The 227,630-nt window shown below is 36.8% G+C and overlaps 22 protein-coding genes across 44 annotated transcripts; 10 read left to right on the top strand and 12 right to left on the bottom strand.

Annotated features, from left to right (window-relative positions):
* Positions 1-7,909: 7,909 nt before the first annotated feature.
* Positions 7,910-14,504, bottom strand: LOC132204198 (zygotic gap protein knirps-like). Its single transcript, XM_059632537.1, has 3 exons — positions 14,257-14,504; positions 10,043-10,120; positions 7,910-9,935 (listed from the first exon to the last, which is right to left on the bottom strand). Exons 1-3 carry the CDS (start codon positions 14,473-14,475, stop codon positions 8,976-8,978), a joined length of 1,257 nt encoding a protein of 418 aa, XP_059488520.1. The 5' UTR covers positions 14,476-14,504; the 3' UTR covers positions 7,910-8,975.
* Positions 14,505-22,418: 7,914 nt separating this feature from the next.
* On the top strand, positions 22,419-26,283 carry LOC132204750 (peptide methionine sulfoxide reductase). 2 transcript variants are annotated; one of them, XM_059633475.1, is made up of 5 exons: positions 22,419-22,669; positions 24,890-25,059; positions 25,121-25,235; positions 25,674-25,810; positions 25,872-26,283. In XM_059633475.1, exons 1-5 carry the CDS (start codon positions 22,496-22,498, stop codon positions 26,107-26,109), a joined length of 834 nt encoding a protein of 277 aa, XP_059489458.1. In that variant the 5' UTR covers positions 22,419-22,495; the 3' UTR covers positions 26,110-26,283. The 2 variants fall into 2 exon arrangements, with proteins under 2 accessions (XP_059489458.1, XP_059489459.1); XM_059633476.1 differs by lacking the exon at positions 22,419-22,669 and adding an exon at positions 23,590-23,805.
* A 10-nt stretch (positions 26,284-26,293) lies between these two features.
* Positions 26,294-28,995, bottom strand: LOC132204748 (prolyl 3-hydroxylase OGFOD1). 2 transcript variants are annotated; one of them, XM_059633471.1, is made up of 9 exons: positions 28,792-28,995; positions 28,427-28,621; positions 28,061-28,369; positions 27,890-28,006; positions 27,743-27,834; positions 27,549-27,683; positions 27,302-27,492; positions 26,808-27,138; positions 26,294-26,537 (listed from the first exon to the last, which is right to left on the bottom strand). In XM_059633471.1, exons 2-9 carry the CDS (start codon positions 28,599-28,601, stop codon positions 26,331-26,333), a joined length of 1,557 nt encoding a protein of 518 aa, XP_059489454.1. In that variant the 5' UTR covers positions 28,602-28,621; positions 28,792-28,995; the 3' UTR covers positions 26,294-26,330. The 2 variants fall into 2 exon arrangements, with proteins under 2 accessions (XP_059489454.1, XP_059489453.1); XM_059633470.1 differs by having other exon boundaries at positions 28,061-28,372; positions 28,792-28,988.
* A 173-nt stretch (positions 28,996-29,168) lies between these two features.
* On the top strand, positions 29,169-31,596 carry LOC132204749 (GATOR complex protein NPRL2). 2 transcript variants are annotated; one of them, XM_059633474.1, is made up of 9 exons: positions 29,169-29,262; positions 29,629-29,782; positions 29,836-29,927; positions 29,981-30,137; positions 30,193-30,322; positions 30,370-30,604; positions 30,662-30,792; positions 30,975-31,144; positions 31,206-31,596. In XM_059633474.1, the coding sequence occupies exons 2-9, from the start codon at positions 29,639-29,641 to the stop codon at positions 31,380-31,382; spliced, it is 1,236 nt and encodes a 411-aa protein (XP_059489457.1). In that variant the 5' UTR covers positions 29,169-29,262; positions 29,629-29,638; the 3' UTR covers positions 31,383-31,596. The 2 variants fall into 2 exon arrangements, with proteins under 2 accessions (XP_059489457.1, XP_059489456.1); XM_059633473.1 differs by having other exon boundaries at positions 29,218-29,457.
* Positions 31,597-33,083: 1,487 nt separating this feature from the next.
* LOC132204747 (plexin-A2) lies at positions 33,084-52,485 on the bottom strand. Of its 2 annotated transcripts, none has more exons than XM_059633468.1 (20): positions 52,201-52,485; positions 47,349-47,763; positions 45,725-46,495; positions 40,688-40,870; positions 39,815-40,044; positions 39,597-39,726; positions 39,331-39,493; positions 39,067-39,275; positions 38,877-39,008; positions 37,946-38,727; positions 37,684-37,849; positions 37,513-37,632; positions 37,214-37,459; positions 36,465-37,156; positions 36,239-36,376; positions 35,703-36,100; positions 35,312-35,604; positions 34,802-35,219; positions 34,598-34,743; positions 33,084-34,476 (listed from the first exon to the last, which is right to left on the bottom strand). In XM_059633468.1, exons 2-20 carry the CDS (start codon positions 47,715-47,717, stop codon positions 34,300-34,302), a joined length of 5,763 nt encoding a protein of 1,920 aa, XP_059489451.1. In that variant the 5' UTR covers positions 47,718-47,763; positions 52,201-52,485; the 3' UTR covers positions 33,084-34,299. The 2 variants fall into 2 exon arrangements, with proteins under 2 accessions (XP_059489451.1, XP_059489452.1); XM_059633469.1 differs by having other exon boundaries at positions 37,513-37,626.
* A 333-nt stretch (positions 52,486-52,818) lies between these two features.
* On the top strand, positions 52,819-55,491 carry LOC132204842 (cell cycle control protein 50A). 2 transcript variants are annotated; one of them, XM_059633667.1, is made up of 8 exons: positions 52,819-52,991; positions 53,093-53,226; positions 53,502-53,633; positions 53,758-53,953; positions 54,014-54,139; positions 54,195-54,416; positions 54,467-54,632; positions 54,721-54,933. In XM_059633667.1, the coding sequence occupies exons 1-8, from the start codon at positions 52,937-52,939 to the stop codon at positions 54,812-54,814; spliced, it is 1,125 nt and encodes a 374-aa protein (XP_059489650.1). In that variant the 5' UTR covers positions 52,819-52,936; the 3' UTR covers positions 54,815-54,933. The 2 variants fall into 2 exon arrangements, with proteins under 2 accessions (XP_059489650.1, XP_059489651.1); XM_059633668.1 differs by lacking the exon at positions 54,721-54,933 and adding an exon at positions 55,030-55,491 and having other exon boundaries at positions 52,821-52,991.
* A 1,854-nt stretch (positions 55,492-57,345) lies between these two features.
* Positions 57,346-69,804, top strand: LOC132204841 (histone-lysine N-methyltransferase 2D-like). Of its 11 annotated transcripts, none has more exons than XM_059633656.1 (19): positions 57,346-57,454; positions 60,116-60,491; positions 60,550-60,593; positions 60,648-61,020; positions 61,242-62,066; positions 62,257-62,646; positions 62,829-63,044; positions 63,221-63,544; positions 63,667-63,894; positions 63,949-64,164; positions 64,332-64,724; positions 64,880-65,247; positions 65,354-65,666; positions 65,729-65,896; positions 66,049-66,162; positions 66,327-66,662; positions 66,942-67,132; positions 67,188-67,546; positions 67,865-69,804. In XM_059633656.1, exons 3-19 carry the CDS (start codon positions 60,559-60,561, stop codon positions 68,410-68,412), a joined length of 5,397 nt encoding a protein of 1,798 aa, XP_059489639.1. In that variant the 5' UTR covers positions 57,346-57,454; positions 60,116-60,491; positions 60,550-60,558; the 3' UTR covers positions 68,413-69,804. The 11 variants fall into 11 exon arrangements, with proteins under 11 accessions (XP_059489639.1, XP_059489641.1, XP_059489642.1 ...); XM_059633658.1 differs by lacking the exon at positions 57,346-57,454 and adding an exon at positions 58,698-58,856; XM_059633659.1 differs by lacking the exon at positions 57,346-57,454 and adding an exon at positions 59,479-59,794 and having other exon boundaries at positions 62,832-63,044.
* Positions 69,805-69,887: 83 nt separating this feature from the next.
* LOC132204162 (actin-like) lies at positions 69,888-72,113 on the bottom strand. Its single transcript, XM_059632480.1, has 5 exons — positions 71,961-72,113; positions 71,763-71,910; positions 70,953-71,333; positions 70,441-70,728; positions 69,888-70,336 (listed from the first exon to the last, which is right to left on the bottom strand). Exons 2-5 carry the CDS (start codon positions 71,884-71,886, stop codon positions 70,017-70,019), a joined length of 1,113 nt encoding a protein of 370 aa, XP_059488463.1. The 5' UTR covers positions 71,887-71,910; positions 71,961-72,113; the 3' UTR covers positions 69,888-70,016.
* Positions 72,114-72,606: 493 nt separating this feature from the next.
* Positions 72,607-77,044, bottom strand: LOC132204792 (uncharacterized). The gene is made up of 6 exons (XM_059633560.1): positions 76,911-77,044; positions 76,686-76,846; positions 76,326-76,512; positions 73,522-76,268; positions 73,116-73,218; positions 72,607-72,939 (listed from the first exon to the last, which is right to left on the bottom strand). Exons 1-6 carry the CDS (start codon positions 76,924-76,926, stop codon positions 72,830-72,832), a joined length of 3,324 nt encoding a protein of 1,107 aa, XP_059489543.1. The 5' UTR covers positions 76,927-77,044; the 3' UTR covers positions 72,607-72,829.
* Positions 77,045-78,019: 975 nt separating this feature from the next.
* On the top strand, positions 78,020-87,128 carry LOC132204793 (cold shock domain-containing protein E1). Of its 2 annotated transcripts, none has more exons than XM_059633562.1 (12): positions 78,020-78,159; positions 78,690-79,137; positions 79,194-79,492; positions 79,890-80,260; positions 80,328-80,541; positions 80,708-81,007; positions 83,069-83,257; positions 83,310-83,465; positions 83,519-83,641; positions 84,133-84,790; positions 85,004-85,172; positions 85,239-87,128. In XM_059633562.1, the coding sequence occupies exons 2-12, from the start codon at positions 79,047-79,049 to the stop codon at positions 85,432-85,434; spliced, it is 2,766 nt and encodes a 921-aa protein (XP_059489545.1). In that variant the 5' UTR covers positions 78,020-78,159; positions 78,690-79,046; the 3' UTR covers positions 85,435-87,128. The 2 variants fall into 2 exon arrangements, with proteins under 2 accessions (XP_059489545.1, XP_059489544.1); XM_059633561.1 differs by having other exon boundaries at positions 80,325-80,541.
* LOC132204795 (notch homolog 2 N-terminal-like protein B) lies at positions 85,416-88,594 on the bottom strand. The gene is made up of 4 exons (XM_059633563.1): positions 88,472-88,594; positions 87,790-87,927; positions 87,279-87,410; positions 85,416-87,222 (listed from the first exon to the last, which is right to left on the bottom strand). Exons 1-4 carry the CDS (start codon positions 88,509-88,511, stop codon positions 87,161-87,163), a joined length of 372 nt encoding a protein of 123 aa, XP_059489546.1. The 5' UTR covers positions 88,512-88,594; the 3' UTR covers positions 85,416-87,160.
* A 291-nt stretch (positions 88,595-88,885) lies between these two features.
* Positions 88,886-93,585, bottom strand: LOC132204197 (JNK-interacting protein 1). The gene is made up of 8 exons (XM_059632536.1): positions 93,447-93,585; positions 93,210-93,393; positions 92,607-92,730; positions 91,963-92,235; positions 91,717-91,869; positions 90,902-91,227; positions 89,986-90,164; positions 88,886-89,269 (listed from the first exon to the last, which is right to left on the bottom strand). Exons 1-8 carry the CDS (start codon positions 93,527-93,529, stop codon positions 89,191-89,193), a joined length of 1,401 nt encoding a protein of 466 aa, XP_059488519.1. The 5' UTR covers positions 93,530-93,585; the 3' UTR covers positions 88,886-89,190.
* A 1,301-nt stretch (positions 93,586-94,886) lies between these two features.
* Positions 94,887-98,707, bottom strand: LOC132204500 (uncharacterized). 2 transcript variants are annotated; one of them, XM_059633034.1, is made up of 9 exons: positions 98,529-98,707; positions 98,177-98,347; positions 97,768-98,012; positions 97,606-97,698; positions 96,718-96,856; positions 96,595-96,658; positions 96,443-96,538; positions 96,212-96,390; positions 94,887-96,159 (listed from the first exon to the last, which is right to left on the bottom strand). In XM_059633034.1, the coding sequence occupies exons 2-9, from the start codon at positions 98,345-98,347 to the stop codon at positions 95,941-95,943; spliced, it is 1,206 nt and encodes a 401-aa protein (XP_059489017.1). In that variant the 5' UTR covers positions 98,529-98,707; the 3' UTR covers positions 94,887-95,940. The 2 variants fall into 2 exon arrangements, with proteins under 2 accessions (XP_059489017.1, XP_059489016.1); XM_059633033.1 differs by having other exon boundaries at positions 98,177-98,350; positions 98,529-98,706.
* A 160-nt stretch (positions 98,708-98,867) lies between these two features.
* On the top strand, positions 98,868-100,850 carry LOC132204501 (beta-1,3-galactosyltransferase 6-like). Of its 3 annotated transcripts, none has more exons than XM_059633037.1 (4): positions 98,868-99,022; positions 99,368-99,749; positions 99,977-100,187; positions 100,374-100,848. In XM_059633037.1, exons 2-4 carry the CDS (start codon positions 99,378-99,380, stop codon positions 100,715-100,717), a joined length of 927 nt encoding a protein of 308 aa, XP_059489020.1. In that variant the 5' UTR covers positions 98,868-99,022; positions 99,368-99,377; the 3' UTR covers positions 100,718-100,848. The 3 variants fall into 3 exon arrangements, with proteins under 3 accessions (XP_059489020.1, XP_059489019.1, XP_059489018.1); XM_059633036.1 differs by having other exon boundaries at positions 98,926-99,085; positions 100,374-100,849; XM_059633035.1 differs by having other exon boundaries at positions 98,949-99,099; positions 100,374-100,850.
* Positions 100,851-100,891: 41 nt separating this feature from the next.
* LOC132204502 (lipopolysaccharide-induced tumor necrosis factor-alpha factor homolog) lies at positions 100,892-102,125 on the bottom strand. The gene is made up of 3 exons (XM_059633038.1): positions 101,746-102,125; positions 101,124-101,274; positions 100,892-101,067 (listed from the first exon to the last, which is right to left on the bottom strand). The coding sequence occupies exons 1-3, from the start codon at positions 101,984-101,986 to the stop codon at positions 100,965-100,967; spliced, it is 495 nt and encodes a 164-aa protein (XP_059489021.1). The 5' UTR covers positions 101,987-102,125; the 3' UTR covers positions 100,892-100,964.
* A 616-nt stretch (positions 102,126-102,741) lies between these two features.
* LOC132204560 (lipopolysaccharide-induced tumor necrosis factor-alpha factor homolog) lies at positions 102,742-104,645 on the bottom strand. The gene is made up of 3 exons (XM_059633139.1): positions 104,173-104,645; positions 103,296-103,440; positions 102,742-103,238 (listed from the first exon to the last, which is right to left on the bottom strand). The coding sequence occupies exons 1-3, from the start codon at positions 104,459-104,461 to the stop codon at positions 103,133-103,135; spliced, it is 540 nt and encodes a 179-aa protein (XP_059489122.1). The 5' UTR covers positions 104,462-104,645; the 3' UTR covers positions 102,742-103,132.
* Positions 104,646-105,532: 887 nt separating this feature from the next.
* Positions 105,533-107,666, top strand: LOC132204561 (lipopolysaccharide-induced tumor necrosis factor-alpha factor-like). Its single transcript, XM_059633141.1, has 3 exons — positions 105,533-105,842; positions 106,779-106,926; positions 106,985-107,666. The coding sequence occupies exons 1-3, from the start codon at positions 105,593-105,595 to the stop codon at positions 107,088-107,090; spliced, it is 504 nt and encodes a 167-aa protein (XP_059489124.1). The 5' UTR covers positions 105,533-105,592; the 3' UTR covers positions 107,091-107,666.
* On the bottom strand, positions 107,209-182,264 carry LOC132204559 (cyclic nucleotide-gated cation channel subunit A). The gene is made up of 14 exons (XM_059633138.1): positions 182,093-182,264; positions 165,194-165,335; positions 163,067-163,146; positions 162,919-162,984; positions 162,015-162,308; positions 160,668-160,830; positions 121,286-121,362; positions 120,609-120,899; positions 117,354-117,499; positions 116,657-116,872; positions 111,656-112,022; positions 109,904-110,159; positions 108,637-108,733; positions 107,209-108,100 (listed from the first exon to the last, which is right to left on the bottom strand). Exons 2-14 carry the CDS (start codon positions 165,219-165,221, stop codon positions 107,944-107,946), a joined length of 2,238 nt encoding a protein of 745 aa, XP_059489121.1. The 5' UTR covers positions 165,222-165,335; positions 182,093-182,264; the 3' UTR covers positions 107,209-107,943.
* On the bottom strand, positions 123,590-124,313 carry LOC132204599 (uncharacterized). Its single transcript, XM_059633219.1, has 2 exons — positions 124,161-124,313; positions 123,590-123,867 (listed from the first exon to the last, which is right to left on the bottom strand). The coding sequence occupies exons 1-2, from the start codon at positions 124,222-124,224 to the stop codon at positions 123,590-123,592; spliced, it is 342 nt and encodes a 113-aa protein (XP_059489202.1). The 5' UTR covers positions 124,225-124,313.
* LOC132204482 (acidic mammalian chitinase-like) lies at positions 152,664-155,903 on the top strand. Its single transcript, XM_059633005.1, has 9 exons — positions 152,664-152,688; positions 153,769-153,882; positions 153,943-154,113; positions 154,348-154,580; positions 154,632-154,759; positions 154,816-154,933; positions 155,217-155,402; positions 155,462-155,587; positions 155,648-155,903. The coding sequence occupies exons 2-9, from the start codon at positions 153,816-153,818 to the stop codon at positions 155,777-155,779; spliced, it is 1,161 nt and encodes a 386-aa protein (XP_059488988.1). The 5' UTR covers positions 152,664-152,688; positions 153,769-153,815; the 3' UTR covers positions 155,780-155,903.
* LOC132204344 (acidic mammalian chitinase-like) lies at positions 156,768-159,905 on the top strand. Of its 2 annotated transcripts, none has more exons than XM_059632809.1 (9): positions 156,768-156,908; positions 157,477-157,621; positions 157,687-157,857; positions 158,042-158,274; positions 158,330-158,457; positions 158,519-158,636; positions 159,166-159,351; positions 159,408-159,533; positions 159,586-159,905. In XM_059632809.1, exons 2-9 carry the CDS (start codon positions 157,555-157,557, stop codon positions 159,715-159,717), a joined length of 1,161 nt encoding a protein of 386 aa, XP_059488792.1. In that variant the 5' UTR covers positions 156,768-156,908; positions 157,477-157,554; the 3' UTR covers positions 159,718-159,905. The 2 variants fall into 2 exon arrangements, with proteins under 2 accessions (XP_059488792.1, XP_059488791.1); XM_059632808.1 differs by having other exon boundaries at positions 156,784-156,917.
* Positions 182,265-184,158: 1,894 nt separating the features above from the next.
* On the top strand, positions 184,159-209,274 carry LOC132204586 (protein cycle). 3 transcript variants are annotated; one of them, XM_059633194.1, is made up of 10 exons: positions 184,159-184,348; positions 200,206-200,424; positions 203,607-203,690; positions 204,824-205,061; positions 205,371-205,581; positions 205,643-205,825; positions 206,449-206,846; positions 207,372-207,582; positions 207,667-207,872; positions 208,260-209,269. In XM_059633194.1, exons 2-10 carry the CDS (start codon positions 200,225-200,227, stop codon positions 208,602-208,604), a joined length of 2,076 nt encoding a protein of 691 aa, XP_059489177.1. In that variant the 5' UTR covers positions 184,159-184,348; positions 200,206-200,224; the 3' UTR covers positions 208,605-209,269. The 3 variants fall into 3 exon arrangements, with proteins under 3 accessions (XP_059489177.1, XP_059489175.1, XP_059489176.1); XM_059633192.1 differs by lacking the exon at positions 184,159-184,348 and adding an exon at positions 194,855-195,111 and having other exon boundaries at positions 208,260-209,274; XM_059633193.1 differs by lacking the exon at positions 184,159-184,348 and adding an exon at positions 194,855-195,111 and having other exon boundaries at positions 207,685-207,872; positions 208,260-209,271.
* The last annotated feature ends 18,356 nt before the right edge of the window (positions 209,275-227,630 follow it).

The raw sequence follows: 227,630 nt of genomic DNA, 5'->3' as shown, positions 1-227,630 counted from the left end.
GCTACTTAAAAAAAGATGAAATTTATCCCAATTTTTCTTTTTTACTGAAAAAATTTGAAATTTTTACCCCATATCGACTTTTATTTTTTTATTTTTAAGCATAAACTAATTTTCAAAGTTCTGAAATTATGAATTTTTATGCAATACTAATAAAAAAAATTATATTGCAAGCTCAAAATTATGTGTTAATTTCACATTTAAAATTTTTCTTATTGTAAGTAGAAAATGGCCTTGAAGCCATTTGGTAAAAATTTAGGATTTTCAAGCTTGCATTTGTGGAAATTTTCAGCCATGATAGTAGTCTTGTGGCTGGCCGTGGCTGGCACTCCGAATAAATTAGTTATTTTAAAATTAAACTTAAAAAATTCTCATATTTGATTTAAAAAATTTTAATTAAACATTTTAAGAAAATCAGTCAAATTTTTTATGTTCAAAAAAATTTGTAGCTTAAAAAATGATTAAAAACAAAATTCTTTACAATTTGCATTGCGGGTTAGCGGATCAGCCAGATCACGCGTGGCGGCATGATGGACAATTTCGCTCGTTCCAAAGGGCATCACATTATATATCATTTCATTAGCAATTCACAATGGAGCACAATAATGTGGACTCGCACGGTAATTGCTCGAACTCGTGATCGAAAACAAAGCTAATCTAATTGTAAATTATCATTCACTTCATTGTTGGTCCTTTCTAATGACATGCACGACAATTCGCTCTGCTCACGCATTTGACATTTGGTATAGATGCAAGAAAGAAAAGGTAAATTCTGTGCCGAAAGAGTGCGAACAAGAGGTGAAATATGCGCCCTGTTAAAATTATGTATGTACCTGCCGGCCGCACACAAAGTTGGCGAGCCAAAGAAGCGAAGTGTACACAGGTATAATAGCAAGAGCGACGCCCACTTTTATTTAACTCTTGTCTTTTTCTCACGACCTTGGTGTGTGCATCACTCTGCTTAGGGTCACCCCATCAGCAATATTGTTGCTCTCTTCTCCTCATCCTCAGCACTCCTCTTCTCGGCCGGCCGGCCGGCCGGACCAATATTAATATTATGCGGTGCACTCGGGCCGCCAGCTCGCTCGGCAGGTGCCTACACAAATATTGCTGTCCATAATATAATGTAGTTTATCTTCATCTCTGTTTGCCCGACGACGACTGTGTAGAGTTGCCTATCTGCATGTTTATTCCGAACACGCTGAATTCCCTTCGTTGCTTTATTTGTTCTTCACCTCTGGAAGTGTTGATAGGCGATCTTTCTCTCTCTCCCGCTCCAATACACATAAATATACAAATCGAGCAGCAATCGTAATAAACCGGGGACGAACAAAGGCCTCTTCACTTTCGGAGAGACTTCAACGCTGGGTCGGATCTTGGAATAATTTATCGCCGTTTTCGAATATACCGCGTGCGCTATGATTTGGACGCTGAACTTTTGGCTCCGATTAATTTTTCAGATAAAAAAAAGGGAATGAGGACAAAGGAGGGAAAAAAATCATTTTCTCTAAAACAAATTTTAGAGTTTGCCTTATATGAGTTGGATGATGGATTGCGCTCAAAACGGTTATGTATTATTTCAATTACTTTAAGATTTTTAAGAAAGATTTTAACCCAGTTTTCAGTCTCAAATTTGGAATTCTCGATCTTTTTATTTCTTGATTGTTGGAAATGATAAGAAGTCGGGCTTTTCCTCGTTGCAAAAAATTGTTTTTAATCAAAAACAAATGGCTCTACCAGTTTCGGTCACGGTCTGCGACCCTATTTCATGAGAAAGAAATCAGCAAATTTGAAAAACCACATTTTAACATAAAAATAAAAATCTTAAAACTAACAAATTTCTTGCTCATGAAATAGGGTAGCAGACCGTGACCGAAACTGGTAGAGCCGTTTGTTTGCAACGAGGAAAAGCCCGACTTCTTCATTTCCATGATCATCTCCTCGAGTGTCAACTTCTTCAAACAAATTCTTGATTGTTGTTTATTTTTGTTTACTAGCACAAATGGTGTACACAAAATATACTTTCAAAATTGGAATTTCATTTAAAAAAAAAATAGAAGCGAAACAATTTTTTTGATCTAAAAAATGCATAAATTAAAAAACTCGGTTGATATTTATTCTAGAAGTGAATATTACCAAAGTTGAACAGGAAATTTAAACAAATTCCCGTTTTTAAAAATAGCCATAATTCAAAAGAAAGAAACACGACCGCATTTAGTCAGACGGAGGATGCGCCACTTTTTAGGCACTTTGCACGTGCGCGCGACATTACTGATTGTTCAAAATGATAATTAGAGAATTGAATCGGCTGCAGCAGGATCTGGCGCCACAACTGGTTGACCTGAAGCTCGCACCAGACTCTCGCATATTAAGTTAAGAATATGATTTTTCCTTTCTCCCTTTGAATCGGAGAAAATTTTCTGTATTTTTGTATATCTAGTTTTCTCCTTCTTGATTGGAGCAGATTTAATTAGTACGAGAGACATCCTCTCAATTACTTTATCAGATTTCGGTCCGAGATTAAGGGGCCGCGTCGGTGTGAGATTAAATTAAAAACAGTGCGTCAGCGTTGCGTGAAAGTATCCATTTGGTGCTAATAGACCTCAGGTATTGCTCTCGTTCGTTTGCCGCCGAGATGGGATTAATAAATGAATATCTATATAAAATAATAATTCCGAGAAGCGAAATTTCGAGCATGAGAATAATTCCCAGAATGCATAACACACCGGGGCCGATTTATGGGCCCGACTCGCGGAGAGAAACATGATTAAACAGGAAATGGGAGGGCATGCGTGCGCACCATGTTATTAATTATCAATTTTTAGTCAATACATACACGTGATAAAATATATTACTCGCTGAACTGCTTTAATATAATAGCGCATTTTCCATTATGTACGCGCATGATTTTAATAACAGGTTGCGCTCTCGCAGGCTGTAATTATCACCCACCCACATCGATCAGTTTGAAATTTTGTTTTTAATTATATGATACGTGTATATGTCTATTAAAACACACTTTTAATTAAATACATATTTTACTGCGGAAAGTATACAATTTTGGTTGATGAACTTATTCGCTCTTTCACCTCTCGATATTATAATGCGCCCGAGACCAAGAGAGAGCCCTCGTTCTTTTCCAATCCGAAACAAATCCTATCTGTGGGGTCTTGGCGGGCCACGTCACTGCACTAGAGGTTCCTTGATCCCAACGCATTTTTATCAACAATAAACAAACATCGATCCTTTCATGTTCAATAAATTTATCAGTCCATTAAAAGGAAATTAGAGTTGAATGACGTTCTTAAAAAAAAGTCAGCGAGTTAAGAATGATAAGAATTTATGTTAAAAAATATTTAGATTTTTAGAGATTTTTAGCAATAAATTTTGAGGTTAATTTCAATTTTAAAGGTTTTTTCCATGTATGAAAACTAGTCAAATAAATTTAAATTTTAACACTTGCATGTTTCTTTTTAGATTTTCATTAATATGCAACTTGGGAACTCTGGAACGGCTATTAATTTTTGCCTATATTTTTAAATGTAGGCAACAAAAGCGTCCTCCATGTAAATATTTTGCCTAACTTCTGCTCTCCGAATCATTCAAATATCATCGGTTTTAGATTAGATGGACAAATTGAAGAAATAAAATTGGGCAAAAATTATTGACCACAAGGTTAAAGTACGATTCGCACTTTTGTCAATATCACGATGTGTCATCCAATCGCATTGTGGGCTATGGTCTTATCCTTAATATTCCTGCATTTATAAAATCATTTGCACTGATTGTGAGACCTTAATTGGCATATTAGGAATTTATTGAAGATAATTTTCTTCTCCAGATTAGCCTGATAAAAACTGGTTAAAAATTGCTGCAAAATTAACACAAAAATTCCTTTCGCGTGAAATTAAATGTGAATGTTTCCGAACATAACACGAAGTTAACATTAGAAGCCTCAAAGATCAAATGAAAAGAAAGAAAATTAGCGTTGAGAATACAGGAATTTATAGCAATGTGCTGATTAATAATTGGCAGGCAACCCGATTAGCCAATTAATAATTGTTAATTAAGTGCTCTTCAAAGTGACGAATCCGTTGCGAAGAGCCCTCTGGCTTCAATTTGCACGGGTGACGTGCACAAGGACTTAATCTCAATGTATGCACGTGCCCTGCTCTTTTCCCTTTGTAATGAGCCTTGAAAAGGGCCGCCGAACGCCAATTAGAAAATCGAAGCTCAATGGGAGAACAAATAATCAGCGCAGAATGAATAAATAATTCTGATTAGAGGAGCGCACGCTTTTTTATCAGATGCACGGCGCAATAATTAATTATCATGGCGGCCAGACAACAATAATGCTTCATTACGTCTGCTAATGAAGACATCAGCATTTTATCTTACTTGGAAAAAGAAAGAGAGATAAGCAAGCCGAGCTCGGAAAGAAAATAATCGCCGGCAGCCACTTCCACTTTCAACGCCGCGCTGGCCAACAGCAAAAAAATGTTAATTAATGATCACCTGCGGAATCGATCTGATTATTATTCTCTCCTGCGGCAACACAAACACAATCGCTACTCCCAACGCTGAAAGAAAAAACAATTCACTTGTCGCTTCTTCGATCAACCCGCTAACTAACCAAAGTGAGCAAACCTGCGTTTCGGCGAACTCGCTCCTAATTAAAAGATAATTATGAGACAAAGCAGTCCAAACATTCCAACAGACAAAAAAAAACAGCGATTTTCATTTAAAAGAAAAAGATGTTCTGCTCTATACATTTCCTATATCAATAATCATAAATCAAATATTTTTTATATTAACTAATTAACTGTTGCACGACTAAAGAACAAAATTTTAAATTCATTTATATATTTTTTAAAAGTTTATAAAATATTCTTCCATAATCTTAATTAACAGGGGAAACATTAAATTGCTCTTACAAGAATCACTAATGCTTGTGAACTTAAAATGCACATAAAAACCTGGAAGATTAACGAATCTGGCCAAAATTTAAAGTGACATTTTCCTAAGAAAACGCGAGGTAAAGGCTATTCATCATCATTATTATTGCTGACCTGAATATTATTCAAATAATTTTTTTCTCTTCACATTTCATCCCATAGTAAAACTTCAATTTCTTCTTTTTTCACTTTAATTTTAAGTTTTATTGTTTTCAATTAAGTTCATTGCCATGAGTCTAAAAATTTGTTTTAACTCTTCCTTCATCGATTACTCAATTAAATTAATTTACTGCAATACACCTTCCTCTTCAGATATGATGTGATTAATTTAACTATATTTTGACTCTAATAATGTTTTTCACGAGATGCTTTTTGTAACCGTATCTCCCGGCAAGTTTCATTTGCCATGCTTACTCAGCAGTTATTTTTCTTTCTCTGTCTCGCGAGTTGTAAGGTTTGAGCGCAGCGGACAAATGTGTTTGTTTTTAGTTTCGAGCGAGGAAAGAAATTGCTGTATGAATTACAATTTTCAGCTTAGGTCCAACGAGTCAGTCAAATGCGTGCAATCAGTCTTTTCGCGGAGACGGACACTCCTATTTTCCAGAAGAGAGGGAAGTGAAAAATTACAAAGGATAACAGGCACCTGCGTGCAGTGTGTGTGACTTGACAGATGCAAACACACAGACACCGCGACCGCCGACAGGCCTCATTTGTCGGCAACTTGAGAGCTCGACGCCGGCCAGGTCCACTCCTCTCTCTCTCTCTTCGTGGCACTTTTGTCTTTGTCCCTAATCAAGACGAGAGAGAGAGCAGCGCGCGTCTTGGGTGTCAAAAATTAAAGCGCAATTGTCGTGCGTGTGTGTTGTTGTGCGCCGCGGTGAGAAATGGCCCCGCAAGCTCCTCACAAATAAAATAAACCCGTTTTTCTCTCTCTTAGGCAACGCGCCGTACTCTCTGCTCGAGACCCGCCGCGGTGATTTATTAGATAATCCCGCGTAAAAAGCATTTTGAGGTGCTTTGAAAGTGGGATAATTTTGATTAAAAGCTGCAAAACACGAGCCTAAACTTTCAGGCGGTGTAAAATGATGTTTACGAAAGTCTCGGACGTGACAGAAATCTGAGCTGGGCGACGAGCATGTAAAAAATTTTCACAAAATCTGTGGAGCTAATCTTTTCAAATCAATGAGTTGTTTGTTTTATTGTTAAAATTTAAACTAAAAAATAATTTTTTTGTATAAAAAGCTTGTATAAGCAGTTGGTAAAACAATTCAATTTCTGTTGATACAATGATCAATAATTATTATAACAAAAAACTTCATATTAAAATAGGTGAATAAATATGAGAAATAGAAGAAATGGTAATTAAATTTACACACTTCTTAAAATTTTAATATATCCTTAAAAATAAAATCCCAGTATCAAACGTTCAAAAACTAATTTGAATTTTCCCTCAAATTATAAACCCATTAATTCATTTTACCTACACCACACTCATAAAACCATAAGCTCAAATTGATTTAAAGAAGTCAACATTGCAATCAAGCAGGCAAGGATGAATAAAATTTTCTGAAAATTTTGTCGAACATTATTGGAAATTACTATCATCCTGTATAACCAATATGACCGATTACATTTTTTTCTATTTTTTTACATTATTTTTTCATTGTCTTTTGTGATTAGTTAATTTTTTTTTTTGTATTTATTGTTTGCACGCTTCATCTACGGACTGTTGTTTTTCAATTCATATCTTGAATCAACCCTCGATCGTTAATAAATTCTTTGAAACAAGAAAAAAACCGCGCCACAAAAATACCAGTAAAAATTTTTGTAAATGAAAATAAATTTCATAGCTTCAGTAATGTAAAATGTTACTTCGAAGTTGGAATCTTTGGTTTGAACCATTGTATAATTATTATTATTTATTGTTTTGCTTATCTTTTATTGACATGTTGTATAATTTCCATTGATCCATTTCATCCTAATGAATCAACGATAACGTTTAAAACGTTCCAAAACGATTATTTGTTCTGATTTAATTAGCCTAGCTCATTTAGAATGATTAACAATCCGCTGTAAATATCACTAAAAACTGTCTGAAGACTTTAAAATGTTTTATTTTGCAACTTTAATATGTTTCCAACCAAAACACCAAGTTAATGATTCATTAAAATTTAGCCTTTTAGCACCCAGCAACAAACTGAAAAGGCGCAAATCCGCTTGGAAATTGAGTAACTCACAATTGGAGCCTCTCGCGCGCCGTTAATTAAAACGCGAACTTTTCACCTTGCGCCGACGCTATGCACAGAGCAGCTAATTTCGCGCAAAACGCGCGGCCGAGGGGAAAAAGCACGTCTCGGAAATATGCGCGCGATAAATTTTATTGCTTCTCAGGAGGATAAATCAAAACACACTCAATTTTTCATGCGAATGAAAAGCAGCACGACCGGCCTGAGAATTGAAGCGGCGCTCCATTCACGTGTGATATCTGCCAATTAAAAACTTATATATACTCTACTGTATTTGGGCATAAATGTGGATATGCTAAACTCTGTCGGCGCATTAAAATCGAATTACAGATCGAATGCATTTATTTTGTAAGAAGTGCACTTCCACTTACTTACTTGCTCTTTTATTATACAATCGAACACGGCGGTGCTCCTCTCGTGTTGTCGTTAGTCTCGAAAATTGCAGCCGCGCCGCTACTTTTCTTTTGATCGTGTGCGCGCTCCGGCGCATGCAAATAAACTACTGCATTCTGTGTGTGTTGAATTCATTTGCATTTCGATTATATTCAGTCGCGCGATTTGAAAAATTGCTTCTCTTGCTTGCATTGTGTGTGGAGAGTTGCCTCACTCTCTGCGGCACGCTAATAATTTGTGATTAATTGGAAAATTATTTATTTATTTATTGATTTAGATGTGCATGCGTGGAATTGAAACAGGTTTTTTTGAGCTGAAATAGATATAATTTTTATTTTTCTTCCTGTACTTCTTAGTTGTTGAGCAATAAAAGCATTTTCAAAGGAAGAGCTCTTTTTCGATCGTTCAACCGGCCTATCTTTCTCTCATATATTTATAATCTTGGAGTAACACATTAATTACATACAATATTGATGCAATTATAAATGCAATGATACACTCTTGGCTGATTCGCGCAAGATTTTAAAACAACATTAACAAAGTAACACTGGCCTGTTTCACTGGCATAATTATGCGTATAAAACAAATAAATTAAACCGTACATAAAATGATATATAGAGTAACTTACATACATAATTATTATGACAAGTCGGCGCCACGGTAACAAACAAAATTTATAACAACCACGACAGAGTTAAGATTCATCAGTTTTTAATAAAAAGACCTTCATCTTTTTATTCCATTGTGGCTATGATATTAAATATCCAACTTTAGTTTACCATTCGAAATTTAGAATCTTTTTAACAAGATTTTCTCGGAAATTCCAATTCGTTTTAGTTTTGAATGAGTGCGTTGATTTTTTAGGATAGTTTTGATTCAAATTTTACAATTTTGGTTAATTTTTTTAACCAATCAGAGAAAATGGGACAAAAAAAATGATTGATTACATTTTAAATAGCGATAATTATAATAAACTGTCAATTAAAAACTGATGAATATGAACGCTGCTCTGGAGACAGTTTTTGCAGTTCCCTGAACTGTGCCATTGTTAAATACAATGTAGGAGAGCATTTTATGTGATTTATGGACACAACCGCGCGCGAGTATTGGACAGACATTCTTTTTATTCAATTACAGTTTCAAGAAATGAGACTGTTTTGGGAGACTGGTGTGGCAAGTATTAAATATATATTATATACGGTGTTTGATTTGTGCATAGATTTGTGTATAGTCTGGAATTTTGTGGCTTTTTTGAGTAAATGTAAAATTTTCTTTAGATTCACACACGTGTCGTTTCTCAAGTTCACAGCCAAACGTTGAACTGCACACCATCAGAGAGACTGCCGAGAGAGCAGTAGGAACAATAATGGACGCTGCTGAGACTTCAGAGTTTGGTCGTCAGGTCGAGTGGCGTGGGCGGCTTGGCAGGTCTCAGGTCGTCGGGTGCGACCTCCTTCTTCACCTCCGCCAGACTCCTCTCCGGACTCTCCCTACGTTGCTCCGGTTGGGCCCTGGCCGACAGGTCCATCGGCAGGTCCTGGACGGGGCCCAGGGTCCTGAGCAGGGCCAGACCCGTCAGCTGACTCGTTGCAGGTTCGTCCTTGACCTTTGGCGACGAGCAGCACGAGTTGTTCCTGGACCTGGAGGAGGCGGATGAGGCGGAACTTGCAGGAGAGGGGGTCCTCATCGTTGTGGAGGGGGGCAGGACGGGCATGAAAGGGCTCTGCTTGGTCGATGAGGGGCTGAATGGGAAGAGGAAGTTCTTGTTGGAGAAGGGGGACGCCGCCAGAAAGGGCATCAGACCTGGCTGGCTGTGCGGACTGAGCATTTCGTTGGGCATCAGGGGATTCTTCCTGGTCGCCCAGAAGGCGGCCGCCGTGAAGGCTGCCAGGGAGGCCTCGTTGTTGGCGGCGGCGTTGTAGCCCGGGAAGATGGCCGAAGGTCCGACTGACCTTTGCAGCAGTGGTGGCGACTCGGACGGTTTTTTGTGCGGAGGAATCGTCGATGGACTCCAGGACGAAGAGGAGTTGTCGTTGTTGTTGGACGCCATCTTGGAATTGGACAGTTTGGACGCTGCCGTGTCACCCAGCATGCTGCTCGGCGAAGGACTCGCCTGCGGGATGGTGTTGTTGTTGTTGGATTGCTCCTGAAGGAGGCAGTGGATCTTGAACCAGTTGGACCGGCGTCCGTATCTGGAGCCACTTTTTGACATCCCCACCACCAGGCACTTTCGCAACCTGCACGCTTTGCATGATGTGCGGTTCTTCTTGTTGATCACACACTGGCCGCTATTTTTACAGTCTGAAATGCTCGACAGATTGTTGTATGTCCGCCCGAAAAAGGACTGTGAACAAAAAAAGAGAGGCCTCCAGTAAATCCCCTGGTCTTTTTCATGCTTTCTCTCGGTGAAATTTGATTCGGGATCTGATTTTGATTTGAGTTCAAACTTACTTTGCAACCTTCGCACGTGAAGGCCCCGAAGTGGAAGCCTGCTGCTGGTTCGCCGCAGACTCTGCAAAGTTGGTTCATCTGAAACAATATCAAGAAAAGTTGCCAATCTTAATATACTTTTAAAACGTTTTTATTAGAAAGAAAAAAAAATGCAAGATTGTAATTTAAATGATTTATAAACACTCATTGTTGAAAGATTTTAGTAAGAATTGAAAAGACACGTCAATAGATCGGACTTGCTTAGAAGTTTTAGAACTTTTGCAATCGAATTGATGAGGAATAACTTTTTTGGAATTGCAACAGTGCAAATTTATACAGAACCATTAAAATTATTATTTAGAAATAATATCGAACTATAAATTTTGAGAAATTTTCAATATTCTATACTTTTCAAAATTTTTAATTCTTAGCATGAATTTTATGATTTTTTAATTTTTGTTGTTGATATCTCTATGGAGGTGCTCTCGAGGCGTTCAGAAGGGTATCAAGCCTAGCGTTTTCTAATGATCGCAATCCCGCAGATGACTCTTTTGGAGCGTCTCCTGCCGCCTTGATTGCTCGCCAGGCGCTCTGGATAAATTAATTTGGCGCGCATAGAGCGTTTTTCATAGAACTCGGCCATTAAAAGACCATTTAGCGAGGCGTTTTCGCCATTTAATTATACATACACACGCTTTCTGACAAGTGGTTCAGATATATAGAGGCTGCCGAATGGAGAAAAAAAGAGAACAATAATTTCCGTTCCGAATGCACACCGCGTTCTTTTTGCACGTTTAAGAATTTATCAGCTGCGGTGCTTGCAAAAAAACACCTCTTTCTGCGCAGATTTAATATGATTATTTGACGTTGGAAACGCTGTAAGCCGCAGATTAACGTTTCTTGATTGTCTTTTAATGACCGCGAGCGAGCGTGGCAATCAACATATTATATTTCCCCACCCGCTGCACCACAGCTCAAGGTGTTGTAATACGCGCCCGAAAAATTCTCGCCTGTCCCACATGACTCGCCAAGAAGTCCACACCGCGAGCCCGTCGTTTAACGCAGCAGTAATGGCTCAATTTTTTAAATGGTCCTGAATGCAAATTCCAAAACTCTTGTTATACATTTTCTCAAAAAGGCAAGCGGGGGAAAAAATTTGGCGACTTTTTCTGGGAAAAATTATGAAATTATTAAATGGCAGGCGAATGTGTAAGTGTTGGGTGCTTTGATCCGTCTGTCGCGTTTCAACTTAATTAATATATTTATAGTTGGCGAGTCACATCTCTCAGGACGATTACGGTGCATGTTTCGGAGGAAAGCTGAATATATAAAAGTCGAGGCAACAACAGCGTGTATTATTGTATTATTCGTTAAACGACAACTGTTTCTTTGAATACCGGGAGCCAGTGCGTTTTGGAAAGCTTTGTGGGAAACCGACGAACTACATTTATTTTTATTCCTTTGATTTTTCAGCTGAATCACGGCCAAATTATGTTTGAACTGCAATTATAAGAATATAACAACTCCGCGCCAGCAGCAAGTGCAGAGCGAGGAAAAAAGGAAAATTAAAAGAGAGATGGCTTTTTTGAGGACGAGTCGCGGCGCTCTGCCTTATTCAAACCGTGCCCGAAAATCTCATTCCGCTCAACTGCTGGCAATAATCGCCAAAACACACCGCGCGACACGGCGCGATACTGACTTTCATATTTTCTCGGAAAAAGCTACAAAACGTGCAGCATTAGGAGAAAAAATGTAGATCTGCTGCTAATCTCTGTTGTTCACAAAATCAGCTTTACAAGTTGGGTGACTTACGGAACAGCATTTTCGCTATTCAGTAAGATTTTTGTAGTGCAATTGAAAGCAAAAGGTGCATGAAGAGTTCGTTGAACTTTAAATCTTCATAGTTAATGCAAACAATAGGACATTTTATGACTTAAAATGGAAAAAAAGTACTTCTAGAAATTGGAAATTTAAAAAACTGACGAAGTCTAAAAAAGTAAAGCAATTAAGATTATGAGCATGGTTTAAGAGAGCTTTAAATGCAAAAGAGAAGTAATTCACTCCAATTGGCTATTTCAAAATGTTTTAGACTTTTTTGTTTATGTCCAATCAGACCAAAAGGTTTTTAAGAGACATTTTTATTTAATTATAGCTGATTTTAACAGGTAATAATGCGAGATTTTAAAGAAAAAAACACCAAAATATTTTCAGTTTTGAAAAGTGATTCCATATTTCCACGCGATTGTATTTTGACTTGGGGAATATACCTGATGAAATAAACTGCAAAGCAAGGAGTAAAATACCAAAAATTGAATTAAAAAAAAAAGGTTTCATTTCACACAAGTCAATTTTCACATTGAAATTTTCAAACTATCTTGTGTTTTTGGAACGATTTTATTGTAACAAATAGGACTTTAAATTCTGCTACGTCGAAAATTTCCAAGATTTCAATTTGATAAGATTTGAGGGATTACTTACTGCGAAAGAAAAATTCCACATAACCATATAGAGATAACAAAAAGGAATTATATGTTAATATTATTTATAACGACCCTTTTAAAGGAGAGTGTGTCACATAATATGTGCTGAGAGATTTCCGCAAATTACCGTCGCCGACGAGCTAGAGAGTTTTATTAGAAAAGTAATGAATTTTATTGCACATTAAAAAAAAAGCGCTAGAAAAGAACTTAATGTGACACTCACACTGCACGCGGCGGGAACACATTTGTTTACGTGTCGAACTGGTTTCTTTCGTGCCCGGATATATATCGCGCGCCGCTTTTTCCCTGTAAAAAATAATCAAAAGAAAAAAATGCGCGAGGTGAGGAGATGCTCCTAAACGGCGTGAAATCTACTCTGATTTGTATTCTTCTCAAGACGGCGGAAACAACACACGAGAAAATAAATAATCGACTCCATCTGTGTGGAAATGAATGACGGCTATTTCACGCTGCTTATTCTCTCTCACACTCGTATACCACCTACACGTTTCACAGATAGAAGAAGAAGAAGAAGTGTAGCGTGATGAAGCTCACACCTTTCTTCACGCTACTCGCGTCCAATTAAACGTGTATACGTTAATCTGAAATTGGAGTTGAGTGAAATTGCTCAAGAGCAGCTCGGCCATTAAGTGAATTGAAATAATACTCTGTGCGCGTCTCTCTCTCTATGATAATTAACTGCACACACCACACATTATTATAATCCTCTCTAAGTGCCGGTTATTTCTTGAGAAAATAAATAAATAAATACAAGTGTTGAGCCTCGATACGAGAGAGAGAAGGAGAGACGATTGGGTGTATAAAATAATAAAAGGAAATAAGCAAATCGAGGCTGGGAGAACAATATGATTTTTTATATACGCAGGTCATATCTGCCAATTACATTTGGTTGAAACAAAAGACCCACCCCTCTTATCAAGATCACATGTCAATCAAAATTAAAATTGCACACAATGAAATATTAAAGTTCATTTATAGACCGATTTGTATATGTTGCATGTTGATTTTGATTATTTTGTTCTACACTTTTGAAATTAATTTAAACTTAAAACCGAATCAAATATAAAAATGCAATGTTTTGAAAGATTTCTTTCGGGCCAAACAAAAAATTCTGTTGAAATAGTTTTCTTCAAAATTAAAATTAAGAGAATTTCATCATTGAGAAAAGTAAAAATTTTAACATAATAAAACCGAGTAAATGGGTAATATTTTAATTAACTCCTTATCGTTTATTCAACTTGTTAAAAGTCTGAAATTATTCGTCTAAATATTGGAAAATGAAAGAATTTAAATTATACCTATAATTTCAAATTTAATTTCGATCTACATAACCCTCAAACAATACAAATTGTTAATTTAATCAATAATAATATGAAAGCAGCTGTGCAAACTTGTCTTGGTAAGTTTTTTTCAACCAACTAACTGATGACGATGAGCTCACAATTGGTTCAAATGATTTTGTTGGCGATTAATTTCTACATTTCTATCACTTCGGTGGATAATATAACAATATTCTTAATGATCATTTTTTTGTTTAGTAAATGAATAAATCTATTTTTATTATGAGAATTTTTTAACTAAACTTTCTAGAGTAAAATTGCTCAATACATCATGAAATAAACAATCCGATGAGAAATGTTTTTTTAATTCATATTTAAATAAATGTCAATCTCGTTGTTTTTAAATTTAAACCAATAAAAAAATTTGAAATTCGAAACAAAGAGTTTAACTTACTACGTCTGACGTGTTGGTGGCGTTAGAGAAGGGGTGTTGGTTGGGGTTGGCGGGGGCTGCTGCCGAGAGGAGGGTGCGCTGGGTGTGCAGGCGCTCCCACCAAAGGAGCTGCTGCTGAGGTGAGAGGAAGGGCTGCTCGCTCAGCTCCGCATTGCTCAAAGAGTCCATTCGGAGGGTCTTTGGTGTGTCGAGGCCTGCTTCACATACTGCACTAACCATAAGCTACGGACGGCATTCCAGCCGAGAGCGACGAGCCAGAAAGAAAGATGCAGCACTGGATCAGCCGCCGCCGCCGCATGAGATCATCTCTCCGCGTAGAGGGGAGCATCTTCTTCTCAGGTGGGACGGACGCACCACGAGAAACGCCGCTCGGGAGGTGGAGACACAAATCTTCCACTTTTCTCATTCCATATCGCGCGCGCACATTTTTGCCCTTTTCCGTTTCTTTCTTTTTTCCCCAATTCCCTCGCCCGCGGCTTATTGGCAGCTGCCGCGCGACCTGCCCTGGGCCATCTCCCGCCCAATTTTACTGCTGCTCAAATCAAGTGCAAAAATTTGCACCTTCGATGTTTGATCTGGATTTTTCCCGAATACTCCAAAAATTCGTGAACTATAAAAATAATAGCAAAATTGACTACTGAACACGAATTATATACATTATCAGGACTATTTGAATATTGATCCATTTGAATCAATCAATTTTTTTTCAAAAATTACTCATAACTGACAAAATTAAGACTTAATACTATTTTCAGAACAAAATAAGGAATGCCCAACGAATTTTCAATGGCCGACTCTTTTCTGTGGGGAGATTTCAATGAACGAAGCTTTTGGTGATTTTTAGATGGCGCTCCCTTTTCTTGTTGGCTCCGGAGCTTCACAAGAGTTCACAATTTTCCAGATTTTCTTCAACGTATCTGTTTTCATGTTTTAAGGAAGCAAATTTATCAAATTGACGTTTATCCTATCCCTGCAGGTATCTTAATTAAAGTGCTTCAAACTTTTTTTAAACAAGAAATGTGGTTGACCTCCCTTGCGATTAAGATTTTCGAGTTCTTCCTTCCTATCAAAGGGACAAATTCAGCATTGGTGTCCGATAATTAAATTTAATTTTTACAGACTTACGTCAAGAAAAATTAGTATATAAAAATCTCATCGGTTAATTTGGAAATTTTTACGACCAAAATCCATATTGGCCGAAAGTATACAAATCTTAATAGTTAAAATTTCAAAAGTTTTAAATCTAGTCTGTGCATTTACGTTGTCGCGTGACAGGCCCGAACCCCAAAACGTTTATTTAATATTTATTCTCCATTCAAATACAATTAAATCAAAGTACATATTAAAATTAAGTAAAACGTCGCTAGTTTCTGAGCCCTGGCGCCTCGACAAGACAAGTGATTTTTTTTTAACAAAAATTTCGTACTTTGGCTGTAGCAAAATATAGCAGACGTACAATTTCCACTAACAATTACAGCAAAATTTAATAAATCACAATAATGTTAATTTTCAACACCATCAGAATTCCTCAATCTTGAAGTTGAATGAAAAAATAAATGCGTACATTGATGTGGGCAAAACCGATTATTCGGGGAGGTTTTTGATGGCCCAGAAATGAAGTCTGCTGCTGACCCGCGCGATCTCCAACTCCGATCGGGGAGAGACTGAAAAAATCGCGTCCATAACCAGCTCCAGAGAAACATTTCGAGGCGTATGCGTTATTTATAAATAGTATAATTATGAAATTGGATAAAAATTACTTGAGTTCTACCGCGTTTCTTACTTTAAGACAGATTGGAAATTTTTGCAGATAAATAAAGCAATATAGAGATTTCTGTAACTGTAGATCATTCAATTCAAGTTTGATATTTAAATATAGAAATAATTTTTCATTAGTCGAATGAAAACAATTAGCATAATCTTGCTTTGTATTTGCTGTGACAGTTTTTGCGCAAGACATCTCAATTTTATTTCCTTTGAAATCCAAGGTAGGCAACCATTGGGAACAGCCGCGCCCAGCAGGTTGCCTGCATTTGAAATGCGCGCGAGTCGCTTTGTTTTACAGGAAGTGTGTGTGTTCCTTTTCAAAATCTTCGCCTTTTTTTCCTTTATCGAGCATGGCCCTTGTTTGCTTGAATAAGATGTGCAGAATCATTGGAGAATAATAAAAGAGCCTCCAAGTACGCGCGACATTCAAGGGCATATATCATTTCATATCCAAGCAAGCAAGTGCTACATCCAAAGCGGTATTGTGCCCCGCGTGCTACTTTGATTGAGCTCGCAGCAAATCCTCTTCCATAATAAGTCGATCGTTGCTTCATTTTCCTCGGCTCGCAAGTCTCGAATAAAAAAGAATCACAATCGTGTATTTCGAACTGCACAACAATGGCCGTTATACAAAAATGATGCGAATAAAATCGTTTCCATTCAGGCCTATTTGTCGATCTTGATAGTGGCCAAGTTATGAATAAGGCAGAGTGCTTATGAACAAGTATGGAATTCAAGTGAGATATGTGTGCGGAAAAGAAAATATTAAAATAACACAGATCTAGAAATTTACGTCGTTTGAAAAAAAAATGAGGAACCCTTGCGTTTGACTGATTATATGGATATCGATTTCAGACTACAAAACTAACTTGCACAAAATGTTAATTAAATTCTTCTCACTGTTAGATTTTTTGAGGAAAATGCAATTAAAGTAAAAAAAAAACTTAGTTTGCTATAATTGGCTGATATTCCTTGATTTTAAATAAATTAATTTATTTTGATAATATCCTTATTCACTTGTAAGAAACAAATTTTCATGTAACAATTGAAAATCATTCCTAAAATATGCTAGAATAATTAATTTTCAAATTTATTCCTAACGAAGAAGATTGGTTAAAAGCGTTTGGAACACCTGATTAATATTAAATTATTATTATTTAAAGAAAAACTTTTCCCTGAAAAAATGGGAATTTAGATTTGCTGAAACTATTCGGACGCTTAAAATGCGACGAGGAAATAATTTTTGTTATATTTTTTACGGGCTCCAAAAAGATGCCCCTTTGCTCGGCCTCCATTTACGCAAGACACTTAAAAACGTCGTTACTCGTTCAGAGCCCACGTGCATTTATTACACGCGGTTGCCTAGAAGCAGTCAATTGTTGGGCAGAAATAATAAAATCACTCGCGTACGTGAGTAACAATGCAGGCGGAGCTGAGATTTATGACGGTCTCCACGAGGCGAGACCGTGCAAATTAAAAATGAGTGTAGAAATGAAGATCCTTCCTAAAAAGGAATTCACTCAGTCGACAATTTGGTTAGTTTATAAAGTCTTTCGTCCATTTAAATTTATAATAAAATTAAGTTCATGTTTTGCTTGAATTCTTTTATTCTTAAATTTACAACTCCAATGTTTAATACAGAAGATAATTTGATTCGAAAAGTCAGGCTTTCAGGATTTAAGTAATGAAGCTTGCAATTAAATTCTTCTTTGTTGTCACAATTCTGTTCGGACGTTTCTCTTGGCCCCTGGTTTTTGCCAAATGTTTCTTTCAAATTTTGTAAATATTTTTTTTTTCAATTAATGGGACTTAATTTGTGAATAATATTTTGAATCTGCATCGCAAACCTCCATTGTTATCTCAGAATGAATTTAAAAGTGAATTAAAATAATAAAAACGTTTTCACGCAACTCTTCGAGGGAATCCAAGTTATTAGCATGCCGCGCGTTTTTAGAAAGCTTCACTTAATAGTGTCCATTTCACACGCATTCTGTTTGTCCATGGAGAGGCATATAATTATATTATCAAGAGCAAATCAGTGCATCGCGTTTCGATTCGGACGCATCGACGTGTGCACGTCAAGAGTGGCGCAAATTAAATACAAATTGATTCGCTCCTCTCAATAGGCATTAGAGTTAATTTATGCGTAATTGTGAAAAGCCAGCGCGTTCGCGTCCATTCGAGTCTCGCTGCTATAGTTCACGAGAGAATAATTAGGTGACTTGCAAATCGAAATCGTACAAAACGCGCCGAGAGCCTTAATTTTTCTTATTCCCGCGGCCCTGCGTGCGTTTTGTTCGACCGCCGCCAATTATCGATTCAACATTCCATCGCACCTGTCAACTATTAACCAAATCTATTGACACACCCATAGCGGATCCAAAAATATGCAATTTTTGCAAATTTTCAATAAAATAAAAAGAGAGAGTTTAATTAAAATTATTTATTCACTCGGATATTGAATTGAAAAAGAGCTTTCAAAAGAAGTCTGCGGTGAACAAAACTTAAAGTGGGGTTTTTTTTACACCAAAAACAAATTCTTCAAAAGCTAGCCCGTTTTTGTTGTTTTCCAAACGCCCCATCAAAGCCTCCCTTCTCTCAGATAATTTATTTAAAATAAAATTAATAAATTACCAGTTGCGTAATTCAATAACATTGTTCTTATATCTCAGAATGACTGTATCTTTTCATGTGATGCTATAATTATGCAAAAAAAAAAAAAAAATGGCGTTGTGAAAATCAAAATTGGTTCAGCGTGGGGGGGTGTCTCACAATGTCCTAAAGACAATGTCCTAAAGACAATGTCCTAACAGAAAATGTCCTAACGGATAATATCCTAAAGAAAATGTCCTACAGAAAATATCCTAAAGAAAATGTCCTACAGAAAATATCCTAAAGAAAATGCCCTAAAATTAAGAATTGAAAATGTCCTAACAGAAAATATCCTAACGCTTGAAAATTATGACAAGTCATAAGTCATGTGCAAAAAAATTTAATTTCACCCTTTCATGTAATTTTGCACCAAAATTTATCCTGATTCAAAATATTTTACGCTTCATACAACTAGAGTCTTTATCGGAAAATATACATATTTAGACTTTTGAACTAATTTTAGTAATTTTAGGCTTTTGTAATGACTCAAATATTTTTTTCTTCGCTTTTGCTACGGGTAGTTGAGAAATATAGCTATTAATCTTTCTTCTAGACAATAGTCTCAAAGAATTTCGTAAAAATCTTCAGGCAATGGTATTTTTGTTTCCTACGAAAAAGTTTACCTAAAAATATCATTCAATTTTTTTTCAAGACAAAAAATATGAAAAATTATAATTGAAAATATTCGTTAAATTTATTTTCAATAATAAGTTGTAGTAATAATGGGGGAGATTCAATAGACTTAGGACTTAGCTCTCCCGGGAAAAAAGATATCCCGGGATAAATCAAAAGGGATAAAATTTATGCTTCTGTCCCGGGTTAAATATTTTTTGTCCCGCCTTCAATTTTTTGTCCCCAAGTCATTGGGGGATATCTTTTCTTAGCCCCCTCTACGGGATAAATATTTAACCCGCGCTAAAATCAAATCAGCTGGTAATTAAAAGGTCGTCAACATGCTCGCAAACTTTTTAGATTTTTTGGCCAATTGCAATGAACAAAAAACTTAATTTTTCAAGTCAGAATTTTGTGAGGATCATGGAAATGAAGGCAAAATTGAAATCCAAAGCTAACACAAAAATCTGTATCTAACTTAATTTAAAATTGCATATTTATTTTGCTCAGAAATTTCTAAAGACCTCTTCATCAAAGCGAAATTATGCAAGGATTTTTTCTTTTGAAATTTTTTGCACGTGAAATTTCAAATTTCTCAACTCTGAAAAATTAAAATTCTCAAGCTTATTTTTTATTTGTAGATAAATTAAATTCGCCAATTTTTTTTTAAATACACTTAACAAATAAAAAAGGAAAAAAAAAATTAGTGAACGTGAAAAAGTAAAAGAAAAAAGAATTTGCTTTTCTTTCATCTAAAAATTCACCACAAAACGACTACAAAATACTCCAAGTTGACTACAAATTCACTCCAAAACGACTCCAAAACGACTCCAAGTTGACTACAAATTCACTACAAAACGACTACAAAAAATACTCCAAGTTGACTACAAATTCACTACAAAACGACTACAAAAATACTCCAAGTTGACTACAAATTCTCTCCAAAACGACTCCAAGTTGACTACAAATTCACTACAAAACGGCTACAAACGACTCCAAGTTGACTACAAATTCACTCCAAAACGACTCCAAAACGACTCCAAGTTGACTACAAATTCACTACAAAACGACTACAAAAAATACTCCAAGTTGACTACAAATTCACTACAAAACGACTACAAAAATACTCCAAGTTGACTACAAATTCTCTCCAAAACGACTCCAAGTTGACTACAAATTCACTACAAAACGGCTACAAACGACTCCAAGTTGACTACAAATTCACTCCAAAACGACTCCAAAACGACTCCAAGTTGACTACAAATTCACTACAAAACGACTACAAAAAATACTCCAAGTTGACTACAAATTCACTACAAAACGACTACAAAAATACTCCAAGTTGACTACAAATTCTCTCCAAAACGACTCCAAGTTGACTACAAATTCACTACAAAACGGCTACAAACGACTCCAAGTTGACTACAAATTCACTACAAAACGACTACAAAAAATACTCCAAGTTGACTACAAATTCACTACAAAACGACTACAAAAATACTCCAAGTTGACTACAAATTCTCTCCAAAACGACTCCAAGTTGACTACAAATTCACTACAAAACGGCTACAAACGACTCCAAGTTGACTACAAATTCACTCCAAAACGACTCCAAAACGACTCCAAGTTGACTACAAATTCACTACAAAACGACTACAAAAAATACTCCAAGTTGACTACAAATTCACTACAAAACGACTACAAAAATACTCCAAGTTGACTACAAATTCTCTCCAAAACGACTCCAAGTTGACTACAAATTCACTACAAAACGGCTACAAACGACTCCAAGTTGACTACAAATTCTCTCCAAAACGACTCCAAGTTGACTACAAATTCACTACAAAACGGCTACAAACGACTCCAAGTTGACTACAAATTCACTCCAAAACGACTCCAAAACGACTCCAAGTTGACTACAAATTTACTACAAAACGACTACAAAAATACACCAAGTTGACTACAAATTCACTACAAAACGACTACAAAAATACTCCAAGTTGACTACAAATTCACTCCAAAACGACTCCAAAACGACTCCAAGTTGACTACAAATTCACTACAAAACGACTACAAAAAATACTCCAAGTTGACTACAAATTCACTACAAAACGACTACAAAAATACTCCAAATTGACTACAAATTCTCTCCAAAACGACTCCAAGTTGACTACAAATTCACTACAAAACGGCTACAAACGACTCCAAGTTGACTACAAATTCACTCCAAAACGACTCCAAAACGACTCCAAGTTGACTACAAATTTACTACAAAACGACTCCAAGTTGACTACAAATTCACTACAAAACGACTCTCAAAATGCGCTAAAACACGCAAAGCTCGTTCTCCCTTCATATTTATATACCACCTCGCTTAAACATCCCAACAATTTTACCATCAATAAGCCGTCAACTATTTCGACTGTTGAACCAGCTGACCTTAATTGCTATCAATTTTGAAACAAAAAGGGCAGCCGCAAGTAATAAATAAATAAAACCAAGTCAAACATTTTCTTGACTTTGGCTGAGCTGAGTGTTCATTGCAGTTGCACTTTTGACAGCCGGCAGCCGTAGCCAGCCACTGGTTCAATACTTGATTTGATAGCAATAAGAAAAAGATTTATTTGCCCAAATTAACTTTGACGAAAAGGTATTTAAATATTTGGGAAACACTTAAGATGAAAGAAAAGCAAATTCTTTTTTCTTTTACTTTTTCACGTAACTTTGGAACGGCTTACGTTAGAAAAACGTTTTAAACTGTTCCTAACCCAAATTTTCACGCTGAACAACTTTGCTGTTTACAAAAAAGTCGTAGGCTTAAGGGAAATGTTAATTTTTGGCAATTATTTAATAAAAGTCAATTTTTGACGATGATACCCTCCTCTGATTTTTTTCGTGGTAGAAGTAAAAATGTTGCCCGTGAAATTTTACATCGACCCTGTAAATTTCAAAATGGCCATTTTCTCAGTTTTGTAGTTATCACGGACCGAAGAAGAAAAACCGTGTCCGAACATTCGATTTTGCCCGAAAAATCACATTGCATTTATTTCGGTAGTTTGGATGCATTTCGTAGATGTCTCTAGCGTGCAGAGGATGCATCATAAAGTGCATTATTTTATTCCAGACGGTTCCCAGGCAGCCGAAAGGGGAATGAATTTCGGGTGACCAGCTGGCAATTTGTTTCCTTCCGTAGTCTTTAGAGTCAGCAATGCAGAGGTGTTGGGACTTCTTCAGCTTCTTCGCCACCGTGTCGTTGGCGATTTTGCTGTTCGGCATCCGCAGTGCCCCGGTGCATCACTCGAATCCGGGAACTTCGACGCCCAAGTGCGGATTCAGCGCCGTCGAAGATGTTTTCGGAGCGTCGCCCTTCGCCGACAAGCAGGTCACTCACCTTTGACTTTGGTGTTGGCTCTAAAATTTCAACTTTCAAAGCGGTGTTTTAGAGCAGATACTAAAAGATTCCAACAATCAAAATATAACTTTTTTTTAACTTTATTCAAAGCATAAATTATTTAAGATTATTTCATATATTATATTATATATTATTTTCATTAGTTTTAATTATTTTTTGTTTTAATCTATATGTAGTATTTAAAATTTCAATTTCATATGAATTCAAGGTTATTTATTTGAAAAATGTTAATATTCTCAAAGTGAGTCTTAGAGACTTTTGAATAAGAAAACGGATAACTTGAAATTCTTTTTTTATAAAAAGAAATAGAAACTTTGTCATTTTTGTTATTATTCTAAAGGTGTTTAATTTTTTGGTCAATTTTCATAAAGACTTATTATAAAATATGGAAATAACTTTGAAGAAGTTGACACTCGAGGAGTTGATCAAGGAAATGAAGAATAGTCGGGCTTGTCCTCGTTGTAAAAATTTGTTTTTATTAAAAAAGAGCCCGTTTTGTTTTTGAATAAAAACAATTTTCTACAACGAGAACTTCTTCATTTCCATTGAAATAACTGTTTGGAATAAAATTTTGTAATTTTTAAATATAATTAGAAAGATTTTTTCTGCTTCAAATTTTTCAACTTCTGTAAAAATTACTTGTTTTATTTTTTATTGAAAACAGAGACTGTGTTGGCGCAAATTGGCATTAAATTAAAATTGTACTTTTAATTCGGCGATTTTTAGCAACATTCCAAGGTGGCAGCACGTATAATAGGCAGCAAATGAGCACCAGTATCGCACCAATTTTCCGCCAGATGTCTCTGTTTTGTTCGCCAAATTGTTCACCAAAAGTATCAAATCATCATTTTGCGCAATTCGATATTTTAGAAACATCTGGAAAACAAATGTACTGTAACAATTTAAATACTCTTGAATTGCGTAGTGATTTGAAAATAAATTTTTTAAATAAAATTTGTGCTCATTTAAAGGTAAATTTTTTACCTGCTAAATTTATCATATCTGGTGTATCGATTAAAAGTAAGGTGGGGACCCAAAACATTCCTCGTGTTACATAAGCCTTTTGACAAACCTCACTCAAGCCGAATCCACTATCCGACCTGGACGTAAGTAAATAATAGTCTCCAGTTTTGTTGTTGGATTTGACCAAGGTCAAACTATAAAATGATACTTTTAATTAAATTTAATTTTAGATGTTCTTGAAATTCTTGTTTGATAGAAAATTAATTAAATAGTGTTCCTTAAATTGTCATAAAAGTTACATAATACCTTAGAATTTTCTGCTACAATATTTAAATATTAAATTCATGAGGTGGAATTAAACGAATTAATTATTTTTTAATAAATTATAATATTATTGATTAAAGCTTTTTTTTATTTTCACTCCGCTTGTCAAAAGGCAAAGAGAGATACACGATAAAAGTGCAAACACAATTTGCGGTTTTCCTCGCTGGTATCAAGTTTTAAAATCGCCGCTTTCGTATCGTTTTTCGCCTTTTGTGAAAAACACGTCCTATTGAAATTCTGCTCGCGTGCGCGCCGCCGACTGGTCGCGCTGTTTTGGTTGAGAGCACCGACCTTAGGTCGTTTAGTTCTTCCTCCTGCAAAAATTAAGGAAGTTTGCCGTCGTTGCATCATTTAGGCCAAGGTCAAAGCAATCTTCAAATTTGTTTTTGATTTCGTTCGCGAGATTTATTTTAGTATAGCGTGACCACCAGAAATGGCCTCATTATCATAAAATCGAACTCGTTTGGCTCGGGCCGGACTGACCGGCCCAATAAAAAAACGCAGTGCGCGCATCGACCGGTCGGGCCACACAAAGTAATTCAATTAAGGCTCGTTACAGCAGTTAATTTTAATTAATGACCTCGACTATTAAACGAGAAGCGACTCGCGTTTTAATTGGCCTCGTTAATCAGTTTATGGCATTTACAAGAAAATTAATTTAAATTTATAATTCAATCAATTCAGTGAAAAACAGTAATTATTTTTCTTGGAAGTTAAATATTTTAAATAAAATTATAGAAATACGAAGGAAGAAATTAGGAGCTTGAAAATCATGAATAGTAAAACCTTTAATTTGCTAAAACAATTTTTGTATCTTTTAATTTAAATTTTTAAAACTCTTTCCAATTTTTGAATTTTTTTTAAATTATCTTTTAAATACTGATGTTTTTTTTAATTTTGCAGATAATGGGTGGAAACTTTCTGCACAAAGTGAACATTCCGTTCAAAAAGGCGACGTTCGCCTTGGGCTGCTTCTGGGCGCCCGACTCCATCTACGGGGTGGTCAAGGGCGTGTTGCGCACCAGGGTCGGATACACCGGCGGCACCAAAGTCAACCCTACGTACAGAAGCTTGTGAGTTCCTCCAAAAACTTTCGAATTTATTTTAATAATATTTTTTTTTCAATTCTCAAAGGGGAGATCACACCGAGGCCATTGACATCGATTTTGACCCAAACCAGGTCTCGTACGACAAGCTCCTGGAAGTTTTCTGGGCCAGCCACAACCCTACCTCCGCTTCAAGTAAACAGGTAAAAATTTGCGCAAATTTAGATTTTTGTTGTTGAAATTTCTGAATATAATAATTAATTAATAAAAAAAGGATAATTTAGAATTGAATTGCTGAAGATAAATTAAAAGTTTTTTTGACAAAGAAATTGACATTTGAGGAGATGATCATGGAAGTGCAGAGATTGGGCTTTTCCTCTTAACAAAAATTATTTTTATAAAAAAAATGGCTCTACCAGTTTTTGTTATGGTCTGCTGCGACCAGTGCGTTTGCTGATGATGTAGGGTAGCAGACTGTGACCAAAACTAGTAGAAGTAGAGCCATTTTGTTAAAAAATCACGGGAAAAAGCCCCATCTCTTCTCTTCCATAATTAAAAAAAAAAAGCCGTTGCCTTCTGTACCACTTATAAATTTCGGAAAATTTCAAAGATGAGCTGAATTTAATTCACGTTTTGTACAGTATTCCTCCTTCATCTATTATCATGATGACGAGCAAAAGGCAAAAGCGACCGCCACCTTGAAGGCTGAGGAGGCAAAGTCCAAGAAAACCGTCCTCACCAAAATCATCCCCGCAACCCAGTTTTACGACGCCGAAGAGTAATTTAAATTTCACTCCAGGTTTCTTTTGGTATAACTGATGATCGTTTTTTTTTTTTAGTTACCACCAAAAGTATCGATTGCAGCAGCACCACGAGCTGACCAAGTTGCTGGGCCTGAAGACCACCGAGGACCTGGTGTCGTCGCACATTGCGGCTCGGCTCAACGGCTACGTCGTCGGCCGCGCCAGTGTCAAGCAGTTTGACACGGAAGTTGCCGAACTGGGCATCGACGAAAACCTGGCCAAGGAGATCAGGAAGCTCATTCAGAGGCATGAAGGTCAAGGGCCTTTCTGCTAAAAAAACAAGTTAACATTCTTCTCTAATCTTATTTAAAACCGCTTCTCGAGGATGTACTTCAGAAAATTATATATTTACTATGTGATAGCCGATTTCATTTTTTGTGAATCAAACAAAACTTGGAACGCTCAACTTTATAAATAAAATCAAACCTCAAAGGTACAAGTAAAGAAATTGCCTTTTCATTACTTTTAGCACAAAAATATGGGATTTATTTCAAGTCATGGCATGGAGCTTTCGGAGCAAGAGCCGCTGTCTGAGGAGGGTGACGTTGGCATTTGAGTTGACCTCCGCAGCACATAGTATCGAAGTTGGATTGTGTGGAAGCCGTACTCGTACCGGCTGTTCAGGTATTTGACTGTCCTGTCCACACTTCTGCCAGCATAGACCATGCTCATTGAGTTGGCTGCCGGGCGCAAATTTAGAACCTAGAACAATAATTTCATTTCAAGCATCAAAAATGGCAAACGCAGGATGAAATAAACGCTAATTGTTCAAAGGGGATTTTTACAAAACCAGGATGCTACAAAAAAAATGAAGCTCCAAATGGTCTTTTGATCAAAAATTAAGTGCAGCATTAAAAAAAAATTCTTAGCATCAAATTAAAAGAAATTCTGATTTGTGACTATCTTTGAGTAAAATAAATCATTATTGACAGTTAATAATCGTGATGGAAGATTATCCTTTGCAAGTCACACCTCATGGGCGCCCCGTCGTGTGTTGGCAATGTAGCTGATGGTGCCGCCGACGTCCTCAGGGAAGACCTCACTGTTGAAGTGTACGTAGACGTCCAGCACCTCCAGGTTGTTTGCGTGCAGTGGGGAGACGAGCAGCGTGTAGCAGCCCTGGGACCACTGCTGCACCTCACTGTGACAAGACGGCTGCTCTTCCACGTCAGGGTCGCGCTCCTCCAGCAAGTCTAGACCAGTCATGCTGGCCAGCAACTTGAACATGGACTGACTGTGCATCAACTCTAGGAACTCTTGAAGGCGCGCCGGCAAACTAGTCTTTTCTGCCCTCTGGTAATGCCTGTGAGAAGAAAAATTGAAATCATGACATTTTTCTACACGGAACAAAAAGAATCAAATGTAAAGTTATAGAAATGATATAATTATTTAATAAACTTTAAATGAACAGTTAGATTTAAAAAGACAGACATTTTTAACTTTTTTTAGACCCCTCCGCAAATCACCTAATATTTGGTGGTCCTGTGATTTCCCATTGCACGTTCGAGTCAAGAAAGGCTTCACTCAAGTCCTGGTAGCACTCAGGAATGACAAAATTGTGCAGTTGCGCCTCCGAAGTTTGCTCAAAGTGTTGCTGAATCGAGGCCACATAGTCTTCTTGCAAATAAACAGGGTTTATGAATTTGTCCAAAGGAACCTATGAAATCACATAAAATTATAAAAAATGCAATTTTTTATTAAAATTTTACAGACCAGGGATTGCAGAGCCGTCAGTCCATTTTCAACAGGACAAATTGGTATTGTTTTGTCGCACTCAGGCGCAGACGCCACATGATACCACCCACTGATGGCCACCCTGATTTTGTCCTGATTCACAAGCTCTGATACCTGAAGATTCAAAAGTTGGAAATTATTTTCTTTCAGGGTTTGTAAAAATTGCAATTGACCTGATGGTGTGACTTTTCAGACACCTCGAAAAACAGGAACCTATTCCAGTTTGGCTGAATTGACTTGACCAGATCTCTCGGCTGGCTATTTTCTGCAAGTAAAGAATGATTATTTAAAATCCCAGTTATCCAATATAGTTCAATTACCATCAGAGTCAAAAAGATCCAGAGTTCCTCCATCTCCTTCTTTCCAATTTTTGTTCAAGTAATAAATAAATGCAATCTTTCTGGTCGAACAACGGTCATCATGGCACAGGAGATAGTCTTGACAGAAATGTTCGGGTCAACATTCGAAATTGCATTGAAATTTCAGTGTACCTGTATGTTCGTATCTTGAGCAAAAGGTGTCACATCTGTTGGTCAGGGGCAGTTTGGTCACCTCAACCAACCACTGTCGGACGTCTTCATAAAGAACTTGTTTGAACGCAGCTACGTGGGGCAGTTCAACAAGGTCGAAAGCATCTGACTGGTGAAACTGGAAGAGGTCATTGTTCTTCAGGGTGTAGTTCAGGTCGGACAGCTCGTACTTGAGGTCAGAGAGGAAGTTCTCACCGTCGACAAAGTTGTCCACAACACAGTGCTTGAACGGCGAGTTGAAGAGACGGATTTGTGGGTTTGCCTCACAATCTTCTGGAAATTCGGAAAATTTTTATTGTAAAAAATCGACAATACTGTTAAAAATACCATTGTCTTTTGCTACGGCACAGTCCTCGTTGCTCTCCCAGTTCTGAGCGAGTTTCTCGGTGCAGTTACTGAAAACTTGGTTTAAAGTGAAGGGCTCGAATTTCATGGCCTTTTTCTTGCAAGCAGTGCCTTTCTGTCCTTTCGGCCGCTTCACGCCCTTTTCACTCTCAGACATAGTTGCAAAAAGTCCTCAGCCTGAAACCAAATTATTTTGTCATTGCTTTTTTAAAAAAAATGGATATATACTGCTCGCTCGGTCGATTTTCAAAGTTGTTTTCATTGTGCAAAAAATACCAAACGAAATAAATGACATTGATTTGAAACAAAATCAGGTCGTCAAAGTACAGGGATTTGTATGTTCATACCGTGCATGGATAAGAAAAACTCGGCAATCAGCCCAAAGTTGTCTGTGTTTTGCTCCTCGTGCCGACTTTGCCGACCACAGTCGGTCTCTCGTCTCTTTTTTTCTTTTTATTTCTAGTTTAGTCCGGCTTCTGTGAAAATAAACGCAAGTCCCGTTGTCTGTGAAAATCGGCTATATGCACAAACGATTTGTGTAACACATGGGACGAATGACAGATGAAAATCAGGGTGTTAGTTAAGGAGATGCTTATTATAAACTTTATGTACCTCTAAATCAAATTATTAAGCAGAAATTGAAGAGCTTTAGTTAGAATTAAAAATTTTGAATACTTTTTTGGATGAAAATATTATAGAAAGTGATAAAAAGTGTTACAAAATAAATAGGATCTTAGAAATACTGAAACTCCTTTCTGGACGCACCAATGTTGTTGTTTTCTTCTAACGTGAAGAGCTGGTGAAGAGATTGAATTTATGTAATTTTTTTATTTCATCTTACATTTCCTCCGAGTCTGTTTTAAACGTGAAACATTCGATTTCCCTTTTCCTTTTCGCGGCTCATTCGGACGACGGTGCATTGGAAGCTGGCGAATCGCACCCAGACCCATTGTTGAAGCAAAAAAAAATGTGTTAAAAGAACACCTTTCCTCTTCTCAATCGTTTAATTTTGGGTGAGCAGACCTTTTACTTTATTTATTGTTTTTTTTCTGCTCAAGTCATACACACTTATTTACTTCTCCGATTATGTACCTTATTATTTTTTTTAATAATTATGTACATAGTTGTAATTAATTAATAATTATCAATAATATTATAAATACTAATTTCTTCGTTCCCACCAGAATTTAAATCATGCTGGACGAACCGCAGCAGCAGGTTTTGTCACCGAGAAATGACGACAGCTCCTTCTTCGAGGGCTGTGGTCGAGAGGGACCGATTCGCTGCATTTTCTTCAGCGAATTTCACCCAACAGCAGGACCCAAAATATCCTGTCAAGTATGATACTGCAAACTTAAAATGTACCAATTTCTATTAAAAATCTCTCACAGGTACCAGAGGATTTCATTTCGAAGGAAGTGTTTGACGCCGTCTCCGTCTACATCATTCCAAAGCAGCAACTTCAAAGGAGCATTTTAACAGTGTAAATTTGTTTACAATGTATTAAGGTCACTTTTTTAATTTTTAATTCTTCAGGAATGTCCTTGGCCACAAAATTACTGGCTTCCCGATAAGCATATCAAACAAAAAGTATGCTCGAAACGCATTTTACTTTAATCTGTGCTTTGTGTGCGACGCCTGGGCTCGCACGGTCCAGTACGAAGGAGTGGTGAAAAAACTGGCTGAATATCTGGTTTGCAAAATAAAATTAGATTAATTTTCTTATAAATAATTCACATCAATTTAAGATGATGATGGAATTGGAAAGCGATTTCCTCTCCAACGAACTGCGCTCGTCTTCGGACAACTGCAAACTGCCCAAAATCCTGCAGCAGATTTTGGCTGACCTAAACTCCAAGAAAATTTGCACAATAACAGGTAGATCATAATAATTTTTGTGGCTTACTAATTATTTTTGTTTGTAGAGGGAACGACGAATATGCACCTGAAAGTGGTAAAAGTGGCTGCCGACCCTCCAGCCATCCTCGACCACCAAGTTCCGATCTTCACCGTCAACGAGCAGAACTTCAAAAAGGAAATGTGGGACTTGACGACGCAGCAGGTCCTTCCGCTCATCAATGGTTTCAACCATGTTGCAAAAATTGCAGCCGAGGCCGACGTCGAGAGCAACCTCGTCAAAGCCTGTGTTCAAAATCTAGTGTAATTGAGTTATTATTGATAATCAAAACCAAACATTTCATAATAAACTTTTTACAGTTACTACGGCATTGTGCAGCTGATTCCAATTTTTCAGTACAGCAATGTGTACTGCACAACACCAGCTTTGCAAAAACTCTCCGACGACGCCCAAACGCAGGAGGAGTGTGTCAAATACGTGGCTAAGTCAGGTGTGCTTAAATATTATTAAAAGAAAAGAGCTTGCAATTATGGAGTATTTTTAAAATTATTAGAACTTGTTTTTAAAAAAAGGTTTTTGGAATCGTAATTAGATAAATTTAAAATTATTTAATCTGCCACGATTCTTGCAAACTTTTACGTTATGAAATTGATCAGTTTTGTGTCATTCCAGAAACAAACTTTCCAACAATACATGACGTCTTCACCATGTACTGCAACATGACTTATGGAACCACCCTGAAAGACTTGTGCATCAGAATCAACCCCTACTCACTTAAAATTGATGAGCAAAAACTTGTGCAATACGGACTGCTGCAGGGATACATCCGTAGAATCAATAAGGTAATTTTGAAAAATGGCAAGATTAAAAGCTTTTTTATTCATTTTTTTTTCATGATTTTAGTATCCGGTGTTTTTGGGAGGCGGTCACAGTTCAGAGTTGGCCGTCACCACCCCACTTCACCAGCAGTTCAACGGACTGCACTCTTTTGACGAGATATGTTGCACGACGGGACTTTCTGCATCCCAACTGGACCAGATTGTCGATTCCGACCCTTCGGTTTTTCTCATTTGGAAATGAAACTATGATGTGATGAATTACTTTGTAAAGACTGAGTATGAAAAAGAAACTAGATGGTCATTTTCTCGCATGAAAAATTTTATTTGTAGCGACGTAAACACTGAGCATATGTACCATACACAGTAAGAATAAAAATTTACAACAATAATATATAATTATGGCTCTGTCAATCAATATCAATTGTGGGACTTTTTATTTGAGAGTTAAAATCCTACAAAGAAATCGGTTATTTGGGTATAAAAAAACTAAACAAAGTTTCAATAAAAATTACTTCTCGAGACTGTGACAAAGAATTACAATTCGGAAATACTTTTAATTGCTCCTTACGCACACCACCGTTGAGAAAAATCAGCAGTGCACAGGACAGAACGTGAGTTTCTCACAAAAATCGCTCATTTCATATACTTTCTCTCTTCACAACCAAAAAACCAGCTCGAGAGGTTTGATTTTCGTCATGTTTTTTTTTTACTTGTTCGTCTTACAAATTTACATTGTGTACGTGTGAGTGTGTAAATGAACATCAAAGAGACTTGCGGTGAACAAACCCGCCATCGATAGCCCAAGGCGATTCTCATTAATTTTTATACAATGGAGCTTTCGCTTTTGAATTACATACCGGAGAAGTTGCAAATTTCAGAAATGGTTTTTTTCTAATTTTTACTTAACCGGGTATGAACAGTTCTAAAATCCACACGATTTTCTTCATCTAAAGAAAATTTTAAAAATTTGGGTGCATATCAAGTGAAGATGAACCGTCACGAGGCCTTGCGCGATTGGAAGCTCCCACGCTTGATCGTGTTCGTGAAATCGTGATTTTCATCGAGAGAGGCGATGTCCCCGTGGGTTCATCGAACTGGAGAGAAATACAAAATAATAATTGCAGCATCCAAATGCTATTCATCTTTCGTTGAAATAAAAAATAAGGAGGCGGAAATAAAAATGAGGACGTGTCTTAAATTCTTTGTCATTTAATATAAGAAGTTTATATATACAAAAAAATCAAAACAAAATAATTTTCTTAAGGTTTTTCGTCTGACTTGATATAGATATTTTTATAATAATGAGAATTAAACTCTAAAATATAATAAGCGAAATCGTCTGGACAGTGGTAGTTTCAGAAGTGTTCATACAATGCCTGCGCCAATTATTTTTTTCAGCATCACGCAGGAAAATATCTTTAAAATAATATATATAAATTTTTATACTTTTAAGAAAATTTATACACATTTTGAAGATGGATGAGAATTTTCTTCACATATTATTCTTGCATTGCCGGTTATTATTTAATTAGTTGTTTCGTTTCCACATGCACACAGTGTATACAAAGAAGAAACAATTCCAGTCTTAAAAACACATATTGATATCCTTATTGAATATACGAAATATTATTTTTATTCAAATTTTCTTAAGCAGCACTCGCGCTTCTCCCATTCAAGCAAAACACCAGCTTTCCATTAATTAATTACGGCTATTTTTTCTGCTCACTTAATAATTCGCTGCAAGATATTGTTTTCCTGAGACACAATCAAGGGATCTCGCTTGTCCAATGATACTTGAAATTATATATATCAACACGAATGAAATTTATTTTTCATTAGCTGCGAAGGAACAAATCTCATCTTTTTTTTTTAAGGGAAAATTTTGTTTTTGGTCCTCATTGAGTAACTTGCAGCACAACGGTGTATGTTCAGTGTGGGGGTGGGTAATCTGTGTGTATGTGTATTTTTTTTTCTTGCTATTATTCATTCATTGACATTGGACAGAGAGATTATTTTATAATCAAATCGGAGAAGACCAAGTGCTTCCTCATTTGCATTTGTCCCTTATTAACGTTTTTCATGCATGGCACACTCGAAAGTACATTTTAAAAATTTCCACTTGCTCCACACGAACGTCTCTTTTTCTTACTTCTTATTTTTTTCCAGTTTAAATTTACACAGCAAACATTTAAGCCATCGATGGACACCGTAATTTAAAATTCATCAGCCAACTATCAAAAAGAAAGAAAGCGGTTTAGTGTGTTTCCAGTCTCACGTTATTTTACAAAGAAAACAAAAATATTTTGAATAAGGGAAACAGGTTAAAAAAAAAATAAACACAAATGCCTAAGTACACAAGGGGACGACAAATTTTTCTGTTTGTGCACTTGGGGTCAAAAATTGGCACGGAGTATAAAAAGTGACACGAAAAAATATTGAATTCGTAAAATAGTTGGCGGAGCACCCGTGAGAGTAAAAAAGCAGCTGTTCTTCGATTCTTTCATCTCACTCTTCGATTTTGTGAAAAAAAACTACCTTATGATACAGTAGGCCTATTTGACAAGTATTACAATTTCTTCATAAAATCTCTTAAAAACAAAAATTGCACAGGAAAATAACAGCATTGGATAAATGCAAATTAATCAATTTGAGTAAATTGTACATCGGAAATGATAATTGGAGCTGCCAATTTTCGAAATAAAAAATGATTTGCACCAAAGTTATTAGTTATCAGACCGCTTAAAAATGGTGTTGGCACAAAAAAACGAGAACGTCTGAACAGAAGAACGGGGGCATTATCCCAATAATTTGAGCAAAATTTTTTTCTTTTCATGTACAATCAATAATAATTTGATTAAGCATGTGAAGGATCTTGCTACAACAACATTGACTGTGAGTGAATGAGTTTTTTTTTCTTAGGAAAACCAACCAAATGGGGAGTATATCTTGTCGTAGGTGTGCGAGTTATTGCTGACAGACAGACAGAATCAAGGAAAAGCAGGTTCCAACTCCCTCCTTGCATCCATGAATGGATTTTCTTCTTCTTTTAATCGTTTTGCTGCTTCAGTGGTTTTTATCTTAAGTTGTCGTAGATATGTACATAGAATTTAGCACATCGACACGGACACACACGCACTCGCAGACACACGCGCTTGCTGTTACGGGTTGGATTCGGACTCCATGATATTATGCACTTGTTCCAGTTTGTAGGCAAGTCTTTGCTTTTGGGAGAATTCGTCCTCCTCGAGAGTCACTGTTAACTGCTCGTTGTATTTGTACGCGTAAGTGTACAACTCGTGCAGGGCGCAGTTGACGTTGAACTCCTTTGAGTGCAGCTGCAAATTGAATTGAAGGAAATTAGACCAAATTTTGATTTGGTTATCAAAATACGTAAAAATTCAAACGGCCAGTAAAGAAAATTAATTAATTGTCCAATAAGAAGAAAAAGAAGCTCACCCTAGATTCTTCGGCCAACATGGCATTCATATCCTGATCGGATATGGCACACATAGAGTGAATGTCCTTGTAGTACCGGTCAACCCACTCCTTGTACTGAGGAATGTCCTTGGCGTAGAGTAACTTTGAGCTGGGCGAATCCTTGCCTGCGTTTTCAAAAATTCTTTTAGTAAAGCAGAGCCAATCTTTTTGAATGAAACAAACCTAATCTGTGTTCGGATGTTGAGCACGAGTCCATGAAGGTCTGCGCCACGACCGAGAGGCAGGAGTCGACGATGTTCGACTTGTGGATGTCGAACACAAAGTTTGGATTCTTGATCAGGTTGACCCAGAACCTGAGCGGCAAGCTGTTGCTCTTCCACGTGTGCACCACCTCGGCGTCCGAGATGCCGTGCTGCAGCGCCTGGTCATCCAAAAAGTCAAACATGTACTTGATGGCGAGTGGCAAGGCGCTGCCACGGTGCGCCGTGCTAAAGATCGTCTCGAACAGGTCGTCGACGAACTTCTGCAAAGTGCCCTTAGTGGCCAGCAGTCTCGTCAGGTAGATCTCGGACACCATCTTGTTGCCTCGCTCACCCTCTTTTTGCGCGTCGTTGTCGTGATGCTTCACCAAATGCCACGCCTGAGAAAAAAATTATAACGGAGTAAAATTGATCTGTGTTTTGTTCAATGCGACAAGTATAATTGTGATATAGTTAATTAATAGTAATTTACCTTCATTCCACCATCATTGTCATGATTGAGTGGTGAAGTAGCCCGGCTGAGTGGGGGACTCGCTGAGCTGAACTTTGAGACGTTGAGGGTCTCGTACTTGTGGGACTTGTCGTATTTGTCGGGCAGGATGGACAGGTTGTACATTGACGACGACTTGGGGACTAGATTCAGCTGGGCATTGTCCGGCACCCTGTAGTGGTTGAGTGTGTTTCTCTTCTTCCACTCACTCTCGACCTTGGTGGTCGAGTCTTCATCGTACAGCAACAGGCGACCAGATGTGCCTGTTCTCCACTCTGCGCAAACACATTTATAAAATTTTAAATTATTTCACTTTCTTAAAATGAAATTTCAAGTAATTAAAACAAAATCCTAAGTTATATCGATTTCGTACCTAGATCGAGATCTTCCTTTCTGGGTCGCTGGCTGTACTGGACAGCCCTGTAGATGGTGTCAAGGGCCTTTTCCTTGACCTGCGCAATTGTGTCGCAGTCGAGAACCTTGACAGGAGTGTTCTCTGTGTTAGGGTCATGCATGCCCATGATGACGGTCTGCTGCGAGATGGACACGTAGACTGTCATTGGCTTGAAGTCAATGGACTGCCTGATGAGCTTCTCCTCACTCAAGGAGTAGCGCGCCTCACTTGTGATGGCGTCCACAGGGCCCTTCTCCACCTGGTACTTGATGGCTCGGAACAACAAGAACAAAGGCTCTCCAGCGCACTCACGCAGGAATTTGTACAGCAGGAAGGTGAACCACGCAGACAGCATCTTCTCGGCGACACTCTCAGTTCTATTAACCAAAAATGGATTAAATTTCAACATAAAATGTAAATTAATCATGTATCAATGGCGTAACTCCACTTTTCTAAGTTAAATTGCTTTCTTGCAACGTGGGAAATAATTTGTAAATATCAAACACAAATTGTACCTTCTGAGCAAAAGTTTCGGGTGGCTCTTGCCCTCCATGCATTTTTCGATCAACTCTGCCAGCAGAGTTTTTAGAATGTCTGTGCAGTACTCCATCCTGCCTTGCAGAGTCACCATTATGAGCGAAGCCACATTTACCCTGAAATATTGGCAAAATAAAAATCAATACGAACGCGAGGAGGAATTGAAAATTATTATAGTGAAATCAAACTCCAATTTGAAATTACCTGTCTCTCATTGAGAAGTATCGATTGCTTTCGAGAGTTCGGATGAAAAGCAGCAAGAAAGTCTTGTTCATGATGAGCTGACCGAACAGCCTGAGACCTTTCTCCTTTCTGATGAGTTCAGGTCTGTCCATTGAGAGAACAGCATGGTCGTCCATGTTCGGGAAAAGTATCTTCATGGCGTAGGTGCGGTAGTCTAAGAATGGAATGCCGCCAGAGGTCAGGTCACCTGTCAAGTCGGTCATCTCTGTCTGCAGTTCGGCAAACGCCTCCTTGCATTCAGCGGCCACTCGCAGTTCCAATATGTCCATCTGTTCCTGCATGTTCTTGAGAACACGGTTGCTCTCGGTTGACTTTCTGCGGTACAACACGGAGAAGACAATGCAGATGAAGGTCAGGATGATTCCGATCACACTGATGCCAATGATGACTTGCTTAGAGATGGCAGGGTCGATCCCAGAGGTCGGGGCGTAGCTCAGCTTTCCAATGTTGAAGATAAGGGAGCCTCCGACAATCACCACAACTTCGGGAAGTTCATTTGGATCAGATCGACCGTTTAGACCTTTGGCAGGTGGCTGAGAGGTAGGTGGGCGGCAAGTAAGTTGCTGTCTTGAAAGAGAGGTCACATTGCAAACGCTGTCTCCTATTTCAACCCTAACGTCAGATTCCTGACAAGCTCGGTCCAAATGATGCCCCTGGAAATTGAAATGATTTAAAGATATTAAATAAAATTTTGAATTTCACGATCTTACATTGATAGTGAGGTAGTCGCTCTTGTAGTACTTAACATCCTCATCGAAAGACTCGTAGACAGGATTAGGGTACAGGAAGAAGCGGCTGTAGCCATTCTGGTTTGACAGATTTTGCACACCCACCACGTTGTCCATGTGGAAGCCGTAGACAAGACCTTTTGGAGGCTCAAGGTCAGGCTCCTTTCCTTCAAATTCTATTTTTGGCGATTTGCAGGCCATGTTCGAGTTGCTCAAAACCACACAAGGCTGTTCATACAAAAATTTATTATTGAAGTTAAAACATTGCAATTAAAACTTACGCTTGTGAATTTTTTATTGTCGTAGTAGACGTACATCTCTGGTGACTGGATGTAAGCCAGGTTCCTTCCCGACACAGATACTTTTATTCCTCCGGCAGGAATTCCCTTTGGAACCTTGTCCTTTAACGATAGATAAATGACATGGATTTGGAAGAAAGATTAAACAATTACCTGGCTTGCAACTCCTGATTCAACATATTCAATAGTGGGGTCCTCGACATACTCAAAAAGCTCTTTGTCAAAAAATCTGTCACCCTTGTCAAATTTCATCCTCAGCTTTCCACTTCGCTGCCGGTCAGAAGCACTGCTGATACACTCGGCCTCCCTTGAATCAGTCCTGCAAAGATTTAAATATAAAATATAAACTTAGCAATTGAGCCTTTAACAAATCTTTAGTCTTTAATTACATGTGGAAGCTTTATAAATACTGTACCTGATTATCTCACAAGGCAGGTCGTTAATGAAGGCTTGAATTTTGCTTCCTGCGTTCATAAATTGGCCGGTTATCTTGAGCTTGGTGCCTCCTGACCTTGGACCAAACTTTGGATTGATGGACTCTATGACCGGATCAACAAATTCGTAGTTTTGCTTTGACTCGCCTCTGAAGTCTTCAACCTTGACAATTACAGGGCCCTTACGGTGCTCATTGGTCCCAGGGCCGTCGACCTGGCAGACAATCTGCTTGGTCTTGAGGTAGAGCTCCTTGTAAGGTTCGCATGTCATGCCAGAAACTGTGACACCACTGTATATGTCCATAAATGTCTTGCCCAGGTTGATTCCTTTGATGGTGATGTTGGTGCCACCTTCCCAGGGTCCGAGAGCTGGTTCGAAAGTATGCACTTCAGGGTTGGGGCACGTCTGGTTGCGGTTCAGCCAAACACCAGAGCCACGGTCACACTGCTCTCGGACTTCGCACCGGTCCGAACTTTGGCACCACCCGCAGCCGTACTTCTCAGCCAGGGCCAGACACATGCCACAGTTGTCGGCCATGTCTCTACATCTGTAGATGACCACATGCATGTTGTCAGGGTTGTCCAACGGTTTCGAGCCACCCCAAATCACTGCAAACGTGGCTGTGATGTTTGGGGCCCTTGAAGTGTAAGAGAATTCCATAGGGTCACAATAAATGGTGTCGGCAAGAAGGTTGGCATTTACTGAGGTCACCCGACCTTCTATGTTGAACTGACACACAAATCGAGTTTGCACGATGAATTGCTGTGAAAATTGAAAAGAGAAACAGTTAATTTGTGTCGACAGGATAAACAACATTATTTCATATTAATGTAAAGTTGACTTAATTTTAAAAAAAATTGAAATTTTTATTCATTATTTCAAATGTCAACTATGAAAGTAAATCAGCTCACCCCAATTATGTGAACTTTGACCCTAATGCTTTTCTTGATCCCAGACGCAACTAAAATCTCAGTTGATGCGCCTGCGGTGGCATTTATTGTCGGGCAAAATCCTGGTCCACTTCTGTAGCTTGGACCAATCCTCTGAAACATGAAATTAATCATACAAAACTGCATTATTTTAGAGATGAAAGTTCCTTACGCTAACTCCGGTGACCAGAATGTCATTCCTGCAATTCTCGGCAGTGTCATGTGTGCATCTATGCCCATCAACACACCAGTCACATGGAAAGGACGACGAAACACACTGGGTGCAAGAACTGTAAGTGTTGCAATCGAAGAAGGTGAAATTGGTTGCCACAAAGTCCGGCCCAGAGGTCATGCGGACAGACAACTTTGCCATGAAGTGATCTGTTGATTAAAATATTATTTGTAACAGGGAAATGGTCCAAAATTATAAAATTACGTTGTCCTTGAGGAATGGAGGGCAGCAGGTCAGTCCGAGGTGTGGTGCAGTTGACGCCATACGACTTTCTGGTCGCATTAGTTATCAGAGTTTTGTCCAGGGCGGAAAAGGCGCACAAAAACTGTCCACTCAGAGTTGGCAGGTTTTCAATCACAAGGTCCAGCTGTTGCAAGTTAAATATTTAATAACATAATCAAATAGGAAAAGTTTACAAATTAATTAAACTGATGGAAAAAAAATACTTTAAAAATTTCATCATTGCATACCGTTCTAGCAGTCGTTCTCTGAAGTTGGTTAGGAGAGACGGACGTGATGGTTGTGCACCGACCACTCTTGTATGGGATCCAGTACAGAGGGTCTTTGGCCGCATCTTGGCAGTCGCTTCTAAGGCTGCACCTGTCGGAAAAATTACCACATTTGCGTTAGTTTATGATCTCACACTTTTACTTGGATGGAAAGAATAATCAAATAATTTTTTTCATACTTGTTTTCGAGGGAGCACCAGCCACAATAGGGGTCCTTGGCGTTCAGGCAATCCCAGCACGTTTTGTAGACGCTGCACTCCTGCACTTTGACCTTGGACACCTTCTTTTCGCTCATCACGTAGAGGTGCGTCAGTTTCGAGTCAAAGTGGAGGTCGGCGTTCACCAGGGAACCCTCGTCCACCGCGATGTCGCCATACTCAAGCGCAGACTCGCTAGACTCGACCGCCACCTGTGGTCACGGAAAATTATTTTTTATGTTTTAAAAAGTCGATTGAAAAAAAAATCAATTAATATTATACACAAATTATTATTTTTTGGAAAGTTGATATTGATAATTATGACATCACAAAGTATTCTTTTTACTATGATTTGAATTAATTTAAAAATTTTAAGTTTTTTTGGATTATTTTATGATTGTTCCACTTTAACGATAGTAAACGGGAGAAACAAAAAATCAGTGAAACAAACAAAGCAGTGGAATTCCAGTCTTTCCGCGAACACAAATGATAACGATCTCTGTGGGACGCAGAGCGAGAATTATTCCAAATTCACGCTCGGCCGAGCTTATTTTTTGTTTTGTGAAGGTGCTACCAACGGTATTGTAATTTTAAAACCGATTCTTCAATTATTCCCCAATTAAATCTGACCGAATACAATGTTTCGGAACTGCAATTTCCAAACATAAAAAAGAACACGATTTAGATTCACACTCGAGTGCCATTCTGTCAGGATTCACTTTCTACTAGAGAAGAAGAAGAAGCAGAGCGGAAAGTCAAGCTGTGAATTTGGCGATAAAAATGGGATAAAAAGAGGCCTAATTAAGAGAGCGAGATTTCTCTTTGTAACATCAAATTTGTTATTTGCATTCAAACCTTTTTCAAGTGGCCGTCTGAGGTGCCGATGAAGACGACGGTGAAGTCGCCGGTGGACGTGGCGGCCACGGCCGTCAGGTGCACGCCGAACGAGAGCACAGCCGTCGCGGCCATCGGCGTTTCGCCACCCAAGGGCGTGTTCACGTCCAAACCGCAAAAGTCCTCGCCGATGGTTTGCAGTTTCTGAAAAATTCAGAGGGACGAAATGAGTCAAACATTCTTTACATTAGGAAGTAAGATTTGAATGAGAGGTTTAAATTTAAAATAAAAATATGAGAAAATTAATAGTAAAAAAGTTAAGTTGATTAAAATTAAGTGAGCACCAAATAGGCAATATTTCTAAATCTACGAATAGATTCAAATTAGGCGAATTCAGGTGAAAAATCTTGTTTCCGACTTGGTTCTTGAAATGGTTCATTTGAGAGATTCTTCAACGATTTCTGAAGCAAAATATGCAAGAAAAAAAAATATAAATTTCATAGAAAATTAGCTTTCTTTTATTAATATTGTCTAAAAAAATTAACATTTGAAAGGAACCAATTAATTTAACGGCGCGGTTTCCTAAATTTTATTGTCTTCCGTCGCAATCGCATTCCTCGAGTAGGTCGGTTGCGCGGCTTTAAATTTATTGACGCGAGTTTCCCTTTGCGGAAAATGCGTGAATTGCGGGCTATTGAGTGTGCTATCGAGTGAGTTGCACACACACGCAATTAGCATTCCCTGGCGGCGAAACTGGTTGCTGCCGATCGGCGACGGCGGGGCCAGGTCGCGCCGAGACGACGACAGACAACACGCAGAGAAAGAGCGAGAATGACTTCAGAATAACCACCCGCCCACAGCGGTTTTCCACCACTCAATCTCCTCCTCGCATAGAGACACACATACAATCAACAGAGTCTGTCTAAACAGCCCTCGGTGCTACATTGACTCTCGTCTAGGAATGTTTGCACAGATGCCAAACTGGGAAGTTCACATGAACGTTAATTAGGGTTGATTAAAAAAAACTAAACTAAACAACATAAATAATGATTAATTATATCAGGACAAAAAAATGAAGATACTGATCTGAGGTTTAAATCTTTTTAAAGTGGTGCAGAAAGCGAGTATCGAAAGATAATTGATTCGTTTGAAAAAAAAGGCTGAGAATTTAGATTTTTTTTTGTTAATTCTGCACTTTTTTAATTTTCAATCTATTTGGCAGCTCTGGAAATAATTGTAAAATATCTCAGAGTTTGTTGAAGGGCTTCAGGAACAAGTTAGTAGGTAATTCATAGTTATTATGTATGTTCAAATTTAACAAACTAAAAGTATTGTTGTGCTGCTGAAATCTTTGGTATTTTTTCTTAAAAGTTACCAAATTTAAATTCATTTGTAAAAAAAAAAAGAAATAATTCGGGCCAAAAGCGTGAAAACGAGTACATTTTGAAAACAAAACATTTTTGTTTATTGGAAAAACGAGCGACCCAATTTTTGCCCGTCTTTTTCATTTCGTCCGGCCCATCCGATGCTTGATCAGAATTTCTCTTTTCGCGGCGGCGGCAGCGAATTTTCATCCTTGGTATTGTTTTCTCGGCTGCGTGCTCGCACTGTGCAATTGCGAAGCGCCGAATTTGAGGCCGTTTGTTGACAAGAGAGAGCATATAGTGGAAGGCCTTGCCGGCGACCCACGCACAAGGCAAGGAAGTCTGCCAGGCTGCAGATAAAGCGGCAAAAGTATGTGCCCCGCACAATGCCTTATTTGGAGAACGCCGGCCGTCCCTCCATACAAACCAGCTCCTTGCTACATACTCGGTTCATCTCTCCGCGGCGACAATTAACTGCACTCGTCCCAACAAAACCACTCTCGAAATGACACAAATGACTGACAACTTAACGATCCGGTTACATAAGGACAAAATGTTTGGTGGTTCAACATTTTCTTGACAGAAATTTCAAAAACTAAAATTATGTTTCATATTAAAAGTATCAATACATATTTTGAATTTAATACATGATCGAACCAAGGATTCTTGATTTTTTTGAAATTATAAATAATTTTTATCATTATTCCAATGTGAATGATGATTTGTTTTTAAATTCAATTCATTTAATCTCTTGTAAGAAGTCATCATTAAATATATTCATTTCACTTTATTTTATTTGTTATAAATGTGAAGCAAAGTTTAATTAATACTAATTTTCTGACAATTTTTCCAGCTTGTGCCTCACTTTGGAATTTGTACATTACGAACATTTCGTGAGCAGGCACAACTTGGCGAGGGGTGCGTTAAAAGCCACTTTTCTTCCACTGCTTTTCACACGGCAATTTTTCTCCCACCTATGCGTTCGTTTCTGGTTTCATTTGCGCGCTCCGTCTCCCTAGCTAAAGCATATTCATTGTGACCCCGCCCGAAGACCACAGGCATGTCACAGCACACACTACACTTGAGCCGGCTAAAACGCCTCGGCCACAAATCTGGCTGGAAAATCGACAAGTCGCTGCCCAGATCGATAAGCCCTCGGCCAACCTAAGCTTTATTTATTTTTAATTTCGCAATTCGGTCTACTTTTTGAGGCAGAAGGAGGGCGATAACGAAATTTGGTATGCTTTCTTGAAGGCGCAAAATTTATCACTGGCACCAAACTGTGAGTGCGGACGTAAAAAAAAAAAAACAAGGAAAAGGAAACTTGCATTTGGTGAAATTTAGAACTTTTGAATAAACCAAACCAATGAAATTAAGTAATACATTTTTTTTACAGAGCTCAGTGATGAAAAAATAATACAATTAAATTAATATACAGTAAAATTAAAAAGAAACCTGGTATTATTTACATATTTTATAGTTTCGTGTCTGATTATAAATTGTTTTTTAAGTGCACAAATTTTCAGCTTTGATGTTTTGTTTAAAAGAATGGATTTGTTTTGCGAAAAATAATTTCATAGCATTTAAATTATTTCATATATCTGGAGCACAGAATCTTTATCCAAAATGTAACAACTCTTAATGAAAATTGCATAAAATTTTTGTCAGACTTTATAGTCGTGACGGAAAAAAATATTCATGGGCTGAAAACTGTCTAAAAACACTTTTCACGTACAAAACTCAAAAGCAAACGAGTTGTCAATTCTGGCGTGAAACAGAAAAAGAAGCAGTTTGTAATTAAATTCTGCTTCACCTCAAATTTTCCTCAAGTGGCGGAGGAGAAGAAAAAATAAGACTTGTTTTTGCCCGAGAGAACGTAAAAGGACATTCGGGAGCTCTCGTTGAAGAAGGAGCATTTTTTTTCTACCCTCCTCGTGTGTGCATAAAAAGGAGCATCTCTTTATTATTATTATTTTTTCGCAGGGCAAAAAGGAGAAGGTCGAATTTTAGGGAAAGAATAACAAAGTGGCGAAAACAAGAAGCAGCCGGTTGCAGCGGCAAACAAAGTGGATATGCGTCGGCCTAGAGGAGGGTTGGTTGAATGAATGAGCAGCAGTGTCGGTTGTTGGCCGCCGCCGCCGGTTTGGTTCGGCTGCAGACACAAGCAAGGTAGCGCCGATCAATACTGCCAGCCAACCCCACACACCCCCTGCCTGCCGCTGCGAACGTGAGTAGAGAGGGAGGGAGGGTGGTTTGCCTCTCTGCGTGCGACGCATGCAAGGAGCGAATGCTCTCCCGAAACTCGCACCCCCCGCTCGAGGGCTGCACTTTTCTTGCCTGCACTTTTCGTTCGATTGCCCGATTCGAACTTCCTGCCGCCGAAGAGAATCGGTTTACGTAACAAGTGCGTCCAGACCGAGGTCAAATCGTTTAGGCAAATCGCGCACTCAAACCACTTTGAATGGCCCGAGCACTATTTACAAATAAAAGAATCAAATTAATGGCCTTATTATTCAATGAGACTATATTTTTAAAATGAAACCGGGCATTGCAATAAGATTTTCCAACCAATGGATTTAAAAAAAATCCCATTAAAAAATTAAAATCAATTCCAATTCAATTAGGATAATTTGAATTTATCATATTTTTTCCGAAAGTGTTGCATATAATGTAAACATTTCACTTAATTCCAGCGACATTATTAAAATATAGTAATTTTTTTTTCTTCAGACAACGTTCAGAACCTCTCAGGAACGGTTAATTACTTGAAATGCGCTTAAAAGCTTTTTATTCAAGAAAACCGCAACAACCGCAAAAGGTCGGGTGCCATTGCTCGCGCGCAGTGTCAAAATTTGATATTTTTCTCGCCCAAGAAAATTCCTTTGATATCAACAGTTAATTTTGCTGCCAACATAGCATACATGTGAATGCACGCCTGCATCCCAGCAGGAAGGCGAGCTGGCGGACCCGTATGGAGTGACTCACAATTAGCGTTATTGATAAGAGGAAGGGATGTTGATTCACTTGAATCATCCGCTACACTTCCTTGATAAACATTCAAGTTCTTGATAAAATTTTAACATGCGCCACATAAATTATTCGTTTTATGAAGCAAAAAAGATTAATTCATAAGAACCGCAAAACGCAAAACAATAAAATAAATAAATGATTGTTTTTCTTCTTATCTCATTTAAATTTAAACTGAATGAAATAATAATTACAAATTCTTGTTTGATTTAAAGTTATCAATTACCAGTTGCTAATGGAACTGAATTGGATTAAAGATAAGATAATAAAATTTACCCAATTTTTGCTGGTTTCAATTTTTGTAAAATCGGTCAAAAATATTTGTAATTGCAATTCATATCTAGGCAAAAAAGGAATTTTCTAATAAAATCAATATTATTTCTTAGATAATTTCCTTAAAGGTATGATAAGCACCCTTTTAATTTCTATAAAATTTTAGTACCAATAAAATCAGTTTTTTTTTTACCGAGCTTCAAAGTGTCTGCATCTGGGGATTGAATTTAAAACTTTAAATCCCTAATACAAATTTTCTCTAATTAAAAAGCAGTTATAAAATTTCCATCTGAATCACCTATTTTGAATGAAAAATTTCTCATATATTTCGCCTATAACGCAAAGCCTTCGACCTCAAAATTACGATCTAAATTTTGAATTTCTCGGTACTCACGGTAGGGATGCACTGGTGGCTGGGCGAGATGAAGTCGAGGCCTCGGCTGCCTTGGCCGTTGAAGCAGTTCTTGATGTTGGTCATGAATTTCCTGCGGACGTCCTTGAGCGAGTAGACGCAGAGGGCACTCGACTGGCTGGGCTTCATCGAAGTGTCGCCCTCCGTCTTGTCACTCTCGGCGAACACGGCGAACAAAACGTCGTCCTGGGCGGTGATGCCCAGCGCCGAAGCCAGGTCGGAGCCGGGCTTGCCGACGTACGCGGCCTGCACGAGGTTGTAATTGATCTTTTCGTTGTTGGCCGTGCACTCGATGGGGATCTCCGTGTACGAGTAGTAGTTCTCGTCGTCATGACACACACGGACCAACTTCGAGCCGAACACGGTCGGCGAGGGCGACGTCGACTTCATCTGGGTGGTCAGAAAGTAGCTGAAGCCCTCGGAACTGAAGCCGTAAATGTAGTTGATGGGGTAGCGTTCGCGGGCCAGCGAGTTGACGAACATGCGAGTGCCGGTGGTCACGGCCGTCTGCGCGATCATGAACATCCGGTCGCGGTCCAGACTGCGGCTGGACACGGCCGGCACCTCTGACCGGTACGGCGAGTTGCCCGTGTAGGTCACGCCGACGTAAAGCACCTGGCTGACCGGCGGGTTGGGCGGACCCGGCGCCACGAACGCCACCGTCGACGCCGTTGAGTTGTTGGCCACCACAGCCTCCTTCACTTTCATCTGCACGTCCGAAATGTTGTGCAAGTTGCGCACTGAGCAAATGCCCTGCAAACAAAGATGACCAAATTTTTGTTATGAAAGCCAAAAATAAATTTCTAGGATTGATAAATTTAACCAGTTTTTTTTTCACTCATATTCATGCATGAAATTACTTCATTAACAGACTTTCATATGTCCAGTGGCATTGTAATTTATAAATTCTTCCAAACATTAATGAAGTACACTTTTAGTGCAATTCAGTCACGGCTAGAATTCAAATATCTAAATTTTATATAATTGCATATTTTCTTTTAAAATTTCCAAAACTTTCATCTGCTTTTATGTGGTTTTCTACAAAAAAAGAGAAGTATTTTGATGAATTTAAGTTCAAGCTTTTTTCCTTAAAATTGTGAGGAAATTTTATGACGAAGCCGAGTGTGGTAGTTTTCTAGATAGTTTGAAGTGTGATTTCTTAAATTTCTTTACTATTGTATTTCTGATTAAATTTGCTCAGATATTTGTTTGCAGTACCACAACGCAAGTCAATAAATGGTAAAAATAATGTTTAATAAAAAAGTGATTTGACTTAAATTTGCCAGTCTGCTCATGAGTTACTGAAAGAAAGCACACAATTTGAAAATAATATTAATTTTCTGGCCTCTTTACACAATAATTTACATAATTTTGAGAAGAAAAAAAAACAAAATATATAGGCCAATGCAGTTTGAACCACATGTGCATGAATTTAGGTTGAATGAAATTTGTTATCAATTAAGTTGATAGCATCTTTGCCGGCCATAAAAAAAATATAAAATTTTCCCACTAAAACTGCCACTTTGCTGAATTTAACAACAAATTTTTGTCCAAATTTGCTGGTATAATTTTGTTGCGAAACCAAATTTACAGAAATAAAATGTACCTGAAATAGACTGCCGCAGCTGATGAGTCTGGTGGTGCTGTAGTCGATGACGAGCGCCTTGTTGACGTTGTCCGTGAGCTTCTGGACAACGTTGGGCGGACAGTCGAGCACCGAGCAGTCGGGCGAGTCCTCGAAGGGCCCCGTGATTTCGCTCATCACCTGGTCCAGCTCGGGCGACAGCTGGTACAGTCTGTTGACGGCGCCGACAAACACGCGGCCCGTGTTCTTGTCCACGACCATGTGGTTGAATTTTTCGGTGCCCTCGTCCGTGAAGGTGCGCACGATGTCGCCGGCCGAGCACCGCGTCACCAGCGACGCCGCCGCCACCAGCACGGCCAGCAGCAGCGTCCCCCCGTCTGCGGGATGCATCTTGAGCCTCTTAGCTCTTGATCACGACATCAGTCGCTCCTTTGAACTGAAATCAAAACAAACATTTCATCAGACTACATTTTCGAATTACAAATGGTTGAATTGAAAAAGGGCACCGGGAAGTAATTTTTACTGAAAAATTCCAGCGTTTAAGCATTTCAGCTATTTGCTTAATTCTTTGGTAACTGGACTAGAGGGAAAAATTATATTTTTTAATTGTTCTAAACCCCTTTCCCTGATAATATTATTTTTTTTTTTAATTGACGATTTTAAAAGCCAACTTTGGTTCAAAAGAAACAATTAATTTGAATATAATCATGGTTCAAGTTTAAAAAGCAAACCTATTGACAAACAATAGGAAAAGTATGTATTGAAATTAAATTCTACGAATAGTCTAAAAATCTACCAAAAAGATTGATAAGTTGATTCTAACATCACATCAATCCGAACAAAAAAACTCGCAAAGATCCATTTTGGAATAAATTCTAGACGGAATTAAAAAAGATTTTTTCTGTCTTCATTTTGACCTTTCCAGTAATTTTTTTTTCAATTTTTATAATAATAATTTAAAATAATGAACATTTAACATTAATTAAAATTTATTATTAATTATTTCACCCATTAACGTTTTTAATACCTAATGATTACTATTTTTTTTTTCAATTATTTTAAATAATGTGCATTGGAATGTTTAAATGAAATTAATCTATCCAAGGTTAGCTGGACTGAGTACAATGCGCTTGTTCCACATTCCATCAAAATTAAAAATTGAATGTATTCCTATTTGAATAAATTTGGAAATCAGTTCATCAAATCTAAATCTAGTTCTTTTCCAAAAGAATTTTCAATTGAAAAAAGATCTTGTCTTTTTATAAATTTAAGTACTAAAAAGAAAAAAATGAAGTCAATTCCCCCCCATTTGATTACAGTTCCATTAAATTCAATTGAGCTCCGAAGCGGCAAAAGTGGGCCGCAAATAATGAGCACCGAAAGAAAGAAAGCTGCTGCGCAAATAATAAATTCCCCCTGCTTGTTTGCAACGACAATAAACATATATAAAAATGGCAGTGCTCTATTGAAATCAAACGCTTGCAGCGCAACGTAATCGACAATTGCAAGTAGTCTCGTTTGCAATTGCTCAGCTTGTAATAAAAATCCGCGACTTTCTTTCTTGCCACAAACTATCAAATTCCACGATACTCGAATTAATTTCACATTAATCGATTTGTAGAGAGAGAGAAAAATGAAGTGATATTTTTTTATGGATATTCTTGTTATTCCGAGAGCTTCGAGATCGTTGAAGGTCGGGCCGAGCTGAGTAATAAAGCGGCAGCAAATATAAAACGGGAGGCCCCTTCACTATGCACACTTGGTCGCGACCTTGCGTTTTTTCTTCTTCTGCTCCAGCGTGATCGATCAAATACATTTTTCTTCTCGAAAAGTGCAAAATGCACTGGAGGAAGAAAGAGAGATATGCAAGAGCCGCTTGAGTGGGAACAAAGTGGAGTGTAATTGCGCTGATTAATCAACCCGACCGGCGGTTTCGGAATGCGAAATCGTGCAGTTTCTCGTTCCGTTGCAACCCGAGGATGAGAGAGAGAGCGGGTTATTCGACGTGGCCGGATGATACTTTGCTTAGACCGCCAATTGTGAGAGTGCAAAATGGGATATGTCGAGGAAGAAAATTGAAAGATATTCATTGTCAGTATCTGAATGAGGTTAATTTTTTCAACAGTTTTAAGTCTTTAGTTGGACCAAACTTCATAATATTATTCCTTTGCTTAAATATGAACATTCCATGTGATTTTGCAAAATGATCAAACATTTTCCTCAGAATTTAGTTTTAAGATATTAAATTATTTTAACTTGTCTGGTTTAAATTAAAAATCAATTAGTAATTCTACTCTTAACTAAAATAATCTGAATTGTTAAACAGAATTAATTAGCGGAGAAAAATTGTTTAACAAAACCGATGAAAGGAATTAAGATTTTAACGAATACTAAAAACGTTTTCCTTGCAAGAAAATAATTAATTTTTTTAATGATTAAATCTGAATTTAATTTTCAGTTCGTATCGTTCGAATACAAAATGAAATCCTTAAAAAAAGGACTTTTCTTTTCAAATCAAGTGAAGGTTTCTTTTTTTTTAACAAATTTCAAGCTAATTTCGGAATTGAATTTTTAGCTGATGTCAAAATCTTGCATAAAAGTGTCAATTTTTGTCTTCTTACTGAATTTTCCGCGTGTTTGCCCTGAACTTTGAGGTTCCTTCGGTTCAATCCTTTGACAACAATACATTCGATCACAAGTTCAAATTACAAAATTCGGCAAGAGATATTATAGAAGCTGCCTTTGTAGGGCTGCGGACACGGCTCTTGTTTTGACTAATCTCAATACGAGGGCTTTGGAAGAAGAAGAAGTCGCACAAGTGTCGCCCCTCGTCGCGAAACCCGAGACGCGGACGACCGATAATGAGCCTTAATCAAAATACAAAACCGCCGAGAGACGGACCATTTCAAACTCTCGGGAATCTTAATTGCAATTTTCCGGCCCGCGAACGAGAGAAAAAAAGAATTCAATTCATGCCGAGCAAAAAGTGAAAAGGCGCCCATCGGTCGCACGGATCTCGTTACCTGAGATTTTCAGGGAAACATTCAAGCAAGCAAGCGAGATCGCGGCGCAAGCGAAGAACATGGGGAATGCGACCTTGAACCTGTCTGTGCAGGATGAATTTGTGTGCAGGCTCCGGCCGATGAGAATAAATACCACCGGCGCTGGGAAAATCAGCTTGACCGATTTTGAGTAATATTTTAACAAGGGAATCAAATTTTCAAGATAAAACTGAAAAACTGAACATAACTGGGACAAGTTTGATTATCATTTTGTCAACATCTGAAAGATAAAAAATAAACAAAAATAACAAGTCCAGAAATGTTGCTGATTAAAACAGCAAAAAATTTAAATCAAATTTTGTTGATTTTCAATTTTAATTTGAAGAACGTTTATTAACTTCAATTATTTAAGACTTATTAAAGCTTGAAGGTGATTATTTTAAATTTTAAATAATTATTTTTACCGAAAAATAAAAACTATAACAAGAATTCCAATTAAATAAATTGATTGTGGTTTCACAATCAAACAGCTGCTTGCAATTACATTTAGTATTTAATTAATCGGTTCGTACGATTACTCAGATAGATAATACGCCCTATTAGCGCCGATTGACACCAAGCAGATAATTAATTAGTTACAACAGATTGACTCATGGAATCCGTATAATCATTATTCTTTTGCAGTTTTCAAGATTATTGCAGGCCAATTCCGGACAACTGTACATTAAAAAAAATCGGAATCACGTGCGAGTGGAAAGCAGAGGCTGCGGAGAGCATTTTGCTCTTTTCTTCTCGTGAGTCCCCTTCCTCCCACAAGATCCATTTTACAATTCAGCCTCCCACACCCAGCCGAGAGAGAGAGAACAACATGACCCGACCAGCATCTACGTGTGCAAACTCTATTCTCGCTTTCATCTCCATCCGGCACTTGATCCGCAAAATATTTCAATTTGAGCTCAGTTTCTCTTAAAAAATAGAGACTTCCGGCTTCAAACCAGTTGTGCGTTTTTAAACCGAGATGGATCGAAATTTTTTTATATTTCATCTTGCACTTTTTCAATTGAGCCTTTCAAACTTCTCGCTCGACCGAATATGAAATTAATAGCAAACTGTGTTTTAAATTTTTTAAATTTTTTTTTAAAAAAGTGCAATTAGCAACAAATTACTTTAAAAATTAAGCAGAAACTGTTCAAAATGTTTAATTTTAAAGCCTTATGTTGAGGTTTTGGAGCCAAAACTGTAACAGGCTGGTTCGAAACAAAAATTTTCTCAGTATTCAATTATCATCAGGTATATTTTTACCTACCCCTGATTACTTTAGTTCTGAGAAACTGTCTCGACGCTTTCCGTGTCCGTTCTCACCGCCGAGAGAATAAAATTAGATCAATAACATTATCAAATTAGCAACGTTAATTATAACACCGTTGTCAACCGCAGTTTGGAAATCCCGGCAATTATAATTTCGAACTAAAAAACGATCCTGCTTTCTTTCAATTATTATTATCTTCCAATTTATTTACCCCCAACAACTGAAGAATGTAACAGATTGGTCGAATTGTTTCCAAAACAAATAGTGAATTGAAGTTTCCGTTGATTGTTTCAACAGGCAATTGAATGTTGGTTTGGGTTTTCCGGTCCCTTTCGGCCGAATCGACGCAAGGGGGCCGAAAAAGGTCGCGCTGGGAGCGCTCGGGGGCGGGCGCCGCCCACTCCGTGGCGTTGCCCCCGTCGGTGCAACGCTCGGGCCTCCGGAGGCCGCGGGGGTGGTTTCGGCACGGCCGACTTTGCAGGTCTCGTCGCGGACCTCGTCGGCCGCAGGTTTTCGGGGCGGTTGCGGCCGTGGCCTGCAAGGGTGGCGGAGAGGAGCTCACCATTCGGTGTGTTGAGGACGCACGGGCCGTCGGGGCCGCGCAGATGGTCAAACGCACCCGCCTCGCATGCCGAATTCGCTCCTAGGCACTTGAACACTCACTCGGGTCCGTTCGGCACCCACTCACGCAGCACTGGGAGCCGCCGAAAACGGCGCCGACGAGATGCAGCTGCCGAAAATCACGATTGCCCGAAACGGCTGGCCGAACGAAACGCGCACCTCCGCCCGTGACACTAACAAGTACTACAGCCAGGCCAGCGAGCCAGCCAGCCTCACTTTGCTCCAGCCAAAAGAGAAATTTCTCTTGTTGCAACTCGTACCGACCCCCGCACCACACGCCGCCGCCATCTGTTGGCCCCCAACCGAGGCACGAGGCAGCAGTCGACAAAAATTCGTTCGTTTAGTCAGGTGCTTCGGTCTCTTCCCCTCTTCCCTCCTTGCAACGCTGAAGGCAATCACGTGAATTCGGAGGTGACGCATGCGCGAAACGGCGTTTTTTCATCCCCACCTTCATATTCCACGAGAACCAACGGAAACAATGTGATTTAAAAACGCATGCAACGTACTCCCCTGCTCACTCCCTCCTCGCTACTTCTTTTTGACCTTCCTGCACCACGCCCCTTTATTGAGCAACAGCAAGTTGTGGTGTTTTGTGTTTCTGTTGGTCTGTTGGTGCTCAATCATCATTTTGGCTTAAGTGTGGTCGCACCTGCAGCAGCACAATCTCCAGTGCTGAAATGACTTCGGCCGTCGAACCTGCGGACGGAAAAATGACTTCGAAGAGGCCTGCAGGTATATTATTGAAAGCCTCTTTCTCTTCCTAAACGGTTCTGCTCAAGGAGTGGCCGTTTCTTCCTGCTTGTTCTCCACTCAACCTTGTCCTGTTTTTGCAGATAGCGCGTTCAGGCAGCAAAGGCTGCCCGCCTGGCAGCCAATATTGACTGCGGGAACGGTTCTTCCGACCTTTTTCATCATTGGCATTGCCTTTATTCCGGTCGGAATTGGCCTTCTGTACTTCTCGGAAGAGGTTAGTTTGGTCATATTTGAGCATTGGCCAAGAAAAGACGTCATTGTCATTCCGTCTTATCAGCGCGGCTTGACTTTGAAACGCCTCTGCGTAAAATTTGCAATAAAATAATAAAAAAATATTGGGGACTGAGGGTTAATTGCCGTAATTAGAGCAATTAAGTTCTTTTTGAAGCGCAGCGGCAGCAATAAAATCATGCATGATAACAAAACACCAATCTTTATATAGATCATATTTATGTATTTAAAAATTAAAAATGTTTGAAAAATCCCCAGGTACGAGAGAAGACCATAGACTACACGTACTGCAAAAATGATAGGAATGAAACGTGTGCTGACATTATCGAGCAAAGTGCATCTGCTGAATGCTTCTGCAAAATGACTTTCACTCTGGACAAAGATATGGAGGTAACTAATATTTTATTTAATCATGTAAATAACATGAAGTTAACAGGGAAAATATTAAATTTAGTGAATGAAGAGAATTTTACTCAAATTCATTTAATATTCAGTTTTGATGATTTTTTTACAGGGAAAAGTTTATATGTACTACGGCTTAACCAATTTCTATCAAAACCACCGACGCTATGTCAAGTCCAGAGACGACGTCCAACTGAGTGGCAGACTTTTAAATCCGTCAAACGATTGTCTGCCTTACGCCACTACCGGCAACAACGATACAAAACCAATTGCTCCTTGTGGTGCCATAGCTAACAGCCTGTTCAACGGTAAGAATTCTCAAACTCTTTTGAAAAAGAAAAAAATTGCTACTGTTCTATATTTTACAGATGAGCTAACCTTGAAGTCTCATATTGAGAATCTGCAGCAGGATGTGCCCTTACTGAAAACCGGAATCGCTTGGCCTTCGGACAAGGCAATGAAATTCAACAACCCTCCTGGCGATTTGCAGCAAGGTTAAATTAAAAATGCCGCACTTTGTAATTTATTTCAATAATTTGGAATTTTTAGCTTTTGAAAATTATGCCAAGCCTCCAAACTGGCGCAAAAATGTTTATGAGCTGGACCCGAAGGATCCTAACAATAACGGATTTGAGAATGAAGATTTGATTGTGTGGATGAGGACATCTGCGTTGCCGACATTCCGCAAGCTATACCGAAGAGTGGACCACAGTGTTACGGGCTTCATCAAGGGTTTGCACAAGGGCGACTACACTCTCATAGTGAATTATGGTAAAAGGTTTCTTTATATTAGAACAATGAAATTAAAAAGAAAATCTCAGCCTACTCGGTGAAGCCGTTTGGAGGAACTAAGAGGATGATTCTGTCAACTACCTCCCTGCTGGGTGGTAAAAATCCATTCTTGGGAATTGCCTACATAGTTGTCGGCTCCGTGTGCCTTCTGCTTGGAGTTTTGTTCCTGTTGATCCACATCAAGTGCGGCAGAAGGTAGGCGGCGACTCTTTTAATTTGCTATTAATGTTTTAACCTTTCTTTGGCGTTTGCACGTCTTGGTAAATGTTTATTGTTTTGTTAGCACCACCCCTAATTGGTTTCCCAAATGCATGGATAGCTTCATTGACGCCATCTCTGATTTCCTTCGGGTGATGTCGGAACCGCCTGTGAATTGACGTTTTCTTTCTTTTTTTGCAACTCTTTTTTGCTTCCGCAGTCTGCGTTATTTATATCCTGTCTCCTCACTGCGCGCATGCTTCTTTAACTGGTTAAAAACAAATCGAATGGTTGAGATGCTTATTTGTTTTGCTATTTGCACCTGTTGTTTCCGTGCACCGCTTTGCTGTTTTCAGTAAAATTTTGTTTCTGAGGAAAGCAAAAATTATTTCAGCACCAATGAAATGATCAACGTCACCTCGAGAACAGCCTATCAGTGAAGAGCCTCATTTCAGCATAGTTAAATATAGATCATTTTTGCTTATTTATTATTAAGTAATTTTTAACAAATTTCCGATCAAATTGATTTGTGATAATGTTCTTTAGTCTCTTAATCAAATTTCATGCTTCAGACAGCAAAATATAATCCTTTTTAGACTCCAACTTTGCCATAATTAATACATTAATAGCCTCTAGTCAAAAACTATTTATAAAAAATACGTGCTAATTGCACTACTTAAATCTTTCCAAAATATCAATACTTTTCAAAATATTTTCTGTGAATTTAATTTATTGCAAATAATTGAACGTGTTTTGGGTTTGAGTTTTTAACGATAGCTGAGCACATTCCATTTGTTGAAATATTCCTAGCTGTTGTTTACAGGTGTTGTCACAATAAAAATGTATTTTAGTACAACCAGGGTTTTTCATTTTATTGCATCAGGTTTAATTCTTCTCCATGCTTGCATGATATGTAGACGATGACGGTGCTTCAGTGGGTGCGCTCGGTTGGCGACGTATCTCTCGTTGCTAAAAAAAATGAGCCCCTAGCTGGTTGCTCGCCCTTGGCGCGCCTCTCCATCCTGACTGTTCATATTGTTATTTTCGCAAATGGACTTCCTTTTATTTTTCGTCTGCTTTGAGAAGTTAGAACGCCCCGCCTCCAATGTTTAAGTGCAGTGTGCACCATTGGCGGAGGCTTGCGTTGGATAGCACTGTGAGCCAAATGAAACAAGCGCAGCTTGTGGGTTAACATTTTTATTAATTAATTGCGTTAGTGTGGAACCTAAAACTTGATCAAAACTTATGACTTTCATTTGACTCGTATTATAGATTCAAGATGACTGTTGTAGCTGTTATTAAATAATAATATTATTAGCTTTTTTGCGTTATTTAATTTAATCAAAATAATTATCTCTCGTGCGACCCAACCATTTACTATTTTGTCTATTGAAACAAACAGCAAAAGAAAATTAAAATATTTATAAGCATTTTTAATTTTTTGTAATTTAATTAACTATTGCAAATTTCTAAGTCCACTCTAATAGACACTTGCGTGACGATAAAAGGAGCGGATTCTGTCAAGTATAGCAATCTGAATTGGCACAATCATATTTAGAACTTCAAATTCTCACGCGTCCTATATATGTGTGCAAATGCCGCTTTTTTTTCAAAATAATGAGGGTATTTCCGCAAATATTTTGCATGTCTCCACCAAATAACTCGAAAAAAATGGCAAAACAACAAAATTTCTTACTAAGAGGCCTCGTCGCACATTCAGGCTTTGGCCCAGGTCATAACGCTCACCAGCCATTGGACGAATAAGGCGCTTTTGTGCTGTAAACAAGGATCTCTTGCCCTCCCCCCTGCTCTGAACTACCCCACATACAAATCTGTATGTACTGCATAAAAAGAGAACGTAAAAAAAATTGTTTCCAAAAAAAGATCGACCTTTGATTTTTTTTTTTTAATTTGTATTATCCAGTCGGATTATCATTTAAATATATCCCACATCCAAAAGAACGTCCGTCACCTCACCTCGCTGCACACGCAGCTGTTGTGTAGTGCCTTACACGGCTCTCACATACTCTAGGGCCATGTGTTTTTATAGGCCCGTCGGCCAATGGCACACAACTCAAAGAGAGGGGCTTTAATTGTTCCTCCCTCAAACCCCAGCGTTCATCAGTCCCCAAACGGCGCAATCTAACCAGCCAACCGCGGCGGACAACCTAATCCCGCGGCACACACATATTATATGGATCCCTAATGAACTCTCGGCCCTAGGGGCCCCTGGATACTCATACCCCCTAGCCCTAGTACTCCTTTTTTATAATAATCTAAATCTATGCGAGTTCAATAAGTTCTACATCTTGAACTGAAGTCATGTTTAATTTTAATGCGGCGGAATTATATGCATTTTTTGTTTAAATTACATAGAATAGAAACCCATAACCCATGTTCTCCGCTGTTGCCGCAATAATTATCCAGCCTTTGGGAGAGAAACCCTTGGTCACTGACGTCACACACGCCGCAAACATGGCTTCAAATTACCCTTAGAGAGCATTAAATTGCCATTAGCCCCCCTCCCTATTGGGTCAATGGCTCTACTAGAGCCCGTTGCGGGTCCCGGGGCTTCTGACAAGGTCCTGCCCCCGCAGGGGGTAATGAAGAAAATGGGCCCAACCGAAATTAAGAGCCAGATTGTCGATCAAAAATCGATGTTGAAGTTGATATCTCTGGTGCATTGTCGGAGGCTGTCAGCGGTGTCGACCAATGGGACGCGTCGTTAGCGCGTGACGTAACGAGAGCAGCCAATTGCGAGCCGGTCCGTGCCTCAAAGTAGGAAACCCCTGTTGCTGATGAGCATGTTTTCATGACGGGTGAGTGTTTTCTTTGAATATTATTTGGTTTGTGGGATTTTTACGAGGAATGGTACGGTTCAAAAGAATTCAGAAGTACTTGTGTCCCCGAGCACCCCAGGGTTTCCGACCTTACCCCACCCCAAAGGGCCCTCATCGTCCCTACTTACGGAAAGGGGTCACGGCCCGTGGCGTTCCCCACTGCGTAGACGACCCTTTCGCCCGCTCTGACGGGACCCCCCGGCTGCCCCGGGGGCGAACCCAGCGCGGGGACAACGTGTACGCACAGTTCCTTGCGAATTTCACCTGTTTCGAGGCACACTACGGTGTTTGCAGCCTTTCCTCTTGTGTCTAAAAGAGCCTCTCTTCTCCTGTGATAGAGCTTGTGCAAGGGAGGGGGGTGCGGAGAGAGAGAAGCGAACGAGAGAGCGAACACGAACGAGCGAGAGAGAGAGAGAGAAATAAATCTTGCCCCTTGCTTTTTGGGTAGGGGAGCTCCAAGTGGAAATGGGGCTTGTCAAAAAAATAAGATCCTCCGGTTCCTGAGTGGGCATACAAACCAAACGTGGACGTGGACGCCCGCCGCAAGCCCGTCCCTCATCCTGTACGCATGTTGCAATCGCCGCGCGCAATCGGACTCAATTATCTCTACAAGTCCCAATTCGTTTGGCCGGCCAGCACTGCTGCGGCCCGGGGTACCCTGAATTTTTGGCAAAAACTTATCAAAAAAAGTGAAAAGATACAATGACTTGTTGATCTCTTCTCTGCCAACGTTTCAAATCGCATGTCTTTATTCCGACGAGTAGATAGAAATAAATGCAACTTAATAAGACCATAACTAAATCACCACCTAGAACTTTTTAGGTCTGGCTTCGGCTTCGCTCAAATAAAACGGAATTGTTGCCGGCTTTCTGCTGCATTACCGGTGCTGTGCACCAAGGGGCGGTTGCTGGGCTGGGACGGGGGCCGGCTCTAGCTGTTTCGCACGTGCTATAATGCCGTGCGTGGGTTCGGGGTTTGGCCCAGTCATGAATGAATGAACGTGGCGGAGGGGTGGGGCGGCGCATTGGCGTTGAGACTGTTCCTATTCAGGGTGAGCTGGGTGAGGGCAGACGGCCACCGCTCCGTCAGGGTGCGTTGAAGGCAGGCCCGCCAGGCAAGCCAAATACGTCGGTCGCGTGCGGAGTGCGAGTAGGACGGCGGCCGCGGCTAGGGGTGGGGGAGGCCGTAGTGGGAGGATCCAATGAGAGGAACTTGATGCCGAGGCGCGGTTCGTTCGGCACACAGGCAATGTACGTGTACTCGCTGATAAAAGGGCTTGCATTGGATGGAAGGAAGGGAACACACGCGCTTTGCCGTGGGTTTCGGGGGACCCACTGGGGCAACACGCCGACTCGCAGCAGAGTGTCCGACCGAGGACGAGGTGGGATGAGAAAGGCATAGAGCAGTGGTGTGGGGGTACGAATGGCACTTGTACGGCTCTTGCCTCTTGGGGTAATTTCGTTCCCTCCGCAGTGGATAGGTCAGGGAATGTACCAAGTATATTATTATGTACTCCTCACTCCTCGACACGTAGAGTCTACGACTTCTGGCTCCCTACAGTCTTACACAAGACTTATAATCATATATCATATACCGCTAAACTCATACATTTATCATTATGGTATATTTCGAATTTTATTTATTAAGTGTATATGCAGAACAAGAAGAGGCGTCGTGTATATGCAAGCAAGGAAGAGTTTCTATAATTATACAACTTAATTATTTTTTTCATATCTTTTTCGCTGAGACAGAGAGAAATGAAGATCATTAAAAATTGGAACTTTCTCAATTTTATTTAATAATATTTTTACATAAATTATGAAAGAATATTAAACCGCAATCTAAAAATTTGAAAAATCGCTAGGCCAGCCTAAATTTGTGAAAATTTAGAGAATTAATTGATAACCTAACCCATTCTATCTAACAATCAGTACAAACGCACATTGTATACATTTAAATCAGACGCAGATTTACCGCGTTATCTGGTGGCAGCCATCTGTCGTCATAAAAAATCTCAAGTAAATTTATTCATGTCAGGCATATAACGCTCCGTAAAACCTTGCGCGATTATTTAATTATATCTAATCTACCACTTTTTGAAAACAAACACCAATTGGAATGCCTGTTTAGGCATTGGCAATGTGTATTTTTTTAATCGACAGCAAACGCGGTAATGTTTGCTCGTTTATTGATTGATTACGTAGAGCTCAGGGAGATGGCGCGCGCGCTTCAATTGTTTTTGTGTTGTTGGTCGCCATTGAGCATCGAAAGTTTTTAATGATTCCGAACGGAGAGGATTAGGTGAAAAATGTAACCGAGGTAATTACCATGCTTTGTCTCTTTTTCGCTCGATACGAACCGATTAAATTCGAGAAGAGAGGGTGACAATCAATATTTCCTACGCATTCTGTTACAAAATCGTAGCGCTGCGGGTTATTTTGAGTGTTTTTGTGGGTGGCGGGAAGTTTGTCTTTTTGATTCCGACCGCAAAAAGCGTTCAGGCTGCCGTGACCTGTTATTGTTTTGAAACCCGATCTGCGCTCGTTAGCATCGCAATTTTCACGTTTTTATTGCAATCAAGTTCTTTCCATCACGTTTTTTAATGAATGTTTTCTCATAAAGCTACGTTTTTAATTTCAGAAATGAAAGAAGTCCGTCTCTGAAAATCAACTGCCAGAAGTGAAAGGAACTCGATTTCGGCCCTCAATCTCTGAGCAACCCATTCGCCTTCATGGGTTAGACTACAGCAACGTTAGCTTGGCCAAGGGTTTGCACTCAAACATTGGAGCTCATCTTTAAGGACAAGTTTGAGACCTGCCGATGCACTCAAGGAAAGCTGTTTCCAGAAGGGCACTAATTGCGAATGCCGGCCGCCACACTCACTGTGGCTGGCCGGCATAAGCTTCTGAAATAACAGTTTAGAAGCAAATTTTTCTTCCGAGCATTCTGGACATACGGTTGAAAAAAAAGCAACTCATGTTAGACTGGAAAGGACAAAATCTTAACCCAGTTGTCGGTACGTATTGATGTGTAAAATGTTACAAATAATTGAAATTTGATTTTTATTTTTGCAGGGACCTGAAATGGATGATGGGCAGCGATTACTAGACGTGATTAAGTAAGTACCAGGACTATCGCTGAGTGTGCCCTGCAGTTAGAACTTAACGCCAAGGTCATGTTTTGACAGTGACCCATCAGCACTGGAGTCGTTTCTTGGCCTGCATCCGCCCGGTGGTGGCACCGGAGGCAACACTGCCCCCACGGTGCCCCCGACCACTTCGGCCACCTCTTTGATGGCCACCGACCAGTCCATCCTCAGCTCTGTCAACATGCTGCAGGGTGACGGGCACCACGACCTTGACCCCAGCTCCCTCGTTGACTCGCTGACCCAAAGTCTGCTAGAGTCAAACCCCCTGCTGCACTCAAGTTTGCTCGAGAACGGCTCGGCCACCTCGCAGCTGCATCATTCTGCGCCTTCAACCTCTTTTGCTGCAATTCAGCATGCTCTCCAGCAGCAGCAACAGCAGCAGCAACAACCTTCAATTGTAAGTGAAATTATTAACAAAACAAAGTAAAAAATAAAAAATTAAAATAAAAATTAATTACATTAAAATAATTTGATATTATGAATTAAAATTATTTCAACTGTATTGAATGCGTTATTTTATTGATTTTTAGAGCATTGATTAATTAAATTGACTTAAATTAAAACGTCTAGTTGAGTTAAAAGTAAACAACTAATATTTTTTTTCAAAAAATTTCGCAGCAGCAGCAACAACAACATGGTGTGATAAAAATTGATGCTCCTCAGCATCTGCATGCTCAGCAGCAGCAAATCCACACAAATGTGCAGCAACCTGGCCAGCAAATGGTGGTCAGCAGCGCCGGAGGTCAGCAGTTTATTATAACTCAGACGGGTTTCCAGTCGCCACCCCCGGCTAATAGTACTGGAGGCGCTATTTTTGCCACCCCGAGTGACCAGCAAAACCATCAGCAATTTCCTCCAAACAGATCGCCAGTGCCACACGCCCCTCCGACGCCATCGCCCAGTCCGGGCGTCCTTCTTCGATCCCCAGCGCCAGTCAATCAGCAACAGGCCTCGCCGCAGCCGCTGGCCTCCCCCGGGCCATATCATGTGCAAAAGTCGCCTGCACCCCCCACTGCCGCTCTCACCCCCGTCCCCTCGCCCTCGCCAAGCATCACAACCTCGACGGCCAATTTGCCAGCCGCCCTTTTGCAGCATCCGGCCCTGCAGGCGGCTGGTATGTCCCAATTTTTATCTCAGAACAACCAGTTGGTGCAGATAATTCAATCGGGCGGCCGCTTGGCCATGGCACCTTCAATCCAGCCGGTGGTCATGAGGCCAAAGCAGCCACAGTTGCTCCCGAAACCAGCCAACGGGGTGACTGCGCAAGCAGCCAAACAGCCTTCATCATCCAGCACCCCGCGGCCGGTGTCCACTAGTCAGCCCACAGCTCAGCAAATTCCGCCTCAGACACCACCTCCTCAGCAGACCATGGCCACTGCTGTGCCCAATGCGCAGCAGATTCTCATGAATCCTCTGCTCTCCCAACAGTTGTTGCTTAATCAGGTAGGAATGATTGGAAAATAAATTTATTATGCATCTCAATTTTTTCACTTGCAATCAGAGATAACTTAACCCTCTTGTTGTAAAATTGCTAATTATAATATATTATTTACATAATGTAAATTTTAAATAATGAATCTTCAAATTTTGCATTTTTTTTCATCATCATTAATAACTTTGTGTCTGTGTTCAGGTGATTCCATCATTGGGGCAGGGCCCCATGATTGTTCAGCAACCGGGCACAGGAATGCAATTTATAATTCGGCCTCAGCAGTCTCCGTCGCCAACTGCGGCCCCTATGCTGAACAAGAACACAGTTGTGATACCAGGTCAGCAGCAAGGTCAGACCGTGCTGATCCAACACCCAGCGGCTGCAGCCCTTCAGCAGCAACAGCAACAGAGGGCCAACCAAATGCAGCAGCCTGTGCTGCGCCTTGTGCAAACCAACAGCGGTCAAATGCAGCTGCAGCAGATCCAGACCTCTAATGGGCCAGCAATCATAGCAGTGCCTTCGGCGCCAATGCTCAGCTTCCAACCTCAGATGAGGAACCAACAGCAACCTCAGGTTGTCATGTCACAGCAAGTAAGTACAATTTTGACCCGGGATTTTTCCAGTTCTGAATTTTTAAATTAGTTATAAAAATTTTTTAAATCAACCATTTAAAATTATTATTGGGTTTATATTTATTTATAGTTCAAGCATCAATTTTTTTTTATGACATAATATTTGATGATTTGCAACCGTGCTAATTCCTCAAATTACAGCAGGTTGTGTCTCAGCAGCAGCAACAGCAGTTGATCAACTCTTTTTTGGCTCAGCAGCAACAGCAAATGCAGCAACCTCAAATGGTTGAGCGGAGACTTAGTACAGACTCCAATTTGTCTATCGGGACAATCATGTCTCCTCCGAATATGCATTCGCAAACTCCATCACCAGCACCAGCCACGCCTCAAGTTGTGATCAAACAGGAACCTCAACAGGTACTTTTTTTTCAAATAATAATTTTCCCACTTATTACTAAGATTGGAAATTATGAAAAATTAATTCGGATACTTTAAATTTGCTTATTTCTGTTACTTCTGAATTTCAATTATTGAACCACATTTTTATATGATTGTGTTTATTCTACATGAAACTTACTTGAATCTCCCTGCAGGTTCAAATTCAAGCTCAGCAGCAGTTGAACCAGCAGCAACAGCCTCCGAAAAAGAAATCAAAGCCCAAGAAAAAGAAAACCAAAAGCAAGGATGAAGAGGCGAGCCAACAGGTTGAAAGCAAATTAAACCTAGCAGATATCATGAAATCTGCAGGAATTGGAGATGATGATGACGGAATGCTGGATGATCACACAGATGTTCAACCAGCTGAGCAACAGCCACCTCAGCAACCCACCTCGCAGGCGCCTGTTGTCCAACAGCAGCAACCCACCTCCGTTCAATCACCACTTGTGTCTCAGCTCCAAAATCCAGTGACCCTCCAGGTGATTTTTAATTTATCAATTTTTCATACGATTTCATATAATAATAATAATTCATGTGCAGTTAGTGAAATTAAAAACTGACCTTAAAGTTAATTTTGTCTTCTTGTGTTTTGTTCTTCAAGTCTACGTCTGCAACTCTCACTCCTCAGCAACAAGTTCAGCAGCAGCTGCAGCAGCAATTAAACCAACAGATTCAACAGTTAAACCAAGCACAACATCAGCAGCAGCAACAAACTGTAGCTCAACAGGTTCCACAGGCTGTGCCCCCAGGTCAGGTCAAAATCGCTGTCACCGAGGATGGACGTGTGATAATCCACAGAGATGGCAGCATGATCACTATTCCTCCTCAGGTAATTGTTATTAACAATAAAATATTTTTATCTGACTTGGATTTTTTCCAAAAGCCTGGTGGTCCAGCTGCTGGTCTAGCTGCGGCCCAAGTGATTTTGCAGAGCTTGCAGTCAGGAATGCCGTCCCAAACCGTGGCCACACCACACCCTTCCTTAACTCAACTGCTACAAAACAATGCTGCTCAACAGGCTTTGAACCAGCAAATTCAAGCAGCCCAAGCTCAAAGACAGCAGACTCAGGTCCTTATGCTGCAACAGCCTAACAATCAGGTAATTAATACATATTTAGAAAAATAATATAACTATCATTCCCAATTAAAATTTGAGTATTTATTTTAAAATTTTGCTCAATCTGGTTTCTGTTTTTTAGTGAATTATTTAACTTATTATCAATAATTAAATCCTTTCAATTCAATAAACTATTTTTATTTATGTAGGCTGTGGTGCAGACGACAACAACAAATGCAGTTCAAGCAGCTCCGCAGCAACAGTTGGCCACAACTTCTGCTTCGGAAATGACTTCAAACATGCTAATTGGAGGACCAGCCAAGCAGCAGGTTGCAAGTCAATCTGACAAAATCCCTGAGGCTCTGCTGCAAACCCTTCGAAGCGCCAACATTGACCCCAACTCGCAAGCGGCGGCTGCCATTCTGCAAGTTGTTGCCTCGGGCACGCCATTTGCTTTCCAGGCAGGAGACCAGATTGTTCTCACTCAACAGGGCGCTCAGCTCTACCAAATGCTCCAGCAGCAACAGTTGCAGCAAATGCAACAGCAGCAGCAGCAACAACAACAACAACAACAGCAGCAGCAGGTGCTCATCAGTTTAGACGTAAAGGAACTTAAGATACTCCTTATCATACTTTCAAATAATTTTCGTATTTTTCTTTTCTTTTATTTTGTTAATAATAATTGAAATCTTAAGTTTAATATTTTTTAAAGTTTATATCAATATTTGATCTGAAAAGTAATTCAAATTTAACTTAGGCCCTGCAGCAGCAGCAGCAACAACAACAACAAATTCAGCAACAAATGACTGCGACCAAAACCGTTCCTGGACTGACTGTGGCCGCTGGAGGCACTGTGATTGTTGGGGCTGACGGCTTCCCAAAACCTAATCTTATGATCAACGCTGCACCAAAGGCAACCACTGTGATCAGACGCACTTCGACTGAGAGTATACAGCACACATGCAATAGGCACGTCGAGCCTGCCCAAACGACTGCCCCCATTCAACAGCAGCAGCTCACGCAGATGGAAAACAAAATCCGAACCACAATCACCTGCCAACCAAAGCCGAGTACGAAGAAGAAAAAGGCGGTGATTAAAATTGAGAGTAAACCAGAACCATCAAGGTTAGAACCTAAGCATATAAATTTTTTTAAGAAAATTTAAACCTGTTGTTTATGATATGTTGTGGATGTTAAGAATTGTTCAGTAAAACTATGATTCCTATCTTAGACTGCAGACAGCTCCCATCAAAGCAGAGACTAAAATTCTACCACAACCAAGTGCAGAGCAACCAAGCATATCAAACGGACCTTCAAGCATCTCCAAAATGCTTCCCAACTCTCCATCGAGCAATGTAGTCACCTCCTCTTCAGACTCCAACACACAGACTCCAGTTCTGCAGGCCCAACCTGCTCCAGAAACACCGTCGCCCTCTTCCTCTCCAATTAAACAACCCCCTTCAACACCTCAACAGCCTTCCGTACCACATGGTCTGATGCCACACAAGGTTCAAACCATCCAGTTGACTCCTCAGAAACAACAGGTTGGTGATTCAAAATTTATTCAAGTGAAAGAAAATTCATTCATCACTTTAAAATTTTCCAGCATTTGAAGCAAGTTCAGGCCCAAATTCAAGCTTTGGCCAAAAAGCAACCAAGGAGTGCCCAGGAAAATGCTGTTCTGCAGAGGCTGTCTTTGGAGCAGAACAAAATTTTGGCCTCTGGAAAACTGGTCCCGACCATTCCCGGCCAGCATGCTCAGGGACTTCAGTTTGTAAGTAGTGCACTGTGCACTGCATGTCAAATTTTCTATTGGAAATTTTTATTTCAAGTTCTCTTGTAGTTTGGAAGAAAATGATATGAAATTATTTTCTATATGATTTTTCCCCAGCATGGCATGCTTATTTGCTCTGTTATTTTGTTTAGCCGTCTCCTCCTCCCTCTGCAGTAGGCGAAGTAGAAGCAATTATTGACGAGTCTGCTCTCACTGAAGCAGCCCCCCAACAGCTTGCTTACCTTGCCAATCTGTTAAAGCAGCCTGTAAGTGAGCCGTTCCTGACAAGCATGCTTGTTTTCCTGCATTCTTTTTTTAGCAGGGCTAATGCAGCATCTCAATTTTTTCAAATCTCAAAATTAGTTGGCCCTGATTTAGATTTTAATATAGTCTGATAACCAAGTATTCAACTCTGTTGTTTAACTTGAAGGTTCCTCCCCAGGTGAACAGCAACAACCAGTCACCGCAGGTGTGCTACTACCACCAGGTGGGAAATCAAATCATAACCTTCACTCAAAAGTCGCACCAGCAGCAACAGGCAGCCTCTCAGGCCAAGAGCACATCTGCTGTGTCATCAACCCAGAGCGTGGTAACAACTACGGCCTCGAGTTTGACCACTGCGGCCAAGGCAAGTACCACTAGTTCTGCAAGCACCACCCCGACGCTCTCCTCCACCCCCACTGTCGTCTATCTCAACTCGAGTATGGACAAAGGCCTAACTACAGCAATACCGACGCAAATCAAAGCCACCATTCAGGTTCACCAGGTAATTTTGCAGTTTGGCCTTCTAGAACTAAGTTCTTGCTTATTTTTTGTAAAACTTATTCAAATCAATTTATTTTAAATTATTGAAAGCTGTGAAGCCTGCAAAGAAACTGTTTAAGGCCAAAAATTTGACAACTGACTCACTGACTATTTTTGGACTTTTTTACTGTTGACGACTTCAATTGAGACCAATGTTTTATCTGTTTTATTAGCACTTTTTGTTAATCTTTTGGTTCCTTATTTCTTTTGTTGAGTTTAATTGGTCTGAATTGTGATTCAGGTTCCAAGCGCAAGTACAGTGGTAACGCAGGCCCCACCGAGTAGCACAGCCAACAGTGTAACTCTCCTTCCTAAGCCTCTCCAAATCAAAGCAGCCACTGCCACGACCCCGGCCGGACCTGCATCTCCTAACAAAGGGCTCAAACGTCCTGCAAGCACTCCAGTCAAGCCTGGATTCAACAAAATTTGCCTGTAATTGAAAGAGGTTTCTTGTTTGAATCGTTATTAACTCGTATTGGTTTTTCAGAATCGAGCAACAACTGACAAAAGACCAGGAAGGTGCAACTGATCCGGACACAAAGACACCGTTCCGGAGCAAGGCGGACGCTTGCAAGCGGCTGCTGCGATACCACGTTTTCCAAGAAAAGGTACTTGGCCAGAAGGACCTGGAGAAGGCGGATGAGTTCTTCGAGGCCACATCACAACACTTGCTGGACAAGTTTGAGCAGATGGTCCACAAGTATCAGTACCTGTGTCTCATGGAGAGCCAGCGAGAGGTGGCCACCTCAGAACTGATGATGATTGATAGGATGTTCCTTGCTGACGAACAGGCCTCTCTCAAGGACCTGAAAGACCAAACTGCTGCTGCTGCAACTGCGGCTAAAGGTAATATTTGTTTGGTAAATCTGTGCGGTATTGACGGGTCTTGTGTAAATTACAGTGAATTATGGAAGCTCATAAATTTTTAAGTTACTATGTTTGTATAAAAATTATTAATTATCTAAAAAAATGTCTTAGGAGTCTTTTTCAAAATTGCTTATTATTTCTCTTTTCAAAACATCTATGAAAACTTAATAAATCCATGCAAGAACTTTCAGACTGATATTGCAGTGTTTTTAAGTTTTTATTTTCAGATTACTAACCGATCTAACTTATTTAAAATTAGACACAATTTTGAAATAGGAACAAAAAATATGATTACAGAAGCAGATGCGGCAGCCGAGGCGATCCAAGTAAAGACGGAGACTCCGGTCCATTCCAAGTCGGTGATGCCGCTGCTAGTTGGTTCGACGAACAATAGTGATGTGAAAGAATTACGGATAGTGGTGCAGGACGTGGCCCGGGTCACGAGTGAGGTTAAAAAGGAGCCCAAGATTGAGCAAAACTACGACGAGTTTGAGGCCATTCAGCGCGAGTTGAACAGCTATGCGCGCGACACCAACGGCAGCGGCGTCGATTCCTCGGACGACCCGAGCGCCGCCGAGCTAGGTCTGGACGACGACGACCTGCACGCGCAGGTGCAGAGCGCCATAGACTCAATCCTCAACCTCCAGCGCAGCGACGACCTGCTGCCGACGGTGCCCACCAACGGGCCGACGGCCTCTGCCGGTCGTCGACCGCCCAACAACGGCGACCACTCGCTGACGGCGCGACACCTCAATCTGCTGGACGACGACGACGACGAGGACATCGTCGGCCCGGCCGGCGACCCAGCACTCGACGAGGCGGTCCGCAGCATTCTGACCTCCTGACAGTAGCCCTGTCGAATTCCGGCATTCGGCTCTCGACATGTTCTGATTGAGGACTTCAACTGACGGAGAAGAGGTAAAACAAAACCGTGTGCTTCTTGGACAGAAGTCTTGCACCAAGTCACAATAATTGGTATTAATCTTTTTAAGCTTAATTTTTCAACTGGGAAATTGGACAAATCTAAACTTTAATTTGAAAAGAATTCGTCAATGATTCTGAATGGGCCAAATTTCCATTTAAAAATGCATGCCCAGAAGCACGAAGGTGGTTTACCTCCTCACGACATTCCGAGCTCACTGAGATTTTGAGGCCGGTCCTCCGCTCGTTTTTCGCCGACCCGTCGCTGGGATAGAATTAAGACTGTGATTAAAATAAGCATTTATCGTTTAGTGCCGGACGATCTGCGGTCGCCGACTAAAGAAGTGAGAGTGAGTCGAAAAACGGATCCTACCCTCTAATTTGTTGTATTTACCCCAAAATCGTCGGCTCAAGCAATACACATTCATTTGAATTTCATCAATAAGTGCAAAAACTGATTTAAAACAAAGTAAAAACATTTAATAAGAAGTACAAAACGCGAAACTGAGGCTTTCTTGGATAAAACTTGTTTTGGATTTTGATCCCAGCTAATTCCAGTCCTTGTTGAATTTGTTTTCTCGAAAAAGTTGCAGAGCAGTTTTTGTGTGATTGCATATCTCTCAGTGTAAAGAAAGACTTTGAACAAAACTGAAATGGATCGAAGAGTGAGAACCACTGCTGAAACTATTCAATCTATTCGTATATGAGGTTCCTGTGAACAAACAGCTTTTCCCTCAAAGAAATAAGCAGATCAAAGTAAAACTCTGTTTAGGTGCCAATTATGTTATTTGTTGTTATAGGTGCTTTCTTTTTGTTTTAACCTTTGAAAAGAGAATCGTATTAAGTTGAAAAAACATAATATTTTTGTACTTAAGCCGTGACGAAATTTTCGATAAACGATCTTCGTCCACTTGCCTTTGTGTAATTTTTTCTATGTAGATTTTTGCTATCGTTTTGTAAATATCCACGGCATCTTTAGAATGACATTCAATTCAAAATTTTGATTTTGAAAAGATGACACCGTAACTCAATTAAACCTTGTGGCAACCAAATCGATATTTTCTCGGGGCAGTGCACTTCTGTAGTGTAATCGTGTCAAGCTAGCCAGTCCCCTGTCCAAGACTGACTCAAAAACAAAACGCAGTATCAAAAAGAGAGAGAAAAAATATCAAATCACTGATCCATAATGAAAATTACCGGAAATGTTAGATTGGAGATAAGAGATAAATTAAAGCAGTGCGTTCCTATAAAAACACAATCTTCTACAATAAAAAATAAAATGCAGAAATACAAATATTATGCTTTTTTATGAAAAAAATTATAACTCCCTGATGAAATTTTAAATTAAAGTCAACTTTTTCCTTGTTTCAAAATTTAAAAAAGTTAGACTTAGTCTTATGGAAAGATATTTTAATTTCATGAATTATTCAATTACAAGACAAAATTAATCCATTGAAATATACAAAATAAGCAAAATCATTTACAATTTTAAAAAGAGAATATCACAAAAATTCAATTTTTACAAGGCTTAGTAGCACATCCTGTGCACGATGGATTCACCGCACTCGTCGTAAGCCTGCTTGGTGATCCACATCAAGGTTGGCATACGGGCAACAATGGACCCACCAATCCAGGCGGAAAAGTTTCTCTCTGGAGGGGCGATGATGTTGATACTCATTGTGCTTGGAGCCAGGTCTGAGATCTCTTTCTGCAAACGGTCGGCAAAGCGAGGGTGCATGGTGGAGCCTCCGGAGAGAACAATGTTTTTGTACAGCTCCTTCCGAGTGTCCATGGCGCAGCGCATAATGGAGCTGTACACTATCTCGTGCACTCCTCTCACATCCATACCTAACAAAAATATTTTCCACATTAAGTAATTAAATGCTCTCAACACACAGATCTGGCTGAATGGTCCTGCCAAAGCCAAAATCAATATCAACAACAATCCATACCTAGAAGTGAAGGCTGGAAGAGTAGCTCGGGGCAGAGGTAGCGCTCTTTGCCAAGGGTGATCACCTGACCATCAGGCAAAATGTACGCCTTTTCCACTTTGCTCGATTTGACCCTGTGCTCTGATTCCGGCGCCACGAAGCACAATTTTTCCTTGATGTCCCGAACGATCTCTCGCTCCGCAGTGGTGGAGAAGTTGAAGGCCCCATTTGTTAACATCTTCATCAGGTACTCAGTGCAGTCACGGCCAGCAAGTTTTATACGTTCCATTGCATGTGGAAGGGTGAAACCTGTAAAAACAATAATTTTCACGCTAGTTCAAAAGTATTAAAAAAAAATGATTGTGTACATATAATTTTGTAGGTATGTGGGATTGGATTTAAACAATTAAAACACTTTCTTTTTCAAACACAAAATTAATTTAGAAACACTAAATAATTTAATAAAATGTAGAGTCATGTGTGCAAAAGAAAATACTTTCAAATTAACTTTGCATCAAAAAATAAATATTCACCTTCATAAATTGGGAGTGTGCAAGTTACTCCGTCACCGCAGTGGAGTACCAATCCGGATGAGCGGCCTGTTGAGTGCAACACCAGCTTCAGTTTGTTGCCGATGTTCATGGCAGGAGTGTTGAAAGTCTCGAACATGATCTGGGTAGTCTTCTCATGGTGGCGCAAAGGATTGAGGGGCGGCGCGGTGAGCAGAACAGGGTGCTCGTCAGGAACCACCCTGAGCTCGCTGTAGAATGTGTGGTGCCAGATCTTCGCCATGTCGTCCCAGTCGGCTACTCGTCCGTGATCAATCGGGTAGGAAAGTGCAAGGATGCCTCTCTTTTCTTGAGCATCTTTGCCCACGTAGTTGTCCCTCGGATTCACGCCAAGGACCAATTCACCTATCTAAAAAGTAAACAAAATTAGTGTGAGATTTAAGGTGGCGGCCCAAGTCTGTTTTGACATCTTTGGTTGTAAACCCTCATTATTTCAAATTTAAATTTTTGATCGAAAAAATAATTATAATAATATCATTCAAAGATCAAAGTTATCTACAAGTATAGCCTCAAATTGTGTTTTAAAACAAAACTGTAAAATATGCAAAAAAATTTTTATTGATTTTTCTCAACGATGATTAATTTTATAACGAAAAAAGGGTTACAACAAAACATTTAACGAGTCAAAACAATCAAATATTTAATAAAAATGGGAGAAAAATAAGCATAATATTATAGTCTAATGAAAAATTCACTAAAAAACGATCATAACAGATATTTATCATGGGGATTATATTCATCAGTTTTGTGTAAAAAATATTTTATTAAAATAACTTGCAATTCGTGGTCGGCCAACGACTGACGAGAAAACAATGCTGGGAGAATCGGCTGTGGCAAAATCTGCCTTCAAAGATCCGGAACCGTTGTCAAAAACGAGAATGGATTTGGCTGCAAACATCTTTCGTGGCTTTTATCGGTGAGACTGAAATATACATACATATAACACAGCAAAGTGATTTTGTTTACTTCCACCTTCCTTTTCATTTGGATGCGCTGTCAAAGTCGAGCATAAAGTAGCAAATTCCTTTACATTGGTGATCGACGGGAAGTCTGCTTTATAAAAATTTATCAGCTTTACAGTGCCTTGAATTCCAAATAAATTCCTTATATTCCAAAGATACCACTTATCAAGAATCCCTTGCAATCGGACAAATTTAGAATTTATCTATAAATTAAAAAAAAAATATGTTTGAAACTGTGCATTGAACAGTTAAAAAAAAAAATAGCCAAGATTAGGAAAATGAATTATTTAAAAATTTTTTTGATTGAAATATAATAAAATAAACCAAATATTAAAAGGATCGGCAAATTTACAGCTTTTTAAAGTTTATGAATATGATTAATATAATTATTGCAAGCCTAATGGTTTACCGATTAAAAATAATTTTTCGTAATTTTTTTTTAAATTTCACAAGAGCATTTGAAATTTTTTTTAGCTAAACTTTTATTGAAATTATTGTTCACGCATTTGATAACTTTTATCATTGCAGGAAAATTTAATTTATTAAATTCGAACTATAATAATTTAAAATACATTTTTTTTGCGCCTAGAAAATCCCATCACAACTTGTTAATTTATCATTGAACTGATATAAAATTAAATTTCACGTCAGTCTAAACCAACTTTTTAAAAATGAAGATATACTATTTTTCATGCGTAAATAGACATATTGTAGATATATTACGATAAAAATTAAATATTTTTTCCATTTAAAATTTTTAGTTTTAAATTTTATTTTGATTCATGTAGCAACACACAGCACAGACTACAGATTAAATGAAATTAAAAGCAACTAAGAAATTAAGCAGCAGTTAAGCAGGAGCTCTTTGATTTTTTTTTATCACAGTTCAGTGACTTTGTGTGTGGAGGGCCAGTTGTCCACCGTGCGCCGCCTTGGCTTCTTCAGAATAGGCCGCGGGATGCGTGACGCGTTACTTGAGCTGCGCCTTCCTGTGTTATAAAGAAAAATAAGGTTTTATTTTCGTCTTTTTCCTCGTTGCGAAAATCTCAGCTAGAAATTGGAAGTGACTAAAACACACACTGATATTCGTCAGCCGCTGATAAAAGGCGTAATTATTGCTCCAAAATTTTACGCCCGTTTCTAATCAGCGCCTTATCTTGTTTACCTGGCTGGCCGTTTTTCCGCGGGAGTGGCAGGCTGCCGGATTTCTCTACTGCACGATGATAGCTTGCATTCCTTTCCACGCTCGTACGCTTGGACGTCAATGACTATATTTTGGAAAAATTTGCAAAAAAAGTATCAATAAGTCAATAGAGATTCATAATAATAAGTAATAATTAATTACCCTTTCATTCATTTTGGACTTTAAATATTTGTAGGCAACTTAATAATATGAAATAAATAATGATATAAAATTATTAATATTAATTGAAATTTGTGGTATTTTTTCCCTCAAAATATTTTGGCACACACAAAAATTACTTAAAAAAATGTTCATATAAATTTAAATTATGGCCCTTCAACTTGCTAAATTTTTCTAGTAATTTTAGTTGCTGGTAAACTTTTATTACCTCTGTTTCGAAGACGTCATCATTTATAGATTCCCTGCGCGTTTGCAAGTTCTCCTTGTCACTACCCTGCTTGACCGTGAGGTCCTCCGTAGACGATGGTATGCTGTCCCCCTTGGAGGATGAATCGGACGACGATGAAGAAGTCCTGCGCACCTTCATTCGAATAATTGGTTCCTCTACTACCGGCACTGATGGTTTCTGTGGCTCTTTCTGGACAGGAGAATTTGGCAGGGAGCCACTCTCCTCGTTTGAAGACGACATGGATGAGGTCGGACGCTTGGACACTCGACTTCCACGCTCCAACCGACGGCCTGACTGCTTGGGCACCACCTGTCTAATAACAGGGGGTTGCTCGTCTTCAACTTCGATGGTATCTGCGATCTTCAGCTGGCGGTCGGACAGTGGTCTTGACTCAGAGTTGGACACCAGACTGCTACCCTGACGGACAAGACTGCTCCTCAAGATCACTTCTTGTTGCACGTCGTCCTCGTTGTTGTTTGTGTTCTGGTTGCTGTCCAGAGAATCCAAGGACAAAGGGGATCGGACACTGCCCTCCCGAGAATCGGTTTCCAAAGCATCGGACGGAGACAGTGGGTTTTGTCCGGACGAAGAGGGAGATGTGATCTGATCAGGAGACAGCTGGTCTTCAGACGAAGAGGAAGCGTCGGACATTTTGACTCTGATGGGAAGTGGAAGGGTCGGTCTGATTTTTTCAAGGTTTGGAATTGCAGATTTGTCTTCGGGAGGCTTCTCAACCTCAATTTTAACCTCGGTTTCTTCAGTTGGTAGAATTTCTTTGGAAACCTTAGGTTGGATAACTGAAACACTCTCTGAAACCTCTTTTACATCTTTTTGTTCAAAATAATCATTGTCTAACTTCTCCACGGACCGTTTGATCTTCTCAAGCTCGTCCTCTGAGGAGGTAGAACTTCGTCTGTCAGCTAATGAAGGGTCTGACTTCATCTGCTGTAGTCGGACGGTGGAGTACTTCTCGCCTTCGATGCCCTCCTCATCCCCGACCATTTTCAACTGAAACACCAGTCTCTCTGGCTCGCCCAGATCTTCCTCGTCGAATGAGGTGATTTTTTCCTTCAGTTCGGCCATCACAAAGGACCACGACCTTCGTGCCTGATTGACTTGCTTTTTCTCCTGGTGGTATTGCGCGTAATACTCGTCCGCCTCCTCGTCTGTTGATTTGCTCTTTTCGTCCTCCTCTCCTTTTGGTGGGAAATTCTCATAAATAGGATCTTGCAGAACTTCTACAGATTCTTTCAAATTTTCTTCAATTTTAACTTCTTCTTCTTTGACGGGAGTTGCGTCTAAACTGCTCCTTCTTTGCTTCTTGATGCGGTCCTGCTTTTTGGATTCTCTGGTTTCTGAAGCAGATCTTCTTGAAAAAATCCGTCTGAACATTCCAGGAGGCGATTCGGCGTCTGACCCTGTCTCAGGTTTGTTGCCTTTCTTTGTCTTTCTAGGTCTGCGCTTTGCCTTATGCTTTCCGTCCGAGTGCTCGTCCGAAGAAGTGACATCACCCGCTGACTGCGTGTTCAATGAGGCGCTAGACATTTGTGCAATTCTATGGACCTTGTACTTTTTCACTTTGTGTTTATTCTCCTCAGGAAGGGTGCTTATCGGCGCCTCAGGGACACGTTCCACTGGGGCAGATCCCCTTTTTGATGACCTCAAACTCCCAAATTTGAAGAATCCACTTCCAGTGGAGTGCCTGTCCAAAGTTGACGTCTTCTCGCCGTCCGTCTTCTTCTTTTGAGAACTGTCCGTTTTGGTCAAGTTAGGAATAATGTTTAATTTGGAAGCGTTCTCCGCCTCTTTCTTGAACGCCTCATCAAATTCTTCCTGATTATCCAGTTTGTCGTAACTGTCCGATGACTCACGTTTACTTTTCTGTCCGAAAAACCGAGACGTTTTCTGTACCTGGGCGTATACTGGCGAGTTCTCAATTCTTTCCACCTCTTCAGCGACTACCTCTTGGTGTACGTCAACGGACACAGCGTTCTTCCCTTTGATTCTGAACAACTCCTTTTTTTGTTTTTGAAGTGAAGAAATTTTCTTTCCCTCGTCGTCGCTGCTTGTTTCTTTGCCTTCAATGTTATCGAATCGCTTTTTTTCCAACTGCAGCTCGTCGACCGACGCCGACTTCTTCGTTTTGTTCCTGAAAAAGTTGCGCTTTTTTTCTATCGGAGTGGGCTTTAGCACTTCAGGTGCAGTCTCAATGGTTTCCTCATCGCCGTCTGGTTTTAAATTGATCGTCTCATCGTCTTCACTGCTACTGCTTGTTGTACTTCCGACCCTGGTCTTTTTCAAATTTCTTTTAAAAATTCCAGCGGTTTTTTTAGGCTCGGCCGTTTCCTCGGCCTTTCGTTTTTTCGCGTCGCTCTCTTTCCTCCCCCAATTCAAGCTGAAAAAAGACCCTCCTGACTTCTCTTCCGGCGGATGATTGTTTTCCTCCTTAATTTCTTTACTAAAGAAAAACTTTTTCTTGCCCTTTTTTCCTTCTTCTTCAACGGCCAACAGTTTCACACCTTCATCGACTTCTTTATCCAAAGTTTCAACGGCCTCCGTCACAATTTGGCTGGTTGATGCCTCTTTCAATTCTTTCTCTTCTTTAGCATGAATAGAAACATTTGATGACTTTTTCTTCCCTTTGAAAATACGAGAAATGAAGCTCGGACTAGCGTCTATTTTTTGCTTTTTCGTTTCATCCTCTCCTTGAAAATCTTGCACGTCAACTGAAAAAATAAATAGAAAAAAATTAATAATTAATTAATATTTAAACGCATTTTTACTTTTTTCCAATGCAATTTCTGCTGGTACGGCGCTATCAACAGTATCAACAGGTGCTAGTTTTGAAGGACCGACTACCTGCTGATCCGCCACTTCTTTTTTAACTTCATCCACGCCGTGAACATTAATGAAATTGACGATAGTCTCGTAAACAGCCAAATTTGACAATTGATCTTCAGTTACTCCAGCCTGAAATATAAAATTAGTCAATAAAACGAGAGATAACAACATTAATAATAACAATATATATTGCTGAGATGGAAAACATTCTAGACTCATTGATTGCTATATTTTTGTTTGCTTTGAAACTGGTGTTGCAAGAGATTAGAAATTTATATTTTTTTCTTAATTCTTATAATTACCTGCTGAAGAAAGGCCTGGATGTGAGGATCGTTCAAATTGACGGAGACCAACGGTCGGGGCGCGACATGGACGACGTGATTGAAATTCAGCGGGGCGCCGATATCTTCTGATTTTAGGCGCATCGCATCTTTCGGTTTGCTAGAGCTCTTTGATCGCATCACTTAAAGTTCAGAAATTTTATCAGGTCAACTTTTTTTGAATTTAATTCTCCCTGAAAAACTCACTTTCGGCGCAGTTCATAGCCCGCACGGATTATCCATGGTGCTTTCAGGCGGATAACTAACAACTTTCGGCGCGGCCACAGTCGCATTTGTCTCCTTATCGGCGCTGCACCGTGTGGAGCCACTGATAAAAGGTGCTGGACGCGCACTGACTGCATATCTTATCAGGGCGTTTGTATTATAAAATAGATGTGCGTGCACGTAACAAATGTGACACATACATTTGCTTGGACAAGCTGAGCATGTTTGTCAATTTTTACTTTCTAAAGTGAAAAATCGCAAATGAGTAATCGAAGCACACACAAAATTTGATGTGTACCTTTCATCAATATTTTCATATTAAAAAATAAATTTTTTCAGAGATTGGTAATTAATTAAAATTTTAATAAAGTAATTGCTCTCAAATAATTTCAAATTACGCGCCTACGCCATATAAATGTTTCAATATTTGGCTCGTGTTTTTATTTTATCATTTTAAGGTTTCTCAATTCTCATAATCATAAGTGCAAAAAATATTAACGCGCTGACATAAAAATTTCAAATTTCTTGGATGGCCATAGATCAATAGAGCCATGGAGCATCAAAATTTTTAATACTACATAGCTTTTCTTTTTTACTGAAAAGTTTCTGTTTCCATGGGTGTTTTTGTTTATTTTTCAGCTTCTCTAGCTAGAAACATAAAGTAAGACGATTTTAAAATCTGATTGTTATTATTATTGTGAGGAAATTTTGGAAATTTTACTCATTTTCTACTCTGTGTAAGCTACTTCCGTACAGTGGCCAGCTTTTCCGGGAAAGTGGGGTTAATAAAATCATTCTTATTATTCCATGGGGTTTGCAACCGCAACAAAATTTGGTGAAAACATCCTTAAAATCAAGCGCTCTTTGATATTTGCAATCGCTGTCTGTGTGTTTTGGAAAAATTAAGAAAATTGTTCCGCAAAGGCTTCATTCATCTAAATATAATGCAGATCAGATATGTTGTAGGATAATAATCACATATTTTTAGCGTAAAACGTCCCTTTGGCCTGCGTTGTACCCTTTTGGCATCTTGTTCTCTTTGAAATGACTACACGATTTGTTTCTTTTTCCCGCCTCCCCATGCGCATGAGGAATTGGAGCCAATTTTCAAAAAAATCAACAGGAAAAAGTTGAGCATCGGTGGGCGCAAACGTTGATTCGCGACTCGCCGGCCAGTCTCGCAGAGCCGATACAACATGGCGGCATGTCATCAGTGCAGTGCAGTGTTTTGGTGAGTAGTCGTAGTTTTGTCGAATATCGACATCTGAAATCTCTTTTGGGCTTCACGAGTAGTGCATTTGATTCCGCAAAAGTTTTTTTTTCATTGCGAAAGTTCAATTAGTGCCGATTGAGGTCGGCACGAGTTGATTTGATCGGGAGAAATCGCCGACCTCTTTTCTGCAAAATGAGCCTGAAGAGAAATTTACAGTCTTTTTTTCCAACACATAAATCTGTGTCAAAAATGCTCGATGTGATTTTTTTTTTTTAAATTTGGAAGGTCTGTCGATTTTTCGTAACGTCCACGAGACTGCGGCCGCCGAACGCGGGATCCACGCTATCGAGCGTGACGCGAATTGCTGGAATGATTTGCACATTTTCTATAATTCCACTCGTCAATATGTATTTAAATTCTTGAAATGATATTGATTCGTAACATTCCTACCGTGAAGTTCCACTGCCGAGAAGTTTTTCACATTTTGTTTGTCATTAACTTTCTCGTATATTCTCTAACAAATTGAGTAAACAGATTATTTTTTGCAGCGTGTTTGAGAAGTAAACGCAAATTACCAACATCTCAATCGGAATTGGCAAAAGAAGAGACCAAGAAACGAACGCAACACTAGCAAGAAACTCAGCAATACTTTGCACGCATTGATCACATCTGAGGATCCACCCCCGACTACTTTCATTATTTCCTGTCTGTCTGTGTGTCCGTGGCCTCCCTCTGCAAGATCACTCTGCTCTCGGCCGCTGACAAACTCAAGAAAGATAAAAGCGCGTTGTCATTAATTGTTTTTAATTCAACTTGTGAATTGTAATAAGCCACTGCTGCTGTGATATTTAACGTTAAGACTCGCAACTTGAATATAATCAACAACTGAAAAGATTTATGAAAACATGTCCTACGATCCTCAGTGGAGTCATTTCCAGCCGCCAACAGCCATGAACAACAGCTCCACGTCTGAAGTTTACAACTTCAAAAACCAAGGTTGCTTTTTGAATAGAAATAGGGAAAGGTGTAAATTATTATGATTATTTAAGCAGGTCAACAACATTCTGACTACAACTCTAGTTACTCGTCGCCGTCCCCCTACATGAGGCCAGTCATGGGCAGCGGCGGGTATCCTTCATCTTCCTCCAACAACTCGTCATCTTCGTCGGCCCGTTTTCCAACGATCGGCACATTTTCCACCACTGACGTTTTCAGCAACGGCGCCTCCTCGGACAATAATGTCTATGGAGGACGCTCCCCACCAGCATCGTCAAACTCGTCCAACAACTTCGGAGACGCCATGGCCAACAACCAGAGTATTCGTGAAACGGGGATTATTGAAAAACTTTTGGTGAGACATCCATATTAGTTGCGTTTTTTTTTTATGAAGCATAAATTTTAAATATGATTTTTATTGCTTTTTTTTAGTATATTTGATATAAGTTCAAAGTTTGGAAAATTTTGTTTATTTATTTTATTTTATTTTAAAAGGATTTTCCCATAATTTAAAATAAAAATCGCTTCATATTAGTTAAAAAAAAAACAGTTCTAAGATTGGAGCATGCCTTCCGCAAGCTCAAAATGGGCACATGTTGACAAGACACTCTGTCTTGGCCTGGCCAAAATAAAAATATATGATAATAATAAATTAGTAAAAGTAAATGAAATATTTGATAATTTTATAATATTTTATGCTAATTGCCTAAATTGCCTCTGATAAAAAGTTTTTCAAAAAATTTATCTTTCAGCATTCTTACGGCTTCATTCAATGCTGCGACCGCCAAGCTCGTCTATTCTTCCACTTCAGCCAGTTCAACGGCAACATCGAGCACCTGAAAATCGGAGACCCTGTCGAGTTTGAGATGACTTATGACCGCCGGACAGGCAAACCCATTGCCAGTGCGGTGACCAAGATAGCACCCGAGGTGGTCCTGAGCGAAGAGCGGGTCATGGGCCTTGTTACCACTGAGCTGTCGCAGCCGCCTGAGATGCAGGGTCGCATCAGCTACGAAAACAGAGGTGAATGTTTCTTCCTGCCCTACAACAAGGACGACGTTGAGGGCAACGTCACCTTGCGGTCCGGCGACAAGGTCTCCTTCCAGATTGCCACCAACCAAAGGTCTTGGCACTTGACCTCAATTGAATCAAAATTTTAAATAAAATCTTCTCCTTGGCTATTTCAGTAGGAGTGGAAATTTAGCTGCTAGGAACGTCCGCCTGGAAAATCCAGCGCACCCTGTTCGTTACCAGGGTGTGGTTTGCTCAATGAAGGAGAGCTTTGGATTTATCGAGCGGGCCGATGTTGTTAAAGAGATTTTCTTCCACTTCTCCGAGGCAAAGGGCATGAAAGAAGAACTTGCCCTTGGCGATGACGTTGAGTTCACCATTCAAACCAGAAATGCAAGTTTCACCGCAAATTTAATTTCTATTTAAGCAGTTAAAAAATTATAATTAAAACTTGTTTACTACAAAGCTATAAATTTTTTAACCTATCAAACTATTAATTTTCTTTGATATTTCGGAATTATTTCTTAAACTGTTTTTCTTATATATTATTATTTCTCAGGGCAAAGAGGTGGCGTGTAACATCACTCGTCTTGAGTCAGGCAGTGTTGTATTTGAGGATGTTGGCACCGAGACCATCAGTGGCCAAGTTTTAAAGCCTCTAGAACGCAACTTGGCTCGCCATCAAAACGATCCTCTTCCCGGCCGTCTTCGCTACCGCGCTCCTGACCATAAGGAGGTCGACATCCAGTTTGGAGACAAAGACCAGCAGGGTGACTTTACCCTGAGACACGGTGACTGGGTTGAGTTCTGTGTTGCTACGGACAGGCGTGACGGCCTCCAGAGAGCCACCAAAATCAAGGTATCAATGTTAGATGCGTTTTATATGTTGGCTTTTTGTACCCTTCAAATTTATTTTATTAAAGTTGTACCTTTTGAATTAAGTTATACAGGTTGGCCCATAAGTAGTCCGTGATCTTTGACAGCTCGCCACGGGCGAACCGTTGGTCGAATTTGAAAAATCTGCACAGATTCTGAAAGCCCAACTTTCTACAAATTTGCCTGGCATAGTAAGAATTTTGGCAGAGTTGAAATTGTAATTGTTTTAAAAGGAAAACTAAAAAATGAGAAAGTGCCTTATGGGACTTCCCATATAGCAGCATTATGAGTGTCGGAAGTTCAAAGTGAAAATCATGTTTTTTAGGTAAATCGACCCTCCTGAACACGAATCCGTGGTCGGTTTTTTGAAATTCTCATTATTTCTAATTTTTCCCCTCAATTTGCAAATATTCGCAAAATGTGCCAAAAAAACTAACACGTGGAGATAAAAATCTGAAAATTGCTGGAGGGGTGCATCTTGAACATAACAACAACGTAATTTTTCCATACTTGCTATTTTCCGGAAAATTGACCATTTTCACAAGGGGTCCACGTTTTGGTCGATTTCTCGATTTCTATGGGAGTTAAAAACAAAACTTAAAGTGATTCTGAAAGCTGATTAAATTTCCTATCTTTCCTCTGTGAACATTAACTTTCCAACACTGGCTGCTTTTCCGGAAAATTGAAGAAAAAAATTAACTTATTTTTCCCAGAGAGTATGCAACCCGCAACAGAAAGTCGAAATAGCCAAAATGTAGCTTGGTTCTTTGGCAAGACACCTCTAAAATTTCAAAACTTTTCCTCCAGCCGTTTTTCCGCAATCGCCGATTTTCCCGACCCCTTTTGGGAAAAATAAAACTTTTCCGGAAAGGCATGTGTGATGCATCATTCGATTAGGCACATCAAGGAGATGCTAGAAATGAATTTTTATCAAAATCGGATCATTTTTCAAATTTTCAGAGCAGTTTGAAAAATGAACTTTTTTTAATTTACAAAAACTGCTCTGAAAATTTGAAAAATGATCCGATTTTGATAAAAATTCATTTCTAGCATCTCCTTGACGTGCCTAATCGAATGATGCATCACACATGCCTTTCCGGAAAAGTTTTATTTTTCCCAAAAGGGGTCGGGAAAATCGGCGATTGCGGAAAAACGGCTGGAGGAAAAGTTTTGAAATTTTAGGGGTGTCTTGCCAAAGAATCAAGCTACATTTTGGCTATTTCGACTTTCTGTTGCGGGTTGCATACTCTCTGGGAAAAATAAGTTAATTTTTTTCTTCAATTTTCCGGAAAAGCAGCCAGTGTTGGAAAGTTAATGTTCACAGAGGAAAGATAGGAAATTAAATCAGCTTTCAGAATCACTTTAAGTTTTGTTTTTAACTCCCATAGAAATCGAGAAATCGACCAAAACGTGGACCCCTTGTGAAAATGGTCAATTTTCCGGAAAATAGCAAGTATGGAAAAATTACGTTGTTGTTATGTTCAAGGTGCACCCCTCCAGCAATTTTCAGATTTTTATCTCCACGTGTTAGTTTTTTTGGCACATTTTGCGAATATTTGCAAATTGAGGGGAAAAATTAGAAATAATGAGAATTTCAAAAAACCGACCACGGATTCGTGTTCAGGAGGGTCGATTTACCTAAAAAACATGATTTTCACTTTGAACTTCCGACACTCATAATGCTGCTATATGGGAAGTCCCATAAGGCACTTTCTCATTTTTTAGTTTTCCTTTTAAAACAATTACAATTTCAACTCTGCCAAAATTCTTACTATGCCAGGCAAATTTGTAGAAAGTTGGGCTTTCAGAATCTGTGCAGATTTTTCAAATTCGACCAACGGTTCGCCCGTGGCGAGCTGTCAAAGATCACGGACTACTTATGGGCCAACCTGTACAGTATTTAAAATTTGTCGTACGCAATTTAATATTGCAACCTGATTGTAAAAGATTTAATTTTTCTTTAGTGACTTATGCTTGAAGTCTGTTAATATGAATTTTTTGCTGTTAGCAAGTTATCAACATTCTTATCACAATCATTTTTCAGATCCTGCCTGAATCTTTCAATGTGTCTGGTGAGAAACGTGAGCAAGGTACTGTTGTCAACCTGAAGGACGGTTTCGGCTTCATCAACTGTGCTGACCGTGATGCTCGCATGTTTTTCCACCTGAATGAAATGCTCGACGTTGATCGCACTCTTCGCATTGGAGACGAAGTTGAATTCACCGTTGTCCAAGTAAATTTGCTGAAGTCAATTTAATGCTAATTTACTTACAATTAAAATTAAGGACACATCCCAGCCTGGAAGGCACAGTGCTACTCGCATTCTACTGCTTTCTCCTGGCACAGTTCAGTTTGAGCTGATTATGCAGCGGGACATTAACGGAGTCATCACCAAAGAGGCGCCTAACCTGACCACCTGGCAGCCCCGTAGTCCAACAAAGGTTTGTCCTTTGCTAAAGTTTATAATTAATATTATTTTGATGATAAATTGTAGGGCGAGAAAACTCAATTGGAAGCTGGACAGATTACATATATGGTTGATGGAGAAAAGACCACTGTCAACTACTATGCTAAAGATTGCCATGACATCAAGAATATCCCACGCATAAATGATAAGGTGACCTAAAATAACTAGGATTATTTAAATATCCCCCCCTTTAAAAACCTTCTGGGGTCCTTATTTGTATTTAGTGTTTCTGATAAATCAGAGCTTGTACACCGTTTTAGGAGCTGAACTTTGCTACTTTTAGTTTCTTTCCTGAACGTTTTGGTATTTGAGATGACGTTTGGCCAGGATTCAATGTCATTAAAGTTATGATATTTTTATGCTGGTTACTAACTAAGCTAAAATGTTTATATTTGTTTTCATAGAATCATTACCTGAAATTTGTTGGATCCTTTGTTATATCAATTAATTTAAATCTTTTTTTGATAAAACAAATTTTAATCTCTAAATTTTTAACCAGCCTTGCATTTTTTTATTTTTTTATTTAATTTCTTTTTTAGAAAGACTTAAATTGACATTTGCACTTTTCTTATATTTAAATAGCAAAGGGGAATGAAAATTTAATCTTAGCACTGTTTGATCAAATACTGTACATTTTTCAGGTGAGATTCAACCTGTCTCAAGTAAAGCGCAACAAAGAAATCCTTGGGGTGGACGTCCAGGTGACCCAGAAAGCGTCACCAAGCAAGAACGGCAACTCCACCTCTGTCAGCAACTCTGTCGGTCTGATTCCCCTTGGTCCTGTAGGGTGTCAGTGCCAGGGCTGGGTGGCCGCCATCAAGGACGGCTTTGGCTTCATAGAGGCTTCCTCGCACGACCGTGAGGTCTTCTTCCATTTCAGCAACTACGACCGCGATCCTTCGACCCTTGAAATCGGGGCTGAGGTTGAATTCACCTTGGGTGCCAGAAACACCTCCAACGGCTCCTGCGTCTCAGCTGAAAACGTGCGCGTCCTGACCAAGGGCTCCATCAAGGTAGCAGAAATCAACCCAGAGTTGCGGTCTGGCAAGGTGGTCAGGTCCCTCAGAGCGGCCAACCCTGAGCAGGCCGAGTATGCTGGTCTTATAAGGGAGGCTCTTGACGAGGACGACGATGGAACCGCGCCAGCTGAATTCGAGTTTGGGATATCCAGTTTGCAAAACAAGCGGGAGCTGCTGCAAAACGGGGACCCTGTCACCTTCCAGGTTGATGCAGACAACAGGGCTACCAATGTTGTTGCCGTCAGGAAGAAGTTGAGGGCCACCGTTGATACCGTCAAAGGTAATGAATTGCTAAGATTAATAAAATATGAAAATCTACTCGTACCCTTAAAGAAAATTAACGCCAAATTTATGGTGATTTTTTGGATCTTCAAATTTTGTTTGCTTATTAACAAATTGAATATTAGTAATACTTAGCAATTGGATCAAATTGTTTGCTTCAAATTCACTTATCAAATTAGGCAACTCATATTCTCAAATTTTTTGTCTGCAGGCCAGTTCGGATTTCTCAATCACGAGATGGAAGATGGTAAAAAGTTATTCTTCCGCGCCTCTGAGGTTGCTGACAACGTCAACCTCATGTCTGGAGACACTGTTGAGTTTGTTCTGGTTACCAACCAGCGCACCGGCAAGTCATCTGCCTGCTCTTTAGTTCGCACTGCGTAAGTTCCAAATTTTCATAAAAAAAAAGAAAAATAGGATTTGATTTATTGCATTTAAAATTAAAGAGATGCGCGGCGTCCAGAGAGGATGATGAGCAAGCTGAGGAGCATCAGCATCGATGACAGTGGCCCCAAGGTGGTCACCCTGCGTCAGCCCAAGGGCCCCGACTCAAGCACCAAGGGTTTCAGCAGCGAGGCGCGCACCCCCAGGAAGCCAGGCGTTGTCACCATCGAGGAGGAGAAACCCGAAGAAACCAAGTAAAAGTAAATAATTATGTGATAAACAAAAATCACGCTCGAATGTTAAAACTACTACGCAGCCTTTCTGCGGCCCGACCAACAAATGGGCCCTCGCACGCAATTCTAATCAAAGTTTCCTCGTAGCTTAATTAATTACGCCTCTGATTTTAGTCCTGCATTTATTCGGGGACAAAAAAACAAAAGAGAAAGAAATTCTTGGTGAAAATTGATGCATATCAGTGAAATTATTTAATTGAAACAACAAAACCAAAAATGCTTTAAACAGTCTAGACGACGTGGATGCTGCAAAAAAATACATACAATTCCTCACCCCTGATGTTTGCTATTATTAAAATTGATCTAATGGTAAATTTAAGTTGTCGTAAGATTGATTTTTGCAGAAGAGATGCATAAATTTTTTAACTGACGCAGTGCTTCAAACCAAGTCACTTTTTAGCAAAACTTATTGCTGTACTCATTATTGAAGTAATTTTGGGGCATCACATAAAAAAAAAGAATTTCTTAAAAAAATCTGCACACAAACAAACTAAGCTTTTCTTGCATATTTGCCTAGGAAACTTTGCATATTATTACTACACGCTACTAAACTACAACTTTGCGAAGAAAAAAAAATACAAGAAACGAATTATTGCTGTTTTGGTTGAGTAGAGCAGAGAGACGTTTTTATGAGAAGAAGGTCTAGAGAACTACACATTTACTATGATGATTAAAACAAATGAAATACCAAAGCTCGAGCAAGCAGGACCGTTCACAATAAATAAAGACAATTGGATTGCAACTGAATTAATGTTAACTAGCCGCGAGAGATGAGTTAAGCAAGCAAGAAAAAAGTAACTTGACGCGAAGATTTATAAATGAATAATTCAAAAGTAAGAAAGAAACAACCATGTGAATATATTAACGCACCCATTGTTACCAAGACTGAGAAACTGTAACATTTGTTAATATTTAAAGTATAGCGCTAAGAAGAAGAAAACCAAACAAAAAAAGAAACAAAAGTGAAAAATGAAAAGAAAGCATAAAAAAGAAGTTTTTTGATGAAAATATTTGTGTGCATGTCAACAAGGGAACTGCTTTACTGTATGTGTCATTGTTTATTTCCCCCTTTCTCTCTCTCCGTCTATCTCCCCCTCTTTTTCCTTCACATAATTGTAGGCACACACTGATGATATTTTTGTGTAATCCTCAGATTATGCAAAGCAATCGTTGTAAAATTCCTCGTTGATTTTGAAATCAGGGTTTTTTGATGTCTGAGAAATGTACGGAGATGCAAAACTAATTATACATTAGTCTATAGAGAGGAAAACTTTTCTAGCCTTAATGAAATGTATTTTGAAAACTTCTTTTTGGCAAAAACAAAGAAGCTTGGATCGCGTTATTAAAAATTGTCAAACCCCCGCTCCTACGTTTTTGTTAAGTATATATCTTACTAGCAGCTGAGTCAACCAAGAAAGAAGGGAAACTGATGAGAAAAAGAACTAAATAAAAAGAAACAGGTTGGGCCGTCGTTCTCCCCGACGGCTCTTGTTATTCCAAAAAAACTAATATTAACTCAAGATTCTTTCTATTAATACGATGAACATGTACGATTCTTTTTATTCATGATATTCTGGCTTACAATGAAGAAACAAAAAGTAATATTGTTAATGAAAAATAATTGATTGTACATTATGAAATATAATTTGGAAAAATCAACCTCGAAGATTTTGTCATTCGAAAACCCTTCTTCAGATCATGACACACTCGTACGGGTACCTGTGGCCCTCATAGTTGCTTGCCAACGTGCAATCTGTTTTAATTCAGATAATATTAATCTTGTTTAAAAACCAATTTGATTGAATTTACCCATTTCACATCGCCTGCCGAAGTAGCCTGTTCCTTCGCACCGACACTTGTAGCCTGGCTCTTGTGAACTCTGGACGCAGGCGCCTCCGTTTTGACACGGATTTCGGTAGCAAACATCTCGCCCTTTACGTGCTGCATTTAAATTGGAAGATTTCATCGCAAGTTTTTTTTTTAAATAAAAATACATTTTATATTAAAATATTAGATATAGATAAAAAAAAAGATAAAATATAAAACGCATTTTTTTTTATTCTCTTAAAAAATTGTTTTTAAAACTGATTAGAATAATTCCATCTCTCACTTCATTCAAATCTTGAGCTCCAATTTTGAATACCGTATTTTGAATTTCCGTATGGGAATACAAATCGTAATGGATTGCGTTTTTTTAAACACTAACATGTTTTCATTGCAAAACTTTGCATCCTTTCAAAACGTCTGCGCATCACATGTGCTGCTGTTTCAATACGGAGCGCGAGAGATGACGAAAGATCCGTGATAAAAACAGACTTGCCTTTCATGAGGGCGCGGTGGCAGTGAGTCTTAGTCAAGTAGCGGTATTGTCCTGGACACCCCTCGCCGCAGATGCACGACGAGCCTTCGATTTTACATCCTTGTTGTTTGAACTCGCAAGCGTACGACACTGCCAGCACTGAAAATAGGAATTTAAATATCATTATTAAAAAAAAAAATTTTAAAAATTAATAAGTTTTGAATACGTAGAGATATAAAAATCAAATCAATAATTATACCAAATTAAAACACAGAAACGTGCCAAATAAATAAAGAAACGTGCCAAAATCAGTGCCAGGCTAAAGATGATTTCTAAAATAAAATAGTAATAACAAGAAATATAGTATTTTAATGATAAGATAACTATTTATCTTAAAGGACAACATTAAATAACAATAATCAAAATTTTTGAATTGGAGGTTATAAATTTAACTGGTAAAAGAATTTTATCAATTTTTAAGAGTAAAGTCGGCAGTAATTTAAATTTGAACTGAATCTGTAGCACAAAAACAGTTTAAATACATGTAAATTAATAAAAAATGAAATTTTTGAATTTTTCACACTTGAAAAACAAATACTAATTAAATCAGCTTAGAAAGGCTCAAAATGAACAGTTTGCGTTTACGATGCAGATGTGTTTACGCAAGTTCGGACGGAGAACAAGGAGTGCGCATTGATCTTACCAGTGGCGATGAGCAACAGCAGCAGCCCCGGACGCCCCATGTCTGACTGACGGCAGCTGCACTCGCTCGAGTCTGATAAACGCGAGATCTCGCTCAGCTTCCGGCTGCCCTTCCATTGCTCGAACTGTGACCCCCATGGCTGTTGACCCTCGTCGGTCGCTTCCCCTCGCGCTGCACGATAAAACTAAACCAACTCTTGTGTGTGCAGCTCGTCCCGTTTAATTGTCACATGATATATACGAATTATTCACCACTAAAGAAACCTAATAATAATCCAAAATGACACGCACCCTTTACTTCCATTCCAAGGCCGATAAAATAACGCAATTCTTTAGAATCAGTTTTGAAATTTTTTGATCCGTGGAAAAGGAACTCAAGTGAATAATGGACTGGTTTTCTTTTTCCAAGGCGTAATTTATTTTTATTATTCTCGTCTCCTCACAAGGCGATGGATTATTTTTGTATTATTATTTTGACATCAGGAGATATATGTACAATACATATGTACACGAGTGTCGTACCTTCTTAATTTTTTAAAGTTTTACATGTTTTACAACTGACAGTCCCAGAATGTAGGAGAGATTATACGTTTTTGTGCTGCTGATGTTGAAAAAAGCGATGCTGCTTTTTCAAGTTAAAATTCACTTTCATTCTTTGGTTAACGCGGTAGGATGAGAATAAAGCAGAGACACTCTCACTTCGAACGAAGATTAATTTCCTCAATCGTCGTCGATGTAAATGTCCTCGGTTGGGTACGCCGTCTCTATGTATTTCTGGTAGTACCTCTCAAACGCACGTCTGCAATTAATACTCAAATGTAAATCAATGAAGTTTTGCTGTAAAAAGGTTAACGCTTAAAAAAAAATTGTTGAATCACGAAAAGTAAGATTTTTTTCTTTGGTTTTGGCTTTCAAATAAACCTCAAATTTACTTTTACGTGATAATATTATCTTTTTGTGCAGACTCTTGTTGCCAAGGAATGAATGAATTAAGATTTAAAAAAATTCTTTTTTATTTGCAATCGCACTGGACGTCGGATGTTTTCTTACTTGAAAAGTGAAGCGTAATTTTCTTTGCTTAATTTTTTTCCATTTAATCATGAAAATCAGTTTAATTGAAATAAATCGATGATTTAGATAAAATAAACCAATTTCAATCCAGCAGAATTTGCTTTTCAACTGGTTTTTTATGTGACATAAACTCTTCCAAAACCAGACAAACTAAAGAAAAAAAAGAGGATTGCTAGATTTTTATTAATCATATAATTAAAATGAAGAAGAATTAACAAAGAATTATATTGGAAAAAAATAAATTAAAAATTTATTCTTCTCTAATACTACTTCAGTTAATTAAAATAAGAATATTATGCAATAATTCACTTCGGAATTATTTAAATTGTAAAAACTTAATAATTTTGTTATTGAACATAAATATAATTTTTAGATTGTAATTTGAAATGAGTAGATTCCGCGCAAGGGTGCGTACGTGAAGTAAAAAAAAAACTCGTGTCGTACCCAATGGTTTCGGCCACGGGGCGCATCGACTCGTCGCCGCGGAAAATGTGGCAGGCGAAGCGCTGCCGCTGCGGGTGTTTGGTGATGAAGCCAAGGAAGCGTTGGTCACGCGGGTGGAATCCGCAGAACGACACGTTCTTGAGCGAGTAGAAGTAGTCCAGGTTATTGTTGTTGTTTTCCTGTGGAAAAAAAATGACATTGAACTTGCTGAGTAGAAGTCGCGTTTTTTTCTAATAAAAATTAATCGTATTTTGTACAATATATAATATTTTGTGAATCTATGATGTACAATTTTTATGTATTAATTTGAACAAATAAACAATAACTCTCTTGGAGGGCGTTTTTTTTGGCTCTTCTTTTTATAGCGCTGGACCAGATTAATTTACGCTGCAGCCTCGACATGAATAAGCGGTGCAGTGTCTGCTGGAGATTGGTTGTTTGAGGGTCATGGACCGACGAAAGGGATCAAACACATTGTGTGTCATAAAAAAAGAATGAGAATTTTCTATTTGCGCGTGTTTCAACAATCGCTTATCTTTGAGTAAGGATTTGTTTGTAAAGATTTTCAATTTTTATGAAAATAAAATTTATTTTTGTTTTGCATGAACATTAAAATCAGATTCAATTTTGCAAAATTTTATACTCTTCTCGTGAGAAAGACTGGAAACCTAATTTGAATAACAAATTGAAATAACGTAATATATGTTTAATTTCGGCACGATTTTAATTACTAAATTCTGTTTGGGCGTTTCTAAATAATTCCTCTCTTCTTGACAATAAATCTAATATTATTAATAACAAATTAAAATGTCAAAAAAGATGAAAATGTATTTTAATTTTCAAATTTGCTGCATATTCTTATTTTTCTAATTTTTGCCTCAATTTATACTTTTAAAATTCAATTATAAAAATGTACCTTTTTATTGTCTATGGCGGTTGATTTGTTTTTGTCCCTGCTGAGCATGCGTATGCCCTGGTCGGAGACTTCGAGGATGGCCGGTCGAGTGGCCGGCGGGTTGCTCGAGATTCGCTTGACCGCCTGGCACAGCACCGTGTTCCCTTTCGGCTGCAGACACTCGATCGAGCCGAGGTAGTCGAGCAGGAAGCGCTCCCGACGCTCCGCGACCGCCGCCTCCTCTCCGCCGGCCGCCACCGCCGCCTCCGGGTCGAACTCGCGGTACTCGAGGTCCACCGCGTACGCCGAAGGGAACGAACCCTGTCGCCGGGTGCGCATGTTCACCCCTTCAAAAATTAAAACACAAGAAAGTCAAGAAAACAGTCACACCAATTTCTGCGCTTAAATTAAAATTCGTTTTTTTTTTCAAAATAAAAATTGCTTTCAATCAGATAATTCAGCAAGGCTTTTTTCAAATGCAGTGGAAGTATTTGAATAAGATAATTTATATTTAGCCAAAAATTTGGGTTATTTTAATTCAAAAATAAATTTGTTACAAATATGTAATAATATATTTTTCAAAAATAATAAGGTCCATAACAAAAGGAAGCTGTTCAAATTATCTGTTTTGGAAATGAAATGAAGTCTTTGAAATTTTGGATTGGAACAAAAAACGCAAAAAACATTGTCAAAATGGATTTTGGAGAGCGATTTGAAAAAAATTTCTTCTATATACCCTAATTTTTAAATAAATTTTCTATTATTTTTTGGTAAATTATTATATAAAAAATCAAGAGAAGAAGAACATTTTGATATAAATATACGTATAATTTTACCTTCACACCAGAGGTCATCACACTCCCGTTGAACATAAACTGGATCACCAATTTCAATTTCGATTTCATCTCTGTGCCTCGGAATAAATTTGTGGAGACCACGGTGTGTGGCCACAAGTCGAGTTACGTCTCTGTATTCAGCACCACCGACAACTATGAAATTATATTGCAAAAATTAAAATCATATTTTTAATAAATGGAGTGAAAAAAAAATTGGAAGTTGAAGTAAAAAGTTGTTTCACTCACTGAGCGATTGCTCTGAAAGACTGCAACTGCAGCAGGACGAGGAGGCGATCGACGTGGGTCTGGCCAAGCCGTCCGGGCTGTTGGTGGTCGAGTGTCCCGAGTCAAAGTCCTGCTGGTGGCCCTCGGGCGAACTGTCAAAGTGCGTCGAGCCCCGCAGCTGAAAGGCGCCGACCGCGTGGCGGCCGTTTCGAATCGACACTTGCACACATTCGGGCAAACGTCCGCTGCCCACTTGGCCTAGCTCGTCGGCCAGCGACAACACTAAACCTGAATCTGCAAATTTTTGAATCATTTTTTTTTGCCAATTTCTAATTTTTCTTTAGTAGAATTTCCCGATCAAGGGTTGATTCTTGGTGGTTGAATAAATATAGCAGCTTTATCTTCATTTCTAGATTTGTTTATGTTTTTGAGCTCCATGCGTGTTGGCTAAAGAATTTTCAAAATCCTATTTTTATTCAACCACCTCAAATTTTAAATTTTTACTTGACCTTTAAATAATTTTTTATTTTCCATACTTTTGCTTTTTCGTTAATAAATAAATTTTATAATATTAATGAAAGCGACACGCATAAATTTCGTTGCTTGATAAAAAATTAAAGGATTTTTATCGCAGAGAGAAGATTATAACTTTTTGTGTGACTCACTTTTCTTATTTTTCGGAATTTCGGGCAGTTTCCGTCTGCGTCGGTGCACAACTGTGGGCCACGCCGAGGGCAAGGGCCGCCACGGAGCCTCTTCATCCTCGTCGGCCGCCTCGCCATTGATTATCTGTTGGCGAGAAACACAAAGGTGCAACGCAAGCTTGAATTGTACTCATCGTACTAATACATCATTCAACACTCGTCTCTATAGAGAGAAAAGGAAAAATAATCAGATCTCGGCTAGAGATGCAAAGAGACGAGTTCACAAAAATTGTGTCTGCCTCATTATCAGTTGGCAAAAGGCCAAAAATGAATTTCAAAATAAAAAATTTAAACTATTTTGTTAAAAAAAATTGCCAATCTCAAACTTCAAATTACAAGGTATTTCTGCTTACCAAAAACAAACAAATAAATTATGTCTTGTCCCATTTTTCATTTTTTTTTTAATATTTCAAAATTTTTTCTGAAAAAAATCATATTCCAAACTCCTCCTTTTTAATTGGATTTTAGATTTGTACTTTAAATCGTTTTTGTAGTAAAATCATTTTCCCAGAAATAAAATTGCAATTTTTTCGTTTTATTTTCATAAATTGTTATATATTTTACCGATTCTTGGTCGTTGGGCGGTCTGTCGCCCTCGGTGCTGCTGGCCGAGCTGCTACTGCTGCTGCTGAAGGCCGCCTTGTTCTTTTTGGAGCCCGTCGGGTCCTGCGGTGCCCCTAGTGGTGGGCCCGCCGCCGCCGACGGGGGCCCGAGCACGGACTCGTCCAACGCGATGTCATGCACCAGTCTGCAAATTATGCGATTAGCCAGGGGACCTGCGAGCTGAGATTTGATTCTCACGTGTAGGTGTGGGCCGGGGCCTTGATGTACTGGGGCAGTCGGTCGAAATAGCGACGGAACTGCTCGAATTCCGTGTCCCCCATTCAGCTGCTGCCAGCGGCTGCCATATTATTTCGTACCGAGACACTTCTTCTTCTCCGGCCCCGACAGTCTATCGATTTTCCAACTAAACTTGGACATGCGCTTTTCCTTGGACGAGGCGCGCCCGCAAATTTACTGTACAAGCGGAAAAAACGGCAAGAGTCGCAACAGCACCAAATATTTTCAATAAAAACAGGGACATTAATTCTTCTCTTTTTTTAGTTCCTCATTAAGAAATTCAGTTTTGATTTATTTCAGTGATTGAAAACACTCCTGCTAACTCAGATTCAAGTACTGAAATTTTTATTATGCTAAATGAAACAACAACAATTTTAAATATGTGACCAATTAATTAGTTCTGAACATATAAGAGGAGCAAAATAATTAAAACCAAGTTTTAAATATAAAATGAGGTTCTTGTTATGCAATAAATTGGACACCTCTTATGTGAGAATCAAAGATGTATTAATCACTTGACTATTTTTCTCTCTACCAATTTTTTTTTTACAACTGATTGTCTGACTTGTTTGGAGAAAAATAAAATGAATTTAATTTAATCTCTAAAAAAATTATCAGTATAATTGAAATTTTACAATCTATACAGATTTTATATTTTAGTTTATTTTCAGGATCTGTTCCTCTGGTCTCTTGACTTCAAGAAGTTCTAAAGTTCAGCCTCAATATGATATCTTTTTAATTTAATTTATGGATAGTTAAATACTCTGCTATTATTATTTCAGCTTTTTTTTTACTTCTATGTATAGTTTTTTTTGCTGTATTCATAACTCATGGCTGTATCGAATGGAGAATAAATAAATATATATCATGAAAAACTAAATAATTGGGATGGGCCCGGCTGACAATATTAAAACCCTATGAGGAAATGATCCATTCAATAAAACGAAATTTTCGGTGTTGCATATATTGGTATGTAAAATAAAACGTCTAGGGAAGATTTTTGTTTTAAGAAAGGTTATGCGGCAGCAAGAAAATGTGAATCCAAATTCAATTTAAATGTATAATCAGCATAACTATTTTATAACGAAATGAATTAACTCGTTCAAATTTGAAAATCGCGGAATTAAACGGCGTTTCTGGTAAATTTTTGTTCAACGCCAGGACGCCGCCTATCAGCCGAAAACTCGTAGATTCTCCCACTTGCGCGAGTCATATACGAATTCTGTGGCTCAGGTTACTTAAGTACCAAGAGCAAAAATAAACCACCCTGACACCAATGGCCTCCCCAGTCTTCGGAGCGGGCTCAAAAAAATTCTATTCCACCAGCCCACAAGGTTGCATACCTTGCTTTTGCTAATCAAATCATGATTTCATATTAATTAAAATAAATAAAAATATTTTGTCTATATATTTATTTTATCAACTGGATTTTCATACAATTTCCAAAATAACATGCAATACAATGTAATCGAAATATACATATGATCAGCGATGAACATTCATTTCATAATAAATATGATTTGCTTGCGCCTTTTGCATGGAATTAGATTAAGTAATCTGCTACACACGCAACTGCTTTGTATTGTTTAGACATATATTTAATGATTTGTGATTTAATATTTATGGATTTGATGCTTTCAACTTGTAGACAATTAAAAATTGAGAAGATTTTGACATTGTTGGCACTTAAACAATTATTCAATACAATTTTGCGTTATATTTTAACACTGATATATTTCAAGAAACTTGGTGTGGTTTTTAACTTTTTTGTTAGTTTCCTATTTAGCTGCTGGCGAGAATCCATCGACCCTCGGAGGTATTTTTGTTCTCAACGAAAATATAAACATGACTAGGTCGATTGGAAAAAAATAAAAATCGGGCAGTGGAGGATATCCGGTTTAGAGAGTTTTGAAAGAGTCGTGAATCATCATTTCACAGAACAATAAATTTATCCGGTGAGATCATAGACAAACACGGTACAAAAGTATAAAAACAGCAGCTCTGTGCAACTGTCTGGTCAGGACACGTTAAATGCGCATTCAGAATAATTTTTGACAGTATCAAAACAGTATGGAAGTAAAAATATCTGCAGGTGGATCTGACATTAAAATATAGCATAAAGAATGACAATTTCTTTGCCAGACGAACAGAGTTCAAAGTTTGCAAAACAAAATGAGTAAAAAAGTGAACTTTTTTACTATTTAAATCCACTTTGCGAAGAAAAATATCCATTTTTAACGTAACCGATAAAAAATAAAATTATTGGTCCGAAAAAATTTTACATTTAAACACCGACGACATTTAATTCCATTCTGGTTTCATATCTCTAAGGCCCCCCAGTCAAATAGGTTGTATCGCTCTTGCTAAAACGATTTACAAAGTTGCTGCGTAGCTACTCACATACAGAAAATTTCATTTTCCCCTGAAGATGTTTGTTTCCAGCTTGATTTATCCGTTATCTGCTTTGGTCGAAAAGTGGGCCAGTGTAAGCGGCCATGGCGGAGAACTGGCCTTCGATGCAGCACTGCTCCAGCTCCATCTCACCTTTGCCCACTAGCTGCAGGACTTGCCTTGCGTCCTGATTACTGGGCAGACAGAAAACTACATTGTTGGAAATAAATCTGGCCTGCTGGAAGAGTTGCTGCCCTCGGAAAGCGTTGAGATCACACACCGCCTAAGAATTGCAAGTTCCACATTTACTTGGTTAAAAACTATTTGGTTTAAACCTTTTCTTCGAAGCTGGCGTTGGAATTCGAGAGTCGGACAAAAACGGCATCCACCTTCACCAGCATTTTCATCCTGAAGAAGTCGGCCTGGATGAAATCAATTTTGTGAGAGACTCCGCTCAGTTTGGCTCGGTGCAGCGCCTGCTTGATGTTGACCGGGTTCGGGTCCAGTGCCAAAACTGCACAATCAAATCAATAATATATGTTGCTTAACAGAGAGAAAAAGCTAACCTCTTTGGCAGTTTTGTGCGAGGTAAATGGCGAGCGCCCCGTCTCCGCAGACAGCGTCCACCACCAGGTCGCTGGCACCTCTTTTGGCCAAGTGACCTGAGTATTTAATAATGTTCTCTACATAAGAATGTGATTAATGTTCATTAACTCACAAAGCCAGTCTCCGTTGGCAATCTCTTTTTTTGCAAGCTTTTGCACACTGAGCTGCCGCTTCGACTGGAAATTTATAGAATAAAAAATTATCATCTGAAAGTGTTTCAGGTTTTTTTTTTTACTTTTTCAGCTTGTTTATCCTTTTGGTGTGATATGATTTCGGTTGAAGTGATTGTCAAGTCTTCGTTTGTGGGCAAAAAGTGAAACCCAAAGTAGCGCATCGCTTCCTGCACTGGAATTATCCATGCTTGACCCAATGATCTAAAAACAAGATTGGTTTGTTGGATTATCTAAATCTAATTAAAACAGCTAGATGTTGGTCGACGCTAAATTTTTCTAATAGAATCTTATTTATAAGAGTTTTCTAGGTTTTCAATTTTATTTGATTTAGTTAATAATGCAATTTAAATAATCTTGGAGCTTGGGAAAAATTTTCATAATAAATTGGCAAATAATTGTTTAATCTGATGTTTCGCACAATCGCTATTTATTTTTTTAAAAGCTTCGGCTTAAGAAGTAATTAGGCAAATATGCACTATGCCACAGTTTCTCGGAAGTTAACTATGCACATGAATTAGTAAAAAAAAAAAAATTAAGCATATTTCTAGAAGTGGTGATAAAAATTTAAGAAAAAAAATGAGAGAAATATGCTTCTCTTCGTTTCATTTTAACATTAGAATCCTCTTGAAAGTAAGTTTATCTAATCAGTGAAGGATGATGTGGAGACGTTGATATTGAACTCAATGCTGGTTCTTTTTATTTTAGAATATTTGCTTACATTTTTTATGAAAGTGATTTCTAAAAAAAATCAGTATAATAATTTAGCATAAGTGCATCTAAATCTAATTCACCACAACTGAAAATATTCTATAATATAAAAGTTGTTGAATATGTTTTAAAATTTATACTAAATTAAAAAAAAAAATTCAGGTAACAATTGAATGCCACAAATTTTTAAACAGATAAGCTAGAAAAATATTTAATGTTATGTTGCTTAATTTCGGACTCACTTTGTCAAACTGCTCTGGCGCGAGTTTCCATTCTGCCTTAATGGAGATATGCTCAATCTGTTGAGAGAGTCCTCAACAGCATCCACAGAAAATCTGAATAAAATTTTGAAAGTTTGCACCAATATTTTTTTCTAAAAAATGTTGTAATAACTTATTATGTACCTAGCTTTCTGACTGTCCTCCTCATCACTGTCCGACGAACTGAGCGAAAGCATAGCTTCATCTAGCGAGGTCACCGAGGTCATGGAGTCCGACGAACTGCTCCAACTGAGACTCGGGCTCGAGTCTTCGCCAAATGACTTGGTCTGGTTTAAAAATGACCATCGTTCCTCTGCAACGAAAGGTAGCGGAGCCTGACTTTGCTGCTCATCAAATTGGAAGATTTGCTCAAAGTCGTCGGAAAACGTCTGAAATTTTATGTTTAAAAAATAATTATTTCAAAGATTACAAAATAGAAATGTTTATTTCGAACAAGAGACATGGTGTGGCGTCGAAGCTTTTTCACAACGCACTGAGAAAAAGAGCGAACGCGCGTGGCCTCCCGTTCGTTTAAAGTTTATATTCTTCTAACCTCGACGCCGAGCGACTGCTTTTCATGGTCGGCCTTGTTGATGATTTGGTTGTTGGAGCTGATCCGAGCCGATGATGGAAATTTGGCCCTGGTGCAGTGGCAGACGAGGGAAGACCCGCCCTCGAGGCGCAAAACCACGTCGGCCAGATTAACCCGACTGCACTCCCCCATCTCCTATCACAAAATAAAAAATTATTAACACGATCGCTATCAAAATCTGCAGCTGGCGTGTGTGTGTGCGAAAACACACACGAGCGAAGGTCAAGTTTGAATATAAGCGTGTATAATATTGAGTTGGCCTCCAAATCGGATACCAGTCGCTGCTGCGGGGGTGGTTGGTGCACAAACTCACCTATTTTCAGGCGGGTCGGGTCAAGTGCATTTTGTCGACGGGCGATTCAACGAAGCCTTTGTCACAACCGCGCTGAAAGATCCATCGGGAATTCATGTAAAATCCCAAAAATTGTACAGAGAGAACCTGCACGCACGCGGAAACGGGTCGATGGACTGCCAACCTGCGCACTGCTGCCAACCGTACACGAGCTGCAAGAGAAGGTATTTCCAACCAAAGGTAAACGTTTTTTGTTCAAATTTCAACTCGAGCTTTGCTGGTCTTTATTTTTTCGTGTCTTGCATAACTTTAGGCTGCATATTTTGAGGAATTCATTTTCAGTTTGTTTCACAATTTCGCATTTTTGTTGGCAAGAATGGTGATCAGCTGCTTTCTAAAAACAAGGCTAGCAGATCGAACCGAACGGATTGAGAGAGTTTAGATTGGAGTTGGATTATGTCAAATTATTGCGGCATCATGACATAATAAACACGCGACATTGGACACTACTTGCAGTATGTAAAGCCTCACTCTATACTTGAACGTTCTTTCAACTCGATGCAATGAAATATGCCAGGGTAAAAAGAAATCGGTACAAAACATACTAAAAAGACATCAGAAAAAATATTAATGTTCTCTAATATAAAAAGTCCTTTTCTCTGTCAAAATTTTCTTTTCAAAGACGTGCTTTAAATTATTTTTACACATTGATTTATTTAATTTTGAATGGAATTATATTTGATTAGAAATTCTATCCTTGTTTTTTCAAAGAAAACATTATATTAATATTTTGGTGCACCCATGCATATTTTAATTTGATTTTGTTTTCATTATAAGCTGATTTTAATATTTTATTTCAGATTATGCACAATGCGTGACCGGACAGCGCTGCTGTTGTGCCTTGGCTCGTTCCTCTTCGGCTGCATGCTGACCTTGAACCTGATCGCCCTGGACTCGGCTGCCAAGCCTAAGAAGCAGTCCGAGTTAACCTCGAGCGAGCAGCAGAATCTGCTGATTGTCTTAGTCTTGTCCAAACCAGAAAACTATGCCCAGAGGAATGTCATCAGAGAGACGTGGGCTTCGGAGGCGGCTGACGACGCCGTCTGCCTCTTTGTGCTGGGCAAAGGTGGCGACAAAAACCACCTGCGGCACGAGGTCAAGCAGTTTGACGACCTGCTCTTCGTCGACGTGCAGGACAGATACGACTCGCTGACCACCAAAGTCCTCCAGGCTTTTGAAAAAGTGTGCTTCCATTTATTAGATTTATTAGATTATATAGAACGAAAAACATTTCAATTACAGTTTGTTTACAAAGAAAAGACCAGCTATGTTACAGTCTTTATACTTTTAAAATTAGATTGATTTTTTATGAACAGATTAATAAATTTTTTAGTTATCCATTAACAAACATTTGATATTTCCGTCTAATGTATTCAACAAATTATTAATTTACCATACATTAATTGCAGGTCACATCTCATTACAACTATAGATTTTTGCTGAAGTGTGACGACGATTCTTTTGTGCGCCTCTCAGCCCTCAAGACTGAACTGCAGACTGCTTCCTCGCCCCTCTACTGGGGCTACTTCCGGGGTGATGCGCGAATAAAAACTTCCGGAAAGTGGCGCGAAACAAAATGGGACATTTGTGACCGCTACCTACCCTATGCACATGGTGGAGGTAATTTTACGTTTTAAACAAATAACAAGAAAAAACGTTAAAAGAGTAAAACAAAAACTTAATTTTAAAAAATGGGAGTTAATTACGATCGAGATCTCATTTAGAGTTCAATTTAATTTTAAATGACTGAAGTTTGTATTTTGTTGTCTATTTTTGCAGTCCTTAAATCCTTGATCAAAATTACAGGATATGTATTATCGTCCGATCTCGTGTCCTTCCTGGCTAGAAATGTGCAGATGTGGCGCCGATTCAACAGCGAGGACATCAGTGTGGGCACGTGGTTGGCGGCCGTGGAGGCGAGGAGGCGGCACGACCGGCGCTTTGACACTGAGCACCGTTCCCGTGGCTGCAGCAACAGTTACCTGGTCACTCACAAACAGAGCCCTGAGCAGATGAAAGCTCTGTGGAGGCAGCTCAAGGAAAAGGGCAAGATGTGCGAGACCGAGGAGACCCTGGTGCCAGGGTTCGAGTACAATTGGAACGTCCCGCCCTCCAAGTGCTGCAACCGCGCTGGCGACGGCGGAATTTGAACTTTTTTAAGATAAAGAAATCTGATTTATGTGCCACAAATCCCAACGATTTTATGTTCAATTTTACACACTGACAGCTACTGAAATATAAATGAAACATTTTTATCTTGAGGAAGTTTAATTTATCAATTTTTATCTAAACCAGGTAAATAAAAAGAAAATTAAATATCTGAAATTATTTCCAAAACTTTGTTATATATTTATTAGTTTCCAGTCCTCATGTTTTCTGGAATTTGCATATTTGATTCTACATGTTAGAGTTTCCCAAATAGCTGTCGCATCGGGTGCAGTAATGGTTGGTCTTCCGGCAGCCTGCGGTGCAGTACGGGATGCAAATGCATGGCCAACAACTGTAAAGAAAAGTAAAATTAAAAGCAAAGTATAATGAATAATGGTGAAATTTTACAAGAAGAGGAAGAGGCAACAAGCCCAGCAGTGAGTTTTGCAAATCGCCTTGTGGTTGACCCTGGTAGGTACGACCATGCCGCAGTTTGAGCAGGTGACTGAAGTGCTGTGGTGGGGTAGACCCTTCAGGTCCCGCACAAGTAAGTGTTGTACTGAAAAAAGATTTTATTTATTTAAAAAACAAGATTTTTTTATTTTCTAACCGTAAAACGTGAGATTTTTATAGTTTGATTATTAAAAAAATTAAATTAATTATTCTTTCTTTAGTTAATTTAAAACGTTACAAATTTTGGTGGTAATTAAAATCAAATTATTCTTATTTAAAAATATTTTACAATATTCTAATACTATTGATGGATCTTTTTTGTTATACAAAAATATCCAAGATTTAATATATATTGCATTATTATTGATAATTTTTTTAAATTAGTGTTTGAAATAATTTTAATTTAATATTAAATTTATTTTAGATTTTTAACTATGGAAATTATAAATTATATTATTTTTTGAATATTTCAGAAAAATTTTTCTGCGAAAGTCAACTTTTTTATCACATTCTTTTAGCGCGAATAATAAATGTGTGAATAATTTTGCAACAATTTCGTTGCTGAATTTAATCATACTTGTGTCACGATTCTGCATGACCATCATGCGCGGTTGCTGGGTCACAGCCACCTCGTTCGGATCTTCATCAGGGTTTAGGAGGTGATTCAAACCGATGGGCTGCTGCGCCGGGGGTGGCGCAGGGTGCATTTGGTCTTGAGCGATGTGGGGCCGAGCAGCATCCTCGTCGAGAGGCTGGTACGGCGGCGGTCGGACACCGCTGTAAAAGTGGTCGCTTATATCTTCCTTGCCGGAATACATTTTGATCTCCGACACAAATCAATCCGCTTAATTTGCGCGCACCAAATTTAGACTGACCTGCAGAGAGATATATAGTTTTCTCGTCTGCACTGTCGAGTTTTCAGATTTCAGAGACGCTGCGCGTAGAACGAAAGATAAGAACAAGATGTTTAAGTGGAGGGGCATATAATGTGCTGCGTTGTATCCCAAGCTAAGAAAAAAAGTAATGAAGAAGCATATTTTGCGAGGCCTTCAGGAAACTTGTCCCCGATGTAGCGAATGGCAACGCTGCTGCATATTGGAGCTTTTGATGGGACTAACAAAGGGCGAAAAGTGCTCGGCGGCTCGCTAATATCTTGTAATTTCCTCATACTTTGTACATCCTTTTATTGTAGGCGCATCCTACAAGCAATAATTCTCAAATTTTTAATTAAAAATTAAACAACTCTGAAAGAAAAATAATATTATTATATGAATTTTTAGCTATAATGAAATAAAAATTTAGAAAATAAAGGAAAAATTTCACAGTATAAAATAAACTATGAGAAGGATTTTTTCGTTATGATTTATTTTGAACGAACAAATTATGAAAGTCAATAATTCCTTGAAAATTATTTGCGAATTAAAATAATGTAATTTTTTATGTTTTATATTGAAATGTAAATTTTTAGTTTCAATTACTATATCTGGGGAAATTAAATAATGTTGGTTTTTCTGAAACATTTATTTTACATAATTAAATTCTGTATGATGATACATTTTCGGTTTCACTCTCAATTTTATAAAAAATATTGAATATAGACCGTTCTTAAAAGAACAAGATACTTTTAAGAAAAACCTCTTAACTTTGCAGTCCATTTAAAAAATTCAATAAGGGAAACAGACATTATAGTTAATTTTTCTAAAAAATTTATTACGCCCAGTGGGTCGCAAGGTCACCGTGTTATCGGCCCCGAAAGGGGAAGATCCGAGTTATCGACTCTTGCGATTTAGCAGGCCTGTCTGCTACCGCTGGTGCCTTTCCCAAAAGGAATAAACAATAAAAAGAAATTAAAAAATCAAATTTTACGTAATAAAAATTGATTGATTTTATTTGTGATGTGAAAAAAATATTGAATGGCTACACTCGAGGTGGATTTCATAAAATTGAAACCGGGCAAAAGAAAATTACAAATTTTCAGAGTTTCCCAAGTAGCTGTTGCACCGGGTGCAGTAATGGTTGGTTTTCCTGCAGCTGGTCATGCAGTAGGGAAGGCAGACGCATGGCCAGCACCTGTGAATTTATCGATCATCATTGCGAATTATTATTATTTAATGCAATTTTTTATACAAGAAGCAGAAGAGGCAACAAGCCCAGCAATGCGTTTTGCCAGTCGCTTCGTGTTCGACCTTTGTGGGAACAATCGTGCCGCAGTTTGCGCAGGTGACCGATGTGGCGTTGTGAGGTAGACCCGCCAGACCCCCGGTTAGTTGCGCTTTAAATATAAATTTTTTTCAAATTAGTTGACAAAATATTAAGTAGCAAACTATTTTTTCTTTTTTCCCCAAACCATTTGTATGCCAATATAAAATTAAATTGAAGAATTCACAAGTTCTCTAAGTAAACGTTATTTATAATATAAAGCAACTCTTAAAAACTTTGGGATAATCTAGAATATTGACAGCATTGACTGATTGAATTGTTTTTTTTTTTTTTATGGTTTTAGGGTCAGGCCTGCTGTGCCCTTTTTTTAGTTGCACAGGAGGCGCTACTCAATTTTATCTTTTATTACTTCTTTTATTGGGGTGGGGGGTTGTTATCTTTATTACAAGCATTATTTTAAATTCGTTGAATATTCTTATCAAGTAGAAGTTTTAAGTGAATTCAATTTGATTGGGTTTTGCCATTCTGATCAGGTATCAAATCTCCGAAATCTCTGTTCAAATCAAAAGATAATATAAAATGTAATTAAAAAACCGCATATTTGGTTTAAAACCAAAATTTTAAAAAGTAACAGAAAGACGGTAAGCATAAAAAATGGTTTTGAAATGAAATTCAAAATTAGAATGAATATTTCTAATGTAGTCCTAAAAAGTGGAAATGTACACAAATTGTTTATTTTTATAGGCTTTTTTTGCGTTCAAAATTAAACTGTAAATATAATTTACGCTGTCAATGTCAATATACTTGAAAAAGAGACAAAGGCATAAAATTATAAAATTCATACTTGTGGTCCGACTTTGCATGACAACCACCTGCTGGGCTGGTGGCATCGGTGCAGCCACAGGCACGTCAGGTTGGGGCATTTTAAATCCTATAGGAGGAGGTTGTTGCTGGTGGGGTTGACCTACAGGTGTCCATGGCTGCTGCGGGGGTGGCTTTTGGTAGATGTCAGGGGCGAGGTGGGACTGCGAGGCCTCCGGGTAGTACGGGGGTGGCCTCTCGCCGTGGTAAAAGTGGTCGCTGTCCTCGTGGTGCAAATGATTCTTGCTGCCGGCCACCGTCGCGGGATGCATTTTACCTCGGGAAAGTGTAAATTAAACAAATTCGTTAATTAGGTGCGTCCTGTTGACGGGAACAGATTATCCTAAAATGAGAATAGAAAATTCTCCGACTGGTTGATGAAGATAAGACATGCAGTGTCAATTCACTCTCAAGAGTTTGACGCAGAGGAGAGACAGAAAAGATAAGCTCGGTTTTGTGGGGCGTATGATGGAGTAGTGCAATGGTTGTGACCAGCGCGAGAGATAATTTCAAGTGATTAGTCAGCCAGGAAAAGGAAACGACAAATGGGAAATGAGACGCTTATAAGCCTCCCATACAAACAAAACGAGAAAATATAAATTTAGATTTTTACTAGATAGTGAAAATAATAAAGGAAAAAATCCATATCGATGTTAAAATCAGAGAAAGGCAGGAGTCAATATTTGATCCCGTCCGATGGTAGCAGGCGTTTTTGTAGGGAACAACGTCAATATACAGTGACCGATGATACTAGAAAGAACTCGAATCACAATAAATCATCATTTTATTCACTATTATTTAAATCAAAGTTGGAATTTCATAATAAAATTTCCTACGCGATGGTATTTTTTAAACTTTTTGTGAGAACCATTTTTCACGTCATAGTTTTTCCTTTTCACGCGGATCGCTCACAAAAGTTTACAATGTTGGAATATTTATACTTTGAAAGATTCATTATTAAATTAAATTAATGAGCTTCAAATTTCATCAATATGCCTTTAAATTTTTTTTTATTCATTATATATTTTTTTAAATGTCTACTTTTTTTTATTATTTTAAATAATGAATTGATTTTATAGAAAAAGCAAGCTTGTGAAATTTAGGTACTTTGCAAAATAATATATCCATTATTTTATCCACGCATGTATTCATTTGGTGATATAAATTATTTTTATTGTTAATATTTTAATTTTCCAAAATTTACTCTAGATGTTTCTGTGTCACCCGAATTTTAATTTTCAATCTGTAAAAGAAAAATCGGTTTTTGAAGATTGGCAGCGTTCCCTTTTTTGCAGATCGATTATTTCGACCGGCGATAGACAAAAATCTTATCTGTCCGAACACCAATTCACGTGATAAACCCGTCACTCTTGCTCGTCACTTGGCGCCGATTCTCTCTCAAAATGGCCTCGTCCAACGAAAAGCAGCCCCTTCCTGAGGGTGGCGAGATGCCGCCCCCGCCCTACAGCGAAATAAACCTCAACCCTGGGCCTTCGACCACCCAACTCGGACCAAGCGAGCAACCCTTCGCGCCGTACCCCACGCAACATGCGCCCTATCTTCCGCCTGGCCGCCCGGCGGTGGTCACCATGACCCCAGGGGCCCAAGGACTGAATGGACAACAGCAAAGTGTCCTTGTCATCAATGCCAGACGTAAGTGTAACTTTTACTGAATCCAAAAATTCAAAAATTGAACAATATTAAAGCAGAAAACTATTAATTTATTTCCTTTCTCAATATATTAATTTTGAATTTTTCCATGTGAAAAGGGAAATTTTGGATATTTTTTAAACAAAATATTTGACTATGTAAATTTGCCTTAACTAGATGAGTCATTACCGATATTCCTTTTATCTTAACTTATAAAAAAAAAATAATAATTCAGGTGGCCATTACGATTAATAATGTTAAAGGATTTCATCATAAATTTTCTTAAACATTTCAATTTCGCGATTAACAATTCAATTCCCTAGAAATTTCTTTGCATTCGTAAATTTTCATTGCTTACATAGAATTATTAAAAAACAATGACAAAATATCTTCATATTTATTAATAAACACAATTTGCAACTATTTAATGGCGACAAAATAAAATATTTGGTAAACCACATTTAAAAAACTTTAGTTACACCAAAGGCCATTTTTAATCGTTTTAAATTTATTTAGGGGGGTTCAAAAGCCTAACCTAGCCCAGTCTAAATTAACCTGACCTAAGCTAATTCAACCCGCCATTTAATTTATATTTTTAATTTTCAGATTGTTTAGCCTGGGCTAGGTTAGGTCTTCTTTATTGTCAGAATTGAATCATATAAAAATGAAATATTCTAATTTAGTGCAACTTAAAAGCTCATCTATTGACTTTTTTAAACCAAAGAATTAATTACGAAAAAGAAATCTAAAAAACAGTTGCAAAAAAACGACACCGATAATTCCCATTCTTTGATCTATTTTCATTAGGGGTGCAACAAAATGACATAAATATTGCACTCTTGATTAATGACCATCAAGTCGATCTCTAATTGGTCGTGGCCGCACATAAATTCAGCAGCTAATTACTCGCTGGTGTGTCAACAAAACGGATATTTGCAGGGCCCCGTGTCTTTCTCGATGACGAATTGCTGCCGCCGTTTTCCGTCCAGCTCGTGTGTCCGTGCTGCAGACAAATGGTTCAGACGCGAATCGAATACCGACCAGGCTCCTCCACCCACTTCGCGGCCCTCCTCTTGTGCATCTTTGGGTACTTATTGCATAAATTATCTTACATTTCACATCGACTGATGTATCTCGACTTGCAGATGCTGGCCGTGCTGCATTCTGCCCTACTTTATGACGTCCTGCCAGTTTCCCTCTCACTTCTGCCCCAACTGCCAAACTTTCCTTGGATTCGCTCCAAATGTGTGATTTTAAACTGCTGCTGCCGCAGCCGACGCAGCGGCTCTACAGAATATATTGTGATACTTTTTGTAGATAATAAGTAGTTTAAACTGAAGTTCTTTTTGGTAAAATGAAATGGGGAGATTTAAATAAAAAATTCCTTTAAAATATAAAAATTTGATCAGTTCTGATTTAAAAAATTTATATTTCCTGAGAAACGTTTTAAAGAAAGAGAGTACTTAAAAAAATCACCCCAAGCTTAAACTGGCTTGTTATATTATTTATCAAAATTCATCAACCTTTATTTTAATGATGATTAAAAATTGACATAAATTATTTTTTACTTGGGTTTTAAATCTCCCTTCAACTTAACTTTCTTGTTAATTCCACCACTTAAAATTTTATTCTAGCTCTCTGTTCAAAACCGCTTAAACAAGGTTGGATGCAATAACTCACATGTAGCATTCCCTTGTGTGCGTGTTTCCACACTTAACAAATTTATTAATCCGCCATTCCCGTTTTTTTTTTGTGTGGTTGTGTGTGTGTACGTACAATATAATTTCACTTCCAAACAACAGTAACAACAATAAACATATTTCTCTTCCGCAACACACGAGTGCATTATTTCTTTCATTTAAAACCCGAAAAAATCACCACTCTCTCATATATTATATATTGTAAAAAACGCCACAACATTCCTCGTGTAACACGTCAGTGATAAATCTCACCACTTATTAGTTCGCGATTGCCGAACTCCTCCAGATAACAACTATAGAATTGCAAAGTGTCCCCTTATTTGATTCCTCTACCGCCGTCACTGCCCGCAGCTGCCAATAGTCCAGTTCGCAGCAATTTTCTGATAAACATCACTTATCACAAATCAAGCCTCGGGGCTCTTCGGGTTCTCGACGACCGTGGTCTCCTCCTCGGAGTCGGAACTCGAGTCCTGTTGGTCCAGACACTGCTGCTGCTCTTCCTCCAAATCCAGAGCGTTCACCACCACGCTTGGGATGACCTCAGCACTGCTTGGCTCGCATCTAATTAATAAAATTCTTCTCAAAACTCTTGCTTTTAAAAAATTAATAAAAAAATTACAAAAGCCCGTGAAAAATTTTGTAATGCTTTTAATAAATAGGTCGGGTCTCATTTTTAAATTGTATGATTTTTTCAAGATAAAGAAGCAAATTAGTTTTAAAATTCTGTATTTAACAACATAGAATAATGATCCTTTTTCTCACAATTTAAATTTAAATTGTGAAAATGAATTCAGCTTGGGGCCCAAATCATAATCAGAGCGGACCTCTTTTGAGGCCCTTGCGTTTTAGCAACTGCCAGGTGTTGAGGTTTCTTCACATTTTGTATTTCTCTCGACTCTCTTTAATTTTTTTAGGTGATTTTTGAACAATTAACAAAAATGATAATATTTATAATTAAAACGGACCAGACATTTTAACGAAAATGGTTAAAAAAATATCAATTTAAATAATTTTTATCCCAAATAGGAGGGTAAGCAACTCGCTGAGCATATCGGTGAGGCCGGTTGCATACTTTAAAAATAAAAAAATGTACTCACGCCTCGTCGTTTTGCAGTTGTTGGATGACAACCTTCTGAGCCTCGTTCTCCTTCTTCAAGTACCGAACGTACTTATGGATTTTTCCCATTTGCTCCTCTGAAAAATGTTCCCATTGTTAGGCAAGCGCTTCCTTCAAGGACGATTTCAGGATCAAACTATAAAGCCCTTGAGCAGGGATAATCCCCAGTCAATTTGATCGCAGTCACGACCTTGCGGAGAAAAGCGTGTTTAAAAATAGCCTTGGTAGAAAATATGAAATTGGATATTATGGACACCTGGGGATCGTCGTATTTTTTTTTTAAGAAAACTTCGATAAAAACGTTTTGGACACCATCGTTTTGAGAAAATCAGACTTCTTCCGCAAGAAAATCTTGAACTATATGAGAAACTTTTTCTCTAATTCCTTTAAAAGTGAAATCCTGATTTTGAATTATTTGCATTTTTACAAATCTATTTACTGACAAAATTTTAATTGAAGAAAAAATAATGCCAAAAAAGAGTTACTATGTTTGATATGGAATAAAAATTGAATGAATAATTTGGAATTTTCATAAACTCTTCGGAACTCTTCAACAAATGAAATGCTTAATTAGGGATATTTATTCCTAATTAAATATGATTACATATTTTGCTTCCAGAATTAATTGAAGAAATTGTAAAATTATCTCGACGGGACGTTATTTGAATGAAACTGGAATGCTTCTAAAATTATTTCAGATTAACCAAATGATTGCGAGTCGGCCAGAAAATAATTCCGACCCTACTTTATTTTAATCCCCATAAAATGATAGGGGCATGCAAAGTACGACTTCAAAGGGACACCGCAGTGCTCGACCGCACCGCTGGGGAAGGTCCCTTGCAACTGACACGCGCCCCTCTAATTAATTAAATTGCGTTCGGCAGCGAGCGAGAGAGAGACACAAACCGGCCGGCACGCATCGGTAATTGACTTAATTGATGTATAGCAGAGCAAAGGACTACTTTTCATAATTAATTAGCTAATTAATTGATAGCTATATATAGGGCTGTGAAATTTAGAAGAGATCGACGATTGTCTTTCAAATCGTGAAATTTCCAAACGATTGGCACCAAAGGAGAAAACCGGACAAAGTTCATAAAATATCAAGGGAATTTTTTCTTCACGCGGATGAAGATGGTGTGAGAATTGTCTTCAAGCCTCTTAGTATTTATTTTTATGAAATTTTTAAATATGCAACAAAAATGTTCTTTTTGATTTTCTACGATTATAAAAATGTATGGACTTGCCTAGGCGGAGGACCTTGTCGCGGATCGACTCATTCTCGGCCTCGGCCTTCTTCAGCTCGTCCTCGTCCAGCAGGCCGTCCTTGCGCAGCAGTTGGCAGCCGCGCTCCAGCAGACTGCGCCGCGCCTCAGGGTAGTCCTCCAGGGCGCGCCACAGGTCCGCCTTAGCCAGGCAGAACACGTCAGAGTAGCCCACGCTGCGCACATTCGCCGTCCTGCGGTTTCCAGTGCGGTTGCCGGGAATGTTCAGGATGCTCACCTATTCACACAAATTTGAAGCGAAATTCAAATAAATACTTCATGGTTATTTGCTCAACTTTTACCCCGACAAAATTGAACATAATTTTTTTTAAGTTGTTTCAGTGGAAGAATTTTACAATTTTTTTTTTATATTGAAAGATAATTAATTGAGGTTGAGGTCACATAATTAGTAATCCAGACAGAGCCTCTTCGAAATATTTTAAAGTAATTTTTACCAACTGACATCTCGCTTGACACGAAATCCGATGGAAAAAAACTGGACCACTGCGGTAAACCTAATCAATAAAAAAAAAAAAAAATACTAAATTGTCACAAATCTATCCAAGATGAATAAAAATCTCAAATCGACTTTTTTTAAATTTATATTTACGCAAAAATATTGTTGTACATCTGAAATCACTTAATTTAATTGATATCGAGATGCTTTTAATCAAGAAGATTACTTAATAGTTTATAATATTTTTTATAATAAAAAGAAATTTATTAAAATTTCAAATTTTATGACATTTCATTTTATAACCTACCGCGTTCAATATTTTAAAGATGATTTTATATTTTATTTTTTCAATTTTATATGAATGCAAAAAATATGGAAGCTCTCACCATTTCCCGTAATTTCAAAAGCCCGACAAATTTATTTCCCCTCAACGCGGCAGCGGCTTTTCATCTTTTTCAACATTAATCAGGAGAGGTGGAAAAATTCGCTTGTACGGTGAGCGGATTTACTCGCATGAATAATGGATGCGCGCAGATTAAGGTCCTGACTGCAGTTCTTAGCGGGGGTGATTTATTTTGACACAACGTTCCGCGAAACGGAAATTTCTTTGTTATACATGGGGTACCTTAAGATCACATGGCTTTACGACTGGAAAGTATCATGCTTTTCCTTAATCCTCCTAAATTTGAGGGCAGAGCTTTTAAAATTGCTCATTAATTTCACCTACAAATTTAGACTTTTGAATCACAAATAAAGGTACTGGAACATGAAAATAATGAACATTATTTCACTTATTTGGCCCATTTCTCATAAATCACCTATGTAGCAAGCAAAAAATTCAGTAACAAGAGGTCTGCAATACTCAAATATTAAATTTAGTTAACAAAAATTAAAAAAAAAATCACTTTGGTTTATTGAAATGAATAAATTCTATTTGAAGAAGTTGACACTCGAGGAGATGATCATGGAAATGAAGCGATTGGGCTTTTCCTCGTTGCAGAAAATTGTTTTTATTCAAAAAGAAATGGCTCTACCAGTTTCGGTCACGGTCTGCGACCCTATTTCATGAGCAAGAGAAAATACAAAAAAATCAGCAAATTGAAAAAACACCACATTTTAAAATAAAAATTAATTTAGGGTCGCAGACCGTGACCGAAACTGGTAGAGCCATTTGTTTTTGAATAAAAACAATTTTCTGCAACGAGGAAAAGCCCGATCGCTTCATTTCCAGAATAAATTCTAGTTTTTTTCGCCTCATTTAATTCAAAGTGACTGACCTCTCCGAAAACGCTGCCCGCGCCTAGAGTCGCGAAGGCGGTGCGGCCGTCGTCGGCGACCACGATGAGTCGGCCTCGCTTGACGATGTACATCTCCTTGCCGACGTCGCCCTTCCTGCACACGTAGTCGCCAGGGCTGAAGACCTGCAGGGTGAGGCGCAGCACCAGCTCCACCAGCAGTCCCGGCTCGCAGTCCTGGAAAAGCCGGACCCGCCGCAGGGCGTCCAGGTGCACATGGATGGCCAGTTCGGCCTTCAAAGGATCAGGTAAGGCGGAAAGGACGCGACCTTCGTCCAGGGCCTGCTTGTTGGCCCACAGGTAGTCGAACCAGCGAATCACCCGCGACGCCAAAACCGGAGACACGCGTCTGTCAAAAGGATGAGAAAAATCAATTAATTTTTTTTCAATTTCATTTATTTTTTATTTCATTACTAACAATAATCATATAAAAATGTTGTTTTTATATAACCTTTTTCGACGTGTCGCTTTTTTCCCAGTTAAAATTTTAATTTATTGACCTCGAAGAATAAATAATCATAATAATAAATATGATAACAATTAATTGTTAATTGTCCCATTTTTTTTTTGTAATTGCTCATTTTGAATTGAAAATATGCTTTTGATCAATTTCCAATTATTACAGAGAAGACAGAGAAGAGTTTTTTTAAGAATATGGATTATTTGTAATATTGTTTTTCTCTTCAGTTTCTTCTTTTTTTGTACTTATGTTTTGCAAATGGGGCGCGTCGCAAGGAGTATTGCATCGTGGCGACGTCTCATAAGTCAATAAAGAGTAATAATATTATTAATTCAATTAGATGAAAGCGATATATTACTTTCAATGACATTTAATTATTTCAATTTTATTATTTAAATCTAAGCGAAATAAATTTGAAATCTTAAAGATGGTGAATTTTAAACAAAAACTCTTATTGATGAAACAATAATGTGCAATTTTTAAAAGTACATAAATATAGCTGATTAGCACACATTAAAAAAATCTAAATTTTATTACTTTTTCCAGGATCAGAAAATACATTTGGCAAGACTCTGATACTTTCATTGTTTTTATGCTTTCGCCAAATTTACCACTGCGAGTCGGTCTGGCAGAATTGAAATCCGAGGGAGAGCAATAAAAGCCGAGGCGGATGAAATAAAGGGACGATCTGTTGGCGGAACAGATTTTTATGGAAAAGGTCTCGTATTTTTTGACAATCCGCGCAAAAAGCTTTGCCCGACGGATGTTTCCGTCTGAAATATCTTTTGTATATTTCCCGGAGCGTTAAAAGAAAGAAGAAATAAGGAAGGAAGGATGCGAGCCAAATTTGCGCTGTGAAATTCTGAAAGAAAACGTCAGGGGATTAAAGCAGTCGGTTGTGCTCTGTTGCAAATGGAATTTTTCACAGAAAAGGGGTTGAGCGTGGATTATATGTGGGAAATGAAGTTACACGCTGGCGCCGCACCCTCGCCGAGAGGAAAACCGATGCCGCAAAAATGCAATCATGGAAATACGCGCACCACGCAGCTCCCGTTTTATTTGGGGGTGCGAAAAGTCGTGCGCGTTCAAAATAAACCGCTCTCGAAACCCACGCCAGAATGCATAATTAAGTTGCTATTGTGAACGAGATCTTTTCCCACTTTCAAACCGAAATGTACTTCAGGAATATTGAGGTGGATCATATTCTTATGTATTTTACTGTTCTAATGTTGTGAGAAAAGTTAGAAATTTTTAAAAAAAATTGTATGAAAAAGAAAAAAAAATGAATTTGAATGAAAGCTCATTAAAGATTTCTAAAATATTTGTGAAAAAGATCTTTTAATTAAATATAAAATACTTTTTTAATTTATTATCCATATTGTGAAAAGAAAAAGGGTTTATACTGGAGTTAAATTAAATAATTAAAGCTAAATTATAAAATATTTTTGAGGCCTTTTATGTTATTCAAAAAACAAGAGATAACACACCAGGTGAACAAGATAAATAAATTATTAAATAACTTACAAAATTGCACAGTTATTATGTTATTATTATGTTATTTATTATTAACTATTCTTCTTGGTCAATACAAAAATTTTAAGTTGCTAAAAGGGAGATGAAGTAGTTTTGTGAAAAATAATTTTATTCTTCCCGGTGAATACAAAATTTTAAATTGGGAGAAAAAGAGCAGAAAGGGTTTACAACTTGCAGATGTCAGCTACAACGCCCGACATTAAAAGAGAATTTCGTTAATTAATATTTTTTTTTCAAATAATTAGTTGTTTTTGTTTGACTTGTTGCGAGAAAATAAATGAATTGAATTGAATTAATTATAATTTTTTTTATATAATAATTATACATTTTGTTGAGAGTGACAAAAAAAATTAAATTAAAAAATTTCCATCCAATTTTTGTGACATGATCAGTCCACAAGTGCTTTTTTTTTTTTAATAAAGTATATTTATTTGAAAAGAAATTTAAGAAGTAAACTTTAATTTTCATGTGAAATTTTAAAAGTCCCACCATGATTTTGGCCACCAACAGAGAATCCAGCGCAGACCGAAGTGTGCATATATGTGGAAAATGATTTCTGCCGATACTGCATGGAACGAGAGTAAAACCGTATTCCATTCACACGCAAAAAAATAATGAGCGCCATCACAAAAACCAATCAAGTCCGGCAGCTGCCGCACGCGTGAAAAGCAAAAAGCCGTCAGACTTTCAATCATATCCGCTGCCAAAAAAATAGAAAAGCACGAAGAGTTTTATTTAATGCCTGCCCTGCCTGCGGGGGTTGTTTCCGTCCCTTATGAATGAGGGCCTATTCCATTCACCTCGGCGCGGCGCGGCCAAACCATTCACTTTTGGTTCATGCGTGGGTCGGAGCTTCCGTTCGAATTAGCCCGAGGGGTGGAATGCAAAGGTTTCAGAAAACTCTATCGGAAAATAACAAAATTGTGAAATTGTTAAACAAATCACATTTTTCTGAATAAGAGGAGAGAGAAAAGCGGAGAGAAGTAATTTCCTAATTTTTCATATTCTTTATTCTATTTATTTACAATTATTTTTGTTTATTCTTTCAACTTAAGAACGAAAAGGAATTTTGCTAAAACATCAGAGACCATTAAGATCCCATCCGCCGTAATGAACTTGGTTGACTTTTGACGAAATATTATTTGAATTAAAGGCAAATAAAACTAACAGTCATGTGAATAAATTCAGCATGTTATTCACTAGGTTTAATAAAATAATTCTCAATTTGCAATCAATCATTTGAAAATTTCATGAAGACATTTTTGCACTTTTTCAATACAAATTTGAGCCTTGTGTTGGAGGAAATTCAAATTTTATTACAATTGAGAATATAAGTTTTCTGGTTTAAAGGGAGGTCAAAGGAAGGTTGCATGACTTGAATGGAAAACCCATTTTATTTCCAAAGGAAAATTTAGCGACAGAAAAGATAAGCCATAAAAGGCTGTCAATGGGCCGCTGGTCGTATTAACGAGAAAATTTCCAATGAGCTGTTTTTCCCGAAGTCATGTTTTGTTCGTCGCGGCGGATTTCGCGGTCGCCATGGCAACCGACCCAGCGAGCACCATTCATCAAGCGACGCTGCCATCATGTTGATGCGTGAAACACACAGAGCCAAGTTACATAATAATAATTCCCCCAATTGAAATGCGAGAGTTTCAATTATAGGATCCGAGCCGACGAGCAAAGAATTTGTTTTGAAGTTTCCGATCTTGGTCAGAATTAAAGAGGTGGCGAGAGAAATTGAAATTGGCGATAAACCAAATCGTGGTGCGGCGGAGGGTCTCTTGCCCTGATGCTGATCAATACTTGGCCTCTTAAATTCGCGAGGCCTCCCGCCAAGAGCGCGGATCAAAGCGTATGGACAAAAAAGTTGGAGTGCGTGCACGAGGAGCAAAAATTGATATGCTGTAATTTAACAGAGTGAAAAAGCCTCGCCCTCAAAAATGTCTCCTTTGTTACAATTTTTCCACCTTGGCCTCGTTCGGTATGAGAGGAATTAATTTCCTTAAATTTTTTAGGTTTTACTACGCACAAGGAGCAAATCAAATTTAACTTACGGGACGTGTTGGAAAAGTTTTGAGAATTGATAAAAAATATCGAAACATTGAAAATTGTGATCTTAAACTTTTTATCAAAACTGATCAATTTTCTGGCAAGAGAAGGTTGAAGAATAGATATTATTTTACGCTACAATCAATACTTTATAATTTACTTCGCTAATTTTCTTTTTATTTTCAATTCTACAATTTTCTTAAAATTTTGACAAATATACAGCAAAATTGTTCAACAAAACTGAACAAAACGGCGACTTATAATAAAGAAATAGCGGTAATTATTTTCAAATATATATAATTAATCATATCTAAAAAAATGAAATTTATCTTCTAACTTTAATTATTGATAGATTTGGATTTAATTTGAGATAATGATTTGCGAGTTTCTCCAGTGTTTCTTACTGTGTTTCTCCTCTGAATGATTAATATTTCATCACTATATATAATCTGTGGGATTGTTCACTCAGTTGAAAGCGACGACGTATTCTGCCTTTCAACTTGATCCATTTGTTAGAATTATCTTATGCCAGTTGTTCATTCAGTGCACAACCAATTACATTGTGTAACTCGCACGTTTCGATTGAACGAAATATCAACTCAAACGCGGTTAGAGCTAATCTTTCGTCACCAACCATGCGGATTGTTCATTTGAACATTAATTTCGCTGATGGAGAGAGAGGGGATGCTGCAAATATAGGAAATTTCAGCGAATCGATGGCTTTCAAGAATCAATTAAAATATTTAAATACAAAACAAATCAATATAATTTAAATAATTTTAGTTCGAACCAACAAAAGTAGTAGTGTACTTTTTAAGGAAAATTTAAGATTTTTTCTTAGAAAATTAGGATACAAGAAAAAAACAAATTATTGATGAAAATGGAGCAAAATTTTAAAAATTATGGGTCCCTTTTGAGAAATTCAAATTTGGTCTCACCTGAAAGCCATGTACTGCTTGATGCCGTCCATGCGGTTCTGAAACTCGACCCTGGCCGCGTTCATGTTGGTGATCATGCTGCCGATGTTGCCGACGATGGTGGCGAAAATCAGCACTCCGGCCAGAAAGTCGATCACCACGAAAAGGTACTCGGCGTCCGTTTCCGGCTGCGGTGTTTCACCAATCGTTGTTAACGTTAGGGTGGACCAATAAAAACTGCAAAAAATATTGTTTGATAATTGGTTAAAATTTTGCATTTTATAAAATAATTTCATTGCACTAATGAAAACAAAAATGCGTGATGTAGAATTTTTTTATTTTATAAACAATGACAAAAATAACAAATTGGAAATTACTTTTTTTTAATTTTGTAAACTTGAGTCAAATTATTAATATAATTGACTTCTCATATAGTTTTTTAGTCACTCAAAATTATTTTTGCGAAAGATAATATAAAACTTTTTCCATAAAAACCTTTTCTCAAATAAAAATATTTCAAATGCAAGAGGGTTGATATATAAATAAAAGCAATAAAAATGATATTAAATTTTTTTCAGGACGTGAAAACGACAAAAAGAGGTGGGCGAGTGTTGCGGGGGAGCCAAATGAGAAATTTTTGGTATAATTTACGGCCAGGCGGACTGAATTACAATCAGCTTCGTGCCGGGGCGTCCAACTGCTTTATTTTACGGCTCACCTGTAGATATACTGCCTGGAAAGGGACGAATTTCTTGTGCCGGTGATGTTGTAAACCCAGTGGTCGGTGCCAAATCCGACTGCGTAGCTGATGGCGAAGTAAATGCACGCGTTCCAGTGGATGATGAGCAGAATGAAGAGCACCACCTGCGTCAGTCATTCAAAAGGCTCAATTTATTAAGTGAAAAAGGAAATGTCATTGAGTGTAAATGGTCGTGAATTAACGTTGTTATATAATTTCATCGCAAAACTAACCGCAGATTTAGAATTATTTTATTAATTTCAATTTCTTTAATGCCATTGTTTATTACTTGTCAAATTGTTACAAAAATTGTTGGCTTAAAATTTTATTTGTTTAAAAGAAACGGATATTTACCATAAAATAATTAATAGTGCAATTCTAAATTATTTGTTAATATCAATTTAAATTAATATTAAAACTACAATTACCCTGCATTGGTAGTCAGTGAAATTTCACCATCTAAATTATACAATTTTCACTATTCTGACTGATTATTATTATTATTATTGTTCTTTATTGTATTATGGAATGTAATCACATGTAATAGGTAGTCCACGATTGAAAAGTCGCGCGAACGAACAAAGTTAATAACATGTGTGGCCCATAAAGCGTCCACGATCAGTTCGCTGGGCGAAATTTCTCAGTTCGCGCGACTCGCGCGAAGTTCGCTGGAGTTGAATCGAGCTCTACTCTGGCGAACTTCGCCAGACCCGCGTCGAGCGAAAAATCTTGCGCATGCGTGCTTTTCATAAAAATTAAAATAATAAAAAAGCTCATGAAGTTTTTTTTTTAATTTACTTATTTAGATTTTTTGCCAGATCTCAATTCCGTTTTTTTTTATTTTACAGGAAAATTTTAATTTTAAAGCTAAATTAATTAATTTATTTATCTCATTTCAATATATTTTGATTACATTTTTGGTACCTTATAACTTCATTTTCATAGAAATTAACTTAATTGTTTTAAAGACAAGAAAGTTTTGTTTTAAATATATTGATACATTGATATATTTAATTAGATTGATCAATTGAGATTATAAAATTAATTTAATTCTACATTACCCTAAACTATTTTTAAGAAATTGAAACGAAAGCTAATTAATCTAAAATGTCTATCGTCGCTGTTTTAAATTTGCAATTTTTATTAATATCAATTCTATTGTATTGAGAAAATCGTTTTAAAAATTTGATGAATAATTATTTTTCTAATTTCTAAGTGGACTCATTGTGGTGGATGGAAGTTTTAGCTAAATTCTTTGTGGTGGTGGTGCCTTAATAATTCAATATTTTCCTCCCAACAATTGATTAATTTTCAATATTTTAGATGTTTTGTAACCATTGGAAAAAATTTAATATTAAAATTATTGACATTTTATAGATTTTATAGTACTCTTGTAAATTACTATAAAAAAACGCATGAAAATTAAATATTTTATTTTTATTTATTTACATTTTTTTTGCTGAATTTTCAATTAAATTTTTTGGTCAATTCTCAAATATATAGTATTTTTTAACTTAACAAGATAAATTTAAATTTTTTAAATTTAAATCAATTTATTTATTAGGTACTTGTGACGTATTAGTGACGTAACTTCGCGCGAATATTGTATTTCAATCGTGGACGCTTCAAGCGAACGAAAAAAAAGTTCGCGCGAAGTTCCCTGTTCGCTCAGCGAAGTTCGTTCGCGCGAACTTCAATCGTGGACTACCTATAATGTCATGTAATGTATGTTATTTCATAATAAATTAATCAAAATAAAATAAATTGGTGAGAAATGTAGATTAAAAAAAAAAAAAAATGATAAATAAACAACAAAATTAATCTCTGAATTAGAAGAAATAATGTCTAAAATTTTGTCGCTCTTCATGAATATAATTAAATTTTAAGCGTGTTGGCAAAGCGATGAAATTCCGCTTAAGGTTAATCGCCTAAATGAAGTGGGTGCCCCAGTTTGCTCTGCTTCTGAGAAGGAATGGGGGAAGGTCTCTTTCTTTGCTCTGAGAGAGAGAGAGAGGGTTAAATATTTAAACTGCTCGTCTTTCTCGCGAAACAACGGCGGTTCTTGCTCGGCTCCCCCGAGAGAGGAAGGTTATTTGCGAGAGGGTCTCGTGTACATAGTGGTGGTCCCTACGGAGAGGGCCAGACGCCAGTCACACTCATTCATACGCAATTGCCGGCGATAATTAATTATGTCTCGCCGCTCGCTGGAATAGAGCATCGCGCGTCACGTCTCGGATGCGAAAAGTTACAACTGCTAATTGGAAAACTCGCGTGCTGTCAGATGGGCAAAGCACTCGCGGCAAATCCGATTACGACGAAAGCAGTCGGAGGGAAACGTGAGAGAAATAGGAGAACACAACGCGACTCGCCTTTCCGTCAGCAGTTTTAAACACTCTTGATCTGTGAAGGCGTCACGGAAATAATGCTGACCGCACAAATTAAGTGTTCATCTTGCAATCAGGAAAGATCAGAGATTAGATGTTAAAAGTATAGTACATACGCATTAATACCATCGAAAAGCTCTAAAAGATATTTTTATCCCAATATTGATTTTTTTATGATTTAATTATTTGTTAATTTCTTATAAGTTTCTAGAATTTATTAACAAGTAAAAGAATTAATGCAAAAAAAATCATATTTTGAGAATTTACTTTGAATTACTGTTGGATGAGCGCGAATTTTTTTTCTGTAAGCAAACAAATTTTCCCTTATATACATGAAATATTATTATTTTCAATTATTATAATTAGAGTTAATTTTTATAATAGCATCCATTTATACTCGATATTAAAATAAAAATTGATCCTTGCCAGATCGAAATATCGGAAAATGTTTCATGCTTTCAGTAAACGTTTTATTCAATGGAATTAAAATTGTTATTTTTGTAACACAAATAAACAATAAAGTTTGATGTGTTTTCCAGTTTTCAAAATTAACCGCTTGGGAAATGTGGACGCCTATATTTCAAAGGAGTTGTTAATTTATAGAGGCATAGACACATGAAGTGATATAAAGATGATAGATTTAAAGGAAATTATTAAAAAAAATAATTATTAATGATTATTAATAATAAGAAGGATTTTAATTTTGCAAATTTTTGTGATCTCTTCAATTTAGGAGCACAAATTGGTGACGCAGTTTGAAAGATTTGTCGGTTTTGGATCAAAACAAAGCGTAGTAAAAAACCTAGAATGGTTTATCACTCAGTAATTGTTTTGGTGTGAAAGAACTGACCTTGAGAATGCGACAGACGTTGGGGTAGCTGGTCCTGGTTTCGGTGCGGTCGAAGAACTCGAGCAGCCGCGGTATGCGCATCAGTCGGTTGAGCCGCACAATCACCGGGCACGGCACGTGGGGCCCGGCGCCGCAAGGCCTGAACGGCGGCGCCGGACTACCGGCGACCAGGTCGCCGAGAAGGTCACTTGAGTTGGAGGCGGCGGAGGCGGCGGTCGTCGGCGCCATCACCGCCGACCGCAGCAACACCATGTACAGCAGGTCCGTCGGCAGCACGCTCAACGTGTCCATCTGCGTTCCACAGTAAATAAATTTGCCATCAAATAACAATCAAATTTCACACTGGTCGAATTTTTGGAAATTAAATAATTTTTAAAAAAACATCTCTAAATAAAAAAATATCAGAATGCATCCAGTTAATTTAAAAACGAGAAATAATGTGGTATTTTTTTTTTTTTAATGAGAAAAAGTTTGCATTTCTTATGAAAAAAATACATGAAACAAAATCCGTGTCTTGTAATAGAAAAATGAGTTGGTTGAAAAATATCATAATTTAAAAGCCAAAACAATTAAGTCAAAACTAACGACATAGGAAATATCCATTAAATTGAAAGAGTTTAAGAAATAATATGAAATTCTTTCCATTTCTGTGAAACGTGGATTTGTAAATTTCAGACCTTAAAGCGGAAAGACTTCAAGTAGTTCTTTCTCAGCTTGCCAGTGTCCCGCACCATCAGGCCTTGCTCTAGATATCCTGCAACAAAATCGCAACAAAACTTCATTATATTTCTCAACTCTCCTCTTAATTAAAAGAAACTTTCTCTCCTGGTTTTCCGCATTGGAAGAAAACGCACCGAGCCATGCTGCCTTTATTGAAGAGAGAAAAACGCGACAAAACTGTCCTAATTTTTTCTTTCCGGGCTTTGCGATGATGGAAGAGGCCCGGGGCAATTTCGGTGCGCCCGCCCGCGCACTCAATCAAAGTCCAGCAAGAAGCGAATCAATCGATATGCCCTGCGTCGACGGGAGGCCGCTGTTTGACAAGATGCATGCTGAGAGGATTATTAGGCAGTCAAGCCCACCAAGGGCGAGCGCAACCCCTGCTAGCTAATTATCATTCGCCCAAATCTTCTCTAATCTCCGTCAGCACTGCGCGACTTTCCTTTCCTGCCTCACCTTCCTTTGTTATTTTGAGACTGAGCAATTTGCCTCGGAAACAATTTGCTTGGATTCCATGATACGAAATGTCAAATTAAACTAAATTAGATACAAGAGGAAACCAAGCTCAAAATGTTTTAGATATGCAATCAATTTTGCTGAGGATCCCATTACAAAGGAGAGGCGAGATAAATAATTTAAATTTTATCAGACTGAATATTAAATTGGCTTTTTTAAAATTTAAAGTAAAATTTAATTGAAGAATTCAGGTCAAACAATTTTATGAAAAGCGAATAATAACATTAATCTGATAAAGTTTGAAAGAAATCAAACCTTTCTATGCCAAATTGTTTTTCCAGAAAAAATTATTCAAACTTGATTGACTTGTAAACCTTACAAATATATGAATTTTTAGATCAGATATTATGTTTTATATCTCGTTTCTGGCCATCTTATTTCAAATAGTTTAGAATTTTTAAAAGTAAAAATGATAGGTAACAAAACAAATCTGCTATTGTACGTATGTAAGATATTAAAATTTTCTAGGTCAAGCAAAAAAACGGGGAAATTTCCTTTTGCCGCTCGCGGTCGTGCCTTTTACCCGATTTGACTAATTGCACCGCCGATGCTTCAGCCAGAGAAGCTCTCAATCTCTCCGCAAGGCACAGAGAAAAATTGAGAACAATAAATTTTCTTGCCCGACCGACGGCACTCGACTCTTCTTCTCCCGTCTCAGAACGGCGAGGCGAATCTCATCCCAGAATAATCTCTCTCAACAACGCATTGCTTGTAACGAGATCTCGGCCCCGGAGAATCTACAGCATCTCTTCGCAAGTTGGAGCCTTTGTTTGGTTTCCATAAATATAGAGACGCACGCCTTTTGTTTGGCGACGCAAAGAAGCGTCTGGCTCAATTTCTTCCCAGACTTCACGGCTTTTCGCAATTTCGTGGATAAATTAGGAAAGAGTTTGTAAATTATCCCTTTAAAATTGGAAGTGATATTTTATACAAAATTTGCAAAATTTTGGGTGATTTTTTTTTTTAATTTTGACAAAAGTTATAGTTAGTATAGTTTTTTTATAAATTTTATATTTTTGGAACAAGATATGAGAGAATATTCGAGAGGATTTTCCAGTTTTATTAATATTAAATATTTAATAACTCCTTGTTTAATTTGAAGCAAATCACGAATCATTAGAGTGTTCAATTAACACCATTTTTATGATTTCACATTTAATCCTAAATCAGAGACCAGCACGAAACGACTAATGAGTATTTGTTTTGTGAAAGCATATCAAATTGCCAACTGAATAGCATATCTTTTAATACAGACCTTTCAAATTACAGACCTCCTTACAAATCAAGCTCTAGAAACCCCTGTGCTTTATTTATCCTTATATAGAAACAGACGATGATTTTGAAAAATTGTCCTGGCTCCTTAAGACCCATATTTCAGACCACACTTCAAATCAAGCTCTAGAAACCCCTGTGCTTTATTTATCCTTTATAACGATTAAAAAGTTAACTTTAATCCGTTATTTATTTTAACCTCGGCTTCTTATCTCAAGGTGCAGGTAGACCTTTTTTAAACTTGTGAGAGGGTTGAAAGCACACAAATAAAATGCAGATAATTTAATTTTAGGAAAAACTCAATTTGAAACTTATTATTTTTTGATTAAATTTTAATGAAAGTTTTGGTTATTTTGAAAATAGAAAAAATGTGATATTCAAATGAGGTAATATGGATTAGGTAAGGAAAATGTGTTTCACATGATTAATATACAAATATTATGAAATAGGCCTTTTACGCGTTTCGTATTATATCACTGAAGTTGCACTCGCAAATTGTACTTATCGAGTTCGTTGTCTTGATGGTGCGGAGTGATCGGAGGTGATGGTCGCGGCGAGTTGTTGCTCGAGTCGATCGAATTGGCACGATGGCTGCCGGTCTGGGTGGCTGGATGGTGAAGCCACGCGGTCAGGTCGAAGGTGACGTGGGACCTGTCCGCCTGTCCCTTACGACGCCAGGGACACGGCTCTGGTGGCGGCCATGGACTCAGGAAGCAAGTCCGTCCAGGGGTGACCGCCCACCAGGGCAAACCTAGGGTGCGCAATCAAACCAGTCTTTAATTTAAGAATAAAACCCTGCCCGAAGAAATTTGATTTGAGCAATCAGAAGGTTGCTCTTGATTATTAATCGCCCGATTAAACCAAGAATTTTAGAGTAACTTACTCTGTCGGTCCACAGACCAGATGCAAATTAAATCCACCCCAAAAGGGTGAAAGTTTGAGCTCTCGCCTCGCCGGTACCACGGCGCGAGGCGGCCCCGTTGAATTTGGCTGGGCGAGACTGATTTGATTCGCATAAGAGCACCGTGCTCTTCCCCGGTTTACCTGTATGGTGGCAAGCGTTGCACTTTGACCGGCTGCAGCGAAGGAGGGAGTCAATGACCTTCATTGTTCTTATCACTCGCTGCCTGCTGCTCGCTCGCTCTCTCTCTTCTTTAACTTGCTCGCCGCACACGCGTTATTTATTATTTGTGTAAAAGGAAAAGGAAGGGATTATTGAAAATAATATCACATGAGAATTTAATATTAATTTTGGAAATTAATTAAAATTCGTTATACCTTATATAGACAACAGTCGATGATTTTGAAAAATTGTCCTGGCTCCTTAAGACCCATATTTCAGACCACCTTTCAAATGAAGCTCTAGAAACCCCTGTGCTTTATTTATCCTTATATAGACAACAGTCGATGATTTTGAAAAATTGTCCTGGCTCCTTAAGACCCATATTTCAGACCACCTTTCAAATCAAGCTCTAGAAACCCCTGTGCTTTATTAATCCTTATATAGACAACAGACGATGATTTTAAAAAATTGTCCTAGCACCTTAAGACCCATATTTCAGACCACCTTTCAAATCAAGCTCTAGAAACCCCTGTGCTTTAGTCATCCTTATATAGACAACAGTCGATGATTTTGAAAAATTGTCCCGGCTCCTTAAGACCCATACTTCAGACCTCCTTTCAAATCAAGCTCTAGAAAACCCTGTGCTTTATTTATCCTTATATAGACAAGAGTCGATGATTTTGAAAAATTGTCCTGGCTCCTTAAGACCCATATTTCAGACCACCTTTCAAATCAAGCTCTAGAAACCCCTGTGCTTTAGTTATCCTTATAAAGACAACAGTCGATGATTTTGAAAAATTGTCCTGGCTCCGTAAGACCCATATTTCAGACCACCTTTCAAATCAAGCTCTAGAAACCCCTGTGCTTTATTTATCCTTATATGGACAACAGTCAATGATTTAAAAAAATTGTCCTAGCACCTTAAGACCCATATTTCAGACCTCCTTTCAAATCAAGCTCTAGAAAACCCTGTGCTTTAGTCATCCTTATATAGACAACAGTCGATGATTTTGAAAAATTGTCCTTGCTCCTTAAGACCCATTTTTCAGACCACCTTTCAAATCAAGCTCTAGAAACCCCTGTGCTTTATTTATCCTTATATAGACAACAGTCGATGATTTAAAAAAATTGTCCTAGCACCTTAAGACCCATATTTCAGACCTCCTTTCAAATCAAGCTCTAGAAAACCCTGTGCTTTATTTATCCTTATATAGACAACAGTCGATGATTTTGAAAAATTGTCCTGGCTCCTTAAGACCCATATTTCAGACCACCTTTCAAATCAAGCTCTAGAAACCCCTGTGCTTTATTTATCCTTATATAGACAACAGTCGATAATTTTGAAAAATTGTCCTGGCTCCTTAAGACCCATATTTCAGATCATCTTTCAAATCAAGCTCTAGAAAACCCTGTGCTTTATTTATCCTTATATAGACAACAGTCGATGATTTTGAAAAATTGTCCTGACTCCTTAAGACCCATATTCCAGACCACCTTTCAAATCAAGCTCTAGAAACCCCTGTGCTTTAGTTATCCTTATATAGACAACAGTCGATGATTTTGAAAAATTGTCCTGGCTCCTTAAGACCCATATTTTAGACCTCCTTTCAAAACAAGCTCTAGAAAACCCTGTGCTTTATTTATCCTTATATAGACAAGAGTCGATGATTTTGAAAAATTGTCCTGGCTCCTTAAGACCCATATTTCAGACCACCTTTCAAATCAAGCTCTAGAAACCCCTGTGCTTTAGTTATCCTTATATAGACAACAGTCGATGATTTTGAAAAATTGTCCTGGCTCCGTAAGACCCATATTTCAGACCACCTTTCAAATCAAGCTCTAGAAAACCCTGTGCTTTATTTATCCTTATATGGACAACAGTCGATGAATTAAAAAAATTGTCCTAGCACCTTAAGACCCATATTTCAGACCTCCTTTCAAATCAAGCTCTAGAAAACCCTGTGCTTTAGTCATCCTTATATAGACAACAGTCGATGATTTTGAAAAATTGTCCTGGCTCCTTAAGTCCCATTTTTCAGACCACCTTTCAAATCAAGCTCTAGAAACCCCGAGCTTTAGTCATCCATATATAGAAAACAGTCGATGATTTTGAAAAATTGTCCTGGCTCCTTAAGACCCATATTTCAGACCTCCATTCAAATCAAGCTCTAGAAACCCCTGTGCTTTAGTCATCCTTATATAGACAACAGTCGATGATTTTGAAAAATTGTCCTGGCTCCTTAAGACCCATATTACAGACCACCTTTCAAATCATGCTCTAGAAACCCCGAGCTTTAGTCATCCAAATATAGAAAACAGTCGATGATTTTGAAAAATTGTCATGGCTCCTTAAGACCCATTTTTCAGACCACCTTTCAAATCAAGATCTAGAAACCCCTGTGCTTTATTTATCCTTATATAGACAACAGTCGATGATTTAAAAAAATTGTCCTAGCACCTTAAGACCCATATTTCAGACCTCCTTTCAAATCAAGCTCTAGAAAACCCTGTGCTTTATTTATCCTTATATAGACAACAGTCGATGATTTTGAAAAATTGTCCTGGCTCCTTAAGACCCATATTTCAGACCACCTTTCAAATCAAGCTCTAGAAACCCCTGTGCTTTATTTATCCTTATATAGACAACAGTCGATAATTTTGAAAAATTGTCCTGGCTCCTTAAGACCCATATTTCAGATCATCTTTCAAATCAAGCTCTAGAAAACCCTGTGCTTTATTTATCCTTATATAGACAACAGTCGATGATTTTGAAAAATTGTCCTGACTCCTTAAGACCCATATTCCAGACCACCTTTCAAATCAAGCTCTAGAAACCCCTGTGCTTTAGTTATCCTTATATAGACAACAGTCGATGATTTTGAAAAATTGTCCTGGCTCCTTAAGACCCATATTTTAGACCTCCTTTCAAAACAAGCTCTAGAAAACCCTGTGCTTTATTTATCCTTATATAGACAAGAGTCGATGATTTTGAAAAATTGTCCTGGCTCCTTAAGACCCATATTTCAGACCACCTTTCAAATCAAGCTCTAGAAACCCCTGTGCTTTAGTTATCCTTATATAGACAACAGTCGATGATTTTGAAAAATTGTCCTGGCTCCGTAAGACCCATATTTCAGACCACCTTTCAAATCAAGCTCTAGAAAACCCTGTGCTTTATTTATCCTTATATGGACAACAGTCGATGAATTAAAAAAATTGTCCTAGCACCTTAAGACCCATATTTCAGACCTCCTTTCAAATCAAGCTCTAGAAAACCCTGTGCTTTAGTCATCCTTATATAGACAACAGTCGATGATTTTGAAAAATTGTCCTGGCTCCTTAAGTCCCATTTTTCAGACCACCTTTCAAATCAAGCTCTAGAAACCCCGAGCTTTAGTCATCCATATATAGAAAACAGTCGATGATTTTGAAAAATTGTCCTGGCTCCTTAAGACCCATATTTCAGACCTCCATTCAAATCAAGCTCTAGAAACCCCTGTGCTTTAGTCATCCTTATATAGACAACAGTCGATGATTTTGAAAAATTGTCCTGGCTCCTTAAGACCCATATTACAGACCACCTTTCAAATCATGCTCTAGAAACCCCGAGCTTTAGTCATCCAAATATAGAAAACAGTCGATGATTTTGAAAAATTGTCATGGCTCCTTAAGACCCATTTTTCAGACCACCTTTCAAATCAAGATCTAGAAACCCCTGTGCTTTATTTATCCTTATATAGACAACAGTCGATGATTTAAAAAAATTGTCCTAGCACCTTAAGACCCATATTTCAGACCTCCTTTCAAATCAAGCTCTAGAAAACCCTGTGCTTTATTTATCCTTATATAGACAACAGTCGATGATTTTGAAAAATTGTCCTGGCTCCTTAAGACCCATATTTCTGACCACCTTTCAAATCAAGCTCTAGAAACCCCTGTGCTTTAGTTTTCCTTATATAGACAACAGTCGATGATTTTGAAAAATTGTCCTGGCTCCTTAAGACCCATATTTCAGACCACCTTTCAAATCAAGCTCTAAAAACCCCTGTGCTTTAGTTATCCTTATATAGACAACAGTCGATGATTTTGAAAAATTGTCCTGGCTCCTTAAGACCCATATTTCAGACCACCTTTCAAATCAAGCTCTAGAAACCCCTGTGCTTTAATTTTCCTTATATAGACAACAGTCGATGATTTTGAAAAATTGACCTGGCTCCTTAAGACCCATATTTCAGACCTCCTTGCAAAACAAGCTCTAGAAACCCCTGTGCTTTATTTATCCTTATATTGACAACAGTCGATGATTTTGAAAAATTGTCCTGACTCCTTAAGACCCATATTTCAGACCACCTTTCAAATCAAGCTCTAGAAACCCCGAGCTTTAGTCATCCTTATATAGACAACAGTCGATGATTTTGAAAAATTGTCCTGGCTCCTTAAGACCCATATTTCAGACCACCTTTCAAATCAAGCTCTAGAAAACCCTGTACTTTATTTATCCTTATATAGACAACAGTCGATGATTTTGAAAAATTGTCCTGACTCCTTAAGACCCATATTTCAGACCACCTTTCAAATCAAGCTCTAGAAACCCCTGTGCTTTAGTTATCCTTATATAGACAACAGTCGATGATTTTGAAAAATTGTCCTGGCTCCTTAAGACCCATATTTCAGACCACCTTTCAAATCAAGCTCTAGAAAACCCTGTGCTTTATTTATCCTTATATAGACAACAGTCGATGATTTTGAAAAATTGTCCTGGCTCCTTAAGACCCATATTTCAGACCACCTTTCAAATCAAGCTCTAGAAACCCCTGTGCTTTAGTTATCCTTATATAGACAACAGTCGATGATTTTGAAAAATTGTCCTGGCTCCTTAAGACCCATCTTTCAGACCACCTTTCAAATCAAGCTCTAGAACTAGAAACCCCTGTGCTTTATTTATCCTTATATGGACAACAGTCGATGATTTAAAAAAATTGTCCTAGCACCTTAAGACCCATATTTCAGACCTCCTTTCAAATCAAGCTCTAGAAAACCCTGTGCTTTAGTCATCCTTATATAGACAACAGTCGATGATTTTGAAAAATTGTCCTGGCTCCTTAAGACCCATTTTTCAGACCACCTTTCAAATCAAGCTCTAGAAACCCCTGTGCTTTATTTATCCTTATATAGACAACAGTCGATGATTTAAAAAAATTGTCCTAGCACCTTAAGACCCATATTTCAGACCTCCTTTCAAATCAAGCTCTAGAAAACCCTGTGCTTTATATCCTTAAATAGACAACAGTCGATGATTTTGAAAAATTGTCCTGGCTCCTTAAGACCCATATTACAGACCACCTTTCAAATCATGCTCTAGTAACCCCGAGCTTTAGTCATCCAAATATAGAAAACAGTCGATGATTTTGAAAAATTGTCCTGGCTCCTTAAGACCCATTTTTCAGACCACCTTTCAAATCAAGATCTAGAAACCCCTGCGCTTTATTTATCCTTATATAGACAACAGTCGATGATTTAAAAAAATTGTCCTAGCACCTTAAGACCCATATTTCAGACCTCCTTTCAAATCAAGCTCTAGAAAACCCTGTGCTTTATTTATCCTTATTTAGACAACAGTCGATGATTTTGAAAAATTGTCCTGGCTCCTTAAGACCCATATTTCTGACCACCTTTCAAATCAAGCTCTAGAAACCCCTGTGCTTTATTTATCCTTATATAGACAACAGTCGATGATTTTAAAAAATTGTCCTAGCACCTTAAGACCCATATTTCAGACCTCCTTTCAAATCAAGCTCTAGAAAACCCTGTGCTTTATTTATCCTTATATAGACAACAGTCGATGATTTTGAAAAATTGTCCTGGCTCCTTAAGACCCTTATTTCAGACCACCTTTCAAATCAAGCTCTAGAAACCCCGAGCTTTAGTCATCCATATATAGACAACAGTCGATGATTTTGAAAAATTGTCCTGGCTCCTTAAGACCCATATTTCAGACCTCCTTTCAAAGCATGCTCTAGAAACCCCTGTGCTTTATTTAACCTTATATAGACAACAGTCGATGATTTTAAAAAATTGTCCTAGCACCTTAAGACCCATATTTCAGACCTCCTTTCAAATCAAGCTCTAGAAAACCCTGTGCTTTATTTATCCTTATATAGACAACAGTCGATGATTTTGAAAAATTGTCCTGGCTCCTTAAGACCCATATTTCAGACCTCCTTTCAAAACATGCTCTAGAAACCCCTGTGCTTTATTTATCCTTATATAGACAACAGACGAGGATTTTAAAAAATTGTCCTAGCACCTTAAGACCCATATTTCAGACCACCTTTCAAATCAAGCTCTAGAAACCCCTGTGCTTTATTTATCCTTATATAGACAACAGTCGATGATTTTAAAAAATTGTCCTAGCACCTTAAGACCCATATTTCAGACCTCCTTTCAAATCAAGCTCTAGAAAACCCTGTGCTTTATTTATCCTTATATAGACAACAGTCGATGATTTTGAAAAATTGTCCTGGCTCCTTAAGACCCTTATTTCAGACCACCTTTCAAATCAAGCTCTAGAAACCCCGAGCTTTAGTCATCCATATATAGACAACAGTCGATGATTTTGAAAAATTGTCCTGGCTCCTTAAGACCCATATTTCAGACCTCCTTTCAAAGCATGCTCTAGAAACCCCTGTGCTTTATTTATCCTTATATAGACAACAGTCGATGATTTTGAAAAATTGACCTGGCTCCTTAAGACCCATATTTCAGACCTCCTTTCAAAGCATGCTCTAGAAACCCCTGTGCTTTATTTATCCTTTTATGGACAACAGTCGATGATTAAAAAAAATTGTACTAGCACCTTAAGACCCATATTTCAGACCACCTTTCAAATCAAGCTCTAGAAACCCCGAGCTTTAGTCATCCTTATATAGACAACAGTCTACGATTTTGAAAAATTGTCCTGGCTAATTAAGACCCATATTTAAGACCTCCTTTCAAATCAAGCTTTAGAAAACCTTGTGCTTTATTTATCCTTATATAGACAACAGTCGATGATTTTGAAAAATTGTCCTGACTCCTTAAGACCCATATTTCAGACCACCTTTCAAATCAAGCTCTAGAAAACCCTGTACTTTATTTATCCTTATATAGACAACAGTCGATGATTTTGAAAAATTGTCCTGACTCCTTAAGACCCATATTTCAGACCACCTTTCAAATCAAGCTCTAGAAACCCCTGTGCTTTAGTTATCCTTATATAGACAACAGTCGATGATTTTGAAAAATTGTCCTGGCTCCTTAAGACCCATATTTCAGACCACCTTTCAAATCAAGCTCTAGAAACCCCTGTGCTTTATTTATCCTTATATAGACAACAGTCGATGATTTTGAAAAATTGTCCTGATTCCTTAAGACCCATATTTCAGACCACCTTTCAAATCAAGCTCTAGAAACCCCTGTGCTTTAATTATCCTTATATAGACAACAGTCGATGATTTTGAAAAATTGTCCTGGCTCCTTAAGACCCATCTTTCAGACCACCTTTCAAATCAAGCTCTAGAACTAGAAACCCCTGTGCTTTATTTATCCTTATATGGACAACAGTCGATGATTTAAAAAAATTGTCCTAGCACCTTAAGACCCATATTTCAGACCTCCTTTCAAATCAAGCTCTAGAAAACCCTGTGCTTTAGTCATCCTTATATAGACAACAGTCGATGATTTTGAAAAATTGTCCTGGCTCCTTAAGACCCATTTTTCAGACCACCTTTCAAATCAAGCTCTAGAAACCCCTGTGCTTTATTTATCCTTATATAGACAACAGTCGATGATTTAAAAAAATTGTCCTAGCACCTTAAGACCCATATTTCAGACCTCCTTTCAAATCAAGCTCTAGAAAACCCTGTGCTTTATATCCTTAAATAGACAACAGTCGATGATTTTGAAAAATTGTCCTGGCTCCTTAAGACCCATATTACAGACCACCTTTCAAATCATGCTCTAGTAACCCCGAGCTTTAGTCATCCAAATATAGAAAACAGTCGATGATTTTGAAAAATTGTCCTGGCTCCTTAAGACCCATTTTTCAGACCACCTTTCAAATCAAGATCTAGAAACCCCTGTGCTTTATTTATCCTTATATAGACAACAGTCGATGATTTAAAAAAATTGTCCTAGCACCTTAAGACCCATATTTCAGACCTCCTTTCAAATCAAGCTCTAGAAAACCCTGTGCTTTATTTATCCTTATATAGACAACAGTCGATGATTTTGAAAAATTGTCCTGGCTCCTTAAGACCCTTATTTCAGACCACCTTTCAAATCAAGCTCTAGAAACCCCGAGCTTTAGTCATCCATATATAGACAACAGTCGATGATTTTGAAAAATTGTCCTGGCTCCTTAAGACCCATATTTCAGACCTCCTTTCAAAGCATGCTCTAGAAACCCCTGTGCTTTATTTATCCTTATATAGACAACAGTCGATGATTTTGAAAAATTGACCTGGCTCCTTAAGACCCATATTTCAGACCTCCTTTCAAAGCATGCTCTAGAAACCCCTGTGCTTTATTTATCCATTTATGGACAACAGTCGATGATTAAAAAAAATTGTACTAGCACCTTAAGACCCATATTTCAGACCACCTTTCAAATCAAGCTCTAGAAACCCCGAGCTTTAGTCATCCTTATATAGACAACAGTCTACGATTTTGAAAAATTGTCCTGGCTAATTAAGACCCATATTTAAGACCTCCTTTCAAATCAAGCTTTAGAAAACCTTGTGCTTTATTTATCCTTATATAGACAACAGTCGATGATTTTGAAAAATTGTCCTGACTCCTTAAGACCCATATTTCAGACCACCTTTCAAATCAAGCTCTAGAAAACCCTGTACTTTATTTATCCTTATATAGACAACAGTCGATGAATTTGAAAAATTGTCCTGACTCCTTAAGACCCATATTTCAGACCACCTTTCAAATCAAGCTCTAGAAACCCCTGTGCTTTAGTTATCCTTATATAGACAACAGTCGATGATTTTGAAAAATTGTCCTGGCTCCTTAAGACCCATATTTCAGACCACCTTTCAAATCAAGCTCTAGAAAACCCTGTGCTTTATTTATCCTTATATAGACAACAGTCGATGATTTTGAAAAATTATCCTGGCTCCTTAAGACCCATATTTCAGACCACCTTTCAAATCAAGCTCTAGAAACCCCTGTGCTTTAGTTATCCTTATATAGACAACAGTCGATGATTTTGAAAAATTGTCCTGGCTCCTTAAGACCCATCTTTCAGACCACCTTTCAAATCAAGCTCTAGAACTAGAAACCCCTGTGCTTTATTTATCCTTATATGGACAACAGTCGATGATTTAAAAAAATTGTCCTAGCACCTTAAGACCCATATTTCAGACCTCCTTTCAAATCAAGCTCTAGAAAACCCTGTGCTTTAGTCATCCTTATATAGACAACAGTCGATGATTTTGAAAAATTGTCCTGGCTCCTTAAGACCCATTTTTCAGACCACCTTTCAAATCAAGCTCTAGAAACCCCTGTGCTTTATTTATCCTTATATAGACAACAGTCGATGATTTTGAAAAATTGTCCGGGCTCCTTAAGACCCATATTTCAGACCACCTTTCAAATCAAGCTCTAGAAACCCCTGTGCTTTAGTTATCCTTATATAGACAACAGTCGATGATTTTGAAAAATTGTCCTGGCTCCTTAAGACCCATCTTTCAGACCACCTTTCAAATCAAGCTCTAGAACTAGAAACCCCTGTGCTTTATTTATCCTTATATGGACAACAGTCGATGATTTAAAAAAATTTTCCTAGCACCTTAAGACCCATATTTCAGACCTCCTTTCAAATCAAGCTCTAGAAAACCCTGTGCTTTAGTCATCCTTATATAGACAACAGTCGATGATTTTGAAAAATTGTCCTGGCTCCTTAAGACCCATTTTTCAGACCACCTTTCAAATCAAGCTCTAGAAACCCCTGTGCTTTATTTATCCTTATATAGACAACAGTCGATGATTTAAAAAAATTGTCCTAGCACCTTAAGACCCATATTTCAGACCTCCTTTCAAATCAAGCTCTAGAAAACCCTGTGCTTTATATCCTTAAATAGACAACAGTCGATGATTTTGAAAAATTGTCCTGGCTCCTTAAGACCCATATTACAGACCACCTTTCAAATCATGCTCTAGTAACCCCGAGCTTTAGTCATCCAAATATAGAAAACAGTCGATGATTTTGAAAAATTGTCCTGGCTCCTTAAGACCCATTTTTCAGACCACCTTTCAAATCAAGATCTAGAAACCCCTGTGCTTTATTTATCCTTATATAGACAACAGTCGATGATTTAAAAAAATTGTCCTAGCACCTTAAGACCCATATTTCAGACCTCCTTTCAAATCAAGCTCTAGAAAACCCTGTGCTTTATTTATCCTTATATAGACAACAGTCGATGATTTTGAAAAATTGTCCTGGCTCCTTAAGACCCTTATTTCAGACCACCTTTCAAATCAAGCTCTAGAAACCCCGAGCTTTAGTCATCCATATATAGACAACAGTCGATGATTTTGAAAAATTGTCCTGGCTCCTTAAGACCCATATTTCAGACCTCCTTTCAAAGCATGCTCTAGAAACCCCTGTGCTTTATTTATCCTTATATAGACAACAGTCGATGATTTTGAAAAATTGACCTGGCTCCTTAAGACCCATATTTCAGACCTCCTTTCAAAGCATGCTCTAGAAACCCCTGTGCTTTATTTATCCATTTATGGACAACAGTCGATGATTAAAAAAAATTGTACTAGCACCTTAAGACCCATATTTCAGACCACCTTTCAAATCAAGCTCTAGAAACCCCGAGCTTTAGTCATCCTTATATAGACAACAGTCTACGATTTTGAAAAATTGTCCTGGCTAATTAAGACCCATATTTAAGACCTCCTTTCAAATCAAGCTTTAGAAAACCTTGTGCTTTATTTATCCTTATATAGACAACAGTCGATGATTTTGAAAAATTGTCCTGACTCCTTAAGACCCATATTTCAGACCACCTTTCAAATCAAGCTCTAGAAAACCCTGTACTTTATTTATCCTTATATAGACAACAGTCGATGAATTTGAAAAATTGTCCTGACTCCTTAAGACCCATATTTCAGACCACCTTTCAAATCAAGCTCTAGAAACCCCTGTGCTTTAGTTATCCTTATATAGACAACAGTCGATGATTTTGAAAAATTGTCCTGGCTCCTTAAGACCCATATTTCAGACCACCTTTCAAATCAAGCTCTAGAAAACCCTGTGCTTTATTTATCCTTATATAGACAACAGTCGATGATTTTGAAAAATTATCCTGGCTCCTTAAGACCCATATTTCAGACCACCTTTCAAATCAAGCTCTAGAAACCCCTGTGCTTTAGTTATCCTTATATAGACAACAGTCGATGATTTTGAAAAATTGTCCTGGCTCCTTAAGACCCATCTTTCAGACCACCTTTCAAATCAAGCTCTAGAACTAGAAACCCCTGTGCTTTATTTATCCTTATATGGACAACAGTCGATGATTTAAAAAAATTGTCCTAGCACCTTAAGACCCATATTTAAGACCTCCTTTCAAATCAAGCTCTAGAAAACCCTGTGCTTTAGTCATCCTTATATAGACAACAGTCGATGATTTTGAAAAATTGTCCTGGCTCCTTAAGACCCATTTTTCAGACCACCTTTCAAATCAAGCTCTAGAAACCCCTGTGCTTTATTTATCCTTATATAGACAACAGTCGATGATTTAAAAAAATTGTCCTAGCACCTTAAGACCCATATTTCAGACCTCCTTTCAAATCAAGCTCTAGAAAACCCTGTGCTTTATATCCTTAAATAGACAACAGTCGATGATTTTGAAAAATTGTCCTGGCTCCTTAAGACCCATATTACAGACCACCTTTCAAATCATGCTCTAGTAACCCCGAGCTTTAGTCATCCAAATATAGAAAACAGTCGATGATTTTGAAAAATTGTCCTGGCTCCTTAAGACCCATTTTTCAGACCACCTTTCAAATCAAGATCTAGAAACCCCTGTGCTTTATTTATCCTTATATAGACAACAGTCGATGATTTAAAAAAATTGTCCTAGCACCTTAAGACCCATATTTCAGACCTCCTTTCAAATCAAGCTCTAGAAAACCCTGTGCTTTATTTATCCTTATATAGACAACAGTCGATGATTTTGAAAAATTGTCCTGGCTCCTTAAGACCCATATTTCTGACCACCTTTCAAATCAAGCTCTAGAAACCCCTGTGCTTTAGTTTTCCTTATATAGACAACAGTCGATGATTTTGAAAAATTGTCCTGGCTCCTTAAGACCCATATTTCAGACCACCTTTCAAATCAAGCTCTAGAAACCCCTGTGCTTTAATTTTCCTTATATAGACAACAGTCGATGATTTTGAAAAATTGACCTGGCTCCTTAAGACCCATATTTCAGACCTCCTTGCAAAACAAGCTCTAGAAACCCCTGTGCTTTATTTATCCTTATATTGACAACAGTCGATGATTTTGAAAAATTGTCCTGACTCCTTAAGACCCATATTTCAGACCTCCTTTCAAAGCGTGCTCTAGAAACCCCTGTGCTTTAGTCATCCTTATATAGACAACAGTCGATGATTTTGAAAAATTGTCCTGGCTCCTAAAGACCCATATTTCAGACCACCTTTCAAATCAAGCTCTAGAAACCCCTGTGCTTTATTTAACCTTATATGGACAACAGTCGATGATTTTGAAAAATTGTCCTGGCTCCTTAAGACCCATATTTCAGACCACCTTTCAAATCAAGCTCTAGAAACCCCTGTGCTCTATTTATCCTTATATAGACAACAGTCGATGATTTAAAAAAATTGTCCTAGCACCTTAAGACCCATATTTCAGACCACCTTTCAAATCAAGCTCTAGAAACCCCTGTGCTTTAGTCATCCTTATAAAGACAACAGTCGATGATTTTGAAAAATTGTCCTGGCTCCTTAAGACCCATATTACAGACCACCTTTCAAATCATGCTCTAGAAACCCCGAGCTTTAGTCATCCATATATAGAAAACAGTCGATGATTTTGAAAAATTGTCCTGACTCCTTAAGACCCATATTTCAGACCTCCTTTCAAATCAAGCTCTAGAAACCCCTGTGCTTTAGTCATCCTTATATAGACAACAGTCGATGATTTTGAAAAATTGTCCTGGCTCCTAAAGAACCATATTTCAGACCACCTTTCAAATCAAGCTCTAGAATCCCCTGTGCTTTATTTAACCTTATATAGACAACAGTCGATGATTTTGAAAAATTGTCCTGGCTCCTTAAGACCCATATTTCAGACCTCCTTTCAAAGCATGCTCTAGAAACCCCTGTGCTTTATTTATCCTTATATAGACAACAGACGATGATTTTAAAAAATTGTCCTAGCACCTTCAGACCCATATTTCAGATCACCTTTCAAATCAAGCTATAGAAACCCCTGTGTTTTATTTATCCTTATATAGACAACAGTCGATGATTTTGAAAAATTGTCCTGGCTCCTTAAGACCCATATTTCAGACCACCTTTCAAATCAAGCTCTAGAAACCCCTGTGCTCTATTTATCCTTATATAGACAACAGTCGATGATTTTGAAAAATTGTCCTGGCTCTTTAAGACCCATATTACAGACCACCTTTCAAATCATGCTCTAGAAACCCCGAGCTTTAGTCATCCATATATAGAAAACAGTCGATGATTTTGAAAAATTGTCCTGGCTCCTTAAGACCCATATTTCAGACCTCCATTCAAATCAAGCTCTAGAAACCCCTGTGCTTTAGTCATCCTTATATAGACAACAGTCGATGATTTTGAAAAATTGTCCTGGCTCCTTAAGACCCATTTTTCAGACCACCTTTCAAATCAAGATCTAGAAACCCCTGTGCTTTATTTATCCTTATATAGACAACAGTCGATGATTTAAAAAAATTGTCCTAGCACCTTAAGACCCATATTTCTGACCTCCTTTCAAATCAAGCTCTAGAAAACCCTGTGCTTTATTTATCCTTATATAGACAACAGTCGATGATTTTGAAAAATTGTCCTGGCTCCTTAAGACCCATATTTCAGACCTCCTTTCAAATCAAGCTCTAGAAACCCCTGTGCTCTATTTATCCTTATATAGACAACAGTCGATGATTTTGAAAAATTGTCCTGGCTCCTTAAGACCCATATTACAGACCACCTTTCAAATCATGCTCTAGAAACCCCGAGCTTTAGTCATCCATATATAGAAAACAGTCGATGATTTTGAAAAATTGTCCTGGCTCCTTAAGACCCATATTTCAGACCTCCATTCAAATCAAGCTCTAGAAACCCCTGTGCTTTAGTCATCCTTATATAGACAACAGTCGATGATTTTGAAAAATTGTCCTGGCTCCTTAAGACCCATTTTTCAGACCACCTTTCAAATCAAGATCTAGAAACCCCTGTGCTTTATTTATCCTTATATAGACAACAGTCGATGATTTAAAAAAATTGTCCTAGCACCTTAAGACCCATATTTCTGACCTCCTTTCAAATCAAGCTCTAGAAACCCCTGTGCTTTAATTTTCCTTTTATAGACAACAGTCGATGATTTTGAAAAATTGACCTGGCTCCTTAAGACCCATATTTCAGACCTCCTTGCAAAACAAGCTCTAGAAACCCCTGTGCTTTATTTATCCTTATATTGACAACAGTCGATGATTTTGAAAAATTGTCCTGACTCCTTAAGACCCATATTTCAGACCTCCTTTCAAAGCGTGCTCTAGAAACCCCTGTGCTTTAGTCATCCTTATATAGACAACAGTCGATGATTTTGAAAAATTGTCCTGGCTCCTAAAGACCCATATTTCAGACCACCTTTCAAATCAAGCTCTAGAAACCCCTGTGCTTTATTTAACCTTATATGGACAACAGTCGATGATTTTGAAAAATTGTCCTGGCTCCTTAAGTCCCATATTTCAGACCACCTTTCAAATCAAGCTCTAGAAACCCCTGTGCTCTATTTATCCTTATATAGACAACAGTCGATGATTTAAAAAAATTGTCCTAGCACCTTAAGACCCATATTTCAGACCACCTTTCAAATCAAGCTCTAGAAACCCCTGTGCTTTAGTCATCCTTATAAAGACAACAGTCGATGATTTTGAAAAATTGTCCTGGCTCCTTAAGACCCATATTACAGACCACCTTTCAAATCATGCTCTAGAAACCCCGAGCTTTAGTCATCCAAATATAGAAAACAGTCGATGATTTTGAAAAATTGTCCTGGCTCCTTAAGACCCATTTTTCAGACCACCTTTCAAATCAAGATCTAGAAACCCCTGTGCTTTATTTATCCTTATATAGACAACAGTCGATGATTTAAAAAAATTGTCCTAGCACCTTAAGACCCATATTTCAGACCTCCTTTCAAATCAAGCTCTAGAAAACCCTGTGCTTTATTTATCCTTATATAGACAACAGTCGATGATTTTGAAAAATTGTCCTGGCTCCTTAAGACCCATATTTCAGACCACCTTTCAAATCAAGCTCTAGAAACCCCTGTGCTTTAATTTTCCTTATATAGACAACAGTCGATGATTTTGAAAAATTGACCTGGCTCCTTAAGACCCATATTTCAGACCTCCTTGCAAAACAAGCTCTAGAAACCCCTGTGCTCTATTTATCCTTATATTGACAACAGTCGATGATTTTGAAAAATTGTCCTGACTCCTTAAGACCCATATTTCAGACCTCCTTTCAAAGCGTGCTCTAGAAACCCCTGTGCTTTAGTCATCCTTATATAGACAACAGTCGATGATTTTGAAAAATTGTCCTGGCTCCTAAAGACCCATATTTCAGACCACCTTTCAAATCAAGCTCTAGAAACCCCTGTGCTTTATTTAACCTTATATGGACAACAGTCGATGATTTTGAAAAATTGTCCTGGCTCCTTAAGACCCATATTTCAGACCACCTTTCAAATCAAGCTCTAGAAACCCCTGTGCTCTATTTATCCTTATATAGACAACAGTCGATGATTTAAAAAAATTGTCCTAGCACCTTAAGACCCATATTTCAGACCACCTTTCAAATCAAGCTCTAGAAACCCCTGTGCTTTAGTCATCCTTATAAAGACAACAGTCGATGATTTTGAAAAATTGTCCTGGCTCCTTAAGACCCATATTACAGACCACCTTTCAAATCATGCTCTAGAAACCCCGAGCTTTAGTCATCCATATATAGAAAACAGTCGATGATTTTGAAAAATTGTCCTGACTCCTTAAGACCCATATTTCAGACCTCCTTTCAAATCAAGCTCTAGAAACCCCTGTGCTTTAGTCATCCTTATATAGACAACAGTCGATGATTTTGAAAAATTGTCCTGGCTCCTAAAGAACCATATTTCAGACCACCTTTCAAATCAAGCTCTAGAATCCCCTGTGCTTTATTTAACCTTATATAGACAACAGTCGATGATTTTGAAAAATTGTCCTGGCTCCTTAAGACCCATATTTCAGACCTCCTTTCAAAGCATGCTCTAGAAACCCCTGTGCTTTATTTATCCTTATATAGACAACAGACGATGATTTTAAAAAATTGTCCTAGCACCTTCAGACCCATATTTCAGATCACCTTTCAAATCAAGCTATAGAAACCCCTGTGTTTTATTTATCCTTATATAGACAACAGTCGATGATTTTGAAAAATTGTCCTGGCTCCTTAAGACCCATATTTCAGACCACCTTTCAAATCAAGCTCTAGAAACCCCTGTGCTCTATTTATCCTTATATAGACAACAGTCGATGATTTTGAAAAATTGTCCTGGCTCCTTAAGACCCATATTACAGACCACCTTTCAAATCATGCTCTAGAAACCCCGAGCTTTAGTCATCCATATATAGAAAACAGTCGATGATTTTGAAAAATTGTCCTGGCTCCTTAAGACCCATATTTCAGACCTCCTTTCAAATCAAGCTCTAGAAACCCCTGTGCTTTAGTCATCCTTATATAGACAACAGTCGATGATTTTGAAAAATTGTCCTGGCTCCTTAAGACCCATATTACAGACCACCTTTCAAATCATGCTCTAGAAACCCCGAGCTTTAGTCATCCTTATATAGACAACAGTCGATGATTTTGAAAAATTGTCCTGGCTCCTTAAGACCCATATTACAGACCACCTTTCAAATCAAGCTCTAGAAAACCCTGTGCTTTATTTATCCTTATATAGACAACAGTCGATGATTTTGAAAAATTGTCCTGGCTCCTTAAGACCCATATTTCTGACCACCTTTCAAATCAAGCTCTAGAAACCCCTGTGCTTTAGTTTTCCTTATATAGACAACAGTCGATGATTTTGAAAAATTGTCCTGGCTCCTTAAGACCCATATTTCAGACCACCTTTCAAATCAAGCTCTAAAAACCCCTGTGCTTTAGTTATCCTTATATAGACAACAGTCGATGATTTTGAAAAATTGTCCTGGCTCCTTAAGACCCATATTTCAGACCACCTTTCAAATCAAGCTCTAGAAACCCCTGTGCTTTAATTTTCCTTATATAGACAACAGTCGATGATTTTGAAAAATTGACCTGGCTCCTTAAGACCCATATTTCAGACCTCCTTGCAAAACAAGCTCTAGAAACCCCTGTGCTTTATTTATCCTTATATTGACAACAGTCGATGATTTTGAAAAATTGTCCTGACTCCTTAAGACCCATATTTCAGACCTCCTTTCAAAGCGTGCTCTAGAAACCCCTGTGCTTTAGTCATCCTTATATAGACAACAGTCGATGATTTTGAAAAATTGTCCTGGCTCCTAAAGACCCATATTTCAGACCACCTTTCAAATCAAGCTCTAGAAACCCCTGTGCTTTATTTAACCTTATATGGACAACAGTCGATGATTTTGAAAAATTGTCCTGGCTCCTTAAGACCCATATTTCAGACCACCTTTCAAATCAAGCTCTAGAAACCCCTGTGCTCTATTTATCCTTATATAGACAACAGTCGATGATTTAAAAAAATTGTCCTAGCACCTTAAGACCCATATTTCAGACCACCTTTCAAATCAAGCTCTAGAAACCCCTGTGCTTTAGTCATCCTTATAAAGACAACAGTCGATGATTTTGAAAAATTGTCCTGGCTCCTTAAGACCCATATTACAGACCACCTTTCAAATCATGCTCTAGAAACCCCGAGCTTTAGTCATCCATATATAGAAAACAGTCGATGATTTTGAAAAATTGTCCTGACTCCTTAAGACCCATATTTCAGACCTCCTTTCAAATCAAGCTCTAGAAACCCCTGTGCTTTAGTCATCCTTATATAGACAACAGTCGATGATTTTGAAAAATTGTCCTGGCTCCTAAAGAACCATATTTCAGACCACCTTTCAAATCAAGCTCTAGAATCCCCTGTGCTTTATTTAACCTTATATAGACAACAGTCGATGATTTTGAAAAATTGTCCTGGCTCCTTAAGACCCATATTTCAGACCTCCTTTCAAAGCATGCTCTAGAAACCCCTGTGCTTTATTTATCCTTATATAGACAACAGACGATGATTTTAAAAAATTGTCCTAGCACCTTCAGACCCATATTTCAGATCACCTTTCAAATCAAGCTATAGAAACCCCTGTGTTTTATTTATCCTTATATAGACAACAGTCGATGATTTTGAAAAATTGTCCTGGCTCCTTAAGACCCATATTTCAGACCACCTTTCAAATCAAGCTCTAGAAACCCCTGTGCTCTATTTATCCTTATATAGACAACAGTCGATGATTTTGAAAAATTGTCCTGGCTCCTTAAGACCCATATTACAGACCACCTTTCAAATCATGCTCTAGAAACCCCGAGCTTTAGTCATCCATATATAGAAAACAGTCGATGATTTTGAAAAATTGTCCTGGCTCCTTAAGACCCATATTTCAGACCTCCTTTCAAATCAAGCTCTAGAAACCCCTGTGCTTTAGTCATCCTTATATAGACAACAGTCGATGATTTTGAAAAATTGTCCTGGCTCCTTAAGACCCATATTACAGACCACCTTTCAAATCATGCTCTAGAAACCCCGAGCTTTAGTCATCCTTATATAGACAACAGTCGATGATTTTGAAAAATTGTCCTGGCTCCTTAAGACCCATATTACAGACCACCTTTCAAATCATGCTCTAGAAACCCCGAGCTTTAGTCATCCATATATAGAAAACAGTCGATGATTTTGAAAAATTGTCCTGGCTCCTTAAGACCCATATTTCAGACCACCTTTCAAATTGCTGTAGCTCGTACGGCCTTTGTAAAAGGCCTCAAATGTTCGAGGGCGGCCAGCGGCCGCTCTCCGGAAGGGAGAACGAGAGAGAGACGTGCGTTCAGTTCAAAGGGTAGAAAAGTTCTAATTTTATTTGGTTTGCAGTTGTACCAACCGTACAATATTTACATATGTATGTATGAAGTTACCAACATCACAACACCTCCCGCCTAAGATAAAAACAAGTTTTAATTTACGCACTTTAAGGAGAACTGTTGCATTTGGCGTTGGAGCAAGAAATTGATTAATTTGGAAACATTGTTACAAAATCACATTTACATCCATTCACAAGAATTACTCTTACTCAAAAACCTTTGAAAATTTGTTTACTAAATTGAGTTCCTTGATTAAACTCTGAAACTTATTCTCAGATTAGGAAATTTAATTTGAAACTTTAATTCATTTTACTTTCCTGAATTTTTAACTGAAATTTGGTTGTTTAAAACTGTATTTCTGCATTACTAATTTACTTGAATTTCGCTCAATCACTAAATTTTCAAATGAAAACCGAAAATGTTCCAGCACACTTGGCACGGTCTGAACTGCCAGTTGCTGTTCTCATCTTCTCCATGCTGGACACTCGGCTCCTCGTTTTACACCTCGGACTCTTTGTAGTCCGGTACTTCTAAGCGACCCCTGAGGAGATCCCCTCCACTCAGGTCGACGGCCCAAGGATGCGGTTGCACCCTTCGGGTCCCTCACATGATGGCCAGAGAAGGCGGCTGCCTCCTCCCGGCGTCTCAGGTGGACAGGGCGCCACACGCCTTCTGTCCGACGGCCTCCGATGTCTCGGCCGTTGGTGCTGGTGCACACCCCTTTCTCTTGGCAGCTACTTGTCCTGCTGCTCTTGACTGCTTTCTTGAGTCCCACTCTGGTTGAAGTCCTTTTCGAGGCGGGGCTTCCTTGCAGCTGACTGTGGTCTCGTCTTCTCCTTGGACCACCTTGTCGCTCCACAAGTTCCGCTCCAGACTCTTCTCCTTCCTTCCTCTTTCTTTTCTTTCTTCTTTTTACGGAACCTCTTTTTCTTTCTTGAGAGGCCCTCCTTCTTCACTGCCGTGTGTTTTCTTGGTGGCTACGTACAAGCAATCAGGTTATAGATTTTCTCAGGAATGGTGTGCTGCAAATCTAGTCATTTAATTACAACAACTTACTACCATTTTTTTTTTTCAAAACCTTTGAGAAAAAACCCTCTTTTTTTTTAAGGCAAAAGTCTCGAAGACTCCTTTTTGGCCTGAAATTCCTTCCTTCTGGCCCTTCAATTCTCACCTTAAACTTCACTAGATTATTTCCAGTCTCGAAGACACTGATGGTGGAAATAATATTCTGCGGCTAGTGTTTCACTTGTCAATGCTTTGCACCCTCTTTTTTTCTCACCACGTTTTCGGCTCGACTTGCTCACCACGTGCAGTGCTGATTTTTCGCAATCAGACGCGGAGACTTCTTCTTTTCCCTTTTAACCACTTGCCTTTTGCGCTGGGACGGCCTTGGTATCAGTGGTGCCGGACTGGTCCGCCTCCGGACACCTACCAAGCCAACTTCCGGTTGCCGCAACACGTGGCCTTCACGCGGATGACTGTCCACGCCGTCTTCTCGCTTCCGACGGTTCCTCTTCGTCGTCCTCTCCTCCTTCCGCCGCTAAGTTCGCCTCGTCGCCAATTTGCTGTAGCTCGTACGGCCTTTGTAAAAGGCCTCAAATGTTCGAGGGCGGCCAGCGGCCGCTCTCCGGAAGGGAGAACGAGAGAGAGACGTGCGTTCAGTTCAAAGGGTAGAAAAGTTCTAATTTTATTTGGTTTGCAGTTGTACCAACCGTACAATATTTACATATGTATGTATGAAGTTACCAACATCACAACACAAATCAAGCTCTAAAAACCCCTGTGCTTTAGTTATCCTTATATAGACAACAGTCGATGATTTTGAAAAATTGTCCTGGCTCCTTAAGACCCATATTTCAGACCTCCTTTCAAATCAAGCTCTAGAAACCCCTGTGCTTTAATTTTCCTTATATAGACAAGAATCGATGATTTTGAAAAATTGTCCTGGCTCCTTAAGACCCATATTTCAGACCACCTTTCAAATCAAGCTCTAGAAAACCCTGTGCTTTATTTATCCTTATATAGACAACAGTCGATGATTTTGAAAAATATTCCTGGCTCCTTAAGACCCATATTTCAGACCACCTTTCAAATCAAGCTCTAGAAACCTCTGTGCTTTATTTATCCTTATATAGACAACAGTCGATGATTTTGAAAAATTGTCCTGGCTCCTTAAGACCCATATTTCAGACCACCTTTCAAATCAAGCTCTAGAAACCCCGAGCTTTTGTCATCCATATATGGACAACAGTCGATGATTTTAAAAAATTGTCCTAGCACCTTAAGACCCATATTTCAGACCTCCTTTCAAATCAAGCTCTAGAAAACCCTGTGCTTTATTTATCCTTATATAGACAACAGTCGATGATTTTGAAAAATTGTCCTGGCTCCTTAAGACCCATATTTCTGACCACCTTTCAAATCAAGCTCTAGAAACCCCTGTGCTTTAGTTTTCCTTATATAGACAACAGTCGATGATTTTGAAAAATTGTCCTTGCTCCTTAAGACCCATATTTCAGACCACCTTTCAAATCAAGCTCTAAAAACCCCTGTGCTTTAGTTATCCTTATATAGACAACAGTCGATGATTTTGAAAAATTGTTCTGGCTCCTTAAGACCCATATTTCAGACCACCTTTCAAATCAAGCTCTAGAAACCCCTGTGCTTTAATTTTCCTTATATAGACAACAGTCGATGATTTTGAAAATTTGTCCTGGCTCCTTAAGACCCATATTTCAGACCTCCTTTCAAAACAAGCTCTAGAAACCCCTGTGCTTTATTTATCCTTATATTGACAACAGTCGATGATTTTGAAAAATTGTCCTGGCTCCTTAAGACCCATATTTCAGACCACCTTTCAAATCAAGCTCTAGAAACCCCTGTGCTTTAATTTTCCTTATATAGACAACAGTCGATGATTTTGAAAATTTGTCCTGGCTCCTTAAGACCCATATTTCAGACCTCCTTTCAAAACAAGCTCTAGAAACCCCTGTGCTTTATTTATCCTTATATTGACAACAGTCGATGATTTTGAAAAATTGTCCTGACTCCTTAAGACCCATATTTCAGACCTCCTTTCAAAGCATGCTCTAGAAACCCCTGTGCTTTAGTCATCCTTATATAGACAACAGTCGATGATTTTGAAAAATTGTCCTGGCTCCTAAAGACCCATATTTCAGACCACCTTTCAAATCAAGCTCTAGAAACCCCTGTGCTTTATTTATCCTTATATAGACAACAGACGATGATTTTAAAAAATTGTCCTAGCACCTTCAGACCCATATTTCAGATCACCTTTCAAATCAAGCTTTAGAAACCCCTGTGTTTTATTTATCCTTATATAGACAACAGTCGATGATTTTGAAAAATTGTCCTGGCTCCTTAAGACCCATATTTCAGACCACCTTTCAAATCAAGCTCTAGAAACCCCTGTGCTCTATTTATCCTTATATAGACAACAGTCGATGATTTTAAAAAATTGTCCTAGCACCTTAAGACCCATATTTCAGACCACCTTTCAAATCAAGCTCTAGAAACCCCTGTGCTTTAGTCATCCTTATATAGACAACAGTCGATAATTTTGAAAAATTGTCCTGGCTCCTTAAGACCCATTTTTCAGACCACCTTTCAAATCAAGCTCTAGAAACCCCTGTGCTTTATTTATCCTTATATAGACAACAGTCGATGATTTAAAAAACTTGTCCTAGCACCTTAAGACCCATATTTCAGACCTCCTTTTAAATCAAGCTCTAGAAAACCCTGTGCTTTATTTATCCTTATATAGACAACAGTCGATGATTTTGAAAAATTGTCCTGGCTCCTTAAGACCCATATTTTAGACCTCCTTTCAAAGCATGCTCTAGAAACCCCTGTGCTTTATTTATCCTTATATAGACAACAGTCGATGATTTTGAAAAATTGTCCTGGCTCCTTAAGACCCATATTTCAGTCCTCCTTTCAAATCAAGCTCTAGAAACCCCTGTGCTTTATTTATCCTTATATGGACAACAGTCGATGATTTTAAAAAATTGTCCTGGCTCCTTAAGACCCATATTTCAGACCTCCTTTCAAATCAAGCTCTAGAAACCCCTGTGCTTTATTTATCCTTATATAGACAACAGTCGATGATTTTGAAAAATTGTCCTGGGTTCTTAAGACCCATATTTCAGTCCTCCTTTCAAATCAAGCTCTAGAAACCCCTGTGCTTTATTTATCCTTATATAGACAACAGTCGATGATTTTGAAAAATTGTCGTGGCTCCTTAAGACCCATATTTCAGACCACCTTTCAAATCAAGCTCTAGAAAACCCTGTGCTTTATTTATCCTTATATAGACAACAGTTGATGAATTTGAAAAATTGTCCTGGCTCCTTAAGACCCATATTTCAGACCACCTTTCAAATCAAGCTCTAGAAACCCCTGTGCTTTATTTAACCTTATATAGACAACAGTCGATGATTTTGAAAAATTGTCCAAGCTCCTTAAGACCCATATTTCTGACCTCCTTTCAAAGCATGCTCTAGAAACCCCTGTGCTTTAGTTTTCCTTATATAGACAACAGTCGATGATTTTGAAAAATTGTCGTGGCTCCTTAAGACCCATATTTCAGACCACCTTTCAAATCAAGCTCTAAAAACCCCTGTGCTTTAGTTATCCTTATATAGACAACAGTCGATGATTTTGAAAAATTGTCCTGGCTCCTTAAGACCCATATTTCAGACCACCTTTCAAATCAAGCTCTAGAAACCCCTGTGCTTTATTTAACCTTATATAGACAACAGTCGATGATTTTGAAAAATTGTCCTGACTCCTTAAGACCCATATTTCAGACCTCCTTTCAAAGCATGCTCTAGAAACCCCTGTGCTTTAGTCATCCTTATATAGACAACAGTCGATGATTTTGAAAAATTGTCCTGGCTCCTAAAGACCCATATTTCAGACCACCTTTCAAATCAAGCTCTAGAAACCCCTGTGCTTTATTTAACCTTATATAGACAACAGTCGATGATTTTGAAAATTTGTCCAAGCTCCTTAAGACCCATATTTCAGACCTCCTTTCAAAGCATGCTCTAGAAACCCTTGTGCTTTAGTTTTCCTTATATAGACAACAGTCGATGATTTTGAAAAATTGTCCTGGCTCCTTAAGACCCATATTTCAGACCACCTTTCAAATCAAGCTCTAAAAACCCCTGTGCTTTAGTTATCCTTATATAGACAACAGTCGATGATTTTGAAAAATTGTCCTGGCTCCTTAAGACCCATATTTCAGACCTCCTTTCAAAACAAGCTCTAGAAACCCCTGTGCTTTATTTATCCTTATATTGACAACAGTCGATGATTTTGAAAAATTGTCCTGACTCCTTAAGACCCACATTTCAGACCTCCTTTCAAAGCATGCTCTAGAAACCCCTGTGCTTTAGTCATCCTTATATAGACAACAGTCGATGATTTTGAAAAATTGTCCTGGCTCCTAAAGACCCATATTTCAGACCACCTTTCAAATCAAGCTCTAGAAACCCCTGTGCTTTATTTAACCTTATATAGACAACAGTCGATGATTTTGAAAAAATTGTCCTGGCTCCTTAAGACCCATATTTCAGACCACCTTTCAATTCAAGCTCTAGAAACCCCTGTGCTTTAGTCATCCTTATATAGACAACAGTCGATGATTTTGAAAAATTGTCCCGGCTCCTTAAGACCCATATTTCAGACCTCCTTTCAAATCAAGCTCTAGAAAACCCTGTGCTTTAGTCATCCTTATATAGACAACAGTCGATGATTTTAAAATATTGTTCTAGCACCTTAAGACCCATATTTCAGACCTCCTTTCAAATCAAGCTCTAGAAAACCCTGTGCTTTATTTATCCTTATATAGACAACAGTCGATGATTTTGAAAAATTGTCCTGGCTCCTTAAGACCCATATTTCAGACCACCTTTCAAATCAAGCTCTAGAAACCCCGAGCTTTAGTCATCCATATATGGACAACAGTCGATGATTTAAAAAAATTGTCCTAGCACATTAAGACCCATATTTTAGACCTCCTTTCAAATCAAGCTCTAGAAACCCCTGTGCTTTAGTCATCCTTATATAGACAACAGTCGATGATTTTGAAAAATTGTCCTGGCTCCTAAAGACCCATATTTCAGACCACCTTTCAAAGCATGCTCTAGAAACCCCTGTGCTTTATTTAACCTTATATAGACAACAGTCGATGATTTTGAAAAATTGTCCTGGCTCCTTAAGACCCATATTTCAGACCTCCTTTCAAAGCATGCTCTAGAAACCCCTGTGCTTCATTTATCCTTATATAGACAACAGACGATGATTTTAATAAATTGTCCTAGCACCTTAAGACCCATATTTCAGATCACCTTTCAAATCAAGCTATAGAAACCCCTGTGTTTTATTTATCCTTATATAGACAACAGTCGATGATTTTGAAAAATTGTCCTGGCTCCTTAAGACCCATTTTTCAGACCACCTTTCAAATCAAGCTCTAGAAACCCTTGTGCTTTATTTATCCTTATATAGACAACAGTCGATGATTTTGAAAAATTGTCCTGGCACCTTAAGACCCATATTTCAGACCTCCTTTCAAATCAAGCTCTAGAAAACCCTGTGCTTTATTTATCCTTATATAGACAACAGTCGATGATTTTGAAAAATTGTCCTGGCTCCTTAAGACCCATATTTCAGACCACCTTTCAAATCAAGCTCTAGAAACCCCTGTGCTTTATTTATCCTTATATAGACAACAGTCGATGATTTTGAAAAATTGTCCTGGCTCCTTAAGACCCAAATTTCAGACCACCTTTCAAATCAAGCTCTAGAAACCCCGAGCTTTAGTCATCCTTATATAGACAACAGTCGATGATTTTAAAATATTGTCCTAGCACCTTAAGACCCATATTTCAGACCTCCTTTCAAATCAAGCTCTAGAAAACCCTGTGCTTTATTTATCCTTATATAGACAACAGTCGATGATTTTGAAAAATTGACCTGGCTCCTTAAGACCCATATTTCAGACCACCTTTCAAATCAAGCTCTAGAAACCCCCAGCTTTAGTCATCCTTATATAGACAACAGTCGATGATTTTGAAAAATTGTCCTGGCTCCTTAAGACCCATATTTTAGACCTCCTTTCAAAGCATGCTCTAGAAACCCCTGCGCTTTATTTATCCTTATATAGACAACAGTCGATGATTTTGAAAAATTGTCCTGGCTCCTTAAGACCCATATTTCAGACCTCCTTTCAAATCAAGCTCTAGAAACCCCTGTGCTTTATTTATCCTTATATAGACAACAGTCGATGATTTTGAAAAATTGTCCTGGCTCCTTAAGACCCATATTTCAGTCCTCCTTTCAAATCAAGCTCTAGAAACCCCTGTGCTTTATTTATCCTTATATGGACAACAGTCGATGATTTTAAAAAATTGTCCTGGCTCCTTAAGACCCATATTTCAGACCTCCTTTCAAATCAAGCTCTAGAAACCCCTGTGCTTTATTTATCCTTATATAGACAACAGTCGATGATTTTGAAAAATTGTCCTGGCTCCTTAAGACCCATATTTCAGTCCTCCTTTCAAATCAAGCTCTAGAAACCCCTGTGCTTTATTTATCCTTATATAGACAACAGTCGATGATTTTGAAAAATTGTCGTGGCTCCTTAAGACCCATATTTCAGACCACCTTTCAAATCAAGCTCTAGAAAACCCTGTGCTTTATTTATCCTTATATAGACAACAGTTGATGATTTTGAAAAATTGTCCTGGCTCCTTAAGACCCATATTTCAGACCACCTTTCAAATCAAGCTATAGAAACCCCTGTGCTTTATTTATCTTTATATAGACAACAGTCGATGATTTTGAAAAATTGTCCTGGCTCCTTAAGACCCATATTTCAGACCACCTTTCAAATCAAGCTCTAGAAAACCCTGTGCTTTATTTATCCTTATATAGACAACAGTCGATGATTTTGAAAAATTGTCCTGGCTCCTTAAGACCCATATTTCAGACCTCCTTTCAAATCAAGCTCTAGAAACCTCAAGTAGACGTTTATGCTTGCAACACACACAATTTACTCGTAGACGTGCAGCCCTGGTATTTCACTGTTATGAACAGCCTATCAATTTGATAAGAGATTTTCTTACGTTTAAAGCATTAATGAGTTGGGAAGATTTTATTTCGAACCATGATAAATTCCTAGTACCTGGGCAAAAAATTTTTCAAGCAAATGTAAAAAGGTTGTAAAAATATGGTCAATTTGCTAGTGGTAACTCAATTGCGAATTCTATGCTCCTTCAATGAGGCAAATTATTGTTAGGAGATGCAGTGTCTAGGCTGACTAGTTTTATTATTATTAAATAACCACTTGTTAAATTTGAAGCTAATTTCGAATTATAAGAGTGTTCATTTATCAGACCATTTTTATGATTTCACATTTAATCCTAAATCAGAGACCAATCTCCTAACTATAATTTGCCTCATTGAAGGAACGTCGAATTCGCAATTGAGTTACCACTGGCAAACTGTTCTTATTTTTACTTTACATTTCCTTGTAAAATTTTTTGCCCAGGCTTTAGGAATTTTTCATGGCTCAAAATAAAATCTTCCCCACTCATTAATGCATCAAACGTAAGAAAATCTCTTTTCAAATTGATACGCTGTTCATATAACAGTGAAATACCGGGGCAGCACGTCTCTATGAGCGAATTGTGTGTGTTGTAAGCATAAACGTCTACTTTCTCTAATTACACTACTTTTGGAGCAAATTAAGTTTCCACAAGTGTGGAGTGTATTTTGACCAGTCCAATTACAAAGGGATCAAATAATGCAATTTTCGCATGGCCGCGTTCACGTCCTTGGCTTTACTGCAATCGCCAATGTCGTCCTCTCCGATATCGATTTCCGCGCCATGTTTGTCGAGCACTTAGCTCGAACTGCTCTTAATTGCGACAATTATTATTTCAAAAGAGCACCTCGACGTGACGATGCCAAGAGAGACCACTTGCAAATAACAGGGCGCTACATGCACAGAGTTAGCGTCACTGAAAATTCCGGTAACAAACTTTTTATTTAGAATTGAGATTTCTTTTTTACATCTGTAGGTGTCATGGATTAAAAAATTATAATTAGTCTTTGCTAAAATCATCTAACTAGTTATTACCTTTGAGCAAGTGGTATATATTAAAAAGTAGTTCTACAATTACATTTTTGCAAAAAAGAAAGTTTTATATCTTCAAAAAAAGTATCCTTGGCTTGAATTGTCATCTCCTCAAGTGTCAAATTTTCTTGGCTTTAAAGAAATAAACTGGGAAAATTCTGTTAATTTATTTAATTTCATTCCTTGAGTGAAACTTGTAGGTTGAGTTAAGGATTTGTGTACTTGTTACATTAATTAATTGGAGCAAAGATTTACTTGTAACTGTAGAAAAAGCCATAAATAATACGCAAACTCATAGGCGATTTAATTAAATTTCCAAATGAATTCTTTTCAATTAAGATATTCAGAAATCATTTTATAAAATATGGAAAAAAACTAATAGACGTTTAAAAAATTAATTTCGTGCAAAAGATAGTTTCCCTTCCATAAAATAGTGGAAACTATTAATTATATTATTATTTATTCCTCTCAATCCATACAAAGATGTAAAATTTGAATAGAGAAGAAAGGGTTTGCAACTAGCAGATGTCTTCTAAAACGCCCGAATACCCAAAGAAACTCGGCCGCCGTTGTAAACCCGTTCAGGTATTAGAAAATATTATTGCAAAACCTTTTAGTTTCAGCCTAGCAACTGTCCGGCAATAAATCATTACTTTGAGTTTATAAATTTTCACCTCCATCATTGTCAAATATTTATGTGCCACTCGTAAATCTAGTCTGGGGTTTGGAACAAAATCGCAATAATTTCGAAACTCCCTGTTGGACTGAACATATGAGAAGGGCCGAACCGGATGGACCATGCAGTGGAACGAAGCCCACAAGTAATTTTTAAAATGATTTATTGCGCCGCTGCGCTGGTCATTCATTGCAAGGTTTTGCAATTTAGAAATTACTATCGCACAATCTTTTAGTTTAACCTTGCAATAATTATTACTTTGCGTTTTCCAACTTTCACCTCAATCACTCGGAAAAACAGGAAACTCGAGCATATATAAGCGGACTGCTGGTCTCTTTCTGTACAAGATGCTCCGACGCGCCTACGTAACTTTGGCAATTTTGCTAGCCATTTCTTCGTTGGCTTCAGCCCAGAGTGAGTCTCTTTTCCGCTTTCTTTTCTTCAAGATAAACTGAAATTTTATAAATCTTGAAGAGAAAGTCGTTTGCTACTACAGTAGCTGGGCCAATTACCGAACAGGCAATGGTCAGTTCAACGCCACCAACATTGACCCTTTTCTGTGCACGCACCTCATCTACGCTTTCATTGGCGCCAATACGGACGGCACTGTAAAGATTCTCGATTCTTGGAACGATGTCACACTAAGCAAGTTTAAATTTATTTAAATATTTGGCTTTAAAATTAAATTTTATTTCAAATGTTGCATGAACTACATATTTTTTAAAATGACAATTTTGATAACTTTAAAATTGCAAAACTTATTATTAATTTTGCTTAATTAACCAAATTGTTGTTATTTAATAGCAAAAAATTCTCAAAGCTATCTCATGCAAATAGATTGATAGATTCATGATATTTGATTTTGATTGCAAATTCCAGACGGATACAAAGATTTCAACAATTTGCGATCAAAAAACGCGAATTTAAAGACGCTTGTTGCGCTGGGAGGGTGGAACGCAGGATCTGCAACCTACTCAAACATTTGCAATAACGTCGCCCTGCGTACAGCATTCGTGACCAATTTGTACAACTTTGTTGTCAAGTGGGGATTCAACGGGCTTGATATCGACTGGGAATATCCGGCGCAGAGAGGTGGAATCGCCGCCGATAAAGTTGAAATTTTCCTTGAAATTTAAAAACATCTGAAATAAAATTTAAAACAGGCAAATTTTGCATCCTTGGTCAGAGAGCTCAGGGCTAAGTTCTCGCCGGCCAAACTGCTTTTGAGCGCTGCCGTTTCTGCAGGCATCAACAGTTACAGCACTACATATGATTTGCCATCTCTCGCCGCGTTAGTTATGATCTTTTTTAAAATTCTTAATTCAAAAAAGATTTATATTTATACAGAAATCTGGATTTCATCAATTTGATGACGTACGATTTCCACTCCTCTGCAGAAGGAAAAACTGGAGAGAATTCGCCTCTGTACGCCGCTTCAATCGATACTGACAAAACTATGAATTCGGTAAGACAGACTAATTTTTATATCAGATTTCAAAGAGACATTTCTAATATTTAAACAAAGAAAATAGAGCCCCATTTTAGAAGAATTATAGTTACCCTAATTTAGATTAAGCCTAATTGATTTGATAATTTTAATTTATCTTTTAAAAAGATAAAAATTATAATTCACAATTTTATTTACAGTTTTTAAAATGAATATTATTTATTATTATATAGAATTATATAATTTCCAATGGATATTTTAATAAAATGTATCAAATGCGTGTTGAAATTGAAATTTCCAGGACGCTACGGTCCAATACTGGATTAGACAGGGCGTGGATAAGATGAAAATCGTGCTCGGAGTGCCCCTTTACGGCCGATCGTTCACCCTGAAAAGCGCGACCTCGAACGGTTTGGGCGCCGCGACTGTCGGTGCTGGCGTTGCAGGAGGCTGGTCGAAAGAAGCGGGACTTTTAATGTATTGGGAGGTTCGGAATGCAAGAAGTATAAACAAAGCACAATCATTTCAAAAATTCCTTTTGGACAGATCTGCTACTATCAGATGAGCTTAACCGGATGGACCGTCCAGTGGAACGTAGCCCAACAAGTACCCTACGCGTTCAGAAGTACCCTTTGGGTCGGCTACGAGAACAAACAGTCGGTCATGGTGAAGGTGGAAAATCAGAAAACTTTAAAAATTTTGATATTTTAAAAGTTATCTTCTTGAAAAAAGGGCAAATACGCAAAGGACAACGGTCTGGGCGGAGTCATGGTCTGGGCTATGGACTATGAAGATTTTCGCAACTTATGTGGCGGAGGAAAATTCCCGCTCATCTCGGCTCTTAAGGCAAATTTCATTGCTTGATTTGAGACTATTTTATTTCATTGGGATGATTTGATTTATTATTGCAATTGATGAATTGGCTATTCTTGTTTAATTTTATTGAGTATCATGTAATGGAATAAGAAAATTTGACAATAAAAACAGAATATTATTTAATTATGCACATCATTATTTAGAGTATGTATATGAAAGAAAAAAAAATAATATAATTAATTATTATGACAAACTTATATCAGATTGAGAAGATACTATTATGTTATTTCTTGAAATTTTATAAAAAAGACATTTACAAAATATAAATCAAAGATTTAAAAAAATTGATAATTGTTGCGAGGAATATATACACGGAATAATAAGAGTAGATTAAAATAGGCCATGTTACGTTGGAAACACCGATTCTTGTTAATCAAGCCACGTTTAGTTCAGGCAGCACTTGGATGAATATTTAACTCATTACTTATTTAACTCATTACTTGCAGCAGAAATCCCCACCTAATCAAAATCAATAAATCTTAACCAGATCCAATTTCCCATACTTCTAATTCCTAATCTGTCTCTTTTCAGTTTGTCTTTTGCAGCATCATCGAGTTGCCGCTAAACCAAGTTTATGCCATCGAAGAATAAAAAAATAAAAATAAAAAGGGTTTCCACCTTCCCTGCGTGTGTGATAGGCTTCAGTGGGTGGGGGGCGAGGGCGGGCGGTTTGGTTCTGAGGTGCATCCATGTTATTGAGACCCCGGGATCCAGCAGAACCTGCTAGTGTCGGTTAGATTAGATTAGCTCAATAATAATAGTTGTCAAAAAAATCAGAGGCTGGGAAGGGCAATAATATTTATTGCCCTTCCCAGCCCCTGAATTATTGGCAACAATTATTACTCTATTATAACGGTAATTTAATGAATAATATTATTCTGTGTGCATGTAATATGTTATCCCACTCCTCCTGTATTTCCCCTCAAACTAGAGAAGGCTACAATTCTGTGCTGCACAAAAGAAGAACAGTGTGTGTTTGACTTCCTAAGCATAAAGTCTGGTTACTATTTTTTAATTCCTAGAATATTAGCATTAGTGATATTAAATAAGTCTTTGGGGTCACCGCACTCCCGGCGGGCTGTGTCCTTGCACAGGAGGTCTTCAGGGTGAGCTGAAGGTATTACGGGTGAGAGGGTCAGTTAATTGAGATCAGTTATAGAAGTGCAAACTCATTGATTTTATTAAGAGAAGCATTAATACTGGAAATGGAGCGATCGGGCTTTTTCTGCAACGAGGAAAAGCCCGATCACTTCATTTCCATGATCATCTCCTCGAGTGTCAACTTCTTCAAGCATTAATAGTATTATTTAGCGACAATCTAAGCTTAAGTCACAGGGCACCCACAGCTGTGCAATTAAGCACCTGGTCCAGTTCCCTCGACTGAACCCAAAAAGGTTGTCGCAAATTAATGAAAAAAGCGAATTTTTCCAAATGAATAATTTACAATTTATATCAGTAAAGAGAATATATTTTCTGCAATTAAGATATTCCAAATAATTTTGAACAAAAATTTGCTCTAATATATTTGTTGCGAAATATCACGTTAATAAAATTTTGAACCTTGAATTGTCAGATAGAAACATTCAAATTTCAAACTTTATAGTATAATATCGCATCTCTCCGGCAATAAATAATTGTGAACAATACGCTTCGCGTTTTCCAACTTTCACGTCAATCATTGTCAGGTTTTTACGTGCCACTTGGGTAAAACAGGAAACGCTCAAGCGTATAAAAGCAGACTGTTGGTCTGTTTCTGTACAAAAATGCCACGAAGCACCTACGTGACTTTAGCACTTTTGCTGGCTTTTTCTTCGCTGGCCTCGGCCCAGAGTAAGTCTCTGTTTTGTTTTTTTACTTAAATATTAATTTTGAATGAAATTTGATAAATCTTAAAGAGAAAGTGGTTTGCTACTACGGAAGCTGGGCTAATTACCGAACGGGCGTTGCCCAGTTCAATGTCACCAACATTGACCCTTTTTTGTGCACGCACGTCATCTACGCTTTTATCGGCGCCAATACTAATGGCACTGTGAAGATTCTCGATTCATGGAACGATGTCTCACTAAGCAAGTTTAAATTTACAATCAAACTGCTTACAATTTTTCTTTAATTTCAAATATAGGGTTACATAATTTTAAATCAGTATCAATTTAGATATTTTCAAAATAAAATTAAAAAGTAACAATGATAGAATAAAATACAAAACAATCTCATGGACAGCAAATTTTGAAGTTTGATTTCAAATTTCAGACGGATTTAAGGATTTCAACAATTTGCGATTGAAAAATGCAAATTTGAAGACCATGGTTGCGCTCGGAGGGTGGAGCGAAGGGTCTGCAACTTACTCGACCATTTGCAATAACGTCGCCCTACGTACAGCTTTCGTGACCAATTTGTACAACTTTTTGGTCAAATGGGGATTCAACGGGCTTGATATCGACTGGGAATATCCGGCGCAAAGAGGTGGAATTGCCGCCGATAAAGTACAAATTTTCCATTAAATCTAAAACAAAAACGCATAATCGAAATAACAATCAGGCAAATTTTGCGTCTCTTATCAAAGAACTGAGGGCGAAGTTCACGCCGGCCAATCTGCTTTTGAGCGCCGCTTTTTCGGCCGACATCAACAGTTACGGCACTTCATATGATGTGCCAACCCTCGCAACGTTAGCTACGACTTTAAATTTTTTGAATTCAACTATTTATATTAATATTTTTTTAATTTAGAAATCTGGATTTCATAAATTTGATGACGTACGACTTTCACTCCTATGGGGATGGAAAGAGCGGAGAGAATTCGCCTCTGTACGCCGCTTCAATTGATACTGACAAGACTATGAATTCAGTAAGTTCAGAAACAATTTTTAAAAACTGACATGGTGCACCAAAGACTTAAAATTTTATAATTCCTAGAATTTAAATATTATCATAAATATATTAGTTTCATAAAAAAAACTAAATTTTGCATGAAGTGAGTGTGTTATGAAAATTAATTCCATTTATAGATCATCCAATATTTATAATAATTCAGTTCCGTAATTCCCTTGAATATTTTTTAAATTAGTGACTTAAATTATTGTATTAACAATTTTAAAGGGATCTTATTGAAAAAAAATTGAACATTAAAAATCGAATGAAAATAAACTTTATTCAAGGAAAAATTACCTAAAATAAATTCTTTAAAATTTGAGAGATGAGGAATACGCCACCATTGGAATCATGATAAAAAAAAAACTACTGCAATAAGCTTTAAGAGGACATAAATTGTGATGTTTCATTTTTTTTTAAATTCAGGAATATACTAGTATAAATAATAATTATTTGCAATATTTATTAATGAAAAGTATAATTTGAGTTTGAATTTAATTTTCCAGGACGCTACGGTCCAGTACTGGATAAAGCAGGGCGTGGACAAGATGAAAATCGTGCTCGGAGTGCCCCTTTACGGCCGATCGTTTACTCTGAAAAGCGCGACCTCGAACGGTTTGGGAGCCGTGACTGTCGGTGCTGGCGCGTTAGGACCTTGGTCGCAGGAAGCGGGCCTTTTAATGTTCTCTGAGGTTCACATTAAAAAATAAAACGCGCAGTTAACATTTTGCAACTTCCTGTTGGACAGATCTGCATGTACCAGAAAAACCAAACCGGATGGACCGTCCAGTGGAACGCCGCCCAACAAGTGCCCTACGCGTACAGAAGCACCCTTTGGGTTGGCTACGAGAATAAACAATCGGTCGAAGTGAAGGTGCAAAATTGAATATTTACTTGATATTTTAAAATTAATTTCATGGAAAAAGGGCAAATACGCAAAGGACAACGGTCTCGGCGGAGTCATGGTCTGGGCTATTGATTATGAAGATTTTCGCAACTTTTGTGGCGGAGGAAAATTCCCTCTCATTTCGGCTCTGAAGGCGAATTTCACTGCTTGATTCGAAATAATTTTATTTCGTTTGGATGACACAACTTTTTATTGCAATTGACTATTCTGATTTAGGTTCGAAAGAACAGTAAAATGTTTTGACAGTAAGAGAAAAAAAGATTTCGCAGATGTGTGTATTGTTTGAAAAAATTTTGTATGTAGAAAATAACATGATAAATAAAATTTTGAGCATTGAAATTGTTTCGCTTTCATTCAAAATTTTTGAGTGAACAAATCAACTATAATAAATTGAGCGATTTTCCGCGGACCGAAGGTGATGTCCTGAGAAATAATTAGAGTTATGTTTTCGTTGGTGTTGTTATTACAGATTTTTTTTTGGTTATATATTGGTCAATTACTGCGTCAATTCAATTTACCTAAATTGAACGTAATGAACGTATCTGCAATCCAATTTCATCATAATGCAACGTTCTTTTTAATTTTTGGCAAAAAATTTAATGTTTTAAAGGCCAATTCGTTATCAAAAATAATCATAATTTCTAGCTTTATTTTGTAATTTTCATTATTAATTTTCTTGCAAATCTGCCAGACGAAAGATATGTGATTTTTTATACAAATATCAGGTATAAAATTTTTATAATATTTGGGGTAGGAGGATCTAAATTCAAATACGTCGTTGAGGACACTTTTTTGATAGCTTAATAGTCGTTTTGATCGGCAGGTTCCTCTCCATCAAGGGCTTATAAGGAGGTTAACACCGTCGTTTGCTCTTTCTCTTTTCGTTGTGCGACGAAACGTGTGTTTTGGCGGGCGGAGGTCAATTCGGTACACACACGCACGCAAAGAGTACAAACAAGTGGTGATATTCTTTTGGCTGATATTGACAGTGGCTCATTAAGCGCCGCGCAAACAAAAGGAGGAGAATTAAGCCGTGTTGACCGACCAAGTCTCGTGACGGACGGTTATGTACAGGGGGTGCAATTAAAGCTGATTACTCACCCTCGTGGGCGTGCACCACCATGTCGGCAAGGTAGATGGCGTCGCACAGGTAGTCGAGCGCGAACCACAGGTACGGCGTCGCGTTGTCCAGTTCCCAGAAGACGGCGCGACCCACCACGAACACCATGTTGTACAAAACGGCGATCGTCACCACGATTAACCACTAAAACAAACAAGATTTTCTTCTCCTTAATCACATTTTTTTATCTCACAAATGTCACCAATTTGATACAGTTTAATGAGTTTTATTATCACTTAATGCATCAATAACATGTGAAAAAGCCCAATTGGCGATTCAAATATGCAATTTCACTTCCATGATCTCCTCCTCGATTGCCAATTTCTTCGGAAAAAAACTCTATTTCCTACAAAAGCACTTTTTAGGCTAATTGTGATTTAAAAAGTCCCTGAAAAGCCAAATATCTAATAATTGTTATAGGACTGAAAAAAATTTTAAAATGCGCAGGGCGCTGATTTTAAAAGAATTATACCCAAAGATTAAAATATTAATTTTCAATACAGTTTAATTTGTTGAAAATAATAAAAAAGAGCCATTACAGAATTTCAAAAGTTGAATTTCTAGCATGAATGTTAAAGAAAATTAAAAAAATCTTGCTAAATGAAAAACATTGGACTTCACACAATTAAAAAATAATACAAAAATCCAGAAATTAAAATCTCCCAATTGCTCTTTTTTAAATATTAATTTTTGTCAGTAATTCGGAAAAATAAACAGTAATAATAATTATGATAAAAATAAATTATTTATTAATTTTTAATTCAAGGGCCAGAATGAATACAATATAATTCTCAAATCAATCGCGAGCACACACTTGTCTGCTTTTATTCTCAAAATCTGTGTGCACAAAACGTGTAGCTGTTTTGTACACAGCACCACTTCATGCCGTGTGACTCGCCGGTTGGGGCCATTAAGCTGTGAGGAAAACAGGGTAGGTTCTTCAGAGCACACATGCACTCGGCCTACATATAAATCAAGAGAGGAAGAGCGTGATGTTTGGTCTCCAGATCACGTTTAATGAGGGAAGCAAAAGTAGCACAAAATGACATGTGTTAAATAGGCCTAAATCGATTTTGAGAATTAATTAACTGAAATGTAAAATGTCAATCTTGCACAAACAAATGCCAGTTATTTGACATTGTAGTGGAAATCTCAAAATCGTTTCATAAAACTTCAAGAGGAATTATTTTAAATCAAAGAAAATAATTTTGTAATGAAAATGAAATTTATAAATAAAATCTTACCAAATTAATTTCAACAAAATATTTTTAAATTAGAATGTAAAGTTTTTTTTGTTTCTGTTATTCCGTATTTGTAATTTAACTCACCCGATAGTGAAAGGGTTTGGAGGGGTCGATGGCCCGGGGGCAGCAGCTCATCTTTCCGCCCCCGCAACAGGCGCACCGCCCCCGGGAGCCGCCTCCACCTTCCATCGCCTGGGCCGACGCCCCCAACGCCAGTTTCTCCAGGAAGTAGTCGGCGTCGTCGGCGGGGTCACTGACCCCGTCGGCCTCCAGGTCGTTCTCTGCCAGGGGGCGGCCCAGCCGGGTGCGCACCCATCGGCCCGCCTTCTGCAGGACGGACGGCTTCCGCTGGTGTTTGCTCGCCTCTTGGGACTCATCCTTCGTAAAAACAGCAACAATTTTTGGTCAAAAAATAAGCAATTTAAACTGAAATTTATTTTTAGAGAGTAAAACCGGTCAAAATTTAAGAAACCAATACAAAACATTGAGTTTGAACTAATTCTTTATAATAAAAAATTTTAAAAACCGTCATCAGCGTATGAGATTGGATTATTTAATCTTAAAAAATTTATAATTATAACAAATCTATCATTAAAATAATTACTTCTGCGGTTAAACAAAAGTATGAATCTGATTAAAATTTATCTCTTGGCCAGAAATGTAAGTAAACCTTGCCAAGAGAGTAGATCAGCAACAATTCATAAAACTTTACGACCGCGTTTCTGATAACTGTCCATCTTTATGGAAAATTTACAAGAGGTTGCAAAAGTTGGCTGCTCGTAAACCAGAATCGTAAAAAAAGGAGAAACTTTACGGCCAATGTGATGACCAGCGAGCGGGAAATAAATATTAATTCCGAGTTAAAAAGGCAGAAAATGCGCAAATTGAAAAGAATCCCGGGCGGATGCTTTTGAATGAGCTTTCATCTCCCCTGCCAAATGGCGAGGCGTGCTTTTTGCTCGACACGGGTGTCGCGCGGGTTGCCTACCTGGTGCGAGTTGAGACGCGCTCTGCTGCTGTTGCTGGCGGCGACGCCTGCCACTTCGTCCTCGCTCTGATTCAACCGAAAAATAAAACACACACGCGCTCGGATCAATGCACACAACAATATGCGCCGCGAGAATAATTAAAATTACCGAAGCGGTCGGAGGCGCCGAGTGCTGCGGCGACGCGTTGCTCTCTGACGGTCTGGTCTCGTCTCCTGGGATCTCGTCACCTGCCACACAATCGAATCAAATTAAAGAGGGCGTTGGATTTGCTTCGATAGGGAAAAAGCAACATTTTCATTTCACTTGACAACTCCGTCGACAAGGAAAATTTAATGATAATTGAATTTGACGATTTGAGATATTTTAATATTTAAATCTCGCTGCTCATGAAATAGAGTTGCAGACCGCAAACAAAGCTGTTAGAGCCATTTTTTTTTTAAATATAAAACCATTTTTCAACGCAGACTGTTTACTTCGCTTCCACGATCCTCTCCTCGAGTGCCAATTTCTTAATTAAAATTTAATTGTTCATTCAATTTGATTCAAACGATGCCTTGTCATATTTCATTTCTTTATTGAAATACAAAATTTTTAAATAAATTTTTAATGATAGTAGGAAATTATGTTCAAAATTTTATCTTAATACTCTTCGTCTATTAAAAACAGTTAATGTTTTTAATTTATACACTAAAAAAAATCAACAGGCAGTCAGTGATTCATAGAATAAATTTCCTTGACGCATCTAACAATAAGCAATAATTTGGATTAATTGTTAACCAACCTGCTCAATTTTTTCAACAGCAGTTTTATAGGTTTCAAGATTGGATGGACTTACATAAATAGAATTTGTAATTCTTTCTTATAAATACCTTGAAGAAATTCCTATTCGAGCAATACAACTTTGATTTTCATTCTTTGGTTTGCTCATAAATTACTTTTAAAAAAATTGAAGAATTCAATGTTCTAATTCATTTCATAACCTTCTTTAAAACTTGGGTCAAATTCTTTCAATAAACATTGGATTAAAATGATTAAAAAGAAATTAAAGCAAAAATTATTCAAAAATTCATACAATTATCTTCAAAATCAGAGTTTAAGCAACTTGGCGTAACGCAATAGCCGTTTATTCCCTGCGTTTACTTTTGAATGTGCGGGGCAATTACAAAGAACGGTTTGTCGCTGTTTATTTTCCTCCCCTAACATGACGATGGACGGCAGTGTGTTGGCGGCGCTGCACCGACATTTATTGCTCCGTTTTATGAAGATTAATCTGCACGACGCGTGGAAATGAAACCTGTTGGGTTGACCGATTGTGACAAGAAAATACTTGCCGTTCGTAAAAGAACTACAGACACTTTTTAGGTTCAAAATGGGGAAAACCCGATGGGGCCCCATAGAAATACGTGGAAAAGGAAGGCGGAGGTTCATTCGTCAAACAGAGAGAAAGCAGCACGTCTTAAATGGCTCTGGGGGAATTTTTAGTAATTAAATTCGTTCTTACTTGTGGTTGGTTAACTCAGGAAAAGAGTGACTCAGTTAGCGAAGGAATTATAAATTTTTTTAATAGAAAACTAGGTTGTTCACACAAAAATACCATTTGGAAATATAAGCAACAAATAGTGAAAAAAAATTGTTGCTTGCAACGTTGCAACAGTTTTTTAAATACCGTTTTCAATTTATGTTTGTTTACAGAACAAAATTTCCAACATCACAGAACTTTCTGATACTATCCATTGACAGAAATAATTGTAGAAAATCAAATTTAATTTAATTTAAAACATTAATTTTCAAACTCCATGAAATGAAAATAAAATATTTATGATGTTTTGAAAATTTATTTTAACAACCTCAAAATACTTCGGACAAAACTTTGGTAGTCTGTTCATGATTTTTTTATTTTGTGGATCAAGAAATGTCAATACTTAAGCTTCTTCAAGAAAGAACATTTTAAGCCTGAAACAACTAGAATCTTTTAATCTTGGCCAAAAGACTGAATCTATTTTTTATTCTGTGAAATCCACCCAACACCACTTTAATCTTTAAAGATATCCTTCAAAATGAGAATTCCACGAATTCCACTTCTCAGGCAAGGGTCAAAAGAGCCATAAAGTTAACAGGAATGAGACGCGCCGCTACTTTTTTTTCGTTTCTGTCGACGGCGTCCATTTCTCTCTCTAGCTGTCAGAACCGCTTTCCGCAAATGTCACCCTGCTTTCATTTTTTTGCTAGCAGCATAACGAGACGCCGGCGGAGGTTTTCCCACAAAAATATTACCTTGCGTCGCCATGAGCGACATGCACATCAGCAACAACAATGGTGGAGGCGGCTGCGGAGGCGGCGGCGGCGACCCCTGGCAGAGGCGGTGTTAGCTCCGGCAGCGGAAGCCACAGAGGAAGTCGTTTACGTCCATGCATCACTGCGAACACCACAAGCGAAAAATCACTTTCGATCCACCGGGGAAACGCTTAATCGAATCATTTTAATATGCATGACCCTTTTTGTTAGTTATGCAAAGAGGGTATTTCATTATTATCTTAAGATTAAGTGACATTGCAAATTATGGTTTTTTCTCTTTGTTGCCTGGAAATTATTTCAATTTTTAACCTTGAATTATTAAATTAGGTGAAATAAAGAAAAATGGACGAGGAATCAATTGTAGTATTAGGAGTTTGAACATAAACAAGTTTAATGCTGATATAAACTTCTTATACCTGGCAAACAGTTTGGAAAAACTGTGTGGTTTTGTGATGCGGCAACAAGTTACAGCAGACAAAACTTACCGGACAAAGCGACACAAGCGCACGTCACGTGACAAATTTTTCTCAGCATATATTGGGACACAAGTTACACGCGGAAATTTTCAATTTTCAGTAAGTCATTCCTAAGGAAATTGGCATTTTTAAGGCATTGTTATAAAATAAAAATAATTTTTAATTATCCCACTAAAACTTTGCCAACATCAAGCTCAATGCAATAATTTAAAAAGAATCTTATATATTACCATTTTTATGCCACAAATTTATCAGATGGAACAGAATTTATACTTTTCTAATCACATTAATAAAAGAACATATGAAAATATCAAAAATTTATTCAATTCCCCAGTGACGGATAACTCGGATGAAGTCTGAAAAGGCATTTTCGGCCTATTTCCTTTCAGATAAATTCCGATTTTTTTCGGACTATTTCCAAATTTTCGGATGAAGTCCGAAAAGGCATTTTCGGACAAATTCCTTTCGGATGAAAGGCGGTCCACCATATTTACAACCTGAATCATTTAAATTTTATCTCCTCACGCACCCAACAAATTTGAGGAGTTGGGGCTGCTGTATTAAATGCGTTGAAACCATAAAGAATTTGACTTCAGGGTCAGGGGCCCTTCAAGACAAGTTTGTTTTTCTAGTGTATATAGTAAAAGAGCTGTGTGGCCGGTGAATCAGTTTGGGTCAAGGCGGTGGTCTTATTGTATTGATATAGGTGGGCATCTCTCCCTGCAGAATCGAAGGGAGGCGAGCTTTTGACACGATTTTCCTTTCGGCCGTTAGATAGAGATCACCGCTTCTTCCGAACTTTCCGTCCACAGAAGAAGAGAGACTTGGAAACACTTTTTCTCTTTCTCACCTCTTCCACTGCGAGAAGAGGAAAAGAAGATATTATCACCATTATTATTATTTTGCGACGAGAGGGTTTTCCATTTCGTTCTTTAGAAACTTTTTTCATCGGCAGAAAACGAAAGGAGGGAAGTTGTTGGGCAGGTGCAAAAAAAAGGAAAGTTTTCGTTTCGATCGGAAGCTCTGCAGATGTGCGAGGAGTTTACACGTTAGAGCTTGCTCCTTTTTGCACGTTAGGAGATGACGACAAATTGAAATTAATCATCTTTTAGACTGAAAAAGTGCACAGGTGAAGATAAAAATGTGCCACGTCCATCTTGAAGAGCTTTAGAAAAGTACTGCGCATATACCTTTTTGACCTGAATCCACCACTCCACAGCATTCACAATACTGAGGGGGAAACAAGTTTTCATTTTCCACTTCGTAATGAACTATTATTTTGTATTTTCATTTTGAAAAATTTCCATTTTTAAGACGTTGCAATATATTTATGAATGGACTGGTGAAAAATTTCTTTCTAATTTACAAAAATAAAAATTTATTGTGAAAATCAATCATAAAACAATTTCAGCGATTTTGGGAGTATAAGCAAAATTAATGCCAGTGATTTTTTTTTTAGTCTAATAACAATTATCTTTCTTTCAAACAATTTGTTTATTAAAAATGAGGTAAAATAATTGTAAAAATTTTGGACGGACCAATACACAACAATAATTTAATAAAGAAACGATTTTTATCTTAGATTAATGGATTCATATTTTATAATTTTCTAGATTAGTAATGTCCTATAATTAACAAAACAAGACTTCATAAATTGCGGGGACATTTGATATATGTGTATATATTTCCACTAGATGTCTGGTAAATTTATAAGGCAAACAAATAAAACAAGATTAGAAAGGAAATTATTCATTGTGATGATTAAGATAATTCTTCTTTTATGCTCAGAGATTCGCGTCCGGATGAGACCTTTAACCTTTCCGCTCGCCGGCTTAATTAGCCTAAGAGGTTGGTGACGCGAAGAAAACGAGAAAGTTCAGCGTATTAATTAATGGGATGAAAGGCAGCCTCTGGAACTGAGTAAATATTTCCTGAGATCTTGCCTTCGGATCGGTGAATAAAGAATAATACATTTCAGCAAATCGCCAAGGATGTGAAATTCTCTAATTGATCAGAGCCTACAATTTTTTTCTTTTTAGAAATTGGTAAAAATAAAGTATTGCAATTTTTCGTTCACAGATATTATCAATTGATCTGATATGATAGTATATTTTTTACCTCGGTTTTTTTAAAGACTTGTTATTTTTATTTTTTGAAAGGAAAACTCTTTCATTGGAAACTTCATGCAAATAATGTGGAATTATTATTTTTAAAGCATAAATCAGAGCCCTAATTTTTTTTAAAGAAATCGGAAGCAATAAAATTTAGATATTCTAAATTTAAAATTTTATGGGTTAATTAAATATTTTGTCAGCAAAAATTTAATCACAATTAAAGCCTTGTCCCAATTCGGCCAAAAGTGGAGAGTGAATTGAGGCCGCATTACATTTTCGCGAAGGGACAATTTCCCAACATGGCGCGATGATCCATTAAGCGGAATGGGGTAGTCTCGTGCATACACACACACACCCCCTGGGAGAGGGTGGACATTAAAAGAAGACTCACTCGTCATGCGAGGCAAATGAAATCCTCAGAGCATCAGCAGCAGTCACGCCACCTTGTCGTAAATAAAGAGAAGAAAAAAAGCGAGCGGGGGTTGCTTCTTCCTTGCGACACTCTCAGCCAACCAGTTTCCAGTCTACGTGAGAAGATTACTCAATCTTACCCCTATTCAAAGCGAAATATTTTATTACTTTGTCTCTGCTTCTCTGCCGTACACAGTCTTTCTTTCTTTCTTTCTCCCCCGCAAACAAAGCCGCGGGTGGCGCTTATTTTCGCGCACGGAAATTTGAGGCGAAAAATAAAACGGTGCTCGACTTATTTTCGTCCAGATGCAATCTTCGTTCGGCGCTGCTATTTGCCGCGCGACGAGATAAGAAAAGCCGCAAGGGTCAATATCAAACGGGATTATAAAAGGCGTGCGTGGAATCGCAATTCTCTGTGAACCGCACAGATAAAGTTCAGAAGTTTATTCCCCATAGAGTCCACGTAGTTCCTTCACAACTACAACCGATCGACTCTTTTTTTTTTAAATCGTAACCTTGCACTTTGACCTATATATTTGAAGCCAAGAGAGTGGTAGAGCTTGACGAGATGATTTGAAATATATCTGGATTTTTGTTGTAAGACTAAGGGAAGCCGAGAGAATAAAAAATTTTGGATTTTTCAAAATTCCCCCTGAAATCTGCATTTTTTTTATTTTTTATTATAATTTAGGGAGTTTACTATAAAACCACGTGAAAACCAGCGAAATTTTGAGATATTTAGCTCCAACTATGTGACCTGAAGTGTATTGCAAAAATTTCATTATTTGTTTTTTTTTTGGAGAGCTTATTAAATAATTTATGCAACATCAATCCTCGGTTATTATTTTCTGCAAAACAAAAATATGCAACAATGGTTTTTAAAATTCTTACGCTCTAAAAAGAGCAACACCAACATTTCAATACAGTGACGAATTACAAAAACTGACTATAACGAAACTAATTTTGCACACAAAAGCTACTTAATTTTTTTCCTCCCGATAATTAAGAAACAAGAATTACAGAAAATAAAAGCAGTGATCACGATTCATTGTTTTAAGTTATAGTCTAGGTAAAAAAAAAATTTAATCTCCATGTTTAATTTCAGTTTTCAGAAGACTATAACTTCTAAGTCAGTTTGTGATCTTAAAAAATTTTGCAAAGTTTTGTCTTTTTGAGCAATGATTAAAAATATTTTTTTATTTTAGTTAACATGGCTACGACCAATGAACTGAGATATTTATTTAATTGCGATGATTCAATTTAATATTTTAAATATTCAAATTTAATATTTTAAATTGTCCCCCCCCCCCGAATTGTTACTGATTGTGAGCTTGGATAAAATTGAAAGACGTAATTTGATTTTGTGTACGTGTCCTTAATTACTGTGATCGTGCAAGGAGTAATTTAAAACGTTAATCTGCTGCTCTCTTTCGCGCCGCTCAATTTGCATAATGCATCCCTGCGTGAGTCGGCGGCGGTTGCCATGGCGCCTTATCCAGATCAGCAAACCGATCGGTCGCGCAAACAGAAGCCCCGCAGGCGTAATTGAAAATCACATTAGCCATGCCAAGACAAACACAAGTAGTGCGCGTTCGGTTCGTTTGCCCCGGCCAAAGTGAAAAAAGAACCCAAATAATGAAGTGGACCTTTTTTCGCCCGCACTTGATGAACTCGCCGTTTTTCCTACAAAAAAAGTAAGAGCCACCGGCTCGAAATGAAAAAGTTTTGATTACAAAGGAATTATCTCACTTGCCTGGACAAATGAACGCCGTTTGCTACACCAAGCTTTTTGCCAGAGAGAGAAGAAAAGGGAAGTAATCTGAGGAATTCTTTTTAGCGGAAAAGATTACACGAATCGCCTAGACCAAAATCGCGGTGATTGGATAAATTGATCTTGTTTATATATAATTTTGAGTTCCTATAGTGATTCACTTGAAAATTGTTAATTCAGAACCTTATTTTAATAATTTGAAAATTTCATGTATTTTCTCCATATTTATTAATTTATAAAAATTCTCAAAAAAAGCAAAGATTCCTCTTACTTTTCAAAAATCGGCTTGAATATCAATCGCCTGTATAATTTTTTTAAATTAAACGATCTTCATTTCACGGCAAAAAAAATATAAATTGATAAACTTTACATTTCGAATTAATTAATTCGTTAACGAATAAATCAGGTTGGAATGAGAGCGCAGTAGAGTAATAATTTATAATATGATGTTTGCTGTATGGTTTACGTGCACACTAATTAGTCGAAGTTGTGTTTGTCGTAAACAAACTTTGCAAAGCACAGTTCCGCAGTACACAAATAGAATGAAAAGTTGCTCAGCATCCGTGATATTATTTTCCAAAGTGAGCTGAAGACTTATCTTTTGAAGTTGTAAAATATTCAAGTGGAGATTAATTTGCATATTAATATCCGGATAATAAATTAAAGGACATGAAATTTTAGTTAGAAACTTTGTATTTATTTTAAATTAATCCATCAACAAAAAATTATCGTCTGATGAACAAATTTTTCAACTTTTGCTTACGTTAATTTACCACAAAAAAGTCGTTGAAAAATGTATTCACGTTTAAAAGTTGCTAGCCTATAAAAATTTGCCGTAATTAATAGCAGCTCAAAAAATTTCTTTAATCTTCCAATTTTGATTTAAGGATAGAAATCCGACCAAAAATGTGGGAAAGACTTATTTAACAAAAAGCAACAAATTCTTTCTTTTATCTTTAATTTACATGTTGAATTTATTTATTTATATTTATTTTATATTTGAGTGAAGAGTTTGGGTTTTCCCTCGTAAAATTGTTTTTATCCAAAAATTAAAGCAGCTCTTCTAGTTTCGGTCACGGTCTGCGATCCTATTTGATGAGAAAAAAACCAAAAATTTGAAAAATTGAAAAATCACATTATTTTATTTTATTATTTTAAATAAAATGTTGTTTTTAAACTTTGGAAATTTTTGTAATCTTTTTCTTGCTCAAGAAATAGCGTCGCGGACGACGCGGACCATCGCCAAAACTGGTAGACTCGTTTTGTTTAAAAAAAAAATTTCAGGGTAAAAGTCTGATCTATTCACTTCCATAATCGTCTCCTCGAGTGTCAATTTCTTCAAAAAAATTTTATTAGAGCTTCGTTTTTTCCCCTGAAAAGTTCAGATAATAACTGATAATTTTCAAATTGTAAACTCCGCAACAATAAAAAATTTTGAGCTCAAAGTTAATTTTGCAACCAAATTTTCAAACCCTTTATAACTTAAATTACGCAAAATGTTTAAATAAAAATTTCCACCTCTTTATATTTTCCCTCCCTGTAATAGGGTGGAAAATCACACCTCTGCAAGGAGGCGAGGGACAAAAAGCTCCTTCCCTTGCTCTCCTTTTTGTGCTCCGTAGCCTAATTAACCACAGCATCCCCCGGCGGCGCCTCGGGGGTGTCTCATAATTAGCCGGGGCCGAGTGCAGTCCTGTTTCCGAACTGCTTCGCTAAAAGTGCATTCTTTGCGCGCGCGGGAGGCCCTCGGCTGGCAAATTGGCTCTGGTGGGCAGATCTGCGCTGGGGCCGCAGTCGTCATGGCAACCCCCGTGCACTCTGCCAACCAGGAACCAAGGTCGCGATTGATTCTTCGGGCGCAGGAGCTTCTTCTTGAGGACCTCGACAGACGTACCTTCCACGTTTGAAGCAAAAATAACAATATCTCCTTCAATGGAAAAATAATTGCTTCTTGCCTTCGAGATTTCCGAGCGTCACTTTCCCGATTTTTTCTAATTTTTAAAATGCTTTAATTTTTTATCTCATGTGTATCTAAAAACAACCCACGTGAATATTTTTCAATCTCAAATTCAGGAATTATGCAGCAGTATCACGCAATATTCAATGAACGACACAATTGAACTAAGTTTATTTCATTCCAAGTCAATAATAAAAAAAGATGAAATTTAAATCATTCTTGGAAAATAATTTTACACTTCTTTAATTGGAGATATAATTATTTATATTGAGAATGAAAATTTTTTAAGCAAGCCAATGAATATCAGACGATGGATTGGCTATAAATTCTCACATAAATATGAAATTGTTAGAATTATTACTTCAATTAATTTCCCATATGGATCTAGTTTAAATGTTCACCCTAGCTCTAATTTCAATGTTGTTCAATTTTAAGACAGGAGTTCCTTGATGGGTTGTGTTTGAAGTTATTTTATTTACCCAATTTGACAAGCTTCAATAGGATTTATGTTCTAGCAAAGAGAATTTTTTACTTCAAGCCTTTCTTACTTTTTTTTATATGCAAAATATTTGTATATGAAAATATTTGTCAATTGTAGAAAATGGAATAAATAATAATAATGAGTGACAGTAAATCAGTCATTCACAACTGATAAATATGCTATTCTTTTTTTTTCATTAAATTTCTGCACTTTTTATTTTCTTTTCATAATTTGGTGATTTGCAGATCAAAGCAAACACAACCGTAAATCTGCTGCTAATGCGATGAATAATTCATTTATGGATTTTATTTGCGTGTCGAATCGCATTCATTCGCAGCAAATCGGTTTTCCGATCGCATTCCGACGATTCCTCTCTACTCTACCCCTTTCAACTCCAGCCGTGCATAAATCGACGCGTGAATCAACGACCCCTGATGCATATATTTCCATCTCGGGGCTAATTCGGCGCAAATTTCGCTCTCGATATTACAGGCCGTACTTTGCAAGAAGAGCCCCCGGGCGCGGCTGCGACGACGGCGAATTCTTCTTGGCTCGCGTGCCAGATTTTTAAAGGCGAACTGCCGTCGCGTTAAAGGGTTTGAGAGAGAAAGAGAGACAATTTCTTCTCTCACCCCCTGTCTTTTTCTGCCGCTTCTCACATAGACAAACACACTTTGGCTCTTTCTCGCCGCTAATGCACCAGGACAAGCGAGGATTAGGGCGGAAGGTTTAATGGCTCGGCCCTGCTATCTCTGGTTTGGGCTGCGGATAGACCCTTTTCGGAACGCAAATGTCGGTGGATCGCGTGAAGCGGCCAATGTGCAAAACGAACGTCTCTTCCCGAGGGAGACACGTGCAATTCTATACTCTTGCCAACAAAACGACGAGACAGTTGAAATTTATTGCAACGCTATAGTGTCTGGCCGCATTTGTTCAAAATTCAGCTGCAACAAGCAAAATTGGTTTTAATTTATATGCAATTGCTAAATTAAAAATTTTCACTTGTCCAAAAAACGCTATTAACTATCTTTGTTTTTAAGAAATCGTTAGTATTAATTGTTATATTAGAATTTTTACTATCAAAATTTTAAAACTGAATGTGTACAGATTTTTATGGACCACTATAAGATATAGCACTCATTAAAAGTGGAAAAAAACGGGGTTTGTCTCCTTTTAAATCGTCTCATAAATTGCCAATTTGGTTCAATCGAATAATAAATATTCAATTCAAAATTAAAATTGAGTTATAATTCAATAACTCAGGGGGGGGGGAGACAAGGTGCTCTTTATTATTGTTATTATTGCATAACTATAATTATAGGTCACGGTGTGTCTTTTGAGCTTGCAAAAGGCATGCTCCGGTTTTTTTTTTTTTAATTTGGATTTTTATGTTTGGATTAATATATATTTACAGCTAAATTTATTAAATTTTATAATCAAATGGTTTAATTGAATTTTTTTAAGATTAAAATAAAAAAAAATTCCATAAATTTTACTAGAGAACGAAAAATTCGGTTAGAAAGTAGTAGATAATTTTGATTTTTTTTTTAAATTTTTCAGTGGTGTAAAATGGAAAACGTCACTGTTGTGGAAAATTGTCCGATCTTCCCCCATCACTTTCCCATAAGAAACAATGCGATAGACAGGTGAGGTCGTACCCAGAGATCGAACAATTTTCCGTGACAGGAACGAAAATAAAAAATGTTCTTTCAGCCAAAATAAAATTTGTTGTGGAAATAGCGTTGGGAACAATAATAATAGCAATAAATTTATTGTTGTTACATTGTTTACAACGTGAAATTGCAGATATAAATATTAGCAGCACCTTTCACTCGCCTAACACCAGAATTATTATCACATTGAGGCAAAGCACGGCACATAAAATTTGGCGTTTTAAATAACTAACAAAAAGCTTTCTAGAAAAAGACCAAAAACATTAAAAATGAATTGTTTTAAAAAGGGAGAAATCATGAGAGCTGACTTCTTTGAAATGAAAAACGGGCAAAGCTGGACCGAGCAAATCGAGTTTCCGAAGGTGGATTAAGCTGAGCTAGGCTGGCGTCGATCAAAGGCAACCAAATTTGCGTGCTCGAGTGTGAAAAGCTCCCACGACGCATACCTGCAAATACCCTCGTAGCGGTTTGATACAGACAGGTATATCGAAAGCGGATTCCTTAATGAAAATTTGCGCTCGTGCGAACGGTAGACCTCAAAGTCTGAATGGGACTTTGGCAGCACCACACAAAATCGGTTCTCGGCAAAGCGTCGTTTCTCGGTGGGTGCGCCGAGCAGAATTATTTCTCCGAACTACCACGTCTGCTGGGAATAAACTTTCCTCGGACGGAAACGAAAATAATTTCAATCCAAGTCCCTAATCTATTAAGAAAATTTTTTGTGCATGTCCTGATTTTGAAGTATGGCAAAGAAACATTTGAGACAAACATTTGTTGAAAATGGGGCGCGCTGCAATGATATCTGCGACGAACCATTGGTCAATAATAGGGCATTAATAAATAACATATTAAGCTTGCTTCAATAATTTAGTATACACTATAGTAATTTGTGGTGGCTCTGAAAGTGCGATAACGGTGATAATTTATTCAAAACTTTTAGATGAAAAGAAGAGTCCCTGTATTTTATAAGTTTTAAAATAATACATCATTTGAAGAAAAAAAAATTGGATTTTCAACTTAAATTCTAACAGGAAAATTTTTCAGCGTGAAAGATGTGACGGCAAAGAGGAAAATTGCGGTCCGCAGTCTCCATTACACGAATAAATTCGCAAGATAATAACGCGGCTTGAGCTGGCGGGTCGGTCGGTCGCTCGTTATTGTGGTGGAATCCGCCACCGCCGCCGCTAAAGCATAAAAAAGCGAGCGGTATTTGCAATTCCGCTCGATGGAAATGTGATATCTGCATAATGGCCGCAGCTCGAATGGCCTCAAAAAAGAGGGTGGCTTGTAATGATGAGATCTGCAGGGAGAAGAGCACTAAGAGCATCTCGTGTGTACGAGTTCGGTGCGTGATTCTGAATTTATATAACAAGAAGAGAATCAAACTGATAAAATATGCCGCCTGAGGGGCCAACCGCACCAATAAGGTCGTTTCTTGTGAAAGCCAGTAATTTTCTTAAAGCTTTAAACCGAGTTGCAAAATAAATATCTTTTGTGACAAAGAAGAGTCTAATTCTGTCGACCAATCAGCGTCGAGTTTCTGGGGTCAGTCCCCGTATTTTATATACTACTCTTTTGGATCTCTCAGGACAAAATACCGAACGCTGGAGGTGACAAATAGGTTGAGGTGGAATCGGCAGATACCCCGAGCGCACCCTTGAGGTCCGCGCAACTGTACCGAAAAGCCTGTTGAAAGTAGTGAGAAACGTGAAAATCGATGCCTGAGGACCACCTTAGGAGGGTTGTAAATCGCTACGGGTGATTGCAGTCGCAAAGGTAAACCTCAGGGTTCAAAGGTCATCACCAAGAGGTATCCATCGACACCTCGAACGCACCCCTGAGATGCACTGAAGCGTGTTAAAATGTTTGCTGAAAGTGGAAAAAACCTCGGAAACACAAATGCCGAAATTTGAGGGCTGATAACGTGGAATCGGCCCGGGCGAGGGTCAAATTTCTGAACGGATTTGACCGTGCTTTTCGGAATCCGTCATCAAATATAGTTGAATCTGGGTGTTTTTTTTTTTCGGTGGCCGAATTTCGGCACTTCAGGATCGGCCGAGTCGGCCACGCGTTGGCAGTCAAGGAAGCACCCCTCAGAGCACACCCTCTCCGAATTTGGGCCCTCTAGGGTGTCGGGGTGAATTTTTAATTAAATAAATCACGCATTTTTAAGGTTTGCCCTTTTGGGGCGGCCATTTTGAATTTAAGGGTGGCACCAAAATAACCCGGGATGAAGCGGCCCTTAAAAGGGTAAAAAAGCGACGGAGGTGGTAGACGCGTATATGGAAAACATAGAGAACATAGAGATAGCCGCGAGCAGGGCAGATAGCACAGCCAATAAAACTTAGTTCAGAATTTGCTCACAGCAATTAATAAATGTATTATTAATATTTTTTACTAATTTTGCCATTATTCACAATAAAGAGTATATATGGAGTTATTTATATATTAAAAATATTAAATAAAATTAAAATTGCAATTAAAAAAATAAAAGTGTAAAGAGAGCTGTAGAATAATAGGAAAGAGGGTGGATTAATTGAATTAAATATTTAATAGTAAGATGAGAATAAAAAAATAAATATAGATGAATTTGGAAGTACAGAGCATTGGATCGAAGAGCAGCCGGAAGAAAGGAATCATGAAGCGAGCCACAGAGAGGACCCCTGAGAAGCGATTGAGGGTGGACGATCTGGAGGTCGGGGCCACACCGAATACACCGCCGAGTGTGGCATCGAATGACCTGGCCAGTCACCACACGATCCTGGTGACTCAGAATGAAGAGAGAAGAATGGGGCTGGTCGTGTACGCCCCGTACGATGATATCAACGCGAAGCTGCTGCAACTGCAGAAGGAGTGGAAAGACAAGCGGGGCGAATTGCGGGCGGCCGTTGTGGAGCGTCTGCACAACCAAGAACGGAGGAAGCGCGAGATGTTGGAGGAGGAAAACGCCAAACTGCGTAAAGAAATAGCAATGTTGAAGGCTGAGAAGCTGGCGTTGGAGGAGCTAGAGACGGTCGAGATCAACGCCAAAGGCGAAGTGGCCGAGAGACCCGCCGAGAAGGAAAAGGAAGATGGCCAGGAGAAGTTGGCAACATTGAACAAGGAGCCGGAGGCCGCCGCCAAGGAGCCCAATGGACTCGTGCAGAAGACCCGCGCCAAGAAGCAGAAAGGTCCCGAGGAGAAGGCTGCAGCCAAGGAACAAAAAGGCCCGGAGCAGAAGCCCGCCAGGAAGAAGAAGAAGAAGCAGTTGGCAGAGGTGCTCAAAGCCCTGTAGGTTTAATTGTATTCTTTTGAAAGGGGAATAAAGAAATGGGAAAAATTTGTAAAAAAAAAAAAAAAAAAAACCAAAAAACGCTCAAGTTGGAGCTACCTAAGCAATGCTGTATTCTAAATCGGAATACATGAAAGAAAAGAAGAGATGTAATAAGATATTAAAATTAGAGGCACGGTGGGAAAATAAACTTGAAACACGTAATCAATTAAAAGAAATTGAAAATAAAATTGGTAAAAAATTTTGCTATTGAATATAAAGAATTACAGTTTCAAATTAAAATAGGATGAGAAAAAAAATGGAATGAATTATTATTATTGTTGATTATTTGTCCAGATTGTTACATCACATTATTTACATACATTGAATATAATTTATTTAAAATATTGTATGAAAACTGACATTGTTTTGAATGTATATTGTAAGAAAGTTTTGTAATTAATAAATTAGCAAAAGAACGTGTACTAAGAAATTTTTTGAAATATATTAAAATACAGGGAAAAATAAGAATTATAATAAAGTATTAAAATTAATATTGAAATTGGTTGAAATTAAAAATTTATATTATAAAAAATACAGCACATCAATAAATTGGAATAGATAGCAAATAATGAAAAATAATGTTATATAGATTGAAGCGGATGGAGATATTTAAAACCAAAATTTGACTGGACCGCACGGTGTTGACGCGGAAAAATGAGACGTCGGGTTCGCGGGTCGTTGGCAAAAAAAAAAAATCAACCTTTTTTCATCCTCGGATCGCGTTACTGCTCGCTTCTCCGACTAATCGCAACGCGCCGAATCCAAAGTTTTTTTTAGTTGAAAGAGGACCCAGACCCTTAAATCGTATTAAATTTTGGTGCGGATCTGAAGAGCCCTTTTTTCTGCGAGTTTTGAATCCCGAAATAAGGTGTTTTTCGGCCATAAGTTAGCGAAGGAGGCCGAAATCGTAGGTGTGCCGGAATTTTTCCCAACGCTCCCGTTTTTCCGCGTCTTCGGGTGCCCGGATTTTTTACGGCTAGGTTTTCACAAACCATAATGAAGACACTCTCGGCATTTAAATACGTATTTCAACAATTTATAATTAAAATGTGGCTAATTTATTTAAATACAATTTGCTTGGGAATAAAGGATGAATATTCAGAGTAATGAATAATTTTATTTGATCAACATCAGCACAATTAACCCCTGAACATTCAGACAGCAGTGCAAGCATTTGTGTTTGCCATGTTGCATAATTTGAAACTCGACGTTTGAATTAAAATTGCAAATTTCTTCCAGCGTACGTTGCGTCCAGAAAAAGTAACAAAAATTGATTATCTCGCCACTGCTTTTAATTATAAATCACACGACTTAGCCGCAGAGGATCGTCGGCCCACTTGCAGCAAATTTATCTCCTTTTTGCATCACTTTAATCCTTTTATCATTACACACAAAGTGTTAGTGGGTCGTCGGTGTCGTAGTGAATCAACGCGGTTGACAGCCATGCTGGTATGTGTCTCCCCAAAGTCTGCCCCGTGACACTGCGCGAGTGTTTGTTCTGCAGCACCACTCAAAAAAATTAAGAGCAAACAAAAAACAATTTCGTCTGTTTCAGCAAAGTGCCCCCGGTGGCCGCACAACTTTTTCTGCTGCTGCCACGGCTAATGAGCACCAACCCCGTCATTTTGACAGAGGCTTTTGCGTCTGATTGCGGTTCATTTAAAACTTGTTAACCAAGTAAAAAAAAAAAAACGTTTTAATAATAAAATAATGAGGCGCGTATCAAAGAATCGCACTTTTAGTTTCATTTTTCAATAAAACTTTATTATTTATTTATTTTATCATTTAATTTCACTTTCAGAAATTGAAGTTGTCAAAAAATGATTATCTAAAAGAGGACAAAAGTATTAATTTTATCTAGCTTAATGACTTTTTTAAGAGGTTAGAGGTGGCTTTACTGAAACTGTTTGAGAATAACTTGGCTTTAAAGAACCACGATTAAACGATAAAACCTCTTAAAAATAAACCCTGAAACTGCTCTACACTTTACAACAGTTAATTTTGTGCTCAAATGCAGCTCAGAACGTTTAGAAAAAATCTTTCTAGTAGTGTTGCGGATTTTTCCAAATTTTTCCTATATTTCGCAAATTATTTTATGTTTAACAATGAAGACAAAAATCAATATTAATAATATAAAAGTACATAATTTAAATATAAATTCAATTAATTCCATAAAAGTAAAGTTAATAGTAAATTTAAAAAACAAACACGGATCTATCAGTTTTATTTTCCAGATTTTGCAGATCATTTGTTTTTTCTGCAACATCATTATTCCATGAAACTCAAGAATTTTATATTTTTACTGAAGCCACTTTAAGAATGAATCTAAAGGATTGAATTAATTAATTTTTACGAATGAAATAAAATTTCTTAAGATCAAAATAGCTGCGCAAACTTTTCCGTGTGTCAAAACATTTAATTTTATATAATTTTATTTTAGCAAACTTTAAACCCGGTCTGGAAGATTTTGCGAGACCTTTGTGCAATAACACAGCACAAAAGCCAATAAATCTCTGGAGGGTGGCCTCGTCTCCAGCAGCGGCGTCAAGAGAGATGCTGTAATTCACATCGCAATCTCTCTGCCGCAGTTGTGTCTCTCAGCACAATGGCTCGAGCGGCGAGCAAACAGCACTCCTTTCATTTGCGCCGTTTCCAATTGGAATCAAATGTCCCGCTTGCATTATTCATTAAACGGCTGTGTGTCTTTTTCTTCCGACCGACAGCTGCGAAATTCAATCAAAAAGTCGTTTCTGATCCTTTACGTCCACAAAAAAGGGATTCGCCTTGAAAATTAAATAGATTAGGCGACTTGATTCATTGATATCAAAGAAAGAATGATAAGGAGGTTGAAAATTATTTCCTTGAAAATTTTATTGAAAATAATTTTTTTAAATCATTAGAGGGGTGTACGATTAACTCAGGGAATATTTTTCACGTTGAATATTAGGCTGGTAGTGAACAAGATTTATTATTCTTAAAAAAAATCTAGATTTGCATTGACTATGGTCAAATTGAACAGTTAGCAGTAGTTCAAATAAAATTAAAGAAAATAATATATAATAAATTTTTCTTGGATGTTTGAAATAAAAAAAATCATCATTCGCTTCCAATTTCAGAATACAATAAAAATAAAATAGGAATACCAAATTTAACAGGTCTATTATCCCGATTTTGACATCCTAAACCATTAAATTTTGTCTACTTTTACGACCAAAATTAAAACTTATCGCCTTGTTTATTTAATATTTTTTCTAATTTTTTTCTGCCGTTCAATCCGGATGATCCGATTCAAGGCGTTTTATAAGACTGATTGCTGACACGTCTCGCTCCTTCTCCAACCTTGAGGTGCTGCTGCTTTTTCGCATCCCCTATTTCTTCGAAGTGCCCTCTCTAGCAACGCAGAAGTGCATGTGACAGGTGGCTTCGAGAAAATGTAATTTCTTCACGCAGTAACTCTCAATCTATTTCGCACGCTATATCGGCAAAAAAGATCTCCGTGTGCAGTAACATAATGTTGTTTGAAAGTAAATATGGTTTATATAATCATTAGTCAATACGTGTTATCACAGCATTAATTGAATGAGCGTTGAAAATCATCGAAATAATCAAATGAATAAATCGAAATAAACCGATACTGCGTAAGAAAAGCACAGAAAATTATAATCGAGTGAGAATTATTGCTATTAATTTAGACATTTTTTTATTCATTAGGGTTACTCAAAATTTCTAAAAGTATTTTTGTAACAATGCTTCAATAGAATTGCATTTTAAATATTCAAAATTTTAATTAAAACGATTCATAAAACAATGTATGTTTTTCGTAAAATATTTTAAATATTTGTTGGGCCGTACAGTGAAAATTGCCTCATTAAAATGCAAGCCCGTATTTTTTACCAAACATTTAAGTTTTTGAAGGCAGAATTTTGGCAATTCTTATGCAAAAATACAGTACTAACGCTTTTTAACCATTGAACTTGTTCAGAATAATTGATTTCATTTAAATTAAATTATACTTCCGTTCATGAGATTCTAATGTGACTTAAATTGGGTTATAAATTATCCACTTGGAGAGAAAAATCTAATACACAGCAAATTTTATAAGAAATTTTTTAATCAAAATTTAACATCCCCAGGAGGGAAATATTGAAATAAATATGAAATATCGGTTGGGCGAGCGTTGCTGTAAGATTTTGTAATAAATCCTCAATTTTTCGACAAATAATATTTTTATGCAATAAAATCCAGCCTCCTCAGTGAAGATGAGCAACTTGTTTGTTTTTGCATGAGCCAGAAAATCATGCGGAAACAATTCAACAAATCAACAAAACTATAAATTTCATCACAAAATGATCACCTTGAGTGCCAAAAGGTTCCACAACAGCAACTTCAAGATCCGATATAGAAAATAATATTTTGTAACAAAAAATTACAAAAATTTAAAGTGAACTGTAGTTTTATCTGTTTCATACTGATACTAATATTTTAGATTTGTCCGTTGAAATTAAAAATAATTTTTCATTCTTCCCCCAAAAAAGATGGAATTTGTGAAAATCTAAACACGAAATGTTCCCGTTTTTTTCTTTGCAGCACCAAAGTTGAAGAAACGAAACTAGTATAGAATTGTTGCAATTCTATCGAAAATCTATGACAGAAAATCCGGAAATTTCTTTTTTAATTCTCACCTTTTCAGCGGCAAATCTGTCGGTGGCGGCCCCCGAAAGTTTGCGAATCCGTTTTTCACTTCATGTTGCGAGTGCACTTTGCAAACAGGTGGACACGTTGGGCAGATCAGAGTGAAAGGTGGAGGAGGTGAGAGAGGAAGAGAGAAGAGAGATTTGGCGGGTGCAGCACCTCCGACGGCCCGACATAGACTGACTGGGGGCGGCTCTGCCTCCGCTCACGTCTGGCTGCTGCGCTGCCTGCGCCCGCACACCACGCAGCCCGCACAACGCACTCTCTCTCTTGCTCTCTCTCCGGCAGCATAATGGCCAAAGTAAATAGGCCGCTGATGAACGAACGCCAGCCAGCCAACGCCGACTGCAATCAAGCTCCAGTGATAAATTAAAACGGCAGGGAGAGAGAGAACGTGTAATAATAATTGTGCTCCAGCGAAACACGACACGCCGACTGGGGTGACAATTATGTCGCGATTGCGTGCCAGTTTTTCGCTCGGTCTTTTGCACACACAAATATGAGATGTACCCACCGAAAGACGATTTCGGACAAATCGATTCGCGAGTAATATATTTAAAAGACACGTATTTATGTTAATCACCCAGTTCTTTTTTTTATTTTAATGTGAAGTATAACTTTTCTTCTTAAATTGAATTTTAATTTTTGGCTCTTTACGACATTATATTTCTTTCAGCTCCTGATGATGAAATTAATAATAGTTTGTACTTTTATATTTTAAAAAAAGTTTAAAAAACATTTTTTATACTTTTACACGACGTTCAGAAAAATCTGTTAGTCATGGTGCCTTTTTTACAAAAGGTTTTTTTATTTCATTTTTTGCTAATAATTTATTCTATAAAAAGTAATCTAATTGCGATTTACATCATATTCTAGAATGTAATGGGCTAATGAGCGAAAACTAAGCCTATGAGAGGCTGCAAAAGTCAGAATTAACTGACTTTGTTTTTTGTAATAACTATCGGAATAAGCTTAATTGTAAAACTAATTTTAGGAAGACCAATTAGCTTTAGACACCCTTTGTACACCTAGTTGTGTTCACACTACTTTTTTTAACACTTTACTGTTAATAATATATTCGTTAAAGCTTCAAGCTCAGAAAACGCAATTAAAGTGGAGAGAAAATAGAATTAATTGAAATGAAAAATATAATTTGTATGGATATTAAATCAAATGAAGTATTTTTACCCGTAAATAAAATCATATTGCCTAAAATATAATATGTGGGCTGATGGTTGCAATCAGTATTGATTTCTTTTTTCCTACAACAATATAAAAAATAATTATAAATTTTAGGCCCGAATCAAATATTTGGAATTGGTTTTGACTGAATTTTAATTCTTTCTTTGGAAATTTATTTGAAAATATTGCTATAAAAATTAATTTAATTATTGTTTCTTAAATTTTATTTGGTGAGTTTGCATGTGGGACAAAGTTGCCATTGTTCATTACACAATAAATTTACTTTGCAACTAAATGCAACCATACATGATATTATATGTATATGAAGTTATCTTTATACTTACAGACCTTAAAAAGGGAAAAATGAACAGGAGAAAATTTTTTAATAGTCTTTTAAATTTAAATTTCTACTCATATCCGGTCCATAATTTAAATAAACAAATATTGAAATTTATGCTGCATATAAATCCATTCAAATTGGAATTGCAAATTTGCATCGCATTTTAGATTTTAAATGAACTCTATTCTGTTAGATTAAAGAGCTATACAAAATTGACCAAATGGAAAAAACATCGATTAATTTTCTGTTTGAGGAAACTTTTTTAGGTCTTCTGCTGTGACAGAACTGCTCGATTTTTCAGCTAGGCACATGATTTTTTTGTCATCCCGTTGCATAACCCAGTGGCAGAGCGATTTGCAAATAATTGTATATTTTACTTCAACGTTTGGCCACTTTGACGCAATTAGCGTCTCGTGAGTAGCTGTGCGCGATTTTGCATGTGCGGAGAGGAGAGCGAACTCTATATCGCAGCGAACCCACAAAACATAGGCATCACGTGACCCCCACACCAGCAGAGGAGGCCCACAAGCGTCCAACAACACACGCCGTCGTCGGTCCAGTCGGTTGGCGGCGACCGTGCCACGCCGAGCACACGACCTACACGTGGTACAAATAGTGCGGAAATCTTCTTACGTTGACAAGTGTTTGTGAATTTTGGTGCTTGCTTCAGTGGTGCTCGATCAACTTTCAAATAAATGTGAGATGGAGGAAGATTCGCAAAGAGGTAGGTCTAATTTAAAACCGCTTGTTGAACTTTAGGAAAATAAACTAATAATTATTCATTATTTTCGAAGCTAAACTATGGGTTTAAAACCACCTATTGAAAGTAATATTTTCACCTATCATAGGATTAGATTGTTCACTTTGGAACAGTTATTTTGAAATAAATAAGATTTATCCTACAATTGATTAGCAAAAAACATCAAAACCTTTAAAAAAACCCTCATTCTTCCAGATTTCTCACAAGAACAATTTTGGCTCGTCCATATTTTAATAGTTCATGAAACTCTCTTTGATTTTATTACTCTGCTGCTTGTGATACTCTGGTTTTAATTTACACAATACACATGAAATCGATGGAAGAAGTTTTTTTTCATTTTGATTAAACCTAAAATTTAAATTAAATTTTTCAAAAACTACCGCAAATTGTAATTTTTAATACTGATTATGATTTGCGCTGAAAAATTTTTCGATTTATATATACGCAATAAATACGAATATAATTATATACTCAATATTAAAATGTATTCACTTTATCTCTATGGAATTATGTAACATGCAGCGTAGCTAGAAGGAGTGGCTCTCGGACTGATAAGGAATCAAAAACTTTTTTATCGCACTCTGTCAATGATGTATTAAGAGGACCAAAGTTTAAATCGCACAATCGAGTTCATTCTCCGCACACATCAAAATCTTATTCAAGTTTCACATTAATTTTACTTTTTTAGTTTTCTTTTTAACACCTATTAAATAAAACGATACAATTGTTGCAAATAAATTAAATTTTTTTCTTTTGAATCAGAAGAAAAATCTATAATAATAATTAATAATAATATTTTAATATGATCAGCATAATATTTTTTTAAACTCCATAGCATCAAAAGTGTATTAAAAAATTCCAATCTTTTTCATCACATTCTTCTTTATTCTCCATTCAAATTGAATAGATCCAGTCCATTTGACCCTTAAAATTTCATTATCAAAAAAAATCATAATGGAATTAAACAACAGTTTATCAAGAAACAAACTATTAAAGATTAGAGTTAAAACAAAGTTCTAATTAAAATTAATAGTTTGTCTGTAAATAAAATAAATACTCCATTATGAGTTTCAGTGAGAAGTTCACTTGCATTTTGTGCCTATTTTTCTCCCAACCAATTTTTTTCACAAAAGATTGTCTGACTTGTTTGGAGCAAAATAAATTGAATTGAATTTAACGAAGGCCAATTACAAGAAGTTTTTAAGTTAAATAAGATGTTAAAATTCGCAATACGCCTCCATTCTCACCTCGGTTTGGCGACAAGACGTGCCAAAAATACTCCCCCTGCTGCCGGTTTATAATTAAACCTTAATTCCGCACCCAAAAGATAAAAATAGTCGCGTGGCATTGACTCTCCTGCCAACAAAACCGGTTGGTAAATTTTTTTATTATTATTATTTCTCCTCTCGTGATCGTTCAGTTTGATGCCTCATCTGACCAGGAAGTCTGTTAATGGGTGTTTGAGCACACTTTTGTGTCTCCATCCAATATAGGGCTCTACTCGAGCGGCGAGAATCTGATTTGCAATCGGCGGCGTCGGTCCGATGGATTTTGATCGATCCTGATATGCTCGTTCGAAAGTTTGCATTTCCAGCTCTTTGCATATTTACTTGAAACGTTCACAAGTCATTGCAGGCACATAGGTTGATTAATTTTGATATTTTATGATAATAAGTTATTGACGTTTTGTGAAGTTCTTTTTATTGATTTTATATAATTACTTTATATTTAATAATAAATATTTTTTAACTACAAGAATTTAGATTGATTAATTCTGCTTCTTTTGCACCAATTTTTCTCATAAAAGGATTATTATTATTATTGCTTATTTTTTTTACTCGAAACAAAATTTTTAATGTACAGATAAAGTTATATAGAGTTGAACAATTGTTTCACTGTTTTTAGCATCAATTGCTTTCTTGACGAAACTTTATAATTTATGATGTAATAACATAGTATTTAAAAATTTTGGTAAAATTTTTTTTTCGATGCTTTCACCACTACCATCACTTGCTCTCTTAATCTCTCTTCAATTTCAATATTTTTCCAAATTTATTGTTAAAAGTTATTACGAATATTTATTTAACAATTTAAAATAGTTTTATCCTAAGGAATAGAAATTGAGAAACAATAATTCATTAAAAAAAATGAAAAATGAAATGCTAAGTGGTATCAAAAGATCAAAACCTAATTTAAATTTTTCTTTTTTACAGTAAAATTCCAGCGCCAAAATATATTTTGTTTCCAGAGGCTGTATCAGATAAATGAAAAAATAATTTTTTCTCATTGCGGTTTGTACGTATCACTTCAAATTTTGCAACTCGCCCCACTCTTCTCTTCGAAATTTTACGAAATATATGTACTAATATGCACGAAATTTTAATCTCGCCAGACGAGTTTTTTCTTTCACATGTGTTTAAAAAATATCTCGCTAGACACATTGGACAGAAATTATATTAGAATTTAAGCTCCGAATCGATGTTCTAATCAGCGTTGAACTTTGCTCGCTTTGTGAGAGAGGCTCATTAAAATATTTATCAGTTATGCAACGAAGAAAAAAAAAATAAGTCGCAGATAAATTGAAAAATTAAAGATCTCTGGCCTGTTGCCAACTCACGACTGGATCATGGTAAAGACATCAAAGTCTCCCTCAATTTTCGCAAGTTTTGAAATTTAGAAACAAAACCTCGCCAATTTTAATTTAGCGAAACTACGAGTTACGTAACTTGTTAGCTTCTTGCGTGGCCAGAAATAGACGTGCTGACCATACGTTGGTGGTGTTTGCGAGCTGAAGCTTTTTTAGCGCTTGATAACAAGGTGCTTCCAACGGCCATGTATCGCCAGATATGAATATGGTTTATGAGACGAATGCAAGTTCCCAGCAGGCGTTTTTGCCTACAAAACTCTTCAGTTCAACTAATTAGGAAATTTAAAAAAAAGCTGGAGTATGTGAATAAATAATAAAAATATGTGGAATTTTAAAAGAAAATCCAATTTCATTTTGATATAAATTAAAATGCTAATTTTGTGGTAGAATTTCAAAATTGAGGGTTTATGATGATTTGCATTTCATATCGGCTTTTTTTCAAAAACTTTTAATTGTTGTCTGCAACTCTGGCCGTTTTTAAATGCTCAGAGAAGCTGATGTTTTTTTAATTGAACATTTTATTTATTCAATATGTATTTAACAGATTGAACAGTTTATGAAGTTATCCCAAAGAAAATTTGGAAATATTATAAATAATAATTATTTCGGATTAGCCTATTAAGTACATGAAATTAAATAATATAATGTGCTATTTTTTACGCATGCCTCTATTTATGCTGAATAAAAAGACATAACATTCCATTTTAGTGCAATATAAAGCTACAATTAATAATAATGATAAGGTTAATTCAATTATTATGTACAATTTTCTTCATAAATTTCTATTCAATTCGTTTTTAATCAGATATTTTGGAATTTTTGAATGAAAAAAAAAACCAAAAAATGCATGTTCATTTTCGCTTTCAAAGTATTTGAATTTTGCATATTATATCCTTTTAAGTTTCAAGCATTGGTGTGATTAATTCTTTAAACGTCACCAAGGCTTCGTTCGGATCACGTTGCCGTCACTCGATCGGCTGATTTGCGATTTTGCCTTTTTCTGCCGCATACGTCCATCCGGTCCGCACTTTTCATAAATTTGAATCTCGTGGCACTGATGTGCTGCTTGCATGATTGATTTTTGCACAATATCCAGGTGAGAGACACTTTCATGAATGACACACGCTTCACACTTTTCAAGAGAAGAGAGGAAAAATGGTTCTGGTTGCCCAAATAAATTCAAAAAAAGCAATATAAAGTATTTTTCCATGTTAAATGTTTAATAAATATTACAATAGTAAAAATTGAATTATCAGTGATATAATTAATTAATTACTATAAATAATCTCAATAGTGCATAAAAACAATTTTCTGTAAATAAAAAATTCAAATGAAATATTACATTTTTTTATTTTTTTTATTCATGTGACGGAAAATTATGCTTGGTTGAACATCATCCACGCACGGAATAAGAGGAAAAAGCTTTTTCTAAATTGACTTGAATTGTAAAACTGTTGGCCGGAAGTCAACATCATGGGTCCCCAGCTCAAACGTAATTGCAATTTTTTATAAATGAAATTTTTACAAAAAAAATTGGATACTGAAATATTAATATAATTACTATATAGATGAACGCAATGATTAAGATTTTAAAATACTGGAAAGGCTCCGCTTTTAATGTTCCTTTTTTCGCCCAAAGAATTTTTCACAATTGATTGCTCAGACTTGTTTTGAGAAAAATAAATGTGAATTGAATTGAACATGAATTTTTATTATTTCAGGACTGTCATACACTACATCAGTTAATCAAAATGATCTTTATTTTTAAAGATTAAAGAAAAAAAATCAGGGCATTTTTTTTATTTTTTTTAAAAGTCTTTCAATGATTGGTAAAAATTAAAAATCTCGACTTGAATTAATCATTTTTAGTCGTGTATTAATTTAAAAAAAGAAATGTAATTAATGCATGTATATGATGGTAAATGAAATGTGTTGCTCGAGAACGATATTAAAAGTGATACATTTGTCTTGAATACAAAAGAAAGGTTTTGGAGAAATGATAAAAATTTATATGGAAACTGTAAAAACAATTGCTAGGTTTAATAAATTATTATTTTTATTGTTGCTTAATAGATATATGAAATTTAATTTGAATTAACTTTCCCATTGGTGATTGGGGCGAGAAAGTGAAAAAAGTTTCTAGCGGTTGGCCCGGCTGTGACTGGGCTATGAGCAGAACCAGTTGTGACCTAATCTGTTAGACCGCCTGCTGTATCGCGAGATCCAAGGTCAATTTTCGTCAGCGTGAAACTGAGTGTTTAAACATTAAATGTTTGAGCGATTTTCTTTTCGGAACCAAAATATAAAATAAATCGTAATTAACCAAATTTATAAAAATTTACTGGATTTTAATTTTAAGAATCAAATGATAACAATCTTTGGAGGTCAAAAACACGAGTCGTTGGCAGTTGATAAGATAATGGCTTTGTAAAAGGAGGTCTGCACGTTACATAACATGCACCACGCGAGGCTTCTCGACTGCTTCACCTATGTATTAAAGTAAGACCGGTCGGCTCGTTATATAAAAACCTTTCAAACTCCCTGCAATACAAATACCAAAAATCTCCATTGAATTGAGGACACGCCTCTTGTTATATAACATGAAAGATGAAAGACATTTAATAATTATCAAAAAATTTATCTTTTTCAATTGATTCCATTAATAAGATATTCCGTGAGTTGGACCTATTTTAATCCACCCATCTTGTTGTAGATTATCTCATTTAAATGGATGAGCTCCGGAGCAATTTGTTGCATCTGATTAGACTTGAATTAACCTCAATTGAGAAGGTTCGGACTTGTCAGTTTTTATGCATCTTTTTTAGGGGCCAAGACAATAGTTGCCCTTTATTGAGCTTCCAGAGGGCAAGATCCAACATATTTTTTTGGCGATTCAAAAGAAATATACATAATGATATATTAATATATCGTTTGAAATGTGAAATGCAAATAAAATTGGAAGCTAGTTTATTATTATCATTTAAAATGCGCATGGATTTCTGCTTCTTTTCTATCATAGCTTTTCAATGGAAACATAATTACTTTGCCTATATTTTCTAGTGATAACCATCATATTATACCCAGAATGATATATTTTTATAATTTTTTATCTTTTTAGACTTTTAGGTTATTTAATTTTGGTTAATACAAACGCGTCTTGATTTTTACTTCTCTAAAAATATTGAAGAGATAGGAATTGACAATTAAAAAAGCATACTCTCTAAAAGGATCTTCCTGGTGGTTTTTATTCGTGACAATTTAATAATTTAGAAATTTCGATTTTTTATTTTTTTTAATTTCAAGAAGTTTGTATTGCCTTTTTTTATTAACAAGATTTCAGAGAAGCGAAATTAATTTTTTTTATAAATTTTGGACATTTCAGAATAAATTCTACACGCAAAATTTTATCCAAATAACATAAAAACAAATATTTTGAAGAAAAAACCAGATAATTATGATTTGTATGATATATGATATTTTTGCAGATTTTGATCAAACTATATTATTAGCATTGCTTTTGCTATTGTTTTAAATTGCACAATGAAATATATCAGACGGAAAATATATGAATGGCAAAGAGCAGGAGTGCCGGAACAATAATCGGTCGCCTCTCTATCGTCAATAAAACGAGAGAGATAAACAGAGAGAGTCGATTGAGAGAACACGCTGATGGTCATCTCGAATAAATGCGACAATAGCTGTTATTGCAAGGTCACAACAATGACACACGCCCTATCACGTTGGTGCTTCAGATCTGCACAGCACTCGTTTATTTTTTTCCACTCCCATTGCTAATTATTTTAAAATAGAATTTGCAGTCGGAATTTAAATATGGTGTAATGCGAATGAAGAAAAATGTCAATAATAATTTATTCGTCGTTTGACATTAGAAATGGCGCATGTGTTTGGCATGCGCTGATTTTCAGTCATAAGGGAGATTGAATAATGAATTAATTTATTTTAATCCTTACTTTTATAAATAAAATAAATAAATAAATAAGTAAAGAGAAAAAAGTCCAAACACGTTGGCAATTGAATTCCAAGTTCTAATTTTATTTACAAATTCTTTTTTACGTTTAGGAAATTGGACCAAAATATATTATTTATTTCTATTTTTATTATCTCGCGTACCAAATACATAAAAATGGAGCAAATTAAATTATCTTGATTGAAAAAAGGGAGAAAATATTTTGTTTTAATTTTATTCATATCAAATTACAAACTTCAAAACAAACTTGGAATCAAAATAATTTCAACAGTTAAATATTTTATTCTAGTATTACTGGATGAATTAAAATTAACATTTCTACAGTTTAAAATAATGCACTACTGCAAAAAATGAAGTTTGGAATTTTCTAAAATTTTGCTTTTAAAACCATGTATTTTACATTTCAGGTGAATTTAATTCCTAAACATCATAGTTAAAATAATGAAGCTAATTAATTCTTTAAAGTGATTAAACGTAAGCTTCACCGTAAAGGGTTTATCTGCTTATATTCTGCACGTTACGGTGCTCATAATGGGCAGAACGGTTTCGATGGCTTCGATGCCATCTGTTGGATTTTCCCGCGAGCACAGAATTCTTCGCCGCGGTAGCAGAGCCCTCTCGTAGTACCGCGATCGGTGGACCCTATTTTATTTGGCTAATTTTATTAACAATTTTTTCTCTCTGTCAACTTGTTAACGGATAATTGTAAAAAAATTTAAATTTTTTTTTTAATTTTAAGCCAATCAAATATGAATTCAAATAGTCCATATTATGATGAGTGCAAAAATGGGCAGTCATTTGAACACATTAATTGCCAGGAACTTACATAACAGAGTGCCTAAAAATTATTTATTCTCCAATCAATACATTGTCATTCACACCATCAATTCAGTAACGTAATACACAAAAATTAAAAAAAAAACTGTAAGTGAAGAACATGAGAAGAAATTCAACAATTTAATGTAAACAATGTGATATAAAAATTTTGACAAATGACAAATAATATTTAAGAATTTGCGGCTTTATTTAAGAATTTCACCATAAGTCGAGGGGAGCGAGGAATCCATTTTATTATTTCATTTTTAACGAAATTGATATTTTTAAGTTTTGACGCATTTATCTTGTATTTTTGGCTACATAAAACGCATCTCTTGTTAAGTAATATCAATTCTACTGTGTCCTCTAATTCAAAATATTTTGATAGTAAATCTTTTTAATAATTTTCCTCCTACAGGAAAGGGAAAGGTAAAATGCAGAATGCAAATAAAGGTTGCGTTGGTTAATTTTTCTATTTTAACGAACACATATTTATACAATAATGATGAGAGTTTATTCATATTTTACATGCCCCTTATCTTCAATTACGAATGCGGTGTGTTGTGAGCAAAAAGTATCAAGTTGTGCCTGCGACCGGCAAAAGAATGAAGGAAACCTAATACATAATTGGTTTTGCGACTCTCCAGCTATGGGCTGACCACCAGCAACCCCTAAATAGAAAAGCAGCGACCAACCCCCAGACCGATCGCCTCTTTGAAGCACAATACCAGACTTTTGGGGGCTTTCAATTAGTTGAGGAATGAGAATGTAAAATTCATTAAAATGATGCTTATAATTCTTTTATTTGAAACTCATTTTTTTCCGACTTAACTTAGAAAATTTTACAAATCAATTTACAACAATAATGCTTAGGATCATTTTCGAAACGAAAACTGTGGTAACCATAATTATGGGCTATTCAAAGATATATAAGAGCTATTTCTTTAATAATTTTCATGAATGATTTTCTGGTGAATAAAATAACCAGTCAATCTGTAAATTATAATCACATCGCTATCTAAGAGTGCATTTACGATTTCAGTTTAATAATTTTTTATAAGCTTTGACACTTATTTTTGCTACTATTGTTATTTGTTATTCCTTGCACCATCATTTAACAGGAAAACTATATTTTGACGTTAAACAGTTAAGATGTCAAAATAAAAAATTGCAACGATAAGTCGTTCACACAATAATATCCATGATTTATCTCCCCTATTTAATAAAATCATGAAAATAATGGTGAAAAACGAGAAGACTAAAAATTAAAATAACTAATTCGGAGAAAGTTTAATTTCACGTTTTCTCTTTCTTTCAATAATTGCAAATTAGATGGTGTTAATAATTAGTTTTAAAATTTAAATTGAATGGATATTTTTGTTACAAAATAGCTGGTAAATGTGCAAAATCCTATCAAAAATAAAAAAAATTCATGTTCTTTTTTTTTCAAACGAAATCTTAACGTGGAGCGAGAAAACCAATGCTCAAAAAACTAATTAAAATGTCCACATTCAATTTTTTTAGGCTCAATTCCAAATAGCTCAACTGGACCGATCCATTACACATTTTGCCCCTTTTTTTTTAATTGATTGTAGAAAATAATTGTTATTTTTCTTTTCTCGCCGAAGTCGACTTTGTTGTTGTTGCTGAACTTTTTGCGTCGCACGTGTTGCTGCCGATCAGCCGCAGAAACGAGGTTTAAAATTATGCAAAGTGTGTGTGCATGTCCTCGACAGGCCTGTGAAGCGGTTACCTCACATATGAATCTGCAAAAGGCTTCCAGCCGCGTTACGTGCGAGATGGGGTAAATTAACCAAGAGAGCATCAAAACTGTTCTCGCGATTTTTCTCCAACACTTGCAACAAACGAAAGCTGTTTACGCCATGGCAAATTTCCAAGCGTAACCGTCTTTTTAACACTTGCGCATACATAATCTTATCTTCTCCAATTTTTGGCTTTGTACGCTGCTGTGTAAGAAGAGAAGTCTCAAATTAACAAATAATCTTCATGCGTAATTGACGTGCTTGAAAATTTAAAAATAAATTAACATTGAAATTTCGTTGAAGTAAACAAAATTCCAAAATTTCAAGTCAATTTAAAACGAACTTTAAACAAACAAATAACGATTATTGATGCAATAAAACAATAGAAATTAATGAGTCAATATACCCAGAAATAATATTTTGTAAAATAATTCCAAATTTTTTTCATTAATTGCGTAATGTTTAGTTTTAAATTGTTTTGTCGCGCATGTCTACAGTTCGTTTGGTAGATATTTTATTCTGAGGCCAATACAGATAAAGGGCTTACATACTTTTCTTATATTAAAAATTTTGAAAATCAGGAAAATGGGTGATTTTTGTAATAAAATTTTATTATTGTTAACTAAAGAGGCAGTTGATTAAAATTGAAATTTTATTGAATGGCAAGTTTTTTTATTTCAATCTAAACCATTCTCAAAATTTTACCACACCGACACAAAGAGTGGAATTCTTTTACGACTCCAAGTTCTCATTCTAAAAGAAATTTAATTTTCAATTCAAAACTTCAACCCTCACTATCAACTATTTAGCCTTTTGCCAAAAATTATTTCTCAAGGTACCAATAATAAATTCAAATTTTCAGTAAACATTTTAACTTAAAAAATCATATTAAATTCCCGAATCTTTAAAATGACTTTTGTAAAAATTTGAAAGCAAAATTTGGATTGAAAAATTAAAAATTGTCTATTCAAGTAATCATGAATTATTGCAATTTAATAGTGGGGCCTGTTTTGCAATAATTTTTAGTCCAACCAAATGAGGTTGATTTGAATGAGAGCAGTTTTTCATTTACAATGAAATATATAAAATTTCACCCAACAGGAAATCGGTCTTGGCGAATTTCGGTTATTTTTCGGTGAGGTCGCCAAATTAGCATAATACATATTGTTACAAAACAGCACACCTTGGATGGACAGACAATCAAAAAAGTTTGATTCGTCTGCTCGCGGGGGTCGGTGGTAATTTTAATTAGCGAGGGAGTCCCGCGAGAAATGGGCGGAGCGGCGGCGCGCGATTGGCGTTGCTCGGCGGCACCACCTCTAGCCGCCCCCTGCGGGGCCCCGGCGGAGGCCGCAGTCCGCGAGGACCGATCGGACGCGATGGTCGCGCGCAACTTCTGTGGCCAGGAACTGCCACCGTACGTGCGCCTTCTGCAGGATGACCTGCTCGCCCTCGAGGACACGATGAAGCAACCCCAGCAGCAGGTCTACTACGACCTCAACGTCATGCAGGAGTGAGTCAAATTTTGACTAAAGACCTTTTTGGATTTCCATGACCGAGACCAGATCCTTGGCCGAAGGTCTCTCGCCAATTAGAAATTCTGATTTGTTTGACATTCGATTCGGTCTCGTGAATGATTTATAATGCGGCAAACTCTGTTGCCATCTCCACACTGTTACAGTGACATTTTCTTCTGAGACTTCATAGGTCACGAGCTGTTTTTTTTTTTTTTAATTAAAATTTATTGCCTTTGAATATTAAAAAAAGCAATCTTAGCTGAAACTATTGAAAATTTCATCAAATCGATTTTGGTATTCTAAAATTATCGCTGGAACTTAAAATCAAAATTTTGAACTTGCAATTAGGGGTAAATTTTCACAGGTAATAGGTTTATTTTAGCAAAAATTTGCAGTCAACAACATGCACATAAATACCTAAAAAATAAGTCAATGTTGCCCGTAGAACACGTCAAGTCATTATAATATTAAATAAAATAACATTATATCCGAAAAACTCAAACCGATCATAAAACAAATTGTCACCTTTTTTACAAGTTTTTTTTTTAAATCTCTGAATTGAATTGTCTTTGGACCTAAAACCGTTCAGGTAAACTATTTTCTCAGTGAAGATAACTTAGATTTTCCATATGATTTTCCAGATTCTCCGTTTATGTGAAGGTCTTTCGCAAATTTGAATTAACTTTTGTGACATCCATAGTGCAGTTGTCATAACGGTATCGTGAATGATATACAATTAAAGAATATTATTCTTCTCAAAGTGGCCTGAAGAACTCATTAAAATAAAAAAGTTCAAAATATAATAAATTGTTATAATTGTTCTAATAACTTTTAATGGAAAAGATTTCGTCAATGAAAAGATTTTATTAAATCATTATTATTTATTAATAATTTTTATCATAAATAATATTCGAAAAACCAAAGGTAAATTTGCTGTAAACCATCTTTAAAAGTAAAATTTTAATCTCAAACTGTGTCTGTTTGCACCAAAATATTAAATCACAAAAATTGGCCCAAATCGTTTCCTGGACATATAACGGCGCTACCGATGGCACTTAACAATCGAATTTAACCAAAACAGGTGAAACTAACAATAAGATGAAAGCTACTGATCTAGAAATAAAAAAAAACTTCACGCCGATTGCCAATAACGTTTGCAAACGAGTGTAAATTTTACACAACATAGTTCTTCTCTTGGATTGCGTATTTTTTTATTTTCATTTCCCCTTTTATCGACTGTATAGCAAATAAGTAAATCTCAGCAGTTAAAATTAAATTCACGCCTCATTCCAAAATGAAAAAATTTGAATTAAATTAGTTCTCAAATTAAGAGCCCAAAGGATTATTAAAAGCACCGCTGGTGTAACAAAACTTTCATGCAATGCAGGTTGCATCTTATTTGAGAGGCAGGCGCTTGGATATTTCAAGCGTTTTGTATAGCTCCAAACAATGCTTACATTGTTAGAGAAACAATTTGGACAAATCAACAACAATAATAACAAATAATAAAAGAATAATAAAACTTCACAGTGTTAATATAATGTTTTTGGTGCATTGAAGTGATAAATCTTGTGAAAATTACACTGTAAATAATATACATTGCTTTATCTCGGGAAAAAATTGATAATAATCGCGTAAATTGGATTTTTTTTTTGGCATATTAATTTGATATTTTGTAATGAGGGTAGCAGTTGATCTGGTTGCCTTCATATCTCTGCAAGAGAAAATCTTATTTGTGCTCCAGAAACCAAATGCAAGTTAATCAGTTCAAATTTTAAATATTGGCATGTTGATAAAATACATTACATCGTGGCGCCGTCTCACAAGTCAATAAAGAATAATAATATTATTATTATTATTTAAATTATTAAATGTACTGTGCGAGAAAATTTAGATTCCGACCATGGAGTGCCTTAAACTCATTCAAATAATACAAGAATTTTTAAATTTTCTTACCAAAACTCCGAGCATATTGTGCTGCGATTATGGAATCTTTTACAGCCTGAATTAAAAAAAGAATTAAATTAAAAACTGAAGTGAATTACAAAATCTAAAAATTATTCATGTCGATGAACAGAATCACATTTTTACTCAAAAACTTGTATGTAACTCATTGTGTGCATGACGTACAAAAAAAAAAAAAATTGTTAAGCATTTTGTTCTTGTCAGTCAATATGAGCACCAAGCTTTCAAGCTTGGCTGGAGTTGTACTATTTGAACCTTATATATTGTCTATAAAAAAGAAGTTTTTTGCAGATAATATTTTTGTTTAGTAATTATATGATTTAAAACTATACTAAATTAAGTTGTCTTTAACCAACTTCCAATCCTTTTATACTCACTTTAGACTATCAATCTCACAACTGTTCTATTCATGCTGAAATATATTCATATTATTTGAAATGATCCTCAGTTGAAGCCTATGTAGTTTCTATTTTAACTTAAGAGATTGGCAACGATTTAATCAGTGAAGGCCGATCTAAATCAGTCGTGCTCCACTTGCTGCCCTTTTTTGTGCCATTTTTCAACGAGGAAAACAATAAATATGCGTGAGTTGTTTCAAAACGAACGGCAGATATCTGTTGGTGATCGATTTTAAATCACTTTAATATAATGGGTCTCTCATTCTTTGAAAGAGCGCCTTTTTCTGCTCGGCAGCCGCACAATAGCGCGGATGAATACCTGATGCTGTCACTGGCAGCCCTAGGTGACGTCAGTCGCAGGTGCTAATTATTACACATGAGCAGCCACCTAAGCCCCGGCGGCCGGCGACCCCTTTACCCCTATGCACCCCCAAATCCTCAGTATGATGCACAGTCCGAAATCCTCCTCCGAATTGTAATGTTAACGTCAACTACCTTAGTTGCCAAGTTTCATGAATGGTTCCTAGGGAAAAACGCCAATTTCACACAAACAAATATAAAGAGAAAAACCGAAGAATAAAAATGTTTAAAAAATTCATGAAAAGATGAAGCAACTGAGTGATTGTGCTATTAAATGTCGGCAATTAAATTTATCTATATATTTACCTAATTGAATTAAAAATTTTGCAAAGAAAAATGTTCCAAACATTTCTTTTCAAACCATTCCAATTCAATCAAAGGCTAAGAAAATACTTTTAGATGTTTCATTACAAGCAAAAAGAGATTTTATTTTCAATTTTCTTTGAACAGTTGAAAAAACCTAATGAACGGTACAATTAAGGTTTAAAATGGAGTGTCGTAAATTTGTCAGGGCAAAATATTATTTTTTATGGTTGAATTTATTCTCCATTCGGATAAACAAAAGTATTGTGTATATGTTTCTTTTTCTACCATTTCCATTTTAAACTCGACCAAGTTGCAAATGGGTGAATTAGGACAAATATATTTGAAATATTGCATCATAATACAGCATAATATAAGCGATGCAATAAAACACAATTTTTAATCTTTTTCGCGTACAGCTCATTTCATATTTCTTTCTGTAAATCAATCAATATCCCAAATATTAACTTAATTTGTTTGAAGAAGTTGACACTCGAGGAGATGATCATAGAAATGAAGCGATCGGGCTTTTCCTCGTTGCAGAAAATTGTTTTTATTCAAAAATGATTTCTTGTGTTATGATTCTTGTATTAGTCAGCGAGCAGCGCGTTTGCTATGAAATAGGGTCGCAAACCGTGACCGAAACTGGTAGAGCCATTTTTTTTTTAATATGAAAACAATTTTCTGCAACGAGGAAAGGCCCGATCGCTTCATTTCCATTAACTTAATATTTAACCTCTGATCTGACGAAATTTAATAATGAAAGCTTATTTTTTTGTATTATATTATTTATTTTATTTTATACTCAATCGCATTTTAGGACTTAGCAACAATTAAAAGCATGAATGAATTGTTTACAAAAAGAATAAATGATAATAATAAGATCAAAATAAGCTTTTTTATTTTATTATTTTTTTAGCGTTAGGCCAAGACATATTCTTGTCAGTGCAGAAGGCACAACCCATTTTAATTTTTCTTTTTAATAATCTAGTGAAAACGTCACTTAAGTGGGCAAATGTAAAGTCCTAGAAAAGAAAAAAGTTTGTAAATTGAGTGAAAACATAAGAAACAGAAGAAATTGTTGGAAAGTGATAAAATAATTTTACGATTCAATAGAATATTTCTCCAAATTCTGAAAAAAATCAACGTAAAACCTGGCATTTTATTTGAAATTTTAGAATAATAAGTAGCTTTATAGGGATTTGATGAAATTAATTAAGATTACTTCAATTAATTCAATGTTATGTTATAATCCAATTTTTTTTGCTATTATGATTTGGAAAAATTTACCTTATATATTTACTAATACACATCAAAATAATTATATTATTTTTATGCTTGCAGAAATTTACTGAATTTACACACGAGGAGACAATCTCGGAATATTAAATGCGGTGTTAATTCTGCCAGATTTTAATTTTAATGCCAACTCATATTTCATCCATTCAATTTTTTCACTGTGAAATGATTTCAATGACAACAAGCGAGACACGAGTCGTTGGTGAACTACACACAGAATTCAAAATGTGTGTCTATACGTCACGGCGGTGAATTGCAAACGGAGCATATTTTCCACGTCCGCCGCATGCACGTTAGCTTTTACGTCCTTGCCGTGTCAACTCAGTCTGCAAAGCGGAGAGGCTCATTATTCGTCTAAGAAGCAAATGAAAAAAAAATTATTCGCGCCCGAACAATTAAACAACAGATCTTTGCAAATTTTTCAAAACACGTGAGACTGAAACCAAGTTGATTTTTTTCGTTTTTCCTGAATATTTTTTATCAATTTTTTTATATATTTGATTTTGAATTATTTTAATTTTGAATAGTTATTAATAACGTGCTCCTTGCCCTCTATGAAAATCAGCGATGGCAGAAATTAATAACAATTTAAATTTACTGCATTAGAATCTGAATTGCTAGAGAGGCCTTTTCACACAAAATAGACTGTTTTAAATATAATTTGAGCCCAAAACTATCGAATATTTTTGTAAACTGCTTATTTAATTCGTGATGTCAAATTTGTTCCCGCATTAATAGTTGTTATGTTTTCTTGTCATTTTCCAGAAGTTCTTGTTCAAACTCGATGTACCTGGGGGCGGAAATCGGAGCCACACACCATTCTGTAGGTGGCGTCGCCGCGTCACAGCACCTGACCGCCGCCCCCAACCTGATGCCCATGGAACCGCAGCAGGCAGACACGGTAACGTCCAGTCAACGCCACCCGCACCACCACAACCACCACTCGGCCATGACCCCGTCCAGAAAACGAAAAGCCTCCTTCACGTGAGTTCCCACTTTGGCTTCCTATAAATTTTTTGTTTTTACGCCAAGTCTCGATTTGAAATGCTGTAGTCACCACTTAAAATATTGTGGAAATATTGGGGAAAAAAGAACTTCTTTGATTAAAATCTCACATAATAAAAATGAGTTTTTTTTTTATTTGTAGGATCTTAACATTGATCATTTCCAACTTTCATGAGGTTGATTTATTTTGAGCCAATTTTATTTTTTGGAGGAGGGTAAATTTTTCAAAAATAAACTATACGGCTTTTAGGTGCTTACAGTGGGAGCGTGCGACGAGAAATGATAGTTACTTACTTTTTGAATGTAAAATAGTAATGGGGGAAAAAATGAGTTACAATAATTTTTTATTTTTTTTTAATTTTTTTTTTTATTTTGCGGTCAGGCCAAGACAAAGTCTTGTCGGCTTGTGCCCTTTATTGGTGGTACAGAAGGCACCACCCAATTTTTTTTTTTATTATTTTTGGGTTCAACTTTATTTAAAAAATCATCAATTGTAATTGTAATCATAATTTGTTATTATTGTCTATTTCTCGCAAATAGAATCAGCACGCAAGAAAAGTGTCAAAAAACCCTCTAAAACCCCCCACGAATGGCAAGAAGCTATACTTTTGAATGTTCTTAAGGACTTCAAATTTCACCTATCCAGACCTAATATACCTAATATAAAAATTTTCTCAGATTCATCACATTCAAATTTTAACTCGAATTATTTTTTAAATATTCAAATTTTTTATTTGTTACCAAATTGATTTTGTGAATTATCTTGCTAAACACTGAAAAATATTTTTAAATTTTTCCCTGGAATTTTATTTTCGTTTTGCAGTAGAATTTTTTTCCGATTTTCATGAGCGCTATTTATTCTTAACCGCATATAAAAATGAGCGTTAAACTTGCAGCCACGTGCATAAATATATTGAAGAAAATGAATCAAGTTAATTAAAGTTACATTACTTGTAATATGTGGAAGGAGTATTTGGATTTTTGATCCAGTTACTTTGCGTAGAAGGGGCACCCGTTCAAGTGTCTGCACCCTCGATATGAATCTGCACCGCAAATTTAGTGCGTTGGCGACGAATAAACAATTTCACACACTCAAGGTTTCCCGCCGCAACAAGGGACGTGCGTCTTTGAAGTCGCGACTTGATTTGATTATCGGCGCAGCTCGATTTCGATTACGTATTAATTAACCGAGTTAATAAGTGCGAGAAACTAATTAGGAGAGGCAGCGCAGTAATAATAACACGGCGGCTCAAAGGATCGATCACTGCTTGTTGATTTCATAATTCTTATTTTCTTCGTTAATTAATTTGTAAATTTATCCAAACTCGTCGTTAAGAGAGAAATTTTCTGCAATAAAAGCTCGTTTTTAATTAAAATACATTGATTCCTACACTGATAAGAAAGTAATTCATTATAATTTATTCTCAAAACCTGTCACCTGCCAGGAATGTAAATGTTAGTCTTTTGCTAAGAAGTATGCAAATTATTTTGAAATATTTTTAATTTATTAGTTAAAAAATTGCCAACGAACCCATTTTTATCCGCAAAATTGTAGTTCATGATTAAATTCAATTCCTCTATTCACTCACATGTCGGTTAAACGAATATTGAAACAAAACACAAAAATTTTTATTGTCCAATTTCTCCGTTTCTGTAAAACTGATGATTTAATTGTAATAATTTAATTATTATTATTATTGCTTGCTAGTCCACATTGTTACATTATAATTTATCGTTATAAATTACATTTGAAATGAAGAAAGTCGGGCTTGTCCTTGTTGTAAAAATTTTTGTTTATATTAAAAACCAAAACGGCTCTACCAGTTTCAGTCACGGTCTGCGACCCTATTGACCGTGACCGAAACTGGTAGAGCCGTTTTGTTTTTTAATATAAACAAGTTTTTACAACGAGGATAAGCCCGACTATCTTCATTTCCCTGATCATCTCCTGGAGTGTCAACTTCTTCAAACAAATAAATAATAAATTATAAATATCTTATATGATTTCTATGCTAACCGGAAGAAAAAGTTAATTTTTTAATTTTATTCAAAAGGAAGAAAGATGCAAATTCCGTTTTGTTGCGCAAACGAGATGATCCGGGTTGGATGCATTTTGTCAGTTGTACATAATAATGATGGCCTGTATGTACGGATAATCATATCATGACGTTGCTTGGAATTTCAATTTTCTCCTGAGATTCTTCGCTCTCCACTGTCGCACGCATAATTTTGCACTTCAATATACCATTGATGCAAAAGTCAGTGCTGCATCAATTTGGAGAGGGAAGATGAATTATTCATCGGAAAGAAGGTAATGCACCGAGTGTGACCTTGTTTTTAAAATGACTGCCGAGAGTTTCAAACTAAAGTTAATTTCACTGCATTGCCCAAGAGTACGTAATGAAGCGGAAATGAATTGATGCACTGATAGGACAGAAACGCACGATATTCCCTTTGCATTTTAATGGAAAGAAACTAAAATTAACAGTGTGCCACACTAAATTCAAAACAGAAATGGCTTGAATTAATCAAAGAGGCTATAAATTCACATAAAACATAAGACAGAGCCTTTCATGTTTAATAATCTAATCTAATTTTTGAATGGAAATAACCAATAAATCATAAATTTAGAAAACAAGAATTATCGTTAAAAATATTCATTTGTTGCCTTCCATTATTTTAAGTTTTATTGATTATTTGTTTGAATATTTTACATCAAAAGAATAACTATTGTTTATCACGAAGGCACCACTAATAGAAAAATTTGGCTAAAAATTCCGAATTGTTTAGTGACTTGTAAATTTTTACAGCTCAATTAGATTTTACTTGTTATATTTATTTTATACATTTCATTTGACAAATTTAAAAAATCGATCCAAATACCAATTCTTAAAAATAATGTTATCCCTTTCAGCATTAAATTATTATATTATTAATTTAAAAGTTACGTTAACTGATGCTGTTAAAATTTTAGCAATTTAAATCCAAGAAACTAAGAACAAAAATTGGTATTGTTAGTTTTCAAATTCACAATTAAAACAGTATCTATTTAAAAAATAAACAATTTTACTTTTTACCATCTGAGAAAAACATTGAATAAGAATTTAAATTTCTTAAAATTTATAATTTATTACATTGTGTGTGTTTTTATATTTTTTTAGGGATGCGAGCGATGCGGACGATGATTTGCTGGGTGACGAGGCCGGGGGCAAAATGCCGCGCAGTGCCGAGGACAGCTGCAAGAAGTGAGTTCGGCGTACTCTGATTGCATAACGCGTTCACCATTTCTAATCCATTTATATACACGTATTTTTAACCCCCGTCTCGGTGATCGGATTATGAACAAGTGTGACATCACTCGGTCCGTGGCCAAGGGGAAGCACCCCAAGGGCAACCAAAGAGACACACAAAAGGAAGCTCTTGTTGGCGCCAATAATGCTATTCGTGCTGCGGCCAAATTTTTTCTACGAGTTTTTGCGGCCGCCCTTGAGCTCTCACTAATTTGTTGTCATCGGATGGGGTGGCATATTTTTTTTTCGGCAAGTCGAAAATATGTTAAAAAATAAGTCGCACAGAATACAATAGATCTTTTATTTCATTAAATTATCAACGCATTTTCACAATTATACGTCATTTAACTTAATTAATACTTAGACAATTTTCCACTCAAAAACTCTTTCATGTTATAGAACTGATATTTGTATTCACTTTCTCTTATTTTATAGATAAATTCAGATTTATCTTCAATCATTTTAACGTTTACTGGAAGCGAGTTTAATATTCTAGCATTAATTACTATTGGATTTTGGTCAAGACTAAAAGTGATCATCAATCTCAAATTCAATTCGTTTATTCTCTCACAACAGGTCAAAGATTATTTGGGAAAACTCTCATTGAGAGAATTGGCAGACAGCCCTAGAAAACAACTTCGTAAAACTCATAAGCTTAACTTGAAAGCAAAAGTATTTCCAAATTAAACCTACTTGCCGAACTGGAGCCGAAAAGGGGAAAAAATTTATCAACGAGTCTCATATTCCTTACATGCAATATTTAAATTGAGGAACCGTATATTTTTTTTAACGCAGCAGCAGGGAATTCCACTGAATTGCGATTCGTGAAGAAAAAGTTGCCCGATCTCTGCGCGCACTTTTTGCAGAATTAAACGGTGCTCGCCGCCACTATTTTTATATTCAGAAATAACGCTGTAAATTTAATACCGCAACATTAACCATTATTTTTTAATTGTTGTATGGTTTCAATTACCGTTTCTTCCGCCGTTAGAAAGGGCTCATAATGATTCATTCAATTTTCGCATAATTTCAATTTACTTTCTTTTTTAATCAAAGTGGGATTTTTTTCTTTCTTTCTTTCTTAACAGACAAAACCACAGTGAAATCGAGAAGAGACGGCGCGACAAAATGAACACGTACATCACAGAACTGTCCAAAATGGTGCCCATGTGTCACGCCATGTCCAGAAAGCTAGACAAGCTGACCGTCCTGCGGATGGCCGTGCAGCACCTTAAGACCATCCGCGGCGCCGTCCACTCGTACACCGAGGGACACTACAAACCGGCTTTCCTCACCGACGAGGAACTCAAGCACCTCATCCTCCAGGTAATAATAAAATTTGAATTCTGCGGAGAGTTTAAAATGAGACGATTTCAATGATAAGTTGTAAATTTTCTTTCTGTGTTTAATAATTCTCTGATCTCAGATCTCAGAATTCTATAATGATAGTTCCTTCTGAAAGGAATTTTAAAATTCTTTGCAATTCCGCAAATTTTCATTTCTACAAATAATATTTGTTCAAAATTAAACAATTAAATTTAAAAAAGGTACATTTTTGACCTGATATTAACGCTCTCATCATCTAATACCATTTTGTGTGAACATAAAATTGAGATTTTTTTTTTTAATTTTTAGGCCGCCGAAGGTTTTCTATTTGTTGTGGGCTGCGACCGAGGACGAATTTTGTACGTGTCAGAATCAGTATCGCAGGTGCTAAACTACTCTCAGGGTGACCTGCTGGGTCAGAGCTGGTTTGACATTTTGCACCCAAAGGACGTGGCCAAGGTCAAGGAGCAACTGTCCAGCTCCGACCTCAGCCCGCGAGAGAGACTGATTGATGCCAAAAGTAATAATTTTTCAAGATTTTTTGAGTGGAAATAATTTGAAAAAAAAAATCAAACTTCCAGCTATGCTACCTGTGAAGACGGACATGCCGCAGGGGGTGTCCAGACTGTGTCCAGGCGCCCGACGGTCCTTTTTCTGTCGGATGAAGTGCAAGGCCAGCAGCCAAGTCAAGGAGGAAGTGGACACGACGTCCAACGGCAACTCTAATCCGGCCTGCCACAGAAGAAAAAAGTCGCAGAATTCAGGCAAGAATAAATAAATTATAAATATCAATTTTTACTTCAAATTATTGACAAAAAATTTTAATTTTTTAATTTGCAGAGCGTTTATGCTCTAGTAAAGATTTGGGTGAGTAAAACTTCAGAAAAAAATGGGAATTTTATTTTAAAAAATTAAACAGATGAAGCTGGAAAAATTATCAGACGACGTGGTGAGATAAATTAAATAAAATTTTATTTAATTTTGTATTGAAATAATTTTTAAATATAATTCTTAAAATGAAAATATAGGCTTATTATCTCAAGTTGTTTAAACCAACGTCTAAAGGAGTCTAATCTTTAAAAATTTTTCATATTTTATACCAAAATCCTCAATAAAAATCATTGCGTTATAGAAACGGCCGGTCTTTTTTTGTGTGTAAAACTGTAAACAATCTCCTTTGAATAGTTCAAATAGTTGAAATAGAAAACGCATTTTTCATCAAATAATAACAATAGAAAAGTTCTCTAGTTTTGTTTTTCTTTGATTTAAAAATTATTTTTTATTAAATACTGTATCTGATGAATTGTAAGATTTGAAATCAATTATTATTTATTTTTAAATGAATTACCCATGAAATTTTGTATTTAATTGCATTCTGCATGTGCAGATCGGCGCTACAGCGTGATCCAATGCACGGGATACCTGAAATCGTGGGCGCCGGCCAAGATGGGTCTTGAGGAGCCGGACAGCGAGGACGGCGAGTCAGCGAGCCACCTGTCGTGCCTGGTGGCCGTCGGCCGCATCCAGCCGCCTCCGCCGTCCGTCGGCCACCACCCGAATCCGTCGCAGGCGCCGCCCAACCTGCGCAGCATCGAGTTTGTGTCGCGACACGCGCTCGATGGCAAGTTCCTCTTCGTCGACCAAAGGGCCACCCTGGTGCTGGGCTTCCTGCCGCAGGAGCTGCTCGGCACCAGCATGTACGAGTACTACTGTCCCGACGACGTGTCCCACCTCGCTGAGGCGCACAAGGCCGCCCTCCAGTCGACCGACCGCGTCACCACGCAAGTAAGTCCAAATTCACAATTCTGATTAAAGTAAATAGTAGTTTATGATTAAGTAATTTTAAAATATTATTCGGTTTTGAATTCAATGAATGAAAAATAAATTTTTTTTAATATCTTGATTATTTAATTATTTATTAATTAATTTTTTTATTAAAAAAAAAATTTTGCTGACAAATTGAAGGAAAAATTTTATGATACCCAAAAGGGCCATTTGGGTAAAATTAATTTCTGCTAATTTTTCAATTTTTATTTGTTCCTTTTGAGGTTTATTGTTCTTATTACGCTTACAAAATCATGATAGAATGTAAACCTCATTTGTATATCATGTAATTGGGTCTTTAAAATGAAATATTGCTGACAGTACCACTCAAAGGATCAGATTAAATAATACTTATTTTTTGTGTGTTAAAATTTTTTGAGAATTAAATTTATTGAAAACTCCCAGAATCGATCCATGAACGTGTTTGACCTTGTGGATTATTATATTAATTTTTTATTTATGCAAATCATTTGAATTTTATTTTAGGGTTACAGGTTCCGTAGTAAGGATGGATCTTACGTTCGCATGCAGAGTGAGTGGCGGGCCTTTAGCAATCCGTGGACCAGAGACGTTGAGTACCTGGTGGCCAAGAACTGTCTGCTGCGGATTACAAACGGTCAGCAACCAGAGCAGCAGCAACTTACGCCACTCGTTCCTGCTAATCTGGACAACTTTTTCTGCGATAACATAGGAAAAAGTATGAAAATATTTTCATGTTTGGACTGAAATGATAAGTTATTAATTTCATTAAAATATCTGATCTGAATCATTCGATTTTAAGGAAAAAAAATTTTTGTAGCGAACGGAAGTCCAGGCGGTCGGGAAATCACACGCGTCATAAGTTCGCACGTGGAAGCAAGTAAAATTGGCCGGCAAATTGCAGAGGAGGCGCTGGACACTCGACGCAGAACGGTGCCTTCAGAATCGCCCTCCATCAGCAACTCGCCGTCATCGCCTGGATTTGAACTTGGCCAAAGCTCACTACAGGTACACATGAGACAGTAATCCGAAAAAAAGATCGGCTGCAGAATATGAAAAAAATCAAAAAAATGAAACATTTCATGTCATGTTTTGAATTTCACTGAAAACCATTTTACTTTCGCAAAAAGTAGCTAATGTAGAAATTAAATTTGATTTTTTTTAATGGTTTTTCTTGAATGAACCTAAAAATGAAAAATGATTGTCAAAATATTTAGACTGATGCTTGACAAGATTTTTTGTTAACACTAATAAAATTACTAAAAATCTTATAGCGGAAAATATCTTACTCCTCTTAAGAGAATTTGTAAAAATTAAGTCTTTTCTTTATTTTGTTTCTGAAATCGATAAATTGCTTAATTACTTTTTCATTTAATATCAGACCAAATTTTGCAGTTGATTGGCAACGGTGGTGAAAGTTACCAACGGAACAATGCCCTGACGCGGCAGAGCAGTCACTCGGTGACGCTGTGCAACGAGGAGAAGGACGAAGAGGAGCTTCTGCTCCGCGACATGATGGCGCCCTCAGCCACCGTTGTGGTTCCCCAAGCGTCACCACCCAACGGCCAGTCGCCCTCGGCCAACTCAACCACAACGGCCACCCCTCCGCAGCACCACAGCAATGCGTCCAACGACGGAAACGACGAGGCGGCCATGGCTGTCATCATGTCGCTGCTGGAGGCCGACGCCGGACTCGGCGGACCCGTCGACTTCTCCGGCCTTCCGTGGCCACTTCCATGAGAGACGATTACAAAAAGTGAACAGCTAAATTAATGATCAAAAATATTTTGTGTTTAGAGACAGATTGGCATTGTGATAATTGCTTGATTTTTTTCACTCGCATGATGATGTTTATTTTGGTAAATTTAAATACTTTACAACACAATATAAATATAATAAATTTATAAATATGTCTGATCTCATAGGCAGTTCAATATGTATGTATGGAAATCCAAATTGTAAGTGCGTGGCTTCAAAGCCTCAACTGGATAGCACAAAAAAGGCCACACAGAATTATATTAATTTGAAACTTGCTGTTATTATGTAAATCTGTGCAAATAAAATCTGGTTGCCAGAAACTCTTAAACTTAGCATTAGCATATTCATTTATTTATGTTTGAGAGGAAAAGAAATCTTTAAATCAATTCATCTCCATTTTCTCTGGTTTTCTCTGCAGTTGGATTACTGGGATTAGGCGGAGAACTCCTGCTGCGGGTTACTGAGACCACTGAGCAGACAGCATATTGTCGGAACCATAGGTGATCTTTAGTTAGTCCTTCTGGAAGAAATGACCGTAAATTATTAGATTTTTTGAAATTTTTTTAAATCAGGCAATACATATGTGAAAATGCTTTTCGAAGCGAGTACGAAGACTGATTTTTTCGATAATTGTTGTATTATCGGCACGCAGAACATGTATTATTTAAAAAATTTTGAAAATTAAAAATATTGTAGCATATACATATTAATACATTGTTTACATTCAATTGTTAATACAATTCATTTGAAAAGGAAGCAATTGTAAGTAAAAACCGTGCCTACTCTACTAGAATTCATTTTCTAAATTTCATTTTATTTTCATATCATCATCTAAACTAATCGCTCACAGCAGTTCAGCTGGAGATGTCGGCGGAGGCACGTGCAATAATTAAAATTACACATAAACGTACCTTAAGATGGTGCGCTCAGACAAGGTGAAACCGAGACCTGTCAATAATCCTAAAACATTAATTAAGTCAAAATATAGGAATAAATTTTAACGATATCAGTAAAACAGCGATTTAATTAACGTACAATAATTCAAAATATTGGACTAATTCTGATGATAAGAGTAAAAGAGCGAATGCTTTGTTCGTAGTCCTTGTGTTTGAAAGTATTGTTTTAGACGAGGCGGAACCAAGACCTGATAATAATCCTGAAAAATTAAATTAGTCAAAATATTGGACTACATTTGACGATATCACTAAAACAGCGATAAAATAAACGTACAATAATTCAAAATATTGGACTAATTCTGATGATAAGAGTAAAAGAGCGAATGCTTTGTTCGTAGTCCTTATATTTGAAAGTATTGTTTTAGACGAGGCGGAACCTAGACCTGATAATAATCCTGAAACATTAAATTAGTCAAAATATTGGACTACATTTGACGATATCACTAAAACAGCAATAAAATAAACGTACAATAATTCAAAATATTGGACTAATTCTGATGATAAGAGTAAAAGAGCGAATGCTTTGTTCGTAGTCCTTGTATTTGAAAGTATTGTTTTAGACGAGGCGGAACCTAGACCTGATAATAATCCTGAAACATTAAATTTGTCAAAATATTGAACTACATTTGACGTTATCAGTAAAACAGCGATAAAATAAACATACAACAATTCAAAATATTGGACTTATTCTAATGATAAGAGTAAAAGAGCGAATGCTTTGTTCGTAGTCCTTATATTTGAAAGTATTGTTTTAGACGAGGCGGAACCTAGACCTGATAATAATCCTGAAACATTAAATTTGTCAAAATATTGGACTACATTTGACGATATCACTAAAACAGCGATAAAATAAACGTACAATAATTCAAAATATTGGACTAATTCTGATGATAAGAGTAAAAGAGCGAATGCTTTGTTCGTAGTCCTTGTATTTGAAAGTATTGTTTTAGACGAGGCGGAACCTAGACCTGATAATAATCCTGAAACATTAAATTTGTCAAAATATTGAACTACATTTGACGTTATCAGTAAAACAGCGATAAAATAAACATACAACAATTCAAAATATTGGACTAATTCTGATGATAAGAGTAAAAGAGCGAATGCTTTGTTCGTAGTCCTTATATTTGAAAGTATTGTTTTAGACGAGGCGGAACCTAGACCTGATAATAATCCTGAAACATTAAATTAATCAAAATATTGGACTACATTTGACGATATCACTAAAACAGCGATAAAATAAACGTACAATAATTCAAAATATTGGACTAATTCTGATGATAAGAGTAAAAGAGCGAATGCTTTGTTCGTAGTCCTTGTATTTGAAAGTATTGTTTTAGACGAGGCGGAACCTAGACCTGATAATAATCCTGAAACATTAAATTTGTCAAAATATTGGACTACATTTGACGATATCACTAAAACAGCGATAAAATAAACGTACAATAATTCAAAATATTGGACTAATTCTGATGATAAGAGTAAAAGAGCGAATGCTTTGCTCGTAGTCCTTGTGTTTGAAAGTAATGTTTTAGACGAGGCGGAACCTAGACCTGATAATAATCCTGAAACATTAAATTTGTCAAAATATTGGACTACATTTGACGATATCACTAAAACAGCAATAAAATAAACGTACAATAATTCAAAATATTGGACTAATTCTGATGATAAGAGTAAAAGAGCGAATGCTTTGTTCGTAGTCCTTGTATTTGAAAGTATTGTTTTAGACGAGGCGGAACCTAGACCTGATAATAATCCTGAAACATTAAATTTGTCAAAATATTGAACTACATTTGACGTTATCAGTATGCGGGGACATTTGATATATTTGTATATATTTCCAATAGATGTCACCCTATGTAAATCCTATTCCTTGATATTAATAAAGCAGAGAGTTCAGTATCTCCTAAACCGTTCAAGCACTGAATATTATTTTACGCCGTGTCCTTCGGGGTTGATAAAATAACAGTATAAGACTTGAGGGTTGGAATATTCAGTGGGGGGCTAATCGGCAACAGACCGAGGTAGCCGTAAGTGTTGATAGGGTAGTTATTAAGAGAGGTAATTTACGGAAAAGAGAAATATGAAATCAAGCCTTATGCGAATCATTGACCTGTAGAACCCGACATCAAAGACCAAGCGGTATCACTTTCAGGCTGGCTATTGACACTACCTGTCCCCTAGCAGGTGTAACGCCAGTCCCGAATAAAGGTCGGTACCCTCAGAGGATATTCCCATCCTCTGGGACTAAAAGAATACCGCAATTGGGGGCCTGAACGCTGGTCTGAGGGCAAGGTTAATGCCATTTGGCACAAAACAATAATAGAGATGAAAATCAAGATGGCAGAGTAAAAAATTTTTTCCATTTTGGTATATGACCTTGAATAAAAATGAACCCACAAACAACCCGCTTAAACAGATCAAGAGGGTCGCTTGATGTTGGCCGCGGCCGAGGTCAGCAACAAGAAGCACCCGGTTATCAGGACGAAGCTATCCGAGTACAGCAAGGAACTCAGGGTTACTCCGGTGACCTTGAGGCAACTTTGACGGCTAGAAATGATTTGATGCTGTTCAGTAGTCGGGAAAATTTGTTGCAAGGCGGAGACGCAGCACGTCTCTCGCAGCATTTTGTACCTTACTCGAGTTCCCAACCTTTCGCAGGTATGGCGAATTGGCAAAGTAAAGAGAGAGTCACAGGTGAGCTTCCGGGTCTCCCTTTGGCGGCGAGCACAGCACATCACAGTCCGGAGCAAACAGATGGACAGACCCAGATGATAAATAAAAGTTTAAATCTAATTCAGGCATAAGACATTCACTGGGAAAAACTAACTGAGAAAGAAACAGAGTTTTGGTTAGGATTTTTTAATAAGAAAGAAGCAACAAAATCTGAAAAACAAATGCAAATACAAGAGATTAGTAGACAAGTCAAGCAGGATAAATTGCATTTTGAGCTACAAAAGAAATTGAATACAGTTAGAGAGAATAATGCTACAAGGGCAGATAGTTTACTGAAGGACTGGGACTCAATTCAGTCTCCGGACAAAATCACTCAAGTAGAAATAGTAGATGAGACACAAGATATACTAAGCATGGTTGAAAGCATGGAATTTAGTGAGAGGGAAAAGTCAAGCTCTCGAGACCAACAATCTGGTGTTAATTTAAGGCAGGAGTTGTCCGATGCCGAAAAGGTAGAAAAATACAGAGAACAACAACAACAGATACAGCAACAGCAACAGCAAAGTCAGCAGCAGTACAGCAACAATTTACAAGGAGCAGCAGGAGGAGAAAAACTAGCACATGCAAATGATTCATATCAGAGTTTTGAAAAAGAGTTGTTTGAGTTGAGAGATTGGGCTAAAGGTCAGTTAGATATAGCTCATTCATTAGAACCTGGTTGTGAGCAACAAAGGCAAATGTTAGTTCTGATTAGAGAAACAGTAGCAAGACAGCAAAATTTGATTATGGAGAAAATAAAGGAAAGAGATTTACGAAACAAAAATAGACAGAGTGGAATTACAGAGGCAGAATTGCATGCTTGGGAAAAACAACAAAATAGATCAGAAACAGGCACAAAGAAAAAAGTAGTCGAAGATTCACGAGGTCAAAGATCTTTCTTGCAAGGCTCACAAACACAACATCAGGTACAACACAACAGGGAAGTGGCTGGCAGAGACCGAAGAATATCGCGTGTCTCAATGGAGTTAGAACAGTCAGAGTGTGGAGAACAAGGAGATGATCGTTCAGGTAGTTCGTCTTGGTACGACATGCTGGACAGACCTCCGAGTGCTCACCTTGAAAGAGAAAAGACGAATCAGAATTTAGCAGGAGAAATAGAATTAGAGGCAGCGAATCGCAAATTCTTAGAAATGGAGCAAGCAATGAAAGCTATGCAAATTGAACAAGCTAAATTAAAACGACAAGCTCAAGAGTATGCTGAAAAACAAAAGTGGGAAATGCAGGAGTTTGAAAAACAAAAAAGAGATTGGTTTCTAGAGAGGGAAAAATTAGAGCAAAAAGAGCAGGCTCCACCAAAAGTGGAAAAAACAATTTTTGACTTGATGGCTGAAAATCAAAAGGAATATCGCGAATTGATGTGGAGAAAACAATTACAGAATAAAAGGGAGAAACAACCTCAAAAGGAGGATGATGTACTGATTGATTTTGACGAGCAACATACTCAACCTAAACAATTCATAAGAGGGCAAGCAGGCTTTCAATCAGGGCAACAGCAGCAGCCTGTTCGGAGAATGAATTCTCAGCAGAGTAGACAATTGGACATTGTGAGGTTGGGTGAAAACAGACAACATCGCTCTCCTCTTCCACCAAATGATCCAAGTACATTAGGAAACACAATAGCACAGTTCAATGTAGTACAAGCACCTGGAACAGAGATTTCAATAAATTCATTGCGTCAAGAGATATCAAAAATTAGGTTGCCCAGTTACTGGGGAAAGGAAGATAGCAAATCTCCTTATGAGTATCTGAGAATTATTAAAGATGAAGCAGAGAAAAGAATACCGCAAGTAAAACAGCGACAAAATAAACGTACAATAATTCAAAATATTGGACTAATTCTGATGATAAGAGTAAAAGAGCGAATGCTTTGTTCGTAGTCCTTGTATTTGAAAGTATTGTTTTAGACGAGGCGGAACCTAGACCTGATAATAATCCTGAAACATTAAATTTGTCAAAATATTGAACTACATTTGACGTTATCAGTAAAACAGCGATAAAATAAACATACAACAATTCAAAATATTGGACTTATTCTGATGATAAGAGTAAAAGAGCGAATGCTTTGTTCGTAGTCCTTATATTTGAAAGTATTGTTTTAGACGAGGCGGAATCTACACCTGATAATAATCCTGAAACATTAAATTTGTCAAAATATTTGACTACATTTGACGTTATCACTTTAACAGCGATAAAATAAACGTACAATAATTCAAAATATTGGACTAATTCTGATGATAAGAGTAAATAAAAGAGCGAATGCTTTGTTCGTAGTCCTTGTGTTTGAAAGTAATGTTTTAGACGAGGCGGAACGTAGACCTGATAATAATCCTGAAACATTAAATTTGTCAAAATATTGGACTACATTTGACGATATCACTAAAACAGCGATAAAATAAACGTACAATAATTCAAAATATTGGACTAATTCTGATGATAAGAGTAAAAGAGCGAATGCTTTGTTCGTAGTCCTTATATTTGAAAGTATTGTTTTAGACGAGGCGGAATCTACACCTGATAATAATCCTGAAACATTAAATTTGTCAAAATATTTGACTACATTTGACGTTATCACTTTAACAGCGATAAAATAAACGTACAATAATTCAAAATATTAGACTAATTCTGATGATAAGAGTAAATAAAAGAGCGAATGCTTTGTTCGTAGTCCTTGTGTTTGAAAGTAATGTTTTAGACGAGGCGGAACCTAAACCTGATAATAATCCTGAAACATTAAATTTGTCAAAATATTGGACTACATTTGACGATATCACTAAAACAGCGATAAAATAAACGTACAAGAATTCAAAATATTGAACTAATTCTGATGATAAGAGTAAAAGAGCGAATGCTTTGTTCGTAGTCCTTGTATTTGAAAGTATTGTTTTAGACGAGGCGGAACCTAGACCTGATAATAATCCTGAAACATTAAATTTGTCAAAATATTGGACTTCATTTGACGATATCACTAAAACAGCGATAAAATAAACGTACAATAATTCCAAATATTGGACTAATTCTGATGATAAGAGTAAAAGAGCGAATGCTTTGTTCGTAGTCCTTGTATTTGAAAGTATTGTTTTAGACGATGCGGAACCTAGACCTGATAATAATCCTGAAACATTAAATTTGTCAAAATATTGAATTACATTTGACGATATCACTAAAACAGCGATAAAATAAACGTACAATAATTCAAAATATTGGACTAATTCTGATGATAAGAGTAAAAATGCGAATGCTTTGTTCGTAGTCCTTTTGTTTGAAAGTATTGTTTTAGACGAGGCGGAACCTAGACAAGATAATAATCCTGAAACATTAAATTTGTCAAAATATTGAACTACATTTGACGTTATCAGAAAAACAGCGATAAAATAAACGTACAATAATTCAAAATATTGGACTAATTCTGATGATAAGAGTAAAAGAGCGAATGCTTTGTTCGTAGTCCTTATATTTGAAAGTATTGTTTTAGACGATGCGGAACCTAGACCTGATAATAATCCTGAAACATTAAATTTGTCAAAATATTGAACTACATTTGACGTTATCAGTAAAACAGCGATAAAATAAACCTACAATAATTCAAAATATTGGACTAATTCTGATGATAAGAGTAAAAGAGCGAATGCTTTGTTCGTAGTCCTTATATTTGAAAGTATTGTTTTAGACGATGCGGAACCTAGACCTGATAATAATCCTGAAACATTAAATTTGTCAAAATATTGAACTACATTTGACGTTATCAGTAAAATAGCGATAAAATAAACGTACAATAATTCAAAATATTGGACTAATTCTGATGATAAGAGTAAAAGAGCGAATGCTTTGTTCGTAGTCCTTATATTTGAAAGTATTTTTTTAGACGATGCGGAACCTAGACCTGATAATAATCCTGAAACATTAAATTTGTCAAAATATTGGACTTCATTTGACGATATCACTAAAACAGCGATAAAATAAACGTACAATAATTCAAAATATTGGACTAATTCTGATGATAAGAGTAAAAGAGCGAATGCTTTGTTCGTAGTCCTTATATTTGAAAGTATTATTTTAGACGAGGCGGAACCTAGACCTGATAATAATCCTGAAACATTAAATTTGTCAAAATATTGGACTACATTTGACGTTATCAGTAAAACAGCGATAAAATAAACGTACAATAATTCAAAATATTGAACTTATTCTGATGATAAGAGTAAAAGAGCGAATGCTTTGTTCGTAGTCCTTATATTTGAAAGTATTGTTTTAGTCGAGGCGGAACCTAGACCTGATAATAATCCTGAAACATTAAATTTGTCAAAATATTGGACTTCATTTGACGATATCACTAAAACAGCGATAAAATAAACTTACAATAATTCAAAATATTGGACTAGTTCTGATGATAAGAGTAAAAGAGCGAATGCTTTGTTCGTAGTCCTTATATTTGAAAGTATTGTTTTAGACGAGGCGGAACCTAGACCTGATAATAATCCTGAAACATTAAATTTGTCAAAATATTGAACTACATTTGACGTTATCAGTAAAACAGCGATAAAATAAACGTACAATAATTCAAAATATTGGACTAATTCTGATGATAAGAGTAAAAGAGCGAATGCTTTGTTCGTAGTCCTTATATTTGAAAGTATTGTTTTAGACGAGGCGGAACCTAGACCTGATAATAATCCTGAAACATTAAATTTGTCAAAATATTGAACTACATTTGACGTTATCAGTAAAACAGCGATAAAATAAACGTACAATAATTCAAAATATTGAACTAATTCTGATGATAAGAGTAAAAGAGCGAATGCTTTGTTCGTAGTCCTTATATTTGAAAGTATTGTTTTAGACGAGGCGGAACCTAGACCTGATATTAATCCTGAAACATTAAATTTGTCAAAATATTGGACCACATTTGACGATATCACTAAAACAGCGATAAAATAAACGTACAATAATTCAAAATATTGGACTTATTCTGATGATAAGAGTAAAAGAGCGAATGCTTTGATCGTGGTCCTTGTGTTTGAAAGTATTGTTTTAGACGAGGCGGAACCTAGACCTGATAATAATCCTGAAACATTAAATTTGTCAAAATATTGGACTACCTTTGACGTTATCAGTAAAACAGCGATAAAATAAACGTACAATAATTCAAAATATTGAACTTATTCTGATGATAAGAGTAAAAGAGCGAATGCTTTGTTCGTAGTCCTTATATTTGAAAGTATTGTTTTAGTCGAGGCGGAACCTAGACCTGATAATAATCCTGAAACATTAAATTTGTCAAAATATTGGTCTTCGTTTGACGATATCACTAAAACAGCGATAAAATAAACTTACAATAATTCAAAATATTGGACTAGTTCTGATGATAAGAGTAAAAGAGCGAATGCTTTGTTCGTAGTCCTTATATTTGAAAGTATTGTTTTAGACGAGGCGGAACCTAGACCTGATAATAATCCTGAAACATTAAATTTGTCAAAATATTGAACTACATTTGACGTTATCAGTAAAACAGCGATAAAATAAACGTACAATAATTCAAAATATTGAACTAATTCTGATGATAAGAGTAAAAGAGCGAATGCTTTGTTCGTAGTCCTTATATTTGAAAGTATTGTTTTAGACGAGGCGGAACCTAGACCTGATAATAATCCTGAAACATTAAATTTGTCAAAATATTGAACTACATTTGACGTTATCAGTAAAACAGCGATAAAATAAACGTACAATAATTCAAAATATTGGACTAATTCTGATGATAAGAGTAAAAGAGCGAATGCTTTGTTCGTAGTCCTTATATTTGAAAGTATTGTTTTAGACGAGGCGGAACCTAGACCTGATAATAATCCTGAAACATTAAATTTGTCAAAATATTGAACTACATTTGACGTTATCAGTTAAACAGCGATAAAATAAACGTACAATAATTCAAAATATTGAACTAATTCTGATGATAAGAGTAAAAGAGCGAATGCTTTGTTCGTAGTCCTTATATTTGAAAGTATTGTTTTAGACGAGGCGGAACCTAGACCTGATATTAATCCTGAAACATTAAATTTGTCAAAATATTGGACCACATTTGACGATATCACTAAAACAGCGATAAAATAAACGTACAATAATTCAAAATATTGGACTTATTCTGATGATAAGAGTAAAAGAGCGAATGCTTTGATCGTGGTCCTTGTGTTTGAAAGTATTGTTTTAGACGAGGCGGAACCTAGACCTGATAATAATCCTGAAACATTAAATTTGTCAAAATATTGGACTACATTTGACGATATCAGTATAACAGCGATAAAATAAACGTACAATAATTCAAAATATTGGACTAATTCTGATGATAAGAGTAAAAGAGCGAATGCTTTGTTCGTAGTCCTTGTGTTTGAAAGTATTGTTTTAGACGATGCGGAACCTAGACCTGAAAATAATCCTGAAATATTAAATTTGTCAAAATATTGGACTTTATTTGACGATATCACTAAAACAGCGATAAAATAAACGTACAATAATTCAAAATATTGGACTAATTCTGATGATAAGAGTAAAAGAGCGAATGCTTTGTTCGTAGTCCTTATATTTGAAAGTATTGTTTTAGACGAGGCGGAACCTAGACCTGATAATAATCCTGAAACATTAAATTTGTCAAAATATTGAACTACATTTGACGTTATCAGTAAAACAGCGATAAAATAAACGTACAATAATTCAAAATATTGGACTAATTCTGATGATAAGAGTAAAAGAGCGAATGCTTTGTTCGTAGTCCTTGTATTGTTTTAGACGAGGCGGAACCTAGACCTGATAATAATCCTGAAACATTAAATTTGTCAAAATATTGAACTACATTTGACGTTATCAGTAAAACAGCGATAAAATAAACGTACAATAATTCAAAATATTGGACTAATTCTGATGATAAGAGTAAAAGAGCGAATGCTTTGTTCGTAGTCATTGTATTTGAAAGTATTGTTTTAGACGAGGCGGAATATAGACCTGATAATAATCCTGAAACATTAAATTAGTCAAAATATTGGACTACATTTGACGTTATCAGTAAAACAGCGATAAAATAAACGTACAATAATTCAAAATATTGGACTAATTCTGATGATAAGAGTAAAAGAGCGAATGCTTTGTTCGTAGTCCTTATATTTGAAAGTATTGTTTTAGACGAGGCGGAACCTAGACCTGATATTAATCCTGAAACATTAAATTTGTCAAAATATTGGACTACATTTGACGATATCACTAAAACAGCGATAAAATAAACGTACAATAATTCAAAATATTGGACTAATTCTGATGATAAGAGTAAAAGAGCGAATGCTTTGTTCGTAGTCATTGTATTTGAAAGTATTGTTTTAGACGAGGCGGAATATAGACCTGATAATAATCCTGAAACATTAAATTTGTCAAAATATTGGACTACATTTGACGTTATCAGTAAAACAGCGATAAAATAAACGTACAATAATTCAAAATATTGGACTAATTCTGATGATAAGAGTAAAAGAGCGAATGCTTTGTTCGTAGTCCTTGTGTTTGAAAGTAATGTTTTAGACGAGGCGGAACCTAGACCTGATAATAATCCTGAAACATTAAATTTGTCAAAATGTTGGACTACATTTGACGATATCACTAAAACAGCGATAAAATAAACGTACAATAATTCAAAATATTGGACTAATTCTGATGATAAGAGTAAAAGAGCGAATGCTTTGTTCGTAGTCCTTATATTTGAAAGTATTGTTTTAGACGAGGCGGAACCTAGACCTGATAACAATCCTGAAACATTAAATTTGTCAAAATATTGAACTATATTTGACGTTATCAGTAAAACAGCGATAAAATAAACGTACAATAATTCAAAATATTGGACTAATTCTGATGATAAGAGTAAAAGAGCGAATGCTTTGTTCGTAGTCCTTATATTTGAAAGTATTGTTTTAGACGAGGCGGAACCTAGACCTGATAATAATCCTGAAACATTAAATTTGTCAAAATATTGGACTACATTTGACGATATCACTAAAACAGCGATAAAATAAACGTACAATAATTCAAAATATTGGACTAATTCTGATGATAAGAGTAAAAGAGCGAATGCTTTGTTCGTAGTCCTTGTATTTGAAAGTATTGTTTTAGACGAGGCGGAACCTAGACCTGATAATAATCCTGAAACATTAAATTTGTCAAAATATTGGACTACATTTGACGATATCACTAAAACAGCGATAAAATAAACGTACAATAATTCAAAATATTGGACTAATTCTGATGATAAGAGTAAAAGAGCGAATGCTTTGTTCGTAGTCCTTATATTTGAAAGTATTGTTTTAGACGATGCGGAACCTAGACCTGATAATAATCCTGAAACATTAAATTTGTCAAAATATTGAATTACATTTGACGATATCACTAAAACAGCGATAAAATAAACGTACAATAATTCAAAATATTGGACTAATTCTGATGATAAGAGTAAAAATGCGAATGCTTTGTTCGTAGTCCTTTTGTTTGAAAGTATTGTTTTAGACGAGGCGGAACCTAGACAAGATAATAATCCTGAAACATTAAATTTGTCAAAATATTGAACTACATTTGACGTTATCAGAAAAACAGCGATAAAATAAACGTACAATAATTCAAAATATTGGACTAATTCTGATGATAAGAGTAAAAGAGCGAATGCTTTGTTCGTAGTCCTTATATTTGAAAGTATTGTTTTAGACGATGCGGAACCTAGACCTGATAATAATCCTGAAACATTAAATTTGTCAAAATATTGAACTACATTTGACGTTATCAGTAAAACAGCGATAAAATAAACCTACAATAATTCAAAATATTGGACTAATTCTGATGATAAGAGTAAAAGAGCGAATGCTTTGTTCGTAGTCCTTATATTTGAAAGTATTGTTTTAGACGATGCGGAACCTAGACCTGATAATAATCCTGAAACATTAAATTTGTCAAAATATTGAACTACATTTGACGTTATCAGTAAAATAGCGATAAAATAAACGTACAATAATTCAAAATATTGGACTAATTCTGATGATAAGAGTAAAAGAGCGAATGCTTTGTTCGTAGTCCTTATATTTGAAAGTATTTTTTTAGACGATGCGGAACCTAGACCTGATAATAATCCTGAAACATTAAATTTGTCAAAATATTGGACTTCATTTGACGATATCACTAAAACAGCGATAAAATAAACGTACAATAATTCAAAATATTGGACTAATTCTGATGATAAGAGTAAAAGAGCGAATGCTTTGTTCGTAGTCCTTATATTTGAAAGTATTATTTTAGACGAGGCGGAACCTAGACCTGATAATAATCCTGAAACATTAAATTTGTCAAAATATTGGACTACATTTGACGTTATCAGTAAAACAGCGATAAAATAAACGTACAATAATTCAAAATATTGAACTTATTCTGATGATAAGAGTAAAAGAGCGAATGCTTTGTTCGTAGTCCTTATATTTGAAAGTATTGTTTTAGTCGAGGCGGAACCTAGACCTGATAATAATCCTGAAACATTAAATTTGTCAAAATATTGGACTTCATTTGACGATATCACTAAAACAGCGATAAAATAAACTTACAATAATTCAAAATATTGGACTAGTTCTGATGATAAGAGTAAAAGAGCGAATGCTTTGTTCGTAGTCCTTATATTTGAAAGTATTGTTTTAGACGAGGCGGAACCTAGACCTGATAATAATCCTGAAACATTAAATTTGTCAAAATATTGAACTACATTTGACGTTATCAGTAAAACAGCGATAAAATAAACGTACAATAATTCAAAATATTGGACTAATTCTGATGATAAGAGTAAAAGAGCGAATGCTTTGTTCGTAGTCCTTATATTTGAAAGTATTGTTTTAGACGAGGCGGAACCTAGACCTGATAATAATCCTGAAACATTAAATTTGTCAAAATATTGAACTACATTTGACGTTATCAGTAAAACAGCGATAAAATAAACGTACAATAATTCAAAATATTGAACTAATTCTGATGATAAGAGTAAAAGAGCGAATGCTTTGTTCGTAGTCCTTATATTTGAAAGTATTGTTTTAGACGAGGCGGAACCTAGACCTGATATTAATCCTGAAACATTAAATTTGTCAAAATATTGGACCACATTTGACGATATCACTAAAACAGCGATAAAATAAACGTACAATAATTCAAAATATTGGACTTATTCTGATGATAAGAGTAAAAGAGCGAATGCTTTGATCGTGGTCCTTGTGTTTGAAAGTATTGTTTTAGACGAGGCGGAACCTAGACCTGATAATAATCCTGAAACATTAAATTTGTCAAAATATTGGACTACCTTTGACGTTATCAGTAAAACAGCGATAAAATAAACGTACAATAATTCAAAATATTGAACTTATTCTGATGATAAGAGTAAAAGAGCGAATGCTTTGTTCGTAGTCCTTATATTTGAAAGTATTGTTTTAGTCGAGGCGGAACCTAGACCTGATAATAATCCTGAAACATTAAATTTGTCAAAATATTGGTCTTCGTTTGACGATATCACTAAAACAGCGATAAAATAAACTTACAATAATTCAAAATATTGGACTAGTTCTGATGATAAGAGTAAAAGAGCGAATGCTTTGTTCGTAGTCCTTATATTTGAAAGTATTGTTTTAGACGAGGCGGAACCTAGACCTGATAATAATCCTGAAACATTAAATTTGTCAAAATATTGAACTACATTTGACGTTATCAGTAAAACAGCGATAAAATAAACGTACAATAATTCAAAATATTGAACTAATTCTGATGATAAGAGTAAAAGAGCGAATGCTTTGTTCGTAGTCCTTATATTTGAAAGTATTGTTTTAGACGAGGCGGAACCTAGACCTGATAATAATCCTGAAACATTAAATTTGTCAAAATATTGAACTACATTTGACGTTATCAGTAAAACAGCGATAAAATAAACGTACAATAATTCAAAATATTGGACTAATTCTGATGATAAGAGTAAAAGAGCGAATGCTTTGTTCGTAGTCCTTATATTTGAAAGTATTGTTTTAGACGAGGCGGAACCTAGACCTGATAATAATCCTGAAACATTAAATTTGTCAAAATATTGAACTACATTTGACGTTATCAGTTAAACAGCGATAAAATAAACGTACAATAATTCAAAATATTGAACTAATTCTGATGATAAGAGTAAAAGAGCGAATGCTTTGTTCGTAGTCCTTATATTTGAAAGTATTGTTTTAGACGAGGCGGAACCTAGACCTGATATTAATCCTGAAACATTAAATTTGTCAAAATATTGGACCACATTTGACGATATCACTAAAACAGCGATAAAATAAACGTACAATAATTCAAAATATTGGACTTATTCTGATGATAAGAGTAAAAGAGCGAATGCTTTGATCGTGGTCCTTGTGTTTGAAAGTATTGTTTTAGACGAGGCGGAACCTAGACCTGATAATAATCCTGAAACATTAAATTTGTCAAAATATTGGACTACATTTGACGATATCAGTATAACAGCGATAAAATAAACGTACAATAATTCAAAATATTGGACTAATTCTGATGATAAGAGTAAAAGAGCGAATGCTTTGTTCGTAGTCCTTGTGTTTGAAAGTATTGTTTTAGACGATGCGGAACCTAGACCTGAAAATAATCCTGAAATATTAAATTTGTCAAAATATTGGACTTTATTTGACGATATCACTAAAACAGCGATAAAATAAACGTACAATAATTCAAAATATTGGACTAATTCTGATGATAAGAGTAAAAGAGCGAATGCTTTGTTCGTAGTCCTTATATTTGAAAGTATTGTTTTAGACGAGGCGGAACCTAGACCTGATAATAATCCTGAAACATTAAATTTGTCAAAATATTGAACTACATTTGACGTTATCAGTAAAACAGCGATAAAATAAACGTACAATAATTCAAAATATTGGACTAATTCTGATGATAAGAGTAAAAGAGCGAATGCTTTGTTCGTAGTCCTTATATTTGAAAGTATTGTTTTAGACGAGGCGGAACCTAGACCTGATAATAATCCTGAAACATTAAATTTGTCAAAATATTGGACTACATTTGACGATATCACTAAAACAGCGATAAAATAAACGTACAATAATTCAAAATATTGGACTAATTCTGATGATAAGAGAAAAAGAGCGAATGCTTTGTTCGTAGTCATTGTATTTGAAAGTATTGTTTTAGACGAGGTGGAATATAGACCTGATAATAATCCTGAAACATTAAATTTGTCAAAATATTGAACTACATTTGACGTTATCAGTAAAACAGCGATAAAATAAACGTACAATAATTCAAAATATTGGACTAATTCTGATGATAAGAGTAAAAGAGCGAATGCTTTGTTCGTAGTCATTGTATTTGAAAGTATTGTTTTAGACGAGGCGGAATATAGACCTGATAATAATCCTGAAACATTAAATTAGTCAAAATATTGGACTACATTTGACGTTATCAGTAAAACAGCGATAAAATAAACGTACAATAATTCAAAATATTGGACTAATTCTGATGATAAGAGTAAAAGAGCGAATGCTTTGTTCGTAGTCCTTATATTTGAAAGTATTGTTTTAGACGAGGCGGAACCTAGACCTGATATTAATCCTGAAACATTAAATTTGTCAAAATATTGGACTACATTTGACGATATCACTAAAACAGCGATAAAATAAACGTACAATAATTCAAAATATTGGACTAATTCTGATGATAAGAGTAAAAGAGCGAATGCTTTGTTCGTAGTCATTGTATTTGAAAGTATTGTTTTAGACGAGGCGGAATATAGACCTGATAATAATCCTGAAACATTAAATTTGTCAAAATATTGGACTACATTTGACGTTATCAGTAAAACAGCGATAAAATAAACGTACAATAATTCAAAATATTGGACTAATTCTGATGATAAGAGTAAAAGAGCGAATGCTTTGTTCGTAGTCCTTGTGTTTGAAAGTAATGTTTTAGACGAGGCGGAACCTAGACCTGATAATAATCCTGAAACATTAAATTTGTCAAAATGTTGGACTACATTTGACGATATCACTAAAACAGCGATAAAATAAACGTACAATAATTCAAAATATTGGACTAATTCTGATGATAAGAGTAAAAGAGCGAATGCTTTGTTCGTAGTCCTTATATTTGAAAGTATTGTTTTAGACGAGGCGGAACCTAGACCTGATAACAATCCTGAAACATTAAATTTGTCAAAATATTGAACTATATTTGACGTTATCAGTAAAACAGCGATAAAATAAACGTACAATAATTCAAAATATTGGACTAATTCTGATGATAAGAGTAAAAGAGCGAATGCTTTGTTCGTAGTCCTTATATTTGAAAGTATTGTTTTAGACGAGGCGGAACCTAGACCTGATAATAATCCTGAAACATTAAATTTGTCAAAATATTGGACTACATTTGACGATATCACTAAAACAGCGATAAAATAAACGTACAATAATTCAAAATATTGGACTAATTCTGATGATAAGAGTAAAAGAGCGAATGCTTTGTTCGTAGTCCTTGTATTTGAAAGTATTGTTTTAGACGAGGCGGAACCTAGACCTGATAATAATCCTGAAACATTAAATTTGTCAAAATATTGGACTACATTTGACGATATCACTAAAACAGCGATAAAATAAACGTACAATAATTCAAAATATTGGACTAATTCTGATGATAAGAGTAAAAGAGCGAATGCTTTGTTCGTAGTCCTTGTATTTGAAAGTATTGTTTTAGACGAGGCGGAATATAGACCTGATAATAATCCTGAAACATTAAATTTGTCAAAATATTGGACTACATTTGACGATATCACTAAAACAGCGATAAAATAAACGTACAATAATTCAAAATATTGGACTAATTCTGATGATAAGAGTAAAAGAGCGAATGCTTTGTTCGTAGTCCTTGTATTTGAAAGTATTGTTTTAGACGAGGCGGAATATAGACCTGATAATAATCCTGAAACATTAAATTTGTCAAAATATTGGACTACATTTGACGATATCACTAAAACAGCGATAAAATAAACGAACAATAATTCAAAATATTGGACTAATTCTGATGATAAGAGTAAAAGAGCGAATGCTTTGCTCGTAGTCCTTGTGTTTGAAAGTAATGTTTTAGACGAGGCGGAACCTAGACCTGATAATAATCCTGAAACATTAAATTTGTCAAAATGTTGGACTACATTTGACGATATCACTAAAACAGCGATAAAATAAACGTACAATAATTCAAAATATTGGACTAATTCTGATGATAAGAGTAAAAGTGCGAATGCTTTGTTCGTAGTCCTTGTATTTGAAAGTATTGTTTTAGACGAGGCGGAATATAGACCTGATAATAATCCTGAAACATTAAATTTGTCAAAATATTGGACTACATTTGACGATATCACTAAAACAGCGATAAAATAAACGTACAATAATTCAAAATATTGGACTAATTCTGATGATAAGAGTAAAAGAGCGAATGCTTTGTTCGTAGTCCTTGTATTTGAAAGTATTATTTTAGACGAGGCGGAACCTAGACCTGATAATAATCCTGAAACATTAAATTTGTCAAAATATTGGACTACATTTGACGATATCACTAAAACAGCGATAAAATAAACGTACAATAATTCAAAATATTGGACTAATTCTGATGATAAGAGTAAAAGAGCGAAAGCTTTGTTCGTAGTCCTTATATTTGAAAGTATTGTTTTAGACGATGCGGAACCTAGACCTGATAATAATCCTGAAACATTAAATTTGTCAAAATATTGGACTGCATTTGACGTTATCAGTAAAACAGTGATAAAATAAACGTACAATAATTCAAAATATTGTACTAATTCTGATGATAAGAGTAAAAGAGCGAATGCTTTGTTCGTAGTCCTTATATTTGAAAGTATTGTTTTAGTCGAGGCGGAACCTAGACCTGATAATAATCCTGAAACATTAAATTTGTCAAAATATTGAACTACATTTGACGTTATCAGTAAAACAGCGATAAAATAAACGTACAATAATTCAAAATATTGGACTAATTCTGATGATAAGAGTAAAAGAGCGAATGCTTTGTTCGTAGTCCTTGTATTGTTTTAGACGAGGCGGAACCTAGACCTGATAATAATCCTGAAACATTAAATTTGTCAAAATATTGAACTACATTTGACGTTATCAGTAAAACAGCGATAAAATAAACGTACAATAATTCAAAATATTGGACTAATTCTGATGATAAGAGTAAAAGAGCGAATGCTTTG

The sequence above is a fragment of the Neocloeon triangulifer genome, unplaced genomic scaffold (genome assembly GCF_031216515.1).
Source record: "Neocloeon triangulifer isolate White Clay Creek 2 clone unplaced genomic scaffold, ASM3121651v1 ptg000022l, whole genome shotgun sequence".
NCBI classification, from domain to species: domain Eukaryota; kingdom Metazoa; phylum Arthropoda; class Insecta; order Ephemeroptera; family Baetidae; genus Neocloeon; species Neocloeon triangulifer.
Note: the sequence above shows the minus strand (reverse complement) of the source record. Positions and strands in the feature narration are given on the sequence as shown.

Excerpts from the sequence above, each read along its gene's own strand:
- LOC132204198 (XM_059632537.1), bottom strand. The coding sequence starts at position 14,475 with ATGGTTAGTGCAGTATGTGAAGCAGGCCTCGACACACCAAAGACCCTC. Across the intron at positions 10,121-14,256 it reads CCACCAACACGTCAGACGTA|ATGAACCAACTTTGCAGAGT; the intron begins GTAAGTTAAACT and ends ATATTGTTTCAG. Across the intron at positions 9,936-10,042 it reads TCACGTGCGAAGGTTGCAAA|TCCTTTTTCGGGCGGACATA; the intron begins GTAAGTTTGAAC and ends TTTTGTTCACAG.
- LOC132204750 (XM_059633475.1), top strand. The coding sequence starts at position 22,496 with ATGCAGAGGTGTTGGGACTTCTTCAGCTTCTTCGCCACCGTGTCGTTG. Across the intron at positions 22,670-24,889 it reads CGCCCTTCGCCGACAAGCAG|ATAATGGGTGGAAACTTTCT; the intron begins GTCACTCACCTT and ends TTAATTTTGCAG. Across the intron at positions 25,811-25,871 it reads CAGTTTTACGACGCCGAAGA|TTACCACCAAAAGTATCGAT; the intron begins GTAATTTAAATT and ends TTTTTTTTTTAG.
- LOC132204748 (XM_059633470.1), bottom strand. The coding sequence starts at position 28,601 with ATGTCTGAGAGTGAAAAGGGCGTGAAGCGGCCGAAAGGACAGAAAGGC. Across the intron at positions 28,373-28,426 it reads TGCCGTAGCAAAAGACAATG|AAGATTGTGAGGCAAACCCA; the intron begins GTATTTTTAACA and ends CCGAATTTCCAG. Across the intron at positions 26,538-26,807 it reads CACGACGGGGCGCCCATGAG|GTTCTAAATTTGCGCCCGGC; the intron begins GTGTGACTTGCA and ends TTATTGTTCTAG.
- LOC132204749 (XM_059633474.1), top strand. The coding sequence starts at position 29,639 with ATGCTGGACGAACCGCAGCAGCAGGTTTTGTCACCGAGAAATGACGAC. Across the intron at positions 30,323-30,369 it reads GAAAATTTGCACAATAACAG|AGGGAACGACGAATATGCAC; the intron begins GTAGATCATAAT and ends TTTTGTTTGTAG. Across the intron at positions 30,605-30,661 it reads GCCTGTGTTCAAAATCTAGT|TTACTACGGCATTGTGCAGC; the intron begins GTAATTGAGTTA and ends AACTTTTTACAG.
- LOC132204747 (XM_059633468.1), bottom strand. The coding sequence starts at position 47,717 with ATGCATCCCGCAGACGGGGGGACGCTGCTGCTGGCCGTGCTGGTGGCG. Across the intron at positions 39,727-39,814 it reads TGGTGCTCCCTCGAAAACAA|GTGCAGCCTTAGAAGCGACT; the intron begins GTATGAAAAAAA and ends TTTTTCCGACAG. Across the intron at positions 34,744-34,801 it reads AACATCCGAACACAGATTAG|GCAAGGATTCGCCCAGCTCA; the intron begins GTTTGTTTCATT and ends TTGAAAACGCAG.
- LOC132204842 (XM_059633667.1), top strand. The coding sequence starts at position 52,937 with ATGACTTCGGCCGTCGAACCTGCGGACGGAAAAATGACTTCGAAGAGG. Across the intron at positions 52,992-53,092 it reads GACTTCGAAGAGGCCTGCAG|ATAGCGCGTTCAGGCAGCAA; the intron begins GTATATTATTGA and ends CTGTTTTTGCAG. Across the intron at positions 54,140-54,194 it reads TCCTGGCGATTTGCAGCAAG|CTTTTGAAAATTATGCCAAG; the intron begins GTTAAATTAAAA and ends TGGAATTTTTAG.
- LOC132204841 (XM_059633656.1), top strand. The coding sequence starts at position 60,559 with ATGGATGATGGGCAGCGATTACTAGACGTGATTAA. Across the intron at positions 62,647-62,828 it reads AGGTTGTCATGTCACAGCAA|CAGGTTGTGTCTCAGCAGCA; the intron begins GTAAGTACAATT and ends CTCAAATTACAG. Across the intron at positions 63,045-63,220 it reads TCAAACAGGAACCTCAACAG|GTTCAAATTCAAGCTCAGCA; the intron begins GTACTTTTTTTT and ends ATCTCCCTGCAG.
- LOC132204162 (XM_059632480.1), bottom strand. The coding sequence starts at position 71,886 with ATGTTTGCAGCCAAATCCATTCTCGTTTTTGACAACGGTTCCGGATCT. Across the intron at positions 71,334-71,762 it reads TGGCCGACCACGAATTGCAA|GTGAATTGGTCCTTGGCGTG; the intron begins GTTATTTTAATA and ends CTTTTTAGATAG. Across the intron at positions 70,729-70,952 it reads CACACTCCCAATTTATGAAG|GTTTCACCCTTCCACATGCA; the intron begins GTGAATATTTAT and ends TTGTTTTTACAG.
- LOC132204792 (XM_059633560.1), bottom strand. Across the intron at positions 76,513-76,685 it reads TCCAGGCCTTTCTTCAGCAG|GCTGGAGTAACTGAAGATCA; the intron begins GTAATTATAAGA and ends TTTATATTTCAG. Across the intron at positions 73,219-73,521 it reads ATGACGTCTTCGAAACAGAG|TCATTGACGTCCAAGCGTAC; the intron begins GTAATAAAAGTT and ends TCCAAAATATAG.
- LOC132204793 (XM_059633561.1), top strand. The coding sequence starts at position 79,047 with ATGTCCTACGATCCTCAGTGGAGTCATTTCCAGCCGCCAACAGCCATG. Across the intron at positions 79,493-79,889 it reads GGATTATTGAAAAACTTTTG|CATTCTTACGGCTTCATTCA; the intron begins GTGAGACATCCA and ends TTTATCTTTCAG. Across the intron at positions 83,258-83,309 it reads TTGAATTCACCGTTGTCCAA|GACACATCCCAGCCTGGAAG; the intron begins GTAAATTTGCTG and ends ATTAAAATTAAG.
- LOC132204795 (XM_059633563.1), bottom strand. The coding sequence starts at position 88,511 with ATGGGGCGTCCGGGGCTGCTGCTGTTGCTCATCGCCACTG. Across the intron at positions 87,928-88,471 it reads GCTGTTGCTCATCGCCACTG|TGCTGGCAGTGTCGTACGCT; the intron begins GTAAGATCAATG and ends TCCTATTTTCAG. Across the intron at positions 87,223-87,278 it reads CGGCAGGCGATGTGAAATGG|ATTGCACGTTGGCAAGCAAC; the intron begins GTAAATTCAATC and ends GAATTAAAACAG.
- LOC132204197 (XM_059632536.1), bottom strand. The coding sequence starts at position 93,529 with ATGGGGGACACGGAATTCGAGCAGTTCCGTCGCTATTTCGACCGACTG. Across the intron at positions 92,731-93,209 it reads CGCCCAACGACCAAGAATCG|ATAATCAATGGCGAGGCGGC; the intron begins GTAAAATATATA and ends TCTCGCCAACAG. Across the intron at positions 91,870-91,962 it reads TCTTTCAGAGCAATCGCTCA|TTGTCGGTGGTGCTGAATAC; the intron begins GTGAGTGAAACA and ends ATAATTTCATAG.
- LOC132204500 (XM_059633034.1), bottom strand. The coding sequence starts at position 98,347 with ATGGGGGAGTGCAGTCGGGTTAATCTGGCCGACGTGGTTTTGCGCCTC. Across the intron at positions 98,013-98,176 it reads AGCAGTCGCTCGGCGTCGAG|ACGTTTTCCGACGACTTTGA; the intron begins GTTAGAAGAATA and ends ATAAAATTTCAG. Across the intron at positions 96,857-97,605 it reads CGCCAGAGCAGTTTGACAAA|ATCATTGGGTCAAGCATGGA; the intron begins GTGAGTCCGAAA and ends TCTTGTTTTTAG.
- LOC132204501 (XM_059633035.1), top strand. The coding sequence starts at position 99,071 with ATGAAATATGCCAGGGTAAAAAGAAATCG. Across the intron at positions 99,100-99,367 it reads GCCAGGGTAAAAAGAAATCG|ATTATGCACAATGCGTGACC; the intron begins GTACAAAACATA and ends ATTTTATTTCAG. Across the intron at positions 99,750-99,976 it reads TCCTCCAGGCTTTTGAAAAA|GTCACATCTCATTACAACTA; the intron begins GTGTGCTTCCAT and ends CATTAATTGCAG.
- LOC132204502 (XM_059633038.1), bottom strand. The coding sequence starts at position 101,986 with ATGTATTCCGGCAAGGAAGATATAAGCGACCACTTTTACAGCGGTGTC. Across the intron at positions 101,275-101,745 it reads CATGCAGAATCGTGACACAA|TACAACACTTACTTGTGCGG; the intron begins GTATGATTAAAT and ends ATCTTTTTTCAG. Across the intron at positions 101,068-101,123 it reads TGTTGCCTCTTCCTCTTCTT|TTGTTGGCCATGCATTTGCA; the intron begins GTAAAATTTCAC and ends TTTTCTTTACAG.
- LOC132204560 (XM_059633139.1), bottom strand. The coding sequence starts at position 104,461 with ATGCATCCCGCGACGGTGGCCGGCAGCAAGAATCATTTGCACCACGAG. Across the intron at positions 103,441-104,172 it reads CATGCAAAGTCGGACCACAA|CGCAACTAACCGGGGGTCTG; the intron begins GTATGAATTTTA and ends TTATATTTAAAG. Across the intron at positions 103,239-103,295 it reads TGTTGCCTCTTCTGCTTCTT|GTGCTGGCCATGCGTCTGCC; the intron begins GTATAAAAAATT and ends ATAAATTCACAG.
- LOC132204561 (XM_059633141.1), top strand. The coding sequence starts at position 105,593 with ATGGCCTCGTCCAACGAAAAGCAGCCCCTTCCTGAGGGTGGCGAGATG. Across the intron at positions 105,843-106,778 it reads CCTTGTCATCAATGCCAGAC|GGCCCCGTGTCTTTCTCGAT; the intron begins GTAAGTGTAACT and ends GGATATTTGCAG. Across the intron at positions 106,927-106,984 it reads CTCCTCTTGTGCATCTTTGG|ATGCTGGCCGTGCTGCATTC; the intron begins GTACTTATTGCA and ends CTCGACTTGCAG.
- LOC132204599 (XM_059633219.1), bottom strand. The coding sequence starts at position 124,224 with ATGAAGGTCATTGACTCCCTCCTTCGCTGCAGCCGGTCAAAGTGCAAC. Across the intron at positions 123,868-124,160 it reads CAACGCTTGCCACCATACAG|GTTTGCCCTGGTGGGCGGTC; the intron begins GTAAACCGGGGA and ends TGCGCACCCTAG.
- LOC132204482 (XM_059633005.1), top strand. The coding sequence starts at position 153,816 with ATGCTCCGACGCGCCTACGTAACTTTGGCAATTTTGCTAGCCATTTCT. Across the intron at positions 154,934-155,216 it reads CTGACAAAACTATGAATTCG|GACGCTACGGTCCAATACTG; the intron begins GTAAGACAGACT and ends TGAAATTTCCAG. Across the intron at positions 155,588-155,647 it reads AACAGTCGGTCATGGTGAAG|GGCAAATACGCAAAGGACAA; the intron begins GTGGAAAATCAG and ends TCTTGAAAAAAG.
- LOC132204344 (XM_059632809.1), top strand. The coding sequence starts at position 157,555 with ATGCCACGAAGCACCTACGTGACTTTAGCACTTTTGCTGGCTTTTTCT. Across the intron at positions 158,458-158,518 it reads GATGTGCCAACCCTCGCAAC|AAATCTGGATTTCATAAATT; the intron begins GTTAGCTACGAC and ends TTTTTAATTTAG. Across the intron at positions 159,534-159,585 it reads AACAATCGGTCGAAGTGAAG|GGCAAATACGCAAAGGACAA; the intron begins GTGCAAAATTGA and ends TCATGGAAAAAG.
- LOC132204559 (XM_059633138.1), bottom strand. The coding sequence starts at position 165,221 with ATGTGCATGTCGCTCATGGCGACGCAAG. Across the intron at positions 120,900-121,285 it reads TGAAGTCTTTCCGCTTTAAG|ATGGACACGTTGAGCGTGCT; the intron begins GTCTGAAATTTA and ends TGTGGAACGCAG. Across the intron at positions 112,023-116,656 it reads AAGCAGTACATGGCTTTCAG|ACGCGTGTCTCCGGTTTTGG; the intron begins GTGAGACCAAAT and ends TCCTTTTGACAG.
- LOC132204586 (XM_059633192.1), top strand. The coding sequence starts at position 194,870 with ATGGGCGGAGCGGCGGCGCGCGATTGGCGTTGCTCGGCGGCACCACCT. Across the intron at positions 200,425-203,606 it reads AAACGAAAAGCCTCCTTCAC|GGATGCGAGCGATGCGGACG; the intron begins GTGAGTTCCCAC and ends ATATTTTTTTAG. Across the intron at positions 206,847-207,371 it reads CCGACCGCGTCACCACGCAA|GGTTACAGGTTCCGTAGTAA; the intron begins GTAAGTCCAAAT and ends ATTTTATTTTAG.